This window comes from Panthera leo, chromosome D3 (genome assembly GCF_018350215.1).
Source record: "Panthera leo isolate Ple1 chromosome D3, P.leo_Ple1_pat1.1, whole genome shotgun sequence".
NCBI classification, from domain to species: Eukaryota; Metazoa; Chordata; class Mammalia; order Carnivora; family Felidae; genus Panthera; species Panthera leo.
Window position 1 is genome coordinate 84481548 of NC_056690.1, and position 288358 is coordinate 84769905.

The 288358-nt window shown below is 37.8% G+C and overlaps 1 pseudogene; it reads left to right on the forward strand.

Annotated features, from left to right (window-relative positions):
• Nucleotides 1–94534: 94534 nt before the first annotated feature.
• LOC122203166 lies at nucleotides 94535–95150 on the forward strand (annotated as a pseudogene).
• The last annotated feature ends 193208 nt before the right edge of the window (nucleotides 95151–288358 follow it).

Here is a 288358-nt window from a genome sequence, read left to right on the forward strand (position 1 = left end):
TCAGCCCGTTAAGCGACGGACTCTTGGTTTCGGCTCAGGTCACGATCTCACAGTTTGTGGGTTTGAGTCCCACGGCAGGCTCTGTGCTGATAGCACAGGGCTTGCTTGCGAATCTCTTTCCCCTTCCCTCTCCACCCCACCCCTGCTCACTCTCCTCTCTCTCTCTCTCTCTAAAGAAATAAATAATTTTTTAAAAATTCAAGTTGCGGGAGAGTATCTACGGTGTGATCCCATTTCCGTCAAATATACGTGAGTGTACACACACATACTTAGGTATATCTGTGTGTGTGTGCGCATGTGTGTCTGTCCCACAGTCTTGACACACATAGACAACCAACGTGGCTCCCTGGGACCAGAGTAGGACCTGAGGATGAGGGGAAGTCGGTATGATCAGAGGGTCACATTCGATGTATCCATACACTTGCAGAAGTCTGAAGGTTCACTTCTGTAGTACCTTGGCGCTCTGACAAAGAGCCATTCCTCTTTGCCCGACTCCGCCACTGTCGTCCTGGTCTAGGCCACTGTCCGTGTAGGGATCATTGCTCCTGTTCGATAACCACCCCTGCTGTCCCCTGTTCTTCCAGCAGCACCGCCAGCGGTGTTCTTGTTCTGAAAGACGTCACATATGAGAAGCCTTTGCAAAAACCCGTCCCCTGAGAGCCTGTCTGACACACAGGAAGAGCTAATGTCACCGCTGGCCTGCAGGAGCTGGCCCCATGCACCCTCTTGGACGTAGGCTCTCCACCCTGCTCCGTCCATCCACCGCTCTGCCTTCTTTCTGTTCCCAGCTCTGCTGTTCCCAATCAAAATACACATAGATGAACTCATGAGGTTCCTGGGTTTCTACTGATTTCCTTCTCTGCTCTATTTTCTATTACTTAGAAGGCATTCCATAAGATATATTGGATGAAGGAAAAGTAATCTGCTGATTTATTGCTATATTTTCAGTCTTATGAGCTCCTCCTGGGCGAGAGAACCACACATGTCTGGGTCATTTTGCTATGTGATTTCTTTCTTACAACTTGATTTTTGCATGACAGAATATTGAGTACCTACTTGACTGCCTTTGTGGTATTTTCATTTCTTTTTCTTTCCTATCCTTGCAGTACTAAATACTAAACGAGGCTCTCTACTCAGGGTGGCATTGCTTTCCACAGAAACATTCGGAAATAGGGGAGGGCGTTTGGGGTGTCTGAGTGGGTGTGTATAGGTCGCAGTAGTGGCCCCAATGCCTCATCTCTCCCCATTTCCAAGTTTGTGGTCAGCTTCATAATGGCCCCCAGAGATATCCAGATGTTAATCCCTGAAACCTGCGAATGCTACTTTTGGGAACTATCCAGGATTATTCTAGTGGGCCTTTGATATAATCACAGGTGTCCTTACAAGAGGAAGGTAAAGGGAGGTTTGATGCAGAAGAAGCTATGTGACCACCAAAGCAGGTGCTCTGCTAGCTGTGGAGATGATGTGGGGAGAAGGCATGAGCCAAGGAATGCAACGAATGCATCTCTAGAACCTGAAAAAGGCAAGAAAACAGATTCTTGCCTATAGCCACCAGGGGGAGAATGGCCCGTCCACACCTTGATGTCCACCCGTTGCCATTCAGCCATTTTGCATTTCTGACCACCCACAATGTAGAAGAATAAATGCGTGTTGTTCTAGGCTTAAATGCATGGTGATTTGTTACAGTAGTCAAGGGAAGTTTATACAAAAGCTTTTGACTTTTGACATTTAACTTTGCATTTCCTCCACCTAAAATCATAGGGTCTATTTCCCCATCTCTGGAATCTGGGCTCAAAATTGTAACTGACTTTGGCCCACGGTGTGAGGCAGACAGTTTTGTGTGCCAGCTCCTACCAGCCTCGGATTCAAGAGCTCACCTGGTTTTGATCACGTCAGTGCTTCTGTCATTTTCAAGATAGGGCCATGCCCAGTCTTCTGGTTCTAAGAAGAGGGTGAGATAAACATGGAACAGAGCAGGCAAAATCACCTCGAGTCCAAACTTGTGCTCTCATCAGAGAAACCAGACCCACCTGAGATCAGCAGAGCCTCCAACCTTCAAATGCCTAAGAAATGAATAGCTGTTATTACGCTCTACTGCATTTTTCAGCAATTTATTTTGCAGCAATAGCCACCTGATACAAGGGCAACTGGCACTTAGTAGGTAGAGACCAGTTATTCTTAATGAGGCAGAATTCCCCACCTACGTACGATTTATACCCATGAGAGAGATATTGAAGGACTCCTATCTATGAAGGAGGGGCAAGAAGGAATTTAAGTCCTCCCCGATGGCAATATACACTTGGGCTTTGTGAGATATGTAATTTGCAGTTTGCACAGAGGGATCTTTGCTTAGGAATTAGTAACTGAGATTTTTCCAACCAAAGGACACTTAAGTAACTCAATTATCCAAAAGCTCAGACCAGTCTTCAAAGAAAAAAAAAAAATTACACACATTTCTCTGTAGTTCTCAGGACTAACTCACTTGCCAGTAGTAATTCGGGCTTATGAAGACACATGGGTTTAGTGTTGTGCAACCGTAATGCAATAAAGAAATAGCTATGAGTTTGATCAGGGCAAAGTGCCTGGCAACGCAGTGCTCCTATGGGGTATTCTGCAGCTGTCAGGAAAGTTAATGACCCGGAGAATAGAGTGTAGATTGCCCAACAGAGGGTCAGTGGTAGAACCAGACTCAGAATCCACAACTGGCCCCCCATCTTGCTTATTGTGGGTCTTTGGTTTTAAAGAGCCTTTCAAAGAGAGTATTAACTAAGACCTCATAAGTGTTTTAATAATAGGGTAATAAAAAGAATATGAGATTCTCAGAGCCGCAAAAGAGAGGACCAATATGCGCAGTATTATCACTGCCATTTAAGGGGCCACACCTTCTAGGTTGTTCCTGCCCCACGGACACGAATCTTGTTTTTCAGCTCTGCAGGTTCAGAAATTTTATGTAGTGCAGATTGATTTGGTTTCCTCAAATGCACCATTATTCCATTCACACAAAACAGATATATGCCAGAAGAGTAAATGGATTAAAGTACAATGGAGACATAGCTGCCAAGCCAACTGGAATTAATCACATCAGTGGTCCGTTCATTTTTGTCCAGCAGGGAAATATATATGGGAAAGCGAAGCAAGACAAAAAGATCGCTTGATTAATATAAAATACAGCTAATAGAGTAAATGCTCACTAGTCCAATTCAGCGCTTAAAAGTTAATCTATGTCCACTTAGCCAATTGCCATATGAACACAAGGAGGTAGGGAATATTGTTATCCCTAAAAATGAGGAAGTTAAGGTATGGTCTGGTTCAATACCTTGTTAAGTCACAGAGCTAGCTCAAGTGGCAGACCTAGGGTTCGGGTCCATGAGTCAGATTCCAGAATCTGGGCTTCTAACCATTCTTTGTCGAGTTAGCTGACCCTGAGAGCTGTTCATCAGGTTGGACCAACCTGTGTGGATAAGCCCCATCTGCACAGGATGATGCACAATGTGGCAGAGACTGCAGGCTGCTTTGTTACCATCCATTCTGTCTCATTGGAGAAACCGGTTTGCTCCAGGGTGGCCGTGGGTCAGGCAGAAGAGCTCTAGCCCAGTTTCTTTTGCAGCACAGTAGCCACCTGACACATTTTGACCAGTGAGAAGGCAGTCCATACACTGGGCATTTTTACCGTCAGTTTTGCTTTCCTGATCTGGCTTCCCTGGTTTCTTCTTCTTTTCTTTCTACCTGAAATGCGAAAGTAAAACTGAATAATGAAGAGCCGTCCTAAGAAGAAGAGGTTGAAAACCACACAGAGGCTTATTCTTCTTTCTTCTTGACTAGTCGTGATGGAAATAGAAAGAGAAGGGAAGGGAAGGGAAGGGAAGGGAAGGGAAGGGAAGGGAAGGGAAGGGAAGGGAAGGGAAGGGAAGGGAAGGGAAGGGAAAGGAAGGGAAGGAATGATTTAGATATGTGTCTATAGGTAGATAATATCTGTCTCCTTTACTTGACTGTGAATAGTTAGAACTCTATTTGTTTTTGAGACCACAATTTCCTCAGTCTAACACAATGCTGTGCTAATAGCCACTACTCAATAATGGTTGGAACACATGAATAGATCCAGGAGTATGAATGGGGACCACCACAAAAAGGAACATACTCTCACAGACTCCGTTCCCTGGAAACAATCATTGACAGAGGAGGGGTACAGCTTCTGCAAATAATTGGATCTAATGTCAAGATCAACTACTGTCTTCTTTGGAAGCCACTGTCATTGAGACAACACACACACACACACAAAAGGTCTATTAGGAGTAAGATGTACCCTAAGGAGGAGCTGTTGATGATTGTCATTCAGAGGGAGAGCACAGGTATCTAATCCTTCAATATATTCACGCTGATGTAGAGTAAAAAGGATTGCTCTTGATTTTGTATCTAGTTTGCTGCAGGCACATTTCTGGCATCCTCTCATTAAATCCTCATAAGGCAGATTGCACACTGCTCTGTTTATAGATCAGGAAATTGAAGCTTCAAGTGTTAAGGTCATATGGCCAGTAGAAGGAGTATCTCCATGTGAACCCATGCCTTTATGGGAATACCCACCATCTAACCCAGTTGGCCTCAGTCCTCACTTTCTCATGAAGTCATGTGTGAAAACTGGAGGACTGCACCACCTGGACATAGACCCAGGGCAATCCAAGATTCATTTATGAGACCCCTACTATGTTCTGTCTGAAGTATGGGAAAGATGACCATGTTTGTTCACTCCTGCACTGACCACAGTGCTCCATTATGTGACGAGCTATTTTCAAAGTACTGCTAGATTGAAAGGAATAATATTTTCTCCAACAAAACACTGTCTTTTATAATATAGAGGCTAATTAGCTAATTTAAAATGATTGTAATTTTTTTATCAAAGAGAGTCTAGAATGCTTTCCATGTTTTAATTTGACTACACTTTGTTCATTTTGTGATTTCATTTTGTAGTTTATCCCTGTCGATTTTGTCTCTAACTTCGGGGCTGAACTGAATGTGCCCAGGAAGTCACTTCTCCATCCTTTTCTGATTACATAAGGGGACCTTCCAGCCCATCAGAAGAGATGGACTGGCCCCAGACCCTAGACCAATCCTGACCTCAGGGAAAGAGACAATAATGAACAGTTTCACACAGAGGCCTTCACTGTTAGGACCTAAGGATGCAAAACATTGAAAATATTGGACCCAAGTTCCACACCTGAGAAAGCTTCATGTTCCTAAGACCCATGGTAACTTCTATTGTACTTGACACTGGGTTCTTCTCTTGCTTCGTTTGTTTTTGTCTTTGATTAGTTACTGCATGTGCCTAAATGTCTGTATTAGTAGCCCATTCTGCAGGACTGTGGATCTTGCCCTTCTGTGTCCAATCCCCTAGACAGGTGCCCTGGGCCCTGTTATCTGCTGACAGCTTGCCCAGTCACAGCCATTTGCTTGTTGGCTTGTCTCTAATCCAACTGCTCTGCGACCCTCTATCACTCTGCTCTCTCTACCTGTCAAGTCACTCCTTTCCTCGTATTGAACCTTCTCAAGATAATCAAGTACCAAAACTACAAATGTGGCAAAAATAATAAAAATGAAGACATAAAACCATAGCAGGTTCAACAATAACAGCCGTGTCTCGAAGCACAGCTCTCCTAGGAAGGTCTGCTCTTGTTTATTTCATACTCCCTGTTCCCAGATCAAAAAGACAGGGGCATAAAATAAATTGAAGACTCCATTAAAGAAACACAACACCTAAGAGAAAAGCATGATTTTCAAAAGAACAGAGAAAAGGCCAGTGAGGTCTGTCTTGCTGACCCCGTTTAGATGATCAGTCTTGCACTTTGTTTGAGGACCATCTTGAGGATACAAAAGAAACATCCACTTTTCACAGATGACTCTGGGAATTTGGGGGTGCAGACTCAGTCGCACAACCTCACAGCATTACCAGATGAAACCATAAACATAAAGCAAGATATGATCCAACAGGGAACCCGGGGAAAAAGGGTCTTGGAAATAATTGAGGCTAAACTGAAGGGAAACACAAACCAGTGCCTCAAGAACCATGTGTTACCTTGACGCCAATAAAATCCAATCAAAAGAAAAAACTGAACACATTGCTGCAAAGAATAAGATGCGTTGGTGTCGTCAGATAGCAGAGCGAGGAGGCCTTCATTCCGGGAACAAAGCAGACTCAGCTAAGCTTTCATGGCAAGGTCATTGCTGAGTCAGCACTGCACAAAATGAACAGAGCAGCACAGAAAGGAAGAAGGAGAAATGGAAGTGTTACTAGATGATAAAAGGCTGCAAATGACCTCTAAGCCATCCCTTTTTATTCTTTGTACTTCTAAATTTTTTTAATGAAAATGTATTGCTGGCCCAGTGGAAACCTACATTTCCGTAGAGATTAAACTGAAATTATACACAGGAGAACACATTTCTGTGAGGAACGCGCATCTCCCCTTGTGATACCAAAATCCATCACAACGTGAAAAACATCAGCTGAAGTCTGTGTATTTTACACCAGGCTGCATTTGCAACAAGTCACATTTACGCAGCCTCATTCATAGAAGAATGGTATTTCTCCTCCACAAATATTATCTGGCGGAAATGGTCTCACGAGCTTATTTTAAGAGCTGTAGAAGAAAGACACAGGTTAAGTGGCAATAAGAAAAAAAAAATGCAGGGTCCATCGGGAAATAAAATATCAAATTCTTGGCTTTTCGCCCAGTTTCTGAAGGCTAATGCTTTTTAGAAAAAAAAAAAAAATTAAGAAAATAGAATTTATGTAAGTATTATAATAGAAAATATCCTTGGGCTGAGAACCAGGACTCTAATTCTGGTTTCGGCATTCACTAGGGATGTGACCTTAGGGCAAGTTATTCACCTTCCCTTCTCTGAGAGTCCTCATCTATAAAACAAGTGGGGGTCCCCTCTGGACATCCTATGAGTTGAAAAGCGTCCCTTGCCTTCTATTCCCACTGGAACGGTCAACTTCATGCCTCAATTGCTATTAATATTTTTACTAATAGCTTTTTCTTGGCCATTCTTTTCATCTCCACTTCATCCCGGTTCAATCTCTTTCCATCCCCAACAGTGGTGCCACATTCAACTCTTCGGGACTATTTCGATCGATAGTGTCCCTATTCGGAAACATTTAGTAACTTCTCATTGTCAAGCGTTGAAATCCAAAGGATACCAACCTTACGTTTCAAAAACTCTTTCCTGGACTATTTCATTATTCCTATACGTGATTACCCAACATCAGTTACTTCTCTTTACTCTTTGTCTCTGGAATGTACCATGCGTTTATTGAAAATCTTGATCAGGCATCTTTAATCTTAACCTACTATCAAGTTTTCTCTTTTTTATGTGCCTGTCCAAATCTTCTGTTTTTCACTGCCTAGTTGAAAGCTCTCATAAGTGTCAACTTCTCAACACACAAGATGCTTTTCTGAGCAACTAGAGCAATTTCCTACATGTTTAATCATGTTTGACCTTGTGGCATCTTATTATTTTATTCTTATTTGGACTCATTTTCATTGAATAAAATCTCTCCTTTTCCAAACCTTTGGGGAGTAATTTATTCCATAAGTTTTCCAGTTAACTGGAGATTTACTCCTTTGACTTCACCTTTTTTTTGTTGTTGTTTTTTAATTATTATTATTTTAACCGCCATGTGTAGGAAATTTTTAAATAGAAAATATATTTCTATTACTTTGGAGACAAAAAAATAATAATTTGTTGGTTTTCTTAAGGGCTTAGTATAATCACTGCTGGTATGTTTTTCTAGTGTTTTATTATAGGGTTTCTCCAAGATATTACTCTAGTTTGCTTAAAACTACAATTATTACTGAGAACGATTTGTCTGCTTTGTAATTTTACTTGTTGTTTCCATTATAGATTTTTATTGGTGATTTCTTCTCGGACGTCAATTTCTCTCCTCACCACTAATTTGCTAAGAACTTGATAGCAAGATAGCTATAGTAATTAAATGCTTATCCAAAATATGAATAAGTAGGCTCAGAACTCATATAGTGTACAAAGTCCTTGAGATTTAGTACTTAATATTTGGAACATATTTGTTTTCTTGTGAAAGATCTCTGTAAGTATATACCTCCCAATTTTTAGCTGAACTCAAGATATGTATGATTTCAGGACAGCTAAATTGCAAATAGTTTCATATTATTATTTATAACCTATTTTGAATCATGTCTTATATATCCAAGTCTATCATAATTAGAAATGCATTGTTCTATGGTTTTTAACTCTTCAGAGAATTAAAAAAAATTTTAATGTTTATTCATTTTTGAGAGATGGAGGAAGACAGAGCGTGAGTGGGGGAGGGGCAGACAGAGAGGGAGACACAGAATCTGAAGCAGGCTCCAGGCTCCGAGCTGTCAGCACAGAACCCAACGCGGGGCTCGAACTCATGAACCGTGAGATCATAACCTGAGCTGAAATCAGACGCCTAACCAACTGAGCCACCCAGGCACTCCAAACTCTTCAAAGAATTTAATTCAGTGGTTTGTACTTGTGTTAAGGTTGGTTTTGAGAGAGAGAGAGAGAGAGAGAGAGAGAGAAAGAAAGAGGAGGAGGGGCAGAGAGAGAGAAAGAATCCCAAGCAGGCTCCACACAGCACAGAGCCTGACGTGGATCTCAAGCTCACAAACCATGAGATCATGACCTGAACCAAGATTAAGAGTCAGACACTGGGGCGCCTGGGTGGCTCAGTCGGTTGGGCATCGGACTTCGGCTCAGGTCATGATCTCACAGTTCGTGGGTTCCAGCCCCATGTCAGGCTCTGTGCTGATAGCCTGGACTGCTTTGGATTCTGTGTCTCCTTCTTTCTCTGCCCCTCCCCACTCATGCTTTGTCTCATTCACTCTGTTTCTCAAAAATAAATAAATGTAAAAAAAAAAAATATTTTTAAAGAGTCAGACACTTATGCAACTGAGCCACCCCAGTGGTTTGTACTTTTAAGTGATAATCAAATAGCAATTCAAGAAATTGAATTCAAGAAATCTCAGATTGGTATAATGATCCTTAATTGATTAATCATTGACTTTTTAACAGATTGCATATGGAAATTATTTCTTAGAAAGGTTCAAGTGAGAGCAGAGAGGAGAATATGGAAAATATAAACATTTTCTCAGTGACTTTCTCCATGCTTTCTTTTGTATTGCTCTCACTTTTTTGTTTTTTTTACTAATAAGAGCCCAAATTGCTTATAAAGTGCATGACTTTTAATCTTCAATAGTCTTCAATTTTTTATCAAAAAAAGGATGTTCCTCCAACTACAAAATTGTTTTGGTTGGTTGTTAGATTGCATTCTAGTGCATTACAAGGCAGTCTACAGTTTGTATACAGTTTTGGCTCCCATCATCCACCTCAAACTTTACATCAGATCTCTCATTTCCTGAAAATATCACATTTTCCAACCTCCATGTCATGCTATCATTATGGAGATATGTTAAATATTATATGGAAGAGAATACACATTTAACATGTGAATTTTTCAGCCTCTTATGCTCCTTACCAATTAAGGAGAATTTTGTCTTTGCCATGTGATCCCTTGGGTCTGGTTGTGTCTGGAGAGAAATGAGACATATCCAGAACCTTTGGACTGAATCCCATTCGAAGAGACAGAATCTTACTGATGATGAGAATGAAAGAAATAGATCTGAATGTGACGGGGGAAGGCAGGAAGCTCCATAGACGATGCAAGTGAGGTGTAGGAGGAAGTTGAAGTATATTATAGACAACGAGAAAGAGTCAAAAGGGAAAAATAATGAGGAATATATTTTTAGGAGCAAAACCATATTTACTGGCCAATTATAATCGCTAGAGATTTGAAGTTTGAATGAAAACAGTAACTGGTCAATGTGCTATACGTATAAAGTTATCTTTGCAGAGAAAAGAATGCTGACTCCATTACAACTACTCATACCTGTGTTTGCCACCCAGGTAAAAAGTGAAAGTGTATGTTGCAGAAATTAGAAAGTTGGTCTGTCTTATGTGTTATTCTGGCACCGTGGAAAATAATCATAAGGAAAGAATGATTACAGTGATCTCTAAGAAAAAATATACTGGAACGAGTAATTTGATGAGAATATTATACATGAAAATGGACAGCAATCTCCTTCATAAAAACAAAACTTGGAGAGAATGTATATGTCTAATAATATGAAATTATTTAAATAGCATAAGATTAAATAATATAAGATTAACACAGTATAACCATGTGAATAATAATAATAATAATAATAATGATCTGTATTTATTTTTTAATGTTTATTTTTGATAGAGAGAGAGAGAGAGAGAGAGCATGCATGGTACCTGAGTGGGGAAGGAGCAGACAGAGAAGGGGACAGAGGATCCTAAATGAGCTCTGTGCTGACAGCACAGAGCCTGATGGAGGGGCTCCAACTCACGAACCCTGAGATCATGACCTGTGCCAATGTCAGATGCTTAACCGTCTGAGCCACCCAGGTGCCTCAAGGTCTATATTTATTAATTAAAAACTCTGTCTCAATATAAGTAATGTAAAGTACATAAAGTGAGGTTATTTTTGTAAACATTTATTTATACTTATATTTTTTATAACAAATGTTCTGTAGGAAATACAGGTTACTTTGGTGTTTTTTAGCATATTTCTAAATGTTTATTTTTGAAAGAGAGAGAGAGAAAGAGAGGGAGCAGGGCAGTGGGAGAGAAAGAGGGAAAGAGAGAATCCCAAGCAGGCTCCTTACTGTCAGCACAGAGTCCCTCACAGGGCTCGAACCCACAAACTGTGAGATCATGACCTGAAGCTAAATCAAGAGTCAGATGCTTAACTCACTGAGCCACTCAGGTGCCCCTACTTCAGTATTTTTGAGGTTTTACAAAGATTATCTTTAGCTAATAAAATCAGAATTTTTAGTAATTATACTTTTAAAAGTTTGTTAAGTATCTTTCCAGAGGTCATGAATTATTAATGTAAAAAAAAAACAAAAAACAGGAATGCAATTCCTGTAAGCATTTGGGGCATTACAGGCATTAACAGATTCGTAAATTACTCAGCAATAAAACCAGCTCCTTAGAGGTGGTCATTATGTCAGTACTAGAAGTGCTCAGCCTCTGGATATACCTCCTGTTAACCAACCATTCAAACCTTGCTTTGAATAGCACCATTTTACTTAAACTTGGTATTTAAGAACTTAAGGCTCACCCAATCTTTCATCCCAGAGTCTATGCAGAAGCAACTGATAGCAAACGGAGTCCCAGCAGCAGCAGTTTCAAAGCAGATGACCATCCAAAAATCCACAAGGGCCGATCTCCCTGACACGTGATGGCGAGCACATTGCCTGCTGTCCCTGGGCCACGGCTATGTCATCTGCAGGACAATATTTTTTTTCAAGTGGGTTGCTGAGGATTAACTTGGAAAAGCGCATCTTGTAGCTGGCATACATTAAGAGATTAAAAGTGCTTTGTATCACTCAATGTTTAATTACAAAAGGCTCAGTTAATACAGATCATGCCCCCCCCCCCAAAAAAAAAGAGGATATGAGAACTCTAGCTGGACTAGGCGTTTAAAACATAATCCCTACCCCTTCTTAAGGTATTTTCACAGCTTTGGCAAAGGATGGCACTGTGGCAGTATTCCAAACAGGTAGAAGGTCTTTGAGTTAAAGAAGTAAATCTTGAGGGGCAGCTGGGGGGCTCAGTCGGTTAAGCTGCCGACTCTTGGTTTTGGCTCAGGTCATGACCTCACGGTTCCAGAAATCAAGCCCTGAGTCGGGCTCTGCGCTGGCATTATGGAACCTGTGTGTGATTCTCTCTCTCCCTCTCTCTGCCTCTCCCTTGCTCTGACTCTCTCTCTCTCTCTCCAGATAAATAGGTAAAGGTAAAAATAATAAATAATAAGAATCAATTAAAACCAAAAAGTAAAAATCTTGAGAGTTCTTTCATCAGACAACACATGGCTTGTTTCTTTTTATCTTAAGGAACTCACATGCTATTCCTATTCCCATGCCATGTTTCAGGGAGATTTTACTAATAACCCTCATCCATCTCTCTCTCCCATGTCTCTGCCTCTTTTTCCCTTTTCAGCACTTAGCACTCACTGACAGAGTATGAACTTTATTTTTGTTATCTTTCGACAAGGTAAGCACCATGAACTTAGGGTCCTGGTATGCTTTGTTACCTATCTGTCACCAGTGAACCTGTATTCGTAGGTTCACTGATGAACCTATGTTCAGTGCCTACTACCTATAGGTAATAACTCTACCTATATGTACTACATATATACACTGAATCACTAGTTGTTGAAAAAACTGCATGACTGTAGATAGAATAACGAGAGTGGATTCTTAAAAGTGATATTTAAAGCATTTAATGGCGTCTGATAGGCATGAAGTATGATACATTAGAAAAATCACTTTGCTACTATTGAAAAAAATATTATACCAACTCCTTTAGGCTTTTTGGTTTGCTAACTGTGTGACTTCGTCCCTTGTAACCTCTGTGAGTCATAATTTTCATATCCAGAAGGGTATTATTCTAACACCATCTGCTCTGTCTGCTTAACTCACAGGGTACAGTGATGAACAAAAAAGTAATGTATGTGAATGTCCTCTGAAAAGATAACCATTATATGAATGAAAGATATTTAGGAAGGGAGTTTGTAAATTTGAAATATCAAAATACTGAGCAATTTGTATAGTCCTAGATTATGATGTTTGAAAACATAAAATGCACTTGCACTATGAACTATCAGCGATCAGCAGTGCCATGGGTAAAAAAAAAAAAAAAAAAAAAAAAAAAAAATTCAATAGGAAACATTGTATAATCTCACCAAACAACACAGAAAACTTGACAAAATGTAAATTTATTGTTCTGGATGACGTATGATCCCCCTGTTGACAGGAAAGGACACACTGGAAAGCTGACAGGGTTTAGACACGAAGCGTAGGTTGCAATCAGGTGAAACACAAAAGAGATTTATGCAAAAGAATCTCATGCTAGCGACGAGACCAATAAGAAGGAAGGAAAACCTGAACAAATAGATAAGGGCTGTGGTTTGGAATTACCCAGCTAAGTCACAGTTGATAGTCAAAATGGGAAGGACATTGTCAAAAAGCTGATTTCAGCTGAATGGCGGTGTATTTTGCAGCGATTTAGCATTAATAGGAGCCGATGCAATATCCGAAGTCATTTTTGGATGAGAGAATGGTATCGGTGTTGAAAGAGAAGGCAAGTCGTTTAAAATAAATCCAAATACACGGAACAAAAAAAATGCCTGCGTAATCGACTCCTTCTTAATAACCTTCTTAATAACTCCTTCTTAATAACACTTAATAACATACCCTGTACGTTCAGGCGTAACATGCAGGGATCTAAGAAGTTAATTTCAAGGAGAGAGATTAATATTTCATACGGGAATTTGAAAGTGCAAATCATCTGGGCTCTGGTCCTACAGTCTCCTGGCTTCAGACTGCTCTGCGTGGTTGCCGTGCAGTTTCCTCATCTGTGAGATGAAAGAACTCACTCAGACGACATGTATGATCTTCTTGTAAGCAGTCCAAAGAGGAAGAAGTTAAGGAAGTCAGAGACCACTTTAGTATCTGATGAAGATCGCCTACTAACAAGGTTGATACGGAAGAAGCTAAGTGACTCGTGGAGTAGATGGTGTGTGATCTCAGCCTAGAAGATGGGAAGAGTGCACTGAGGTGAACCGGGATGTTTGTGACAAAAGGAACTCAAAATGATTTGTAAATATCCCTGGAAATTTCAGGCAAGGAGGGGGAAGAATGTGGGGAAAAGTCATTCTCACACCATGAAAGACTAGGTGATTTGGACACTGTGTGCAGGTGCCCTGGTATCAGAAGCCTAATGTTAATGGGTAACAGTTAATGACTGTATATTTGCATCTGAGAAGCCAAGGCGAGGGGGGGGGCATACTAGAACTTTCTATTTTTCCTTAGTTGGTGGAGCTAATCTTTGCTAACTATGCTTCCAAGAAAGAGGGTCAGGAAACCCAACATGCAGAAAGAAAATATGTAACAGACTTTCTCTATGTAGCCTGGTCATGGCAGCAAGTGGGGCATTGGGATGGAATCAGCCTCTTTCTTTCCCTGTCAACCAAGGTGACATTTATGGAAATGGCAACCTGGAGTTGATAAAACAAACAACTTTCTGAAAAGCATGACAAAACAAGGCACACATAATTCCATCTGATTGAAATCTTTCCTTTCAGTATTTAAAATCTGTGCCAGCCGAGGATGGATAGAGCAATAAGAAAATGGCACCAAGTCATGAATTAATCAACAGAGGTTTTTACATGGAACCATTTCTTGGCCTCAGCCAGGCGCGTTTTCCTCACAGATGACTTTGAAGTCGAAAGTAAGAGTTGCTTCCTAATGTATCTGGAACTTCTCCTCCTCGAATCTTCTCTCTATTTACAAATTTACTAAGGGAGAAGAGGAGAGAGAGGGGGCAGAGGGAGAGAAAAAGAAAACAGAGACACTATGTAGATAGATAGATAGATAGATAGATAGACAGATACAGAGAGAGACTGAGACAGATAGATACAGAGAGAAGTATCTTCCATGAGAAAATCACCTGAGAAAAGATGTTTGTCATAGAAACGAGGGCATCGTTAGCATGTGTTGTGAAGAAATATTACAATGTAATGCTGAGGATCACCAAGAGAATGCCAAGCTGATGGAAGTAAGGCGAGATTACTGGCAAACTCTTTCTATAATCTTTTATGCCTAGGAATTATTCTTATCTAGAAATCATTAATTCAGGGTAGGAACATACATCACCAAATTATCGTTTGTGCATCTCTCCCAGAAACAAATATATTTTATATGCTTTAGAGGTATCTGTGAGCTATGTCTATATATCTATGTATTTGTAACTCTGCCTGTAGTTATCTATATTTTAAAATAAAGTTGGGAGCAGGAAAGATGGAGTTACATTTATGCAAACAAAATCTCCAGCCAAATAAAATCAACTATAAATGGTTCAAGCACTTTTGTTTCTTGAGTATTTGTTAATATAGAACTGTAGTCTCTACCACAATTAAAATTGACCTAAGACGATTACCATGTAGGGGCACCTGGGTGACTCAGTCGGTTGAGCGTCCTACTTTGGCTCAGATCATGATCTCATGGCTGCAGAGTTCGAGCCCCACGTTGGGTTCCATGCTGACAGCTCAGAGCCTGGAGCCTGCTTCAGATTCTGTGTCTCCCTCTCTCTCTGCCCCTCCCCCTCTTGTGCTCTGTCTCTCTGTCTCTCAAAACAAATAAACATTAAATTAAAAAAAAATAAGATGAGCAAGTGAGTCATGGTGTCATAGAACTTGGTTCAAGATTCAAATGTGTGCCTGAATGTCTGAAATGCCTTATAAAACGATTTCAACTCCTTAAGCATCTGCTAATACAATTATAAAAATAGCTATAAGGATAGTTCCCAACTCATGAGTTGTTAAGATGATTTAAAGAGAAAATAAATGTTGAGCACTGCTAAAGTTTAGCTTGATTGAGGCAGAGTCCTACAGCCTGGCTTCCCAGGACACGAGACCTTCTGCAGCTCTCTGTGGAAAGCTTCTCCAACCCACTGCTTAAGGCAATCACCTTAGTTGGCTGCGTAATTGGACTCTCCATGAATTTCTGCCAGTAAACACCAATGATCTGTTGTGATCCAGCTGATCTGGCGGGTGTGCTATTTGCCTTTGTTTAGAGGGGGTCTTAGTCTATTCTGGCTGCTACAACAAAATACCATAGACTGGGAGCCTGGGTGGCTTATAAACGACATACATTTATTTCTCACACTTCTGGAGGCCAGAAGTTCAAAATCCAAGGTGCTGGCAGATTTGGCATCTGGTGAGGGCTGTTTCCTGGTTATCTGTTATCCAAATGTTGTTTGTATCACAATACATGTAATTATACCCATTTAGACCATACACACATACACACATACATATATAAATATACCCAATTTTTGTAGCTTATATATAATTTTATAAGTTAATTGATTCATAGAATATACAGTTTAAATGTAGTCATATATTGATGTACAGTATGATTCTGGTTATCCTTTCTGTTTTCTTCATTTAGTCCCCAATCGTTCACATACACTAAAGTGTATAAAGTAGGCAACAAATTAACAGCTATTGCAGATTTTCATTCTTAGTGTAGGAAGATGAACACATCTTAGTGCTGAGTTCTATGTTTTAGTTCCATATTATATGCTTAGTTCTGTATTTTACAGGTCTGCTGCAGGATTATACAAGCCCAGAGAATCACTTGTTTACCAAATTGGACAGCTACATCAAAAGTTTCAATCAAAAGCCATAAGAGCCAAACCAATTAAGTGTTGTGTTTTGTTTTTCATTCAGAGAGGTGTCATTTTGACCATATAGTCTTTAAGGGTACATTATAAATTCTTTTTTATTTTAAATTTATTTATTTATTTATTTAAAATTATTTATTTTAAATTTATTAAATTTATTTATTTACAAGGAGAGAGAGAGAGAGAGAGAGAGAGCACAAGCCGGGGAGGGACAGAGAGAGAGGTAGAGAATCCCAAGCAGGCTCCACATTGTTAGGGCGGAGCTCGACATGCGGCTCAGACTCAGGAACCATGAAATCATGAATCGTGATTTGAGCCCAAATCAAGAGTTGGACACTTAACCGACTGAGCCATCCAGGTGCCCCTACATGATAAATTCTTAAATCTAGTCAAGTTGGGATGTCTTATTCAGCCTTTAGTAGTCTATACAGTATAATGCGTAGTGTAATGTGTAGATTATTTATAATCAAGCAAAATACCTTAATATCTACTTCTGTTTTTTTTTTCTTTAGGTTTCAGAATAAAAATTTAATTTTTTTTAATGTTCATTTTTGAGAGAGAAAGAGAGAGAGAGGGAGAGACAGAGTGCAAGCGGGGGATGGGCAGAGAGAGAGGGAGACACAAACCAAAGCAGGCTCCAGGCTCCAAGCTGCCAGCACAGATCCTGATGCGGGGCTTAAACTCACGAACCGTGAGATCATGACCTGAGCTGAAGTCAGATGCTTAACTGACTGAGCCACCGAAGTGCCCCAGGGTAAACATTTTAAAATTATTTCTGTGTAGGATGAAGTTACTCTGAACAAGAATGCGTTCATAATAGAACTTTTCCCTTTCTGTGTCCCATTAGATTCACAAAACAAATAAAAAGTGCTAATTAACTTCAAAGGCACTGATAACATTATCTGTGGTTTAAAGGATAATGTACTTGGACAAATGAAATAACTCCAAGTTTAGTTTACTCTATTTATATTCTGTCCAGTCAATAAACAAGATAAGTTTGGAGAACTTATGCTACAGATAAAACCCAAATTCCTTGAGTCCAATTTAAGATACACAGTAGAAATCCTCAGCATTGTGCATTAATTCTCTGGACAGCAAATCACCTCTGTGAAACAAGGGGACAGTCAGCCAGAATGCAATAAACATGATTGTACTATGCCTGATGAAAACATACTGAAATAGAAGTGGAAGGAAATTTTCAATAAAGTGGGAATCAAGAAATCACAAGTCAGGTCGGTATAGTCATATAGTCATTAAGACATAGTCAATCTTATAACTACCAAGGCTTGAAAAGCTTATTCTGGGATGGCTTGGGGACCTTTTGTAGGAATCACTGACGGTGGACCAATACACTGAAGTTAGAAACTGTCTGTTTTGGGTCACTCAAGCATATGCTGTCTTCGTGGCTCCTAGAAATAATGTTGAACAGAGAGTTCCTATTAGTCTTTTTAGCACCTATCAGGAGTTAGAAACTGTCTGTTTTGGGTCACTCAAGCATATGCTGTCTTCGTGGCTCCTAGAAATAATGTTGAACAGAGAGTTCCTATTAGTCTTTTTAGCACCTATCAGGAGTAGAATAACTGAGAGCAAGCTGAAGCTAGACACTAAAAAAAAAGCTTTTGGTGGGTTAAGAAAGACTGATGTGAAGGGAGATTCAACAATAGATTGAGGTTAGTGATTTAGCCTAAGGGAACAAATCAGATATGAGCAAGAAGCCAGGGACTAAAGATTGAAGCAAATATTTACAAGTTTTAATAAATAAAAAGTAAAAAACCAAGAGTAGTAACCACACCCTTAAATTCAGTCAAAGATTTATGAATAAGGTCTTGTTGATATGTGAACTCCGTTAGGGGTCGATAATCTCATCACCAGAAATATTCACCCTCCATATCTTCTTTTTTAAGTTTTTTGTTTTATTTTATTTTCTTTTTATTTAGAGAGAGAGAGAGAGAGAGGAGGAGGAAGGCAGAGAAAGAGGGAGAGAGAAAATCCCAAGCAGGCTCTGCTCTATCAGCACGCAGCCCGACCCATCAGCACGAAGACCCATGTGGAGCTGGAATCTACAAACCATGAGATCATGACCTGAGCCGAAATCAAGAGTCAGCTACCGAACAAACTGAGCCACCCAAACACCTCCATCCTCCACATCTTAAAGGTACAATACTGTAAACCCAATTTTGACTCTGTTCATCAAATTGAATAAATAAGCTAAATACCTCCAGAATAAGTATCTTAAAAGGCATATGTAACACATCTCTTAGGATATTTTCAGTCACTGAAGTAAGTTTTAGGCAGTGATTCTAACTCTCAACATGTAAAATTTTTACCCCAGTTATAGAATAACTCACCAAGGAGATGCAAGAAATAGTTCAGAGACATTATGACTTTACCACCTGGTCATATTTTGATACTTTGGACTAGAGATATTTACTCCAGAAAAATAAAATTAGCATTTTTGAAAACCTCAACCTGACTGTTGGCTTTTTTACAAGTGCCTTATTGACCTACAGTTGGAGTTAATTAAAACGTCTAACTAGGGTGCTTCCTAAAACAGAACCAGCATGATCTATTCCAAAAAAATTTGGCAATTTCTTAATTGCTTTGGGACTCAAAGACTGATTTCTAACACAAGGATGTTGTACTCGTACTAAATTTGGCTACGGGTCATGAGAAGGGGACTCCACATAAGTGTGCTGAGATTTATTTCCATAATTATGTCAGTTGAATTGGACCCGAGATGGTTCAGAAAATTGAGTCCCCCGATGGTGTGGAGTAATTTTAGTTCCCATAAGGAAACTCTTTTGATCATTCTAGGAATTACTAAAACTGGGAACCTGGCCAAATTTGATTCCTTCGTCCAATTCTGATGTCCGTACAGTGTATCCATTCGGTAAACCAAAGCAAGGTAGTGTGATGTCCTGGAAGGGACAGGGGAGACAGATGATCATAAGTATCTTTTCTCCCTTCCTCTCGGTAGCTATTAGACCTTTGGCAAGTTACTCAGCAGCAGCCCCAGTCTGCACCTGTGTGCAATGGCACTAACACCATTAGCCTAGAAAGTGTGTACAATGGGGCAGACACAGGGCATGTAATTGGCCCTCCGTAAGTTGGAGGCAAAATCCAAGCAAACCTGTTGGAGCAGGGGGTCTCCTCCTTGGCTGTGCATTCGAGTGGCTTGTGGGGAGCACGGGGAGCACACCTCTGCCTTGGTTCTACCTCAGGCCAATGATAAACTAAGGCCATTATATGGCTCCTGGAATCCGTAACCTTAGAAAAGCATACTACACTAGCCTTTCCAAAGAGGACTAGGTATTTCTAACATGCAGCCTTGATCTACCTTGGGAAAGAATTTCATCTAGAACGTAAAGGGACCACACAGATCATCCCCCCTGGTAGCTGTCAAATGCCAGTCTGTAGACTTCTGCATCAGAATCCCTTGGGAAGCACCCTAAACATACACACTCGCTCACCTCATTTCAGTTACTAAATCAGAGTCCCCATGGGTTTGCCTCAGAACATGTACTCTTAACAAGATCCCCAAGTAATTCCGCTCAGTTGTAGTTAAAAACTACCCATACAAGATGAGTTTTCCTGCCATTCAGACCTTACAAATGAGAAAGTGGAGGCCCAGGGAACCGAAACGACGTGTTCGAGGTCGCCCAACAGTTCATGGCACGGTCATAAAACTCTAATTCTCCACACCCTGTGTCTAGTTCTATTGCTAATTCGCTGTTTTTGCTGCTATGTCGATCTGGATTCAAACACAGGACTGTGAAATCACTCTTGAAATCACTTAACATCATGCCTGCCAGTAAGTCCAATTGTTGCAAACAAAAGGGAGTCCTCAGTATTCCCTCAAGTTTAAAATTTTCAAAGAAAATAATATCGTTTTAGAATCACATATGGCAAATTAACACATCCTTCTGCATCGCAGCCTTCAACTGAACTGGGTCTGTGAGAAAAAATATGAAAAGACAGAATCACATTACTTGGTCCTACTTTGCTTTGCTGAACAATAATTCTCTGTAATATCTGGATTTGCCAGGTGCAGGGCTAAGATTACAATAAAGGCAGTCGTGGGTCCTCTTTCAGTGATCAAAACAAAGCCTTTTGTTTCTTTGAGATCGGCCCGCCGTACCCTCCAGCCAGCTCCGTGAGGGAGATTGACAGATTGCATCATCCAGACACACTGTTCAAGAGATAACCTGACAGTATATATCTGATCGTCTGCAGACAAAGGGAAGCGTGTGCGATTGTTCACACTATTGTGACTCGCGTGCACCTCACATAGTAAAGTGCTCTGGAGACAGACACTGTAACGCACAAAAATCAGGATAAGTGAGATCAGGAGTAACTACTGGCTGAGGTATTTGGGTAGAAAACACTAGGAACTTTTATGTTTATATGTTATTTTACGTTATATCATCTGCTGATGAGTATTGCTTTGGGATGGGATAGGCTGGCCAGTCCTAACTCGCATCACCCTCCGAGGACATCGGAAGCTCATTTAGAGAAGATTTTTCAAACTACATGGCTCTTTTCACCTCGAAGATTTGCATTCCTCTGGGCTTTCCTTCTCTCCTATGGCATTGAATAAAGAGAAATGCTTTGATTGGTAGGCATATGTATGTGAATGGAATAGGACAGAAAATAATGATGAGTTTAACTGAGCCTTTTCTTTTTTAATATGTATTTATTTACTTATTTTTGAAAGAGAAAGAGAACAAGAAGGAGAAAGCAGAGAGAGACAGGGAGACAGAGAAACCCAAGCAAGCTCCACACTGTCAACACAGAGCCCCACGTGGGGCTTGAACCCACGGACCGTGAGATCATGACCTGAGCCAAAATCAAGAGTCAGACACTCAACCAACTGAGCCACCCAGGCACCCCTAACCGAACTTTTTAAAGATATTTCCCTGGGGTCTTTGGGATTTGAGAGCAGTGTCCAATCCTAGTTGGAGAGTAAGTGTCTGAATAGTGCATTTCTGTTGAAACGTCAAGTGACCAGAAGTTTCCTTTATGTCCCTGCAAGAAGAGAACCTATTATGTAGCCAACATGAAGAAGGAAGCCTGGCCAAGGGCAACCCAATTCTAGCAATACAATATCATATTGCCTTGTGCCCTAAATTTAATAAGACACCCTCAGAGTCAAAGACGTTTGCAATATTTATGATTTTTAGGTAGTCACTAAAGGATGCATTTGTGTCATTTGCCTTAGATGTTGTCATCGTCGTCATTAACATCATCACCACAGCAGCAGTAATCATAATAGTAATAGTAACTATAAAGGGAAATTGAAAACAACCTCTCAGAGGCTATAGAACTCATAAGCACTGAGACTGAGAACTTTAATAAATAACAAAACCCAAAGCATGTGGAGGTCTGATCAGTAAGTATCTTTATAAGTTGCCAAGAAAAGAGTGAGTAAAGCAGCAAATGGCTGAAGATGAGGAAATTTTCTTTAAATCTGCTCTTTGTCTGACAATTTTGAGACTGTAAATGTAGACTATATAAGTGGTTAAGATCTGTTTATAGAAATAGGAAAACAGATACATTAGATGAGACTTGAAAGTAATTCTATATACATCTTATTACTGTGGTCTGGCCAAGAATTTATCATTGCAAAAGGAAAAAACCTGGATGTTTTACAGGATCTGTTTTTAGATGTAAAAGAAATCACCTTAGAAAAGCAACAGGGTAGTAAGTATAGTATCTACAAGTACAAGGCCAATAAAGCATATTTTAATCTAGGACAAGGGTATTTTAATACCTGTTTGCCACATTTTGTCTCAATCTTTCGTCATTCTATATTGATTCCCATTGTACTTTACTTACCAGATGGAAGCCATCATATATATTCCCAAAGGCTCCTTTTAGGTGGTTCATATCCAGTCCAACATCAAATGAACTTTTGTAATGTTCTGTCTTTTCCATTATTACCGATAAACAGCATGTACGTAGCCTTAGATATTTAAATCTGAATGAATTGGGCACTAATATTCTCCCGAATTATATCTTTCCAGAAATTAGGCCACAGGGTACTTCTGTGTTCATAAACTAATCATATATCCATATTAAGGGGACCTGTATCGTTGAAGACAACCTAGGATCCAAATGAGAACCTTGCTTGGGATCCTAATTCTGACACTTCCCGGATGTCGGACTTCTCGTGCTCACTTTTTTGCCTTGAACTTTAGTTTAGTTTTCAACTGAAATGGGAATTCTACCACGAACACACAAACCCATGGTTAGTGAGCCACGATTACGCACCGAACACCCAAGCTAAACCCAGGGGTGCATTAAAGAGCAGAAGCTAGGACCTCTGCTTGCACAGAATCAGGATTCGAAGGTTTAAACAACCAAATAAACAATATGAGGAAAGCAGAGAATGTCACATGGGAGCTTAGGGCAGAGGCTAGTGACCTAGTCTATGGAGGAAGAGGAGTATTTACACAAAATGTACATATGAAAGCTGAGACTTCCAAGGATGAAAAAAAAGATAATCGGGAGATTGGAAGTTTGACTAGGAGATAATATCTCAACCCAGGAAATACAAGTGTGGGAGCTTAGAGGTAAAAGGAGCGACAATATTCATTTTAGTCGCTATACAGCTTTTTTATTAAAGTTGGGACTGTTTTGGGATGAAGAGAAATATCTTTCTTTTACAGTTCTTATGAGGATTAGATATAATGTATAAAAATATCTACTATCTAATAACTCATTATGAATTCATTAATATGATTATTATACAATTTATTGCCATGAAATTAAGACTTAAACTAGAATTTCTAATATGATTTTGGAAAATCTATATAACTAATAACCACTTAAACCCACTTTAATTTAGTACCATGACTGTAAACCAACATAAATCTACTTAATATCCTTTATCTATATTTAATTAAAATAACAACGTAAGCTCATTTCCAATTTGGGCTCACATTCCGCAAAAAAAAATAGATGAATGATTTAAAAGCCTATGTAAAACTGGGGCGCCTGGGTGGGTCAGTCGGTTAAGCATCCGACTTCCAGCTCAGGTCATGATCTCACAGTTCTTGAGTGCGAGTCCCGCGTCAGGCTCTGTGCTGACAGCTCAGAGCCTGGAGCCTGCTTCAGATTCTGTGTCTCCCTTTGTCTCTGTCCGTCCCCTGCTCTTGCTCTTTCTCTCTCTCAAAAATAAATAAACATTAAAAAATTAAAAAAAAAACGACGTAAAACTGAATAATCCAATCGCTCATTTTACTAATACGTGAATAAAGTAATTGTTTTTATGAATTTCTTAGAATAAATGTCATGATTTCCATTTCCATGCAAAGAGTGATTAGAGCTGTCCATCAAGGCCACTTAAGCAAACAAGCAAATGAACAAATATGCAATTGCCACTGGAACTGAATTCTGAAGATTTTAAGTGCCTGTTGTGAAAAAGCCAATGTACATGAACGGAACTTACAAGGTTCCGCTGCAGACAATTGACTGCACTTTCTAATCCATCTCGGTTTTCGGTTTTCCTGGCGCAGCACACGGGGCACATCTGGAGATTGATTTGCTTATTTTCAAGAAGTGCTTCCACTGTCATTGGAAACAAATTTAACAATTCCCTTTTGCATTGTAACATCTCTTCTGTTTTTCTCTTTCCCGGCCCAACTATTAAAAAACACTCCCTACAGTTCTTCTAACATTGTGGAGGTGTTTATAAAGCTATTAACAATCCTTTCAAATTTCTCCCTCTAAAGTGATTTACTTTTACGCTTCCTTGGGAAAAAAAAAATGTTTTACATTCAACTTTATTGCCAACAAAGCATCAACACTAGCTTAGACTTTTATAATAATTAGAGCCAAGATAACTTAAAATGTTGTTAAATTGAAGAATTTTAAGGAAAAACTGGATTGGGAAGCCAAAATCTATTTTTAAGTCCAAACCCCAAAGAATATGAGGAAATGTAAGATGCATCTAAGATAAAATTGCTGACAACAGGTGATTCTGCATCTAAAAAAGTTTAGGTGCTTTATCTTTACACTGAAAGTAGTGATAAATGAAGTGATTTTCTTGTTTGTTATCATGAAATATTAACGTAATAATCATTGAAAAGATCAAAGATAGGCAAAATAATACTTTATAAAAGCTGTATCATAAACATAAGCCAAGTGTGACTTTAAGATATTAACCTACTTTCCAAAACATCAGCAGTAATAATTGTCAACATGTCCCAGGGAAGAAAGAAATGGGGCAAAGCTATTTCTGTGAGAGCAGTACTGATTATAATCGTAACTAATCAGTTCCTCCCTGCATGAAATATTGCTAACAGTAAATAGAAAAATCATTTGATATATAAAACTGTTTTTACTTACCAAAAGTAAATCTAAGCATACATACATATATAGAAAGTGTATATACATATGCAAAATGTAAGCTTAATCATATACGTATGCATATATATATATATATATATATATGAAATGGAAAATCAGATGATGAAAAAATAATTTGACTCAACAGAAATGGTTTTGAGTTGTGATTATATAAATTTGTTCTTTTTCTTCTTTTCTTTTTTTTCTGGTTTTTTGTTTTTGTTTTGTTTTGTTTTGTTTTGTTTTGTTTTATTTTGCATGAGACCTTTTCTGAACATTTTGTTAGGAAATAATCTCAAATTTACTGAAAAATTGCAAAAATAGAAAACAGTCTAAACACTTGGAATTTACAAGAGCCAGAGGGAGTCAATAGAAAGGAATTTCATAGTAAAGAAATGTAGAGGGAAAAAATAGGGGGCGGGAGGAGTGGGGAGAGAGAGAGAACGAGCATGAGAGTGAGAATCAGAAGAGACAGATCTTGAAAGACATTTCCAGAAGTGTGAGGACCATATTTTTTCTTGAATTAGAAAACCACTAAGTAAATGAAAAAAATAACTTTTTTTCCTTTTCCACTAGGCTTCACTTTTTGAGTTCGGTTGCACCATCTATAAAGCTTTTTTTTTTTTTTATCTGGATTTGAACACACTTGGAACAGGGACAGTGGGTCCCCTCACTGGTTCTCTTACAAAGCTTCTAGCTACAGGAGCCTTGAGTCAATTATTTTATGACAGACCTACCCTCCCTCCCTGAGACTGAAAGCTCCCAGAGCCTTGCTACCGAAACTTCCCACGGGCATTGGCATCTCCTGGGATTTTGCTGGAATGAAGTTATCGGACTCTTTTTTGACAAAGGTAAACCGGAACCTTCTTTGTGACAAGACACTCAAGTGATTCACTTTCAAGCTATGCAAGCACTGCTGCGGGAAAAACAGATACTGCTCGTGGAAAACCTGGCACTCCTATCAGGAAATGTAAATTTTCACTTCATTCTCTACCTTGTGTTTGGTTCTGAGTAGAAAGGTTACCAGAGGTCCAGTCCTAACTGTAAGCTGATTCTCAGGTGCCTGTGTGAGGCCACAGTTGACCACAAGAAGATGAGGGGCTTTACTGAACCTTAAGAACAGTTATTATTTACCACACAATTCAAGCTAGTGATCAGTTTTCTTTTATAGCCTCTTAGCGGGAGTATAATTACACTCTTTGTATCACAAACAAAAGAGGTTATGGGAGTTTCTTTTCTTCCTCTTCCATGGAATCTTTCAGGTTTTTACTTTTATGTTATGTTTCTTTCATATATGTATGTATGTATGTATGTATGTATATATCATGTATCTATCTATCTATCTATCTATCTACCTATCTACTGGTTTATTGGCATCTACAACTAGGGGTGTGAGGAAGAATCTGGTAAGAACTGATGAACTGATTAGATACACAGACATGAACACACACACACATACATTCCTAATCTAAATTTCATGCACTGGCTATTAAATCACAATTGAATCAATTACTTCTTAAACCTTCCTTTGCATGTTCAACCTTGTCACTTGTATTCTGGTCATATGGATCTACAAAGTTGAAATGCACAATTAGCAAAGCAGAAGTAGATAATATTCCCTTAAAGGGAATGAATTCTCAATTCTTTCCTTCCCTAGTTTCTCCATCAAATATGGCGTATTAACTATGTTGTGCTTTTGGGTTCAGTAATCCCAACTGGACAGTGGATTTCTGGGGGCAGAGACTGTGCCCTGTACTTTTGTGGATATGTATGCTTTCTATAGCTAGAGTCTTCTTTACAGTGTATAGAACTTGGAAAAATTCATACTACAAGCATTCTGGTTTCTCTAGATGTATACTTCACCACTCCTGATATTTTTATAAATAGTGTACTGAACCAAAACAGGTGTCAAAGACAGCTTTGAAGACAAACAAAACTAGTTAAAAAAATTGGGAAGAGGGGCAAATATGAAAAAGCCATCTGTTTATAGGCCCCTTGCCTTTGTCAATCAGGAGGATGATATTTGTGGTGTAGAACAGATCCAAGCTTAACAGGAAGCAAGATCCACAGGTAACTATTTCCTTTCCTTTCTCAAACACCAGCAATTCAAGATCCTACAAAACTCAGGTGACAGAACGGCAGACCTGATTTACCATAGTCCAGATTTAACACCTGCTGCCTTGAAATGAATAATTGTGTGTGTTTGTGTGTGTGTGTGTGCGTGTGCATGCATGTGTGTTTTAGCACCTTCAGTTACTTACTTCTGTTTAACATAATGTACCTTAAGACAAAAACATGGACAAAAAGAATTGACCTAAATGTTCAGAATTAATTGTGTATTTATGAAATAATTCTTAAGTCTCTAAAGAGCAATTCAATATACTCATTTGTACTAAAAGACAGGTAATTTTTCACTTGACGTATTTGTTGGGATATTGCATACTTGTGCGCAGGGGGTACATTTATCATTGAAGACAGTATGAACGCTAATCCCTGGATTAGTGCAACATGGCACCCTGAAGTTTCCCATGGAGTCAATAAATAGCCTTCTTTTCTCTGAGTTATGAATGAATTGCTAAATAAGAAACAAACTAACTACTCAGTAAGTAGAGAATAAAAATGATCACTGTTCTAACTTCTAAAGGCTGAGACAGAGGATGTCACTTAGGGCAGAGTTGATATTCAAGATATTTAACAGCCACGTGCCCAATGCTTAGACCATTTAAAATGGTAACATCTAAGCAAAACAAAGGCAAGCCGCTTGGAATACCTGTTGAACATCAGCCCTGAATGAGTTGGTCAGGATGACCTTGCTCTCTCCTTCCCCCCCAGAAAAGTCAACTAAAGACAAACCACTGGGGGAAGGTTACAAAGCAGCGCCTTCTGACCCAGTTACATCTTGTTTTTTGTAGAATGAGATGGAGAAACAGACAAAATCATCCCCTGGGTGATGAGGACCATGCAGAAATTGGCTCCCATCACTCAAGGCAGAAGAACCACTGACTTCAACCAGGGAACTAGGTAACAATGCATCCACAAGAGGAATAAAGGCTGAGACACGAGTTTCCAAAGGCTTAAGAAACAGCCTTTCTCAAAAAAGAAGTATCAGGATAGGGGTAAAAATGCTCCTTCTTATAAATATCACATCTTTCATGTTATGAGATATCTGTAACATGGATAAAATGATAGAAAAACTAGAGGAAACCTAAGACAAAGGCATGGAAGACTGACCCATAATTACACATGTTTAGTTGATTGGACATCGATTGCAAATGAACAAAGATATTCTTAAAAAATAGGCTGTGAATTCGTTACCCCCCACAAAATATGGCAGTTTTACCAATCATTACAGTATTTGAAAATTGTTGTATGATATAGACATATAGATAGGAATAGGTTGATAAGTAAAGATGTACGTATACAATTTTATAGCTAACATGTAGAATAGACCGTGTCCATATATAAATAAGCTCTACTTTTGTTTTATATCAACTTTGAAAGATATGGTTGTTATTCCATTTCACAGAGGAGAAATCTAAGACACAGAATAACTCTAATAACGCTGGTTAGCAATGTTGTTTTCCACTGGGGCATGGATAGCAATTCTTAAACCACTATACATGTATTTGGTTATATTCACTATACATGAATTGAAAAATATGTAAATGGCTGAAACGTGGTAAGAGCGACATTTCTCAGTGTCGGAATGGAAGATAACAAGTAAGCCAGAAAGAAGGCTGGAAAGATCACTATGGCTATGGAGTAGAGTTGGACACATCAGGACAAGTTCATGTTTCGCGTTATATATGAAGAGATGGTTACATATAGACACGTTTATAGATAATGACGCATACACAGGGCAGTACACACACACATATTTCCTTTCTCTGTCAGCTGAGATCACCCAGATCTTGGTTTGTCATATCATCCTTCCAGAATAAGAATTAAGACTCTTTGGAGATATGACTGATTCCAGGACTGGGGCAAGGGATATAGAAGTCTCGAGCATATTATAGTGCCAAAAAGTGAGGAAGTGCTAAAACAGACAAAAACAACAAAAAAAACCACCAGCCCACGATAGTATCAGTGGGGCACAGGAGACAAATGAAAGCTTTACTAATGGTCAAAGCTGGAACAATTTGAACAGAAAATGAAGTCTAACTGGATTATAAGCTAGAATATACAATAAATATCTATGCGTCAGCACTGGTACTCTGAAGGAAGACATTTTTGGATGAAATTGTGGGAATGACAGATGCGTTGTACTTCTCTTGAGTATAACTACAAAGAAAACAAAAATATAATCAGAACTCCCTCTCAGTGTCTTGTCCACACTCCCCTCCCACCCTGTAGACTTTGCATCTTAAACCAGCTTCTTTACAAGGCAGAACTTCAGGCTGCCAGGGTGTTTTCACTTTAATGACTTTTCTTTTTGAAGTAAAAGCCAGGATTATCTACTGGGAGTGAGGTGATGTAAGAAATGTAAGTGAATTAACAAGACCAGTAGTAAAAGAATAGATGCTCCAGGGAAAATAATCTAGAGATGACCAAGGTTAGAAGAAACATGTCTGAATATCACCGAGGGCTGAGCTGAGATTAGAGGCAGTTATTTATAATAAGATGCATTTTGACTGTACTGCGAATATTTGCAATTATGTTCCTGACTCGTTCGACAGTAATATGGGAAGCCTAGGCTTTAAAATGTAGGATTTGCCATATTTGCTGCATTCTGAAGGGCTCTCAGCTATAAGATGCACCCTCATTTTACCAACTGTTTTTCATTCACTCATCCAACAAATGTTCTTGGGCCTCATGGAGTTTATATTCCGTTGAGGTGGGCAGTTGCTAATGAAGTAAGTAATTATGTTAAGCTTCAGGTGATGACAGTTTCTATTGAAAAATGTAAAGTACAAAGAAGTGTAGGAAGTACATAGACCGTGTGTGTGTGTGTGTGTGTGTGTGTGTGTGCGCGCGTTGATGTAAACAGGTTGGAAAATTAAGTTTCATTGAAATGGTAGCTTGTGGGCAAAAACCTAAAGAAGATGAAAGAGAGCAGTCATTCAGATTATTTGGGGAACAACTATCCAGGTACAAAAGAGCAAAGAATTCTGTGTAGCCAGAGTGAGGTGAGAAAAGGGTGAATAATGGCAGATGAGTCAGAGAAATTCTAAAGGTTCAGCTATGCAGGGCTTTATGAGCCATCACGAAGATTTGACTTTTACTCTTAATGAGATGAAAAACCATGGGAGGGTTTTGAGCAGAGCAGCAACATAGTCTGACATGTTTTTCAAAGCTCAGTCTAGCTTCTGTATTAAGAACAGATTATAGGAAAGTAAAGAAGGAGGCAGGAATATTTGCTAAAAACCTATTAAAATAAAAGTAGGAAAGAGATATTTGTGGTTTGGTCCAGAGTAGTAGCAGTGAGGGGTTAGAAGGTGCATATTGATACAGTTTGATGGTGATAAAAGAATGCAATTACCTTTGATTTTGGACTAAGCACCTGGTATAGAGATGCTACAAAGTGGAGCGACAGAGAATTGGGATGATTAATTCAATTCAAAATTTTTTGAGATGTCTATTATGTCTTCCCAGTAGAGATGTTGAGTGCGCTCTTGCGTATTTGAGCCTGAGGTTTAAAGGAGAAAGCCAGTTAGAACAGAATAATTTAGAAGGTGTTGACATATTAACTATAACTATCGGATTGGAGAAGATAAAGAATAGACTAAGTTGGGGGGGGGGGAGGGTTGAAGTAATGGGACATCCCGATGTTTAGTGGATAGGGAGAAAAGAAGAACAAGCAAAAAACCCTTGGCAGGATCAGTAAAGGTAGGAGCAAAATCAGCAGAGTGCGGCATTTTGGACCAAGGTAAGAAAGAGTTTCCAAGAGGACTAAGGGATTAACGGCTTCAAATGCTCCTAACAGATCACTTCATGTGATGACTCAGAATGCACCCTTTGATTTTGTAAGATGTAAGTCATAAGATCTTTTAGTGACAAGTTTGGTAAAACGGTAGGATAAAATGGAGAAAATGTTGGCTATAAATGGATCAAAGAGAAAGTGGAAGGAGAGCAATTAGACACAGTCCACCCTTCTGGAAGTTTGGCAGTGAATAAGGGTGGAAAAGTGGGGAAGTTTCTCAAGGAAGATGTGGGGAGCAAAAGAGGTCTTTCCAAGACCAGAAAGTTTTTTGGTGCTGAAGATAGTGATTCAGTTGCCCGGAGAAAATGTGATTATGTAGGAGATAATGGGGAGAATTTCTGGACTTTTATGCTTGGAAAAGCGGGAAGGAGTAGTATCTAATGTACAAGCCTAACTGCCCACGGTGGCAGAAAATGCATCTAGATGAACAGGGTTGAAGATCGAATTCACGGAGAGGGAGCCTCATGGGTGGTATGGCGACCTCAGGAGCCTATAGAAGTTCTCTTCTGATTGAGCCTATTGTCTCAGTGAAGCAGGAAACAGTCACATGGGAGAATAAGTTTAGGTGAGGAAGAGTTAGAGGTTTGAAGAGAGAAGAAAATATACAAAATCACCATCCAAGAGACTGAAGAATGAACAGATTTAAGAAAAAGTGGAGAGAATGATGCAAACTCTGGTTGCTTTTGGAAAATAAAAAGAAACTCTCTCTCATATTACATGTGCTCCTCAAACATGAAATTGTGGAGTCGAGCGAAAAAAGGACTCAGCATCCAGTGAATGTAGCAATGCATACTCTTAAATATTCAAACTTCTCTGTTTTGCATCCTTTTCATCTCATGGAGGCTACACTATACTCTTCAATCAGCAGCTTGATGGAAGCACATAAATCAGGCTCTGAAAAGCCTTGACTTCAAGTTTGCTACTGCACTTCGGAGGGCCCTGTCGCATTCTTGTCACTTGATAGTATTGTTTTCTTGATTAGTTTATATTTGCAATTTAAACGTGGATCCAAGAGTTTACAAAAGCGCCGGGTTCCAAAAGGGTGAGTTGCCATGGATTCCAATTTGTGCCAGAGGGACCTTAGCTACACAGAAGTGAACAGTGGCATTTTAGTGAGGGTCATAGTGAAGCCCAGTGATTACGGGATCACCTGGCAGATGGACAATGACAACGTTAAGGCAGGATTGATGCAGACTAATACACGTTACAAGCAAATTATTACAGCTCCAAGAAAAAGTATGTAACACACAAAGAGAGAGGGTTGGACTTGATGCCTTTTTGCATTCTTCCTCCTAATGCTAAGATTTCAGAAAAAAATATTTTAGGTTCTATATGTAATTGCAATATTTTAAAATCATTGCCAATTGTTCTGAAAGGGATATGTTCTCAAAGTCATTTTAAAATATCTTTACAAATAGTTATGTGAATTTATCATAAGATTTGTTTTCCTGGACATTTTTGATATTATTTTAGCAATTTCGTATATTTTCTGCTTAAATAGAGACGCGTATCCATGACTTACCTATGTTTTCTGATTGTGCAATATATTTATCATAAGTTATTTTTAATTTGTGTTTAAATTGATCTTACATCTTTTAACATTTAATACCCAAATACATAATAAAATAAAAAAAAAAAATTAAATGTACACATCTTAGTTCATTTGGGTTGCTATAACAAAAATGCTTTAGAGTGGGTGGCGGTCTATGGCATGTATTTTTCACACTTTTGGAGACTGCGAAATCCAAGATCAAATTGGCTAATCTGGTCTGGTGAGGGTCTGCTTCTAGCTTCACAGATGGCCCTCTTCTCACTGTGTTCTCACATGATGAAAATTTGAGAGATTCTCTGAGGCCGCTTTCATAACAGCATGAATCCCATTCATGAAGAGTACATCATCATAACCTGATCATCTCTCAACACCCCACCTCCTACTACCATCACATTGGGAGAGGGGGTATAAATGTTGAGTCCATAACAATGTATATGCATATTGAAATACATATATACATATATTTTTCCTCAAACACATATATATTCATTAGGTATATATGTATTATGTATATATGTGCATGTGTATATATGTATATATTATACATCATACATGCATACATATACAGTACATATAATATAGTATATGTATGTGTATATATAAATATATATAGTCGGCATATTACAAATATAAACATACTAGTTTCAATAAACCTATTAATTACAAACTAAATTTTTTTGGAGAAGCATAAACTTAATCTTACTTCCCATTTTCTTAGGGTTTCAAATAAGTCCTAAGTCTGCTCGAGCACCGCCTCTGCATGGCAAGCTCAGAGGCGGTAGACGTCTGGCGTCGGGACCAGCCAGTCATCTGCTCCCCCAACATCTTGTTAAGACTGCTCCATCAACACTCCACAGGGACCCCTGCAAACTCTTTTCATGCCCCCAGTGCAGGTTAACCTCTGGGGTGGTGGCTCTCTCTGTCACTCTGTGCCACTTTTGTGCACACACAGGTTATCTGGCTTCTTCTGGGCCATGGAGGTAGAGGAAATTCAGTGTAACTGTAGACGGTCCTGTCTACCTACGTACAGTATGAAGTTTTTTCCTCTGAAATCGTTCTACCTTGACTGGACAGAAGGGCCTTCTGCCTGCCTTTCTCCTTTCCTTCCTTCCTTCTGTCCTTCCTTCCTTCCTTCCTTCCTTCCTTCCTTCCTTTCTTCCTCTTATTTTTAAATCTCTCGGGCAACATGAAATGTGTACTATTTAGACGTTTCTTTTAAAATAACAATTAGAAATATTGGCATCAAATCTGTAGAGAAAATATCACCCTATAGTATGGAATTTATTGTCAGTTTAATTCCTATTTTCCTGTTATATGCCAATCATGTATGTGTGCACATGTGTGTGTGTGTGAGTGTGTGAAGGAGATAGAGGAAGAGAAAGTATACAAGTGAACGAGCACTGGTAACTGTGGTTGTGACTTGTTTGCTTGTATAAGATGTAAATCTTGAGGGTTTGTTGTTAAGGGAAGATTCCAAACCTAATTATGATCTATTTTAAAATTTGAGATCTAACCCAACACCCAGTAATAATGCAAAGTAATCAAATGGCATTCAAGAATTGAAACCTTTATAATTTACCTTTTATCTTTCATAATTTATCTTTTTATGATTTATCTTTTACCACAGTTATATACGCATGTATTTTTTAAAATATTTATTTATTTTTGAGAGAGAGAAAGAGAGAGAGAGAGAGAACAAGTAGGGAGAGGGGCAGAGAGGCAGAGAGAGAGAATCCCAGGCAGGATCCGCCTATCAACGTAGAACCCAATGCGGGTCTGGAACCCACGAACTGTGACGTCATGAGCTGCACCAAAACAAAGAGTCAGACACTTAACTGACTGAGCCACCTGGGTGCCCCATATATGTATGTATTTTAAAGAGTTAGACAAGTATGGGGTTTTGTTATACTTTTTCATATTGAAAAAAACATTTTCCCTGTGCCTCCCTTCTCATATATTTTATCATTTTTCTGACATATTTTTAAAATAGCAGGCTTGTATTAAAATATTTTAATTTCCCACTTTGAGACAGTGCCTATTAAGTAGTTTGAAAGATGAGGACCACCCCTCCTTCACTACACACCCCTCCCATGCTCGTTACACATGCCTGTTCATTCCCACATGTCCCACACTTTCCTGCATTGTTCATTCAGAGCTGTTGGCCAAAATATTTAATCACAGGTGAAGCCCTCCTCTGACCAATCAGAGTGGACACAGCCTGGAACAGATGAGTTGACGTATCAATGTATATTACAACCATCGTCTCTCATTCTATCTTAAATGTTGTTTACCAGTAATCAGTGTTTATATTAATATGATTATGCAAATACTGTTTTGTTGAACCATAAAGCAATCATTGATTGCTTTTTCTATCCTGCACAAGTATTTTGACTAAAACTAATTACTGTATTTTGATGGTTGTAGTATGTTTGCATGTTTAGTTTTCTTATTTATTGCTAGTTCAGGACCAATTTATTTTCACTTGTGAAAATATTTTAATTTGCTCACATAAATTAAACATTCTATTCCTTTCTTTATAAGAAAGCTTTCCCAGGTCCTTCTTGTGTACTTATTGGTTTGTTGGACCACTTCGGCTGGGAATAATTTGCTGCTAGTTTTCCGTCTTGGAAGAAAGAAATATAGAAGTTTCTGTACTTGGGATATTGAATCTATTGTGATCCTTTAAACTTTTCATTAATATTTTTTTTCTTTCCCTCCCTGAGGAAGCTTGCAAATTCTTTTCACTGCTCACAGTATTCTAAAATTGTATAATGTGATACGGTTCTATTTTCATCCATTGGGCTGAATGCTTAGAAATCCTTTGTAGAGGAGACGCTTGAGACACCAGGCCCTGTTCCCAGCAGAGAAGGCTTCAGCCATGGGCTTGGTATATTCTGAGAGAAAATATCCCATCACTTCTCATCAGTGACTCATATACATCAAAGCCACCCACCGTTCTGATAAACTGAGAATCATGTGATCATGGTGATTATTAGCTGTAGCAAAACCAGTTATAAATCTCAATATTTGTGTAGAACAGACCAGAATGATAAGGCAAACCAGAAACAGAAAATCGTTGGTGAGGTTTGCAAGGAGCCACTGATAGCCAGGCTATTGACCCCAGAAGGATTATTTCCTGAACATGCAAGGATGTCCTAGGGTCATTCAGTCTTGTGTCTTGAACTTGACTAATTCTGGGAAGACTGATTTACACGATTCTCCACAGGTGGTTGGAGAATATGAAAGAGAATGACCTGAGTGCATGTAGCCAGAGGACTGCTTTCTTGTATAAGAATAACCAGAAAGCTTAATTAATAATAAGTCTCCTAGCAGAACAAGGTCTGAGACAAGAACGCATTACTTTGAAAAATACTAAAATGTGGAAAAGTCTACATTTTCCATACCATTGGCACAAGTCAAGATGAAGAGAGCACAGTGAATCTCCTGCCCAGGTGAGGACAGATTGCCTTCAGGAGGCACATCCTTCGGCTCAGGCGTTGGTGAGTGTTCCTGATGGGTAGCCGGAGTCTCACCCCTTTAGGGAAGAAGTGAGATTTGTTACCAGGATTTCGCATACTTCACAGAGTCTGGGAGGGTACAAGATCTAAGCCTCCAGAGAACAGAGTGAGGAACCACGTCCAATGTCAGAGCACACAGCAGCTCTCTTCGTGCTGCTGTGACCAAATGGCACAGTCCCAGGAGCGGGCCCTGTGCACTCGCCAGTGGGAGGAGCTTGGTGCTCCTCTGAGAACTGCCCTCCTTTGAGCCCCTGGAAGGAGCCACTACTACCGCCACCGCGCCTCCCCTGGCCAGAGTGGGTACTGCACCACTCCTCCTTCTCACCTGCTGGCTGCCTTGAAGGTGGGGGTCTCCAAACAGGAGGGGGGCACAGAAGCCGGGTGACCGAAAATAAAACCTTTGCCTACCCAAGTGCAAGAGTTTTGACTTTGATCATTCACGTTTCATCAATTCAAATGTCTACAGTTAACAATGTCTGAGGGATTCATTAACTGAGGAATCTTTAAAAGCTATAAAGGATTTGTTGAAAATGACTAAGCCCACAGTGCGTATTAAGCCATTTATATTTTAGTAAGTGCTCAACGTAAACATGACTACAAACAACAAACGGTGTGCAACATATGGAACAGATTGAATAGGAATACCCAATTCATTCTCACAGAAGCCATTCTCTAATATGATACAATATCACCAAGCCTGCCTGCCTAGAGAAATACCAGGCTTACAAGTTTTAAACATGCGGCAATTGGTACAGAGAATAGGGTTTCTTAGGAAATCTTTTTCAAAATGGGGGAAATAATATCAGTTTTTGTTTTTTTCTTTAGAGAGATAGGACGAAGAGAGGCAGGGAGAGAGAGAATCGTAGGCAGGCTCCACGCTCAACTGGAGAGCCCGATGAAGAGCTAAGTCTGGGAATCCTGAGGTCATGACCTGAGCTGAAATCAAGAGTTGGACGCTTCCCCCACTGAGCCACCCCAGCATCCCTTATTTTTTAAATATCTGGAAAAACTGATGTCCCTCTTTCCCTGTAATTAGAGACAGAAAATACCAATTCACGTGAAAGGCATTATCTGCATATTAGAGGAAGTTAGCTCAAGTGGTTTATATGACTTTATTCAAAAAAAAATCTGAGAGAAAACATAATTTGTTTTATAAGCATTTATTCAACAAACAAAAACATGATAATTTCCAAAACTGTCCCAGTGAAATTAACTACAGGAAAAAGATGAACCAGGTTATTTAATTTTAGTTTTCCAGGCATTGCTGTATTACTAGCACTAATAATTTCTGTTAATTGCTCACAACTCTAAAATCATTCATGTGCCAACCTATTGTATGTCTACCACGTGCCAAACACTGTTCATAGTATCTTATAAGTGTTAGCTCATTCTCACAGCAGGTGCGTGAGATAGGTACTATTATTCCCATTGTTTATAAATTTGGAAATTGCGACCAAGTCTTTAAGTAACTGGCTAGCACGTTGTCCAGCTGGAGCTTACACCCGGGCAATTCTGTCTCCAGAGCTCATGTCTTTGCCTCCATACCAAAGTGCTGAATTTATGCCGCAAGGTTGCGATTTGCCATACTGGTTTACACGTCAGCGTTTTATAAGTCTGAAATGTGTGTGTCGACAATCTCAGGGTCAGAGCACATCAGTATGGAATAACCATTGGGTTTTTGAGATTCGTGGTAGGTTACCTTCTTCTGGGAATCAAGAGAATTCACTGGAAAGCAGAAATCAAAGTCAAATTTGTAGAATCCCATATCATCACTATTGGTGTTGAGTGACTCAGCTCTCATGTGGCAGCAAGAGTCAACACACTGGGGGTAGGACATGTAAGGAAGCCCAATCAGATGTCCCCACCTCCTCCTCCTCCTCCTTCTTCTTCTTCTTCCTCTTCTTCTTCTTCTTCCTCTTCTTCTTCTTCTCCTTCTCCTTCTTCTTTTCTTCTTCTTCTTCTCCTCCTCCTCCTTCTTCTTCTTCCTCTTCTTTTTCTTCTTCTTCCTCTTCTCCTTCTCCTTCTTCTCTTCTTCTTCTTCTTCTTCTTCTTCTTCTTCTCCTTCTCCTTCTCCTTCTTCTTCTTCCTCTTCTTCTTCTCCTTCTTCTTCTTTTTTAAATTTTTTAATGTTTATTTTTGACACACAGAGAGAGACAGAGCATGAGTGGGGGAGGGGCAGAGAGAGAGAAGGAGACACAGACTCTGAAGCAGGCTCCAGGCTCTGAGCTGTCAGCACAGAGCTCGACACGGGGCTGGAACTCACAGATGCGAGATCATGACCTGAGCCAAAGTTGGGCCGACTGAGCTGCCCAGGCGCCCCAAATGTCCCCACCTTCTTGACTGCAATCATTTCTTCCTGCTACACTCAAATGCAGTGATCTTCAGTCTGTCTTCTCTTTTAAACAGGACAGACATTGAATAACATTTGGACATAGCTTATAGTTTAAACACAGTACTATTCATACTTACACAATCTCCTTCGATCTGAGCCTGTGTTCTTTTTCTTTCTCATCTTACCTGTTAACATATGGTTATTTCCAAGATAGCTTTTATGTTCCTATAACCTGGATAGTACAGGATACTTTGCAATATTGTGATGAATTTCACAAGGCGTTTGAACTATTGAAACGTCTCAGTGTTTCACTGTTAAACTGTAGCCCTTATGTTTTGAGGAAAACTGGTAGACCTCAGGTTATCATAGGTCTTTTTTATATAATGACCTCCTTAATTCTCTTGGGAGACTTATGTTTTCTTTTCTCTCTCTAAATACTTATCACACAATGTTATAACTTCTTTTAATATTTAAATTTGTACTACAAAATAATGAGCTCTTTTATAGCATAGATTTGTTTGAGAATACAATGGAGAATAAAACAGAATAATGATCTATAAAATTAGAAAGGAAAGGGGCTTTTCCATATAGAATATCACAAGCATAATGATATGGCTTATAATTGCAAATTAGGTCTGCGAGGCATTTTGCCAGAATAGACAAAATCTGAGCTTATTTACATAGATTTAATTTGAGATTTGTTTCAAAATGGTTAGTATTTAACTTCTCTTACTTTGCATTATATTTCTCATCATAGCCATATTTTCAAATGTAAGGCACACATTTCTAAATCATTAAATTGTTCTGCAAAATAGTAGAGTTTATTCAAACATGAGTTTTGTTTATGTTTTTAAATTTTTTCATGTTTACTTATTTTGAGAGAAAAAGAGAGCAGAGGAGGGGCAGAGAGAGAGGGAGAGAGACAGAATCCCAAGCAGGCTCACAGACCATGAGATCATGACCTGTACCGAAATCAAGAGCCAGATGCTTAACTGACTGAACCACCCAGGTGGCTCCAAACATGAGTTTTAAATTGCTTCACCAAGGTCCTTTCTTTACCTGTTAGGTGTAAGGCTGGATTGCCTTCCCACTAGAGAATCTTTAGAATAAGAGTTCTTTCCTGGGTTTCTTCTCTCTCTTTCTCTCCCTCTCACTTTCCCTCTCCCCGCTGTGTGTGTGTGTGTAGCTGCTATAGAAGGGAGCTGGAAGTCAGAAAAATTGTCATTACCACCATTGTCTCCAATTTCTTTACTGAAAAATTTTCTGTTATGATTCCATTCAGTACATATGTACTGAGAAACTACTATGTCGAAAACACTGTGTTAAATAACACAGGGTGTGATGGGCTGAATCTCTCCCTAAAATCCATGTGTTGAAGCCCTAACACCCAGTGTGGTGGTATTTAGAGATGGGCCTTAGGGAGGTAATTAGATTTAGGTGAGGACGTGAGGGTGGGGATTTCATGATGAGAAAAATAAAATAAGGGGCGTCTGGGTGGCTCAGTCGGTTGAGCGTCCGACTTCGGCTCAGGTCATGACCTCACGGTTCATGAGTTCAAACCCCACATCGGGCTTTGTGCTGACAGCTGGGAGCCTGGAGCCTGCTTCGGATTCTGTGTCTCCCCCTGTCTCTGCTCCTCCCCCACTCACACTCTGTTTCTCTCTCAAAAATAAATAAACATTAAAAAAGAGAATAAAATAAAAAGAGACAACAGAGACCTTGCTCCCAAATATCCCCATCTTCCAGCTTTACTTCTTACTAACCTGTGTTATTGAGGTGAAGGCTAAGGTTTGATGAGAGATCCTAAGTAAAATATATTAAAGGATAAATATTCATATCTGACTCATTTACACTCTTCCAATAGCAGGCATATCACGGTTCCACATCATTGTTGAGAGATACATGTTCCTTCTGTTTTCATTCTGTCTTTTCTTTTAGTCATTACTGCCCCTCACATGGATGAATAAGAAGAAAGAGAAGACCTAAGTCAAAATGTTTCTTAAAAAAAGTAAAGCTTGGGAGAAATCACACGCATTACTCCCAGTGATATTTCGGTGCAAATAGCCACGTATAGTTTCCAGGGTGATTAGAAAAGGTAGCCTCTAGCTAGGCAGCCGTGTGTGCAAAAAGAAGGTGGGAGATGGGTGTAGTGAGTAATCCAGAAACTTCTGCTACCAGGTCGCTGCTGAAATCAACTTTTTGGCTGAGTCCTTCTCTGTCCATCCTATTAAAACGTAGCCTTCTCTTCCACTCTCTCAGTTTACTCTCTCAATTGTTTGCTTGTTTTCCTACTTCTATAAGAATCTAAGTTTTGTGAAGGCAGTGATTTTGTGATTCCTAAATCTCCTGCAACAGCATCTACAATGGACAGGAGTAGGTAATCAGGAAAGATAAATAATTTTAAAATAAACAACAAAAAAAATCTAAGTATTGCCTCAAAACAAAAACAAAGTTCAATGGTCCAACATTTTATATATTTTTCTATTCATAATGGAACATTTTTATTGGAAAATAGTCAACAGTTTAAAAAAATTGACATTTAGGGGCGCCTGGGTGGCTCGGTTGGTTAACCATCCAGCTTCAGCTCAGGTCACGATATCACGCTTTGTGCGTTCAAGCCCTGCGTCAGGCTCTGTGCTGACAGCTCAGAGCCTGGAGCCTTCTTCAGATTCTGTGTCTCCCTCTCTCTCTGCCCCTCCCCTGCTCGTGCTCTGTCTGTCTGTCTGTCTCTCTCTCAAAAATAAATAAACGTTAAAAAATTGAAATTTAATGAAGTCAAAAGTGCATGAATTACAAACCTAACAAAGATAGCACAAATTATACAATAGATTATTTAACAGCGAACACCCATCAGGTAGGCACACTCCTAAAAGACTCCAAAAAAACAAATTATCAAGTGGGAATGAAGGCGCTTGGACCATCTCCACATTCCCAGGAACGCGGGATGTGAGTCACTGCCAAGTGTGCGGATGGCGTCTGACTGATGAGTAAGGAATGTATGAACCAGGGTAAGTTTGAAAAACTGTGGGGGACAAAATGGATTTTCTAGTAGCATGAATTCTGTATTATATAATTTTGTTACATCATGGATACTGGTTCCCGGGGTCTTTTTTGAGGTAATACAATTTGATTCACTCTAACTTACCTTCGGATCTGGCCTGAATACCCAGACTGACTGCCCACCTTCTGAAAAAAGGGGAGCAGCTTAGGAATTCGTGCCAGGTGGATTTGATTATCTCCGAGTCAGTTCAAACAAGATTTTGGATATCACTTTAATATATAATTCAGAGCACTTACCCGTGTTTGAACTATGTCATTCATTTAGGAGCACTTTCTGTTGTAGTTAGAATTCATTTGGCTATTAGCCTTCTTTTGAGTGGTGTAGGTATTTTTGGTCTGAGAATTTTAACATCCTTACCTTACAGGGACAGCCTTTGTCTTTTACAGTATACTATTTTAAGGGCAAAGAGTAAGTATCAGTGAACAAATGTCTTTTAAATTAATCTTCTTTAATTAAATGAATGTGTTATATGAACAAAATTAAATTAAATGAATCAAATTTAAATGAATATGTTATAAACCTTGAGTGGCAGAAACAAATTAAAAATAATATCAATATTTACTTTCAGAGAGAGGCAATTTATTACATCTACACTCTTAAAAGATTCTGAGCCCTCCCCAACCCTTTCAGTATTTTCAAAAGAATCCATGGTTTTCCAGCCATCACTTTATATTTCTCAATTTAGCAATGCTAATTGAATTACAAATTCTTTGGGGACATTAAACATCAAGGAAGAGTTTTTGTAACCCATTTGACAGTTGCACACAATGCCAGTCTATTGTAGCTGAGTGATGTTACTGGGGAGTATTTTAGAATTTTTCAAATATCAGATGTTGAGGCTAAAAACAAGGAGCAAAATATGGTCATGGAATCCTTCCTCTCTTCATCGTCATTATATCCTATTAAACTTTTGAAAATCGGATTTCTTAAATCTAAGAGACACTCATATCGTATGCATTCATGCACAGAAGGCTGCATGTGAGGGTTGACCACATACACATGCTTATAAAAAAGTTTACTTTAGATTAACATTCCTGAAACTTGGCCATGCATGCAAATCATCAAGAGTTTTGTCTCCCGTTTGTTTCAATATAAATTCTAGGCTCCACCTCTAGATATTCAGCCAGGAAGCGCAAGAAGGAGCAGGGAAATAAAGATTTATACAAATGGCTGAGCGGATTCTGATGCACAGCTTTGGAAACCAATCAGCAAACCCTGCCTCTTCTGTGATCTTCAACTATTCTCCCCTGTAACTAATTCTAGTTACAAACCAATCATGATCATTCACACGTATGGATTTGGACACAAACAGCAAGGAATGAAAGTATATGGTCTCAACTCTAGGCCTTCAGGTCACTATCTGTGGAATCCTACTTTGTTGATTAGTGATATAGGACAGTCTTTGCTCATTTGGTCTGATGGTGTCTGCTTGGTGCTTCAATGACTAACCAGACTACTATGGATCCCGCAAATCAGCTCCCTCATCTATCTGGCCATTTGGATACCTTCAGATTTTACTTGTCCTCTGATTGATAGTCATCACGATAGAAGAAGACAGTGAGGGCGATCAACATATACTTTATTTAGACTTTCAAATGAGTGTTTAATTTCTTAATGACTACTATAGCCATAATTGCAAATAATTGTTTTTCTGTTTTAAATGGATACTAAGTGAGCTTTTACGTTTGTGCCAAATTTATAGTATTTTGTAGCATTCAGTATTGTGACAATGTCTAGGCGATATGGAGATGGAAGTCTCTATTTTGGTTATACAAGAGAAAAAAGCAAGGGGCGCCTGGGTGGCTCAGTCGGTTGAGTGTCTGACTTCAGCTCAGGTCATGATCTCACTGTCCCTGAGTTCGAGCCCTGCGTCAGGCTCTGTGCTGACAGCTCAGAGCCTGGAGCCTGCTTCAGATTCTGTGTCTCCCTCTCTCTCTTCCCCTCCCTCACTCATGCTCTGTCTCTCTCTCTGTCAAAAATAAATAAACATTAAAAAAAATTTTTAAGAGAAAAAGGCAGTCCAATCTGTTGTTCATCACATTGTAAACAAAGCAATGGTTTAGTTTTCTTAACATTTTTCTTTATTTTAGAGAAAGAGAGAGAGAGAGAGTACTCGAACATGTGAGCTGAGGAGAGAAGCAGAGGGAGAGAGAGAGAGAATCCTAAGCAGGCTCCATGTTCAATGTGGAGTCCCATATGGGGCTCTATCCCAGGACCCTGGGATCATGACCTGAGCTGAAACCAAGAGTCTGACGCTCAACCAACTGAGACACCCAAGTGCCCCTTGTTTTCTTCTTTAAAATGTTTTCAGCATTCTGGAAACATAATATGCCTCCTTTATTGTGTGTGTTTGACCTCACAACTCTTTTAGCATTTTGCATCATAGTCTATACATATAATTCAGGGTTTTTCAAATACATATACAGACGATTTTTTACATATTAACCCTAAGAATCCTATAGACTGACATAAAATATTTTAATTATCTTGACCAAATCAATATCTTTTCACAATCTTTTTGTTATTCACAGTATCCATTTGTATACTAATGCAATTGAATGAAGAGGTGTTAAATTAAAACCGACTTGTTTATTTAGTGAAATAAAAATCTGAGACAACTGATTTTGAATGTTGTACGGTTCAAAATAAGAAGTATTGATTTCCTTTCTACAAAGGTAACCCAGCCAGTTTTTATTTTTATAAAATGTCAACTACTGAACTATTGTCAGGCAGTGAACTATTCTGGGAGTGGAAGAGCTTTTATTTTAAAAGCATATGTAGCTGAAATGCATTTGTTTCTTAAAATTATTTTCTTCTAGCACAGAATATTTTGTTTCCACTTTCGTAAGATGTTGATATTACAAAGGCTGCATGTTTTATCCGTAACAACCACAATGAAAATAGAAAGTTTGTTGTCTGAATTCATTGTCCTTGACACCCCTTTCCCCCTAATTTCACTTTTGAAAAATGTATAGCTTAAGAAATTTGAACAGGGCGCCGGGGTGGTTCAGTAGGTTAAGCATCCGACTTCCACTCGGGTCATGATCTCACGGTTCGAGTCCCACATCGGGCTCTGTGCTGACAGCTCAGAGCCTGGATTCTGCTTCAGATTCTGTGTCTTCCTCTCTCTCTGCCCCTCCCCTGCTCATGTTCTGTCTCTATCTCTTAAAAATAAGTAAACACTAAAAAAAAAATTTGAACAAACACAAATACCCACACATTGATAGACAAACCTGATTTTGCTCAGCTTACTAACAGATGATTCTTAACCTACAGCAATTTAAGGGATTTTATGGATAATTTCTATTTCATCTTATACAAATTTTGAGTTATACACTGACTTTAGAAACTGAGTCATGTCAGATGCGTCTTCACTTTAGAAACCTCATCCTTCTTTGTATTAAATAATCACAGAACCATATAAATTAGCCAGAACTAATAAATGGTTCAGTCTAGCTGTACATTTCTGAGCAGAAGTATGAAAAATACTCAGGGACATGTTCTGAATGATGAGATTGAACTGTGTGAAATTATCAGACAGTTGAGAACTGGCATTTACTCTTTGCTTCACAGTTGAAATGATTCTGTTACTATATTCCATGCTAGATTCTAGTTTATTTATCTTGCATGGCTTAGAGATAAACAACTTAAGAATAAGCCTGTTGGATGTAAGAATCCAAGAAGACAACTGTTGAATTGTATGTCATGTAATAAATGTCAGATTTTTTAAGGTTATTTATTTATTTTTGAGAGAGAAAGAGAGACAGAGAGAGAGATTGGGGGAGGGGCAGAGAGAGAGGGAGAGAGAGAATCCCAAGCAGGTTCCACACTGTTCCAACTCACCGATGGTAAGATCACGACCGGAGCCGAAACCAAGAGCCAGACTCTTAACTGACTGAGCCACCCAGGCGCCCCAACAATGTAGGAATTTTTAATGGAAACTCATACTGTTTACACAAAGTTATGTAATTCCTCTATGTGGTTTATATATGCCATCCAAATATTTCCTTATACACAAAGTAAAAAGACTATGGAGTAATTAATTTATATTAGAATTTCAATTAGTATTGATTAATTAATATTAATATTCAAGGTTAGCTTTTCTTCAAATTTAACCATGGGGCTTAATCAAATTTAGTCACTAAGTTAAGAGTTAATCGCTAGAAATTTCCAAATTTTAACTAGTTATATTTTGATGCCCTAAATTATTAGATATTATTTGCCACCTGTATTTCTCTTATTAAAAAAAAGTAAATTTTATTGTTGAATACTTCAGAAGCAGAAGGAACTGTATCATCAACCTATACATGCATCACCCAGCTTAAGCCCTTATCGACCTGTGTCACGGTATTTCATTCATCCTTCTACTAATTCTCCCACATCTCCTTGCTACATTTTGAGGTAACACCACACATACACTATTTCACCATGCATGTTTTAAATGTACTTGCTATGACATTACCCAATAACTTACGTCACTTAAAATTAGCATTAATTCCTTGATGGCACCAAATATCTACTTGGTTGAAAGTTGTTTGATGGTTTGAGTTGGGATGTAAGTGAGACACACATTCTGATTCTTTCTTGTATCAGATGCTATTGAAGTTACGGCCAATCACGTCAGTGTCCAAGAGCCCAACACCTGACTCCCACCTGCTGATTTCCTGGGGGCTTTCACTTGCTGCTGGACTGTTGGCTGCCCATTTGGCAAAGCAGAAATACCAGGGAATTAAAGTCCTCCCAGGGATAGTCTCTCAACCAGTGACAGGAATTTGGTAGAACAGTGAAACACTTTTTCTGCTGTCACAATTTCCCCAGTAGCATAGAGCTCCATATTGCATATGGACTTAAGTAGATGAGGACTTAAAATGTAAATTACGGAATCACTCTCCTTTTACCTTTTAACTTCCCTATATGCACCTCCCTAATAAGCCACTTGCACTGGAGTCCCGGTCTCAGCATCTGCTTCTCAGGACAGTCAACTGAGATAGTTGCTTTGCAGAGCTCTTTTTTATTTATCTTTGTCCATTTTTTTAATCAAAGGACAACATTTGGACAGTAAAATCTTTAAAAACAGCTGGCCTTGGCATCCAGCTCAATGACTTTCACATATTACATCCATGAAGATTAAGATACAGACACTTTCTAGCAGCCAATGAAGTTTGGAAAAACCTCAGCCATTATAAGATCACCTATTGAATCTGTGCTTGTGAGACTCCAGTCAGATAAGTTTGCGACCATCTAACAGTGTCCCTCAAGTTTCTCATGTTCTTCTCCTTGTTTTTAATCATGTTTTCTTTCACGGAAGATAAATATACCATCAGATATTTCTCTTTACCCTCTCTTTCTTCTTTTTTATGTTTTGGTGTGTGTGTGTGGGGGGGAAGGGTAATTCATCAGTTTCCTTTGAGGAACAATATTGAAGTTAACTAATACATTTTCTCCACATTCTCCTCCCCATCCGTCATGTTCTCATGTGAAGTAATTTCCTTTTTCTCTCAGTTAATCCCATTGAAGCAGTCAGTACATGAATTTCCATTTATTCTCCTTTGATTCCTTTCGTTATTTTGATAGTTCTGCATCTACAGTGTCAGCACCTGTGACCTTCATGCACTCTGCCCTCTCCTTTATCGACATAATCGTACCTTAATTTTACAGGTAAACATGTGCTGAGCCATCAACAATATTCCTTAGGCTGATACCTCTGTAGCTATTTTGGAAGTTGGAAATGTATTTTCTGGTATATTCCCCAGGAAACTCTTAGAAGAATCTCACTGTCCATACTCTTTAATATTCATAACATATTTTGTCTGGCCTTTACAATTAAAAGCAAGTTTGTCTGGATATACAGTCTTTGGCTTATACTTTTGTTCCTTGAATATTTTAAATACGTGTCTGCTATTTTTCTGGCATAAAGCACTGCTATGGAACATTGATGACAGTCTGATTTTCTTTTCACGATAAATGAATTCTTCATTTCCCTATGGGCCCAAAGGGTATCTCAGCTCCTTTAAAGTCAAATAGTTTTACTAGACTACGTCATGGTGTCAGCCATTATTGATAAATTGTTCAGGGATGCATGTGGCCTTTCAATATATAGGCTCAGTTATTCTTTAACTCCAAAAAATTTTTAACGGATCATTTCTAAATTTTGCTTTGCTCCATTGTTTGCTGCTTGCTTGCTTGCTTGATTTATTTATTTATTTATTTATTTATTTATTTATTTAAATTTTCTTCAGGGACTCCTACTGCCTTTTTTTAACCTATGGTTTTTCCATTGTTTTTTATCTCTTTATTTTTTATTGCTTCTTTTTTTATATGTTTTATCTTCAATTTCATTTAATTTTATTTCTGAAATGAATATTATATCTAAAATTATCTCTACATTTTGTCAATTCTCTATTCAATATTTATTTATTCCAAACATTTATAATTTTGTTCTAATTTATACTTTTCACTTTCTTAAATTCTTTTGCTTGTTTTTAGATATTAAGATAGCATTTTCATCTTCTTTGATACACTATTGTGGCATTCTTTAATATTTAGCAGGAATATTAATCTGTTGATCATTTTTTGTCATGTAACAGCTGTGTATAAGAGTCAACATTTTCTCTTGTTCTAATTTCTGTGAATTAGGTTTTCTATACTTTTAAGAGAGGAGAGTGGGGGAGAATATTCTCTTGGGCCAGAATATTCTCAATATCCCCTCCTGACTATTCACCAAGCTGGCTGAACACCAGTTGCAAACATTCTACTCCAGAAAAAAAATAAAAGACAACTTTTTCTAGTTTATTTTATAAAGCTAGTATTAGCTGGTATAATAAATCAGACAAAGACAATACAACAAATGGTATTATGGAGCAGTAACCCTCATGAATACAGACACAAATATTCTCAACGAAATAATAGGAATATAATTTAACAATTATAAGAAAAGTTTGCACCATGACCAAGTTAATTTTCTTCCAATGATGCAAGGCTGGTTCAACATTTGAAAACCGATCAATGTACTACACCATATTAGCAGGCTTAAAAGGGGAGGGGGCAATCACATGATCATATCAATTGATGCACAAAAAGCATTTGACAAAATTTAGCAACGATTTAATATAAAAAGTCTCAGAAAAGTAGGAAAGGAGGGGAAATTCCTGAACTTGATAAGGTGAACATATATATATATATATTAGAAAAAACCTACAGCTAAGATTATATTTGATATTCTATGACTGATTGCTTTCCTCCTGCAGTGGAAAATATGGCCAAGATTTCTGCTCTTCATTCTGATTCAGCTTTGTGCTAGAAATTTCTAACTAGTGCAATAAATCATAAGAAGCAAATAAAAGACATATAGATTGGAAATTAAGGAAATACAGTTATATTTATAGATCATTGTATGTGTAGAAAATTCCAAAGAATCTCCAAAAATCTCCTTGAACTAATAAGAGGTTTAGGAAGGTTGTAAAATATAACCCTCAAAAATCATTATATTTCTCTATACTAGCAATAAATACATGTATTGCAATTAAAGTACATCATTTATAATCACTCAAAAAAGAAGTTTTGAGATGTATATCTAACAAAAATGTACAGAACTCATATGTTGAAAATGCCACAATATTGAAAGAAATGAAATTCTAAATTAATGGAGACATATCATTTTTATGAATTTTAAAACCTAACATGGTAAAGATGTCAATTCTCCCCGAACTGACATACAGGTTTAGCAGAATACCAATAGAAATCCAATCAAATTGCCTAGGTACAGAAGAGGTTCATTTAAAATCATATGGAAAAGCAAATAAAGTAGGACAACTGAACTAATTTTGAAAAGAACTAAGTGGGAAAAAAATCAGTCTAGCTAAATTCAAGATATCGTGCACAGCTATTGTAATCAAAGATGTGCGGTGTTGGAGGCAGAGGGATGGAAATACAGACTAACGGAACAGAACAGAGAACTTAGAAATAGACCCCCACCTTGACAAAGGTACAAAAACAAATTAATGGAGGGAAATAGTCCTTTCAACAAGTCATGTTGAAGCAATCAGTCATCTGTAGGCAAAACGTGAGCTTTCACCTGAACTTCATACTTCATACATAGTTTACTCAAAATGGATCATGGACTTAATGGTAAAATATGAAACCAATAAAACTTGTAGGAAAAAACATAGGTGAAAATCTTTGAGACCTAAGCCTGGGAAAAGAGTTTGGAGATTTGTCACCATGTTGCAATCCATAAAAGGAAAAACTGATCAGTTGGACTTCAAAATTTAAACCGTTTGCTCAGCAAAATAGCAAAATCAAAGAGCGCAAATAAACTGGGGACTGGCCTGACATTTCTGAACTCTCGTCTCTGACGAATCTCCAGCATTTAGGTTATATACAAATCTCTCACAGCATATATATATATATATATATATATATATATATATATATATATATAAAACGTCTCAAATTCAAATGTAAAAAACCCAAATGTTCCAACTATAAAATGGCCATAAGACATAAAAGGACATTTCACCAAAAAGAATAAGCAGATGGCAAATAAGCACATGAAAATATTTTCACCTCCATGAACCATTCAGTAAATGCAAATTAAAACCACAATAAGATATTGCTACACACCTATCAGAATGGCTATCAGAAAAAAAAAAAAAAGGACAGAATCGTACACATCAAGGCAGTAGAGGAACTAGGTCATTCAGATGTTGCTGCCAGAATGGAAAAAAAAAAAAAAAAAAACTAAAAAACTAAAAAACTAAAAAAAACTAAAAAAGTTTGCCATTTCATTAAAAAAAAAAAAAAAAAAAAAAACTAAACTAAAATTGCAACATTCCTAAGACCCAGAAATGTACTCTTGTGCATATCCCGGAGAAATCAAGAATTTGGAAAATATAGCAGCTGTAAGAACCCGAGCTGGAAACATCTCAGAGGTCCTTTAACGGCTGAATGGTCGTGGATCTGTACCTTCAAGGATGAGAGCCATCGGTGCCCAGACCATCCAAACTACCTGTGGTTAATTATACTGAGTGGAAAGAGATAATATCATAACCTGTATGATTCCATTTAGGCAGCACCCTCGAAATGACAAAATCATAAAATGAGGAATAAGCTAGGGGTGGCTAGGAGTTAATAAGAGGAAGGAAGGTGGGTGGGAAGCGGATGTCACTATACAAAGGCCGCAGAAGGGATCCTATGTCAATGGAACCATTTTTTATTTTGACTCTATCGATGTCAGTGTCTGGTCTTGTGATACCCGACTTTGCAAAACCTTACTATTAGGAAAAACTGGATAAGATTACAAGGAATCTCTCTGTACTATCTCGAAACTGCATGTGAATTTACAGTTACCTCCAAATAAAGATGTTAGTTAAAAAATAAATAAATAAAATAAAATAAAATAAAATAAAAACAAAGGCCAGGAGCAACACTGTAACTTTTTCTGTTATAGGATCCCCAGGCAAATCTTGCTGGAGAAAAAAAGCGTTTCTCTTGTTATTAACGTTAACATACAAGAATGCTGAGCTGCGATGGGGGAATCAGGGAAAGCAATCAATTAAGTGTTGAAGAAATGCACTTCAGTTTCCGAGTCCGCCTCTCCTGCTTTTCGCTTCCCTTTTAAAGAGGCCATCAGCTTTCTTGGCACACGATGTATCCGGTGTGCGTCGTGGGCGTGTGGGTGTGTGCGAGCACGTTTGCTTTTCTTACAGGCTTCGCCTTGGAAGCTTGAATTCCGAGCACGCAGCATTCACAGGACTCAGATGAAAGTTTCTTTCCATTTAAATTTTCCGAGGTTCTCTTTGCTCTCAGCACAAGGCGTAGCGAAACCCTCTCCTGCTTTTAGATGCTCTTCCCGGAATACCCGGCTGGGCTGTCAGGCTGAGCTAGGTTCTCCTCGACTTGGGGTGTTGGCTTTGTTGGTTTTCTTGGTTCCCCAGTTCGCGAATCCGTGTGTCTGCTATCCACACGCTCTAACGTAGTTGCCAAAACGATGTGGTCTTGCTGTACGACAATAGTCAGTGTTTGGACCCTACTGGCCTCTCCCTCCCAACCACACACACACCTCACAGTCTGAAGTCTGTGAAAATATCTGGTAATGCCACTTGTGGGATATGCTGACGGTGAGGTATGCGCCCTGTTGTTTTCTTGTTCTGGATATTCCATCTACTTTTGTGGAAGATTCAAAATGAGCCACCGCGACCACTGCCATCTTGTCTGTTTATGACACGTGGCATTTCTCTGTGATGATTCCAGGCTTGTTCTCCTCTGAGATGATCAGACAAGGAGATCAGAAGCTTCTTCAACTTTAATATTTAGCTGGAGTTCAGTTTTAAGGTACAATCTGAACCTCGTATGCAGGAGATCACCCACCAGAAAATGAATATACAGAGGCAAACACCATAAAATAATTGTATTGCTTATTTGCATACAATTTTAGCTCTAAACCATCTCCAGAATTTAAAATCCTAGGCCGCATCATGGGAAAATGGCTTCAGAGTTGATCAAAAATAATTGTTTTTCAAGAACAGACTTTTTAATAGCTTCCCTAATTTAATTAATTGAAATAAAGGAGTCCAGTACGATTGGGTAAACCTGTAGCTTGAAATATGCTACTTGATGATATTGAGCAACTTACATTTATCAGATTTAAATGGTGGCGTCAGCAGGCATATGTTAGTCAATGTGAAGAAATGCTTACATTTTCACATCTGTCTCCATGAAATGCAGAAAATTACTTCAAGTCAGCTAAGAAGAATGAATGGATCCTTGACTCCAGGGGCATTTCTAAGGAAAGTGAAATCCCAGAACAAATTACAGTGTAGACAGCATGGAGAGATGTGTCTCATTTTTCAGTTCACTTTTTCCTCCTTCCCTTAAGAAATAAAATAAAATAAAATAAAATAAAATAAAATAAAATAAAATAAAATAAAATAAAATAAAATATTAATATAATATAATATAAAATGATTTAGGAAAAAAGAAAAGAAAAACAACTAAAAGAAAATCTTTAAAATTGCAACCCCAAGAGGAGATAGAAAGAACAGTAGAAGAGCAGTATGGAAAAGATTTTCCAGGCTGGCCCTAATTATACTCTGGCTGCGACTGACCTCTGTTTCTTTCGTTTCTGCATGTCTCAGACTCAAATTTCCCCCATACCTCTGAACTGTGTCTGAAAATGAATCTGCCTGAGTGTAGGCTTCTCTTTTCCTTTACCTTCCAAATTCAACAACATACTGTTGTCAACTTTAAATTTAGGACCTTTCTAAAAGGTTTGTTAACTGTGGGTCTTGTCTTCCCTCTGCATCGTGATGGGTTGGCTTATTCTACGGTACACATACCTAAGACTGGTTAAGCCAATCTTGCTAAAAATGTCATAAGCGAGATATGCCTCTAGTGAACATATATAATGTTCTTAGCCAACATCCACCGGTAACTCTAGCTGTTCTGTTTTTTGTAGGGCTTTAAAGCATAAGCAAGGAAGAAAGGTAGGTGGGTCCCCTATGTTTCTATGACGGAAGGGAAAGCTGCATTTCTTTTATGGCCATCCTTACGCAAGGAGGTATGAATGCCGAGAGGATTACCTGTGATGATACTAACATACCGTTCCTTCAGAATGAGTATCTTATTTTAAACTTGCTAATTTATGGGGGTTAAGGGTGTTGCTATGTAAATTTATTCCCAAAAATATTGCCATTCCTTAGAATATTCCATCAAATATTTTTCTTAATTACCTCCTTATGTTCACTTAGTGCCCTTACTGATGGAGTGCTTTTCTAGTTAAATGTGGGTTTCATTGTTGGAAGGCAATAAGGAAAACTAATTTTTATGAAATGATTATTATGTGCCAAGTACATTCTTATTACATTAAGTCTAATATGTTCCTCATGGCAAGCCTTTAATGTACATATTATTTACTTTTTCTCAGATGATGAAACCAAAGCTCAGAGATTTTAAATAGCCTGCTCTAATTCACGAAGCAGAACAGGAATTCAAAACGTCGGCTCTCTCTAAAGTTCATGTTCTTTCTGTTATGCCATATTGTTTCATGGAAAAAAGTAATCTGATGTCAGGCAAGTGGAAATTACATTTTTGTCAAAGACCATGTTTGAATGTGATCCAATGAAATACTTTGCTTCATGGCTCTTAAATTAGCTTTGGAATAATTTCCAAAGTCAATAACTGTTAACACATTTTGAACAGCACTATCGTTGATTCTAAACTTCTTCTGAGTCACACATTCTCATTAATAAGCGGTGGCCATGGGTGCACAGAGATTTTTTTATAGTGTCTCAGGAGGTACACGGATTCTGAATTAAGGACCCTTGAAATAAGTAAGTAAGTAAATGAATAAATAAATAAATAAAGAGTATCCAAAAGGATTTACTTTAAAAAAAAATTAAAGTTCATTTATTTTTGAAAGAGAGACAGAGTACACGTGGGGGAGGGACAGAGAGAGAGGGGGAGACACAGAATCTGAAGCAGGCTGCAGGCTCTGAACCATCAGCACAGAGCCCGACGTGGGGCTCGAACTCACGGATCCTGAGATCATGACCGGAGTTGAAGTCGGATGCTTCACCGACTGAGCCACCAGGCGCTCCAAAAGCATTTACTTTTAAAAGCCATTGCTATTTCATCCCCTATCTCTTAAAAGATCATGCTGCTTCCCTAGCCACAGTTACAAAAGGTCTTAGTTTGATATAATCTGTAGAAAAAAGTTCATTATTTTCATGAGTCATCAACAGTCTTTTGTTTATTTTTGGTTAATCTCTGTTCACCTTTGGTTTCTGCTACCGTTTACTAATGAGTCAGGAAGGGAAGTGTGGTGCTTTATTGCTCCGGAATATTATTAAATATATTTTTTCATGGTTTCTGGTAAAGTATAAGGGGTGGCTGAAACTAATAGCTGAATGGGCTTTGATGGTCTGACTCTGGATTTCATAAATGCGATATTTCAATGCCATTATATAGCTCATTGAGAGCTGTATACATATATACTTTACAAATGCATTTGAGTTTTATATTTTTAGGGGTCTCAAAAATGATGTACATCTCCCAACACACTAGTATGTAGCCATGTCATAGAGGCGGGATAGTTTGTTGTCGCAAAATATTAAATAAGAGAAAGAAGACATGTTTTTCAGGCTTAAGGAGACGCACTATTATTGATTGTCAGTCAACTAAATTAAATGTCAACTCATCGCGATGCATAAAAATACCATCACTATTATTATAGCTTAGAAAGCTCTTCTGTCGTTCTGGGGTGGGATCAATCAATCGATCGATCCATCAAGTTCTGCTAGTGGTTTTATGGGGAGGATAACTGAGTGACGGGTAGAACAGGTGTAAGTTCTCAGGATATTGCTGTCATGTTGTTACATTTTCTCTCCTCTGTGGGCATAAAAATGCGGCATACGCCGTTTCTTTTTACCAACATCCTACCCTTTATCACCAAACTTCAGTATTACAGTTAAAAAAATAATATTAGTGAAGCATTTGCAGCCTCATTCTTTAATCAGCAGCTGAAAATGTTGAACCTCTCCACAATAGTTTTTAAATGGAGCCTATTATCATATGATTTAATACTGTTTTTAAGGGATTCGTGTGTGTGGTGGTGTAGGCAGACCCTATGATTTTTATGGCTAATGGCGAGAGTGTAACTTGTCTTAGAGACATTCTTAATGAAGTAGAAAAATTCTCTTCCATTTCACTCGATGGAAACACACCTACTGAGATTATAAAGCCCGACTAGCTCTGAAAGGCATTTCTACTCTTTCTTTTTTCTTACCTGTCTTTCACTTTTTTTTACACACTTAAAATATTTGAGGAAAAATAAACAGCCAAAAAATCCTAGCTTATTTTTTCTAAAAAGAAAATGTGTTCATTGGAGGTATTGTTAATTTTCTTTATCTTCACACCTTGAGTGATCAGGGCATTTACCGAGTCTCCTAATTTCCCCTAGTTCAATCTGGCATCACAGACCCACACTGTGTGTGTGTGTGTGTGTGTTTAACATTTATTTTTGAGACAGAGAGAGACAGAGCATGAACAGGGGAGGGTCAGAGAGGGAGGGAGACACAGAATCGGAAGCAGGCTCCAGGTTCTGAGCTGTCAGCACAGAGCCCGATGCGGGGCTTGAACTCACGGACTGAGAGATCACAATCTGAGCCGAAGTCAGACACTTAACCGACTGAGCCACCCAGGCGCCCCTTAAGGTTTTGTTTGTTTGTTTGTTTGTTTGTTTTACCCACACTGTGTTTTATGCAGATCATTGATCTTTTATTTTTTTTCCAGATTGATCCCTTCCACCTAGTCCTATTTCTGAGTTATACATATTGAATCATTAACACTTCAAGCTGTTTTTTTAAACAATAGGCGCAGTGATTTGAACATCCTGAAACAAAGGGAGGGGGTGGCTTTTGATCTTCAGAGAGAAAAGAAAAAAGCCATCTGGAAAATATAACTGTGTCTCCAGGGCCATAGAGAGGGAATGTGAACGGTGAATTAGTGAGAGCTTCTGAATAAAAGAATAGGGGGGAAAGAAAACAATGTAAAAATGCCATGCTTTTCCTATCATGGAAACTATTTCAGTGTCCGTAAAATGTATTGTATATAATGTGAATAAAATAATTTATTTTGGACCAGGTATGTTTAGCTGGTCCAGTGAAGAACAAAATGTCCTTTACCTCAAGATACCGTGCATCCAAAGTCAGAAGTGTGCTGAGAGTAAAGATTTTTCTTATTATTTTTGAAATTCAAGAAAACTAAAAGTAAAATAAAAGTAAAGTAAAAAGAAACCATTCATTTTTCAAACGGCAATTCCAGGCTGTTTTTCTTTCCCTGGAGCTTTCCACTCCTTTTAACATGGATTTAACGTTCATTTACTTTTGAGAGAGAAAGAGAGAGAGAGAGAGAGAGAGAGAGAGGATGTGAGCGGCAGAAGGGAAAGGAGAGAGGGAGACACAGAGTCCGAAGCAGACTCCAGGCTCTGAGCTGTCAGCACAGAGCCCGATGCGGGGCTCAAACCCGCAAGCAGCAAGATCATGACCTGAGCCGAAGTCGGACAGTCAACTGACTGAGCTACCCAGGCTCCCCTTAACATGGATTTAAAGTGATGATCATATTTGGATATGAGAAAGAAAACCAGCACTAAAGCATTAACATGGTTAAACTGTAACATTAGCAAACAAAGACATAAATCCCACAATAGATCCATATTCTGTGGGATCTCAAACTCATACAAATCAGTTTCTCTCTTTAAGAAAAACAATACAACACATGGGAATAAAATTAAATACAAAAGTGAGTCTATGTTTAAAATACAGCAGAAATTAAGAAATAATAAACATGTCTAAAAGCAGACACCTAACTCAAGCATCACAAAATTCTGAGTATATACATGCTTCGTTAGCTATACCTCCGTAGAACTTTTTTCTTTTATTGTTTACAGCATAAACTTTGATTGCCATTTCTGATGAATCATTCTAAAAATATAATTTACTATAAGGAGAACCAAAAATAATCCAGTATGTGTAGCATCATGGATTAAACATGTTGGTTAACGTTGTTAGTTAAAATTCAAAAAATATGTAGCTTTTAAAAAAATGTAATGTTTATTTATTTATGTTGAGAGAGAGAGAGAAAGAGCTTGAGTAAGGGAGGGGCAGAGAGGGAAAGGGAGAAAGAGAATCCCAAGCTGGCTCTACACTGTCACCCCAGAGCCCAATGCTGGGCTCAATCTCAAGAACTGTGAGATTATGCCCGGAGCCGAAATCAAGAGTTGGACGCTTAATTGACTGAGCCACCTAGGGATATCATATGACTTCATTCATATGAGGAATGTAAGATACAAAACAGATGAACGTAAGGGAAGGGAAGCAAAAATAATATAAAAACAATGAGGGGGACAAAGCATAAGAGACTCCTAAATACAGAGAACAAACTGAGGGCTGCTGGAGGGGTGGTGGTGGGGGGGGTGGACTAAATGGGTAAGGGGCATTAAGGAGGGCACTTGTTGGGATGAGCACTGGGTGTCATACACAGGGAATGAATCCCTGGAATCTATTCCTGAAATCATTGTTGCACTATATGCTAACTAACTTGGATGTAAATAGATAAATAAGTAAATAAATAAAATAAACATTAAAATATAAATAAATTTGTATTTGATTAGAAAAATAAAAAGCAAAACCTAAAAAAAAAAGGTCTGCCACAGATTAAAATAATCTGAAAATTTAGAGAATGGATTATTCAAAATACACAGAGGAATGGAGAAAAAGAATAGTGCTATCAGCTTTTCTCATGTCCTCTCTTTACTTAGATACAAATGGTAGGCAAAGTGTAAATCAGCAATCAGAGCACAGATTGCCGATCTTTGGAGAACAGGGTTTTTTGTTTGCTTGTTTACCTGTGTTTTTTTGCCCACCTTGGCTCCCACAAACAGCACATGGGCTGCTCCAAGAACAGGTGCACAACTGCTTTCCACATGGCCGGGGATGGGGAAGAGCTGTGTGCCACGGGCCAAAATTGACCAAAATTAACCCAAATTTGCCTGCCAAACCTTCCTATGGCAGTGGCAACGCTTCAGTAGATTCCAGAGTTCCAAAATAGTTACATCAGATAGATTCTGCCCGTGCGATTGTTGTCCAGGTGGAGACTTCTTCCTGCTTCTCACTTCACCGTCTTCCCTGAATCTTCCTCTCCCAGGTAATTTTATAAAGAGGACACAATCTTTAGTATGAAAGTGAAAATGATAGAGGGGTTACAAAAATTCCTAGTCATTTGAATTAACGCAGATTAAAACAACGTAATTCACTCCTTGCAAACTTAACCTAGATGTGTAACCATATAGCTTAGTTTTTATTCCAGAATTGAAATTCAGTGAAAACTTAGACAAAGGATGACTGAAATTCTTCATGTCACATTGTCAAAGGAGTGTATGACATTGGAAGTGTGTTTGATAGAATTCACAACTTGTTCGTTATAATTCTGTGCAAATACAAAAATACAGGAAAACGGCTCCATATTTTGAAAAGCACATCCCTGGCGTGCCTGGGTGGCTCAGTCCATTAAATATCTGACTTTTGCTCTCAGATCAGGTCTTGATCCCAGGGTGGGGAGTTCAAGGCCTGCACTGGACTCCACACTGGGCGTGAAGCCTACTAAAAAATAAAAATAAATTAAAAAAAAACATATCCCTTTATGTTAACAAGGAAAAAAAAAAAGAATTAGACTGAAGCTACCACAGCATTCGAAGAAAAATTGAATCAAGGCAAGAATATTTGCTTTTTACCACTGGGAGTTTTAAATTATGGGAAGAAAGCAACAGAAAATATTTACAGCTATTGGAAGGAAAGATAAACCGTTATTTGCAAAGACACGATTGTCTAACTGGAAAACAAATCAAAGGAATCAATTGAAAATTTTCCTTAAAACCAAGAAGAGGATCCAGTCAAAAGACAGATTCAAAATACATCAAGGGGCACCTGGGTAGCTCAGTCAGTTAAGCCTCTGACTCTTGATTTCGGCTCTGGTTATGATCTCACAATTCATGAGATTGAGCCTTGATCCAGGCTCTGCACTGACAGCGTGGAACCTGGTTGGGATTCTCTCTCTCCCCCTGTCTCTCTTCTCCCCCACTGTACCCTCTCAATAAAAAAACAAAAAAAAAAACCAAAAAAAAAAAAACCTTTTAAAAAAGTACATGAAAAACATCAATAGTTCTATTAGCCAGCAAGAAGCTGATCTTGAAAAAATAAATGAGATATTAACAGCATTTACATTTTTAGAAGCTCTATCTATTCAGTTTGAACATTTTTAGTTAAAAATGATTGCGTAAATTTGGAAATGCCTTTTATAATGCAGCTATTTAAAACATTACAACACAGATGATAAGGTACATTAATAAGCATTTTACATGAAGCGTAGTTTTAAATAGAAGTACCCACAACTACAAAATCCTAGAATATTATGCTGATAGTTTTTTAAAACAACCTAATTTTGCTTAATATTTACCAAGCATGTATTTTATATAGATAAATAACATATGATTTCACTCATACGTGGAACTTAAACAAAACAGATGAACATAAGGGAAGGAAAAATAAGATCAAAACAGAGAGGGAGGCAAACCATAAGAGACTCTTAAATACAGAGAACCAACTGAGGGTTATGGGAGGGGTGTGCAGTGGGGGGGGGGGTGTGGGCTAAATGGATGATGGGCATTTAGGGTACTTGTTGGGATGAGCACTGGGTGTCATATGTAAGTGATGAATCACTAAATTCTACTCCTGAAACCATTATTACACTACATGTTAACTAACTTGGATTTCAATAAAATAAAAAATAACAAAGCAAAACAAAAAAGCGGGACACTGAGGGCTGGGGAGGAAACCAGCCTTTCTCTAATTATTCCTACTGTATGTTATTCATTCTTAAAGCTAAAAGTCACCACGCACAAGAAGCTGCCTTCAGTTTTAATCCCCTGCACAGAAATTTCAACATCTTTATAGATCTTGAATGTTGATTTCCCTGGACGCATATTGCATTTCCTATATAAGTCTTATTTTTTTTTTCCTAGCCAAATATCATGGATGTCAATGATCCTTCAAATCCTGCTCCTCAACCCACAGGCCCCCCACCTCCGTATCAAGTCATAGAGATCCTGGCACCCAGCCCACAGCGGAAAGCCAGAGAGAGGAGGGGGCGAGGGGAGGGCAAGAGCACTGACTACGGGAGGCACCAGACGCTAAAAGGTTTCCAAAAAAGGGAGGGGAGGTGCCAAAGGGTTCTGAGCAGAAGTGGAGTATAGAGTCCGGATCATTAGAGTCCCCGCCTTCTTTTGGTAACTGAAATGAACTTGGTAAAGAGCATTTTAAAATATATCCTGATGTTCCTACAGAAGACAAAAGAGGGGAGGCTCTGATTGGTGGGGAAGGGACGGCAGAGGAAGAAGCTTCGGAGCCCCCTTTCGACTCCTGCTGACAGAGCCTGGGAGAAAGGCTTAGGCTCCTATCGCTTTATAGATCCCTGAGTATCAGGGTCTTGCTGGGATGGGAGATCAGCTCCTCCAGGGATCCTGTTGCGGACTTGAGACTGCCCCCCGCCCCCTATGATGATCGGCACAGCAGCTGCCTTACCCTGCACAGTCCTGCGAGTTCATCTAGCTAACTCTAATAATTCAACAGAACTGGATTAAGTGATCAGGTGTTTGTGTGGCTATCTAGGTTATTTAGGTTTGTCTAAATAGTTAAAGTAAATAGGCCTCAATATCCCAAAGCCCAAAGAAAATAGGTTATTTCTAGCTCATATACCAGTCCCCGCTAGGTACTACTGATTGAGGGAGGGTCTTTTCCTTCCGTTCGTTCAGACACCCAGGCCCATGGTCTCTGGCATCCTCAGCTGGTTATTTCTAAGGCTTCTAGAGTCATCACAGTTCCGGCCTGTGCAAAGCAGAAAGAGAACACCGTGGAAGGTGTTGGGGAGATGTACGGGTTTTGTCTGAAAGTAATGATATTCCCACTGTTGAAAACGTAGTTAAATCAACGCGGTTGCCTCAATGCAAGGAAGGCTAGATGAGACGTGGTCCAGCCAAGCCTTCAAGGAAGAGGAGAAAGTGATTTCGATACAGAGCAGTTTCCAAAGACATTTCTGAGAAGTCCTTATGAGCCTCTTTAAACATTTTTTTTCATAACTGAAACAAGAAACATGTTTACAGCCCCCCCAAAAAGATGCCAAATTACAACCAATACATTTCATCTTCGCTATGCACTTAGAGGATGACTTGTTTAAAATGTTACTGAGTGAATAAAGATTGCATTTTTAATATCTACTTCTTTGGTTATTTTACCCAAAGACAAAGTGATGTAATTATGTTTCTGGAGTTTTTGCCTTTTCTTTGTAACTCAATTATCAGGTTTTTGAAGGCAAGGAGATTTCTTCCTCTTTATATGCTTTAGGTCAAAGATTGAGGCAGTGATAATCTCTACATGTAACTGAATTATCCAGAGATTCTTATTTTTATTTTTCCAAGAGAAAACCAGTGATTTAAGAGCTATTTATAATCCTTCGATGTGGTTACGAACTTAAATGGACTCCGGAGGTATTAGAGGTTACCTATAATCATGGGGTGGCATTGCATGATGAAAAGACGATTTATTTTCACTGATACGTTGCTGATCAAAGATCAAATCACAACGCAGCAAAACCAATTTAGTCATTAAAAGAAACAGAAATAACTACAGCATAAAAAGGAAACTATGCCATTCAGCTAAACAATTTCTTTTATAGCTTGGTAACGGGTCCTGTGATCAAGTACAGGGCAGAGATTCTGTTCACTTTGCATCGTGGCACCCAGAGATGATGATATTTTCACGGCAGTCTGGTGTACATAGCAAGGCTTTCATATCCCCTGTGGGTCTCACCTAACTGCCCTGTGTTTTGCAGAGCCAACATTTCAGAAACCTAAATGGAAGCTTCTGGTACAACGAACACCTCCAAATCTCTTACCATTGTGATGCTAAATAGACCCATTTCGAGGGTGCTTGGATGCTGTTTCATAACTTAATAAAAAAGAAAAGCAAAATCTTATGCTGACATACATTGTCTTGTTTTTATTGAATGGACGGCCATGACGGAGAAGTATACTCAAAATTCTCTACCCATTGATACATAGTAAGCAATAATTTTAAACAGTTAATTAAAATTCTAACATAAACTTGTTCGTTTGGACTACTTGTCATGGGATGAGATGACAACCATTGCCAACTTTTCTTCCTTCCTCAGCATGACTTATTTCGTAGAGACCCAGGCCTTGCAGAGATTAGCAGTTTTTAAAACGTGATGGCTCTTATTGAGCTCAGCCGAGTTGGAGAGAGGATTTGTTACTATAAACCATATTGTTGGTGTTAAGACAATTTTTTTCCTTACTGAGAATATGAGTCGCCTAATGGCGGCATCTGTTGTTGGCCCAGTAGGCAGGTGACAGGCAGGTAGTAAGTGATGCCAACTTGGCTCCGTGAGCCCCTGGCGGCTCTGGGGCGGACCACAGCCCAGGCACCCACAGGGGATTAATAGCTCAGGCTCCCCAGAACCAGAGCACATGAAAACAGTGGATTTCGGGTGTGTGAGTTGGCCCGTGGGCTGCATGGACAGAAGGCCCAGCTGTTCCACAGCAGTAAAGTGTCTGCAGCCACATAGCTCGCGATGGGTAATAAGGAGGAGGCTCTGGAAAGATTTGGTGTGGTTCTGTTTGTCAAACCAAGGCTCAGAAAAGGACGGCATTTGCTTACTAACAATCGCACCAAAGGAAGATGATACTAACAATTCCAGAAATTCAGTAAATTATAGAAGACGTATTGGAATGGATTGTGAGTTATTCCCATTAAAACTGAGACCTGGCATTCGCTAAGCAATTTTAGAATATGATTTTTGGTTTATATTGTAAACAAGAGAACATGTTTATATATTAATTTGTTTTAACACCCTGGTTGAAAAATATTTTGAATAATGTCCCTTTAGGTAAGTATGTGTACATCAAATAGGATTATTCTAATCACATAAATCTGACCATGGTTTTGTAAATCTAAATACAGCATGATGATTCCTGTGAATAAAAAGGTTAGGGGCGCCTGGGTGGTTCAGTCAGTTAAGTATCCGACTTCAGCTCAGGTCATGATCTCACGGCTTGTGAGTTCAAGCCCCGCGTCGGGCTCTGTGCTGACAGGTCAGAGCCTGGAGCCCGCTTCGGAATCTGTGTCTCCCTCTCTCTCCTCCCCTCCCCTGCTCACGCCCTGTCTGTCTCTCAAAAATAAATAAACATAAAAAAAATCTGTTTTTAAAGTTTTATTTTTCTTTTTTCTTGATCTTAGAGTTCTCTTGCATGTTCTTGTGTATTTCTCCATGCAAATATGCGGCAGGTAAATTTGTATTTAAAGTTCTCTTTTTCCCTTTTATGACCACAGTATTCTCCGACTAGCTTAGAAACTTCCAACTTTTTAATGTTATAACAATATTATCCTCAACAGTTTTTTTGCTGTTTTTTACAGTTTTTATTTAAAGTTCAGTTAGTTAACATAGTGTAATATAGTTTCAGGTGTAGAATGTAGTGATTCATCACTACAGGTGCCTTCTTAATCCTCATCACCTGTTTAATCTATCCCCCCCCCCCCCACCCCTGGTAACCATCAGTTGTTGATTTTTTCTAGCGAACCTACAATCCTCATGAAATGTATTTTTTCTTTTTTTAACGTGAAGGAATATTTCTCTTGTTTCTCTTTGAGCAGCTACTTTTTAACCACATTCTGTAGTTAATAAATTTGTATGTCTCACTGAATCCAAGTAAAACCTCCTCCTATGTAATATCTACGTACAGTATTTGGGTCCTTTTTCAGAGTTTCATCCTGTTCAACTAATCCATCCATTTTTTCCTTAACACCATATTTATATGATCACTCATAATACACTTCGGTATCCTTTAAAGTAAGCACCGTTGCATTTTTCTTTTAGCTTAAATTATATTATAGCATTCTGATTAGAATGATAATAAATTTCTGTGGGCACTTAAACCATTAAAATCACGACTGATATTTCTGTTAAGGACCTTTAAGTCTATTTCACTGAACAAGATTTGGTATCTGTCTTTGTCTTAATATATGGGCTGTACTTTTCTCATTTAATTTGTTCAGGATATTTCACATATATTTTACATTGTCATTAAAATGTGTGTTTCATTTGAAATTCAAAGCAGTTCTTGTAAAGTCTTAAAACTTTTGATTTTTGCTCTTTCGTCAAATCTTCAGCCACATTAAAAGTCTCTCGTTCATCATGAGGATATTTGTTGGAAAGTCTTTTCTCAATTTATAATCGTAAAATGCAGCTAAATTTACTTTGTTGAACATTAATTCCCTTCCCTAACTGGATGAGATAGAACACCCAAGATCATATTGAAAGTCTCTACTGAGTTTTATTCTTGATTTTGATGAAACTCATATTGGCAATTTATCATTTAGTATTTAGCTGATAGTTTTCATAATATTTTATTATTTTATCTATATTCTGATGCTATGGGTTTTTAAGTTAGACATAACTTGTCTTTTTCACTTTTTGTGATGTAAAAATATAGAATGAGCATTAATAGAATAATATAGCTAATGCTGTTACCCTGAGACGTTTAGAAGTCACATGGATGGCCCGTATATATAGAATACTAACCCAAATAACCAACAGATGAGTAAGAATTTGTATACAGTTTAAACCAAAGCTGTTTTTAGTTTATCTCAGGATGATAAATCCTGAACAATTTAAGTTCCATAAAGCTTTCAGCCTTCTCAGATGGTTTATGAGTCGAGGTACAAAAGTAGTGAGCTTGCGAGTTATTTAAAACATTAAAAGCCACAATATGATTTAAAGTAAATAAAGTTTTATAACCTCATCCCACAAAATAACTCTTAGGTTTTGAGTAATTTTAAGCATTCTAGTTTCAGTGACCATCAGAAGACTCTATGATATTAGAAGATATCAGAGAATTATTTGGTTAAGATTCTTAAAAAGTATTTTAAATTTGCTTCTGTTATTATGAGAAGGTATTTTCTATCATATCTTCTTGAAAAGAATTCAATATTGCTGTCTCAATCTGTGGCAAGGTATTCTCCAAAGTATATAATTTTAAGGAAAATTAATTACAAATCCAACATATTCTTAAAACTTTTAGTTTCAGGGGAACCCGGGTGGCTCAGTCGGTTGAGCGTTCAGCTTCGGCTCAGGTCGTGATCTCACAGTTTGTGGGTTCGAGCCCCGCACCGGGCTCTGCGCTGACAGCTTGGAGCCTGGAGCCTGCTTCTGATTCTGTGTCTCCCCCTCTGTCTGTTTCTCCCCCTCTCTCTGTTCCTCCTCCCTCTCTCTCCTTCAAAAATAAATAAAAACATTTAAAAAATTAAAAAAAAAAACATTTAGTTTCAAACTTATGTACCACGGAAGAATTTTCTCAGAAGAATAGATGTTTAGGAGATTTTCTCCAATAATTTAGTTATTATTTGAAACCCGGTGTTCTGTCCTGTTTCAGGAATCTTTTCTTGAAAGCCAATCTTGAATTTTTATCACTATGTCAAAACTGGGAATTCTAAAAGTGGCTACATTTTAAGTCATTCTTCAACACAACAGACATATTAAAGTGTGAGCAATTTCTCTGAAAAGAAAAAACAGACTCATCAAAAAATTTTAATGATCCAACAGGATTGATACTCAGTGAATATAACTGTGGAGAATGCTGAACAATTTTTGAGCAACGTATAAATATTTATAAATGAATTGTTAAGGGGAACTTTAGGAACAGAATGAATGTATTTCCATTAGCTAAATACTATTTTATTTGTGAATCATAAATATTCAGGATACTGGAACTTTGTGCGTGTTCTACCTAATTCCTTGGATGAACAAAACATGACAACTGTAGTTCTGAGATATTGAAAACACCGTGACATCTTTATTTTCCACTAAGGGTGAAGTGTACATCAAAATAGATAATCTTAAGGACGAGAAATAAAACAATTAAGCACGTATGCGATCTTTTCCTCTTCACATATTTGAAAGTTGGAAGAAAGAAAAGCAAAATCATCGTTAGTCTTGTTTTTAAGTTTTGTTACCCAAAGAAAACTGCCATCGACTTGAAACCTTAACCTCTGTATCCTGGTGACCATAGCAAAGTCAGTGAATCACAACTTTTTCCACGTTATTTGATCTTTTCTCCTCAAAATCCTAAGTTTGATTATTCTGTGCTATAAACAAAATAGATATAAAATCAGTTCAAAAACAATGAAAACAAAACAGTGAAAACAAGTGGAACATTTTTTTTTCTCAGCTAGAACAATTTAAATGCCGCAGTATGTCAACTGAATAATGTAAAAATAATAGCATATCGCTACTCTCATTTGTTACTCTAATTGTTCCACATTTATGGAGTTCTGCCCTGGGTAGTTTTAATAGCAGTTGTTAACCATTGTCATTTATCAGCCACCTTATTACAGTTCAAAATGGAATTGTAATTGAAACATTTGAACAAGTTAAAATTGACAATAAACTCACAGTCTGATAGAATTTGCTTAATGAACTTGATGCAATAAAATTCTAATCGTCGTCAAGCATTTGTAGAATATATTGCCTCAAAGTTTTTCATTTTTAATTAACACATAACAATTCAGGGGAGTAATTTCATATGAGAAAGCAAGAGGCAAAGGACAACTAAACATAGCATTGTTCCTAATTCTGTGAAAATAGTACTGACCTAAGACACTCTCTCCACTCTCTATACTCTAGAAAATAAAACAGGCTTCACCAGACGACTATTCTTGATCTGTTATCTTTTAAACATTTACAAAAGTATTATATGAACCATTGTCTTTAAAATTGTTTGAAGCGGAGCACTTGGGTGGCTCAGTCCGTTAAGCGTCCAACTTCGGCTCAGGTCATGATCTCTCGGTTCGTGGGTTCGAGCCCCGCATCGGGCTCTGCGCCAACAGCTCGGAGCCTGGAGCTGCTTTGGATTCTGTCTCCCTCTCTCTCTGCCCCTCCCCCGCTTGCATCTGCCTCTCTCAAAAATGAATAAACATTATTTTTTTTAGATAAGATTGTTTGAAGCGATGTTTAGTCACCTAATACATAATTGCAATGTGCTTTCTCCGCAGAGATACAGGCACTTGTCCTATGTCCATGCCCTCGCCAGATAGAACCGTTAATAGTTTGTTCAACAGAAGACTTACCATCTCTGTGTCCACTTGCGGGACCCTCACTGTCTCTGACTCTGCATATAAATAGATAATGATGTACACAAATACTGTTGTAATACATTTTGTAAACAAGTGTTCTGAGTTTGGTGGCAACTTTCGCCTTTAAATATACATCTTGGGAACTTTTATGCCAATGTCATATTTACTTTTAATGTATTATATGTGCCTGTGTGGTATATCTATTTATATAACATATACAGTTTATTCAAACACTCTCGTAAAGATGGACATGAAGTTTGCTTCCATTTTTTTTTGGATGCTGCTGGTTGTCTCGAGGCACGCATCTTTGAGCACAGGTGTAAGCATGTCTGTAATACAGACTTCTAGAAATAGAAGAGCTGATCCCAATGATATTTATATTTTAATTTTAACGGAGACAGCTATATTCTCTTCAAAACGTTCATAGCAGTTCACAATCCCACAAAAGCATAAGAGTGCTCACTTCACCAATATATTTTAATATTTGACAGTCCCACAGACAGAAAATGATTTTAATGGACACTTTAATTTGTTTCTGCCTAATTATTAGCGAAGTTAAGCAACTTTTCCAATTTGTTGGTTATTTGTATTTTGTATCTTGTGAAATACTGTCAGAACCTGTAGTTTTCTCTTCTTACTGAAATAAATCGGTGGTCTGTATATTGACATATATTCTGCAAATGTTTTTCTGTGTATGTTATGATTTTTATGTCTTTAAAAGGAATAGTACTTCAGATTGAGAATTATGGAAATATTATGCTATAATTTTTATTTTCATCCACTTCAGCTTTCATATTTAGATAGTCAACCTATTTTGAAATTATATTTTTGGTTGCTGGAGATAAAGAGTAACTTATTAGCCACATGTCCCAGTTCAGTTATTGAACAGTTTACCCTCTCGGCAGTAAATTGAAAACATCCCTTTATCACACACTAAATCCCACGCATTCTATAATTGTGTTATATTGACTTATTTAGATATGTCTGAGCAAAAGAATGTTTTGATTAGTAAAGATTTGTGTTATCTCATAGATAACAACTCTGAACTAATTTTGTTTTACAAAGTTTTGTAGTTATTCATACTCATTATATCTCCCTCGTGAATCTTAGTATAATCTTACATAGTTACTTGCAGAAACTTGTCGGTTTGTTTCTTTTGACTACTTTACATGCAGATAATTGACCTCTTTACGGTACAAAGGCTTCCCATTCAGAAACATACATGACTCTCCATTTGTTTACACGTCTCTCATGATTTTTGATGGTATTTATATAATTCCGGTGAGTATTAAAAAGCTTTTGTGAAGTATATTGCAAGGTACTTAAGAATCATCTGTGTGTGCTCTAGTAATTCTTTAGGTGTTGATTCTTTTCACTTGGTGATATTTGCACTTCATTTTATGGCATTTGCTTTTTCTCAATAAAAGTGGCAGATTTGGGTTGCTCATCTTTTTATTGGACCGTGTACGTTGTGATATTCTTCTAAAAGAAGCATCCATAATTTATTGACCTGGCATCAGATGTCTCTTCTGCTAGTGAAAATGTTTAGTTGGACTTTGATTCTAAATTTTCCTAAATTATTTATTTTTTTAAAGGCTTCTTTAAAAAAAAAGTTTATTTATTTATTTTGAGAGAGAGAGCACAAACAGGGGAGGGACAGAGACAGAGGGAGAGAGAGAATACGAAGCAGCCTCCATGCTGTCAGCACAGAGCCCTATCTGGGGCTAATCTCACGAACCATGACATCATGACCTGGGCCAAAATCAAGAGTCAAATGTTTGGGGCACCTGGGTGGCTCGGTTGCTTAAGCGTCTGGCTATTGGCTTTGACTTAGGTCATTGTTCTCGGGGTTTTGTGAGTTCGAGCCACGCCTTGGGCACTGCTCTGAGAGTGCAGAACCTGTTTGGGATTCTGGCTCTCCCTCTCCTGCTCACGCTCTCTCTGTCTCTCTGTAAATGAACAAATAAAGTTAATTATTTTTTTTTTAAAGAGTTAGATGCTTAGCTGAGTGGTCCTCCCAGGTGTCCCCTCTTAAATTATTTCTTAATGGATTGCTTCATTTTATTTTCAACTGTTTTCGGGTCATCTCAATTTTGAATCACGTGTATATAAAATGCACTTTTCATTTACTTTGGAACTCCTATAAATGTTGCATACAATTTATTTATTTTTTTTCAGGAGTACGTATATTTTGGGAAAGATGTACTTTACTTTTAATGCTATTTTTTCCCTTTTTGTACTTTACAGGTTCTTTTACGCTTCATATTTTCTTTTGTTTATTCTGGACCGCGGCAAATACATTTCTGCATACATTTTTTCATAAATATTGTAGGTGGCTTCTATTTACGTTGCTTCACTTTTTACAGATGGTGTAAGAATCCTACTCCTTAGTGCTGAAACCTGAAGATGGATTAAGTACATTTTTACTGCAGGTGAGACAATTAGTAGCAGGAAGACAAATCTGAATTCACGGGATATTCTGAAAACCAATTTCCTCTGCGTTGAAACTTCTTAAGCAGAGGCAAATATTTCCACGTTTGACTATTTTTATCTCTCTTCTCTATTCAAGGTATAGCCTAAGATTTTGTGATTTTATTCCTGCTTCTTTTATTGCAGATTCAGGGAAAGGACCCGTTCTCGGGCTTTGACCCTCTCACTGCGAAGGCACCGCTGGGTCAGGATGAATGTGGGACCGCCCCTGGAAATTCCGTAGATGAGAATTTCTCTGCCAGCAAGTTTAATCTTTGGGGGAGTTAGCACATCCCCACAGAGCACATCTGTTGCTGGTTTACCCATTAACATGATCACAAACGTGCCTTCTTTATCCTGAAGCTTTGTTTCCATCTGTCACACCTAAAAATAAGTTGGAATGCTCACCTATTCAGGAAGCTAGTGTCCTTAATTGGAATAAACCCAGGTGACATGACTACATTATGGAGACGCTGAGCCCTAGTATTCATTGGTTTAATATTTGTTGTGTTCAGACTTAATTTTTCATCCTTGATGCAGCAGCTTATGAAGCTTTTGGGTCTGCATAAAAAGGTCTTCAGCTGAATTCAGCTTTTATTTTTTAAGATTCGCCTTTCCTCTACCCCTGACTTTCCAAATGGCAGTCATTTGAATTTCTGCATGAGTCTCTTCACTTACTTTTACAGCGCACGTAGGTATACACATGTTGTTTCTTGATTAGGTCACTCAATCTGATTCTATTTATAATGTTTTTGGATTCCATCTGTCTGTGTGTGTGAGTGTGTGAGTGTGTGTGTGTGTGTGTATGCGTGTGTATTCATATAGAGAGCAAGAATAGACACAGGGAAATTGTATTAAGATGAAGGACAATAAGGTAAACATGAGATTTTAAGTACCTTTTACATGGCATGTGCACAATAAAATAAATAAAAATTAATAAAAACAGTTTGTAATAACATAAAGATACATAGGCAGAAAGATAAGATATATGATAGATAAATACATGCAAGATAGATAGATAGATAGATAGATAACTGCAAATTGGTATAAGGAATTTTTGTAGGGTGGTAGAAATGCAATAAAATTGATTTTTGTGATATTTGCACAGCTCTGTAAATTGACAAAAAGGCTTAGTATATACTTAAAACAGGGGGCTTTTATGATACACACATTAGCCTTCAATAAATCTGTTTTAAAAAGATCACTCGATGGGCATCTGGGTGGCTCAGTTGGTTAAACGTCTGACTCGATTTCAGCGCAGGCAACGATCTCACAGTTCCTGAGATACAGCCCCACATCAGGGCTCTGCACTGACAGCACAGAGCCTGCTTGGGATTCTCTCTCTCCCTCTCTCTCTGTCCCTTCTCTCTCTCCCTCTCTCTCTCTGTCCCTTCTCTCTCTCCCTCTCTCTCTGTCCCTTCTCTCTCTCCCTCTCTCTCTCTGTCCCTTCTCTCTCTCCCTCTCTCTCTTTGCCCCTTCCCTGCTCACCCAAATTTTTTTTTATTGTTTTCTGGTTTTTTTTAATTTTAATCTTAGAGAGAAAGAGAGAGCATGAGCGGGGGAGAGGAGCAGACAAAGAGAGAGAGAATCTTAAGCAGGCTCTACACACAGCACAGAGCCTGACATGGGGCTGAATCCCATGACCCTGGGATCATAACCTGAGCCAAAATCATGCATCAGATACTCAACCAAGTAAGCCACCCTGGCGGCCCCAACACTTCTTATTGATCTAAACTATTTCAGTCCAACAAGACTTTATTGATGAGCACGCCCAAGGTATTCTTCATATGTGAGCAATTTGCTTTTTCATCTGGCACTTTCATTTATCTCTTTCCCTCTCTTTGGTGCAACTTTCCACATCTTTTCTCCTAGCATCTTTAATATATTACTCACAACTCTTCTTAACTCTCTGGCTGATAGTTCCAACATCTGGGTCGGATCTGAGTCAAATCCTCTTGATTATTTTGTGAACTGACAGCACATTTTCTTTTCATTTTCCTCCTTGTGTTTGTGTCTTTCTGAAAATTTTCGGTTGAAACACAGAGTGTGTGTGTTTATGTCTGGAAACAAACATGGCTTTTCTTCTATTACACCTTTGAAGGGAGTGGGAATGGGCTTTGGGTCTTGGAAGAGGGACTTTTTCAACAATCTTAACCCTCCTCAAATGGTTGGGTATCTCTAATGGTATATGTTGTTGTTGTTGTTTTTAATGTTTATCTATTTTGGAGAGAGAGAGAGCACAAGCCAGAGAGAGGCACAGAGAGAGGGAGACACAGAATCTGAAATAGGCTCCAGGCTCTGAGCTGTCAGCACAGAGCCCGAGGTGGGGCTCAAACTCACGAACTGTGAGATCATGACCTGAGCCGAAGTCAGACGCTCAACCAACTGAGCCACCCAGGTGCCTCTAATAGTGTATGTTTAATATGATTTCAGTGTTCTTTTCTTCATCCAAAGGTAGAGGTAGTTCATTGTATGTTTTACTATTCTCTTCTTTAGTTCTAGGAATAAGTTTGTTTCTCTTCCCCTGAAAATTAAGACTTTTGATCCATACACAAGAAGAGTGCAAATCAGATGTATTACTTTTCTCACTAAGACATCTGCTCTTTTCTTCTAGACTTTCAACATTTAGGAAAGCTTTCTCCAGTCTTTCTCCAGTATTTTGTTGTGAGTATGTTGTGAAGGTCCATTCAGAAGAGTCAATGAATAGAAGAAAACACTATTTTCTCCTGCAGTTCCCTGAGGGTCTCTGCTTTCATGCTCACTTACACTCAGCATTTTTTTTTTTAAGTAGCTAAATTCTATGTAGTTGCCTAAATTGCAGTCTTCCTCTTGGGTTCATCCCCACGTGAATCAGTGTTGACGCCTCTCCTTAGAGGCAATCATTTTTACTACCAAGATGATTGGTTGCCCTGTTATCTCAGCTTTCTGAGAATACTAACAACAAAACAAATCAAAGATGGTCAGCAGTACAGATGATCTAGCTGAATTTGGAGTCCCTGAAATTAACGGACATGATGTGTCCTATTCTCAGTACTTTTCAGTAATCTGAGTGTAAAAGGAAGAAATTAGACAATAGCATTCCCCAGTAATGTAATTAAAGTCATGCTTTTGCTGGGGTGCTATTTTGGAATGATAGTCGTACAAAGGAAAAGAAAAGAAAATTAGGTAAGACCGCTATAGTATACCATCCAGGGAAAAAGATGTAAGAGATAAATACAGAAAGCAAACTAGTGGTTGCTAGACAAGTGGTAGGTGGGGATAGCGAACTAGGTGAAAAGGATTAAGAGATACAAACTTCCAACTATAAAACAAATAAGTCATGGAGATGAAGAATACAGCATAAGGAATATAATTAATAATATGATAATAATGTTGCATAGTGATAGGTGCTGACTACATTCGTTATGGTGAGCACTGAGTAAGGTATGGAATTGTCACATCACTAAGTTGTACGCTGGGACTTATATAACATCGCATGCCAACTACACTGCAATAATACATTTATTTTTTTGAAGTTTATTTTGAGAGAGAGAGAGAGAGAGAACAAGAAGGAGAGGGGAAGAGAGAAGGAGAGACCATCCCAAGCAGGCTCCGTGCCATCAATGCAGAGCCTGATGCGGGCCTTGAGATCACGATCTGAGCCGAGATCAAGAATCTGACGTCCAACCAACTGAGCCACACAGGTGTCCCTGCAATAATAAATCTTTAAAAGTAAGAGAGGGAAGAAGTTGCTTAGAGATTGGGAAGAAAATAGAAACATCAAGAGATTAGGCAAAAGACGATGTTAAAAGACAAATGAATTTGCACAGAAGAGCCAAGAAAATCCAATGGACGGAAATTGTGGACATAGAGAGAAGCATGCCAATTGAGATATTTTAAATTAAATGTCTTCTTGTGTGTGTGATTTTTAGGTCTGGAGTGGCATCTTGGGGTAAGTGGTTAGTTAAAGTCAAGTACAGATAAATGTCTTAGGGATTAAGAAGTTCGAGGCATCTGTAGCATGAATTAGAAGATAGTATACCTAAACCGTGATGTGTCTTAAATAACAACAAAACTCAGAACGAGGGAAGGACAGGCACCAAAATTCTGAAAGAATAACCATGGAGTGGCTGTGACGGCAATATCTGATGGCAGAGTCAGATAACACGAATCATGAGGTCAGGAGGGTGCTATGAAATTGGGTGTGCTGAGTCAGCAAAATTCCTTTCCTGGCTTTTATGTATGTGATGCATGAGACAGTGAATATTTCTGTCAAGGTGGGATAGGACAAGTGAGGTATGAGGGAAGACTTAGGTTTAGATAGGTTTTCTGCAACCTAGGAAAATTGACCTTTCCCTGCACATATTACTGTGTTACACGAACACAGTAAAGCCCTTTGCATCGTCTGAGAACACAGAGAGATGGGAAAAAATAAATAGAAAGAAACTTAAAAAATAACAAACAATGCCAGCAAATTAAATTCTATTTAGTGAAGAATAATGAGGATAAAGAGAGAATTAAAAAAGTGAGGCAGACACAAAATTTCATAAATTAACTGTAATGTGTCACACGTGAGAAAATCATTTCAAAAGATAAGAGAAAACTCATGTGTGTGAAAGAATGCATTTTGCCCATGTAGTCCAACGGAATAGAACAAAATATACAATTTGAAATTGGGAGGATATATATTTTAATTGATTATAAAGAGCAGTGTTTTAAAAGTAAATGGCACAACAATTAAAAGGAATGTCTTAGGGGCGCCTGGGTGGCTCAGTCGGTTAAGCGGCCGACTTCAGCTCAGGTCATGATCTCGCGGTCCGTGAGTTCTAGCCCCGCGTCGGGCTCTGGGCTGATGGCTCAGAGCCTGGAGCCTGCTTCCGATTCTGTGTCTCCCTCTCTCTCTGACCCTCCCCCGTTCATGCTCTGTCTCTCTCTGTCTCAAAAATAAATAAATGTTTAAAAAAAAATTAAAAAAAAATATGTCTTAGAATTTCATCACTGTATTAGTGGAGGTTTGGCAACCCTCGTTACTGTTAACCTATGGAAAGAAAAGCAAGATTTCAATTTGCTGATGTAATTTTGAAACAAAATACGAAAGTGTTGAAGTCCTTATGACTACATTATCAATGAATAGCCTGCTTGTATATCAATGAATGTACCTGAATATATGATGTAAGTGTATTAAAGATAGAATCTTACCTCCTAAGACAAATCATCCATGAGTAACACATTTTACTTCTCATTTTGATCTACTGGAAGCACAACGGATTCCCCACTGTGTTTTCTTACTACGCGATTTTAAGATAATCTTTGATGATTGGAACGTCCATCAAAAAGAAAGCAGACAGTAAGTGCTCTCCACTCCAACTCATTAAGTCATCAGTTCTGACTAATCAGATTTTTAAAAAAATATTTTGCTGATGAGCGCTGAACATTATGTTATATTGACGATGATGGAATATTTATGCAATTACAATTTAATCTAACATTGTCACTCATAATTTTCTGTAGTATATTCTTCTCTTGAATAATGTAACACTTTGAAAACTAAACTATACGATTCAACTAAATGCTATGATTCAGCATGTTATGTACCCTTGAATCTTCTTGGTCTGTGACCAAGAGATTCTGCTCCAGTGCAACTCAGCATGTTCTCTGTGTTATAAATTCAGTATTTTCTCGTTAGAATAAAAGTAGTCAGTAAAGTTTAGTTTGAACAAATCCCGAAGTTATGCTAGGTAAATTTATTGATAATTTATGTAAGCATGAATATCGTATTCTTGAGTGATATAATCAACATGTCAGATATCCCTTATAAAATGAGTATAGAGGTGCCCGCGTGCCTGTTTCGGTTAAGCATCTGACTCTTGATTTCTGCTGAGGTCATCGTATCAAGGTTTCCTGAGATCGAGCCCTTTGTCAGGCTCCGCGCTCTCAAAGGATTCTGGGATTACTTGGAACTCCCTCTCTCCCTCTCTCTCTGCTCCTCCCTGCTCATGCTTTCTGCATCTCTCTCTCAAAATAAATAAATAAACTTAAAAAACAAAAAAAGTGAAATGGGTATAATGCATATCAAGAACAGAAATCTGGCACGTTTGGGTTTAACATATATGTTCATTAAATTTTATCAAAAATTTACTAACATCCAAGGTAATTTTTTCCAAAATTAAGAACACATTCAATCTTGGCTAATTAAGGGTAGAATGATAAATAGTGCATACACCAAATTTAGATCTTTGTTATGTCAATACATAATTGGAAGTTTTTAATGGTTTCTTGTACTAAAAGAGGAGTATCTAAAACGAATACAATCACATTATAGTTGAACATATAAATATCAGTAAAATAATTTCATTCTAAACAATTCGCTGCATCCAGCTCCTTTAAGATTTTTTGGTGGGCTGGTAGATTGTTCTTATATTTTAAATTTTTGTGTATGAAAACAACATGAAATTTACTATAAGATTACTGAGATGATTCACAGAATCCAAGTAAGAGCTGAAACACCTGAATAAGGCCAAGGTGCCTTATTTTACTGATCAGAATGCTGTCCCTCCCCTACCGGTCACCTCTCTGGTGTCAACAGGACTCATCTCCCAACTCACAATTCTGTGCGAATCAGCTTGGGACAATAAGCCAAAATTGAGTCAACCGCTCAAGGTCCCACCCCGAGTGGAAAGACAGCAGTTGCAAGATTCAAGGAACTAAGAAACGTGGGGGGCATCTGGGTGGCTCAGATGGTTAAGCATCGGACTTTGGCTCAGATAGGAATTTGGCCCGTATCATGATCTCACAGTTCGTGAGTTTGAGCCCCACGACTGGCTCTGCACTGACAGCTCAGAGTCTGGAGTCTGCTTCGGATTCGGTGTCTCCCTCTCTCTCCACCCCTCCCCAGCTCTCTCTCTCTCTCTCTCTCTCTCTCTCTCTCTCTCAAAATAAATAAATAAATAAATAAATCAAAAAACTTTGCAGATGCTCCAATATATACTGAGATGGGGCATTCAGTTTCTTAATGTAAATTATAATATAGACAGAAAAGTGTGCACACATATGGTAAGTAATGTGTGTGTAAATTTATACATACTATTAATTATGATTAAAGTGAATCTTAATGATCCACCACGAAGGTAATCAGTATGAACGTGTAGACTCTTCTTCTACTCTAATAAGAGTGTTAAAGAGAAACCAGAAAAGAGGCCAGAGGCCACGGGTTGAAAATTCCTCTAGGCTAAACCCCCATCCCCACGTAACTGAAACTTGCACTGTCCTGACTCCCCCGAAATGCGGACTCTGATCTGAAACAGAACTTTCTCTTTCTTCGAGTCAGCATGGCGTCACGGTCCCCAAGCCCAACAGCTATAGCCCGGTAAGCCTGCTGCTCAGCGAAGGAGGGGAGCTTCCAGTAAGTGTCACACAACAAGGGGGGGGGCCTCACTCATGCTTTGTACCCTGACCTGTGACTGCTGACAGCTCAGCTTTGTAACCACTTTCGGTTTTGAAAAGTTCCTGTTGGTGAACACTGCTTGCTTCCCTCCCTATAAAATATTCATAGCAAGCAAAGCTGTCTGCAGTTTCCTGTGACAGAGGCGACCCTATCTGAAACTGTTTCCATGAATAGTTGCTTGTATTTTTCAACATTTGTCTCACCAACTTCTTACATAACACTATACATGTATGCAGTGTTCTGTGTTTAGTTCTTTTCTCACAATTATGTTTGTTAGGTTTCTAAGTGTTGCTGTCACTCTTACAGTTCTTTTTCAACCTGGCTTTCCCAGTTTGCACTCCCACCAGAGATATTGTTGCTATTATCCTGACCAACACTTGATATTATCATTTTTTTAAGGTTTATTTACTTTGGAGAGAGGCAGGCGTGGGGGGGACAGGCTCAGAGAGGGGGACAAGGAGCCAGAGGGGGCTCTGCACTGACAGCAGATGGCCAGATGCGGGGCTCAAACTCATGAACTGTGAGATCATGACCTGAGCCAAAGTTGGATGCTCAACCGATTGAGCCACCTGGGGGCCCCAGGCTTTTCTATTTTCACTTATTTGCCTTCCAATCATAGAAGAGTTACATACTGAACCCAAGGTTAAATGGGGATTAAGTGTTGTCCTCAGGGTTTCATTTCTTAGCTTGGTAGTTTCTTCATAGTTTGGCACTCTTCCCTGTTTTGAAGGACCTGATATTTTGAAACACCCTTATCGGGTTTTCTGAACTGTATTCATTTGAAGGTTTATGCAAATCACCTCGTTGCCCTTGTTAGAAATAGAAGGCTGGGCTTTTATCTTTCACAGATAATTTTTTTTTTTTTTTTAATTTACCACTGGGGGTGGTATAATTGTCAAGTCATAAAAGTGATCGTACACTTTCCTATAATCTTCTATTTCCCGTGTCTGGCAAGGATTTTTTTTTTTTATTCTTCCTACGTTGGTTTTCATAACAGATTTGTTGAGATACAATTCACTTACCACAAAATCCATCCATTTAAGGTATGTAATTCAATGGTCTCAATCCATTCCTTGAATTGCGTAACCATCGCCACTATTTTATTTGGGAATATTTTCACCAAGCCCTCGCCCTAAAAATATCTAAAATTCAATGCCCACCGGCAGTCACACCTCCTTCTCCTCTGTTCCCAGCCCCTGGAGACCTCTAATGTATTTGCTGTCTGTGCAGATTTACCTCTACTGGATATTTAATGCACATGGAATCATATAGCCCGTGGGCTCTTGGGACGAGCTTCTTCCACTTAGCAAAATGTTTTCAAGATTTATCCATGTTGTAGCCTGCGTCAACACCCCTCCCTTCATACAGCTGAGAAACACTCTGCGGTGTGGGTGGAACAGGTCGTAATTTTCCATCCATCAGCTGAGGGGCATTGGAATCCCCCCGCTTTTTGGCTGTGGCGAATCATGGTGCTATGAACATTCCCGTACAAATCTCTTAAGGCAGGCTGACATCGGCTTGTAGGCTCTGCTCCAGACGCTGGCAATTTACTAGGAGATCCTTTTCTTTGCAGTGTGAACCAAATATACCGTTTTCTACTGGTACGTTTTCAAACCCATCATTTTCCTGGCAATCGATGTGGACTTCAGTTACTGTGTCATAGCGTGCCGTTAGGATGAGCTGCCCTGTCACTTCTCAGGGCTGCCGGGACCTCGGTCTGTGTCTCTTTCACCTTCCTGGGCTCCCAACACACACTCCAGCTCTTGCACGCACGCCTTGCACCGGTGCCACGTGGGAGGTGCTCTCTGTCATTCAGGAGCGTTGTGGAGGTTGCTCACTCATTGCTTAACTCGCCAGGGTGAGTGAATGCACTTATCTCCCCGGAGGAAACCCCGTCATTTGTGAGGATTCCCCTGGGGGGTTGGGAGTTGTCCCTGCTGGGTTTGGTGTTTCTCTGAGTGACAGCAGCTCCAGGGCTTTATATCAGAAGCCCAATCATCGGTCTCCAGGAGGAAGGCTCCTCCTTGTGAACTCTTCGGGCCACGTCCTTCTATAGTCTCCCAGGTCTCTCTCTTTCGGCAAAGGTGTCAAATGCTCATATTTAACTGGCTTCCTTCTATTGCAAGTAGACAACCTGTTTCGAAATAGTGATAAATAGATTCCTCCAGGGAAAACCCCAAACCAAAACAAGCAACGGCAACACCAAAACCCGCACAGGCCCGTGTCTAACTGTGACACCGTTTTTGGTCCGTTGTTTGGAAAGAGTTACACGACCGACCCAAGTAGCTTGTTCTGAAGAACTCGGATCATTACCTTAATATTGGAACACAGGGTCCTTTTAAAAATCAGTCAGATCAGAAAATGTGTCGTCATGCACCAAAAACTCAGGAAATAGTCACGCACGGACCCTGTTTCCAATTCTCCCCATTCTGTGATCCGACCCCAGCACACCTCACTCTCTATTCTCTTTCTGCGCCGCAGAAAATCCCAACTACGTTTAGCCTTTGATCGCACCATCATCTTTCTGTGCTTAGTCCTGGCATGCGGCCTCTTTCCTTGCCTTGGATTGACCCTTCGTGACTCTGTTAATTTGCCTACCCTCTAATTATTGCTCAGGGAAGAGCTACTCTGCCACGTTTTTCTGGGGGCCGTCCCCAGCCCCCAATGCCACACAAATGGCACAGATGACCCAGTCCCAGGAGGCCCACTTTGGCTAACGCGGTTGCAAATGCTGGCTGATCGCTCCTCCACTATCATCAGGCTCCCTGAGGATGGGGGGAACCCACCCTTGCCTTCAAGCGCGTCTCTGCGCCTACACCGTTGCAAGGTTTGTGATATGTGAGCCATGGCATTCGGGCTGGTTTAAAGCTCCTTTTCGTTTCATTTATGCTGAGTAGTTTTCCATAGTGCTATCTTTTTTCCTAAGCCACCTGCATGATCCACACCTCTCCGAAAGGGATTGCCTGGCGATCTTAGTGACAGAAGATAGGCCTTGTCAGTATATGGGATGAAAGGTGATTCGACGCTGTTACCAGAGGAAATCTTTCTACCAATATCCAAGACTTGAACATTTTTGCAATTTTTATCTGAGCGCCCCAGTAAGTGCACAAGAGGTTTTCACTCTTTCTCTTTGTATGAGCTGCATGTTGAGGAAGTTGGGTTTCGTACTCATTCATTTATCTGTGTCAGACGGGCACCCAAGTTGAAATAAGACGGAAAAAGCCATTTTCTAGCATGCTGTTGGATATATTAGTTTTTAGGGAAGTGGAATTTTTATTATATTAATTCAACCCATTCTAGAATATGAAAGGCATGCCTGTTGGTTCAGACCTTGTTTCATCCCTTCATTAAAAGTTTATACTTTTCTACATATAATTTTATTAATATAAATTTCATTTTAATCGTAAAAATTGTGATATTATATGCGTACTACTTCTCTGTTTCTACATATATATGTAAAAATATATATACATATACAGCCACACATACATATGCAAAACAAAAGATCAAACAAAAAAAGAATGATATTTACACAAATAGGGTGGAATATATATATATATATATATATATATATGTGTGTGTGTGTGTGTATATATATATATCATACAAGTCATATATTAAATGTCGTAAGTATTTTTGTGGTGACAGTTTAAAATCATTACTGATTAAAAATATGTCATAATAACTTGTAGGAAAATGACCTCCAGCGTGTACTTTAAGAGCATCTTAGTTATTTTTTATTGGCTCTTTTCCAGCTTTATTGAGATTTAACTGGCAGATAACATTTTACAAATTAAAGTGAAGAGCTATACCACTACAGGTTTCTTTCACTAATTTCTGCTTGTATTTTATATTTTCCTTTTGTTTTGTACCAAATTTGCCATTGTACTGTTAACTTCCAGAAAAAATTTTTAGACCACAGATATTCAGAATATTCTTTTTGATACATGCTGTATCAGTGTTTGCATATACACTATTCTTATTAAATCACTTTCAGTATATATTCTAATTTCAAATACACTCTCTTCTTGGCCCATGGGTTGCTTAATTTCCAACATAAGGGGTTTACATCCTTTTTTGCTGGTGTTTTCAATTGCTGTATAGCTTAATTAAATGGCAAGTAAATAAATTACTCTGTATACTTCACTGACTTGTGTGTAAAATCAACTTTTATAAACTCTCCATCTGAACTTGCAAAATATTGTGTGTTATCTAGTTCTTGAGTTCAGTGTGCTATAAAGACCAAAGCATTCATGTTTAATTGTGTTGTCCAAATTTCTAGCAAGTTTACTGCTTTACTGCATATTATTGGTATTGTTTTGTCCACTAATAGAGATCATATCTTAAAATCTCCCATTATGATTGTGGATTTTTTATTCTTTTTGTTAATGTTTTTATTCATTTATTTTTGAGAGAGACAGAGAGAGAGAGAGAAAGAGAGAGAGAGAGAGAGAGAACAAGCAGGGGAGGGACAGAGAGACAGGGAAACACAGAATCCGAAGCAGGCTCCAGGCTCTGAGCTGTCAGCACAGAGCCCAACACAGGTCTTGAACCCACGAACTGCGAGACCATGATCTGAGCCATGATCTGAGCCAAAGTCAGATGCTCAATAGAGTCAGCCACCCAGGTGGCCCTGTGGATATTGTTTTTACATTTAGTGCCTTACTTTTAGCTATATAACTTTTGAGGTTATATTATTAAAAGCATCCACATTAAGAATTCTTACATCTTCCCATTGAATTGACCATTTTATCGTAAAAAACTTCCTCTATATCTCTAGTAATATTCATAGTCTAATGTAGTTAATGTTTATAAAGCTACACAAACTTCCTTTTAATTGGTGTCTTTTTATCTTTTTACTTGGAACATTTTGACCACACTGTTGACTTTTTTCTACGTATACAGTAGAATTTTGACAGTCAGCCAACTTTCGCCTTTTAATTGAAACACTGGGTCATTTGCTTATTATCCCTGATCTATCTGTCTTCACAATTTTATATTACTTTTCTTACTTTTCAGCATTATTTTTTATCCATTTTCAGACCTATTTCCTTATTAAGCATACATTATTTTATTTTCTTTAGTGAGAAACCCTGGGATTACAACTCTACCATCGATGAATTTGTATGTTATGCTTCCAGTGAATTTATGGATCTGTTCTTCTAAAAACACATTTTTACCAGTGCACTTTGCCCTGACTTACTTGTTATTGTGGTTACCTATTTTAATTTTATGTATGTTAAAAAACCTTACAAGATATTATCATTACTATTTTTTTCTTTTTCTTTTTGTTTATTCATTCTGAGATAGAGAGAGAGAAAGCATGCACATGTGAGAGAGCAGGGGAGGGACAGAGAGAGAGAGGGAGAGAGAGAATCCCAAGCAAGCTCTACACTGTCAGAACAGCGCCCAAGATGGGGCTCGATTCCATGAACCACGAGATCATGACCTGAGCCGAAATCAAGGGTTGCATGCTTAACTGACTGAGCCACCCAGACGCCCCATTATTACTCTCTTATTAAGGCAATATTAATTCAAGTAACACAGATTGTTTTTTCTCTTTTTTAATGTCTCTTTATTCCTTCCTGCATTTTTTTTTAAATGTTTATTTATTTTGAGACAGAGAGCGAGCAAGTGGGGCAGGGGCAGAGAGAGAGGGAGACACAGGGTACGAAGCAGCCTCCAGGCTGCGAGCCATCAGCACAGAGCTCAATGTGGGGCTTGAACCCACAAATCGTGAGATCGTGACCTGAGCTGAAGTCAGATGCTTAACCCACTGAGCCCCCCGGGTGCCCCCCTTCCTGCATTTCTGAGCCAGCACTTAGAATAATTTTCCTTCTTTACCAGTAATACCCTTTAGTGTTTGTTATGTTTTGTTTCTTTCTTTATTGCAGTTTTGCTAGTGACACATTCTCTCAGGTCCTTTCTTCTGCAAATGTATTTATTTCACTGAGAGGTATGTGATTTTTTAAAAAAAAAAATTTAACATTTATTTATTTTTGAGACAGACAGAGCATGAGTGAGGGAGGGACAGAGAGAAGGAGACACAGAATCCAAAGCAGGCTCCAGGCTCTGAGCTCTCGGCACAGAGCCCGACGTGGGGCTCGAATTCACGAACTGCCAGATCATGACCTGAGCCGAAGTCAGACCCTCAACTGACTGAGCTACCCAGGCGCCCCAAGAGGTATGTGACTTTTTTTTTTATTATTTATTTATTTATTTATTTATTTGTCCAACACAGATCTTGGGTAGGCTGGAGTCCCAGAAAGGAATTTACTTCTGCAAAATCTCCATGGAAACTGGCTGAGGCCCAGCGTGAGGGCTTCAATCTTTGTCCAGCTCAGTCTTAGACCCAAGCTACTCCAACACGCTGGGTGGTGGGGGGAGGGGGGTGGCTTTAGTAACCATGAATGCTGATGTGAATCCTAGCGCTGTTAGGTCACATAGTTGCATCCGCAAACTTTGGCAATGAAAGCTTCTGATGATAGCCGAGGAGGGATTTGTGGTTAGCCCTCCACCCGAAAACCTAGCTGCTAGGAAGGAGCGACGTTCTGCCCTAACACACTGCTGTGGAATCCTGACAAGGAAGGGGCGATGCTTTCCTCCCAGGCAGCACAAAGGCTCAAGCCAAGAGGTGAAATGGCCTTCCTAGATGTTGACATCTGCTCTGTTAGATGCTCTGCGTTTCCCAGGTGTGATAAGGCTACTAGGAATGCACGTCGGCGATTGGGTCCTTCTCGGCACTGTCTCCTGGTGAGCCCTCTCTAGACTTCTCTTCCATCCTAGAGGTGTTGCTTCCATACTTGTCCTTGTTTTCATGACATTCAATCTCCCTGCTGAGAAATGTTTCCTTCTGGCTACAGAATTCTGAGCCCAGAGCAAGTTTCTTTCTGTAGTTTAAAAGTCTCATTCCAGGGGCGCCTGGCTGGCTCAGTTGATTAAACGTCTAACTGCAGCTCAGGTCATGATCTCACAGTCTGTGAGTTCGAGCCCCGTGTTGGGCTCTATGCTGACAGCTCAGAGCCTAGAGCCTGCTTTGGATTCTGTGTCTCCTTCTCTCTGCCCCTCCACTGCTCATGCTGTGTCTCTCTCTGTCTCTCTCTGTCTCAAAAATAAATAAAATATTAAAAGCATTTGGAAAAAAAAAAGTGTCATTCTATTATTTCTTGACATCCATTGATGCTCTTGAGATATGTGCCAAAACAAAATGTTGTTGCTCTATTTAAATGAAGTTCTTTTTACTCTCTGCCTGCATTAATGATTTTCTTTTTGTTACTTTCTTTTAAGCAGTTTTCCTGGCATCTACTTAATTGAAATTTTGTTTGCATTTTTTTTGTCTTCTCAGTTTATAGATTTTGTTTTAAATCTATTTATTCAATAACTTTTGGAAAATTCTCAACCATTTATTCTTCACATTACACTGACCTGCCTCTGTTTTAGTTTATTTCAAGTAATCTCTTAACTCGAGGGTTTAACCATTTGGGCCCCTAAATAAAGGTTTGGGTTGTTGGAGTTACCTGGATTGTGGTTAGGTTGTGGCCAGTTACCATGACCTTGGTGGCCCTGACATCCTATTCTCTCTGTCACGTCCCAGGTGCAAAATGTTTCCTTCACTTCCCACCTTCTCAGCTTCCTTTTCCTTTATTTGAAAGTGGACCCAAAAGCTAGCTTCTTCTTGAGCTTCCTTTTTTTTTTTTTTTTTTTCAGGTCATGTACCATGTTAATACCACCATACTAATTTAATACCACTATTCTAATTTAATACAGCCATACTAATTTAATACCACCAAACTAAATTTTTTCAGCCTTTTCGTTGTTTTTAATCAGGTGACTTAGTTCAAATTAATTAGTATCTCAGTATGAGCAGTAAATGCCCTTTTGGCTGTAAGAATCCAGAGTCTATACTTACATTGCCCAGTTCCACCACAATTCATTTAAATTTAATAAACAAGATACTTTATTTTTTATCACGAACACAGTGTTTTTCTTCTCCTCTGAAGCATGATAACTAGTATATATGTCATATTGTGTGATAGAAGTACTTTACTCACAGTGGACCATGATAGTTATTAATCTAGCTTTGTTCCTTGAATGTTATACACAAGACCAGTGTAACATAGAACATGACGGCCATAGCTAAGTTTGGTCTGTGACATATATGAAAGTGGTCTGAGAGTAAATCTTAAGACTTCTCAGTATGAGGAGAAGTTTTCTTCCCTTTTTTTTTCTTTTCCTCCTCCTCCTCCTCCTCCTCCTCCTCTTTCTTCTTCTTTTTTTTTTTTTTTTTTTGGTATCTATACGAGAAAATGGATGTCAGCTGAACCTATTGTAATCATTTCACAACGTATGTAAATCAAACCATCATGCTGCACGTCTCAACTTTACAGTGGCCTATGTCAATGATTTCCTAATAAAAGTGCAAAAAAAACCCTAGTGTGTGTATTTCCCTTGTTTTTAGTTTTGTATTTTATTTTTTCTTAGATATTGAAAATTTTATAAGAATAAGTGAGAGCATAACATTTCTCATTAGTCTCTCCCTGAGTACAATCTACAGATCGAGGTATTTTTTCAGCGAAGGAAAATACTCTATGACTTATTTACTTTGTTTAATTATTAACAGTCTCCAATCTGTTCTTTTTTCTCCCCCCTGAAATTCCGATTATTTTCATGTTAAGTCTTCTAGACATATTTGAAGGCAAGTCCCTTATCTTTTCCCTGATGGTTTCCTTCTGACAAATTTCTTCCATTTTTTCCTTCCAAGTCACTTAATCCAGTCTCCTCTTTGAACTTATGCCCCGAGTACTTAGTAAATTATTTATTTAGAAAACCATGTTTCATTTTGGTTCAGAAAACAATTTTGTGCTAATCTCAAATCTCCTTAATTTTGGTTAAATTTTTATTCATTGATCTCCTTTGAGATTATTTTTAACTGATCCATGATTTTCCTTTCTTTGGGTGCTGACCACTTATATTTTTCTTCTTTTTTTTTTTTCATTGGTTTATAGGTCCAATTTAAAAAAAAAAACACTTTTTAATGTTTATTTATTTCTTTTTTTTTTAAATTTTTTTTTTCAACGTTTTTTATTTATTTTGGGGACAGAGAGAGACAGAGCATGAACGGGGGAGGGGCAGAGAGAGAGGGAGACACAGAATCGGAAACAGGCTCCAGGCTCCGAGCCATCAGCCCAGAGCCTGACGCGGGGCTCGAACTCACTGACCGCGAGATCGTGACCTGGCTGAAGTCGGACGCTTAACCGACTGCGCCACCCAGGCGCCCCAATGTTTATTTATTTCTGAGAGACAGAGCATGAGCAGAGGAGGGGCAGAGAGAGAGGGAGACACAGAATCTGAAGCAGGCTCCAGGCTCCGAGCTGTAAGCACAGAGCCTGACGCAGGGCTCGAACCCACAAACCATGAGATCATGACCTGAGCCGAGGTCAGATGTGTAACTGACTGAGACCCCCAGGCACCCCTCTTTTGTTTTTTTATGAGGTTCTGTGGTGTGTGTGTACATCTGTGAGTAATAGAAGTCACACATATGATGGGTGATGAAGATAGTAATTAAGACAGTGAAGCATTGACAGTAAATCAATACACAAATAAATCAATGGAACAGAATAGAGAACTCTGAAATAGACCCCCTTATACAGTTTTAACTGATCTTTCAAGAAGAGGCACAGAGAACCCAAGAGAGCGAAAGTAGCCTTTCAACAAGTGGGGTTGGAACAACTGCATTTCCACATGAAAAAAAAAAAAATCTAAACATGAACTTCATGGCCTCCACGGAAATTAGCTCAACATGGATTACAAACCTAAATGTAAACTGCAAAACTATAAAGCTCTCAGAAGATAAAAGAGGAGAAAATCTGGATGACCTTGGATTTGCTGATGACTTTTTACACACGGTACCCAAAGCCTGATCCAGGAAAGAAAAACATTCATAAACTGGACTTCATAAAAACTAAACATTTCTGCTTTATGAAAGACTCTCCCAAGAGAATACGAAAACAACCATAGACTAGCATCAAATATTTGCAAAAATGATATCTGATAAAAGACTGTTACCCAAAATAAGCAAAGGACTCTTAGACTTCAACAATAAGAAAACAAACAATCCAATTTAAAAAATAGGCCAACGATCTTAACACTTCACCAGGAAAGATAAACCAATGACATGGAGGCATATGAGAAGACACTCATATTTCACGTCATCAGGAAATGCAAATTAAAAAAAAAAAAACAATGAGAATCTACTGGACATTTATTAAAATGGCTAAAATCCAAAACACTGACAACACCAAATGCTGGTGAGGATGGGGAGTAACAGAAACTCCCATTCACTGCTGCTGGGAATGATAGCAAGACACTTCGGAAGACATTGTGGCCGTTTCTCACAAAATTAAATACTTTTACCTCATGACCCTGCAGTCGCATTCCTTGGTATTTATCCAAATGAGTTGGAAACGTGTTCACACAAGAATCTGCACACGGATGTTTATTATGATTGTCAAAACTGGAAAGCAACCAAGAGATCTTCCAGCAGGTGAGTGGATAAACTGTGGTCCAGCCAGACAATGAAATACTATTCAGTGACAAAAAGAAATGAGTGGGGCGCTTGGGTGGCTCAGTCGGTTAAGCATCTGACTCTTGTTTTCGGCTCAGGTCATGATCTCACAGTTCATGGGTTCGAACCCTGCATTGGTCTCCATGCTGATAGCATGGGGCCTGCGTGGGATTCTCTCTCTCCGCCTCTCTCTCTCTCTCAAAATAAATAAATAAACTTAAAAAAAAAAAGAAATGAGCTATCTAGCATAAAGAGGCACAGAAGAATCTTAAATGAATATCAGTAAGTGAAAGAGGCCAATCTGCTACATACTTTATGATCCCAAATCTGTAATGTTATGAAAAACAGAGAAAGTTAAAATGATCAGTGGTTGCCATGGTTAGGGGAGAGGATGGGCTGAATAAATAGGTGAAGTAGAGAGGATTTTTAGGGCAGTGAAAATACTCTGTATAATACTTAACAATAAATATACGTTATTATACATCTGTCCAAACGCATAAAATGCACAACACCAAGAGCGTACTCAGAAGTAAACTATGGACTTTGATGTTAAGGATTTGCCAGCTTAAGTTCATCTATTATAATAAATTCATGTATTTATTTATAATAAATACATTTATTATATAAATACATAAATAAATGAATAAATAAATAAAATGCATTTATTATAATAAGTTATAACAAACGTATAATAAATGTACTCTGTGGGGACGTCAGTGGTGGGGAAGGCTATGCATATGTGAGGTCAGGAAGGTTATGAAATAATGCCTGTTATCTTCTTCTTAACTTTGCTGTGAAACAAAAGCTGCCCTAAAGAATACATTCTTAAAAACATAGACATTAAAATGGTGTACAATTATTATAATTAAAGGGCTCCTGGATCAATCACCAAAATTAAGAAATCATACATAAAGCCCCAGAAACCCCCGAGATACCTTGTCAGGTGGTCTGTCCATGACCGCTCTCCGGAAATACGTGGTAATCATTCTTTGTTGTTTTGTTTTGTTTTGTTTTCCCTCCAGAATTTAAACACATCGTTCCCTAATTTCACGGTTTGAATCTGTCCAGGTGTGGATTTCTTTTATTTATCCTCTTTGCGATTCACTGCTGCTTTGGAATGCATGGATTGGCAGCTTTTATCACGTCTGGAAAATCCTCAGCCCTCCTCCCCTCAAATTTTGCCTCTGCAGTTTCACTTTCTCTACTGTACTGATCACATGATATTAGACCTCCTCATTGAGTTGTTTCAGTTGCCACACTCACCTTGACATCTTCTATCACTGTGGTTCTAGTTCAAGCCATCTGAAACATTCCTTCTCGCTTCTTTCAATGGTTAACTAATTAACGCTTTAGCTGTCTTAGTTACTGAAAGCCCTAAATTCCCCTAATTGAATTCTTGAGTCTATTTGTTTTAGTTGCAGTTGTAAAAAGGTTTTTAGCTTTCCCCAAATCGACTGATGCCAGCTCGTCTAAATTTCTGCCAAGATTTTAAGTTTTACTGTCTGACCTGAAACATAGTTGATTGCAACAGGTGTCAGATAATTCCAACATCAACGCAAAACGGGCGTGGTCCCTGATGTGCATTTTTACTCCTTTCTCCACATGAATGAAGCTGGCTACACACTAGCTCAGTCTCATAGTTTTTCTTCTGCTTCTGCTTCTGCTTCTGCTTCTGCTTCTGCTTCTGCTTCAGTAAGTGTTCTCAGGGTAACTTGGGTTTAATTCCAGGTTTCCAATTTTGGGGTCCTTGCCTTCTCTTAGATTTTGTCCTGATAATTATTTTCTTTTTTTCTTTAATTTGTTTAATGTTTATTCATTTTTGAGGGAGAGAGAGAGAGAGACAGAGTGCAAGCTGGGGAGGGGCAGAGAGAGACGCAGAATCAGAAGCAGGCTCCAGGCTCTGAGCTGTCAACACAGAGCCAGACACGGGACTCAAACCCACGAACCATGGGATCATGACCTGAGCCTAAGTCAGACGCTTACCGACTGAGCCACCCAGGTGTCCCCTGGTAATTGTTTTCTATTTTATTAGTTCTAAAGACATTTTATCTTGCTCAGTAGTAGGATTGATACTCATCGCCAGACCATATTACTGGAAGTAAATTGTCACCTTGCTTTATGTGCTTCTTTTCCCTGACTCTGTTTTATTAGGCTATATCTCTAGACATAATTATAGTAGATTAATTGTAAAGCCACTACTTTGATGCATTGATATTTTGATCACATATAGACTGTAAAACAGATATTAAATATATACCAGTGCAAAGAATCTTAATTCTATTAAACTATGCTAAAACATGAATGGTAGCCTGAAATGTTAAATTTTGAGGTGGTTATAATATTATTGAATTTGGAATTGATGTAGAAGAGAGAAGCAGCATTATAAAACATATTAGGACATCCAGGTGTTGAAAATGTCCGTCACATAATCAAGATTTCAATTGGGTCATTTTTTTTTTAATGTTACCAAGATTACAAAATTAGATGGCCTAATAAGAGTATGGTATAACTGAGTTTCATTTCCTTTATGTTTCCAAATAATAATGATTGACACAACTGAGTATGAGAATAGCAGTTATATATAGAATAAAACCTCATTTCATGAAGTCAATATTAAAATATTTCTATATTCCAAATTGGGATTTTTCAATGAGTTTTATTAATTTCTTCAGGTGAAACTTAAAGTAGACCATAATAAGTTCCTTTAATTTTAATTATGGCACATGGAATAGATTTTTCCAGGGATTGTTAAAATGCTCATGGATGAAAACATGACCACTAAAGTTTATCTTCTTTCTTAAGTCATTGTGAATAGAATGCATATGTCAATTTCATATACAATCTCACATTTAAAGGTAATTCCAACAGAAACTGCAATTTGAAAAAAAAAAAGTGAAAGAAATGTTTGATCTTCAGAAAACTGCCAAGCCCGAAGCTACCTCATTATAATGTATAGTCAGTAATCTTTTCACAATATATATAAGCACTTAAAATCTAGACAGGTCGTTGACCTGATAAACTCTATAGATTTCAACTAAATTATTCGTTAGCAAATGGAAGTCTGTTCTTCAGGAAGATAAACTTGTATAGAATTAGTTTGTGAATACATTTTTTTTTTTATTTCTCATAGTTGAATAGCAGTTGCACTTTATTTCAAAAGTAGAAGCTTTACTTAGGAAACCAATGATCCCCTGTTTCTAGTAAAGATAATATACAACAATATCTTTCAGGTTCTAGGAATAGTGGAATCAGAAAGGTTGGAGAAATTTTGAGAAATAATTTGTGTTTTATAATCATAATTTTATAATATATTTTTAATTTCTCATTCATTTTGAGAGAGAGGCGGAGGGGAGGGTCAGAGAGAGAGAATCCCAAGAAGGCTTTGCGCCATCAGTGCAGAGCCCAATGTGGGTCTCCAACTCATGAACCCTGAGATCATGACCTGAGCCGGAGTTGGATGCTTAACCAACTGAGCCTCAGTCGCCCCATAATTTTATCATATTTGCAGTTTATATAGTGCTGGTCACACCAACACTATTTGCGAGCATGGGAAAATGAAGCGCATGTTGCTAAACACTTAACTTCAGAAAAGCAGCAGGTTGGAAAGACATGGATGCCAATTAATACTTCCAGCGTTCAATAATTTCTGTCATTTTTTTTTCCTTTGATCTCAACCCTAAATCCAAATCTGACTCAAAACTTATGTGGCGCGCCTGACCAACGTGGAGTTTCTCCAAAGTTTTGTTGCAAGTCCAGTGAATTCTTTTGACTGCAGGGATTCTTAACCTCACAGACATGAGGGGATGGGGTACGTACAGCTGGGTATTGCACAAATGGAAGTTAAGCAATAATGGCAAGCACATACAAGGTATGCCCAGTGTATCAGGCACAATTGTAAGTCTACACATATGAACACATGTCAGAATCATTACTCTATACATTCTGATAGTATCAAAGGTTCGGTAACCTATTTGCCATCATCTAGATGAGAAATTGCTTCCTTATTCATAAATACAAGAAACCTTCCATGACTATAAAATCATGAGCATTACTAAGCATTCATTATTTGCAAAAATTGCATATATGTTTTTTTAAGTTTATTTATTCTGAACGAGAGAAGGAGAGAGAGAGCAGGGTAGAGGCAGAGAGAGAGGGAGAGAAAATCCCAAGTAGGCTCGAAGCCATCAGCGCACAGCCCAACGCGGGGCTTGATCTCATGAAGTGATGTAATGACCTGAGCTGAAAGCAAGTCAGTTGCTTAACGGACTGAGCCACTCAGGTGCCCCGCATATATAAATTTAAATATACAAAATAATTTCTCTGGACGAACTTTGATTCTAGTTGTAACGAGTTAAGAAAAAAAAATCTTTATTAGAATACAGTATAATTCAGTGAATACAAAATCCCAGGCTATTGTTTGAGGTGATATTTTGGATAGTCCAAGGCTCAAACATCCATACGTCCTTTTCCCTGGAGAGTCATCAGTCCATTCAATGACACGATTACTCCGGAAACACGTGCATAATTCAAAATAATACAATTCGGTTTAAAGCGTTGAGTATCTAATATTTAACATGAACTATTTGCACTGAGTAGATCCATCATGTGCCTTATGATCTGGATTTAAAGGTAAATTAATATGGAAAAATAATAGAGAACAATATAATTAAAACCTGGGAATTTGGAGTAAGAAGAGATTGCTGGGCTTTGGAGCAGGACAATGAGAATGACTGTGGGGAAAATGAGCACCACTCAAAAAATGGAGAAAATATCTGGGGCTCCTGGGTGGCTCGGTCGGTTGAGCTTCGGACTTGGGCTCGGGTCATGATCTCGTGGTTGACGAATTTGAGTCCCACACTGAGAGCTCTGGGCTGACAGCTCAGAGCCTGGAGCCTGCTTCGGATTCTGTGTCTCCCTCTGTCTCTGCCCCTCTCCCTCTTGTGCTCTGTCTCTTTCTGTCTCAAAAATAAATATAAACATTAAAAAAATTAAAGGAGAAAATATGAAAAACAACTACCTGGGATTGCAGAGCAGGCTGATGAATGTCAAAGGGAACACCTGATCTGACATGTGGCAGTCCGTGAGGATGACAGACAGATGTGTATTTTTGCTAGCTATGTGTCCCATGAGGAGAGAAAGAAAACAAGCCTTTTAACAAGTGAAATACTTTTGTTTTTTTTCAATATATTAAGTTTATTGTCAAATTGGTTTCCATACAACACCCAGTGCTCATCCCAAAAGGTGCCCTCCTCAATACCCATCACCCACCCTCCCCTCCCTCCCCCCTCCCATCAACCCTCAGTTTGTTCTCAGTTTTTCACAGTCTCTTATGCTTTGGCTCTCTCCCACTCTAACCTCTTTTTTTTTTTTTTTCCTTCCCCTCCCCCATGGGTTTCTGTTAAGCTTCTCAGGATCCACATAAGAGTGAAACCATATGGTATCTGTCTTTCTCTGTATGGCTTATTTCAACAAGTGAAATACTTTTAAAAACACGACACATGATTTTTATCTTTTCTGCTCTGATAATTTTTTTTAGACTGTAATTGGTGCCTGGTTGATCTACATATTTCATTAAGTAATGAAAATAAATTCTTCCTGTTACATTTATAGCTCTCTGAATCGTAAAACAGAAAAATTATCTTTCTTGTTACCTCAGCTCAGTGTCACCCAGTCTACCAAAATTGAGGATGAAGAAAGCTTCTCAGTCACTTTATCCCATTTAATTTTCATTGGAGATTATCAAAACTCCTTAAAAGTTCATGATTTTGTTCCTTTAAATAAGTGGACTTCCCTTTATAAATGCTAAATCATGAGCAAAAATCCCTTGGCTTTCAGGTTGTGGGATTATAGAAGATTATGTACTTAAAAGCCTCCCTGAAACTTTCTTTCCTCCTCCACTTTTCCTACCACAGAAAACATAAGCGACATACTTTCATATTACAATGGAGCTCATAAAAATAAGAGGAATTCCAAGGACCAAAACAATAAAGAGGGAATGAAACCTAAAGTATTAAAACTTTTCTCATGTATGAAAATAATGTGTAATCTTGGGAATGTCGGAGCTGTATGGCCAATGCACATCTAGAGATAGGGTATGAGGCTTAAGGGGAAACACTAGACTGATTTGGAAATGAAACCCATTAAAGCCAAATTCTTGAAGAATATATCATTGAAATGGCAAACTAGGGGTGCCTGGGTGGCTCAGTCGGTTGAGCATCCGACTTCGGCTCAGGTCATGATCTCACAACCCGTGGGTTCAAGCCCCGTGTTGGGCTCTGTGCTGACAGCTCAGAGCCTGGAGCCTGTTTTGGATTCTGTGTCTCCCTCTTTCTCTGCCCCCTCCCCTGCTCATGCTCTGTCTCTCTCTGTCTCAAAACTAAATAATAAAAAAAAAAAAAAACATTAAATTTTTTTTTGAAAAAAGAAAGAAATGGCAAGCTAAAATAAAATGGATAACCAATATGTGGTTGTTATGAGCTGATTTATATCTCCCTCCAAATTAAGATGGTGAGGTCTTAATATCTCATTTGAGCCACAGTTTGTGGTACTTCATCATGGTCACCCTGGCAAACTAATACATCTTTGGGTAGGGAAAACCTTGTGGTCTTGGAATCCCTTGCCTTAAATATTAGCATAAAGTATAGGTACAATATTGTGATGCTACTTCGGTGAGAGGGTTATAACCAACTCACTAGATTTGGTGCTGTTCCACAGATAAAGCCTTAACAAAGATGAACTCACAACTTCAAATTACAAACCCTAGGGGCACGCAGTTGGCTCAGCTGGTTAAGCATCCAACTCTTGATTTTGGCTCAGGTCGTGATCTCAGGGTTCCTGAGATGGAGCCTCCCGTGAGGCTCTGCACTGCCAGGAGACTCTCTTGAAATTCTCCCTCTCTCCCTCTCTCTCTCTGCCCTTCCCCCGCTGGTGCACCTGTGTGTGGTCCATCTCTCTCTCTCTCTCTCTCTCTCTCTCTCTCTCTCTCTCAAAATAAATAAATAAACTTACAAAAACTATAAACCCTGGAAGGAAATAATCTACCACAAGCAAGAGACACATGATACCACATCCTGAAAAAAGTAAATCGTCAAGGAATTATTGTCTTTAATAATTTAAAAATAAATTATGTGTAAAGCTGCAGAATACATTAATATGAGAAAAAGTAGAGTTACCTTAAAGTGTATACATTGGAATTTGTCCTAATGCAATTAAAGATTAAAAGATGACAGTATGACTCCTTTGGCCACATCTACTGTGAGAATGAAGACCATTCTCAGCAATCAGACTGTCCACATTCCAGAAAATGTCAATGTCACCCTGAAGGGATGCAGTGTTAATGGGAAGGATCCCAGAAGAACCCTGTGAAGGGACTTCAATCACATCAATGTAGAACTCAGTCCCATTGGAAAGCAAAAGAAAAGGCTCCAAGTTGATAAACGGTGGGGAAATCAGAAAGAACTGGCTACTGTTTGCTCTATCGGTAGTCATGTCTAGAACAGGGTCAAGGGCATTACTCTGGGCTTCCGTTACAAGATGAGGTCCGTGTATGCTCACTTCCCCATCAATGTTGTTATTCAGGAGAATGCTTCTCTTGCTGGAATCCAAAATTCCTTGGGTGAAAAGACACCCACAGGGTTTGGATAAAGCCAGGTGTTGCTTGTTCACTATCTCAAGTCCAGAAAGATGAATTAATTCTTGAAGGATTGCTTCAGTTGCACCTGTATCATATTGAACTTGGTATCAGCAAGACACAACAGTTAAAAACAAGGATATCAGAAAATTTGTAGATGGTATCTATGCTTCTGAAAAAGGAACAGGTCAACAGATAAATAAGATCTATGTTGTCCAGCTACAGAAACAGCAAGATGCTGGATGATTTTTCAGACTTATTTGTGATATTTAAAATTTTTATTAAATTTTTTTTATTGTTTGTTTATTTTTGAGAGAGAGAGAGAGAGAGAGAGAGAGAGAGAGAAACAGAGTGTGAGCAGTGCAGAGGCAGAAAGGGAGGGAGACACAGAACTGGAGGCTGGTTCCAGGCTCTGAGCTGTCAGGATAGAGCCTGACACGGGGCTCCAACTCATGAACTGTGAGATCATGACTGGAGCCAAAGTCAGAGCGTAACCGACAGAGTCACCCAGATGCCCCTTATGTGTGATATTTTAAAGATGCAATAAATATTGATTTTGGGGAAAAAATGACATTATGAAAGACAACTTGAAAGACAGCATAAAAAAGATGAGGAATCCCAACATATTTCCACCAGAAATCCCAGAGAGGAGGAGAGATTGGGAAAAGTAATATTTAAAAAAAAATATAGTATGTGAGAATTTTCCAGAATTCATATGAAGCTTTAGCTTTAGTAAGCACACAATCTAACGTGAGAAATTTAAAAATATAGAGAGAATAGGGAGCTTTCAGAACACCAAAGACAAAGAGTATGTCATAAAAGCAACCCTAAACATAGAGATTATATACAAATAAATAGCAATTAAATACTTTAACAGAAACAAAAAGCCAAGATATGCTGTTACAACACCTTACCATGAAAATCAAAGACACTTTCAGATAGAAACCACTGCTAAAATACCCGTGTGGGAAAAACCACTGAGTTAGATAGCTCTCAACATAAGAGCTATCAGAAAGAACACATATAAAGTGCATGGAAAACGATAGCAAAGACATTGTTAAACGTTTGAATATATCTAAAAGGCATTGATTGCATCATGCCAGAAAATTAATTATAACGTCTAATTTGAAGGGCTATCAAGTGGAACTAAATACCAGGGGAAGGCAGCATGCAAGCTGCAATGGCAGATGGAAGGAAATGAATTCGATTTAAAACATTTTCAGACGGGGCACCTGGGTGGTTCAGTCCGTCAGGCATCCAACTTCAGCTTAGGTCATGTTCTCAGAGTTTGTGATTTCGAGCCCCGCCTCGGGTTCTCTGTTACCAGCACAGAGCCAGCTTCGGATCCTCTGTCTCTCTGCCTCTCCCCTGCTTACGTGCACGCCCTCTCTCTCTCTCTCTCTCAAAAATAAATTAAAAGATTTTTTCTTAAATGAAAAATAATTTTTTTCAGGTATTTTTGTTGTTTTATTGTTGCTGTTTAGGAAGATGTTAATTAATATTCAATGTGTCAAGTCAAATATTATTTTTTATCATTTTATTAACATTTAATAAAGTGATATGTATCCTTTTAATGAATACATCTATTTTCCCAAATTGATTACACCTGTGCAACCAGCCCCCAAATCAAGAAATAGAATATTACCAGCACCACAAAGTCCTCTCCTTTGTGCTTTCTTTTTTTAAATTTTTTAAAAATATTTTTATTTATTTTTGAGAGAGAGAGAGAGAGAGAGACAGAGACAGAGCATGAGTGGGGGGAGGAACCGAGAGAGAGGGAGACACAGAATCCAAATCAGGCTTCAGGCTCTGAGCTGTCAGCACAGAACCTGACGCGGGGCTCGAACTCACGAACCATGAGATCATGACCCGAGCCGAAGTTGGACGTTTAACCAACTGAGCCACCCAGGCGCCCCTCCATGATTTCTTATAGTCATTCCTTCCCCATGGAAAAACAACTAGATTTTGGATCACTTAAATTAGATTGTCCTATTTTGTCCTATATTTGAATAGAATTACCCTGTAAGGCTTTTTGGCTTACCTTGTTCAAAATAATATCTTGTGATATGCACTCGTATTGTGCACAGCATTGTAAATGATTTACATCATTGCTGTACCTTCCTTTTGCATCAATGCATTGTCATTTATCTATTCCTCTCCTGATGGACATTTGTGTCTAGTTTGGGGCCCCCGGGGAAAACTGGGCCATTTGCATAATGCTACTATGAATATGTTTTTTCACCAGCGTATGGACACATTTCTTTTGGATTTATATCTAGGAGTGACATTGCTTGGTAACAGGGTAAGTGTATTTTTAACTTTAGTTGATGCTGACAAGCAGTTTTTAAAAATGCCAATTTCCACTCCCACCAGCAGTTTATGAGAATGTGGTTGCTGAGCACATCGTCCCTGATCCTTGATATTTTCTCATGTTTTTATTTTAGTAAATCTGATAAATGTGTACAGACATTACATTGTGTTTTTAGCGTGCAGTTCTCTGATAGCCAGTGAAGCTAACGACTTTTTAACATAGTTATTAGACATGTGGAAGTTCTTTGTGAGATGTTGTTCAAGTCTGTGACTATTTTTCTTTGGGCTGTCTTTTTTTATATTTTTATTACTTTTTTTAAGAAGTTCTTTATATATCCTGGACCCACACATATTGGTGGATATGTGTGTTGCAACTATTTTCTTCTCTGTTGATGATGTCGTCTGTTTTTTTCATGGTGTCTAAATTTGTTATCTTTTTTTAGTTTATTTATTTATTTTGAGAGAGAGAGCGCGCACCAGTGGGGGGAGTAACAGAGAGAAAGGGAGAGAGAATCCCAAGCAGGTTCTCTGAAGTCCACACAGAGCCGGACACTGGGCTCAAACCCACAAACCGTGAGATCAGAACCTGAGCAGAAATCAAGAGTTGGATGCTTAACACACTGAGTCACCCAGGCGCCCCTAAATTTCATATCTTCCCATGTCTGACAAATGACACCCAAACTTGCAGTTTAAAAACTAAATTATCAGTGTAGCCTCTCATCAATCTTTGGCTGGGCTCCACTGGATCGTCAGTCTGGCCTGAGGCAAACTCGAGTGATCTTGGTTGGCCTTACACACGTGTCAGTGGCAATCTTGGGGCTCACTGACCACTGGTGTGTTGCCTCAGTTCTTCGGGTGTCCCTTCTTTCTCCAGCAGATGAGCTTCAGCCCATGCACTTGGTGGCCACAGGGTTTCAAGTACAGGACAGAAAGGTAAGGCTTGATGTGCAAGAATGGATGCTCATTTCTCTCTTGCTTTTCTATTCTATTTTTTTTTCAAAGATTTTTTGAAGTTTATTTATTTTGAGAGAGACAGAGAGAGAGACAGTGAGCATGAGCAGGGAAGGGGCAGAGAGAGAGGGGGAGAGAGAGAATCCCAAGCAGGCTTTGCACTGTCATCGCAGAGCCTGACACAGGACTCGGACTCCATACTGCGAGCTCATGACCTAAGCTGAGAACAAGAGTTGGACACGGAAGCCACTAAGCCGCCAAGGAGCCCCTCTTACTTTGTGTATTCCAGCATCCGGTTTGGCCAAACAGAGGTATGTGGTCAACCTGGCTTCCAGTGGAGGCAAAACAGATTCTACATATTGATGACAGAATCTGCAAGGTCACACTGAATGGATGAGACTGCAGGGAGAGGAAGAATGTGTACCATTTTTACAAGCTCCCCTTTTCTGATCTCTGGCCACAAATATTACATCCTAGCCTCGTGCAAAATACACTCACCCTCATCTGTGGTCCCCAAATCCTCCTCAAATTGTGGCATAAGGCTTGATGTCCAAAATTTTACAATCCGTGTTACATGTGACTGTAATGCTTCAGATATGCTGCTCTCCATCTGTGGAGTCCAAACTATAACACTCGTTACTTACCAACATCACAAGCCACTATGCAGTGGTGATGAAGCATCAAGATGAATGTAACAGACACTCCCGTTCCCAGACAGGAAGAACAGGAAGTACACAGCGATCTGTAGTCCACAGGTGTTCTGGATTTCCACAAGGTAAAAGTTAACAAGACACTGATCTCTGGGGACGAGAAACATCCCTTGAGTAAACCCTGATTCTGGGTCTTGGAAATGCGAGCCGGATACAATAGCAAAACTAAGAATGAAAGCCAATGAAATCCAAGTCATTTCAATGGAGAAAATAAGCAGGCACATATGTACAGCTGCGTGGCTGTTTTCTCTTGCCTTCAGACTCCACAGATTTGGGGGCTTGGAGGTCTTTTTGAATGGTGATCAACCTTGGTCACTTTTGTTCAAAGCTGGCAGTCCTTTTGCTCTACAAGTCTTTTAAAATTATAGATCAGAACTTGTGCTTTGGGGAAGATGGACTAGAGAGAATTTTTTTTCTCCCTCTAAGTACAACTAAAAACCCTGGATATTACGTATAAAACAACATGAGACCCTGAAAGGTAGAGAGAAAGAAAACTAACGAGGGATGTTGGGACTTCAAAATGATGGGGGATGGTGTGTCTGGAATTTCTTCAGCCTCATAGGATCTGAACGTGGAGCTACAGAAGTAGCAACCGTGCGATGTCAGAAGATTCAGACTCAAAAAGATCCCAAATGCATTCTCTCTCTAGCCAAAGAAACAGGAAGGAGGCAGCCTAGCAAGACAGTAAATGTTAAGAAAATCACCACTCTAGTTAAGTAATCCTCTAAAGACAGAACTGTGGCCCCAAAGAATCACTGGACTTCTACCCTGTCTAGACGATAACAGGCTATGGGGAAAACCCAAGCTAACGTGTTGTCAGAAAAGGATAAATAGGCAACCAGTCGCTTATGGCCAGCTCTGTGTGGTTATTATTCAAACTATATCTTCCAACATTCACCTTTTAATAAAGAAATCGTGTTCATTAACATTTAGTATGAATCTCATTATGCTAAAACTTTCTTGTCACCTTCTTATCAGTTTTATTAGGAATGTGTTTTCATGTTTTTAACTTTTTAAATGTATCTTTCTTCCATTTTGTGGAATTGTTTTACTAATGCTATTTATTTGTATCTTGAAGATTACATTTAACAAATTGTTGTTTATTGACCTGTAGGTGTTTACCAATAATAATTAAACGTTTTTTCTCTAAACTTTAAGGATCACATGGAATTTTATTTATGCATACATATGTGCATGCCAAAACACAACCACAGACAAATGTAGAGTGTGCATGTGTTTGTGTATCTTTGTGTGTAAATGGCATACATAAGAGTTGGAAGTAAGAATGAAATGTCATTAAGATCGGGACACAGAAATTGATATTGGTTATCCTGGTTGATTATAAATGTTTCTTTAATGGGATGGAGAAGGCATCAATTTATAGCACCATGAACACCAATAACAATATATCCTGATAAATATGTATAAGACATGCATGATTGATATCAATGGTTCACAAATACACAAGATTATCTATATGTAGATTTTGTAGATAATGTGAAACCCTGATACATTTTACCTTCCCCAAATTTTGATAAACATCTTGAATTCATAAATGCATTTTGCCGTGTGTTATTTTTAAAGAGTATATATAACTTAACCCTCTTTTTTTAATGTTTATTTATTTATTTTTGAGAGAGAGAGAAGGAGAGAAAAAGAGAGAGAAAGCAAGCAGGGGAGGGGCAGAGAGAGAGGGAGACAGAGGATCCCAAGTAGGCTTTCCAATGTTAGCACAGAGCCTGACATGGGGCTGGAACTCAGGAACTATGAGATCATGACCTGAGCCAAATTCAAGAGTCCGATGCTTAAAGCAACTTAGCCACCCAGGTGCTCCCCCTCAATCCTCTTTTAATTGTAGTTCAATTTAAACTTCTTAAGTGTAATTAGCAAGGGTTATAACTCTTATAAATAAATTCTAGTATTTTAAATAAAATGAAGAAAATATTATCTTACAAAATACAAATATGTCTGCAATTAAATAACTTGCATTAATAATATACTCAGAAAATTGTGTTCGAAATCGATTGTAGAAAGCATATGCTTTATTATGCATTAAAATTATGGACATTTAAGCACACTTAAGAATATCTCCCCAAAAATGCAACCTTGAATAAAACATAGCACAAAAATTTTCTAAAGAATATAAGCAATAACAATTTATTGGTTTCTTCTTGCCATTTCTAACTGTTTTAAAAGGTCATTTTTTCAGGGTCTCCACGAGATTTCATGGAATTTGGTGTTTCACAGATTTGATAGTACTTTTTCTCATTGAGTATGGACCTATGAAATCTAAGTTGTCCTAAGATATTTTGTCTTTCAATGAAGTTATTGCAAGTACTTTTTTTTGTTGACATCTCTCTGCCTCACAGAAAAATCCACCATACAGAATATAAATAAACATCTCTTCAAGAAAAATAATTATATGCCATGGTTTAAATATTAAGGTTTAAGTTTAAAAAAAGAAGCAAATCTGAAAGTGACCTTTAAAATAAGGTTCACCGTATTCCATTATAACTAAAATACAGAAAAACAGAGTTATTTTCTCACTAATTTAAATAAATTTTAATGCATTGACATTTTTATGTAATAAAAGGAGATAATTTAGTTAATAAAAACAGACTTCTCACTTACTAAAAAGATATAATAAAAAGAGATAGAGGTCTTGAGAGGCTGTAAGAAAGTTCCCGATGACTGAGTTTCAGGGTTTTGTGTTAGATCTCTAAGGGAAAGTGTGAAGTAAACTCACAGAGAAGAGCTGTGCAATTTACATTTGTTCCTGATATGCATCTCATAAAATAAAAACCTCTTTCAAATGTGTCCCAAGTCCTTTGGGTGTTGAATAAATTATATATTGATTTTAGAGTGAAAATGTTAGTCACAGGCAATGCAAAACTTTAAGTTTAATGATCATATAATAAATTTGGATAATTTACATAAGTAATAAAATTAAATCAATTAAGCAAAAAAAAAAAAAGCTTAAAAATCACGCTACTTAGCTTCTTACCATGCTCCCTCAGAGGATGTTCAAATACGACTTTCAGCAAAGTCACATTTAGATTCATATGAGATCTCCTTGCGTTAGGAGTTAAGTCAGTCTCTTGAAAATGACAGAAAAGATGTGTGCAACATTTTTCTATTGTCTTCTTCAGCGACTCTGTCCTTCATGCTGAGGAGGGCTACGTGAAAGCAATCTCTCTCTTTTTAGCAGACCATTTGCCCCAATTTTGTGGCTTAGAGCAGGAGTCCAGTTATTATATTACTTGAATGTGGTTTATTTCCTGTCATATCGTCTTTACTTCCCCTTGAAATCAGAGCCGCAGAAACTGCAGGCTGAGCCCTGGGGAGAAGGGGATACTGTATATGGCAAAGGGCAACTTATTAAAAAAAATATAGATGTCCTTTTGTCCTTCAGAAAGATATGCTTTAAAGTACTGTGGGAAAAGTTATGAAATATATTCTAACTTCTTTGCAACAGAGGACATAGGAAAGTGATCAGCATCTTTCTTTCCTTTGTTACTGGGTTTTCTAGCACCAGTAGAGAGAGTGTTTCTGGGTCATTGTCCCCACTCTCTAACATACCACCCCCAGCCTCATGGATGACTGGACATGTGATGGGGACTACAGAACTGTCCAGTGCAGCTGTGAGCTTCGTCGCTGCCCCCATGATTCCAAGGTGTCCTACAGAAAGATTCTATGATTAATTACAATGTCTTTCATACAACAGCTCACACAGCTTTCATTATCCTTAACAACAAAATCTACCTGTTGGAGGGGGGTAGGGAAATACTATTCATGGCACGGGGATTAAAAAATGAATATTCAGCTAAATCTACAGCTCAAGGTTGTGACACGTAGGTGCTAGAAATACACTTATCATATTCATGATATGGCAACCAAAAACAATAAGCAGAGGTTGCAGTTAAAATAAATTCTCTACATTACACAGCTGTAACATTTCTTCTGCTCCTTCTGCTTTCATTCTCCAACTTCAATTAAAGGGACTACTGATGCATTCTAGAATCACTGTGTTCCTTCTATACTTGCTTGCTCATCCTCTAATCCTATGTTCTGTTTCACCCACCTCTATCACCCCATAAACACTTCTGGCTACAAAGACACAAAGGCATTCCCTGAATTTTCTTTCCAATTTTGTTTTCTTTCTGCAGGTAGTAGTTAAGTGCAATGTGCCCATCCTCACTTGAAAGCTTGCTTTCTGCTGCCAGATTCGTCCACGATCCTTTAGTCCAAGATTCCTTTTGTGTAAGTTTCTTCTGCAATTTTTTTTTTTTTTTTTTTTTTTTTTTGCTGGGTGGGATTCCTCTTGCCAATTTCTAACTATAAAATTACTTTTTTTCAAGTTTATTTATTTTGAGAGAGAGAGACAGTGGGAGTGGGGGAGGGGCAGAGAGAAGGAGAGAGAGAATCGCAAGCAGGCTCTGGGCTGCCAGTGCAGAGCCCGATGCAGGGTTCAAACTCACGAAACCATGAGATCATGACCTGAGCCGAAACTGAGAGTCAGATACTTAACCGACTGAGCCACCCAGGTGCCCCTAAAATTACTTTAAAACTTTATACTTAGTGATATATTTTTCCTCAATTATCTCCTCTCTCAAAGAACACCCAAACTATAATTTTTACATTTTTCAGCTCTTTAAAATTGAATATCCAAAATACTGATCTAATGCTTAATTCTATGATGATTTTTCGCCGTGTCTGTCTAAATGGCATCTCCATCTGGAAGAGGTTATGTTTTAATTGATGTAGTGGCTCGACAAAGAATGTGGTAGAAAACAAAATGTTAGAATCACCTGTGGGATTTCTGAAATCAAATTTGAAACTAGTAAAAGTGAGTTGCAAGCATTTTGATGAGACTCAGCATGAGCCTATCACCTCAGGTTATCTCAAATACTCAGAGACAAATAGCTTTATTAGAAGAACAGAGAGATTTAAGGGTCCCTGCAACGAATCCCATTAAACGCATTCAAACACCACCTGCTAAAAGTAGTCTTTCTCTATTGAGCACAGTCCTCAAAATAAAACTCTTCCGTTAGTTTCTCCTTGTCTTTAAAAACCCCACTTCCTATAGACTTTCATAATAGAATCCATGTTCCTAATCAAAAGTACGACCCATCTAAATTATTCACACATTTCTATAGATGTCTCATGTTATTACCCATCTAACCAACCATTTATTTTTACTGAATGAAGATTTCCCGTTACCACAGCCATTTGACTTCACCCTGATTGAACTCAAGAATGTCTCCTCACATGTCAGAACCTTGGAGATGATGCCTACATATACAATTGTCTGTCTGTCTGTTTGTTTGTTTACTTTTGCTCTTTGCTTTTCAAATCTGACTAAAATCCAATATCTTGTAGCATATACCCTACATGGAAGCTGTCTCCTTTGCCCGTTTTATGTTTTAAGAATTTTTCATTCTTATTTTTGTAATTACGTGATTTAAAATCCCCCAACACCAGAGCTCCAGAAAGCTCTGGAATGATTCACTTGAAGAAGTGAAATCATTTTCCATCTCCTTAGGTGAATATAAATCAAGTCGTGTCCTGGTTTTAAGGCTCTTTTGACTTTTTTCTTTCTTCCTTTTACACTGCTTGCCTTTCTTTCCCTTGTGAGAGGTCACCTTCTGAAGTCAGATGTTGTATATTTTGGAAATGCATTCCTTATTACTCAGATACTGACAGTTTTACTCTTTTAATCTTTCTGTCTGAATTCTTCCTTATCGAGTATTTTTTTCTAAGTCGCATTGCGATTCTTTACAGTAGCTTTCAAAGCTGAATTTATACCAGAACCCTCCAGGAATCTTAAGAAAATATAGATTCCTGGATGATACCGTAGGAGTGGCTTGAGACATAGCAGTCTATGTTTTTAGAAAGCTCTGCAAATGACAACAAAGGAACCAATCTGTCTCAGTTCCAGGAGCATGAATTTAGGAATGAAAGCCAGAAAAGAAAGTTGGTTTTCAGCGTGTGGCTTTTTGGAAACAAACAAACACAAAACACACTAGCGTTTTGGGGACAATACCCTTTCTCACTCTCCCAGTCTTTGCTTCTGCAACAACTACTGCTGGGCCAGTAATCGACGTCCCTATACTCTCAGCTCCGGCGCTGGGGACAAGGTCCATCCAGGTCTGAGGCCAAAGACCAACATCTCAGGGAACTGCTTTAGACTGTCTCTGCCCTTGATTTGGAGGGCTCCTCAGGTACTAAGTAATCCTCTCAGTTGAATTGCTGCTAGATTCTGCATTCCAGTGCATACGTTGAGATTTTGCACCAGTTCCCCAATGTTCGGTTCCTTCTCCTGAAAACTTACATTCCGATAATGGACACCCCACTGTCTGAATTTGATTTTCAAAGCCTTGTTTCAAATCCATGTGCTTTGGTTTGAATTTTTCTGTTTCAATTGATCTGCATTCTGAGTTTCTGGGTTAATATATTTGTAACTCCCAGTACCTCTTTAAAGGCTGAATCTTTGACTTGCTCATGGAGCTTAGTATTCTCAGGCCTAATTTCTAATGATAGGCTGACTCCATTCCTAGTCACTCCATTTTTGTCTTGTAAATGGCCTGTCTGCCTGGTCTTAGAAAATATTCCTTAATTTGAGTTCCTATCATCATTTTCAAAGTATGTTGGAGACATTGAGTGTTTTATATTGGACCCCACAGTCAACACTCCTTAAACTGCCAATAGTTTAGGTAAACTTTCAGGTATTATACCTTGACCACTTAGACAACTCTGTTGTGAGTTAGTTAGCCTTGGTCAGACAATCCCGCCTTTGGCCACAAGGAGAGGTTAACACTGCTCACTAACTTTTCCTGAGAGTAAACAACGATGCCTCATTGAAAATGATGAACATATTAGGACAAGTTTAATGCGGTGTATATCATTTGCCCTGCACATTGTCAAGGCCTTCTCAAAATCATGTCCCCATGTACTCCAAGTTAAATAGTTCTTAATCTGGATTATGAAATCAATTAGGGAATGCAAATTGAGTGATCAGAAGAATGGTAATACAGAAGAATCAGTTATTCCCAAAACACATATCCAGAAGACAGAAAATTACAATCCAAAGGCAGTTTTGTGACACATGTAAACGGCAACAATTCATTGCCTCATGAAACTATTAATAAGCCTCTTGCATAGTTACCATGTGCACATCCTTATTTTCAACAGGCGATGTTTGCAATAGATACATACTATGATAATATACGGTTTAAGCTGTGCATAGTCTTTTAAGAGGTTGTATGACTGCACAGCTAATGACTTCAATATCTTGATTGCAGTGTACCCTACATGCATATATTCACTTTTTATCTGGAATTTAAAAGGACCCCGATTTAAACAATTACATCCCTCATAAAGAAATTTAAAATGCGTTTTTTGGTAAATTCACTAAGGCAAATTAGCTTGCTGCTCGGCGACAAAGATTTAATACTTAATGAAATAACAGATGGCAGGCAATCATTTCAAAGGGGAAGGTCATGACTAATAGCATAAAGATAATTAATTGCATGGATCTGAAAGTTTGATACTGTCATGGCAAACACCACTCACCCCAGAGTTTTTATAAAATATATTTTCTATTCAAGTTCCATGTTGTGTAATAAAGCTGATAGAGACTGAACAAGTAAGCAGAACTTACATGGGATAAGACACCATTAAATCCATGGCTCAGAGATACAATAAAATGTAGAGCAACAATATATGTAATATCAACCGAGCAAGGTTTTCTTATATGAATATGGGTAGACCTATGAGTGATGACGTCACTATTCTCAAACCACGTTATATTTATACCAAATAATGGCAAAAGGACAGTGGTGTGCTATTGACTATGTCCACCTTTTTCCAAATCTCCATTGTGTTAATAGTTTGAAATTACTTACTGCACAGATTATGCCATGGAAACAGACAGCTGCTACACATTAGGGATTCTGGGGGGGAGATGATTGATTATTACACACCTACCATGACATTCACTACAAGGTGAGTAAGGTAAGGTGCACAGGGTAAGAATATCCTGATCCCAACGCGACAGTTATAGTCCTTGTTATAAGAAAAAGAGGACTACGTGCAAAGGAAAGTATTTTTGTTCACTCTCTTCCAAGAATCTATTCTACGTGCTCACTAAGTTGCCCCCGTGAAGAGCTGAAAGTAAATGTGAGGATTGTGAAATGCGTTGGTCATTTCTTGCTGCCTTCAAAATGGTACCACAAGGGAGCTAGATTCCAGCCCCAGCCAGCACACTTGAACATGTAAAAGATACATACAGCAGGTATATAACTTTGCTAGAGGAAGTCCTTTCTTTGCGGATCTAGGTAACCAGAAAAAAAAAAAAAAAGCAGAGCAGGTAATCGTGTATCCCGCTGAACCGCAAAAGCTAAATCATACCCTAAAAGCAGTGCACTGATTCGCAAAATGTAGGCTCCTGGATATTAGAATCAGAGATTAAAGTACAGAACACTAGAGGTTGAAGAGAAATCTGAGAATCCTAACCCAACCTCCAAAACAATACTAGTTGCATGCTTCCTCTAAGGAGGTGCTAAGTAGACATTTACTATAATAAAAGTATTATAATAAAAATAAATTATTCCGAAGATGGAAGAGGAATGGCACTCTAAGCACCCCGGCTGATTTTACCAATTCTTTCCCTGAGGTTATGGAATGAAAAGCTGGTGTAATTCTGATTTAAGAGCTAAGCTGGATACAATGTCTTGCACTACTAAATATCGAAAATGTTCTTCAAAATGAAATCGGCGTCCAGCCAACTCAGTTTGAAGAGGCACGTTATCACCAAGGAAGTTCAAAACCAGAGACATACAAAACAAGATGTTTTAACAATGAAAGCCTTCTTTGAGCCCACGCATTTGGGCTATTACAAAGGAGGATTCAGAAAAAGTGAAGGACTAAATCTAAATATTGCCATTCAAGTCTCTCTTGAAGACGTTAATTGGAAATGTTTGATTGAAATAAGGTCTTCAAGGTTATTCAACTCATGCGATACTTAGGACTTACTCTTGGTGTTAGTATTTTCAGATGTTCGTATCCAAGTGTTCCTTTCAATATGTCTACTTTTCCTCTATTGCTCTATACCTATTGTTATGCTTCAGTGTGGGTTCTCTGTTCTTTCCATCAAGTAGCTTGATACTAAGGAATTTCTTATAAAGACTTAGACAAAAAAAACAACAACAAAACATTCTGTGACAATTACAATTGTTTTAAATCTTAAAAAAGAATCTTTCATTTCAGTAATAGTGACTAAAACTGAGACAAGTCTGCCTACCTGGCATTATTCAAATGGTTTCCATTTTGTCAATTCATCCTATTTTGTGTTTAATTCATAGGGCGGTTTGCTCAACTTTGATGCTAACATTTTAATTATTTCTTTACAAGTAATTAAGAAAGTAAGTAAATGTCAAAGCGGTTTTTGTAATCAATGAATGAACCCCCAAATAGTGAGACTAATGGCAAAGACATTCAGGAACCAGTCTCTTTACGATTTGATTGGGTCTGTGCATTCCAGTGTTAATAACTCCGAGGGTCAATTTGGATCTTCTCAAGGTCCATTGCTTTCGGAAGTCGATGAATCCTTTTCTAAATCTAATTCCGAGTGATGAGTTGATGGATATTGCGTGTAGCCTTCCAGCATCGTGTTGGCTCTCTTTATTCAAGATACACTTTTTAATGAGGGATCAATATTTCCAGGATACATTTGTTTTTGCTTCCTACAGACAGGAGTCTGGGTGGCTACACAGTCACTAATAACATCACTAGCACAATCTCTATCATCACTCAACCAACAAGACTCTTCTGACAGCCTGCTTCATGCTCACACTGTGAAAACTGCTTTAGAAGACAAACTAATAAAAAAAAAACGGGGGAAAATGGCATTATATTCTTCAGAAGAGACTCATCAACACAGCAAAGAACATTACAACATTGCATAACTGGAGTTGTGGAGTTTGGGAATTTTCAAATTTCTGATCTGCTTCCAACAAGCTGGTTACTCAAACTCCCCCAATTAATAAAATCAGACTTGCTCCTCAGCACTAAGGGATTGGATTATATAATGCCTTTAGTATGTAGAGAGGTGCCTGATACAATGTATGTACACCCTATGGTCGGACAATAATCACGACCGGTGTAAATAAATAATGTAAAGACCCCTGAATGGGGAGAGAAAACCTGGCTCCTATATCCAAACTTACCATGTAGAAGTTTACTTCTTGTAATCATGAGGCCCGTCATTTAACTTCTTTGATTCCCACCATCCTTATCTCTAAAGTCAAAAGTCTGATTAATTCATGGACCATTAATGTTTCTTCCAGATCTATCAGTCTATGATTCTATGTGTATTCCATGGCTGTTAAATAATAACTTACAGGCATCAAAGACCTTTAGATGGTTCTGTGGGTGTGTGTTGTAATCTCCTTTAAGTTTGTCTTCTAAAGCAGTTTTGGTTCTATCCTCAGCTGTAGATTTCTCTCGAGTGTAACGCTCATATGAATGCCTGCACACATACTGCATTTCACTTCAGAGAGTCCGTCAGTCCAGGATAGACTGCGGTCCATCTACAGCACAGCCTCTGTGGTTTACATGTCCAGAGATGAAGGAAATTACTTACAGCTGTCTGGGGAATCTGTATATGCCTTTTCAAATTAAGTGTCATGGCAGCTTCCCTGTCTAAGGGAAGTTCTGGCTTCAAATGCTTTTCTCTCTTTTTTTTTTTTTTCCTGAATATGCCCATGAGGACACAACATGCTCTATTTTTTTTCACCTTAATATTGCTAAGGTGAAGGCTAGTGCATCCCTCCACCCCTGTATCTCCAGACTGAAATTGAACAAAAATAGTCCCTCTGGTTCTCCTCCCTCTTGATACCTACAAAACCTCAATTTCTGATACAATTAATAACGGTAATTAAGAAAGCAGAAGACAAAGCTGACTACAGAGTGAAATTATAAAGCTGAAGTTGTTGAACATCTGGGCATTAGTTACAATGGCTTCCAACAAGAGGGTCATTGGAAGTCTTTGGATTTAGTTTGTTTCTACTAACAGCGAAGATCACCAAACCTTTAATGTTCTTTCCCCTCCTTGACTTTCTCTAGCTTCTGCCAATTCCTTCCCTCATTTAGTCACACAGGACTGAAAGGAAGATCTTCGATGAGAAAGATTTAGTTTGTAAACTGTTGCGTTTTTTAGAATTCATCACTACTCCTTTTTGGCAATGGGAAAATGGCTTTCGTTAACATTCTCTTTTCAAAATGTCTCTGGGATATATATTAGAAGCTCATACAACGTTAATATTCTTTTTATTTCTTGTTTAATTCGTTGCTTATTTCCTCCTGCTAAAACAGTTAATAATGAGCATCTATAATGCAAAGCTCTCTGGTAAGCATTTTAACTTGTGTTTCCTCATTTAAGGTTTACGACTTCCCTGTAGGTCATGTACTGCTATTATCTCTCTTTGTGGTCTTGTTCAATGAGATAGGGAATGATCAGACAGTCTGAAAGACCAGAGTAGCAAGAGATAGATGTGGTAGTCGACTCCTCTCTGCCTCCACAAACGCGCTGCCCTTCATCAACACACAGCAGTCACGTGCAACCAGGAGCTGGACAGAGCGGGCAGGCAATTGTTTGCCTACAGCTCGACTCCAGGTGTCTTTATTTATTTCTTTGAGCTGTAAATTAACTTCCTTCAGAAAATAGTTAAACAGTTTAACTTCTTCCCCAAATTTTGAGGTATTATGAGTCATTTTCCCCCCCACTATGTGGGATAAAAATCAAATTCCTTTCGGGAAAAAACAAAACAAAGCATTGATCATCAGGAAATGGACACTAAAATAACACAAGTTGGGTGAAAATAAACAGCCAGTGTATATTTGAATAGCAAATATTCAATATATCTAGTCTTCATCTGTGTTTATTTTCACAATGCTTCCTTTGGTTTATTCGCAAGGCTAGGTTTCTTTGTTTTTATGATCAAATTTGAAGTCAAGGATTTTGCTTAGAATGAGCAGGTATTGAATGTAGAAATGTTTGCAGATCAAACAGTTATCCGTAGGCTATAGGCTCTATAGTAAAAAATAAGAAATGCTCTATGGAAATTAATTTGAGGCAATGTTTCTGGTGATTTTTTCCAACAGCTCATCTAAGATTAAGTGTACCAGGTAAGCAGAAAGATTTCTTATAAACAAATGTATATATACTGAAGGGATTCAAAAGAGAAAATATCATAAATCTACCTCAAATAAATCGATGCAGTGAATGAATAAGCATATCATCAGCAATAGTTCTCAGAGTCTTTAACATGCTTCTTTCCTTTAGAATGCTGTCTTTATTAAGGAATTAATATGAAAACATCAGGCAAATATCGCTGCTAACAACAATATAGCCAGCATGGCTTTCAGTTTAACATCCGTGATTTGCCTCATTAAGCAAATTTCACTGTACCATCAGGTTTTTAAAATATAGCCTTGAGCACATCTTATAATTTTTGAAAGATATTACAAACTAATTTGCTTCACAGAAAGCATAATTTCCACGCATATTAAGAAGGATGATGCATTTTTAATGACTTTGGGTGTATTGCTCAAGAACTGCCTACCGGTGGGGTTCTTCCTGCTCCCGTTCAGTTTGATATGATGCAAGAATGCTGATTTCAAGCAACTTAGGGACAGTCACTTCAAATTAAAAGTATTTTTTTTAGTTTATTTATTTATTTTTAGAGAGAGAGAGAGAGAGCATGTGTGGGAGAGCATGAGCCAGGAAGGGGCAAAGAGAGAGAGAGGGATAGAGAGAGAATCCCAAGTAGGCTCTACGCGGCCTCAGAGGAACCCGATGCAGGGTTCGAACTCACAACCCACAAGATCACCACCTGAGCCAACATCAAGAGTCAGGCGCTTAACTCACTGAGTCACCCGGGTACCCCAAATGAAAAGTATCTTTCAGTATATTAGCAACAATATATTAGCAACCTTTGGATGCTTTTTTAAAACACCTGTTGCACTTTTGATAAAAGCATTTCTCCCTCAATGTACCTATTACGAAAAGCGTGATTGCATGAGATATGATAATAAAAATGCTAAAAAAAAGTCCTTTAAATGTTAAAAAAGAAAACAATCATAAGAGTTCTTGAAAACTGAGAGAGAAAACATTTTCCAGGTGTCCTGTGAGCGGTGCTATTATTTATATACAATCACACTGTTCAGATAAGATTTACTGAGCAAATTTGCATGTTCATGGACACATGTCTACCTAAATATGAGAACACATATTTTTAATTGAATATTTTAGTTTCATATCCAGATCCATTTCACCCACAGTCCCTACAATTACATAAATGGGCAAGAAGGAGGAGCAGAAAGGCTAAAGATGTGCTCAGGTCAGGAAATGTTCGGGAGCCTGTCAAAAGCGCTGCTAAACTACCTCTTCCCCGTCGCACTGCACCGGGTAGTTTCAGAGCCACCACGGTGCCCAGCTTCTAAATCCACAGGAGGTTAAGGAAAAACAATACAAAGCAAAACCACTCGAGTCTTTGGAGTCACGAGAGTTTTTTGCAAAACTGAATATAGCCAATTTTAATTGTAATCTAAACAATTCCAAATGTATCCCCTTCTCCCTCAACTGGTCTCATTGTTTGTTTACCCAGATTGTTGGGACGACCATCTATCTCCTGGTTGGTAATACCAAGTACACTGCCAAGTTCATGGCCTCGGAGCCATGATTCGTGTGAGAAAAAGCAAGCTGAGGAAAGAATAAGATTATACTACTTCAGCTTCAGGACCACGGTGAGTAAATAGATTTAGATATTTTTATTTATCAAGCATCTACCTTTCACAAAAAAAATATGTCTCTGAGCTTTGCAATAAAATATAAGTAAATGATCCATGCTTGTACCATTTCAAGCTAAAACAAACAGGCAAACAAGGAAACAAACAGAAACCACTCTGAAATGCAGAAAGCGTTCTCAGACCATTTTCAGGACAAGATAGAGAATCTTTTGCTAGTTTAGTCTATGGAATGAGTGCTGTTTAGCAAACCATTTCTTCAGGGTGACTGGGTGGCTCAGGCGGTTAAATGTCCTTTTGATTTCAGCTCAAGGCATGATCTTAATGGTTTGTGAGTTTGAGCCCCAGATCGGGCTTTGCACTGACAGTGTGGAGCTTGGTAGGGGTTCTCTCTCTCACTCTCTCTCTGCCCCTTCCCCGCTTGTGCTCTTGCTCCCAAAATAAATAAGTAAACTTTAAACAGTTAGAAAAATAAAAAATATATATATTTCTTCATTTGAACTGGCCAGTGTTTAGTTTTGTTTTATTTTGTTTTGTTTTTAAGTGAGAGAGAATGAAAGCACAAGTGGGGAGAGTGGCAGAATTGCGGGGTTCCATCCCACGACCCTGGGACGGTGACCTGAGTCCTAATCAAGAGTCAGATGCCCAACTGACTGAACTACCCAGGTGTCCCAAATGGGCCAGTTTTTAATTCAATGCTTTTTTTTTTTTTTCATTTTGACAAAGGTAATTGCCATAAAACAAACTCTTTTAAAAACAACCCAACATTATAAATAGATACGTGTCTCTTTTGCCGAAAATGCTAACTTTAGTTTCACTCGTTACAAAGAAGTTTGTATGTTTATTTTTTCTCATTTAAATATAGTTTAAAAAGTGGGGGGAAGCAAGAACAGTGGCATGATAGAAGCTTGGAAAGAAATGAATGGTGATTTTAATTTTAACTCTAACAACAAATCCCCAATATATCAATATTCAGATATTGTTGTATTGACCTGAATAATATTTATTATATTTCGCTTTCCTATTATTATGCACGCCAGTTTTGAAAGTAGTTTTCTATGTTGGGAATATTTAAGAACTGTCATTTCTCAGTACTTATCCATGAATTTTCTTTTTTTTTAAGTTTATTTATTTATTTTATTTTTATTTCTGAGAAAGAATGTGTCGAGTGGAGGAGAAGCAGAGAGAGAGGCAAAGAGACAATCCCAAGGAGGCTCCACATTTTAGCAAAGAGCCTGACATGGGGCCTGATCTCAGGAAGCATGAGGTCATGACCTCAGCCAAAACCAAGAGTCAGTTGTTTAAACAACTGACAGATTTTATTTCTAGATTCTCCTCAACACTATTATGATAAGCTCTGAGTTAATTTGGTAAGAACATGGAGAGGAGCTAGCAAGTAAAAATCTTAAAATTTTTATGGCAATGCCAGTTCTTGGACTTTCAACGCTCACGTTTTCCTGTGAAGCAACCACGAAGAGTGACATGAATGTGACTTTCCTGTCATTGGACTTAGTGCTCATGAAGAAGATGAATTTATATTGTCTGGGTGGTTCTTCCTTAATTTTGCCACAACAAGCCCTCAAAAAGTGGGATGGGTATTTTCTTACACCATCCAATCAAGTTTGAATGAATGCCTCCTTTTCAAGTACATTTAGTGCAGAAAGTAGACACCCAACATGCAGAGTGCTTTCAGAACTTCTCCCTGCCCTATGGGTCCTCCCACTATCCAAAAATTGAGCATTCCTGTGCAACCTTTCCTAAACTGAAATGGAGTAGAGAGAGGAAGTGATTATCATTTCATAAAAGTGAAAATCCTCTTTAGATTGCTTCTGGTCATCAAATTCAGGTACTAACATAGGTGTCTGAGAAGTGTGAAGGGGGGGACCCTGGGGGGCTCAGTCAATAAGCATCTGACTCTTGATTTCAAGTTAGGTCACGGTCCCAGGGTCATGGGATCAAGCCCCGTATGAGACTCCCTCTGACCCTCACCTGCTCACGATCTCTCCCTCTCTGCCTGTCTCTCTCTCTCTCTCTCTCTCAAAATAAATAAACAAACTTAAAAAAATAAAAAAGAAAGAAAGAAAGAAAGAAAGAAAGAAAGAAAGAAAGAAAGAAAGAAAGAAGGAAGGAAGGTAGGTGAAGTAGCCTAACCCAACCTTCCAGACAGCCAGGGAAACCTGGATTCTGAGTATGGACGGGAGTTGGGCTCTAGTCACAGCTCTGTTATCAACTGGCTGTGTGACAGTGAACAAAATGGTCGCCATGTGCTTTCGTTTCACATTAGCAAAATGAGCAGAAAGGACAATATCTCTATGTCACTTCCCGTTCGAAAACATTTCAAGATTTTTAACTGGAAATGTTTGAATATCAGAAACTCCTTTTTCCAATTCTTCCAAGATTTATCCTATTCACAACTTTGTGTTGAATTCGTAGGATAAAGACAACTATACAGGCTTATGTCAAAGAGGAAGAAGACAGCCATCCCCTTTGCTTTGATGCTGTTGGTGGCAATAACAGAAGGAATAAATACCATCTCAGGGTGTTTAACCATCAACTGATGGAAATTATTTCCTTGAGTCCCCTCTTATTGTTATTGTGAGTCCATGCCTCAGTTAGAGTCGGAGGCAAAAACTAGTCTCCATGTAACCTCCAGAGGTGCTTACGAATGGTTGAATATATAAGTGTTTTGAGCCCTAACAGATGAATATGTATACAGTGTGTTATATTTCCTTTATAAATTCAATATGATTTTGTTGGAAGACATGGAAAAAAAAATTAGACCTGGGACCAAATTCTATGTCATTTAAAAAATTTTTTCTTAATGTTTATTTATTTTTGAGAGAAACAGAGACAGAATGCAAGTGGGTTAGGGTCAGAGAGAGAAGGAGACACAGAATCCGAAGCAGGCTCCAGGCGCTGAGCTGTCAGCACAGAGCCTGATGTGGGGCTCAAACTGACAAGCCGTGAGATCATGACCTGAGCCAAAGTCTGACGCTCAACCGACTGAGCCACCCAGGCGCCCCACCAAATTCTATGTCATTTTATAATAAACCCCCACATTTAAGATGAACCCTTTACGTAATTTGTGATCAAACTAAACAAATTTCTTTGTCATTTCCAATTCTCATTCTGCAAAAGCCTAAACTCTACCTGTGCATATTTACATACCTGAATGTTAAAGTAAGGGACAGAGAAAATGTAAGATGCTTTTACTTTCAGACAAGAGTAGCAGCTGGAAAGTCAAAGGTGGCTGTAACGGCAGGGGAATAAATTCTGGCGTTGTAAGAGCGCAAAAGCCAGAAGGAGGCAAAAAGGCAGGAAAGAAAAGAGGGTGAAAAGTAATACATCTTAGTAAATTACAAAAATTGCTAAAGGCAAAGTAAATTATCTGTGAGCTACAAGCCATTCGTAAGAATTTATTATTACTCTTATTTCCTTCTACTCTGAAGTGAATTTTCCTGCAGCGTCAATTTATTATGTATTTTATCTTCTCAGTTTTTAACCTAACCTTCTGGTAATTCTAATTACAATGATGCTTTGGGCCCCACCCCTCCTCCCCAATATTCAGAGAAAACCAGTGTTTTACTCTTTGCCAAATGCTGTGCGGTCGCTTCCTTGATGAATCGAAGTTCAAATTTAGAAAATATATTATGTTGGCCCATTTTACAATTTACCCAAATGAAAATGTGTAGTTGCATCGGTAAATGTTAGGGAGATTGGATGCATAAAAAAAAAAAAATCGGCATGACTGTCAGCAAATAGAGCAAAATTAATAGTAAGAATCTTCAGATCTACCGTGCACATTTTTCTGGGACTTTGCGTAAACATCTTATTAAGGGATGATGAAATTAAATACCTGCTTCTGTCACCTGTCCATGACTCACTTGCGGAACTCAAGGGCTGACAAACAGCTCCCTGGCTAGATCTATCCTACCATCCATGTTTATATTAAAGTTTGATTGGAATACAGGAATCCTTATTTCTTTACTTGTGGTCTGTGGGTCTTTTCGCACTAATACAGCCGGTGAGATGACTTTTGTGGCCTGCAGTACATAAAGGGCTTACTATCTGGTCCTTTAAAGGAAGAGTTTTCAGGTCCTTTACAGGAAAAATTTGCTGATGTCCAACAGATACTTAGGGACAGGACCGACTGCCACTCTAACCAGTCACGTGTTTTAAGTTGTTCCAGGCCAGGAGAAATGTCAAGGGGTTTGGCGATGGCGTGTTAGTATGTGACAATAACTACCATTTATTGATAGCTTCCTGTGGACCAGCATCTTCTGAGCAGTCTACATAAACAGTCACCTTTAATCCTTGCAATAAAGAGGTAAATATTATTACTGTTGCCATTTTATAGAGGAGGCGCCTGGAGAGATTTTGTAGTTCGCCCCTGTTTACCTACATCCGTGGAAACCAGGGATGGACCCTGAGTAATCTGATGCCGAATTCATTTAAAAACAAAAATTAATGTTTCTTTATTTTTGAGGCAGAGAGAGACAGAGCATGAACGAGGAAGCTTCAGAGAGAGAGGGAGACGCAGAATTCAGGCTCCAGGCTCTGAGCTGTCAGCACAGAGCCCGACACGGGGCTCGAACTCACAGACTGGGAGATCATGACCTGAGCCCAAGTCGGACACTCAACCGACTGAGCCACCTGGGCACCCCCCAAATTCATTTTAAATCTGAACAGAAAGGTATGTGGCAGGGGAGAGGGAGGGGTGGGGGGCAGTTATTTTGAATTTTCCTGTTTTCTTTATCTTGCTATTTTATAACACTTGCAGCTCGTTCGACACAGCACAGAAGACCCAGGCAGAGGGGTCCTTGTGCAAGAGGATTATATGCGGTGAAGAGGAGAATGCTGTGATCAAGATTACCCGGAGCAAAGCGGCTTACGGAACATGGAATCCCATCACCTTGGATCTTCCACACTCCCAGGGTAAGTGGTACAAGTTTATGGGTAACGCTTTTCCACTCCGCCCTGCAGAGAACCCAAATCACTTCCATCCACAGCTTTGCTCTGGCCTCGGGGGCTGGTCTTGTCTCCATGACAGGAGTTGAGTCACAGACTTGCCCCTTTCCAGGCTGCAGACCAGGAAAAGAGCGTCCAGGAGCACATATCCCATGTCTCGGGGCTCATATCCACGGGGAAGCGGCAGCCTTGACCTCCACTCACACCCAGCAGGGGAATGGAGTCATGTGCTATCAATCTACCTGCAAGGAAGGCTGAGATCTTTGAGCCCCAGCTGAACAGGCCACCTCCCCAGCCACAGCCCTATTTCTACGGGAGGAGGGAGGGATTTGGGGTTGGCAAATAGTAATTTTCACAAAAGCAAAGGAGCAAAAATGTGATCCTTTTACAGTTCTCTGTGGGATACCTGGGGCACACGACTTTATGGTTCAGCTGTTCTCCAGCGGGCAGATCTGTATGAGAGCGAGTGAGGGAGAGAAGACACGAGGAGACAGAGTTTGAACTGAGAGAGAATCAGAGCATACAGACCTCCCTGTTGGGTCACCTCCATTAGAACATCTTTGGATTGCCCATCCACTATTCTCCACAATTAATATTTGATTTTCAAATCTGCAGTGTATCAAGTCTTTGTATTTTACATCAGATATAATCTCAGTTTTTCAAAAATAATTGATAGTGTTAGACTATAGTAACATAAAATATATTTATATGCCTATGTATATAGAAGTATATACATAAATATATATATATATATATATATAAGTGTATATAATTATATTTTATAGCAGGCATACATAGACATACTTCTAGCTTATTCACTAAAATTATATTAAATGGTATTTATTGTTTATTTTTCTTATGTAAAGCTGCTAAGACAATACATGGTGACTTTCCTTCATTGGGGGGATCTACTTCCGATTGCTATCAACTATACTTTAATATTTTAATTCTTACCGTGCATTAGCAGAACAGAAAACCAGAGGTCTGAGTATTTGGGGATGGAAAAGTTCGGAAAAGGTTAGTAGAGATCAAAACAGAAATCAGTTGAGACTTGAAGGGAAAATAAAAATAGCAACTACATAGATTTGAAATACACATAAACACACATACACACATTCCCTAAAGGAAATTAAGAAGCTGGGCTAATGAATATTACGGAGCGTAAGTGACTTTGTCCCTCTGATTAACAATGACATTTTCCTTTGCCTAAATAACTTAAGCTTAAATTGCCTACTCCAAATCAACTGTAGGGTCTCTTTTATAAGAGCATTAATCCGATTCACGAGGGCTCCAGAGTCATGAATGAAGCACTTCCCAAAGGTCCCACCTGCTAAATACCATCACACAAGGCATTAGGATCTCAATGTATAAATTTGAAGGCGACACATTCAGAACATAGCAAAGTCCTTACTCTGCTGTTTTAAGTATGAAACTTTAGTTAAACTAACATAATAAAAATATCTAAATCAGTTCTTTCCTAAATGCTTACACTTTATAGGTTTTGACATCTTTTACCTCCATATTTGTACTTTTGTCTCATTTAATGTGTGCAATTAGTAACTCAACGACCCTACTTTGCTTTGTATTCTTTCACAGAAAACAGCAAAGAACGATCTAAATGGAAATAAACTAACAGTACACTGCTCCTGAAAGTCAAAGGGTAAGGGACACGTGGGTGTCTCAATCATGATCCCCCAGTTCATGAGTTCGAGCCCCAAGTCAGGCTCTTCACCAAAAGCACAGATAGTGTTTGGGATTATCTGTCTCCCTCTCTCTCTCTGCCTCCACCCCTCTCAAAAATAAATAAGTAAACATTTTTTTTAAGCAAAAGGGAGAAAAAGTTCAGCTATGTAGGCCTTAAGAATAACTGGAACTTTCTAAAAAATATATGTATTTCTTTTATTTGGGGCTAGAGGAAGCAGTCATGATATTAACAAATCAATATAGCTTATGATAAAACACATTAACAGGAACCAGAATTCCTTGTAAGATTGAAACCCCAGCTCCGACATTTAACATACTCATTTTGGCCTTTGTTTCTACCCTAAAAACTAATGTAATATCACTCCCCTTACAGATTATTGTGCAAATTAAACAAATTAATATAAATAGCATCTGGCACGGAATGATCATGTAACACCGTTATATATTATCTATCATACTAAAAGTAAAATCGAATTTGAAATTTGATAGCAATATTTGGGCATTTCTGGAAAAGCGAAAACCAACTGTGATCTCAGATCCACATTTGCGTTGAGAAAACTATAATAAGAATATCATTGGAGCTATTATACCTTAACACTTAACAGTGATTTTGTGTCTCTCATTAACTGCCAGGGCAGGAAAACTCCAGCTGAGCACTTCCCTTCTCTTTTTAAATAAATATAGTCAATGAAGTTAAAGCACGAAAAAGTGAACAACAGAATTCCAACTTAGTTTGGACTTACTAAACTTATTTATCTAGAACACAAACAAACAAAAAAACCACAAAGAAACGTCTACGAGTAATAACTTTCGATTTCTCTAACATTGGGACTTTCTGCTCTCGTCAAAATACAGTCATGTTAAGGAAGTAAAACTTATTTGCTTCAGTCTAGACAACATTTTGATAGTATATTTTTTATCTCTGGACCACATACGTGCACTATCCAAGTCTCCAGAATGAAAAACAGAAATACGTACTGTAAGCAGAAATATTGCCATAAAAGGTCAAATTGATAGGCTGTATTCATTCAGTACCGAAAACACAGGGGTTACGGCAGCCTCCAGTCTTGGGAGCATAGAGCTAATGAAAATGCAGTGGAATTGGAGAAAATAAGGGTATGCATGAGGGCACAGGGCAAGCGCGGACAGTTACCATTAGCAGGTGACAACGGTGGGAATCCAAGAAGCTGCTTCCAATTCTGTCAGTTTGGTTTCGTTTTCTTCCATAATGTATTTGTTGAGGATAAATAGATGATTTCTGGGGGACCGTGAAGAACAAATGAATATAAATAAGTACATTGTGTTCATTGCAAAAAAACACTTTACAGTTCCGCAAAGCAATTGTTTGTTCTTTGAGAAGGTACTGAGTCTACATACTAAACTATTAATCAAAATCATTTTTGTACAGCTTAAGTTTATAATATTCTATCTAGAAAAGACCAGACTGGGAATGAAAGATTTAAGCGCTAAATCACATCATCTGAACGCGACTCCAACTTATTACCGCATAGTGTGAAAAAAAACCTGACGGCACAATGCTAAAATATAGTTACTCAAGTGAAATAAAAGAAAAAGTGTATTTTAGATGTGTGTATGAAAAGCAATATTTCCTTAATGAAATCCTGAAATGGAATACATGCAAAAACAGGAGGATTGGTCATTAAAGAAGGAAAGATTTGACTGCAGAAAGCATACTGAATATAGAAATATTCAGCATATATATGGATTTTCTTGATACATTGGCATATATAACTATATGCCTATGGGTGTGGGTATGTGAATTATACCACTGATTTACAGTGTTTGACAATGACTAGGGGAAAAAAAATCTCATTTCCCCGCATTTCCTAAATCTCTCTCTTTTTTTTTAATGTTTATTTTTGAGGGGGAGGGAGGGGCAGAGAGAGAGAGAGAGAGGCAGGGAGACAGAGAGGATCCTTAGCGGGCTCTGCACTGACAGCAGAAAGCCCGATGCTGGGCTCCAACTCACAAACCCTGAGATCACGACCTGAGCCCAAGTCTGAGCTACCCAGGCACCCCTCCTAAATTCTTCATATCCTTTCTATTCCATCTTTTCCATGTCTTAGAAAATACAAGCCATATTCCATTGTTCTCACTGAGAGAAATCAAAACGGACTAATGCAAACTTCAGTCTCGGCAAATAGCGCATTCGGCGAAAGGAATCTCTGCTTTGCATGAAGCATTTACAATAATTACCCACTAATTTAAATCTAAGCGAATTGAGTAGCTTTTTTTTCAGAACAGAGCAACATTGCACAGCATCACATATACATTCCATTTTCTTCTAAATTGCCCTCCACAAATTCTTTAAAATAAATAATGCAATGTCATTTTCAAGGTAGATAATGGACACAAACATCATTTGTTAAAGCAAGTATATAAGGCAATCGAAAATACCGGCCTCTAACAGATTGCAGTATTACCCGGGTGAGGTGGGTGAGGGGGACAGAGGCGCTTAAAGCTTGGAGGGGGTGTGTGTGGACAAGAATGAGCTACAACAGGCAGGAAGAGAGAGTAAAGGCTTGCAGCTCTTCCTTGTCTGAGCACAGAAAGACACGAGGTTTGGTCTGGTTTTGGCATCAGAGACTCAGGCAGCAGGTGGCTATGAATCTTCATCCGAAGCCAGATGCAAAGCCCCAGAAAAACAAAAGAACGTCAAAATAACTATTGCCATGAATTCATTTTGCTTGCTGTTATGCAACTTTTCAAAACATGTGACTACTCTTTTCTTAAACTCTGTATCTTACAATTCTTTTTTGGCCCAAACTTTTATCATGAATATTTCAAACAGACAGAAAAACAGAGAGAATAATAAAATGAATATTCTTGTATCTGCTACTTCTATTTGATAGCTGTTAGCATTTTGCCAGGTTTGCTTCATCCTTTCTTGTGTGGTTGATTTTGCCTAGAATCATTTTCTAGCGTTTTCCCTTCTCTGTGTGCTTATTTAATCCGTGATGATTGTTCACTTATCACACAATTGTTGCCTGATATCTTTATCAGAGAGGTTTTATGATGCAAAAGCCATGAATATCTGTACATATTATCTGAAAAGTTTTGGAATTTTTATGATAATTTTCAACAAAAATGTTAGCATAGCATAACTTTCCAATATCCATCTAAAATAGTATTTGGTCATCTTTGAACACTTCATGGCCTGGAACTTTATTTTCTTTTTCTGAAAATTATTATTCATAGAAAAAAATGTAGCATGTTTTTCACAATTACATCTTTCGTGCAACTATGAAATACACTATCACTTGTTCCTTTGTTTCAATGATATGCACTTACCTGGGCCTGTTAGACACCATTTGGTCACCGACTTCTCCATTTTCTTAGAAATAATTCAGTGAGACCCCTTTTGATAGGCATGTGTGTTGTTTCCATTATTTGTCTTCTTTTTTTAATGTTTTTTTTTTTTTTTTTTTTTGAGAAAAAGTGCAAGCTAGGGAGGGACAGAGTGGAGGGGGGGTGGGGACAGAGGATCCAAAGCAGGCTCTGTGCTGACAACAGTGAGCCTGAGTGGGGCTCGGACCCAGGAACTGTGAGATCATGACCTAACCTGAAGTCAAATGTTCAACGGACTGAGCCACCCAGGTGCCCCTATTATTTTTGTATTACAAATAGGGCTCCAATTATTAATCATGCTCATATGTGATTTCATGCTCATGCAAGGATATATTTAAGAGCGATTTCCAAAAGTCAACACCGGGCCCAAAGTGCAAGGTACCTAAAATTGGTAAGATATTCACAAATTTCCCTCCCTGGCTCCCCTCCATTTGCCAACAGAAAGAGAAATATTATCTAAAATTAATGTTCGTTTTAGTTTGCATTTTTATTTCCATTTATCTTTTCAAGGGGTGAAACAAACATTTTTTTTTTCATATGTTAAAAGGACATTTGATGGGCACCTGGGTGGCTCAATCAGTTAAGCACCTGACTTTGGCTCAGGTCATGATCTCAGGTCCTGAGTTCAAGCCCCGTGGAGGGCTCTGTGCTGACAGCTCAGAGCCTGGAACCAAGTTCAGATTCTGTATCTCCCTCTTCCCTCTGCCCCTCTCCTGATTGTGTTCTGTCTCTGTCTCTCTCTCTCAAAATAAATAAATAAAGACATAAATAAATAAATAAATACACATTTTAAAAAAAAAAAGACATTTGAGCTTCATTTTCCATGAGTTGTCTTCTGAATTTTTTTTACCTGATCTTTCCCTGGACTTTTTTTTTTATTATTATTTATATATTAGGATAAAATAGCCCTTTTTCTGTACTTGGTTGTTTGTCTTTTGATTTTATTTATTTATATTTTCTTTTTCAAAATTTTTAATTTTTTTTTTTTTAATTTTAGAGACAGGGCGTGCAAGCATGGGAGAGGGGTAGATGGAGAGAGAGAGAGAGAGAGAGAGAGAGAGAGAGAGAACCTTAAGCAGGCTCCACTGTCAGCAGCATGAAGTCTGGTGCAGGGCTCAAGCCCAAAAACCTGGGATCATGACCTGAGCCGAAATTAAGAGTTGGACGCTAACCAAATGAGCAACCCAGGCACCCCAATTTCTATTTTCTATGATGACTTTAAAAGAATCCACCAATGATTTTCACTGTATCTCTTATTACTGTGTTATGGATTGAGGAATGTTCCATGTTTTTTCTAACAATTTTATGTTTATAATTTTCTATTCGACTTTGCCTTTATTTATTTTTATGCCATCGTTAGCACATCTCTGAATGCTTTGTTGCCAAAGATTTCTTGCTTCTTGTTCTACAGTTTGTCATGCATAAAACAAGTTAAGGTTTTCATGCTTACGTCGTTTACCTTTTCATGTATGTGAATTCACTATCCTTTGCCTCAACTTTTATTTCCAATATAAACAGTGTTCTAGGCTTGTCAGACTTACTTATTTTCTTTACAAGTTTTTACCTTTCGTAGATGATATTTTCAATGAGTAACGTGGAAAGATGATGGTTGTTATGCAAAAACATTTTTAAACAATGTAATCCAATTCAGAGTACATGGCACTATCCAGAGTATGATACATTTTTAGTAATGTATGACTGGTATGAAGTCATTATAACAAATATTAGTTTCATGCAAAGTCAGAGTGTAAAGAATACCTTTATTATCTTATTAACATTGACTAATTTTTATCATGTTGAATTATTTACATTTTTAACATTTTGTTTGATTTTAAAATTGTCTAGAATGTATTGGTTACGTGACAAATCACTGCACAATTTAGCACCTTAAAACAACCACTTTATTTTACCCATGATTTTGTGTCCCAGGTAATAGAAAAGTCCTGAGCTGGGCAGCTGTGCTTGGAGCGGCTCATACAGCTATAATGACATGTCGTCCTCGACAGCAAAGATCGCAGATTGTTCAAGAAGGCCCATCCAAATGCTGGCAATTGATGCTGGCCATCCGCCGGGAGCTCAGCTGGGCTGTTGACCAGATCACCTCCCATGGCCTTTCCAAGGTGACAGTCCTCTTGTAGTTAATTGCTTGCGTCTTGGCTGTTTTGCCAGAGCTAACACTGAAGGACAGCACACAGAGCTGCCTGGCCCTATCTGAGCTGATCACAGTGCTGGTGTAGTGTCACTTGTTCCATACCCCACTGGTGGGATCAATCCACTGGATTCAAGAAGACAGGATGGAGACCGCAGTTCTGAGTGGGTTGCGTAACAAGTTCTCACTATTGACAAGCATGTGTCAAGGGAGAGACTGTTCCACGCATCTTTGGAAATGGCAATCTGACACATTATGCTCCTACTGGTGCGTATTTAGTATATTATCATTAAGCCATTTTACAACTGAAAGACAGAGACTAATGGATTTTCCTCTATACAACTTGATGTGCACATTCCTTGAGGAAGATGGGTCTACTGCCTTGCTGTATCTCTTCATTGCTACAGTGATTAATTTGTTCACTTTTAACATGACTATGATTGATTTTTCCCACATATTTGAGGACTTGGGCTGCTATTGTATTTTCTAACCTTTCCTGAAGTTTGGCCCTAAAGATAGGTAAATACATGTAACTATCAATATAAATGTACACGACTAGTTTTCCTATAAAATAATGGCTTACTTATCAATATTGCAAAGGACAGAGAGGATTTATATTTAACTCAGATAAATGATTGCCTCTACAGCAGTTTTTTTGGGATGAGAACAGACAGGGGGAAAATATGATCCAATCGATTCTGTCATGTATTTTGTTTTTATTTTAAAAGAAGAGAAAAGTAAATACGGCAAAATCTCAACCATTACGAATTCTGAGTTATGAGAATACAATGTTACTTTCAGAAATTTTAGTTACTCTCTCTGCTTGTAACTGTTCAAAAATTCTCCGTATAATATGGAATGTTTGAAACAGCTATAACCGCAAATGATAAATTTTCTTTAACGTGTATAATTTTGCTTTTTATTTATAAGGTATAATTTAAAAGGAACTGCCTTATTATTTTCATTTTTTGCCTTTCAAATAAATATGTTCTGTATTTTATTTTATGTTAATCATTTTCATGCATTAGGAATATGATTATCAAAAATTTAAAGGAATAGGAGCTATATCTTAAATGTAACTCTGTAATAATATTCATATACCTTGCCGACTGTTTCTATCAAAATAACTGAAAGTAGAGTAATAATATTTTCCTTTTATCATTTCAACCTGAGCAGCCATGGCTCCCTGTGCTTGCATACCGTTCCTCCCTCTAATCTGTAAGACTTCCAGAATAAGAAGAGAGCCAGACTAATGACAATGACGAGAGTCGTTGTGTCTGGAAAGCCCTGATAATGCTCCACGTGCGTTAATGACATCTGTGTAACAGAACACCGTGAGACTTTAAATGGATCTTGGATCCAGAAAACTGTAGCAAGCAATTTCCTGTTTTTCTGCCGTGTGGAATGGTGCTTCTTTGCTGTTTACCTTCTATTAGCTTCAAAATCAATATGCATGGAAAAGCAGATCATTTTTAATGGGGTCACTTTATTAGCTTAAGAGCTAAAATGTTATCCTAACTGAATACTGATATGTTCTCAAATATATAAATATAAATAGCTTCCTCTAGAGGGGTCATTTTGATCAATACTGAATCTGCCATAGGCCTTTCTGTAGAGATAATGGAATAATGGTGAAAAGTGTTATGAGCCAAGAATTTTAACTGAGTTAATGGTATCTAGTTCTCCAGAACCTAGAGAAAAATAGACAATGACCCAGAGAAGGCAGGGCAAAGTAAAGTTTAATTCCACAAACTCTCACAATTTATCAAGCATTCTGTAGCCTTGCTTAGAATACACCTCCAAATATATTTTAGTTTCTAATAATAAAGTTCAACTGTTTTATTTTGCAATTTTTGTATGGCTTTCCAAATGAGTTATTTTGGTAATATAATCTTCTCATCTATAACTCGCTGCATATTTTAGAACAAGTATTAAGGGGGATTCGTTAAATTAAAGAAAAGGGCTGATGTTTGACGTTGTACTGCCCAGGTCGTCCACCATTAAATAGTAATGGACACTGACAGAGTTTTTATTATGTGGCCCACATTTGACCCGGAGTGCAACGCACGGCATACACACTCTGCTCCCCCTACCCCCACCGTCATTGTTCAAAACAGATTAGGCAGTTGTAACATTTTAAATATTGCTTCACATCATTAAGCAATCTGGCTTCTTCAATAATTCCTAAATTTCAGCACTGTGTTTCCCACAAGCAGGTATGTTTCCCGCTGCCCTTCTCTTTCCACTCTTGTTTCCGAAAGAGTCTCTCCAGACCATGATCTTCCAATTTCACCCAAACCCTTTGACGCCGTTCTCTTCAATTCCAATCTAGATCTGCTCTTAGACTTATGTGTCCAAATCGCATCATCACTTGGATAACTGGCCATTATCTCAAAGTGAACATGCTTCAGATTTAAAACATCTCTTCCTTTGCAGTTCCGATTCTTTCTCTGATATTTTTATCTTTATCAAAGCCACAAGCGTTCAAAAATCTCTATATTCCTTCAAGTTGGTTAAGGTAGAAACAGATATGGTGTATGATTACTGGGTTAATTGCCCGAGTCTCGCTGTGAGTGAGTTGATGGCATGTGCCAGGCAAAGTTCCTGCTTTCATGGGGTTTAATTATACCTTAGGTGGAGAAATAAATTCTAAACATGTAAATACACAAATACCTGCATACTTCAAACTTCAAACAACTGCTATGAAAATTTCGCATTGCCGTTAAATGGCATAATAAGGAGACTTTACTAAGGAAAAGATAGGAAGAAGGTTTAGTATGTGGAAGGGTATCATATAACACATCTCAAGACATTGACGTCTCAACAGAGATTTGAGTGATGACTATGGGTCAATGGATTCAGCGGGGGACAACACGTATGTGCATACGAGTGCATGTGTGTGCATGCATGTGAGTGAGAGTGTGTGTGTGTGTGTGTGTGTGTGGCCTGTATAGTGGGGGACAGGTGTGTGTGCATATGTGTGTACGCGTGTGTGTGTAGGTGATTGTGAGTGTGTCTTTAGTGAGATGAGGTAGAAAGACATCTGAAGAATGATTCCCTGGCACTTTCCTTTCCCACTGAATTTTGGGGTTAGTGGTTCCTCTTGCCAAGCACCGGAAAAGATGAGGAAATACAGACAAGAATCCTGTCTTTCCTGAAATGACGCTTTTCACAAATATTTCTACCTTTAAAATTCTTATCCAGGTTCTCAATTTCATGCCTCATCTCATGGGTGCATGATTAAATGGACACAGCCAACTCACTTTTCATTTTAATTTTTCCTCGTCTGCCCCTTCACTCCCCTACGTGTGGTGTGGCCTGCGAAACGTATCATGGATTCTTATTACTTTAGAGGAATATCCGTTTGCCTCCAGGGTCCTTGATCAACTGAGAAATATCCTGCATGAACTGTGTCCTCAGTAACTTAGGTCTTTCTTCTCCCCATGATGAGGCTGCAATTACAATATTCTTCACTTTGTTAATATATACTAAGTTTATCCCCAGGCCCCAGGGACTGACTAGGCTTTTAACATTCTTCCCCACAGACCCCACGTGCCTCATTTTTCCTCAGCAAAGTCCTGTTATCTTTACAGTTTCAGCTCAGCTGGAGATATTTTGTTTCATTCTGCCCCATCTAAATTATGCTCCCTCGTGATACCTTAAATTTTTGTTGGTGGTAATCGTTGGTATAAATTATAATTATGCATTTATTTGCATATTTGTATATTTCAAGTATGTTTTTCGCAACTAAAGTATAACTGAGTACTGTGATTAAAACAAAGCTTCTGGGGGCGCCTGGGTGGCTCAGTCGGTTGAGCGTCCGACTTCGGCTCAGGTCACGATCTCACGGTTCGTGAGTTCGAGCCCCGCGTCGGGCTCTGGGCTGATGGCTCAGAGCCTGGAGCCTGCTTCCGAGTCTGTGTCTCCCTCTCTCTCTGCCCCTCCCCCGTTCATGCTCTGTCTCTCTCTGTCTCAAAAATAAATAAACATTAAAAAAAAAATTAAAAAAAAAAAAAAAAAAAGCTTCTGTCCACCTGTTGTATTACCAGGGTCCAGCCCATATCAGTCACTCAGTAAAAGATGAGGAAGCTTGAGAAAGGCATATTTCATGGTCACTTCAGGCATAACAAGTGTGTATTCATATTTATGCAAGCTTGAATATATGAACCTTTCTGTCAGAAATAGTCCCTCTTGTCCCTCTACCCATTCTATATTCTCCAATATTTAAAACTTATACCATGTTTAGATGCTTCATAATAACAAATGCTGTGCAGCGAGGAGCCTGCTTAAGATTCTCTCTCTCCCTCTCTGTCTTCCCATCCCCCACTCTCTAAATAAATAAGTAAATACGTAAATCAATAAATGAATGCATGAAAAGAAAGAACTAATGCTGATGGAAAACTATCAAAGTTGCTCCAGGCAAAAAAAAAAAAAGTGCCTTGTGGGAAGGCAGTAAGACAGAAATAAGCTTGTTTGAACACATTTATGCCTGAAAAGAATAATGATTAACAATATTTGTAAATAACCGTACACATAATCCTTTACTGAAGTTTGCACATGCTCTCTTATATTGTGCACAATAATTCTTCTAAAGTGCCTTGCCTAAACAATCAGCTTTGCTACATGGCTAATAAAACATGTATACTAAACGTATATGTTGAGTTTATTGCTTCAATCAAATAAAACTCAAAGCAAATTTAATTGGATGTATCTCTAATCACATGCATAATTGTTTTTGTGCTATGTGCTAATAACGTATATGGAAGAGAAATGCCATTTCCAAATAATACTAATTATAGTCATATAGGTGGAAAACCAAATCACATATTTAATTCTCTGATACCTCTGAAAGACATTTTCTCCACGAGAGTTTCACTCTCTTCAATATCCTTGTGAGGCAAAGCAGACGCTGACATCCATGGAGGGATTTACCATCTTTGGGGATAGATTTATTTAACAGATTACTCTGAGTGTCTCTGTGTTCATTTCATATTAGTGGTTGCCTTCTGCATCTGTCACATCTCTAAGGGATCATTACGTTGTCCCGCCCTCTTTCAGGGTAAAGAGTAAAGCCATGATGGATAAAGGATACAGATTTAGGAAAAAGCAATGCATGGGGAGGAGATCATTTCTTGCAGCTTTTTCTCTTAAAACCCATCTCTCCTTTGTCTCCGAGCCCTGAGAGTTCAGTCAGTCATCCTTAGATCCTTAGGCACAGGATAATCACAAGATCCTCTCTTAAAAAGTGTCTGTAGTAAATGTGTGGCTTGAAATGTCAAATGACATATTAAGTCATTCCCTAATTAGAGATAAAATCCACAGTATGCAAATCTCTGAAAAAGTTAACAAATTATAAGATAGGAATTTGATTTACTATGTAATTGACAGAATCAGATGCCTTCCTGCCTTAGGAAGCAGTAAATCACTGTTGCTTGAAGGGTAGGAGATTTGGCCTTTGAGAAATAAAAGGAACAAGAGGAGACCTAAATAAAAATCACTGATCTATAATGGGTCCCTAAATAGTCTCTGTCGGTCCTTATCAGATCTAGATGCCTACTTACGTATACACAAAATCATTTTTAATATTTCTTATCCATATAAAATTGTAAACACTGCTTGAGATATTCTTTATCAGTTCCAAATCTTTGAAATTCTGTCTCTATTGTGCCCAGTTGATTTCATTAACAAGTAAATGCTATGGGTTTTACCAGATATCTCTTGTATGTGATCCCCGATTTTGCTCTTGACTGCACTTCAATATTTCAGTTTTCTAGGTAATCATGACTGGTCATTCTATTTTAGTATTTAGTATTTAAGCAAACCTGTTAAGAAAATATGGTTGGCTGCTGAGCCACATAGTACACTGTGTTTGCTTGAAAAAACTTTGTTATTGTCCCTGGAATTAATAACTATCTCATTTTTTTCTTGTCACTTCCTGTGCTCCTTTCAATATTTTATTTCCCCAAATCGCTGAAAGAGTTATAGCAATCTAATTTGTTGGAGCAGAGCACATTCTCCATCACTTCCATTTCTAAAATTACTCTCCTCCTCTTGTTTCAACCAAGGCTTTTTACACCATTGCCCCACTGGTGTTTCCTTTCTCTACCAAATATGGATGCCCTTCTTAGGTGATATCCCTTGTGTCCTGAACACCAAGTCTTGCTTTTTCTTAGATAACAATCTTTTAAATCAAAACATCCTCCTTTGTCAGGAGGAGAAAGTCAACATGCGAAGTAATTATTTGTTGAACTTATATTGGAAGCTGCCATTATTCTACCCTTCTTTCAACATATGAAAATATATCTCATTTTACAAATAGGCTACAGACTATACAGTGCTAAGAAAAATTCCCCTGTATGTCCAACTGCTCCCCAAGCTTCCAAGAAGCATGTCAATATGTTTATTGTGATATAAACACATGTGTAAATTATTGAGACTAAAAGTCCCAAATAATTCATATATATCATATGCAGTTAGGTTGTGTTATAAATGTAAGTTGATTAATCATGGTGGAAAGTTCTTTGGAATATCAGTTCCAAACTCATAACCCAACTCTTTACCTTTGAAAAAAAGAAGTATTATACTGCTTTGAGCAAAAGACAAAATATATACATTGATATAGAATGTAGTCTAATAGTCAATATTTAATAAACACTGTTAGAATGGAAACTTCTTTAAGACATTAACAAGTAAGATACACATTTTTAGCTAACCTGCCCTGAATTGTACTTAGTTTTTAAGGAATAATTGTCATAGGAGTTAGGCGCTTTTTAAAAAATAAAAGTACCAAACTCAAGTATAATTTTAAACTTGCTGGAACTGACATCTCCTAATTCTATCAAGCTCTTCAGATTTCCAAATTCTTAAGGAAATTAAGCATATGCTATTGTTTCTTAAGAACACAAGTGGAAAAGGCCATTTTAATGGATCTTTATTCATTAATGTGATAGACATAAAATCTATTCAAAATTCAAGTTTGAGATGTTCTTCCTTAGCCAGCTTTTTCTCTTTCTGATATAAGTCAATAGTTTCTCCTTGGTGTTTCTATCTTGCTTTCAGTATATCCCATACAATTTGTTTATGTATTCATAAATATCTTACATATCCATGTAGGAGAGAAGAAATAACTAGTTATTCCTGCATGAGACACTGGTGTCTTAACACAAACCTAAGCCAGAGTAGTTACTTAGGATAATTTGACTGAGGACTGTGTCTTAGAGAGTCAATGCTTCAGGAGCACAACCAACAGAGTTATCAGCTCTTTGCAATTTCTCTTACTTAACCTCTAAAAAGATTTGTCTGACGGCTCATGCTTAGATGCACTCATCATCAGTATTTCTCCGTGTTTTCTTAGACATTGCCTGCTTCTCTAACTATGAGGGTTTTGTTTCTCTTTTTTTTTTTTTAATATTTGGTCACAGTTGGGAACTCGGGGAATACCGTCACCTTAAATGTAAATCTTTGACCTTGGAGAGGTATAGAAGACCACGTTTAAATGAGGCTACGGTTTCCTCGAGACTGATATATTTTGTGACTATATTGGAGGTTCACAAACAGAGCTGAATTATGTACTTGTTGAGCTTGAGAGGGTATGGGAAGTTTTGCTTGGATATCTCTGTTCTGAAATTTGCCAGTGCTTTCGCTCTTCTGCTGTGTTGAATCCTTTGCCTTTATTAGAGCCGGTGTGAGTACAGAGGAATAATTGTTGCAACTAGTGTAGCTGGCAGGATTATTGAAACAACGCCAGATTTAATTTAAACATGGCTAAGGCTTGGTTTGGGAGGAAAAAAGGAAAGAAAGGGAGGGTAAATCATGTCTAATGTCAGGTTGGCCCTTGAGCTATCCCTGATTTGAAGTTGCCCAAGCATTATGATCAATTAAGGAAAATGGAATATAGAAGAGATAAATCCAGTGTTGGAGGAAATAGTAAAATGGATAAAGAACAAGATGTAAACCAAGGACAAACTGACAAAAAATTTGGTTCCTTGGCTGCTTTGGACTCTATTAGTGAAAGTCAAAATGGAGCCAGTTCCCCAAAGTGCTTGAATCTGCCTTGTGGAGGATAAATTATAACTCTAGTTAGGAGGTAAAATATTATACTAATGGGAATTTGTAAACCTATCAGGTCATAATAGATGTGATTCATTCCACCCCTCATTATTCAAAATCTTATCAAGATAAGAGATCTGAACAGATAACTCCTGAGACTAGGGGTTATTCTGTCAAAGAACTGGCTCATTTCATGGACTGATATAAACAGCTCCCAGGGGACTTTTGCTACAATAAGTTTTACATATTTTTGACTGCAACAAATTTTCCTGGCTCTGCTCACAATTGAAAGGAGAGGGGATTTGAGTTAACACAAGGTTCTCAGTAGGCAACCACATTGATCACTGTGTGCGGGCTAGATGATCCCTAAATTTTACCCTTAATTTATTAATCTATGTTAAAGGAGTTAGAATAAAGTATAAGGAGAAAGAAAAGTTCTTAATTCTTCTAAAACATGTAAATATACTGAGAATATAAGCCCATTTCGGATTGGTTATATCAATGATTCTTTGTTCCCCAGGGACATATAGCAAAATTTGGAGACTGATGTAAGCATTTTTTGAGTGGCTAAAAAAAAAATCTTTCAAGTTAAAAAATGAAGAAATGCATCAAAGAGATTAAACCCTGAAGAAATCTTTAGAAGGTTGATTGAAAATTGAATGGAAAAGGAGGGCACCAATGATGTGACTACTGATGTGCTGATGTCAAGCATCAGAGATTAGGTGCCCAAACAGCAAACGTCCTCTATCAATTCTTCAGACTCCACAAGAACCTCAATTGATCTGTTCTCTATATACCAGCTTTCATAAGGCTCAAGAATCTCAGAAAAATGCTTCCATATTTCTGGATACTTTGAGGCAAAGTCAGTGAAGATATTATGGCATGATAAAGAGGGCCACCATTTTGAACAATGGGGTGGTCAAGATTTCTTGGTACAACACCCAGATATGGCCCCAAAGCCTTTCACATTAGTGTGGGAAATAGCAGGTGTAAAAAGCTGACGTTCCTGGACGTGATGCACATTCCCTAAATTTGTAGTGGAGTTTAAAGGATATTGTGATGAAATTTAAAGGTTGTAGTGATTTGACTATGAAAGGTTTAAAGGGAGAGAATGGCTCAGAGTAGGAATTTGTGAAAGAAAGTTGTGCATGATTGTTTCGACACCTCTCCCTGAACTCCTCATTGAAAGCTTTTGATACTTCAATGTCTCTTCCCTTATCCAAGTCATTGGGAAAAGTGTTGCCTTTGTATCTGCTGCTTATATCCTTTTATTGGATATTTCTGATGAGAACCTTTAGAATGACCAAGGGCCACTCAATTAGATAATTTGAAACAATAAAGATTCCCTCAGAGGGTTGGGGAGATTTAGGGGTCTTCGCCTCTTACCCAGGATATGTTCTAGTAGGTACTTGAATAGTTTACTCACTAGTCCGGTATAGGCTATAAAAAATGTTGGCAGATCCTGGGATGTTTCCAAAGATGTCAATTGCACGAGAAATGATGTTAAATCAAAATATGTCACAAACTGAAGAGCACTAATGTTCTGTTGAGATCCATTTGGCTAATACTGGCTTTCAACTCCTACGACAGAAGAAAGTCAAAGCAAATTTGCACTCATGTCATGTGGTCAAGAATACATTTTTACTGTGCTCCCACAAAGGTATTTATATTCTCTTGCTTATTGTTATAACCTGGTAAAAGGAACGTACCGGAACTATTTGGTGGCATGAGCCACCAAGGAGATATACCTCAAAGAAAAATAAATTATTTCTGCCAGCACCAAAATATTAAAAAGAGGTACAGACACTGACTGGGTTTCCTTATTTTTGAAGAATTATATACCAAATTAAGGTTTCCACTGCCCCCATTTAATTGTTGAGGGATCCTTAAAAGGCATTACACTTAACTTACGGTAGTTCAGAGGTAGCTGAACGACACTTGTTCTAGAATGCTACTGCATTGTGTCCAGGTGACCATTGAAAAAGAAAAGATAAATTTCCTTAACAGGTAGAATTATTAGTGATGTTCTTCTAGTATTAGAGGAAATAAATTATTATGATAATAATACCACCACCGTAGTGACTTAATAGTAATTACTTTTCAATAGGAATTGGACTGGCCACATGGTTTAAAACTGGTTCTTGAATGGTTAAAAGATAAAGAGTGCATTTGATGAGGATGCAATGGTCTTCAAACTGTTATGGACCTAAAGGAAAAACAAGTGGGACATAGAAGTAGACAATTCTCCTTCTGAATGTAGCAGGATCTGGTAGCAACAAGGAGCGTCATCATTTGCTCTTTGAAAGTAGCATTATAGGTACATAAAATGAGCACTCATGGAGGAATTTAAGCACTGTACATGAGCAGAAAAAGGTAATTTCCTATCATGCCCCTCAACAGCAAGAAAATTAACTAAAATTGTTATGCTTCTCAATAGGAAAAAGAAAGAAAGAAAGAAAGAAAGAAAGAAAGAAAGAAAGAGCGAGCAGGCACTAAATCTGTCCTGGGTCATACCGCCAAGATCTGACCAAGTCCAGTGTGGACAGGTGGGTTTTATCAGTGTTTTCTCCAAAGCTTTACTTGGATACCTATGGGTCTTCATTGGATTAGAGACTCTTTCTGGATTCGGATTTGCATCGTCTGCAACAGAAGCAGATGTCTCTAACACTACATGATGAACACAGAAAATACGATTCTAATCTGTCATCCCTGCCTCAGTGTCATCAGACAAAGGAACCCATTTTACTGCAGGTGCAAGGGGGAAATAGTCTAAAAAGCCTCCCATGTAAGCTATCATGCAACTTATCATGTACAAAGTGGCAGGTTGTTTGGAAATGAGAAAGAGTTACTAAAACCCATGCTTACAAAATTTAGGGATAATAAGCATCTAAAGCGAAGACTTAATGCATGCCTGTGTGCTGAAACTTAATAAGCATAGAAGTAAAAGAATATTATCGCTACCTCTACACTCGAGAAAAATAGAGAAGAGAGGGTGAGGTGGTTTGGGTGGAACTTCTTTCTGACTTCTACAATATTTCATTTTCTCTGACTGATCCTACAGTGGCTCTGGCACCTGCTTGCATGTATGAGCTCCAGAAAACGGGTTGACTTCTAATATGACACAATAACAATACCTTTAAAAATAGCTGCTCAAATTCCTAATAGAAGTCTGAAGTGGTTGTTTTTAACTTCTCAATGCTATATTGATGTAACAGATGCAGCCTCTTTCCTACCCAGTGGAGGACAGCATGCTATAAACTTGCGATCATCTAAACCTACTCCATACAACTGGGAAGGAACAAAGCGGGAAACATTGGCAAGAATCATATTGATGACAGTTACATGGGTTAAGCCCCTTGGCTGAACCAGAGGTTTCAGGTAAAAATTAATGATAAATGGGAAAATGCCAAGCGATTGCAGATAAGGAGAGGGCTAAGACATAGTTGATGCAAAAAGGAAACATCAACATTACTCTGGTATCTCCTGAGGGATTGAGAGCTATATCTCCAGCCACTGATAGAGTGAAACTGTTTACCTACTGAAATCTCCTATATTGGAAGCAGAGGGTCCAGGATGGATTCCAGTGAAATTAAGACTTGTTCAGACTGAATTTATCTGTGGGATGCACTTTATTGATACTAATGACACCTTGTGGATAAAAGTAGCAATAATTAAAAAGGTATTTACACAATTGCTTCTCTTATCAGAGGTTAGATTTATTACAGATAATCCCTTTGCAAGGGTTACGTGCAAAAATTGTTGCCTACAGAATGAATAAAACACTTTCGTCAACAGCAGAACCACTAACAAATGCATACCTATTAATGTAATTAATAATTTGTAAGGGATATATCGGGAGGACCAAAAAAAGTGGCTCCTGATTTAGTATATTGATTTGAGTTATTGAATCAACCAATAACAACAAAGAACATGGACCAGTGTGTGTTGAAAATGTTTACTGGATAAATAGCAACATCACTTAAAAATACTATATCCAATCCTCCCAACAATCTGGGAAAATAATATTTAATCCCATCTTAGAAGGAAGAAACTCAACATGACTATAGATTTAATAGCTTGTCAAAAATCACACTGTTCACTAGTTAAGGAAACAGAATCAAAACCTGGATTCCTCTAAACAAAATGTGTGTGTGTGTGTGTGTGTGTGTGTGTGTGTGTGCACATACATTATATGTTAGCGTTGTGTCATTCAAATTTTTAAATAGTTAAGATAACCTTGGAACAAATAATACTTTTACTTGACTTATTGATTATATTTATTATTTTCATCTCTTTTTAACATTTATCTGTTGGGATTAGTACAGTTTCTTAACCTCTGGCTTGCTGAATAGCCATCTTTTAGCAAAACATTAGATTAAACATTAAAGTTGATTTTCTTATTTTTTTCTTCTCCAATGGCCATAGTTTTACTTCAGAATTTCCAAATTTTCTGGAGGCATAGGAACATCAGTATGATTAGGAGTTAGTTTCAGTATTTTTTTAATGTTTATTTATTTTTGAAGGAGAGAGAGACAGATCACGAGTGGGGAAGGGGCAGAGAGAGAGAGAGGGAGACATAGAATTTGAGGCAGGCTCCAGGCTCTGAGCTGTCAGCACAGAGCCTGATGTGGGGCTCGAACTCACGAGTCATGAGATCATTCATGACCTGAGCCGAAGTCAGGCACTTAACCGACTGAGCCACCCAGGCACCCCATCTTCAGTATTTTTGTAGAAAGCATTTAATTAGGGTATTTATAGGCAAACATTGATCCCAACCATGTGGACCAAGATAGAAGGCAAACAGAAACTCTGTTCCCCAAAACAGTGGTAGTGTGGCTCAGAAAGCTACAACTATTCATTCAAATTTGCAGAAAATATTTATCATGCGCCTAACAGCAATAGGAAATAGAATAATGTGACCTGGTTGTTTGTATCTGTGAATGTATACAGTTTATATAGTGGTACAGCTTAAAATAATTTTACGATGGAGGCTTTATGTTTGAAAACTCAACCTTTAAAAAAATAATAGCTTGAGGTACAAAAAGATTCAACAACAACAAACGAAATCCCTGATCATCATCAATAATACGTTCTACTGAGAATGGAAAAAAAAATTGTAGGCAACAAAATTAAGTTATATTTTGTGTCAATCTGACTCTGATGATTGTAAGAGTCCAGGGAAGAAGAATGAGCCCCTTTCCATCAAGCATTCCATCACGAATAAATGGAATGGCTCTGAAAGCCTTTAGAAGAGATAGAGGTGTATCTTGATCTTGAACTTGAAGTAGGATACACAAAAGAGTGAAGAGCAAAAAGAAAGGAAAAGGGATTTTGCATTAATCTTATATCCTTTGCCCAGCATTCTTGTTTCAGAAGTGTGCAGCCTCATCATTTCTTTCTGAACCCAGGGGATTGGCCTATTTTATAACAATTTCCTGGAGTTCCTTGAAGTTAAATACATTCCCTAATATCACCTAGCTTTTAAGCCAATGTCTCAGGGTGGGGAAGGGTGTACCCAGTGAAATTTGGAAAATCTCAGTGGAAAAATGTGCATGCTCACATACACACTGTGACTACTGTTTCAGAGGATTCATGAATTGCCTAAAAATCAATGCTAGTACTCAGATTAGGAATTTATGTTTTGTGCAAAGGGGATAACAGATTCATCTGACTCCAGAGCTCAAGCTTTTCAAACCTACTACAGGCAAGTGGGGAACAGTCTTGCTCTGTAAATTTAATGTTGCTATTCTCTGCTACCACCGCTTAATTCATTAAGGTGAATTTGCTCTCTGGCTATTCTATTGAGAGAATCTAGAGAGTAAGAACATTGCCTATTTGTATCTACTTTTAACCATTAAGAATAATGTGCTCTGGTTGTTTGCATATGTGAATGCATACCGTTTACTTAGCGTGCATCCCTGAAGACAACTTTATGGACGAGATTTTATCTTCAAAACCTCAATCTTTAAAAAAAAGTAGCTCAAAAAGTTTTTAATTGTTCTCTGCTATTCACTCCAATTCATAAAAGATCACCCTTTTAGATTATGAGTCAACCGAGATCAAACTTTTAGCCTTAGAGGATTGCAGGTTGTGGGGGAAGGTGTCTGTTGCCGCCATATTTTTTGTCACTAAGCAGTTACAGCCATGTGGTGGTTCATGCTCAACAACATTTTTAAAATGATACGGCTTTCTGAGACCAAACCATTGTGTTATAAATCACTGGGACAGAAGGCAATATGCTATAGAGTTCTGAGTACAAAGGTCGTTGATGCATGGGCATTATCTTGTCCGTGGATGAGAAAGAGAACTCATGTTCTATCTCTGTTGAGAGGTTGAGAAGAAATGCAGAACAAGTGTCCCCAGAGAAACAAAGGGGGCACATCTGCTGGGACAGACATTGCTGGTCATCAAGGTATCTGCTCTGCTCTTCATTTCTACGAACAGATTCCAATTTTATGGAGAAAGAATAAACCAGCTAAACACAGAATTAAATACCACTCAGAAACTTCCCTCCCGGACATATACCCATAAGAACTGAGAACCTGTATTCAAACATATGCGTGTGAATAGCAGCACTGTTTGCAGTAGCCAAAGGTAGTAGCAACCTAAATATCCATCATCAGATGAATGGATGAACAAAACGTGGTACATACAATTGAACACGAGTGAATCACTGATACATACACAAATCTTGAAAACATTCTGTTACGTGTGACAAGCCACAAGTAAAAGCTGGCGTACTCTGTGATTCCATTCATATGAGACAGCCAGAACAGGGAAATCTATAGAGACAGAAAGCAGATTAGTGACTGACAGGGGCTGCTGGGACAGGAGGGTGAGGAGGAAAGGAGCTGCTAGGTACAGTGATGCAAATATTCCTGAACTACGTAGAGGTGGTGGGGGCCCAGCATGGTGAATGTACTAAATGCTACTGAATTGTACACTCTTAGAACTTTATTTTACGCATTGGGGACTTCACCTCAATGAAACGTGCGCACACACACACTTGAAAATAAAGGTTGTCCTAAGAATCTGGGTTAAAAAAAAAGATTCAACTAAACTGCCACATTTCTTTCAACTATCTGTGCCACATAGTTAAGTTCTAGATGTTAAGATGTCAGTAGAAATGTGATGAAGGATTTCAGGGAAGACATTTGATGAGTTATAACTCTGTAGTTGGATGTCCTTTTTTGTTGTTGTTTCTCATATAGTTTTTTTTCTCCTGGTCTGCAAAATGGTTACAATGGCTGGAGCAGCAGTAGCCACCTTGGAACATGAGGTAACTTTGAGATTAGAAAGGTATACGGGAGCCTGTGTTCCATACGACCCAGACCATGAGAGAGAAATAAGTCTGTATTCTGTGTAAGCCTATCTTTATCTTAAAATTTTCCTGTTATATGCATCATGTCATAATAGTAATGAAATATCTGCTTCCCGTGACTTGAAAGTTTTACCTTCTGATGGGATGCTCAGAATAACTTCCTTTTATAAAGGGATCTGCTCAATCTGAGTTCCCCTTTAAGGGTATATTCATGCAGCTGTGTGTGAAGGGAATGAGCCATGTGACAAAAAGAAATGTTGATGCTTTTTGACCCTACTTTCCCACTGAGATCTACTAAGAACTGTGAAATGTAATAATCAGAGATGCCGTGGGTTTTAGTATGTATTTTTGGAAGCATAGGACCTCATAGAATGCTTTGTCTGGAACTGTACTATAAATTTTTCAGATATGTTGAAATTAAATGGGAACAAGCATATTCATTTTTTAATGTCATATGGTGAGAAGGTTTAATTTTGAATAGAAGTGTTTAAAACAATGTATTATTGAAATCCCAAGGAAAAAGTGACAATAGCTAGAACAGTAGGTCATTTTTTTTTTTTTGTGGTGAGAAAATGGAGTTCAATTTGAACATTTTATGTATATTAAATGTTATCCTTTGGTAAGGAGTGGATATTCCATATAGTTTGATATGGGATGATTATAATCCTGGATGGTATTGTTTCTTTTCTTATAGTATTAATCTATATTCATAAAATAGTATGAGCAAAACGGGAAACAAAAAATATAGACTAGACTTCAAATTGGCTCTTTCTAAAAAAGGGATAAACGAACGATTTTTTGAAAAGCACTTGCTAACATTTGATTTATTATGGGTATAGAGGAAGACTTTTAAAAGTTAAATATTTACTATATCATGCAGTGTGATATATTTGATGTATCAGGATTTTTTCAAGGCTTCCACATTTACTATTTTTGTGTTTCATTGTAAATGTAAAGTTAAAAGTTGTTGACGTTAGAAAAGTAACTCACAAATTGAGATTACCTCAGAGATATTTTAGAATGGAAGATACAGAGGGAATTACAGCAAATGGTAATGGCTGAGACTTACAAGGTACTTACTATCCACGAGGCATTATTCTGAGGCTGAGTGATTGCTTCTCTAACCGTGAAATCCTGACGCATTGCCTCTGTTTGCCAGTTGAGGACATTGAAGCATGGAGAATTTAAGTCAATAAAAATGATATGTGTCATGCATGGGTTGTCGAACATTATACAGAAAACATGGATATTCGAAGTTAATACAAATAATGAGCATACTAAATAAACATACATGTACATTTGCTCTGATATAAGATAGGTTCCAAATAAAAGGCAATATCCTAGTTTCCACTGAGATCTACAAAGGTCTTGGTCTTCCATAATATACTATATTTGAGAGCTATACTCAACGTACTACTAGATATCTACTTAAGATACTTGGTTACATGTGCATTGCTCAAGTACCATAGTATATAAAATCATATATACTGTGAAAATGTATTTTCCCTCTTTTGGATTGTATATAAAAATGTGTTTAAACCCTACAGATGTGTCTGCAAGATCAGTCGAAAGGTTGCCGTCGCCAGAAGCACTTTTTATGTCCTCTGACACATCTGCTCAGGATCCAGCATGTTCCCTTTGTCTAAATTATTTGAAATCATGACCGTTTTGGATCTGTACGTCATACTGTCATCAGACATTTGGTTAACCTCCCAGCACCCAATCAGAAAATACGATAACCTCAGGGCGTATAGTAACGATCTCTTTACCGCGAGCTTTTACCACATTGCTGTGTGTGGGTAGATGTGATCTACAACGGACTGCTACAATGATCTGAAGTTCTTGCCAAATGGGAGACTGTTCTTTGGGAGTGTATTCTAAATTTCAATCCATTTAAGGGCACCTGGGTTGCTCTGTTGGTTAAACATCCGACTCGTGATTTCGGTTTAGGTCATGATCTCAGGATTTGGGAATTGGAGCCCCCAGTCAGGCTCCACTCTGGCAGTGCAGAGGCTGCTTGGGATTCTCTCTCTCCCTTTCTCTCTGTCCCTCCCCCACCTGTTCTCCCTCTGTCTCTAAAATAAGTAAATAAACTCATACAATCCCCTGCCTTTTTAAGGCTGCGTAATATTCTGTCGTGTGTACGTATCACATGCTGTTTATCCACTTGTGGGTCAGTGGACAGTTGGATTGCTTCCCCCTTTGGGCTGTTGTGAATAATTCTGCTGTGACCTTGGGCGTACAAATGCTATTCTAATCTCTCCTTTTAATTATTACAGGTATATACCCAGGAATGGAATTGCTGGATTATATGGTAATTTCATGTTTTATTTTTTGAGAAAACTGCCTAATATTTTTAAAATTGTTTTTTAATGTTTATTTATTTTTGAGGAAGAGAGAGACAGAGGGAGAAAGAACACAAGCAGGGGAGGGGCAGAGAGAGAGAGAGAAGGAGACACAGAACCCAAGGCAGGCTCCCGGCTCTGAGTTGTCAACACAGAGCCTGAAGCGGGCTCAAACTCATGAACCATGAGATTATGGCCTGAGCCAAAGTCAGTTGCTTAACCGACTGAGCCACCCAGGCACCCCTAAAAATTGCATAACATCTTAAACTGATTTTGATTAAGATCTCATGACTTCATGTTGAAGAATTATGCCCCAAATCTACTTTGTTATTCAAAATAATGTAGGTGAATGTAAAACCTGTAATTGCTGACTCATAAAGCTTATCGGTGGATCATTTTGATGAAAAGGAAAAATGCATTTTATATATAGTCCTACCCAGTACTCAACCTTATTTGAAGTTGGGGACACAAGGCCCAGCACCTGGAACTGATTTGTGTTTGGTATTTTTTAATGTATTTTATCATCTTCCATATTATATACATTCCTCCCTTTTGTTGTTCTTTGTGGTACCAAGCTTCTATTAAAGCAAGTTCAAAACATGTTTTCAGGAACTGGCAAATAACTAGCCAGCAGAAGCAAAATCATTGTGCCCTTGAATATGTGGATCTCATTAAATAAGTCTGAAATATATTTTATTTTGAGAACACTGAATTGCTTTGCTTATGGAGATATGGCAACACAAATTGGCTTTGCCATTTGATTGCTTTGAAAAAGCTGTTTAGCATCATATAGCTTTATGATAAACAGTGCTTAAGGTGGTATGCAGACTTCTCTTCATTATAAAGGACGAAGTTGCTCCTTTAAAGCTGACTTGTTGAACTTTATTTTTCTATGCAAAAAAAAAAATCATTGAAAGTTAAATTAGTTTTATTCTGGAAAGATCAGATGCTGATGCACACAAGAGGTGTAAAAGGTAAAACATAATCATTCTTTGATGGCTGTCAACTCGTTCTGTAATTATTGAATTCACATTTTGAATTCTTCACATTTTGAATTCTTTACCCACAAATTGGTAAATGCTACCTTGCAACAATTTCCAGTTTTACAAAGACTTTCTAAATTATTAGTTTAGACAATTTCAAGCTATTGTGTCCTAAGTCTCTCCATTTTGTTGTTTATCTGCTTTTTCTTCTTTTAAATATTCATATATTTTTATTCTTGGTTAACTGGCATAGTTTTATTCTTGATAACTATTCTTGCTTAACTATAAATTGCTTAACGTATTGTATCTCTGTTGAGCATATTTCCTTCAATCTCTTTGATTTTTTCTAATTTATATTCATTTTCTCTCTTTTTAGAAGTATTCCTACTTTATGTTCATTATTTCTGTATTGTTTTCCATAAAATTGTTTTTATAACTTTTTATAGATTTATGTATCTTTCTTCCACTTAAATGATGAAACTCAGACCCATATGAGGTAGTTTTTATTACTGTTCAGAATATCCATTTTTCCTTCCTAGTGTTGAATATATAATTCTGCCACTTGCCTGTGTGGTTTTCTTTGTCCCGTGAAATGTGAGATGTGACACATGTCACTTCTGAGCAGTTGGCTGATCATGATTACCTCTGCTTTCCCCCCCTCCCCCCCCCTGCTTTGGATACCAGAAATATGCCTGCATCCACCTAATCCCAAAATGGAGATAAATATTATGTGGGGGAAAGTCCCATCAGACAATAACACACACATAGTATGTAGACAAGTAAACCATTGTTGCTTGCCTATTAAACTTTGGTGTTATCTGTTACTGCAAAATAAATTAGTGTATCTTGACTGAATGTCCCTTACATTATTAACAGGCAAAGGGGGGGAAATCATGTTATTTAAAAAGTACATTAATAAAGATAGGAATACTCCATTTAAAACTCATGAGACCCAATCTATCATGATTGTCAACCCAGTGAATCATGAGAAAAACATGGGACAAATTCCAATACAGGGACATCTCACAATACAACTGACCAGTACTCCTCAAAATTGCCAAGGTCACCAAAAGCAAGGGAAGGCTCAGCAAAAGTCACAGACAACAGAAGCATGAGGAGACATAAGCACTCAATGTCATATGGTATCCTGGGTGGAATAAACACTAAGGAGTTATGATTAAATTATGAACAAGAGTTAGCAATATCTCTTTTTAGAGAACAAAATATCTCTGGAGTAAAAGCAAAGAAATGTTCAGATGCTGATTCATAACTGTCATGTCCTTTTATCAACTGAGCACATATTTAAATAATTTTCTTTTCTAAGAAGACCTGTGAGTGTTAATTTCTGAGTAGATCCATCCCTGGGAATGCATTTCACTGAACTGGCTGGACATAGACTTCTTGGATCCTAGCCAAGCCTCTCTAAGCGCTCTGAGAGCACTCTCGCCTGATCTCCTTGCTTAGCATTGCAAAGATAAAGTCAGAGGCAAGCCCGATTTTCGTGCCTTTTCCAAAGTAATCTCATGTTTCTACTTAAATCTTGTATGGGTTTCTTGGACTTCCCACTATGTCATATGTTATCAGGACTTTCCACTACCTATATGACTTCTTTATGTTGTTTTTTTTCACAACAGAGAGAAGCCCCTTTTGTCTCCAGATCAGGGTCGCTTTACTGCAGATCAGCTTAGGAGGTGTGCCTCATATACTTCTGTTCTGCTGCTTTTTTTTTTCTCCTTTGAGGAAACACATAACATCTGAAGATTTGACCTCTTCCCCTGCTTTTTCATTTCTATTGTCCTCTTCCCCATCAATTTTTGTCTCCTGATCCATTTATCTCTATTTTGGGAGTATGTCCTCCAAAAGATTGATCCTGTTTAATCATTGTTTAAAGAGGATAAAACTTTGGGTACCTAACGTCGGAAGAAACATGGGAGTGAGGAATATAGCCTCCCTTTCAAATCTTGTCTTGTAGGGGCAAAAGCACATACAATCGCCATCCCCAAATCTAAGAACCAGCGTTTCTCCTTTTGAATGGCTCTCCAAGATCCTGGCTTCTTCTGATGTCTTGGGTCTCTAACTATCCTGGGATAAACCTGCAAGACTGCACGTACCCCTTCACTTCCCAGCCGTATCTGAGGTTGTGTCAGGGTCACTGCGTGCCCTTCAGCAAGGATTCCGTGTACCCAGCAGGAACTGCCATGAAGTCTTTCCTGGAAGTAACTATAGATCTCAGGTTTCAATGAGATAGCACGCCTCCCTCTAAACCCATATTCACATTTCTTATGAAGATGTATAGTCTTTTAGGGGTATCTGGGTGGCTCAGTCAGTTAAGCATCCAACTCTTACTGTCAGCTGAGGCCATGAACTCACAGTTGGTGAGATCAAGCCACCCCCTCAGGCTCTGCACTGACAGTGTGGAGCCTGCTTGAGACTCTTTCTCTTTCTCTTTCTTCTGCCCCTCCCCTCATTCACATATAGGCATGCTCTCTCCTTCTGTATCTCTCAAAATAAAGAAACATTAAAAAAAAGATTTATAGTCTTTAAATACACATGGAAAAAGAGAAGAGGAATGGAATGGAATGCCCTAAGTGTCATGAGACCACAGTAGGGGGAGAAAAGAACCAAGAACCAAAGCTGCCTGCTGCTTCAGAAAATTCCATGAAAATATGATGAGGCTAAATAATGTTATTCTGCTTACACTGTTATTTTAGTCAGTACATTTCTGCCACTCTGAGCTAGGAGCAAAAATTAGGGCCATTCAAAAATCTTGCTGACTTTTCCTTGAATATCACCGCCATCAAAATAATGATCTGTGTAATTGCAAATCATGATACTTTATCGAATACCAAAGTTACCACTATGAAAATTTCCATCAAGTACCGGTATATGCTCTTGATAGAATCCTAGTCTCCAGGATCATTGGAAATATGTACAAAAATGTTTTTTCCACATCCTCAAATGAAAAACTGAGGGAGAGTATATCTAATACACAAGCCATTCTCGTGGCTGTTTGAAATTACCCAGCACTAATTATTTGCCTTTATTTTCACTGGGACCTGGCCCTGGACCCACTGATTATTTTAATTGTCTTTCTTTAAATCTTCTGAAGCACTATCACATCCTTTTGGGGCAGGTTCTATGTGCAAACTATGACAGGCAAAGTTGAACAAAGATGGGCATCTATTTTGTGTTTTGACTCTGCCCTGTGCTGTCATGCTCAGCATAATGATATCTGTCTCTGAACATCACCTCCAAGGTATTGGACTTAAGGAGCTGATTTACCATGACTTCTATATTTTGTGTGTACTGATTTCTCATTTTGGACCATATATAATTTATTTCTGCCCACATTATTTGTCTTTCTGTTGTTCGTGGTTTCTATTACATGGCAGATGTTCTTGAAGGTCTGGTTGAATAAAAGTGACCTAAAAGTAATCAACGAAATCACTTAAGATGTATCCTATACATATTTGATAATAATATCAGACGAATCTAGCACAGAATTACGCAGAAGCCATTATCTCTCTCCCCTTTAAAGGCATCAAAACAAAGTACTAGTGAGCAGAACATTAAAGTTAAAAAACAAAAACAAAAACAAAAAACATGTTCTTGCTTTAAACATACATTTGCATTTAATTCTCATAACAACCATCTGATGCAGGTATTATTACAATCCTACTTTCTTTAGGCACAGAGACTTAGGCATAGATTGATTAAATTACATAAATGGGATCTATTTCCTTTTTTAACATTCATCCTTCCTGATTTGCTCTTTTACAAAGTATGATCCTTCCCCCAGGGGACTGTGGGAAAGCCTAGGATGGGGCAATGAGATAAAGACAGACATCAGGTGTGTGTATCATTTCTTGAGTGACCCTGTGGAGGCCATATTGAAGAGAGAGAAGGACATGTTTTAATTCAGAAAGGTTTGCCCCTTCTGAATTTGGAATTCTGGAAAGTGAATTGGAGCCTGTTCCAATATTGGGGGTATGGACTTAAGCTAACTCTGCAGTTACCAGGGTGAACACAAGAGCTTAAATTGGTCCGTTCAGCTGTATCAACCGTCCAAGGGTTCTTGCGTGTGCTTGTGAAGAAATATAGATGCTCCGAGAGATGAGACTTGGCATAGAGATGCTGCAGGGTACAAGGGTTTCAGCATGGCTGCTGGCTTTGTCATGAGGATCTCAGAGGGCATAAACTCTATTTGTGAAGTTACCATTCAAGGATGCATTATACGGAATCCGGGTTCCACTACATGACCAAAACCCCACAGCCCTCCTCTATTACAGCAAATAAGCTCCTTGATAGAGAGAAATACCATCTTACAGATGGCGGAGATGAATACGAGATGGGACATTTTCCCAGGAGTAGGATTATCCAAAAGAGGTAATATTGAACAGAAAGACACTGAGATCAAATTATAGATATTTGTAATATTTGTACAGCTTCCTTTTCTCAATCCCAGTACGATGAAGGATAGTTCATGAGGAAGTTTAGATCGATTACGTAAAAAACAAACAACACAACTACAACACTTAGATAAACTCTAACATCTTATAAGTGACAGACCTCCGTCCTCTGACAACAAATTGTATGCGTTTCAAAGTTGTTTCTTGTTATCCGTGAAGGGAAACATCATTCGCAATTAGAATTGGGCTCAGTGATGGCTGTTCTCTTCTACTTTTTTCCCCACTGTTTTTGTTTGTTTGTTTGTTTGTTTGCCTTGATTAGCACCAGGCACAAGGCAAGCACTTAGTAGACACTTGCAAAATTAAGGAATAAAACTAAACCAACATTTTAGAAAGGCAACCTTGAGCTTCCCTGCGTTCATACTTTTCCCCTTAAATACGACAAGATTCAACAATGAAATGAGAGTAAAAATGAAAATGATCATTGCAATTTACTCGTTCATGGTCAATTCAACTTAGAGTTTGTTTCAGAGTGATACTTCGAAGGATAAACTAGAGCTATTCCTCTCATACTCCCACTCACTGCACACAGTGACCACCCAGCTTGTCCTTGACCCGGATTTCCTGATTTTCTTTTCTTTTTTCACTCCATGCATTTTCAAAGCAACATCTGCGCTTCATGCCAATCCTGACAAGCCACTTATTGAGGATAACGCTTGTGAGGTTTATGTGAAATATAGTTTATAATTTGAGAGTGAGTTATTTTTGAAACACTTGTAAACAATCGGGCTATTGAGAGTTAGATGTGTTTCTATGATATACTGTATTTAAAAATGAAAAAAAAAAAAAAACTATAATATCTACACTGTCCTGTAGTGCCCTGAAAATTGACATTGAAAATGCAGGTATAAACATGAAACAAAAATGAGATAAAAATGCAAAATAGCCTAATGTTTAATTCTTTGTGATTCTAATGTATGTAACAGCAAGGTCAAGTAGAATGACCTTTATCTCCTTTGCAGTCAGGAGACACAATATTGGTACCTTCTGATCTCCACATTCATTTCAACGCAAGGAAACTCTACCTTAGGAAGCCATTGCTGAATCTTCCAGGAAATGGTTTTCCTATTCAGAAATGCTTCCATTGTATATTTTTATGCTGTGACATAATCGTCACATGTAGAAACTTTAGTATCTCTTTAATCTCTTCCCAACTTTCGGATGACAGATGCCGGTCATTAAGTGATATGTATCATACAAAACTACTTTCAATCGCCTTTTAAACAATATTCATTATTGTAAGTAATCGCCACTAAATATTTAAGGTAAATATTGGTCTGTAGATTTTTCAGCTGCACATAGCTACAATTGGGGCTACTATTTGTGTCTTGAAATATAAATGATTTCCTTTCCTCCTTTCTTCCTTCCTTCCTCCCTTCCTTCCCTCCTTCTTTTCTTCTTCCTCTTTTTCCTCTCTCTAGTGTCAGAAAAATATGAAACTAAATTAGCCTTTTATAAATCACAAATAAACCAAGTAATGCTGTGTTAGGAAGCATCTGGCACTCTGGTGTAGAGCTGTGAAGGGTCTTTTGAATATTCACTCAGTAGGGTATCTGCAATTTAAATGCCTTGTTATAGTTAATAAGAGTTGTCAAAGAAGCATATTAACATGCCTTAGGGATTAATTCTGCACTTTACAGATTTCATGTGTGTGAATAAGGCAAGCCTATAACATGAGTCGCACGATCCCCAAAGGCTACACTTAACATCTTTTATGCAATTATGGTTTGAACAATCAAATATTAGGTCTCAGATTGCATTTTCCCAAAAATAATTATTCAAATATACGTTATTGAAGATGCTACTTAAAAGCGTATTTTACACTTACATTTATGAATTAATAGCAATGTGTTGATACCTCTACAAAGGATTTTTCTGTTTAGAGGTAAAAACTATTGTAGTATTTAGTGAACAATGAGTTAGGATAACTCACTAATAAGATAATTCACGTTAAAAGTAAGAATTGCTTGATTTAAGCAAGTTTCGCATCACGTTGCTACTTCAGAGAAAACTTTTCGCTGATTTTTTACATCTTAGGAAACTTTCTACATACACGGAAAAATGATTGCTAAATAGGTACATCAGATATCAACCCCCAAAAGAGAGAAGAGTAAGTGGAGAGAGCACACACATTGAACGCTATACATTATCCTCTGTGTTTCCAGTAAATCTGAAAAATGAGACTATCCAACTACCTTCCACGTTAGTTTCTGGATACAGCTATTCCTCACATGTCAACAGTTTGCCTTATGTCACATGACGTTTATGAAAGATCTACATCAGTATACTGTGTACCTGTTTCCGCTATCTAAAAGTAACTCAAGGACTTTTAAAAAAAATTAATGTTTACTTATTTATTTTGAGAGAGAGAGAGAGAAGGGGTCAGAGAGAGAGGGAAAGAGGGACTCCCAAGCAGGCTACTTGGGGCTTGATTTCACAAGCTGCGAGATCATGACCTGAGCAGAAATAAAGAGTCTGATGCTCCACCCGCTGAGCCACCCAGGCGCCCCAAGAAACTCGAGGACTTTTGCTTTTTACCGACAAGAGGTATAAAGCAAAAATATGTTCAGTGTTTGTTTTGCAGCCAGCCAGTTTGGAGGCTGTGCTCCCCCCCACCCCGCCCCCCCGCACAGTGAGAGCTTCTGCGCCTCCTTCTCCAGGAACCACACTCAGCATTTCAACATCAAGTCGCCAGAGCTTTGAACTTCTTGTGAGCATCCGGGCTTTACCTCCTGGATGTATTTTATGCATCCATTCGCATGCATCAGAAAAGCCTAAGAGAGGTTATTTTGGGGAACTGACACGCTAAAAAAAATCCACATAACTTAATGGTAATTCCTTCTTTGCTTTATGCCATTTGGGGTTCACACCAGGTTTCTGAAAAACATACTACTTTCAGATAACGGGGGGGAAACCTCTATTTCTTTGCCTGTATTCTTGTCATTGAAGGTGAGATTTCTCCCGTAATTAATTGATATATTTGTTTTGGTGAGTCACAACATCCCACAGTATGTGTTTAACGCGATTCCTTAAACTATACACACAAATCTCTTGCGTGAATTCTGTTTTATGCCTGCACTTTTGCAGCTGGAAGTACCTGGAGAGAAACACACAGTCACATTAGTACTATCATTTCAAATTCATAGTAACTATCCCCAAGGGGACAACCATACCCCTATTTTGACCTTGATCTTCAACGTGCCTTGATTTCTATTGCAAACATTCTTTGCCCTACAATTTCCAAAAACATTAGCTATTCTTATTTTCAACCAAATGGTCCTGCTTCAGAGTTTGCAGGCTTCCTAGCTTACACATTCATCGCGTTCACTCCTGGCGTGTATGTGTGCACGCCCATATGCTCTGTCTTCAGAAAAAAAACAACGCTATTAGTATTTTTGTTAAGTTTCATTCAGCTTTTACATTTATTGCAGTGTTTTCTGTTATATACTGCGTGCTGCAATATTATTGCATCTAGAATTTACTTCCATCGGGGCAAATGATTTTTGAAGTGTAATTTTCACAGAATACATCATTCTGTTTGCTTGAAAACTTATTAGCACTCCAATATGATTTTTTACACCTTTATTTAGAGCATCATTGATTTCATATGATCTTAATTGTACAAATAACAAAAATTATTGCCTCATTATTCCATTAATAATTTCCCCTGGGTTCCTTAGACATCGTAACGGATGAGTGTAAGTGATTAGGTGTTCTAGTCATAAGGTAGTTTTTCAACTGTGTTTAAAATAAATCTTAATTGCATTAACATTTCTCATCAAAACAGAAGCCCACATTCTTCTGAAAATGACAAAGGACGCACAGAATTATACCTAACATTCTTAGCACACCGTTTATCAATAAACGTTAGCTCGGTGAACGGGCTTTCAATCTCTTCTATATTTTCCACACGTGCATTTTCCGACATTATTTCTGAAAGTGCTAATAAGACGTCATCCGCATGTAACTTTGGTACTCACCCGCACCTCCCTGTAGTGGCTGTGGGCTGCTGGCCAAACCGCTAGCTTGTAAACTTTAACTTAGAGGCAGTCACACATAGATGGCTGTTGACAGAGGTCAGGGATCATCTACGACCACTGGTCAAGCTATCTAGCTGAGCGAAGACAGTGGCCTGTATGAATTATAACTGTAATTCTCAAAACGGAACATCACTGTGAAAATTGCTACTGCAGTTCTGGGAGGTGTATTGATGTGGAGTTCTTTAAACACAAATGACCATTGTAAAGGGCACTGGTGGTTTTAAAGATAAGATGTCCTCTCTGCCTAAGGAACAAAATGGATAAATATCATAGCCTCCCTTGCTTCTGTTTCTTAACACGTGTGCTCACGTGTAATTGATAGAGTAGGCAGCTCCTTAGATATGAGCCGGGAACAAGTGCTTTCCAAGGGATAAAAAGTGTAGAAGACACGTTCCCAACAACTAGGAAAGACCTCCGGGGATGTAAATGCGTTCGACACTGGAAGGGCTTCCCTAAGGCTACCTATCTATAGGTTCATTTTGATCCCCTTTAGGTTTTGAAGAGGCGGGAGGGGCAGAGAGAGAGGGAGGCAGAATCCAAAGCAGGCTGCACACACTGTCAGCGCAGAGCCGGATTCGGGGCCCAGCTCGCAAACCCTGAGATCATGACCTGAGCCGAAGTGGGATGCTGAGCTACCCAGGGGCTCGCATCAGAATACTTTGAAACACTGCGGTCTGAACCCCCACTGCTGGGCAAGAATGCCTGGACGGTTCTGACGAGGACCAGGTAGGGCGCAAAACTCCCTCTCCCGACCAGTCGGAGGGGTCCCTGGGAGGATGAGAAGCCACATCCGTCAGAGACCGTCCTCGCCGTGGCCCGCGGCCCACGCAAAGACAAAAGGATACAGGGATCCTGCAGCCACCTGCGGCCTGTCCCCTCGCCCGCCCGGAGGGGGCACTTCCTCTCCGACCACTGTCACTCGCTTGCCTGCTTCGGAGTTTGGCCCAGCTATTTTTCTTGGCGGAACTCAAGAAGCGAGGCCAAGGAACAGGACTCACCACTAACCTAACTGGTTTTGACTTATTGTAACACCTGAAGGATATTTCTAGATAATAAGATTGAAGCACGGTTGTGGCTTGGCATTCTGGACCTCTTACCCTAGTCACAAAAATACTTTCTGTGTCTTTTGGTAATGACTCCTTGCCTTTTCTCGGTCTCTGTATTGTAGGCCGAACCCTAGATACTCAGGCAGAGGGATAATAATGATATACATGTCCCCCCACCCCCCATCCAGTTGCTTAACACATCCATCACCTCACGTATTTATCCTCTGTGCGTGCGAGAGAACATTCGTTTCTACTCTCTTAGCATATTTCAATTATCTAATACAGTGTTGTCAACTATAGTCAGCTTGTTTTACCTTAGATTCTCAGACCCTGTTCATCTTATGGCAGAGAGTTTTTTCCCTCTTACCAACCCCCCCCCCCCCCCACTTCTCAGCATCCAGTCTGTTTCTATGAGGTTGACTTTTTGTTTTTGTTTTGATTTTGTTTAGATTCTGCAAATAAGTGATACCACACAGTATTTGTCTTCTCGGTCTTACTTATTTCGCTTCACGTAATAGCCTAAGTAGATGCGAATACAGATCTCTTTTTGATGTCCTGTTTTCATTTTCCTGAGATATGCTGGATCGTATGGTAGGCCTACTTTTAATAATCGGAGGACCATCCAAACTGTTCTCTCTAGTTCCTGCACCCATCTACCAATAATATTTAAAACCTAAAATATCATGTTATCGCATGCTAACCCAATTATTCCATTTATTTCAGTGCTTTACATGTGCTCACATAATCACTCCTAGGCCATTTAGAATCAACTCCAGAAAGTTCACTGGACTTACACAGAATTGGACTAGCCCTTTATTCTAAGATTCTTAACTATAAAGTAATGTAAGACTAAAGACTAAAATTATGTAAAGACTAAAGACTAAAATTATGTAAAGACTAAAGTCGCTGATAGCCACCCTGAATGAACCCAGTCCAGGAAAATCAGAGACACAGGATGAAAGAGACTGTCTATATGCTCTGCCTTTGAGTTCTAAGATCTTGGCCGGATACCAACGAGGGCCATGAACCCATTTTTTTTTCCTTACTATTAATTTGATTTAATTTTATATCAGTTAATATCTGAGAAGACTCTTGGTTAAAATTGTTTTGTATTTTTTTTCAATTAATCTGCTTAAAATTTTGAAAGAGATTTTTGCTAATGTGCCAAAACATGACAGATTGACTGAAGTTTAGTTTATACAAGGCATTGTTGAAAACTGTGGAGAAAACACACTATGCATTTGAAATTAACTTCCATAAAGATAAAATAGTCATTCAAACTTTCCTCTTCTTGCCTTCTTGTTGTTCTTTCTCAGAATCAAAGAGCCTTTATTTATGTCTCCATAGGCATTTTAGGTAATTTACACAGGCATCAAGAAGAAATTGTTAAAGTACAATTTTATCCCATAATAGAAAGACAAAACCTTTCTAATAACTAGTATGAACTGAAACGTAAATTGTATTCACTTGAAAATAGCACATAATAAAATTAGAAGTGACCATTGAAATGTAAGTATTTTTGTTTTGTTAGAATTTTCCATCAGAATCAGATTCAGAGAATAAATTCAGCTAGAGAGTTTTATAAAACCCACCTTAATCTCCATTGAAACGAAGGCACAAAATCATTGGAGAAAGCACAATCATATCCTGGAATAGTATAATACGCAAGTCATGTAAACATCAGTAATCAAATAACCTTTCATTTCTATGAGCGGGAAACAGAGGAACACCAAAAAGAAGCAAGAGAAATAGAGAAATGTTAGGAAGTGATGTGTTAGAACTTGTCATCTTAGGGGATAAATTGTCATGCAGTTTACATTGCTTAGATTGATGTAGTTCATTTACAGTAGAGGTAGGAAGACCCACTTTAGTGGAAATAAGATTGTACAGCGAAACCATCTAAATAGTGTTAGAATCAAACATTACGTATTTTAGCTATGCAATGCCAGACATTCATTCCTTATCAGGGAACTGTACAGAGACAGTCTTATGCTTAAAATAGGAAACACCTGTCAGAGTGAGAAGGAAAGTGTTTCAGAAAACTCATCCCCATATATTAAAAAAAAAAAAAAAGAAAAAAAGAAAAGAAAAGAAAAGAAAGGAAAGAAAACTCATCCTGCCTTTCAGCCTGCCAGTATCTAGTTAACCACATCAGGCTTTCGGGTGCAAAACAGCATCTGCAAAATGGCATAACTGCATGTCTGAACTTTGGTTACTTGGCCCTTTGGGTACATGTTTTTATCTCTAATAAAGTTAGTTTGTGTATCAAGATTCACAAAATGGAGGCTGCCCCAGCGGCCTGGCCCGCGTCACACATCTCACGTCTAAATTCAAGTCAGCCTGCACGTATGGGAAATACCTGTCGTGGAAACCTAACCTAATGTTACCGCTCATCTTTAGCCAACGTACTCTCTTCAACAGGACCTGCTGGCCTTACAAGGACATTGTACACTTCCCAGGCAATCATGCCGTGCTTCCCCATTGCCTCTTCTAAGACTTCATAAAACTCACTCTTGTCCAAAATCCCTTGGAAGAGTATTCCATTGCTTATGAAACACTGCACTCCCCTGAGCCACACATTGTTTCCTGTGGCTAAAAGATATCAAAGTCATTATTAAATTGTTTCAGTTTTGTCATTTGATATTTCCTACTATCTTAAATGTCCTTTATGGTAAGTATCCTCTGTTTCTGGCTCACTGCATTGAACCTAGTAAGCTAATACTTTTCAATGCATATATTCAAATAGCTTAGCATTTTTTTTCCACTACAAAACCCCTCATGCATAGATTTAAGTGTTATCTCTTTGCTAAATACCTTATAATTTTCCTGATATTCTTTGGTAATGGATTCTGTCTTTGGACTGGTATGACTGTTCCCTTTGTGGATTTGAGCTAAGTGGTTTTGGATCTTTGGGTTATGACATGTTTGCAGAAATGTCACTGGGCACGTGGAACAACAGAAATGACTCGTCTCTTTTTTTTCAGCAGAGGATTTGCAAACCCTTTCTTTCCACCAATTAAGCAACAATTAGTAGACGTAATGTAGAGATCTTCTTCCCAATATATTGTTTGTTTCTCTAAAAATCAGTGGTTGGGAAGAGGTTTACAAATCAATTTGTTTGGCTATTTAAAGGAGAACCAGTCAGAAGCGCCTTCTATATCGCACCATCTCAGATCATCAATGAATTTCTGTTACCAAAATTAACTTTCTAAAACACAGGCGCGAGAAAATGGAGTAGATTATACACATTTTAGCATGAGATGAATGGCACTTCACAACTTTAAGTTTTTTCTTTCTTTCTTTCTTTCTCTTTCTTTCTTTTTCAAGTTATTTATTTGTTTTGAAAGACAGAGAGGTGCAGGAGAGGCAGAGAGAGAGGGAATCCCAACCAGGCTCCGCACAGTCAGGGTCGGTCCCCCCAGGTGGGAGCTTGAACTCAAGAACCTGAAATCATGACCTGAGCGGAAACCAAGAGTTGGATGCTTAACTGACTGAGCCACACAGGCGCCTCTAAATTTACTTTACTACACTCAACCAAAGCCTCAATCCATTTCCAGCTTCAGTCTCAGATATTTCTTGTCTAACTATCAGGGGCATGGCTTTACAGCAGATAACTTCAAGTTCTCTTGACTCTACATTAGCTCATTCTTTTCTGACTGCCCAGCCTCTTTTGCGTTTTTCTTTCTTTTTTTTTTTTAAGTGTTTATTTATTTTTGACAGAGAGAGAGAGAGAGAGAGAGACAGAGCATGAGCGGGGGAGGGGCAGAGAGAGAGGGAGACACAGAATCTGAAGCAGGCCCCAGGCTCTGAGCTGTCAGCACAGAGCCCGACGTGGGGCTCGAACTCATGAGCCTTGAGATCATGACCTGATGATGATCATGAGTCGGACGCTCAACCGACTGAGTCACCCAGGCACCCCTTTTGCCTTTTTCTTTTGCTTCAACTGCAAGACTAAATGCCATTGCTTTCTATTAATTTTTAAGACGAGATAACTGCCTCCTTTAACATGCTAAAGAAGATTTGCAAAGGTGGCCTTTCCCCCAAATGAATCAGAATACCCTATGGGATTATGGGAAGAGTCTTACATTAGTATGTATTCAGTTTTCAATATTCTCCCAAATCTCCCTCCAGAGAACAGCGTTGCAAGTTTTAGTCATCTTCATTTATTCAATTCACAGATAGATAACCAAAGTCTCAACAAATTCCATAAGGTTAATATGTTTAATTATGATTTTTTTTTTTCACTTTGTAGAGGAAGTTTCTATGATGAATAGAAACAAAAGTCTTTCATTTACAGGTCTGTGGTTGCTTCAATCTACTGAATGTCTCTGGTTTCTTCAGTCTAATGGCAGAGCACCTTTTCCATCCCCTTTCAATTCTGCTTTGCTTGAAAGATTATGAATAAATTGAAATATATGTGGCATTGAGTTATTTCAACATGAATACATCTTAGTAACTACTCACAAGCCCAAAGACATTCCAAGTCTTTCTTGTATTTGCCCCATTCATTCTCTTTCTCCAACCTTCTAAAGGTGACCGTTACCTGGACTCATAATACAGGGATTAGCTCTTCCTGTTCTGAATCTATATGAGTGCTTTGGCAGGCATTTTTATTTATTTCATTTTTATTTTATTTTTTTAAACTTATGTATCGTTTAATTTACATCCAGGTTAGTTAGCATATGGTGCAACAATAATTTCAGGAGTAGATTCCTTAATGCCCCTGACCCATTTAGCTCATTCCCCTTCCCACAACCCCTCCAGCAACCCTCTGTTATCTATGTTTAAGAGTCTTTTCTGCTTTGTCCCCCTCCCTGTTTTTATATTATTTTTGTTTCCCTTCCCTTACGTTCATCTGTTTTTTATCTTAAATTCCTCATATAAGTGAAGTCATATGATATTTGTCTTTCTCTGACTGACTAATTTCGCTTAGCATAATACCCTCCAGTTCCATCCACATAGTTGCAAATGGCAAGATTGCATTCTATTTGATTTGGCAGGCATTTTTAATGGATGATTTCTTTCAATCATCACTATGATTAAGTTTAGTTCTATTTTTGCATCTAGTTGTAAGATTTTCCTGCTGTAGTGCCTTGTTGTATGAATGTACAATGTTTTTGTTTTGTTGTTGTTGTTGTTTTGTTTTGTTTTGTTTTGTTTTAAGTAGGCTCCCTGACCAGCATGGAGCCCAATGTGGGGCTTGAACTCACCACCCTGAGATAAAGACCTGAGCTGAGATCAAGAGCCAGAGGATTAACTGACTGAGCCACCCAGGTGCCCCTGAATGTACTTTGCTTTCAACATGCATTTCACTATTGATAAAATTTGAGTTGTGATTCATTTTGAACTCTTGTGAATTAATACTGTCACAAATATTCCTGTATAAAACTTTAGGTGAGTATATTCATTTATTTCTTGTGCGTATTTACAACAGTAGTACAATTGCAGGATCATAGGGTTAAATCCCTTTTGTTTTCCCTAAAACATTTTTTATAAGATTTTTTGAGACTGAAGTACAGTTTATGCAGGGCTAAAATCCTTTCCCTAATTTGTCTTGAGAGTGTGTGTGATTTTAATATTTATCTTAGTGCTATGTGAAGCTATGGCAAATGTTGACTTTTACATGTCTGACAATAGAGAGACATCCTTGGAGTCAATCATGTGCAATAGAGAGTTTCATCTGACGCCTTTTAATGCCAATTAGAACTTATTACTTAATTATGAAATGACAACAACCCAGAAGAGGATACAATCACTGCATTTTATCCCTTTCAACCCCTCCCAAAATAATGTCATAATCTCTCCATCTCTGCTATTTTTTTAAATAAACTGCTTAACTTAAAACACTTTTAATTTACAGAAAGATGGCACAGACATTTTCCTTGTGTTCCATACCTCTTTCCCCCTATTATTAACAGCTTTGCATTATATAATCCTTTATTACAATTACCAATTAACTGCTATTGATACATTATTATTTGACAACATATTATCACATTTGATTACCTTGATTATGTATGTGTCTAGGTGTGATATTATTATGTGCAGAAATGTAAAATCTCATTACAAGAAGTAACTGAGGATTTGATTCAAAGAAGAGGGGAACTAAAGATAAATATTAAGTGAAGAAAAACTGTAAATGAATACATAGACCATAGGGAAAATAAATAATCAAATTGAAATAGAAATAGATGGAACAGCAGTCACAAGAATTTCCAAAATGTCTCACTTAATAGAATTTTTAATGTGTTCCACATATTTTGATATTTTAAATGTCTGTTGTAGAGTGCCTGGATCAGAACAGTGCAATAGAACATTCTGAGATAAAGAAAATGTTACCTAAACTCTTGAAATGTGTTTAACACAATTGAGGAAACACGTTTCTAACTACTTTTAATTTTAATTAATTAACTTAAATTTAAATAACCACCTATGGCTGATAGCTACCATACAGGAAGACATACCCCAAGTGCTACTGAGGCCGGGAAGCTGAAGGGACTGTATTGTAGTAAGGCCCCATCTCTGTTAGGCCCCGTTTCCTCATGATCTGTATTTCGCCTCTAAATAAACCAGATGCTCTTTCGAGGGGGAAATAGGAAAGTCAGTCATTCTCTGAGTTTGGTTCTAGACCCCAAATACCCAATGACACCTAAGAGCCAGATCTCAAACATGGTACAGGACGTGAGCTTCAAGCAAGGCTCAGCTGACGCTGGCATGAGTGCCCTTACCTTCGGTGATTTAGGCAAAAACACGTATTGTTAACCTGACACTCGCCCTTGATTGAAGCTTACCCTGGATTCCTGGAGGAACACTACCCTAGACCCTTCTCTAATATAAACCCCAGCCCCAGGCCACGAGGGGGATTCAGTCTTCTCTCCTTCCTGAGTCTCCCAGACACTTGATCTTCTACTCTCTGTCTGTCACTCACACTATTCGACAAACTCTGTTTCACTTTCTCTGGCTCCCAGTTTGATTTCTATCCTGCATGAAACCAGGGGCCTGCTCGGCTGGTCCTGGGGGACCCTCTCTGGATCCTCGGGTGCAGCCCAGTTACATCGATGTTTCTATTGATTTTTTCTTTGTTGTATGTCATAAGAACACATTGTTACTTACAAATATTAGCCATAGGCCTAAGTTATCAGTGTTTTATTGAAATAATGTATCGTACCTCTTTTGCCGCCTAATGAGTGTTAGTCGCGATTTATATAAATATATTGATTTTATTTTTCCTTTACAGACATTGTCAAATTGATTACTGATGAAACATCTCCTCTTTGGTGTCTACGAGACCCTGTTGTCTAGTAAATGTGTAGAATTTATGTCATTCATCTGTAGATGTTACATTTACTCTCGAACTCGTAGTAATCATTTGATTTGTGGCCTTTTCTTATCTTTCACAGCGTATTTATTTTGGTTTGCTCAGTTGTTTGCATAACCCACTGGTATCAGAAGGGACATGGGTTTCGTTCACCGTTATATCCTGAGCACAGGGGAGGTGCCTCCGTAGACAAGTTGCACAGCTAATATTTATTGGCTGAAAGAATTATGGAATAATTAAGCCGCTTTCAAACCTCTTTTAGAATTGAATTAAGTCAATAAATACTGAATAAGAGTCTGTGGAAATATGTGAACACTTTGTCAACGTTGAAAGGCAACAACGAGTAATTTTTTTTATTGAGATTTGTTTTTCTCTTAGTAAATCCTCTGCATGCTGTGGCTTATCTTTTTTGTAGATTATTTAAAATATAAGGACAATTATCTAAAGACTTAAAAGGCAATCACGTTTATGTCTTCTTGTTTGCTAAGTTTCTGCATATGCTAATTGAATGGATACAATTTGAACCAACCTGCTGTAAAATGAATCCATTTAGCAATATTCTCCATATAATAGGACTAGTCTCATTTACAATTTCTCTTCTGTTAGAACAATAATAAATGCACTAGTGTTCTAAACAGCTTATTTTCATACGGCTGGTAAAGGTCAGCTGGTTACAGAGGAAGTAAACAGAGGGTGGTGTTACTGTCTTAGCAAAGGTTTTGCCTCATGACTAAACAGAGCTCAGAATCATAAAGAAGTCGATTTCCAGAGGTGGCCTTTCTAAGAAAATACTCTTGTAATGCCCGGTAAGATTTTGTGGAATATATCACGGAATAACAAAACAAAACAAAACTCTGCTAGAATGGAAAAGATAAGCTAAGCTAAGGAATAAACAGAAAGCTAGGTTTTGTTTGCGCTCCTACGTGGTAATGATGTGAGCTTGTATGTTGACATCCTATTGCCTTAAAATAGACAGAAACCCAAAATGACATCCCAAATGATTTGCAAAAAGATCCAATTTGACTTTCGGATTGCAGGTGGGTTAATGTTTCATGCTCCAAATATGTATGCCATTTATCACAAGATAATTTACTAAATGTAATGTGTCATTTTCTAAGTTTTCTATAAATTGTTCTGTTCTTGAATCTCCCTCTCTCTCTCCCTTCTCCTCTCTCTCTCTCTCTCTCTCTCTCTCTCTCTCTCTCTCTCATTGTAATTCTTGCCATAAAAAAACCCACCATGAAGAGAAATCCAGCTCTCCACACGACATCTGCACTGGTAACTGAACATGGCTGAAAACAAATAAACAAAACACAACCATACTGACCTATCAGAGTTTGGAGGAGGGGGTAATAAGGAGAGTACAGTCTCTGAGTAAGGATCAAAACCTGGTATATGCATAATTCATGAAAAATTTCCCCAGTAAATTGGGTTTCCCTATCACCAGATAGATTGGAATGCCCCAGTCAGAGAAAATAAAAAAATAATGGTTTTTAGACTCTGCAAATGTCATAACATTCTGTTTGTTGAATACTTCAAACCAGGCAAAAATAAACATACTGTTACTAGTACATAACAAAATCCATATTGTGAAACAATTGCTAAAAATCCATTGGGAGGTGCTCACGGGTTCTCTGACCTCACCTTTATAGACTTCCCAAGATTCCTTTTTTTTAAAAAAAGGGCAAGCTACAGGGGAACCTGGGTGGCTCAGTCGGGAAAGCGTCTGACTCTTGGTTTCAGCTAAGGTCATGATCTCACGGTTCATGGGATGGAGCTCCTCATCGGGCTCTGTGCTGACAGTGTGGAACCTGCTCGGGATTCTCTCTCCCCCCCTCTCTCTGTCCTTCCCCTGCTCACATGTGTGCACTCTCTCTCTCTCTCTCTCAAAATAAATAAAACATAAAAAACTTTTTTTAAAGAAAAAAGCATGCCACAGTGATAACAATGTTAGCTAAGAAAAGTCTCCCAACCACTCAGAACTACAATCAACTTTTGCTAGATGTTGTACCACAGATTTTACAATCACCTATTTAAGATTATCTGGTGCTACCAAGGAGACCATTTGGTTTTACCAGGTTTTATGGACCTCAAGTATCTGAAAATTGTTTAAGACAAAAATTGTAGCATAGTCTAATAGCGATAAAGTATACAGATGTAGTATGTATGAAAATTATCAGAAGAATGAGTCGATAACCTTTTCTGGTGATAAGGTTTCTACATTTCGCATTAGCTGACACAATGTTAACTGCAAATTATGCAAATTGTAGATTTGCAAATTATGTAAATTGTAGATTATGCAAAATGAAGGGTGTATTTTAATCTGTAGAGGAACCACCAGGATATAATACAAAAATGTACAGCTGAAGTCAATACATAAATTAAATAGAATTTTAAACATCTAAGTAATCTGAAATGAGGCACAAAAAGAGGAACAGAAAACAGATGAACAAAAGGAATATAAATTGTTAAATGGTAGATAGAAATCTAACAATGTTGATGATGGCATCAAATATCAAACATTCCAATTAAATATTGTCATTATAAATGAACAAACAAGATCAGTTATACACTGAACACAGAAAATAGCAGGCATGAAAGAGTGGTGATAAAGAGATGAAAAGGAATATTATGAAAAATTTTATGCCACCAAATATTAGACAAAATGGACGCTTTAGATTAAATAGACAATTTCTTGGGGGGGGGAAGGAATATTTTTAATCTTTATTTATTTTTGAGCTGTAGGGGGGAAAGGATCAGAGGGAGAGGGAGACAAAGGATCCAAAGCAGGCTCCACCCTGTCAGTAGGGAGCCCAACCCGAGATTCGAACCCATGAACCACAAGATCATGATGTGAGCTCAAGTCAGAAGCTCAACCTACTGAGCCACCCAAGCAACCCTTGAAAAATTTTTTTTTTAATTTGACACAGCATAAAACAGAAAATATGAGTAACCTTATATTGTAAATATATATGTATATGTATATATGTATATGTGTGTGTGTGTATATATATATATATATATATATTTTTTTTTTTTTTTTTCCAAATTCTTCCCAGAAAGAAAACTCCTCTTTCAGGGGATGGAGAAGGGGGAAGAAGTGTCTCATTTGTTTCATGAGACTGTATTAAGCCTCAGACCCGAACTTGGCAACATTGTTAAAATGAAAGAAGCAGAAACAAAAGGGAAGGAGAGGCAGGAGCAGAGAGGGAGCAGGATGGGGAGGAGGGAGAGGGGGAGGAGAAGCAAGGAGATACAATATGAAGATCTAGAACCAATCCAACCTAATGCACACTTCTGAAATATGTTAATGCCTTTTTTTTTTTTTTTTAATTTTTTTTTTCAACTTTTTTTTGGGACAGAGAGAGACAGAGCATGAACGGGGGAGGGACAGAGAGAGAGGGAGACACAGAATCGGAAACAGGCTCCAGGCTCCGAGCCATCAGCCCAGAGCCTGACGCGGGGCTCGAACTCACGGACCGCGAGATCGTGACCTGGCTGAAGTCGGACGCTTAACCGACTGCGCCACCCAGGCGCCCCTGTTAATGCCTTTTGAGATTAGCTTCCAAGAAGCCTGCTTTGATGGTCCTAGTTCTTAAGGTTTCCTGGATACAAAGGCATCTCAAGGTTTCATGAGTCTTGGCACTTTAAAATATAGGAAGGAGAAAGAAGGAGGAGTCAAATATTAACTTAAGTGTTGAATCCATGGTAATGCAAAAGGATTATGCTTCAGAAAGTGATTGTAGGTTAATATCAAATTTTGGACAAGGGTAATAATTTCTGGTTAATTTCTGCACTTATTCCTTGTGTACCTTACTCTCCAGGCCCTTTGGTTTCTTTGAAACGATGGAAATATTTTTTTTCCCTGTAAACATAAAAGTAATTTTTTAAATACTCACAGAGATTATCATAGTGGGGATTTTTATAAGATGAAATATAACTCAAATTTAATGGTCAGACCACAGTTGGTCAGTATACTTGGTGTCAAAATTCTATCTTGTTGGGGCGCCTGGGTGGCTCAGTCGGTTAAGCATCTGACTTCGGCTCAGGTCATGATCTCACGGTCTGTGAGTTCGAGCCCCGCGTCGGGCTCTGTGCTGACAGCTCAGAGCCTGGAGCCTGTTTCAGATTCTGTGTCTCCCTCTCTCTCCGACCCTCCCCTGTTCATGCTCCATCTCTCTCTGTCTCAATAATAAATAAACGTTAAAAAAATTCATAAAAAAATTCTATCTTGTTAAATTTCCTTTGATTAAATATTGTAGAGTCTTGTCATGGCTATATGTTGTATTTTAAGACAACCATCCATGTTGTTCCAGTCTTTTGTATTTATCCTTCTAAAATCACCCTTGGTTAACCCATTAAAGTTTTGAAACTTTTCAGCGCATCCTAGAACAGGCTACAAGTTAAGACACAGAGGTCATTAATTATAGTCAACACACATTAAAAATAAATCTGTATGAACAGGAAACTAGGACAAATTGCTATATTGAATTGCTAAGTACCATCAAAAGAGGATGAACTATTAGTGGAGAAGTCAGAAATACAAAATGGCAGAAGGTGTGCAGGAAGCAGGCAAGTAACTGAAATATGCACAAAGAACGTTTGAAGTTGTCAAAATGAGTTAGGAAACTATAGAAAAGTTTAGACAAAGTGGCCTTTCAGAGGCATTTATTCATTGAGTTGTTTACTAAATATGTCTCAAGTACATCTGTTGTCCTTGGTACTAAACGGAGTCAGGAACTATTCAAATATCATCCTTGACTTCAGAGATTTTACCATCTGGAGGATTTCTAGGAGCAAGCAATTTGGACGGGTATCACTCTTCAAGATCGGTAGTAAGCTGGACTAAATGTCCTAAGAAGCAGCAGGCTGTAAAAAGGAAAATAAGATCCACAAAGATGGCTCAGCCATCCAGAACTCCATATAACACTAACTGGGGGCGCCTGGGTGGCTCAGTCGGTTGAGCCTCCGACTTCGGCTCAGGTCATGATCCGGTGGTTCGTGAGAGCGAGCCCCGCGTCGGGGTCTGTGCTGACAGCTCGGAGCCTGGAGCCTGCTTCAGATTCTGTCTCCCTCTCCCTCTGCCCTTCCCCTGCTCACGCTCTGTCTCTCCCTGGCTCTCAATAATAAATAAACGTTAAAAAAAATTGAAGAAACCACACTAACTGGACTTTCTAGTTCCAATGTCCATCTACATCCATACATTATTTTAATGCTTATGACTGATTCCAAGTTTTTCCAAAATAAACTACAAATCTTCACATTTCTGATTATAAAAACAGTGCATATACATAGAAAAAAGAAATAGCTTAGCACACAAAGAAGAAAACTAAAGTCAGCAGTAATCTCACCAATGTGGGTTGGGGAACGTCCACCTCTCCACATTCAAACCCACCGGAATCCTCAGGATGCCATCTTATTAGGAGATAGGGCCATTGTAGGTAAAATTAAGGCAACGATCTCTAGATAAAATCATCATGGAGTAGGGTGGGACTTAAATCTGATTGCTGTTGTCCCTGTAAGAGGAGAGGACACAGAGACACAGAAAGGAAGCCATGCAGAGATGCAGACAGAGAAAGGAGTTACACTGCTATGAGCCTATACATGGCAGGAGCCACCACAAGGAGAAGAGGCAAGAAAGGATTCTCCCCTAGGAAGGTTCTAGGGAGGATTTCTAGGGAACCTTCCTAGGGAATATGGCCCTGCTGCCTCATTGATTTTGAATATCTGGCCTCCAGAACTGTGAAAAAATACATTTCTGTTGTTTTCAGCTGCCCATTTTGTGGTAAAGAGCTTCCTTGACTTACGGTGGGATTGTGTCTGGATAAACCCATCATAAGTTGAAAATAACTAAATCGAAAACTCTTCAGTGCATATAACCTACCGAAAATCTTAGCTTAGCCTAGCCTGCCTTAAAAACACTCAGAACGCTCACAGTAGCCTACAGTTGGGCCAAATCGTCTCACACAAAGCCTATTTGATAATGAAGTGTTGACCATCTCATGTAATTTATCAAATGCTGTACTGACAGTGAAAAGCAATGGCTGTACAGGTGCAGATGGTTGTCAACGTATCGGTTGTTGACCCTCATCGTTGCTAGCTGAGTGGGAGCTGTGGCCTCTGCCCAGCATCACAAAATAGGATTGTACCACCCATCACTAGCCTGAAAAAAGATTCACATTCAGAATTGCAGGTATTCCGCGAGTGCTCGTTACTTCTGCACCATCATAATGCCACAAAATACCCACCATCAACTGTGTGAAATATACCGTTTCACATTTTTTGTAGGAATACATTCACATGTATACGTATTTATGAAAGACAGAGTCAGAGAGAAAGAGAGGCGAACAGAGATAGAAAGAGACAGGGTCAGGAAATGCATATCTAACTTCTAAAAATAATCCAGTCTTCAATTAAATTTACAGTATTTTTAATAATTTAATAGCGCTGACATAAAAAAGGTCTGTGAAATCAAGGTGTATCCTTGGTGCAAACAAACGCTACCCAGAGGAAATATCAAAAAGGAAAAAAGAGATCAGCAGAGAAGAAATATATAATAGCACAGAGGAATTCTAGCCTAAAAAGAAAGCCAGTGGGTTTCAGTCCTTCCCAGGTAGCTAAGGGGAAGGATTCAAATCTAAGGTCGATGTCTCATATAGTCTGCATAATGTTGACGTTCTTACCAATTAATCCGTTACTTCTAAAATATTGAGATAGCTTGAAAGCTATTCTATAAAGTTTTTTCCCTTTTCGACCTGCAGGTAATCTGTTCTCTTTTCATGAATGGTTTCGGCTCACCTGATGTGTTCTTTCAAAAGCATTCACAGTGGAACTGTTGTTTTGTTTGAAAATGGGAACTGCTTTTGTATAAAAATGTGGAATCGAGAGGCTGTGAATTACGTCTTCCAGCGAAATGTTTTCTAAAGTCTTGGAATAGGCAGCCTACAAATTACCTGGCTTGGAATCATACAGATTTCTCAGGTATGAGTGGAGGGGTAGGGACCTGGGGCAGGGACATACTTTGCATATGGTAATAGGAGGAAGGAGCAAAGAACACCTAACACTATTTAATTTCATTACGGTTTTGACAGCATTTACTCTTTGAATTAAAGTACACTCCTGTAGAATTTCCCAGCTGTTAAAGAATGAATATACTAGATATAAATCTCCCTAAAATACATCCTGCAAAACTCTGCTGTTCATTTCTTCTAGCATGTGGCATATCTCCCTTGGCCACTTATCCGGATTAGAGTCTCAAACAGACATACGTGTTTCTAAATGGCCCTAATGTTAGAAGCGACCTTGAAAACTCTTTTTGACTCCTACAAAAAGTCAATGGGAATTTTTCAGTTTGATAAAAACGAAGTAAAGCTAATTTCTTTAAATGCAATAAATGTAATTTCAAAAGTGAATGCTAATTAAGAAACGTATTTCCAACCGTATTCACTTGAACATAACTTTTGATAAAGGCTTTATTGGAAACACCGGTGATTAATACTTCATGATAAGTAAAAATGTTTCGTTTTATTTGTGAGACTTTACAAAAAGAAGGAAAAAGTACAGAATGGAGCCTCTGAGCGATGATAAAAGAATGCCAGAGAAATACAACTCACCTAAAATCCCACAAACCAGTGACTGGGAAATGCTTGCATTACAAGGCTGGATAGGAAAGAATTTAAAATCTGACACATGGTATGAATCAGGGGGCAGCAGCCGCTGCTCAGTGTAATAACCTCTCCTACCCATGTTGATGGCAACACAAAGAAATTCACGAGCTGCACAATTTTAAGAGTCTCTCCTCTTGTCTGGTGGCAATTACATGCACTTCAGCTCTACAGCCTAAGAGATTACAAAGATGTCCCATATCTGTGAAGAAAAAGGACTCTCTTCCCACTTTATATGAGAAGAAGAGGTAGAAATTGTCATCTACAATTTTGGAAAGCTATAGAGTTGATTGTGCTCTTGAAAGAATAAGAATGGAAAATGCATTCATGTAGTTTTAGATTATGTAATACATACTTACATATAATTAAAGTCTTATTAGCATTTGCACATGATACTTTCATTTGGGTTATTACGAATATTTGGTTGAAAATACATTATTGTTTTGGTGTCTGAGTCTTGTAACATCTCAACTATACAAATCTTACAGGACTACTGAAATATAATTATATTGAGATGGACTTTTTAAAAATGTACTTTAGAAATGATGGTTTTACACTGGTGTTAGATTAAAATTATTTAAAACCCTTACTAGATACTGATAATGACTAGAGAAGATCTGACAAGCAAAACCAAAGTCGGTGTCTTAGTCCATTTGGACTGCCATAACAAAATACCACAGACTGCCTGCTTTATAAACAGCAGAAGCTTGTTACTCACAGTTGTGGAGGCTGGGAAATCCAAGATCAAGGTGCCAGCACGGCTAGGTTTTAGTGAAGTCCCTTTTCTGGGTTGCAGCCTGTTGACTTCAACTCTTTTTTTTTAAGTTTATTTATTTATTTGAGAGAGAGAGAGAGAAAGAGAGAGAGAGAGAAACAAGGGAGGAGCAGAGAGAGAAGGAGAGAGAATCCTAAGTGAGGAGCCAGATGCAGGGGTTGAACTCACTAACCGAACAGTGAGATCATCACCGGAGCTGAAATCAAGAGTCAGATGCTTAACCCACTGTGCCACCCAGGAGCCCCCTGACTTCAACTTCGTGATGTGTCCACAAGGTGGAAAGAGCAAAGGATCTCTCCTGGGTGTCTTTTATAGGGGCAGTAATCTCATCGTGAGCGTTCTGCCTTTGGGATCTAATCACCTCCAAAAGGGTTCACCTCTTAATACCATCACTTTGTTTTGGTTTTTGACTGATGAATTCTGGAGGATGCGAACTTTCAGACCATAGCAGATGGTGTCTATATTTTTAATCAGTACTTTACGTTTAAAACCAACAATTCCTGCCCATCTTTTATTTGAGCTGAGAAGAAAGGGCATTTGACTTTGCAGTCAGTGATTTTATGCTTTGCAGTGAAATTTAAACCTATGGTTTATGTAAACTTTGTTAATTAGTTATTAAATCCTTAAGTACATCATTACATAATGATGAACTTCACCCTGTACTTATTCTCAGACAGTGAAATGTTCTCTTATTTTCTTAAAACCAGTTTGGCAGCTTCTGAAATAGTTCATGTTTAAAACATTCTTACGATAGTGATGTATAACGTATCTTTCTCTGTAAGAAAAGCAAATGTTCATTCATCTTGTTCTCACTTTTCAATATTCCATATCATACCTCAGATGTATTAAAATAACCTGAAGAAAGAATATGTGCTGTATATTGATTTCATTGATAAATCTTCTAAAAGTTGTTTATGCTGGTATATGAGACATATAAATGTTTCTAAGATGCAAGTTTATAAAATATCTCAATTTTAAAAGGAAATGTTTTTAAAAACAGCTTTTCCTCCTACGAGTATTAAAGGTGATTTAAATTTTCTTTGTGGGAGGAAACATTAGTTGAACACTTAAAACAGTCATATTTTATTCTGAACCCAAAAGAGAATCATGAATAATAAATAAGCAGCAAGCCTATTAACTTTAAAAATAAGCTTAAACTGAATAGTTTAAATATACTGTTATCAGTGAACTTTGGTTCAGAAAAGCAAAAAACCAAAGAAAAACTTGAGAATAAATTTCCATGAATGTGGTATGTATACTACTCAAAGTGTATGTGTGTCTGTGTGTGTGTGCATGTGTCTGTGTGTGTGCACACACACACTATATTTGGTCCTACCAATAAATAAAAAAACAAGCTAAAACATGAAATATATTTGAATTAATAGCGTGTGGACAATGTATTTATCAGTAAAATATGTGTGAAGAAATGACTGTGAGTGGATTCTATCATTGTGTTTTGAGATTACTATTATTTTGGAATACTTGGAGTGAGTGCACTCATTTAGGTGGAAATATTATGTCAATAGTTTACCAACAGGAGATGCATATTTATTCGGGTAAAATTTTTGTTACAGTAATATTCATTGAAATTTGACATGTCAATTTTTCCCAAATAACATCCTAATATTTCTTTTTTTAATTTTTTTAATGTTTAGTTTTGAGAAATAGAGAGAGAGAGGGAGAGACAGAAAGAGTGAGTGGGGAAGGGGCAGAGAGAGAAGGACACACTGAATCCACGAAGCAGGCTCCAGGCTCTGAGCTGTCAGCACAGAGCCCGACGTGGGGCTTGAACTCACCAACTTTGAGATCGTGACCTGAGCTGAAGTCGGATGCTTAACCGACTGAGTCACCCAGGCGCCCCTCCTAATACTTCTTTATGCAGGCATAATCTAAGAAATAAATTGAGGCCAGGATATTTATGATGGAAATTTGGTAGGGAGAGACACTGTTCCTTCCACTCTAAGCTTCTATTTCAGATGCTTCATTAATTTTCTTTAAGGTTCCAAGGTTATGACTTTTCAGTCTTCCTTTTTTTCAGTAATACTAAAACAACACTTTTTTTCTTTTAAAGAATTCCAGATACCGGGGCTATTAGCAAAGTAACTTCACCTTTCCTGCTTGCTACGAATGCAGAGTATGCAGGTCAATCAAGGGAAGTGGGGGGATGTAGTTAGTTTTGTATAAAACGCGATCCTATGTGCTAGAAACCATTGGAAATGTGTGAAATGTGAAAGACGAATGGGAATGGCCAAGAAGGATGCAATGTATATCCAATAATAATAGAAGGTACAAAGGTACTATTTTGTGATTCAAATCCAATTAATTGTTTCCTCAAGTGGTTCTAGGAAATGAATAGACCAGTTCTTCTGATACCCAGTCCCCAACTTTCCTTACTTGTGCCCCCAGACACTAACTAGTTATTATCAGGAAAGATGCTTAGATTTTAAATCCAAAGCACCTCTGCTTTGCTCAACTTGTTCCAGAAATACTCCTCCTGTGTGGGAGTCATTTGTTACAATTTATTTACTCTGCTTCTTACAATGTTGGCGTAATTATAAGGGGGGGGATTTACTGTATTTACTCTTATTCAAATTTGTATTTTCTCAACAGCTGAAAAAAAAAGAAAAAACAACCTTATTGCATACTCTAGTGTGTACAAGTAGGGAAGAACAAAATATGAAAATACTGATGATTCAATGTAAATAACTTCATCTTCATAAAAAACACCATTTTTAAAATTTTTGTATGTTTTATTTATGCTTCAGAGAGAGAGAGAGAGAGAGCACGAGTGGGGGGGCGGAGCTGAGAGAGAGGGAGACACAGAATCTGAAGCAGGCTCCAGGCTCTGAGCTGTCAGCACAGAGCCCGATGTGGGGCTTGAACTCACAAACTGCGAGATCGTGACCCGAGCTGAAGTCATACACTCAATCCACTGAGCCACCCAGGTGCCCCCCCAAAACACCATTTTTATCAAGATAATATATTTTTCCAAAAAACAATGCGTTTTTTAAACTTTATTCACATGTTCTGGAAAACTCCCTCTTCCACATTGTGAGATAAAATGTTTTTAGATATTCCTGCGGGTCATGTTATTTAAAAAGTTGAGCCAAATAACAACCATAACTTTCAAAATAAGGGACCATCATAAGCACATCTGACTTGCATAACAATAGTGAACTGGTTTGTCCCTCTATAACTTCCTCTTACTCTCTTAGGGGAAAAATCCCTCATTATTTTCCAATTTTTCTGCTTTTCTGCACTTGTACCCATACTTGGCTAGAGGAAAAGAAAACCCAGAAACTTGAATATCAAGCTGGTGTTATTTGCTGAACCAGCACGGCCTTTGGGATTCCTGATTGTATTTGTTTTCTTATTTCCTAAATGGCTGCGTCACAAATTCTCTTCTCTCCTCAGTCCTTCACCCTTCCTCGCACACAGGTGATAACCTTGCTTCTTGTTTCACTGAGGCAATTCCATCCATCACACAAAAACGACCACAACCTTCCAGACCCACTGCTCCCCTCGTCCCTGCATGAGCGCGCCTGTAATGTCTTGCCTCTTGTTATGGTGAGGAAGTGCCTTCTTCAGAAATGCAAGTACAAGGCATAAGTATCGATATTCTTTAATGTAAAAGACTGCAGCTATTGAACTAATTGAAACACACGTTTGTAAAGGCTCCGGGATCCTTATTTCCTGAGCAGTAAACACATCTTTTCCATTCATTGATATAGACGGAACCTTCTTCTGCAAGAAACATGTGTGCCACATGTGTGATAAGGTGGTCCCACCTTGTCCCCCTTATGGCATCACGTCACCTGTTCCCTGTCCCCCCCCCACCTTGTATCCTCACTTCTCTCCCTTCTGGATCATTTTATCAGCATTTGAATACGCTGTTATCTTTCCATGTAAAAAGGAGCTGCCTCTCTTCAACGCTTTTTTAGATGCACCTGTTCTCTAGGCTTCCCTTTACTCTCTTTCTATTAAACCACATTATTCAGGCTTTTGCTGCCCTCCCTGCACTGCAACTATTCTTGCAAAGCCCCCTGATGATGGACACAAGACCGAATCTGAGAAGAAACTCTATTCCTCTCACAACCTTATCAAAGCATTATTGAAATGTGGTCATTTCCTTCTACTTAGGACACTTCCTAGACCATGCTTTCCCGGTGGCCTTCTCATATCTCCCTTGCTCATTCTCCATCGCTGCTTCTTTTGCTTTCTCCTAATTTGTTAACTTTGGGAGATTCCCCAGGCTCCATCTTTGGTGGCTTCCCTTCTGTATCTATGTGTACCGCCTTGAGGAGTCCCTCTAGGAATATGACTTCCAGTATATCCCAAGTTGGCGTCAGTTCCGTAAACTCCAGTCTCCTACGGCTGCTGCCAATGTGACATCTCCACCAGTTCATCCGATGGGCAACCCAGTCTTAGTATATCCAAAGCTAAATTCCTGAGTTTCTTGCTCTGACCTGATGGGGTCCTACGCTTCCCATTCCTCATAAGGAAAAAAGCTAAGTGAGGTCATTCCTAGCTTTTCTCCTTTGCATCCAAATCTATTTGATCAATAAATCCTCTTGGCTTAACCTTCAGCATATTTAGAATCTGACCTCTTTGCAACCAGGGGACCATCAGGCCTACAGAATCTTCTTAAACCAGAAACCAGCATGATTTTATTAAAATGAAAGATGATGATGTCACTCTTTCCCTCTAACCCTTCAATGTCTTCCTGTCCCTTTCAGGGTAAAAGCTGAGTCACCTTCCCACTTTACATTTGTACCACTCTTCCTAATCTCTTGTGTAGGGCACAGCAGACACGCTCTTTTTTCAAGGATTTGCACGTGGTCAGGCTGTCTGCCAAGAAAACTATATCCCCAACTCCAAATAGTTTGCTCACACATTCACTCCAGTCCTTGTTCAAATACCACGTGCCCCGGGAGACGAACTCCTACTGCTTTCTTTAAAATACATTGACATGAGGGACACATGGGTGGTTCAGTCAGTTAAGTGTCTGACTTCAGCTCAGGTCATGATCTTGTGGTTCGTGAGTTCAAGCCCCGCATTGGGCTCTGTGCTGACAACTCAAAGCCTGGAGTCTGCTCCAGATTCTGTGTCTCCCTCCCATCCCAAACTCTCTCTCTCTCTCTCTCTCTCAATAATAATAAATAAACATTAAAAAATTAAAAAAAAACAAATAAAAATAAATAAACAAAATACATTGGCATGTTCTCCTCCTGAGATCTTGCCACCTTCTAGGCTAACATAAGATTTCTTTACTATGTTTATTTTCTCTCCCTACATTAGAACATAACCTCCAGGACAGGGAGATTTGTGACTGTTTTGATTCCTGCTAAAGTCCCAGGACCTAGTACAATTTTTGGTACAAGATAGGTGATCAATAAATCCTTCCAGAATTATGAAGTATTTAATGAGTTAAAGCAAATAAAATTTAACCTCATATGATGTTTTATTCCACTGCACAAAGAAATTGTATTCAGCATTTTTTTCAGAAAAAAAATAGTCACCATAAGGATTTGAGGTCAGAAATATTTTTTTATGAATTAAAGTTTATAACTCCATCAAAAAATACAATTATTTTTTAAAGTTTATTTATTGATTTTGAGAGACTGAGAGTGAGTGGCGTAGGGGCGGAGAAAGGGAGAGACAGAGAATCCCAAGCAGGCTCCACACTGTCAATGCAGACCCTGATGCAGGGTTTGATCTCATGAATCATGAGATCATGACTTGAGCTGAAGTCAGACGTCTAACCGACTGAGGCCACCCGAACCCCAAAAATAGAATTATTTTTAATTTTGGCAAAATATCACAAAAGCGTATATACGCACATATACATGCGTATATGCTTAGAATGGTTTAATCAGGGTCACACAAATAATACAATTTTACTAGTTATAACTCTGAAGCTTCTATTTTCATGAAACATACATTTATGGCACTGTTTATGGAAAATTATTAATATCTTTGATTTCGAAGGCGATTTCCAATTTGGGTACTGGGTAATTTGTTTTTTACAAGTGTTCAGAAAATATTATATTGTGAAGTCAAATGATTATTATGGCCGTTTTATCAAAGCATGTATTAAAATTCAGTACATAAAGCCGTCCAAAAAATGTTAATTTTTGTGGGCACTTTTTTTCCCAAAACAGCATGTGAATGTAGTGTTTTCTACTCTTTTTGCTTGGCCAGCGAGGGCAGAAAGGGAGGGAGGAAGAGGAGAAACCGTGGGCAGAGGGGAGAGATGTGCAGAAACTGGGTGGATACATTTCAAAATAAAACATCTGCCTATCTCATTTTTTTTCTTGGTTTATGGTTTGGCCTTAAGCTATTCCATAATTTTAAATCTAATTTTCAGTAGTTTGAAATATTTATATTTATAGCTCAATTAATGTAATGTAGAAATATGGGCACCAAAATCTCCCAAAGGAATAATAATTAATTTTGCTATAGAGTAATGTTTTAGATTTATCTTTCTATCTGCCTGGAATTTAAATCAAATTGTCCCATGTGAGTACAAAATAGCTTACCTGCAATTCTAGCTCACTTTGAATCAATGATTACAACTGATAACACTGTATTTCATGTTTCAGAGCAAATCTGCTGATAGGTTTATACAATTAAAGTCCTTGGCATAGCTGACTTTATGAGAGAGGTATGTCTTTGTTAGATCTTTTCTATAATTATTGGATTTAAAATTTCAATTTATTTTAAATTAAACTACTAGGAACGAAAACTGATTGTAATTATGCTGGTATACTAACAATACGAGATCATTGAACTGCATCTGAGAGAGAATATATTCTATTCTTTATATGACTTAGATATCATCTATAAAGATACAGTTGAACTACAGGCATTAAAACATTTTATTCTCCAAAAACTCTACTTTTCCTAACAGTTATAGATGGCTATCTGCACAAGATACAATAAAGATATAAGAGAAAAATTATTGAATGTGAATTTCCAATCATAGTTTGGATGCAAAATGGCCTAAAAGTATTGTTTTATTGTTGATTTTTAAAGAAAATGTTCTTACCTGGACTCTAAAGTAGGAAAAGAAACAGAAGCTATAGGTTATATAGAAAAATAAATACGGTTATAAAAATAAATATGATTATCTTTTACATTTTAATGTACAATGTTACAAGTGTTACACTCTGTTTTGCAGTATTTCCCTGTTTGTTTGTAAAAGCAGAGTTTCCGTAATTAACACTGTAGTGAATCTTACTTCTTCAATGAACTCTGCTAAAACACACACTGCACTTGGGGGATGGACAGAAAAGACAAAAATTCCGACGTTTGCTTCCATATTTACTAGAACTGGGTAAGTAATATCAGAACAAGTTGCCAACACGCTCTCAGTTTTCTTAGGGAAAACACTAGCTTTGATATTTTGACAAATAATTACATTCTAGTTCTCTAATTCCCTATAAAAAAGAGTATGAACCACCAGTTAGTGCTATCATATCTTTTAAAGATATTGTTGCTCTAACAAAAGCTTAACGTATTTAAGAATAAGGAAATAACTAATTCAATATTGGAAATGTTGGATATTGCCTAAGACTACAACGTATTGTCTGTTGCAAACTATTCTGACAGTTGGAAGATAGAATATATATAACTATATCTCTTGACCTGTTGATAGCCTTTCCCTCTCTCTCTCTCTCTCTCTCTCTCTCGCTCTCCCTCTCTCTCTCTCTCTCTCTCTCTCTCTCTCTCTCTCTCTCTCACCTATCCATTTGTCATTGATCCTTTAAGCCAAAGCACATTTTTCCCATGCTGGTAAATTAATGTTATTAAACAACAAAAAAGAAAACCTCCTACACTGTGACAGGTACTTATTGAACTTATTGAAGAAAGAAAACATTAATAAATCTTCAACCCAAGGACATGGAAGAACTTTGTCATTTTATACAAATCAGGGACATTTTCTCCACTTTTAAGAAACAAAAATGTGTCGATATAGGACAGACAGTATAGTATATATTTTACCAGCTGCCAACACATAGAATAGGTAAAAGAAGTCCCTGAATAATACCTTTGATGTTTTCCTTCCTTTTGCAATCTTTCAGAAAACAAGTTGTATTTATATAACTTTTCCTACTATGATTCTTTGGGGCCATTGTCTGGAAAGTACAGCTTTCAACAGGTTGAGATTATTCTCTTTTGATCTTTGACTTTGTTTTGTCTAGAAGATTGCAGTGACAATTTTTTTTCCAGCGATAACGTAAATGGTTTTTAAAGTGATCACTAAGCCTGGATTAAACATACATTTAAAAAAATTATTATTTTATTTTTAACCATTAGTAAATGTTAAAAGAATAAAGGTTCTTCTGTAATTCACTTTTAGATGGTCTTCACAAAGGTGACTGCTTGTTTGTTTAGTTAAAATTACATCAAACAAGGGGTGCCTGGGTGGCTCAGTCGGTTGAGCGTCCGACTTCAGCTCAGGTCATGATCTCACAGTTTGTGAGTTCAAGCCCCGCATTGGGCTCTGTGCCGACAGCTTGGAGCCTGGAGCCTGGAGCCTGCTTCGGATTCTGTGTCTCCCTCTTTCTACCCCTTCACTGCTCATGCTCTGTCTCTCGCTGTCTCTCAAAGATGAATAAACGTTAAAAAAAAATTACAAAAAAATCTTCCCCTCTTTAAAAAAATTACATCAAACAGTTATTGACGTGAATTAAGTGTTATGATATGTAGAGACTATAATTTATTATAAATTGTGAGGATAATTTATTATAAATTGTGAGGTAGCCAAAGTTTATAAATCACTATGACTTTAACATTTAGAAAAAAAAAATCTGAACATCAAGACCAATGCTGGATTCTAATATTTCAAAACACCTTTTCTCATAACTAGTCAGTGAGAGGTACCCCAAATCCATTACCATCCCACATTTCTGAATTGTCCCCTAAGTGCATTCTTCTGTGAACAGTAAATTGATTCTGAATTCATAAGAGAATTCAAGTTGAAGTGTGGATTCTAAATATTTCTTGAATTAAAAGAACCTGTATTATAAGCCCATTCCTGCCCTACCTTTTGAAATAATTCCAAGTGTACTTAAAAGTAACAGCACAACCTGAGAGATCAATGCCATTCATTCTTTGTACTCTTACAAATATGCCCACTACCCCAGTAGGCATTGTACTGTCATTCAGATCCAACTTAACTTATAAAGACTGATACAAACCATGTGGTCAAGACTGGAATTTAATCACTCCAGGCTAATTCTTGGCCCTGCACAGGAAAACATGTCAAATCAGAATAAATTCCATGTGGAGAATGAAAAATTTTTGTGATGTGCTCATGAAAATATTTTCAGATCCTCATTTGTAAAATAAATGCAAAAGCAGCTCATGGACTAGAAGATTTGTGGATAATGGAGAAATGAGGAGAAGGGAAGAAATCCAATAGTTTCCTACAAACAGAGACCAGGGTCTGATCCACAGTCAGCCTCCCTGTGTACCACTGGCAGAAAAGGACTCATCGGAGCAGTTTTGTGCATCCTGTTCCCGAGCTATCTATCAATCGCAGCCCCCAGACACCAATTAGAGGACACCAGGTGAGAAGAATACACCTGAGTCTCCTTGCAAAACCTAGCTGGGAAACATTTTTAGTGTAAATGGAGAGTACTATGAAAGTGTTTTCAAATGACTCATAAAAGGAAACCTAGTGTTCCTTCCGCTTAGGCTCAGAACATCACTGAGCATGCTCCTCCTGGCTGAGCAGAGAATTAGAAACTGGAAATCATTTTCAAACAAACATTCTACCTGCTGGCATATAACTGTTAAATTCATTGGGCCAATACATTTCAAATGAAACGTTTACAGTATAAAAATAAAGTCAAATGGTTTTTACAATTCTTTTCATGCACTGGTATTGCAATCTGTATGGGGAGATAAAAGGCGAATGGAAAACAGTAAACAAACTATATACTAATGTAAACTGAAATGAAAATGTACTTTCTCACATCTCCCTCCTCACATGTAAATTATTGGTAAGAGACTTAGGAGAGAGTGGATATTTAGAAACAAAAACACAGTTTATAAATGGTTATGTGCAGCGAATAGGGATAGATAATGTTCTTATTCCTTGAAAATAAAATTAACTGGGTTTCGTATAATGTTAAAGTTAGGGTTAGTATTACAGCCAGGGAACATAATTCAGAGCCACAACTCCTCTTGTTAAAGAGTTCAAATATAAAACACAGTTATTTCCATATGCACCTTTCCAGTAGTAAAAGTGAAAACATTTTACTTCAAAGTTGTGATTAAATTTATACTTAATTCTTTTTTGAGTGTCACTTGATGTTCATGCGGAAAGAAAACTGTCGTTTCCTTGTCCTTCTTCAGTTTAAAGACTGAGGTCATGGGCACGGAAATATTCATGGGTATAAACCAGGTCCTTTAATGTAACCAGCCCTCTAAGTTTTTCACACTGTCCGTTATAACTCACTATCACCTGAACTTGGCGGAGGGCTCATGCTTCAGCACTTCTCTTCAGACTTTCTTTGATAATTATATTTAGAAACGTTTTCCAGGAGAAAGTGAGGACGTTCTCACTCTGGCTGTGTTGCCTGTGGCTAATGTTGCAGCACCATAGATTGGTGCATTCCTAGACGAACTCACTCTGTGCCACAATTTTCTCTACAAATTGACATCATAGTGACAGTGAACATTACACAAAGCCACACTCCTGAAATGACCTTTCAATGTATGCTTTAAAACTTGTAATCTGTGAAGTAAATTGATTATAAGCACAATATGGTTTCTCATTTTGCTTATTAAGTGTCACCGAATAGATAAGTGTATGAATCAGATTGCCCTTCACTTTGGAATGATAACCCCGAGTTCCTTTGTTTTTATATATTGATCGTGGTTTTCATTAATACACTACATAGGAAACGATGCCTGCTTACTGAGTAAGAGCTAAGATGGAAATATTTATAAGATTAATTCTTGATTTTGTTTCTACTTTTCATGGATTTTGTTCTCTTAATTGAAAAAAAATGTATTTAAGGAGTTCTTTGAAATGTTTTCTCATAAAGGTATAAGTTCTTTTCGATGTACTACCAGGGCAAGAAAATACTTGAAATATAAAGCTTATTCCCTATAAGTACTACTAACAAGACTTGAAAAATATCTGTTCCTAATATCATTCAGTATTTGCCCTTCTGTAACTGGCTTTATTCCCTTGGCATAATGTCTTCTAGATTCATCCGTGTTGTCGCAAATGGCAACAGTCCCTTCCTTTTTAGGGCTAAATCACATTGTCGCCATATGCACATTTTCTTTATCTGTTCTTTCACGATTTGGAACTCCCAGCCCCATCCCAACCATGCGGCTGTATTCCCGGCCAGTCCTCTCTGCTAGGCCAGCTTAAAGCGGTATTGAGATATTGACTCAGAGATATTGACAAGTACACATTTAATGAGTCAGGTTTTATTTTATACTAAAAATGTTAAAATGGGACACTGCATCCCTTGGGATAGGCTGAGTTGTGCTGTGGTAACAAATGACAAATTAGGAGGCAGCTTAGAAAGACAGAACTTGACTTCTAGCTCACACCGTGCCCCCTTTTCACCTCAGCTGTGGTTATGCTCTGGGTCTCATTCATTCCACAACCAGCCTGAAAAAGCAGCCTCCAGCCGGAAGAAAGAGCAAAACTAGACATGGCAAATCACACAGCCATCTTCGGATTAAGGCTCCTGCTCAGAAGTGACACCTGTCACTTTGCTTATGTCGCCTGACATCACCAGGGCAAGGAATAGGACCTCCACCTCCTGGAAGGCCAGCACTTCCTGGTCAACGGGTATACATTATTGACATATATCGGCACAACCCACCTAAATATTGCATGTATGAGGCTGTTATAAAAGGAAATGCAGGTCTTCCTTAAGGTACTTAATATCCGATCCTCAAAGTTTCTCAGTGAGTGTCCCTTCGGGTCCAGGATCCTGAGCGATACTCCCACCGGTTTCTGAGGCCCAGGCCCAGGATCAGTGTGTTGTCATGCATTTTGGTTGGCATGATGTAGTTATTGACAATATGGGCTCTGGAACTATACTTCTTGAATTCACCTACCAGTTTCACACTAAAGAATTGGATCAGTTGAGATCATCGCTCTACACCTTTAGCAAACTGAATAATAATGTCTGTCTACCTCATAGAATTGTTGTGAGCATCAAATCAATAAGCAGGTGAAGTGTTTAGAAGGACACCTAGTATCTATCGGGTGTTCTTTAGCATCACATACTAAAAAATTCTAGACTTTCGTTAACGTACACACTAATTATAGCAACGTCTGTGTTTCTAACAAATCTATCAGTTAGAAGACAGTATATGTATTGGAATGGACCAAATGCTGATTCGTACTATAAATGTTTGAAAATACCTTCTCTGCTTCAATTATTGTATAACAAAGACTTTTGTTTGGTTGTTTGCTTTTTTGGGGGGTGGGTAGATGATGATATTGATGGACACATTATACCATGTTCAGTGAAGCCTTAATTCCTTCCTTCTCCCTATCCAGGAAAGACTCCTTGTTTTTTGTTTGTTTGCTTTCTTAATTGTATTTTCTTGAGAGAGTGAGAGAGAAAGAGAGAGAGAGAGAACAAGACAGAGAGAGAGAGCAGGGGAGAGGAAGAGAAATAGAATCCCAAGCAGGCTCCGCACTCAGTGTGAAGCTCAATGTGGGGCTCGATCCCACGACCATGAGGTCATGACCTGAGCTGAAACCAAGAGTCAGACACTCAATTGACCGAGTCACCCAGGTGTCCAACACCTTGTCGTTGCTGCTGTTGTTTTTTTTTTTTTTTTTTAATTTTACTTTTAACCAATCTCTCCACTCAACATAGGGCTCAAACTTACAACTCCAAGGTCAAGTCCTATGCTCTACCACCTGAGCCAGTCCCAGCAAAGATACATTTCAAAAAACCATTTTTCAGATTAAGGAAATAATGTTAATAATGAAAAAAATAATAATAACAGGGGACAGTGTTAAAATGTACTAAGTTGTGACTCTGTCTTCATGCTCAGAAGTTTATTGTACAACGTTATATAATCACAAAAGTAATTAGATGTTTTCGGTTCTAGGTAGTATCATCCCTATTTCACAAATGAGAGCACTGAGAGGTAGAAAGCAGAACCAGGTGCCTGACAGCGCAAGGTGATGTAAATGGCCGGAGAGGATTTCTCTCAAACAGGGTGACTTAGAGCTGCTCTTTTCACTACAGTTAAGTTTTCATCCTGTCTTGTAGTTTAAAGTTAAAACCTTAAAAATTCTGGAATTAAACATGAGAAAAGATATCTGTGAGCTTGAGTGAGGCAAAAAGTTCTTCAAAAAAGAAAATATCATGGGGCGCCTGGGTGGCTCAGTCGGTTGAGCATCTGACTTCGGCTCAGGTCATGATCTCGCGGTCTGTGAGTTCGAGCCCCGCATCGGGCTCTGTGCTGACAGCTCAGAGCCTGGAGCCTGTTTCAGATTCTGTGTCTCTCTCTCTCTCTCTCTCTCTCTCTCTGCCCCTCCCCCGCTCATGCTCTGTCTCTCTCTCTCTCTCTGCCAAAAATAAACACTAAAAAAACAATTAAAAAAAAGGAAAGATCAAACCATAAAACTAAAAACTTAATAAGTTAGACTCCATCAAAATTACAAACCTACAAAAATATTTTGAAAGTCTCTATTTTGAAAATATAAAGGTAACCCCCACCCTGGAAGAAAACATATTTTGCCTAATGTATGTGATGAGTATGAATGCGAAGAATTCTTACAACTCAATAATAAGAAAACAACCAATGAAAAGCTTGGATAAAGGGTTCGTACAGATTCTTCGTCAAAGAAGATGTACAAGTTCCAATTAAGCTCAGGAAATGATGCTTTACATAAAGAATCATTACAAGGATGTAAATAAAACCCACACCAAATACCAGTACATACCCACCAGAATGGCTAAATTGAATACCCTAGCAATACCAAGTGTAGGCAAGAATGTGAAGCAAACGGAAATACCATGGATTGCTCATGGGAATGCAAAGCAGTATAGCCATGTTGGAATATATCCGGCAGTTTTTTATAAAGTTACCATATGCTTCCCATGCATACCAGTAATTGTATTCCTAAGTATTTATTTACTCAAGAGAAATGAAAGCATATGTCCCCCCAAACTTGCATGCAAACGTTCACAGTATCTGTATTCGTCACTGCCGAAACTGGAAATAGTCCAGATGTCTGTTCTATCAGTGGATAAACAAATGATGGCATTTCCATATGATGGAATGCTACCCAGCAATAAAACAGAATGAGTACTGATACATGCAACAACAAGGAAAAGAAGTCAGGCCCAAAAGATGACATACTGTTTAAATAGAACTATACATATGCACACACACACACACACACACACACATATAATTAAATATATAAATATATATTTAGTTCATATATAAATATAGAAAGAGAGTTCATATACTACATATTTATTATATATTTCAGGAAAAGCCAATGCTAGAGTGGTAGAAATCAGATCAACAGTTATCGTGGGCTGTGGATGGGGGAATGGGTAGTCTACAAAACCAGACATGGGTGAATAAAACTTTATGAAGTAATGGGAATGTTTTATATTTTAAATCTATCGTTATTACGTATACATATATAAAGCCAAACTTTAACAAACTGTACACTTAAAATGAATAAGTTAATTATATGTAAACTGTATGCTAATTAAGTTATTTTTAAAGAGTAAATCTGTATCACTTTTATACAAAAATTGCACACTTGAAATCGTATATATCATATTATTTTGGGAAAACAGTGTAGATATTTGTAAAAAAGTATTTTCTGTCAATATCAGTAACTACAACACCAGGTAGATTCTTACGCAGGTTGACATAAGGAATAAAGATCACACCAAATGGTGCATATATATGCTGCCCATAAGAGTAGGGGTAAATTGTCTTAGTGAGCGTTGGAATCATATACAACTTACATATTAGTAAATTATGGAATACGTGTTTATATTTACCAATCTAGTGTCAGTTCCGTAGATTAGGTTGAGTCGGTTTGTTCCATTTGTGTATTATGCAACATCTCAAAATGAGTGGTTGACACCTTGGAAGACAAAAAAGTACAGCAAATTAGCTGATGTGCCTGGCATGACCAGTCTGAAACCCAAACTCTCACTATGAGAAGCCTACAGTGTTCACACAATACAGATACGAAGTGTCACACTGGTTTTCAACTTACTCTTTCATTTTGGAAGTTTCGAAGAACCAAACATTTGCTCAGGTTTCACTGCCGTCCGGTTGGAGGTGCGCTACTCTAGCTGAATTGCAGTGGAAGCCTGAACACATGATGTTTTTGTCTTTTTCTCCATCTTTCAAGAAGCTGGCCCTTTCAACACTGGGTCACAGTTTGAGTGCAGCTTATCTAAAACAGTCTCAATAGGAGATCTTATTTCCACGTCTGGAGTTTAGGAAATCAACAAAAGGATTAGTGGAAGATGATTTAACTCAAACTATGAAATCCAAAACATATACAGGTTTTTCATTTAGGTAATTGTGCATGTGACAGCCCATTACTGGCAATTGATGATGTTTGGGTAATTTCCAATTCTTATTTCATAAGTATTAATAAGAAAAAAGGCCCCAGGGAGCCTCAATTATGGACATTGCCACTGGTCTGCCTTGTTTTGTATCTGACTCTTTCTCTCATATTTCTGTAATTTGTGAGATTTTAAGGAGAGTTTGTTACTTGGCTTTATTTCTTATAGATTGAGTCAGCATTATTATTCATCCCAGGATATTCTCGATTCTTTTTTTAGCAGGGTCATTATTTTTTCAAGGCTCTCAGCTAGATGCTAGCTGTCTATCACAGAAAATCGGGAGATCTATGGTTCGGTTTGTTCAGTCCTGTGACTTTCTGATTATAACCATTCCCCTTGTATGAAGCCCAGCTGTCTCCACATTCTGTTTGCACTGCAGGACTGCAGAGAACTTTCTACCAACTCCTTTTCTTGAAGAAAGAATCTTTCATGTTAAACCTGTCCTTCAAAAGGACGTGCCTCACTCAGTAGAGTCTTGTATATCATAACATTTTCTACATAACATGAAACAGCTCCCTGCAGTGCTGTTAATTTCTCATTTGTTATTTTGTCCCAGGTCTCTCTTATATGGCTATTTACATTATGTTGATATTAAAAATAGGGGACTCTCAGGGGCACCTGGGTGGCTCAGACAGTTAAGCATCCGACTTCAGCCCAGGTCATGATCTCACGGTCCGTGAGTTGAAGCCCCATGTCAGGTTCTGTACTGACAGCTCGGAGCCTGGAGCCTGCTTCAGATTCTGTGTCTCCCTCAGTCTCTGCACCTCCCCCGCTCATGCTCTATCTCTCTCTGTCTCTCAAAAATAAATAAACATTAAAAAAATAAAATAAAGAATAAGTGACTCTCAGTTTACTTGCCCCCAATAAATGTGTGCTTGTATATTAAAAAAAAAATTTAACGTTGATTCATCTTTGACAGACAGTCAGAGACAGAGCATGAGCAGGGAAGGGGCAGAGAGAGGGAGACACAGAATCCGAAGCAGGCTTCAGGCTCTGAGCTGTCATCACAGAGCCCGACGTGGGGCTTGAACTCACAAACTGCGAGATCATGACCTGAGCCGAAGTCAGACGCTCAACCGACTGAGCCACACAGGCGCCCCTTGTATATTTTATTTTACATTTAATTTTTACTCTATCTTCTTAAAACTGGTGCTATATATCTCAAATAACCCCGATTTCATAAATATTTCATGCTTCTTTACTTGTTTCATAATTGTATCATGTTGCACACATCTTATAGCAGTTCACAATATTAAGATGATCACAGCTACTTTTACCTTTGGAGATTTCGGATTATTTTACTCAACAATGAACAATAGTTTTGGCCTGTTCAATATTAGTTTATTAAAAATATTCTTACTGTTCCAACACTACTTACTTATAATTTCAAAAATAATGGTAAAGAATTCCTGAATATATATATATATATATATATATATATATATATATGTGTGTGTGTGTGTATTCCCAGAATCATATATATATATACATATGTATGTGTGTGTTTGTGTGTGTGTGTGTGTGTGTGTGTGTATATATATATATATATATATATATATATATATATTCCCAGAATCATTCATTTAAATTTTAAGTGAAAACTTTTTGTAGTATGATATCTATAAGATATAATGATATGATCAAATATGTACTCTACTGAGGAATATAGAGGAATATCAGATATAGTATAAAGTAAACTCAGGGAAATTAATAGTGTAATATAGATACAGAGTCTTTCAAATTAATATAAATAATGATAATTTTACGTAAACCATCTCGTTTTAATTATCTCATTGATTACGAAGATCTATAATCATGGTAATTCATTCTAAAAGGATTTAAGCCATAAGACCATCCAAACTTCAGCTATTCTTTTCATTAATTTTTCTTCACAAAGGTCCTCAAAATATTTATAAAGCCTCATTCAGTGATTATAAAAGGCAATTGTTTGGCTTACCATTCTTCCAAATACTGTACTGAAAGTCCTTGCTAATGCAGAAAAGCAATAAATGGAAATACAAATATGCTGGTTGGAGAGGAAGATTTAAAACTGTCTTTGCTTGCAGATGACATGATTGTCTATATGAGATATCAACAAGAAAATTCTTGGAACTAATGAAATATTATAACAATGTTGCAAGATACAAAGTAAATATACAACAGTCAATTGCCTTCCTGTATACCAACAATGAACAAGTGGAACTTACTACAATTAAAAGCCAATACCATTTATGTTATTAGCACCTCTGGCAAAAAAAATACTTAGGTATAAACCAAAAACTTGGCTCATGCCTGTCTGCCTCCATCTTCAATACCTGCAACTATGGATTAACTTCTCCAGTCATTTATTTGCCTCTGAAACATTTAACTGCCTCATTCTACTGCTTTTAAGAATCTATATGATTCGATGCAGCCCACCTGGAGAACTCAAGATGATCTCCTTCTCTCAAAGTCTGGTACCTTACATGCACCTTGAAAGTCTCTTTTGACATGTAAGATAATATAGTCGTAGCTTCTGGGCTGTGGATGGGAACATCTTGGAGGGAGGGCATTGTTCTGCCAACCACAGTCTGTATAATTACGGTTCTAATAAAAGAGAAATACGAAATACTAAAAATATGTAATCATTTGTTTAAATGTATTTCAAAGGAGAAATAACAGAAATAAGAGGGCAAAAGGGACAAAGAGAAAACAAACTGAAGGGAGAAGATCTGAACTCAAAGAAAATGAAAAATGTGTTACATATGAGTAGCTTAATATATTGTATAAATTTATTTAATTCTTTTTTGCTTGCCCTTGAAAGAACTCTGAGTCAGGATGATATCACTGATGAATTTTTCTAAAATTTTAAAGGAAAAAAAATATCGAACTTGAATGCAGATTTTCAGGTTTAAATAAAGAGAGGATTTTCCCATTTATTTTATAAGGAATGTATCATAATGTTAATAGCAAAATCTGCCAAGGAAATTACAGTAAAGAACACTATTAAGAACAATATCTTCCTCTGAGTACAGTTGTAAAAATTCAGTGAAATAATACAGGTAAAGCCCTTGGTGAAATAACTGGGGGAAAAAGAGAGGAAAAAAGAAAAAAGAAACCTAGGTCAATATTTCTAAAAATTTTAAACCAAAAATCCTTAGAAAAAATTTCAGCTAGTGTTTATAAAACGAATCTATTATGATCAATTAAGTTTGTTTCAGGGACATAATATTGCTTTTACAGAGAAAAAAAAACATTCACTATAAGTCACCAGTTAATAGAATACAGGAGAAGATATATAATCCTGTCAGCAAAAGCAAAAAAAAATAATTTACTGATATTTAATACTTCTTTTAATATTATTATTTTTTCCAATTTTTGTTTAAATTCTAGTTAGTTACCACACAGTGCAATATTGGTTTCAGGAGTAGAATTCAGTGAGTCAGTAATTACATACAACACCCAGGGCTCATCATAAAAAGTGCCCTCCTTAACACTCATCACGCCTTTAGCCCATCCCCCAACCAACTCCCTCTATCAACCCTTAATTTGTTCTCTACCTTTCTAAATTTGTTTTCAAAAATATGTTTATGCACTTTGAGAGAGAGAAAGAATGTGAACAGAGGGGGCAGAGAGAGCGGGAGAGAGAGAGAATCCCAAGCAGGCTCTACAGTGTCACAGCAGAGCTTGACAGAGGCTCGAATTCACCAACCATGAGATCATGACCTGAAGCGAAACCAAGAGTTGGACACTTCAGCCGCCCAGGTTCCCCTGTTCTCTGTCTTTAAGAGTCTCTCATGATTTATTTCCCTCTCTCTTCCCCTTGCCCCATATGTTCATCTGTTTTGTTTCTTAAGTTCCACATATAAATGAAGTCATGTGGTATTTGTCTTTCTCTGACTGACCTATTTCGCTTAGCATAACACATGCTAGCTCCATCCATGTCATTACAAATGGCAAGATTTCATTCTTTTTGATAGCTGAGGAATATTCCGGTGTGTGTGTGTGTGTGTGTGTGTGTGTGTGTGTGTATCACATCTTCTTTATCCGTTCATCAGTGAATGGACATATGGGCTCTCTCCATAGCTTGGCTATTGTTGATAGTGCTGCTATAAACATCAGGGTGCATGTACCCCTCTGAATCTGTATTTTTTTTATCCTTTGAGTAAATACCTAGTAGTGCAATTGTTAGACCAAAGAGTAGCTCTATTTTTAACTTTTTGGGGAACCTCCATGTTGTTGTCCAGTGTGGCTGCACCAGTTTGCATTCCCACCAGCAGTGCAAGAGGGTTCCCGTTTCTCCACATCCTCACCAACATTTGTTCTTTCTTGTGTTGTTAATTTTAGCCATTCTGACAGGTGTGAGATGTTATGTAATTGTGGTTTTGATTTGTATTTCCATGATGATGGTGATGTTGAGCATCTTTTTATGTGTCCGTTAGATATCTGGATGTCTTCTTAGGAAAAGTGTCTATTCATGTCTTCTGCCCATTTCTTAGTTGTATTATTTGTTTTTTGGTGTTGCGTTTGGTAATTTCTTTATAGATTTTGGATACTAACCCTGTATTAGATATGTCATTTGCAAGTATCTTTTCCCATTCCATAGGCTGCCTTTTAGTTTTGTTGATTGTTTCCTTTATTGAAGTCCCAATAGTTTATTTTTGCTTTTGTTTCCCTTGCTTCTGGTGACATATTTAGTAAGAAGTGGCTCTGGCCAAGGTCAAAGAGATTGCTGCCTGTGTTCTTTTCTAGGATTTTGACGATTTCCTGTCTCACATTTAGGTATTTCATCCATTTTGAATTTATTTTTGTAAGAAACTGGTCTAGTTTCATTCTTCTGCCTGTTGCTATCCAGTTTTCCCGACACCATTTGTTGATGAGACTGTCTTTTTTTCCCATTTGATATTCCTTCCTGCTTTGATTTAATACTTTTTATGCTAAATTTTTTTATCTAATACCAAATGGAGTTGAACTTTTAAACTGATATAAAATATCTATAAAAATATAGCTTACAATTATACTCAATGCTAAAATGATAATTATGTTCCCTTTGTTTGGGAAAACTATGATGATCACAATATCCTTTTCTATTTGTCATGGTACTGGAGGTCATAACCAAAATAAAAAGTCCAGAAAAAGAAATTTAATGAGAATGAAATTTGTACTAACAGATATACTTGAATATTGCACAGAAATGAAAAATAAAGTACTGAAATATATAGCAACATAGACAAATCTCATCGATATAATATTGAGCTGGAGAAGCCAGGTATAAAGTAGAAGACTCACTATTATTTTATCAAGAGGATGTTCAATAACAGGTGATTCTGCTCTATAATAGCAGACAGAGTAGTGTATGCCTTTCAGGGGAGTATATATACTGGGAAAGCACAAAAATTAGCCTTCTGTGGTGTTGGTAATGTGCTGTATATTCACCTGTTTTTTGGTTACATAGCCGAAATTAAATGTAGAATTTCCCTCTATTAAATTCACATCGTTGTCTTTATCTACTCAAATCAGTGTTTGCATTGATGTCATAACAGCAGCAAATATTGTCAAATACTTTTCATTTTCTAGTGAAAATGGCATAGTTTTCCAAGGAAACTGGGAGGTAAGAAAACGAGGTGTGGAGGAAAAACCTCAGACATAATCAGGGGCCTTATGTCCAATTGTGACTCAGGGGTTGTTATTGACAAACTATATAATATGACAACACAATTAACGCTTTACCGTGCACTTTTAAACGGCCAAATTTTTTGAAATTTTAGTTAGGTAATATAGAATCATTCATGCCCCACAATTCTGTGAGGTATCCAGGCTAAATGTTTTACAGTCACATCTAGAGATGTGCTGTATATGTATCATTTCCATACTAAGAAATATTTATTCTCTCCCTTATGACCAAAGACTCTTATAGCTGTATAAGGTTTTCAAGTGATTGCTCTAGAGGGCAAAATGGATGGTTAACTAAGATAAAGTCCTCTTTGGGAACCAATTCCTTTGCAGCTACATTATGATTGGAGTTTGTAGTCCTTAATATTTAGTTGTAAGCATTGTTGACAATAGAAAATAAGAAGACATATATATTTTTCTTTCCTTCAGAACAGTTCTCGTGTGGGAAATTCAGGAGGAGGGAATTGAGATCTACTGTTGACAGATTTTCTAGCACATCTTGAATACCTAGGAGGCTTCATAAAACTACAAATAAGTAAACCATTATCATTCAAGATGATAAATCTGAGCTGAATTAAACTTCCTACCTTAGGGGCTGCCCGTTATTACTAAGGAAACCTCAGGGTTTTAAAAGTATAGACAATACACACATTAGTACAATTTTGAATAGATTTACCAAGTTGGTTTGTATAATTTATTTTCTGTTATAGAAGCATCATATATTTAGAATATCTGGATTAAATCTCATGGGTGCATTCATCTGAATTAAATCTAACCAGCAAGAAATAAGACATTCATCAGCTTGCCAGGTTTGGGTAACTGTACGGTTAGTGAGTCAGAGCCAATAAACACAGGATGGAAAATAAAACATCTATTCCCAGTCTCTTATACCAAGACATATATATTTTAGGCCTAAAGGATAGTGTAAAATGTTATCTGGCCCCTCTGAGTCATAATTAGCACATCTCAGAGCTCTGACGTCTTAGTGAGCGGGCCTCACTTGGGCACCACGAAGTGATCAGTGCTCCCTGTCTGTTGGGCACCTGCTCAGTAATTGGCCGGTCCTGCCCATGGCTTCCGACTTACTGCTGTTTTTAGAGAGCATTGTTCTAACGTGGTGAAGACATATTTCAAACTGTTTGTTTCAGCCTCAAATATGTTTTTCTCAAATTTAAAGACATGCAGGTGATACCACAGAAATAAAAGCAAGTTTGATCTTTATCTGGAAATCTGAGTTCTGAATTTCCTCATAGACTTTTTAAAAGTTCATTTATTTATTTTGAGAGAGAGAGAGAGAGAGAGAGCGAGCCAGCATGGGGGAAGGGCAGAGAGGGAGAGAGGGACAGAGACAGAATCCCAAGCCGACTCCGCATGGTCAGTGCAGAGTCAAAGGTAGTGCTCAAACTCACACACTGCAAGATCAGGACCTGAGCTGAGATCAAGAGCTGCTCGCATAACCAATTGGGCCACCCAGGCTCCCTTTCCTCTGTGTTCTATCGAATGAAAGCAGCACCTCAACTTCTATCTCAGTTCCTAGAAATGGAGAACAGTGTTCCTCTCTGTCTTGTCTAGAAATAGTTTTGTGATTATTAGTGATTTATTTTTAATCATTTAAACCCCACTGATATCCTCAGAAGCCTCAACTTAATTTTTTTTAGAGAGAGAGAGAATGTGCGTGCAAGTGGGGGAAAAGGGCAGACGAGAGAGAGAGAGAGAAAGAATCTTAAGGATGTTCCATGCTCAGTGCAGAGCCCGAAGCGGGGCACATACCTTGGGATCATGATCTGAGCTGAAATCAAGAGTTGGTGGCTTAACCAGCTGAGCCACCCAGGCGCCCCCTCAGAAGGCTCCATATTGTGTTTAGGGCTTCAGCCTCCTATTGTCCTGGAGAACAAGGGCTACTGGTCAACTTGAATGGGAATATCAGTGCCCTACAACAACAAACTTGCCCAGTGAAGCTTGAGACATGAGATCAATAAAACAAACTTCAACACACAATGAAAATCTACTTGCTGTTTGTTTTATTGATCTTTGATGAAGCCACGTCGCATGTATACCCTTCAGGGTTAAACGTGTGTGCATGTGTGTGATGTGTCTCCTTGTGGGTGAAATTGGTTACCTTGTGAAGATAATTTAAAAGCACAGTAGAAAAGCCAGGGCATCAGATTGAGTGACCTTCTAAAACCTGTGTCACCACTTGTAAGTTACTTCAAATGGCTTAGTTAAAATTTCCTCAATTGTAAAATAAGGGAATAAAACTTCCTAACTTGGGGAACCTAGGTGACTCAGGCCATTGAGTGTCAGACTCATAATTTCAGGTCTGGTCAAGATCTGTGGGATCCAGCCCTGCAGTGGGCTAACTGTGGAACCTGCTTAAGACTCTCTCTCTCTCTCTCTCTCTCTCTCTCTCCCTCTCCTCTACCCATCTCCCGTGCTCATGCTCTCTCTCTCTAAAATCAACAACAACAACAACAACAACAGAGACAAAAACCTCCCTAACTCACCTTGTTGTTATGATGGCCTGTGAAGATAATGTCTGGCAAGCATTTACAGTGGTGCATTAAATATGGCCATATTCGGCAACTGAATTATTTCACAAGACAGACTCACTAAACAAGATGTCATTTCTGAAAGGGAGTGGAAGCCTTTCAGAAATATTCAGCCAATCTTCATTTAAAAAGCACAGAATTTATGGCAGAATTGGTCTATGGTTCTATCATTGCTGATTCCTTATTCACTGGCTCATCAACATTAAATGTTTGCATGCAAATTCCATACTACCTACTGCCTTATTTGTATGGGCCCAGATAAGATAGTGTTGGGAGAAGCTCATTTAAGTAAATGAGGGAAGGAGGGACCTTATTCCCTGTGTTACTTGTATCGGTCATGTCAGTGACTGTTAGGTCACCGGCCACGGAGTGCTTAGTCGTGAAACATATGTTCTACCATCTTCAAGATCTGAACTGATAGATTAAAGAGATGACATGTTTAACCCTGGCTTATGCTTTCTTATTTATTTTTTAATGTTTTTGGCTTGTGCTCTTTTAAATAAAGATGAAGAGAAACTATAAAAAAGTGTTATTTTGCTGGAACCTAAGCCTTCAGATGTACAGAGCATTTTTAAACTACGGATGAGTACCACATTCTCAAATCCAGAAAATATTTTTACAGTTGTATTTTATAAATAGCATTGGCAGAAAAATACAAATGTTAACAATTCCAAATTCAAAAATACTAGTAATATCTGCATTGATTTTTTTTTTTTATTTGGCCTCCATTAAAATATGGCTGAATAGGAAATAAACACAGACTAGCTCATAGTTTTGTCTATGAGAGGGTGAATCTGCTTTCCAGAAGTAAGTAGAAAAGAAAAGAAAATGTAAATCCAAATTCATAGATTTTTTTCTGCAGAATGTATTAACTGATTCTATATTCTTTCATTTCCTTTTATTCCACAAACATTTACTGCCTATCCTGAGCTTGAATATTAATAATATGAGGTGAAATATATGATATAAAAATGTGAACTGCCAACATTGAAATGATTGCAGTTAAAATAATTATAATCTGTAATATACACCATATCAAATTATTGTAATATTTTGCATGACACCATGCTACATAATTCTCTGCTAAAAGAGTGTAATATGTAAAACTAATATCTAGCATGAAATTACATTAATCAACTACCTCATTTTACTACTAGGTATAATACATTATTTTAAGTCTGGTAACTAAAAGAAATGAAAATCTGATGACCATTATATCAACTTTAATATTAAGTACATTTTCGGTTGTATATTCTCAAGGATATATTTTTTTTGTTCCTGAATATTAAAAAGAATAAAGGATATAGAAACTGTTAGAAGGGATCACTAGACTTTTATTTTTTCATGAAAATAATATTTAATATTTCTGTTAAAAACGAAATGGGCTATTAGTGTTGTTCTTAATCTCATATATTTAGCGTCTTGAAGAAAGAAATTTTTGATGTACGTTGATGCACAACATTGAATTCCGATTACCATTCTCGCCTTAGTCTCAGCACGGTAAATGCCACTGCCTTCTGCAAGGGTACCTTCTAATCCTATGGGACAGTTGCCAGAATCGTATCTAGTCAGAAGGACAAAAATGTCCTTGCTCTAGGGAAAGTGTATGTGTATATAAAGAGCACACCATTATTAGCACAATGACATGAAGTAAATTCGACCAAATCAATATATGTCAATTTTTTTTCTTTTCACTGTAAATTTTTGAGTGGAAAAAAAACAAAAACGATTTGGTGAATAGCTGTCTGATTTGGGTCTCTTAACTGATGTCAGAACTTGAGCCTGTTAGGGATTCAGAGCTTATCCAGTTTGATTCTATTGATTTATTTCTCTTTGTCACACTGTTCTCATTTTATTGAGATCATCAGGAAGGGAAAAAATTAAATTTAAATGTTCAGTTGGTCATGTATCAGAATCATATCTTTCAAATTTATTTTGTTGTCTGTTCTGCCTTCTATGTATAACCAAAACTTCAGTTATCTTTACCACTAACAATGCAGTCTATGTACTAATCTCAACACCCTGGCCCCAATCCGTTCAAAGTTTATTGGCCTCAGTAAGAAGGGAACCTGAATCTAATCTAACAGTATGTCTACAGCCATAGACAAACTAGATTTCCAGAAGAGTTTCAAACTGAAAAAATATTAAATGATTTCTGATACTTTACTGGAATATTTTCTAAATACTACCTTGTAAAAAATAGGATTCTAATTGAGCTGAGTCCAAAATTTGCCATTTGTTCTTACTATGATAATATGGATTGAATGCTCCCTGTTGGCTGATGTTTGCCTAGGAAAAATTATGAGGAGCTGATGCAACTTAGATTTTAAAAAGAGAAGGAGATTTAGCATTGGGAGCCCATGTTGCAAGCATCACTCCTCCTAGAAAGTGTTAGACTGTTGAGGACAATGACAGTGAATAGCAGAAGCCACAGCAAATCAAATCTCTCACTTAATAGTTCAGACTGCCAGGAGCTAATGCCTGCTAGAATTGCAAAGTGTAACCAATTTGTCTGTTCTGAATAAAGCTCCCATTTGATTAAGTATTTCAGTAAAGGATAATGAAGAAGGTAATAATGATAAGTCCTTAATTGCATGATCGATGGAAATCTGAGCAATTAAGCAGAATGTAAAAGCGAGAGAGCTTCATTTACAGTACAATACACACGTCATCTATATATACTCTAATATACGTATATATAAATTTATTACATTACAAAGTTTATGTTAATAATTGGTTTAGTATAGAACTTTTGAAAATGGTTTTAGAAAAAGTAGATGTTTTTATTTAAATGTTCAATATGGTTTAACAACTTAAATGTTAAAATAAAATCACAGAAAATAAAGTATACAAGTGAGATATTATGTAAGTGAAATGCCTCAAGTAGAAACCATCCAGGAATGGAAGGCTATTCAATCAATTGTTGGTAGTTAGTTGGTCTCCTTCAGTACCACAAAAGATACACCCACCATAGACTCAGTCTCCGCCATTCACAGGTCTTCTCTTTCTTGAGTTGGCCAGGTTTCCCACATCAGATAGTCACCCATGATACATCACACTAGGTTGTATTTAAAAGAATTCACATTGGGGCACCTGGGTGGCTCAGTCAGTTGAGCGTCCAACTTCGGCTCAGGTCATGATCTCATGGTTTGTGGGCTCAAACCCTGCATCGGGCTCTGTGCCAACAGCTCAGAGCCTGAAGCCTGCTTCGGATTCTGTGTCTCCCTCTCTCTCTGCCCCTCCCCTTCTTGCACTCTGTCTCTCTCTCAAAAATAGACATTAAAAAATTTTTTTAAAAGGAATTCACATTTGTTCTCATGCCGTATCCAGGAAAATTCTTTCTCTTGACCTTTACATTTCTGAGTTCAAAAGGCACAGATTCCTTTCCTCCCCAAGCCTGCACATTTTCTGTTTGAAAATAAATTACAACCATTCAGGGGAAAATCATATATGATTTAACATTATTTGAAGAATCGGTGGGAGATAGTTGATAAATGATTGGAAATATGGTTTTGAAGGACTGGTCTAGGACCGGTACATGGGGGTCGTTACCTGAATTGAAACCATTGATGTGGTGGAATTTCCTTTAGAAGACAGTGTGAAGGGAGTGTAAAGAAACAAAGAGAATATAGAAAGAAACCTTGAAGAGCATTATTAAATAGAGAGCAGGAAAAGTAATAGGAGACTGCAAAGAAAAACACAAAGAAATTATAGGGGTAGGAAGATGAAGAGGATGTCATTATCCGAATGATAGGGAAGCAAAAATGTAAGGGTGACTAACCTTGCCACTGACACAGAAAGGGAAGTAACATAACCATTGCTGCTCTGGAGAAAAGCCCATTAGATTTGGTATTAGATGGAGACATTAATGATGAAAACAGAAACACTTTCAGCGAAGTGACAGAAGGCAGAGGATAGACTACAGTCAGTGGAGAGGCAGAAAAGTTCTAGACCACTCCAGACTAAAAGTAAAGTGTTCTATTTTGTCTTTGTTCAGAGAACTACATTTTCAGAGGTGCTTAGAGACTCAACACTGTGTCCAGAGGAGAATAATCATCATGTGGGACGACTCAAAATTCTTACATAAAAAAAGAACATAGGAGAAGAAACTGAGGCTATTTGGGTTAGAGAAACCATAACAATGGGGATGACATCTGGGAGACTTTGACGCATGAGACAATTGAATGTATTTCCAGTGTCTCCAGAAGAAATTGATAAAGCTTTTATTTTGAAATTAAAAGACACTAAATTAAGTTTCTAAATAGGACTAAATTAAGAAGCTTATAATAAAGATGATCTTGAATATTTCTGCCAGCTTCTTATTTCAATGGGTGCATTCCCCCCCAAAAAGCATAAGGAAAATAATACGTTTGGTGACTATGGTAAGGTGAGTTAACACCTCTATCAGCTCGCGATTATCTTTGTGTGCGTGTGTGTGCATCGTGATAACATTTAAGACCTACTCTTTGGAAACTTTCGAGTTTATAATATTGTATTTGTTTACTATAGTCACCATGCCGTGTGCTACATCATTTCACAAACTATATGTATATCAAATCTTGTGGTGCACCTTAAACTTGCGTATGTTACATGTCAGTTATATTTCAATAAAACTGGGAAAAAATAAAACAGAAATTTGTAACCTTATGCAGGAATACTTAAATACAAGATGCACTCCCCTGTGTAAGTCTTTGCTGTTTTGAATATTTCTGGCAGTGAAAAAGTTGCCATCATAGACTAAGGAAGTTAACATTTCTCAAGTGCGGCAGCCGTGGTATAAAGGTTGCACATTAACCTGAAAATATTGCAGTGAAGTAGATACAACTTTGGTGTATAAAAGTTGTTATGCTTACTGACTTCCTGGGAATGTTTGATTTAGTATTACTGAGGGAATACTATATTGATGAACCCTGTGTATATACATCTAAATGTGTACATGCATATTGATAAGACATTTTCTCTATGTTTATTACATTTTATACCCTAATTATGTTATTACATATAACATTGTCTCCTCTCTTGAAGGAAATTATTTAGCGCCAGTTAGACAGACATATAAATTAAAGAATACATGGAGTGCAACGGGTGTTTTATTATCTGTGTGGTTACAGAGCATGCCTAAAATATAGAAGTTTGATTATTTTTTTTAAAAGGGATGGGGGAGGGGTGTGTTAATTTGGAAGGGATCAGAATGGTGAACTGTAATGAAGATGATAGAGGAGAATTTTAACTATTGAAACGTGAGCATAAGCAAAGAGAACATTATAAAAATACAGTATGTTTAAAAAATCAAAAGTGATTTGGAATGTCAAAAGCAAAGGCTAAGGCAAGGACAGTATGTATAATGAGGCTGGAAAACCAGGGGGTGTCAGACTAAAATCACAGAAGTTCTGCAAGCTGGCCTTCAGAATGTGAATCTTAGAAAAATGGGAATTTTAAGAATGCATGGTTAATCACAATAAAAGGTATTAATATACAGATTCTCAATAACAGATATTGGGGGAGCAATGTCTATACCTAAAATGCACCTAAAAATAAATAAATCCTCATTTTTCCCCAAATGACTACAAGTTGTGCAAGTAAAATTCAGCAAAGTAACCTGTACCTTTCAAAATTTATTTCAGTGGTGGGACTTACATTGCAATAGTTTTATAAGGTATTTTTTTGCTTTTGTTTTTTTGGTTTTTTTTCTTAAGAAACAATGGATAGGAAGAAACATGTGGGACAACACCATCTGAAATTGTCCTTGTCAGTAAGCTTAAACATGACTGAATCACCCAAATACTATATAATTCATCATGGTAAAGTAATCGTATTAATGGCTCATATCTTAAGTAAAAGCATGGTAAGTGTATTACACAGGTATGAACTTGTAAATTGCTGCTAGATTTATGGATTATCTAAGGAGATCAAATCCAATGTTATTAAATGTTAATGATGTCTAAGTGGATAGGGAAAATGAAAAAAAAATTAATTATGAAACACTAAGCTTGGCTAACAAGATTTATTCAGCATAAAGAAATAAATTCATGTTATTTTTAGTAAACAGGAATATATTTTTCCAAACTGAAAAGCAAAAGAAAAAAAAAGGTTTTCTCAATGACAATCTTCTAAAGTTGTTCAGTCCCTTAAATATAAAAAAGAACTAGCACAGTTCATGTGATGTACAGGTAGTATCAAATAATAACAATTATAACTACAAAAATCTAGAAACATTTTAATGTGTAGAATAATGTACATATATTCTACTTAACTATATACATGGCTATAGTGCAACTGAAATTATCTAAAGCAATCCTTAAATTTATTTATTTAGTTTTAAATGTTTATTGATTTTTGAGAGAGAGAGAGAGAGAGAGAGAGAGAGAGAGAGAGAATCCCAAGCAGGTTCCACACTATTAGCACAGAGCCAGAGATCATGACCTGAACCAAAATCAAGAGTCAGATGTTTAACCAACTGACCCACCCAGGCACCCCTAAAGCAATCCTTAAATTTAAACAAATCATCCTATTTTGTGGCTCACAAAAAAAAAAACAACAGGCAATTATTTTCATGTAATTTATTTAGAAAAAATTCATATTTTATTTTATTCAAGTTATGATTTCTGAGTATGTAATTTTAGACACTATAAATGAATTATTTTATAAATAATCGCTATGGATTACAGATATGAATATTGGAACGAGGAGAAAATAACCAGAGAAGAGAGTCTATGTCAAAAGAGAAAGTCAAATGACCAGCATTAAATATTATCACCCAAATACACACACACATACACACGCACACACACACGCACACACACTGATAACGTTTTCTGAAATAGTAACTGCAGAGAAACTTCTGAATGTAACTCCGACTCTTAGGAATCTGGTCCTTTTTGGTCACTGTTTAAACATATATTTCCATGCTATCTTCACTTAATTTCTGGGAAATAGTCTAACACCTATCTCTTTTTCAAGGCAAATGACTAAAATATTTAGATTAAGTATATTCCAGCCTCAAATCTATAGTGTCAACATTCATACACATAGTGTGGATTCTTGAATTAGTCTGCCTTGCTCATATGAAATTAAACTTTTGGTTCAGAGGCTCAGGAATAGGTCTGAGACTATTTTGTTAATTAAAAAGTGATGGCAACCTATCAAAGCTGCTTATTATTCCAAGTATACTTTGTAAAAAGTTTTCACTGTATCTTTAAAAAACTTCTCTGAGAATTATTGTGCTTCTTTTGTTTTATTTCAACTCTATGAATGTGAATTAATCTCCATTTGTTGAGGATATTTTTTTTCCAGTTGAAATACATAAATGTGCCAATTCTTTCATGATTAATGTATGGTATTATTTATTTGTTTGTTTTGAGAGAGAGAGCATGTGCAAACTGAGAGGGACTAAGGGAGAGAGAAAGAGAGAGAGAGAGAGAGAGAGGCAGAGAAAGAGAGACAGAGAGAGACAGAGAGTCTTAAGCAGCCTCCAAGCTCAGCATGGAGCTCAACACGGGCCTTGATCCCATGACTCTGAGATCATGACCTGAGCCAAAATAAAGAGTTCGACGCTTAACTGACTAAGCCACCCAGGTGCCCTTAATCACATTATTTAAATAACATATTAAATTATAGCTTCAATAATGACTTTTGTGTAAACTTCATTTATACTATTGATTGATCCTAAGGAAATTACCCACTTTCGAGAAATCTGCAAGGCATAGCATCAGTTACATATATCTACATATGTATAAGAATCTTGTTCTCAAGGTTTTGCCTCTAGAAATCTACATTCCAATGAGCATTCACCATAAACTCCTACTGTGTATGTGACAAATACGTGATAAATGATGTAAATATAAATGACTAATGTACTTTAAAAAGCAATTTTAAGTAAAATAAACTAATTTAGAAGTTGAATCTAAAAATGCATAGTATTTTTAACCAAATGTTGCCTCATCTGGCAACGGCATGCTAACACAGGCTTGGTACTCAAATTATAGGGAGAATAAATGAATGTGTAAATCAAAAAGCAAATACTTCTAACAAAGCTGGGCCTGCATTTTCCTGCAAAAATGTAGACAAAAATCACACGTCTTATTCAAGTCTGAGTTCCATAAACAACATAAAATGACAACTTTAATCCATGAAGCAGTGAAGAATATTACTCCAAAATATTTGTGTTCTTAATGTTTCTTTATTTTTGACATTAACATTCATTTTTTTTTTTTTTTTTTTTTTTTGCTGGCAAAGAAAAGCCCAGAGGCTTCCATTCCTCATTGCTTCAACATATGCTGTTTTCAATTGCTGAGAAGAATATGAGTCAACAGGTATTGGGGGAAAATACAGTTTCTGTTCAGCTGTAATAAAGGCATTAGCAAGAATGGAGGATCATGTCCAGATAAGGTGTCCCAAACCTATGTATCAGGATAAGATGAGCTCATTTAAAAAATGATCTCAACTCTTGTTGATTGAATGTCTCTGTCATACCAATTCTTACAAACTCTCAAAAATTCAGACTTTATGATAAAGACAAATTTGAAGCAGACTTATATAATGCAGTAAATCTTCACTTTTCCCTGGCTGAATATTTTAATAAAGCATACAAATAACTCGAAGAAACTCTTACATAGCAAACACCAAGATTCCTATAAAACAATACAGAAGAAAATCTGAGTTTCTAAACAGAGTAGCTTTTTTGTTTTTGCAAAACACAATGAATTTCAATTCCCCCTCCCTACTTTGGGGTTCTAAAAAGAACAGTTTTATATTATTTTTTTCTAGGTTTTAGAAAAGATAACTTCTCACTTTAATCTGTGAAGCAATCTTAAAATCAACCTCTGACAGAAATCTACTATGAGAATACCTTACTGTGATTTAAATCCAACCTCCTAATGGACAAGTCAAACAAAATATTACAAGAAAAGAAATTCTGAAGCAGCACTGAGCTTAGCAGGCAGTGAATAGATATGGGCGCACAATGTTTGATGCTGCTTTTCCCATTGAAAAATCTAGGTTATCTAAAAACTGTAGAGGGAAGGCTGAAAAAGCTACCCACAGTTTTTGGCAAAACCCTGGGTCTGTAGTGATAACAGTTGACTCTGGGACCCGGTAAAGAAGAGAGAAATCTGTGCCATGTATTACTTCAAAGCCTGGATCCTTCAAAGACTGCACATTTACAATGATGATGAACACCAAATAGAGAAGCCCCCCCCCCCCCAACATTAGCTGAAAGTATATCCTACAAGCACACGTGGCTACTGACATAGCCCTAAAGTATATTAAACGAGGATATGACAGAAGGATCAATGGCCAAGCCATAATCACCATTGGGATATATTACACATACATCTCATAAATTGATAGAAGCAAGAAAATACATGATTTATGATGATCAGAAGTTTGTCACTCCCAACAAATTTCAATGAATCAAATTTTTACACATTGTGTTATCAGATAACTCATTAAAAGTTGGGTATACAGTATTCATCACGCTAAGGAGGAAATATATAATCTTGAATACATATGGTTGAAAGGAAAGAAAGTCTTCAAATCAAAAATGGAACAATAATCTTGAGAAGACAGAACAGGAAGACCAACTTAAATCGAATGCATAAATTAATGAAATAAAAAGCAATTATCTGAAAGAACAACAAAGCGAAATTAGACAATTTCACAGATTAATCAAGTTAATTGTACAATATTAAGATTGAGAAATAAATAGAGGAAAGTAGAAATTGCAAGCACCATGAATAAAGAAATAGCCATTAGTAGTAGTCCTAGAGACAGTAACAGGTAATAAGAGAACAATCTTGACAAGTGTGTACCAAAATATTTTAAAAGTTTGAGCTGAAAAATTCACTGAAAAATATAATACCCCATTTAACTCAAGATTTGATTCAATTGACACAATTATGATATATCTTGTAGAAACTGAATCTATGTTTAATAAACTTTCACATGAAAATCTAAATCTTAAAGGATTTCTCAACGAATTTTTCCAAACACTGGAAGAAGAAATAGTATGTATCTTAGAAACACTTCAAGAAAATAAAAAAATAAAATAAAATAAAAATAAATAATAATAAAAAAACCGTTACAATGTCCAGCTAGTTTTGTAAGGCCAGCATAACACTGATACCCAAACCATGTAAGTACATCACTAGAGAAAAAAGTTGAAAGTCAATATTTGCTATAAATTTATATTTAAAAGTCATTACTGAGTCTAGTAATTTAACTTAAGATGTGTATCAGCTAGGAGTGTTTAATGAAATGGCAAGGCCATTTTTTCCTCACATAAAAAACACACTGGGCGCTGGCAATGGATAGTGGTGATGTCGCATATCTTTAATTCTCCTGGCACTTTCTACATGTTCCAAGTCGGCTGACATAGCATTCCACATCAGGAGAGGAAGAAAGAGATAAAGCATCCTTTTTATTTAATATCATTTCTTTTTTTCCCCCTCTGGCACAAACTTCTCATCATTGAAGATTTTATTAAGCATTCTTTTGAATTTTTTCCAGGATAACATAGAAATGTGAAAACATATATATGATTGTTTTCATTGTTTTAAAAAAATAGAGATCACATTATTACAATGCAATACTCCATCATACATCATGGAAATCCCTACAAGACCACTTTGGAGATTACATTTAGTTTTGAATACCTTCATATAAATCTATCCTCTTTACAGTTCATAGATACTAAATTTGTTTCCAATTTTTGCCCCCCCAAAATACTCAATAAGCATCCTTTTATATATGTTCTAACTTGTTGGCATTTTTATTTTAAAGTGAAACTGGAGGGGCGCCTGGGTGGCTCAGTTGGTTAAGCATCCGACTTCGACTCAGGTCTTGATCTCGCGGTCCATGGATTCGAGCCCCGCGTCGGGCTCTGTGCTGACAGCTCAGAGCCTGGAGCCTGTTTCAGATTCTGTGTCTCCCTCTTTCTCTGACCCTCCCCTGTTCATGCTCTCTCTCTGTCTCAAAACTAAATAAATGTTAAAAAAAATTTTAAAAAAAAGTGAAAGGGGAAATTAGTGAATCAAATGGTGAGTACATATTCAATATTAAGACAATTTATATCTTAATTTCACATTTTCATCAGCAACGAATAACTAAAATTTCTCTGAAGCAATGACATATTATTGCACGTAATTTTGTTCATCTGATGGGGAAAACGTGATGGCAAATATGGATATTTAATTTACATTTGTTGAATATTAATTAATATGATCATTTCCATACATTTACTCTTAATTTGCTATTTTGAAATTTTTTATTAACATTATTTACACATTTTTCTGTTTTCTGAAGCTCTTTGTATATTAAAAATATTAGCCATCAATTATTTTCTCCCAAGTCAGCTACTTGTCCATGAACTTTGTAATGTCCATGTACTTGTCCATGAACTTTGTTACTTTTGTTACATAAAAAAACTTAATTTAACCTCAGTTAAGGAGATCTTCTCAACCCCTGACTTTATTTTAGGCTTCTTAAATTTACATCTAGGACTTTGTTATTTTTATGATGTAGAATTTTTTGTCTGTAATTTATTAGAATTTCAACATGTATGGTATGAGATAAAATACAAGATTTATTCTTTTATTTTTATTTCCTATTGTGAGTTGAATGTAGTTATTGTCGTTGCTATCACTATTATTATTATGGAGAAAATTGACTTTTTACATATTTATTTTGTATTCAGTGTTCTCACCACATTATTTTATCAAATCTTGTTGGGTTTTTAAAAAATCTTTTTTTTTTCAATTATGCTCTCTGTTGTAACAGATTTTTCTACTCTGAAATTTTGCATTTTTTTTACTAAATATTCGAATTGTTGAATGTATTTTAATCAACCGCCATCCTTATTTTGTTTATGCTTTTAATTAAAATGGTATTAGAGTTCTTTCAATTTCAACATGACATTTACGGTTCGAGTAAATATGCTTTTTAAAATGTAGGTAGTTGCCTTCTAATTCATTTTTTACTTAGGTATTTCATTAGGAAATTTTGCGGAGTATCATCAAATCTCATTTCAGCGTATGTTAAAGAAGGCTGAATAAAATAATTCCTGTAGTAGATGAAAGGAATCTTGCATAACTGTCACTTTATACCCATCGAACAACAACTCATTATCCTTACCCCCTCCCACTAACAATCTCTCTCTAGTTTCTGCTTCTATGAGTTTAACTGTTTTAGATGCCCATATAAGTGGAATTATGCAGTGTTTGTTCTCTGACTTATGTCACTTAGCAGAAAACCTTCTAGGCTCACCCGTGTTGTCACAGATCAGCGGATTTCCTTCTTTATTAGGGCAGAATAATCTGTACAGCACCATGCCTATAGTTCACAATACTGTATTTTGCACTTAAAATGTAGTGGGTTCTACTCTTAAAACCAATACTACACTGGTGTTAACTAACTTGAATTTAAATAAATACATTTTAAAAATATTTAAAAAAATTAAGAGGGTAGATCTCATGTTAAGTATTAACAAACACCACACACACACACACACACACACACACACACAGACGGGACCCCAGGAAACTTCTAGAGCTGATGGATATGTTTATTGCCCTTAATTGTGATTTTGATACCACTAGGGTAGGCACATGTTCAAATTGAAATCATATACATTAAATATGTGCAGTTTTTTTGTCTATCAAAACATTCAAACTTGAATTTCATTAAAAAATGAAGAGACTTGTCTCCAAGGCTCTTTATAAGAACCCTAATAGCCTATGATTTTCAGTAAGTAGGAGTCACAGGAAGAAGGTATAACATACAATGCCCAGTCTGAAACGAAGTCAGAGTATATGTGGAAACAAAAGAGAGGGTGTGGAGAAAGGGATTTCGGGCAGCAGCACACGCCCGGAGCACCTGATGGATGGCGGAGCCTCAACCATCATCCCTTTCTTTTTCTTTTTAAATGTTTTAAAATGTGTATTTATTTTTGAGAGACAGGGAGAAAGAGAGACAGAGAAAGAGAGAGAGAGAGATGGAGTGTGAGTCGCGGTGGGGAAGAAAGAGAGAAGAAGAAGGAATCTAAAGCAGACTCCAGGCTCTGAGCTGTCAGCACAGAGCCCCACTGGGGGCCTGAACTCGTGAACCGCGAGACCATGACCTGAGCGGAAGTTGGATGCTCAACCGAGCCAGGCAGGTGCCCTCTGTTCTCCCTTTCAAATCCTTATTAGAAGATACAGCACATGGGAAAATTGCATTTTCTAACATGAAGTTGATACTCAATTAAAAGTTTTTGATCCATTGAATGAATGAACTGTCTTATCCAATTCTGTAGTTTTTAGTCTAAAAACCTAGGCAGAGCTGTGTGCATTTCCCCCATCCCTACCTGTTCTTTGTACACAGTCTAATACAGGTAGTTACTTGTCATCTGTGACCTACAGGAGCCTGAGGCACCCAGAGAACTTTGAGCTTTCTGCACCTGTCTTGTTCCTTCGTTTCCTTCCTAATCTTTCCTATTCTATAATCTTTATAGGCATCACAATAAATATATGTCTACATGGTTTTTTTACCCCACCAGATTGTGACCTACGTGAGGGCGGGAATAATTTCAAACTAAGGACTCAGGACACATGTTTAAATGACTGATTGAGCTCTTTATATGCCTCCAAATCAAGGAGCAGAAAGTATGTATAATGAATGCCACAGTGTATGGTCAGGTTGAAGAATTGCTCTCTGCAGAGAATTCCAGAGAATTCTGCATATGTTTGCTTTAAGCAAGCTTATTATGCATTACTAGGGTGTACCAGAGGCGTGGAGGGCACATTGTGTGATCATTACAGTAGGCATATCTTTACAGCTCCCCCAGCAAACATGACCTGCTTTTGTAGTTTCATTTTTTATGGATCTGTGCTTTGCCATTCTGTTTATACCTTGGGGCCAAAGCTCTGGCCTTCTAATTTGGCACGGGGATGGTTCCAGAAGGCCAAGAGGAAGTTCATCCTCCCTTCCCATCACTGAGAGCATTTAGCTTGGACCGGTCCTTTTATACAAATGGAATCCATACTGACAAACCAGAGAGCTGGATCTTAGTCAGATTTGACGAGCAGTGATTAATAAAGCAGCAGAAAACAATGAACAATCATTTGGTCTATTAGTTCCGCCAGATTCAGTCCGTCAGTCGCCAAGCACTGAAGCGCCCCGTGGAGGAAAGGAGACCACGTTCATGTGTGTGATCCAACATAGCCAAGTGCAGCCTGATGAAGAGGCACTAGTACAGTCAAACCTGTCAAGGCTGGGTCCTGGCAAGGGTGGAGAGCAATGACGTGGATCTAGTTTCACTTCAGCACGTGACAAATATGTCATGGAATGTTCTTTCTTGTTGTTAAGATTAATAGGAAGAAACACTTCTCTCTTCCACGAAGCAGGAATGACTAAATGTAATCGCGCCAGAGACCTTTAGCGCTTTTGTAGAGGCAGTTGCACTTGCGTTGGGCACCCAAAGATGACAATAATGGCAAGATTCTTCACTAGGTCCTGCCACAGCTTGGAAATACGAGTTAAAGATAATTTCTTCCTTTGAAGCCTAAAACGTAAAGCCTGGAATCTTTATCTTTATATCAAGGTTAACTCTAGAAATAAATACCTTCTCCTGGAAATGGTTTAATTATTGCATCCTTCTTTTAAAAAAAAAGAATTAGCATTTTTTAAAAAAAAGTTGACACCTTGTTCTTCCTGACATCTCTTTGTGGCCATTAGGTTATCCAGCTTTGTGCAAATTTGAATAAATTACATGTTGCTGTTTTCCATTTTTTTATTTAAAAAATCCATGCAAATGAATTTTTTTTTTCCATTCACTAACATACTAACAGCTCTTTTTTGTAATAAAAGTTACTAATAAAACAGTCTTACTATATATAACATGGTCATCTACTCTAATATTCATCTAAAGAATTCTTTATTCTTATTGTTTTAAAATGAATTGAAATCATTTCTACTTTATTCATATTTCTAGCCACACTATATTTTTTTATTGTTTAATATTTATTATTTATTTTTGAGAGAGAGAGAGGGACCAATCAGAGGAGAGGCAGAGAGAGGGAGACCCAGAATTCAAAGCAGGCTCCAGACTCTGAGTTGTCAGCACAGAGCCCGACATGGGGCTCAAACCCATGAACCATGAGATAGATCATGGCCTGAGCCAAAGTCAGATGCTCAACTGACTAAGCCACCCAGGCGCCCCAAATCACACTCTCTTTAAAGGTGAAAATGTCTGGTTTCTTGGAATAATCTTTGTATAACCTAATACACACAAGATAACAATACGCGCGCACGTGCATGTGTGTGTGTGTGTGTGTCTTATTTTGCAGCCCTTACCATTGTATTTTTGTGGAAACATTAGGCTTTGAAGAAAAAAAAATTCATAAGATAATTGAAAAATATGCTGTAAGCCCATGTTCAATTATTTTGGACCAAAGCCTGTATATGCAACAAACGTGGTTGCCATACTGTATTCATTTGAGCACATACCCTGCCACTGTAAAACAAAACAAAACAAAACAAAACAAAACAAAACAAAACAAAAATTAGAACACGGGGCAATGTGTTAAATGTGCCGAGAAGCCTCTATGTTGTGCACATATGCACCTGTACTGCATAACAGTAACATACCTGTAATGAATGTAATCTTTCCTAACTACTTATTGTACTTACTCTGCTAAGCCATATAGCTATGATATTTCTTAGATTCTATCTGGCAAACTTTGCCTAGAGTAAATGCTGAGCCATTTGGCAATAGCAAAGACTGTAGTTTTTGATTGTTTGTTTGTTTGTTTGTTTTTGAGATCCAGAGAGGGTGCAGGTGAGCCAGAAGTGGGGGTGGGGGGCTCACACAAGGCAGGGCTTGTGTTCACCTGATGCAGGGCTCAATCGCACGCCATTGAGGACTCAAGACTCAGACTCACGAACCTACGAGATCACAACCTGAGCTGAAGTCAGATGCTTCACGGACTGAACCACCCAGGCACCAGAGCAAAGACTGTATTTATGGAAATACTGCAGGCCCTTGCTGTTTTAAAAACAACAATTTGAAGGTCCTTCTTGGGGAGCAAAGGTAGGAAAAACATAGCCCAAATAATTTTTCTTGATGATTTTGTTCATTTAGCATTCAATATGTTTTCCACCTCCAAACGTGCTTGATATGTACATAATTAATATTTTGACAAAAGTATTTCTATGACTAGTGTCAAGGAATGATACATACTGATCCGGCAGCAGTCTGGTAATGGTCATATTACATCATTTTAAACTTCATGAGCTTATGGACAAATGAGAAGATCGAAATGAGAAAAAAAAAAACTTAAAAATGCAAGAAAACCATTCTATCACGTATAATGCAGATAGATTCTTTCTGTATAATTTAACATAAACTGTAATCTGAGTTGCGAGGGCTTCCCTAACAAAGTACAGCAGTGGTGGCTTAGACAACAAAATTCATTTCTCACAGTTGTGGTGGCTGCGAGCGTAAGATCCGGGGTTGGTTAGATCTGGAGTCAGCACGGTTGGTTTCTCCTGAGGCTTCTGTCCTTGGCTTGCAGACGGCCACCTTCCCGCTACGTCCTCACATGGCCTTTCCTCTGTGCCTGCACCTCTCTGGTGTTTCTTCCTCTTGCCATGACAAAAGTGCTATTGGATCAGGCCCTACCCTGATGACCTTATTTATTCTTAATCACCTCCTTAAAGGCCCTGTCTCCAAGTACAGTTCTATTGAGGGCTGAACTTCAACATATGAATTTCCGGGGGGACAAATTCAGTCCATACAATTATTTACGAAAACTGATTGGGATAGTCTTCAAGCTTGTATTAGGGAGAAAAGAAACCTGTTAATTTGATTTACTGTCTTCGGCGAAAAGATACTTTATTTTTAGTGCCCAATGAATAAGGCCCACTGTGATTCAGAACATTAGTGTTTGAGGGATGTACCAAATTTAAAATTTTCTTATTCTCTAATTCAGCAGGTCTAGTTTAAACGGCATGTCATTTCTAAGGAAATGCCAGAGTATGTATTTGTATTTGAAGTAAAAAGTAATAATTGCTTTTAGGTCATCCCTTACAGTAGACTATTAGTAAATTTAAATTTTATGTGTATAAATGAATATCTTACTTACCTCAAGGTTTTCTTTTCCCCCTGATTCACAAAAGCACTGGAGGATAGGCTTATTGTATTCACATAAACCTCAGAGGGAAAACAAAACAAAACAGCAGTGTATGAAGTAGAATAAACTATAGGATTTTGTAAATATCCAATGTATTATTCTGATTTTCAGTGGAAAAATATCTGGCATACAGCAACTGCATAGAAACATTTGGAAGCATTCCTATCAAATATAATATCAAATGACCTATTTCTCTTTTTGATTCCTGGCAGAATCAATGTTTTTCTAAAATCAGAGAATTCTCGAGTTGGAGTAAGCATCTGAACGTCTTTCATATGAAAAGTGTCCTATTTTGGTGATGAGTTTGTGAATAAACATACCTTGAGATAAAGAACAGGTGGACATATTCCATGCTTTGATCTTTCTCTTATAAATGGAATTTTCTTCCTATAATTTCATGCTATTTCTTCTATAAAAGGAGGATATGGATAGAAATCTAAAACTTGAGACACCATTGGGCCCCACTAAATGATCCAAGAGTATATTGCAGTTATAGTTCCTTATTTTCAGGATGGGTTAAGGCTTTGCCTTTATGGAGACCTATAGCAATAATGGGGGGGAAATATTTGCTTACTTTTGAATTAGCAACATAGGAAATCACAATAACAGAGACCCAAACCTTACTAGTATTATTTTCAAATAGCTCTCTGAAGCTGTATTCTTTCTTTAGGAAGTCTACCAACCTTATCATCCACAAACATTACAAAAAAGAAAGATAGCTAATAATAAAACTACAAGGAAGTGCAAAACTTCCAGAAACCCTTGAGCTTCCTGGGGCTAAACCACTGCCATTGAATTAAATTATGTTAAGATCAATCCCATTAAGGATCCACAAGCTATCTTTTCATAAGTTAATAAGAGGATACCCCACACATTTAGAAATTTTACTCCCTGAATCCTAGGTTCTATCTTATTTGGGCTAATATGACTAAATGCCACAAGAGATAAGGACCACAATATCGCTAACACATTTCTGTTACATTTTTTAAAGACGTACCTGACACGGGGACATTGGACTTCCAGAAATGACATCAGAAAGAAACTCTCCTTCAATGGACACCATGGAAAAGGACCTTATCAGGTAGAACAAAACTCCCAGAGTTGATTTATAGATTCATATTTGCCACATCAAAAGAAAGATATAATTTTCTCCTGACTGCTAGACATCCATTCCATCAAGAGATTGAAAGCTGAGAATTCTTAGAAATATTTCAGAAGCTATGGCTTCAGATGTCATTAAAACACTGCCAGCAAAATTTAGCTCATCAGAAAGCAGAACTGTATTAGGGCTTTTCTTGTGCAGTAAACAGTTTGTTCTATTCAAAGGCACTCCAGCCGTCTATGCAGGAATTCTTTATTTGCACTCAAAACATTTTTCTCACCTTAAGGGATTTACTTCAGTTGAGATCAATTATGCTTCCATTTCTGGTGGATTCTGTACCCCTTTAAGTCTCTATTTCATACGAAAACACAACTTCTCCCAAATCCCAGCTGATCAGTTGGTGTTGCACATTCATAAAAATTCCTCTTAGCTACCTAAAGGGGATCTTGAGAGATAGCAATACTTTTTTTGTTTGTTTGTTTTGTTTTAACTATATAAATACTGTAGGTTAAGTGGAAAAGCTCATGTACAAGCTAATCAAAACAAAACAAAACAAAAACCAACCAACCAACAAAAAGACCCAACTAGGAAATGGGATGTTTTCATTGTATGAATTAGGTCATCTAAGTTCCTAGCTTTGGGGTCCCTTTGAAAGATGAATAGCCATTTTGTTTCTGGCAATCACTGTGTTGGAACTGGCTGATTTATAAAATCATAAATGGTCTAGCATAGATATTGTCATTTCAGATGATTTAATGACTCACTTTATAAAAAATAAAAAGGAAAAGAAAGGACTGGCTCTCATCCAACTCTAAGAAGCACTCTCTGGACAATATCCTGGTTAGCAAATCTTTCAAAATGTTACAGTGCATGAAGGTGCTACAGTCTAACTTTGTGCACACTTGACCCAAAAGGGTGACAAAGCATTGGAAAAGACCTTTCATCCAGGAGCTAGCCTCACACTCAGAGCTAGACCTTGGTGTTCTTCTGTTGAACATCAACAATCTCACAGAATATCAGCACGGACAAGACTGCTGTGTAGACATGATGAAGCAAAATAAAAACAAGATTATTCCCACACCCATGTTTGAATATAGGTGATGACAAGAATTTTTCTTCCTAATATGAGTGACAGTGGGTTCTGCTAACAATGACAAATGCCATCCCCTTTTCTTTCTTCCAACCACGAAGATAAAATTAATCAGACATCCAATCATAAAAATTAACTCCAATTCCTGAGCACAAAACCCCGCATCCTTGAACACTTCCTAGATCACCAAGTCCTGTAAAGTTATTCTAATACCCTCTAACTGAGTCACCCCATAGCTGCCTGAGAGTTCAGTCACTTGGATGATATCAGATCCATAAACTCAGATGTGTTTGACCACATGTCTGTTCATGGCAGTCATTGGCTGCCACACATTGACAGTGGTTGAAACTTGAAAACCCACAGTGAGATTTTCCTCCAGAAAATTCACAGGAGTTAGTGCCTCCAACTTTAAAATATGAACAGGGAAAAACAGATTGAGATTACAGGGTTATTCTGCCAACTGCAATCTGATACAGCATCTCACCCAAACCTCTTGTCAAAAGAGAAATATGTAAGAGATTACGTTTAAATATGATTTATGAATAATTTTTAAAAGGAAATAATATCCACAATGTGAACTATTTCATGGGTAAGATTATTTCAAATCAACGCAGGGAAAAATTCCTGTAACTCAGAGAAGCTATGGCTGGTGTAAGGTCACACATCTAATATGTAGTGGAGAAAAACTTGAATCGGATTTTCTCACTGCAGAACTATTCATTTCGCAGTCCATGCTGACTGGCAGCATGTGGGATAAAGTACATGTCCTTTTTTGATAGGACGTCATATTTTAAGATCAAGGAACTATCTTGGTCCAAACACCCTGTTCACTTCTCTGCACCGTGCTGACTCACTCTGCAAAAGACATAGAAGAAAGTGATCACAGTGGTAAGGTAAGGGGTTATAAAACAGCATAAGATGAATGGAGTTAAAGAGACTAAGTGTGTTACAATGGGAAAAAGACTTTTTCAGTTATTCAACTCTTGCGGTGAAAGAAATAAGATTTTCTTAATGATGTTCCAAGTATAGGATAAAGGCATCTGTATGAGATGTTCATAGGCAAATATTTCAATTTTACATGACCACAGGAATTACAACAACTTTTGAAGGTACAAAGGGCTGCAGAGAGGATAATGTATTGTCTCTGCTCAAGATAAGCCAGGCAGTTATTTGGAAAGAAGATGGTAGAAATAAGTTCACTGACTTAAAGTGAATTTAGACTAATTGATGTCTTTCCAGCCTGTGCATTTATGATGGTAAGGTTTGGACAATAATCTTGAGAGCACACATGTCTAGGTGGCGGCTGGCTGGCTCAGTCAGTAGAGCATGTGACCCTGAATCTCAGGGTCGTGAGTTCCAGCCCCATATTGGGTGTGCACCTTATTTAAAAAAATAAAAAAATAAAAAGAACACAAAGTTTAAGTTATGTGGCATTACTACTAAAGTGGAATTCAAACTGGTCCAAAAAAAATAAATAAATCAAGTGATCCTATAATTTTTGAGATAAACACAGGAGAAAAAAGGTATAGTTGGAGATACTTACGGTAAGTAAGTAGATTGTATAGCCTGTTTTTTGTGATACGCAAAGAGTTACAGATTCAGATGTTAGATATTCTACTGTCTAGCTTTGTAACTCTGGACAAGTATCATAAATGATTTAAGCTATTTGTACACTAGACATATAAAATCATGCATAGTTTAAGGTAGGGTTATGTGTGTATAAAAATGAAATAATCAATATAAAGTGCTGTGTAGCATGGCTGACATTAAGAATGTATTAGTAAATACTATGATTATTTCTAAAATGATTTTATTAAAAATGCTGGGCTGTGTAGCTAAGCTCCCAGTACAGCACAGAAGTGTGCTTACTCTGTACAATGCTGAAATGTCTGCTATGTTGATTATCTAAAAATACAAATATCCTTTCTATATCATTTCTTGGGACCCTCATTTAGGTGCGCGAGGCTCTGCAAACTTTTGAAAATAGCCTAGGAACTTAACATTACTGTAATGATGGTGAGACTCATGTTCTATCGCCATGATATTAACAGCCATCCGTTGATGACGTCGAAGCTGGGATCTTCAACGTGTAAAAGATGAAACACACATCTGTGATAACTCATTCTGAAGCATTTTGACCGAGTCCTGCTCTTGGTGTTGTAGGTGCTTGACCCTTCCGTACCCAGCGTGTTGCCGACTGTATGGAGCGTCAACACGAGATGTTTCTCTCAACAATATTTATATTCACTCAGTCCCTGTGTATGGAGGGATTTAAACCATACATTTTGACTTGGTTGTTAACATTTGGAGACTGACTTCCTTGGTTTTCAGACGTCAGTATATTGTATTTTGCTGCTACCTTCTTTTTGTGTATAAATTCTATCGGGAAGTAATTAAAATTGCTCAGACGTAAGTTGCTTCTCCGACAGAAATGTTGGTTAAACCAAAAAAAATCTCCTATAAGCAGGTAAAAAGATGAATAGATTATTTTTAGGAAACTATCTTTTTATTAACTGATATGCAAAGACAAGGGGGTACATTTGGTGAGGGAAGGGGATGGAAGGAAGAATTTCTTACTAGGGCAGCCAGGTTTGGCCGTGGTGAGGTTAAAATCAAATGCTTTTTGTGTATAATGCACAAAATTTATGAATGTTTTTATTATTATTGCCAACAGCAACACCCTCATCTAAGCATTACCTTTATTAATCTGTTAGATGGTGCATGATATGTTTCAGGTTTCAGGATACAATTTTCTCCATTCTTTCAATTGCTAACATAATGCTGATGGGTCACTGATAGCAGTTGCTAATTGAACTGTCTCTACAAACTATTCACCTGAATCTATTGATCTGACTGCATTAGGAATACGAAAGTGAGAACAGAATTTTCTCGTCTATTTTAGTCTGAACTTTCAATCTCCCAATGCAGTCACAATATCTTCATAGAACTATCTTTTCCTAAACAATAATAAACCCAGGTTCTTAGGACTGATAGTGAACAGCAAAATGTAGCTTTAAATGTGTCTTCTAATTAAGTTTATGGTTGCTAAACACAAACACTGATATTAGATTTAATATACAAAATGTCCCGTCTATATTAGCTTTTCTTCTGATATAATGCATATTCTTTTTTTTTTCCAACCATGTCATCAGGTAAAACAGGTATTTTACCTCTTTCTTTCTGTTTCTGTCTCTGTCTTCCTCAAGCTTTGTCACACAACTTCCAATTACAAACACACTGAATATCCTTCCAAGAGGGCTTTGTGACCACCTTTGGAATTCTTTACTATAAATGCAAGTTGGCAAGCTGACACTAGAAATTTTAGATCTACTATAAACGGATCCCCACTTACTAAAATGTATCATAGTCATCTAATTTACTTCCACAAATGAAAGTAGAATGTTATAAATGTTTGTCACTGTGGCTTTTGCCTTTGATAATTAAATACCAATTGAAAGCTTTTGTAATACCACATAGTGCCGTTGTCTTTCATCTGTTGTTGGGATTGCTTCCCCTGTCTGTTTCACTAAAACTTGAGAAGGGACTCGAACCCCGAAGAGGAAATTGTACTGTGGCCAAATCAAAGCATAAGACCTTCTCTGTAAAATGTCCAAGAATAATTTGGGGCCATTTCTCCAGAAAGTGTTAATAGTAATTTTTCTTGATTAATTGGAAAACAATGACTTCTCCAGTTTATCATCACAACACTTTCCGTATCACTCTGTCTATGTGGGTGTCGGCATTGAATTGTAACAACAACATTTCAGCAATTGTTACGACTGGCAGTGACTCCATCACTTTTCAGGAACTTATCCCATTAGCTGAGTTGGCTGCCATGGAAACTCACATTGTACCATGGAAACAGTAACCGTTCAGTGCCTAGATCTGGTCAGGTGGTATGGTGGAAAGACTATGCCATAGACTTTGTTCCAGTCTCAGTTTGGCTGGTTACATTAGACAGGTCACCTGCCCTTCTCGAACCTCAGGTAGCTTCACTCCACAAAATGACGGTAATCTTATCTTATTCATGTTGTGAGAAGAAGCAGTGATGCTAACCGCGAGAGTCTTCAAGATTAGACGGCAGTGGAAAGCTTGCACCTTTAAGTACATACCTACAGTTTGGGAGTGATCAAAGACAATTTTTTCCTTTATAGTTGAGTGGTTTGAAGCCTTCTTAGATCATTAGCTGTTTTTTAAAAACCTATCTAGGAGGGGCGCCTGGGTGGCTCAGTCGGTTGAGCATCTGACTTCGGCTCAGGTCATGATCTCATGGTCCATGGGTCCGAGCCCCGTGTTGGGCTCTGGGCTGACAGCCTGGAGCCTACATCAGATTCTGTGTCTCCCTCACTCTCTGCGCCTTCCCTGATCGTGCTCTGTCTCTCTCTCTCTCTCTCTGTCAAAAATAAACACACACACACACAAAAATAAAAATAAAAACCTATCTAGGAGATACTAAAATGCAAGATGAAAGAGCAATGCTAAGGCATTTGGGAAAGTACAAACCTCCGTAGGAATGTGAACTATTATTGTCATGTATATTTGACCCTTTTTTGTTACATTGAGGGCATATGCAAACTTCAGGAGGAGACTACAAAAATTTGGTTGTTTTTTTTTTTTTTTCCTTCCGGTAAAATTTTAAGGGAATATCATTGTTGTAGAAACAACTACAACTCTTTAATGCTCAAGTTATGTAGCCAAATGGTTGTGTTACTAACACTCACTGCTTGTGTGTGTTTCAAAGGTGCCCTATTACCGTCTAACACCATGTGGTTTTACTGTGCTTCGCTGAAAAATTCAAAAGTTGAGGCAGAAAGAGACAGAGTATCGACGAGGCGTCTTGGCCAAGCAGTATAAGGCAACACCCGTTTATTTGGCTCAGTACACACAGTCCATCATTGTTATGACCGCTAAATCCAATCATATTTTTAAAGCATTTTATGCTGCAGTATCAGACGGCACTCACTGCGTACCATGCACTGTTTTCATCTATGACCGATGACCATAGCTAGGAAAAGCCTTTTTCAGGACTATAAGAAATTGCTTTACATGAAACTGATGTATTATTTTGGAGACAGATCTAATAGGTCAAGGAGACTTGATAAATGGCATCCATGAACCTAGCTGATCCCATTTGTTTTTAGTGAATTTTTGATTCTCATGTGCATATTTTTGCCTGCCTGAAGCCATGACGTTTCTAAAAGGAAATACAAGAGTCGTACCCAAATCTTACAATGTTCTTGGTGTAAGTAGAATTCAGTTTTCTTAGAAAGGAAGTTAGCTCGGGATTTTATCTTTTGGATATCTAGTAGGATATTGACAGCTTTCTTTGTGGGCCACGGGCTGTGGTTTGTTGTTGTTTTATTTTACCTTCTTACAGAAAATGAGAGTGTGCTTAGAATAGTGCCTACTTTTTTAAAACTCTTAATAAGTTCTATAATACACTATTCTATCTATGAAATTTAACGAAAAATCGTTCTCCTACCGTATCTTCACAATGATGACTTCATTGCCATCCACAAAACTTCAGCAATTATTCAAAGACAGACTCTCTTATGGATATTTTATCCATGCTTCAATCAAGGTGATGGATACAATGCGAGCAGGGATTTGAGTTCCTGAACATTTATAATCCATAAGCCTCGATTTGAGTCAGAAGTGTTTTTACTAGTGAACTAAAATCAATCTCTCTGTGTGATGCACTGTATGTATAAAAGTCAACACTACCCAACCCAGAATCTAGGTTTTGAAATAAATGACTTTGTAAGAAATTCTACTGATTTGAGCACCTTCTTGTTGAGCTGCGACCTCATGGGTCCTCCCTGATCCTCAAAGCAGGTATAATACTCAGGGTAATTGCGTTTGAGTCATACTTTCCCGAGAGTCTGTACTCTTGCTTTCATTATCACTGCTTACTTTACAATTGAGAATCGTCTCTCAAATGGTATATAGATTTAAACAGTTAAGACTGTAAATATGCTATTTAGTGCATCAAGTGACATTTACTCAGGCATTTATTTCCTTTGCATAACATTATAGACACACTTTATTCTGTCATCACCTATTAGAATATACATTCATTGAAGGGAAATTTTGGTTTTTTTTGCTTTTTTCACAGTGGCATTACCTGTACCTATATCACTGTGTGGCACAAAATGAGAGTTATAAAAACTTTGTTGAGTAAGAGAATAAATGAATAAACTATATCCTCACTTATACTTAATGTCTTGTACTCCTCTGTCTTCATTTATTTCGTCAAAATTAGACTTAAAATTTTTATAAATGAGTATTTGCAACTTAGCTTGAGGATGTTTTCCACTGTATTAAAAATTATGTCAACACTATGTTAACAGTGCATTATCTCTTGCAAGGATACTGACACTTGCACATTTTTCTATCAACAAAAGAATCTAAGAAATTACCACCAGATGCAAGAGAAAAATGTACATTAGCTGAGAGGTGGGTGCCTTCGTATAGTTCCTACGTTTATCTATGTGTTTTCATGCTTACAGAATGCATTAGGAAATGAATTATTGTGAAATAAAAATACTTAAGGGAAAGGGAAAATTAAAATCCTTCAAAGATATCATATATAAACATATTTGCAACTATATCCTTTGAGCAATTTTACCTATGATGGATAATTTTTAATTATAATTACTACAGCAAAATATGATTATTTGAGGATCTATGGTCATCAAAATAGAGATGAACAATTATATAAGTTATTTACATATAATATACTCAAAAATTGAATGTTAAATCTCCTAGTGACATCCACACATTTAACATAAATTATAAGTATTTGCTAAATATTCTTTAATAGCTTAAAAAAATTTTAATGAACACTTCTTGATCTTTGTTTTTACTGCTTCTTTAAATAATTTCATGCTTTAAGAAATTTGAAGACTTTCCGATATTTATTGTACGTCTCAAAACACTTAGTAAAAAAATTAACAAACCATGAATTTCTATAAACAAAATTTTAAAACTGCTTTGAAAATAATTTTCATTCTCTAAAGATTTTATATTTAATTTTAATATTGGGAGAAAATCTGAGACTTAATTACTGCTCAGATTATTTTTTTAATTATTTGTTATTCCTGCTTGACAAGAGATCTATTAAAGATTATTTTCTATGTATTTTTATTAGAAATCAGGGCTTTTAAGAATTTTAGCTTTTTTATCAAGATAGTGTTGTCTCATTTCGGTTACTTCCATTTAATAACATCTCAAGACGATGATTTATTGCTTTTGCAAGGCACCAACACTGAATTTAAAGACAAAACTTAATAATACTGCCTAGTACTAAACCTTTACAGGAAGTTGAATCTAATATTGGTCCTCTGAGTAAATTTGTTTTAAAACTCACATCCTCCTGACAGGTAGGTTGTTGTTTTTTGTTTTTTGTTTTTTGTTTTTTTTCCCCTCTTTGATCTTTTGGAACATATAAAAGTGAAAGCAACATTTTATGTATTAAAACACATACAACAAGCTGCAAAAAATATAAAATGCGCCATCAATACAAAACATGAAATTTTTAAAAAATTTTTTTAATGTTTATTTAGTTTTGACAGAGAGAGAGAGAGAGAGAGAGACAGAGCATGCGCGGGGGAGGGGCAGAGAGAGAGGGAAGCAGGCTCCAGGCTCTGAGCTGTCAGCACAGAGCCAGACTCAGGGCTCAAACTCACAGACCGCGAGATCATGACCTGAGCTGAAGTCAGAGGCTCAACCGACTGAGCCACCCAGGTGCCCTGAATATTTCTTTTATTATCTGTGAATTTTTATCCAAGTTGAAATCAGAAGACAAAGCAATCACTTTCAAGTAATGAACAGTCTCCCACTCCCGTCTCCCACAGGGATAACCTAGCACTTTTCAGGTGATGCGGGCCGGCTCATTTCCTGGTGTTTCATCTCTGTTACTCCACTGGACCAAATGATCAAATCCTCCTTTTCACTTAAATCAATGACTCTCAGAAGCAGTAAAGTCATTTATTAGCAAAACAAACAAAGAAAAATCACATTTAATACTTTTTGAAAGGTAATAGGAAAAGGTACTTAGAAAAATCGTGATAGAAAGTCATTCTTGGTTACTCTGAACATGGCCCAGAGAGTTAGCCAGTGAAGAGGTGGACTTTTGTGGGTTTTGCCCTTCTTATCCTCTGTGAAAACATTAGATTTTCAGGTAACAACATTAACCGGTTTTGTTTTGTTTTGTTTTTTCCCTTTTCAACTGGTGTTCCGGGTCTTCCATTGGGTCATGTTTATGGCTGTAAGTACATTTACTCTAATGCCTTCTGACAGCCTGCGTGGCCACGCGGCTAGGTCGCTGGCCTCTGCGGCTGGAATGGGAATTGATTGGCAGGCCGACCTGGTGTCTCACCCGGGACAAGTGTCTTCCTCGGGGCTCCCCCACAGAGCTGGCCTTGGCCCTGCGTGCTGGAGTCTTTTCCAAATCAGTCCGCACTTAAACCCAGAGAAGACGGCAAATGACGGATGAGAAGAGAAACAGGAAAGAGGACGAAAAGAAAACGATAAAACTTGGGTAAGAACGGACTGTGAGTTTAAGAAAGACAGAATGTAGATTTAAAAAAAGGTGAGCTGATTCCTCCCCACCCCAACCCCCAAAATGTGAGCAAGCAAGGCCCACGCCTCAGATTTTGGTCGGTCACTCTGTTCATTTAGTAATATTAAAAAGAATTATAATAACATATTCGTGATTATGAGTTTTAAAAGAAGAATCAGTTTACAACCTTGACCTCTGAAAGAGCCTCAGGTACGTAACAAGCTCCATTCTGAGGCTGAAACGTATTGATTCCATGTTTCAAGCTGACTTCGAGAAAGTTGTTTCTTTCAAAGAAAATTTTCGAAATCCTAAATTTACAAAAAATGTTTTTATTGCCACCTCCATAATATTACTGAATATGCTTTACAAAGAATAAAAGAGCTTGCATCACTTTCCTGATCATCTTAAATCTGATCCGTTCGTGAAAGACATAAAAGGCCTTTGACATTTGGCAGCTTTAAGAGGGATCCTTCACATCAAAAAATGGCTGACAAAACAACAACATAGCAAAATGAAGTAATTGCAAAAGTACTGAGAACGCATGGATGGCAGAGAGCCACTGACTGTATACTTATTAATGTACGTATCTATTAAAGCAACTTCCTTTATTGCTGTTCTCACTAGCTGTTATAATACAAATAACAGATTGGTCGGCTCTTCTCCTCTGGGTCTACCCTATACAGTCAGCCAAGTAGTGTTTGATATGCTCTTATCCCTGTTTGAAGTCTAATTTACATGCCTATTAATATGTTTATATCGAAAAAGAAATCTTCAAGTTTTAACATGCTACCTTTTCAAATGTAATGGGCGTTAGAGCCAAAAAGCATCAAAACTGAGGGTTTTAACTTGCCATATTAGCAACGAGATAAAGCAAACGAACACTCAATAATCTTAGTGTATTATATACATGTAAACTGATTTTACTCTTCAAGAGTGCTTGTAATGGATCAGATGAAAAAACAGGACCATTTCATAAAAATAATGCTAACTCTTGTAGAAAGGAGAAAGTGCAGCAATTCACATAATTCTAGAAAATGTTGCAAATGATATAACTATAGATACATTTGATTACAAGAAGAAACTGTGCTTGCAAAAATCCATCTTACCGTATTTTATAGGTGAGAGGAGCAGCATTTGAGAAGTTATATCTGGGTGCAACTTCAGTGGGCACTAAATTTGGGGAGTTTTTTATTAAAGTATAACTAAGGGGTACCTGGTTGGCTCACTCAGTTAAGCGACCACCTCTTGATTTGAGCTTAGGTCATAATCTCATGGTTCATGGGTTGGAGCCCCCCATTGGACTCTGCTGACAGTGCAGAGCCTGCTTGGGATTCTCTCTCTCTCTGTCTCTCTCTGTCTCTCTGTTTCTCTCTCTCTCTGTCCCTCCCTTGCTCTCTCTTCCACTCTCAAAATGAATAAATAAATTAAAAAAAAAGTATAATTAACATACAACACCATATTAATTTCAGTTGTACAATGTCATGATTCATGTATGATTATTTGTACATACTGTGAAATGATCACCGGAATGAGTCCAGTTAACATCTGTCACCGTAAAAAGTTACAGATTTTTTTTTTCCTCTCGTGATGAGAACTTTCAAGATTTTACTCTGAGCAACTTCCAATACCCAGTTCCGTATTTTCAAACTCCAGTTGCTATGCCCCGCCTTGCTTTCTCATCGTCTTCTGTACTGTGTAACCAGAAGCTTGTACCTTTCAACGCCCCTCACCTCTTTCACCCCCTCCCACCTCCCACGGGGGGGCAACACCCGCAGTGTTCTTGCTGTCATCGGCTTCCTTTCCCCTTAGAGCATCCCATGAAGCACGAATTCAACAGCAGTTGTGTAGGCGGGCGTCATAGGCAATGTACCTAACTGGCCCGTGGGAGGGCTGTGCGTAGGGGCATGTGAAGACTGCTTTCTCTGACTTTCTGGCGGATCCTTGCAATCGCAGCTCTTTTTTTTTTTCCCCTAATGTTTCTTTATTCATTTTGAGAGAGAGCACATGTGAGCGAGCAGAGGCGGGAAGAGGAAGGGGCAGAGAGAGAGAGAGAGAGAGGAGAAAGAATCCCAAGCAGGCTCCGTGCCATCAGCTCAGAGCCTGACGTGGGGCTCAATCTCACACACCTGAGCCGAAATCAAGAGTCAGATGCTTAATGGCCTGAGTCACCCAGGTGCCCCACAATCATAGCTCTTACTGGTTTTTGGGGTCATGTGTTTGCTTTGTATTAATTTCTTCCGATTTTGCTTTTGGTTGCCGCTCCTCCTAAAATACAGATTTTCAAAACACTTAATAGGACAAATGCCCTCTGGTGTTGTGTCTCAAGGCATTTGGGATTTGCAGTCAAATAGCAATCTATATATATATATATATACATATATATATATATATATATATATATATATATACACACACACATATGCGCTTAAATTCCGAACCAGTGATGTATCTCTTACTCAAATATGTATCCACAAGCCTCCAACCACTTCTTATCATGCACATACATTTTAAGGTATTCAGAGAATGTTTGGTCTTTCATTTGCATCAGAAATCCCTCACGGCTTCTTCTATACATCTGGTCCCTGCAAGGGCATTTGGATTTCCGAGACAGTGATATTCCCTGGGACACGCACACATTTGTGCTTCATCTCCTGAAACTCCTCTTTCATTACCTCACCTACTGCTTTCTGCTGGCCCCAAGTGCAATATTTTCCCGGTGAATAATGAACAGAAAAGTTCTGGATATGCCCATGTTGTTTTTGAGTTTGGAACAATTCTGAAATCAATCTAATAACTATGTCACAGTCCCTTTATAACCCAAGTCATAATTATGAATGTAAAAACATAGCTGCCTACTTCTATTTATAAGATATGTCCTCCTTGAGTGAAATATAAAGGTGCATATACAGGCTTATTTTCTTTTTAACATGTACAAGTGCAGTAATTTTATATTAATACATATAGATGGATAAAGGCAGTGAAATTTTATCATCCTGAGCTTTAAAATGTTATCACAGGGGCACCTGGGTGGCGCAGTCAGTTAAGCATCTGACTTCGGCTCAGGTCATGATCTCACAGTTCGTGAGTTCGAGCCCCACGTCGGCTCTGGGCTGACAGCTCAGAGCCTGGAGCCTGTTTCGGATTCTGTGTCTCCCTCTCCCTGACCTTCCCTCTTTCGTGCTCTGTCTCTCTCTGTCTCAAAAATAAATAAACATTAATATTTTTAATAAAAAATAGTTACACAATTTTATTGATCTGAGATTATTTTGAGAGTGAACATCTGTGGGTGGGGCAGGCAGAAAGAGATGGGGCGCTAGAGTTTTGGGCTCGAAAAAGTTTTTTCTAGAAGCCACAAAAAACCTTTTAATTATTAATTTTGAGAGCCAAAAATGTGCATAAAAATGTAGCGGAGCATCTGCAAACAGACAGATGGGGTTGGGGAGAAAAGCCAAGCTGCCAAACGTGTGAGGAGAAGGCCATGGCGGATCTTGGGCAACAGCAGGGGACAACTCAACGAGACGTGTTATCCAATGGCTCATAGAGACTGAAGGTGACGTGGAAAACATGGAAGCGGAATTCAGATCTTTTTTGTTTCTGTCACAATCACTGCAGAAATAATTTTTTTTTAAAAAATGCTATAAGGAGAAATCGCCAAAAGATAGAAAGATCTTGAAATGTTGATGGCGTTTCCAAGATTACATTGGAAAGTTCAAAACGTTCTGATTTGTACATAAGAAAGTGATTTGGAGAGGAATTTGGAGATGAGAGATTTGAGTTTCCAGGTGAATTCTGAGTCATACATTTAGTCTCCACTCCTGTAAAATATGCTTGATCCATGTCATTGGGTAAGTTAATGGGGACTGAAGGTAATAGGAGACCAATTTGCACCTACAAAGATAGAATGTCACACCTTTTGTTGGATAAGTTTATATCACTGTACAATAGCTGTGAAAAAGTTAGACTGATCCAATAGTAATCAGATACGATGTTGCCATGGTAATACCATGGTAATGAGTGAGTATTGGAAATGAATACATATAAGATGAATTCTTTGGAAAACTGAAGACACACTGAAAAGGGTAAATATATATATATATATATATATATATATATATATATATATATATATATATAAAATCAGTGAAAATGTCAAACTAATTATTTCTTGGTTTATATAAAGGAAAATCTGTTTGTATGAGAAGGACTTAAGCAATTACTCAGATGCTATAATGCTGGTCTGTGGCTCTAGAAAGAGAAACTGAAGACTACCTCAAGTAATTACTGAGATCTGGAACAAAGAACCTTCCACAAAGGCTCCGACAAACCACCCAACCCTCATGACAAAGAGGGCAGGAGAAAGAGCTATTGAGGACTGGTTCCCCTTGGTACAGTCACAATTTATCACACAGAGAAGAACACAGGGCCACTGGTCAGGAGAAAAAGAAAAAGTTATTTTCATAATGTGACCCATGTTAGGGTTGGAAAACCACAGGAGTAGGAATGCACATCACCTGTAGGAAAGATGTACTCAGGGGATTAAACTAAAATGCACAGGGAAATGCAAAGGTGGGTTGAATGAATGAAGTGTGGGGGACACATTCCCTACAGTACATTGTATCAGATTTGTTTATGAGAACAGAAGCAGTTTTCCTACCAGCATGGAAAAGACTACCTCAGAGTCCTAGGAGCAGTGTCATAGCTCTGAAAACTAATATTAATTCCACCTTTAGTATGCTACGTAGGTGATTTTAAAGTTTCCAAAAGTATTAATCGATGACTGATAAAAAGAACGCATTCTTGTATTCCAGGATACTAAATCTTTTTAAAAATATTTATTTATTTATTTTGAAAGGGGGGGGCGGGACAGGCAGAGGAGGGGAAGAGAGAGAGGGAGAGAGAGAATCCCAAGCAGGCTCCATGTTGCCATGGCAGGGCCTGATGCAGGGCTTGATCGCACAACCGTTGAGATCATGACCTGAGCCAAAATCTAGAGTTGGATGCTTAACCTACTGAGCCACCCAGGAGCCCCAAGAATACTAAATCTAAATGAAGTGCCCAGGGTAGGACCAATAACAAAAGAATGTCACAATGGAAGCCTGACCAAGGTGGCTGGTTCCAACTACCTTTTCGTACTGAGAGAGGAAAGAAAAAAAGAGAGGGACAAAAATCCTTCCACCATGTATTTCGATGGGAAAATATACTGAGAGTAGCCCACTGGCAGAGCAATATACTCCCTTCTCCATGACTTTCTCTGCGGATCTGTCAGGGGCCAGCCTGCTCTCAGGTGCCCATGCATAAGCCTTCAACAGATCTTCAAACACGCACACTACTTTGCACGTACGTGAATTTGCCAAAGAACAAATTGTACTCAATTTTGCCTCCCTACGCATTCTCCCAAAAGTACGGATTTATTATCAGTGTTATAAATAACAAATATGTAATATTGAGAGTACATTATGTTTGATTTTTGGAGTTCCCATATGGTTTGTTTTTAGGAAAACACACCTTTATTTCTATTATTAAAAGTCTCTTTAAAGATCATCTATTTAAATACCCAGAAAACACAGAAATATTCCCAGGCCAAAACAGGGGGAATATCAGAATTTTCAGTACTCTAGACTCTGAAAGAAAAGAACAGCAAGAAAACAACAACAAAACAAAACCCTCACTCATCAAAAGCTGTACATTTGATTATTGCTGGGAATATTTATTAAAGTGTGTTTAATTGCATCCAGATCAAATTTACCTTCCTGAGAGATACAGACCCTGATCTAAGTTAAGTTTTTTTTTGGCAGGCATTCCAATTGAATTTGTCACCTGCTTCAAAATAGAGCTCTTTACAATATTTGGTTAATTCTTGGGCAATTAATACCTTGCAAAGTTTAAAAACACTTTGATAATTTGAAATATTTGGATATTTAGAATTTGGTCATATACCTTCTTTTAGCTTTTAACATACCTGTCAGAATTCTTACTCTGTATTCATGTCAAAGCCATGCCAGCCTTGCTGATTTTGTTTAATTTTCGGTTTCCCTTATCTTATTACTAAGTTTCGAGGTGCACAACTGAGCCTGTTTGATTCAAGTGATATTGTCATACTGAATATTAAATCATGTCAAGCTAACATATGTAAGATAAAAACTGGAGGAGATTATCATTTGAGAAAATTAATAGTTTCTTTTTTTTTATTTAGATGGTTGTCTATTGCCTAGGGACTATAAATTTCTAACTCAGGAAAAAAATTAAGTTATGAAACAACTTTTAAGACTAAGAGCTAGTAATTGTCTAGTTTTCCTGTGACAAGACTATTAATATAAATAAAAGAAATTCAGTGTAATTTTTGGCCTCTGGTTTGCTGCATTTCTTTTTTAATTTGTTTTTAAGTTTCTTTATTTATTTTGAGAGAGAGAGAGAGGGAGAGATGGAAGGAAGGAGAGTGCGGGAGAGGCAGGGAGAGAAGGGGAGAGAGAATCCCAAGCAGGCTCCTTACTGTCAGCACAGAGCCTGATGCGGGGCTCGATCTCAGGAAGTGTGAGATCATGGCCTGAGTTGAAACCAAGAGTCGGGTGCTTACCCAACAAAGCCACCCAGGCGCCTCTAGTTTGCTGCTCTTTTAAAATCTGGAATTACACTGAAGGTGCCCAGAAATACATTTCTCATTACGATTTATTGCTTTCTTAGTGTTGCTTTAAATGTTTGATTGTACTTTAGATTGCTACACCTTTTATAAATGTATTAATCTAATACAAAATATTACTTTTGAGTGACACTGCACGGAGACTGTGGTCCATATTATTGGCATTACTTGGCAAAGGCTGGAAAGGAGACATCTATGTGTCAGCAGATGTGCAGATCCCCGTTTTCCCAGGGTTCTGCACAGAGGTGAGCCTGGGTCAGTGGTCACATGGATAAATCACCTGGCTGTGTTTTACCAGGGTAACCACTTCTGCCTCCATGTCGACAGCACTTTAAGTGTGAGAGTGACATTGTAGCTCAGAGAAAAAAATAGGCAGCACTCTGAACATGACTTAATCTCAATTACTGGTAGATAAGTAATGAAAACCCTAGAGCCCAGAACCTGGAGAACAAGAGCCTATGTTGCCATGGGAACCGAGTTCAGGCATATTCTTTCTCATCGGAGGGAAGGGGCTGCGGAGCGTTTGAGGAGGCACGTTTCGAAAAGGTGGAAATCGTGATCCCAATTAGCTTGTCATCTGGAGCAGAGAGAGCTCCCAGAATCCATCGCGAGGTGTCCCTCTTGGTCCCCACATAGGCCTTACAGTCCCACTAGAAATATGGAGATGACTTGGTCAGGATACTCTGCCCTTCTCATGATATCACGGTCAGCAACCAGAAGAACCTAACAACAAAAGAACAATCTACAGCCTCTATCTTCACCCAGACTGAAAGAGGAAAGGCAGTTTAGATTTGCATCTTTTCGCTTGCTAAGTCAAGTGGGAATGACCAGCGGAGAGGCACAGGGGATTGCAAAGTATGAAGAGGACCCAGCAGTAGGTCTCAGGAATCAGAAGCTGACTTTAAGTTCAGAAGGGGCTCCCTCCCACCGGGAAGTGTCCTGACAATGACCAAGAAGGGGGAAAGCCCACCACTGACTGACACAGAAAAAAACCATAGAATGTTCTTGAGGGTTCCAGAGATACTAAATCTCAGAAGAAAGAGAAAGGAAGTGGGAGAAAGCACCTTTCAATGGTGAAGTCTTGGAGCACCTGGGTGGCTTAGTCATTTAAACAGCAGACTTCAGCTCAGGTCATGATCTCACAGTTTGTGAGTTCAAGCCCCTCATCAGGCTCTGCGCTGACAGCTCAGAGCCTGGAGTCTGTTTCAGATTCTGTGTCTCCCTCTCTCTCTCTGTCCCTCCCCTGCTTGTGCTCTGTCTCTGTCTCTGTCTCTCTCTCTTTCTCTCAAAAATCAATAAACATTAAAAAAATAAAAAAATAAATAAAGTTGAAGTCTTCATTTCCTGGTAGCAACCTGTAGTGAAGGAACAAGGCTGGTCATTTTTTCTTTCAGTGCTTTAAATGTTTTTCCTCCATTTCCTTCTTGCTTATGTTGTTTATAAAGATAAGTCCTATGTAATTCTACTTCTTATTCTTCTATATGCAAGATATCTTCTTTCAAGGTGTGCAAGATATCATTGGTTTTCGGCAGCTGAATATGATATGCCTAGGCATAGACTATTTGATGCGTACCCTGCTTGATATTCTCCAAGATTCCTGGAAATGAAGCTTTGTGCTTGTCAATAATTTTGGAAACCACCCAGCCATTATTAGAATATTACAAAACAGGTATTTCTTTTGTTCTTGTCTGTCTTACTTCGCCTCCTGCTGTTCCAGTTACATGCATGGAAAACCATTTGAGATTCTCGCACGGTTCCTGGATATTTTGTACTTTTTAAAAACATGGTGTTTTCTGTTTCCATTTCAGCTTAAGAAGTTTCTACTGAAATTATTTCAAGCTTGCTGGTTCTTTTGTATGGTGGTAAAACATACAAAACCTAATTTATTTATTTATTTTTATGTTAGCCATTTGTAAGTGTATAATTCACTGGCAGTAAATACCTTCCCAAGGTGATCTAACGTCACCACTATCTGAACTGTTTTCTTCATCCTCAGTATAAACTCTGAACCTATTATGAATAACTCCCCACTCCCTCCTCCCTTCTGCCCCTGTTTATCTCCATTCTATTCTCTGTCTTTAGGAATTTGCTTAGTCTAAGTGTCTCACACAAAGTGAATCATAGAACACTTGTTCTTCCATGTCTGACTTATTTCATTGAACGTAATGTTTTCAAGGTCCACCCATGTTGTAACATATATCGAAACTTCATTCTTTTTGCGGCCGAATAATATCCCACTGTATGTACGCACCATATTTTCCTTATCTATGCATTTCTTGATGCACTTGTGTTGTTCCCATTTTTTGGCTTGGGGAATAAGGCTACTTTCAATAGTGATAGATAAGCTCACTGGTTCTCTTCTACACTGTACCCAATCTACTGTGAGCTTATCAAAGTTTTTCATTTTTGCGAAAGTATGTTTTGCTTCAAGCATTTCACTGATTCTTAGCGTTCCTAACTCTCTACTTACATTACCCACCTGTTCTTGCTTGTTACCTACATTTTTCATTAGAGACCTTAACACGTGGAGAATTTCATTTTTTATCCATTATTTTATTAGTGGATTATTTTATTTCATTTAAATTTAGTTTTATTTTAAATTCTTTGTTTCATAATTCCAAATCTGTGTATGTTGCAAGTGCTTACTTTGTCCATTTACACCATGTTTTCTTTCTTTCTTTCTTTCTTTCTTTCTTTCTTTCTTTCTTCTTTCTTTTTCATTTTTATTTATATTGAGATAGAGAGCAGGCAGGGAAGGGGCACAGAGAGAGGGAGACAGAATCCCAAGCAGACTCCATACTGTCAGTGTAGAGCCCCATATGAGGCATGAACTCACAAGCCCTGAGATCCTGACCTGAGCCAAAATCGAGTAGGACTTTTAACCGACTGAGCCACCCGGGCACCCCTACACATGTTTTCTATAGCCTTTTCACATGTCTTGTAATTTTTAGTTAAAATCTAGATGTGATGGGGGGTCCTGAATGGCTCAGTCAGTTAAGCGTCCAACTTCAGCTCAGGTCATGATCTCACGGTTTGTGGGTTCCAATCCCGGGTCGAGCTCTGTGCTGACAGCTCAGAGCCTGGAGCCTGCTTCAGATTCTGTGTCTCCCTCTCTCTGACCCTTCCCTGCTCACACTTTGTCTCTCTCTCCCTATCAAAAATAAACATTTAAAAAATCTGGATATGACGTATCAGGAAATATGAACCAAACTAAAAGAACTTTCTAATGGGTTTTATGTTTTTCTGATTACGAGTCAGGCTGTAGTTAATATTTGCTGTGGCTGTATGGGCCAGAATCTTCATTCTTCCAATGTTCTTATTTTCATCATCTCTGTTGTCTCTGAGCTTCCCCAAGAGCTCCTTCCTAATTAAATAGTGAATCTTGCATTTCTTTGAGTTGTAATACACTTTTATAATTCTGGATCTCTGCTAATGTGGCGGTAAGTTGGTGGTAAGGGGAAGCATTCTAGAATATTATGATTAAATCTACATTTTCAGTAGATCTGTGGCCCAGGTTGTGACTTGGACAAGTTTCACTTACCGATTCCCCTCTCAGGTAAGACAGGTAGGCGAGAGGGTGTGGAATTGGGTAAAGAGCTTCCTTTGCGGGCGGGATAAGGCCCTGGCATGGTCTTTCTCCTGGACAGCAGGTCATTGTTTTGGAGAATGCTCAGGGCATATTTCAAACTGGTTACTTTTCCCTTCCTCCTACAAGGAGGCATGCATTTTAAAACAATTTCGCGATCATTAATGTCCTTTCTGATTTTGCAAGAGTTTAACAAAGATACAGAATAGTAATAGAACTTTAAAATTTCTAAGATTTCTGTAGGAAGTCCACAAACCATTCTCTAGTGAGAAATCTTTTAGAATTGGCATTATGGAGGAGAAGAGAGTTGGCAATATATTTAAGGGTTGTGTTTATTGATATGTCTTTTGGGTAGTGGATCTTGAAAACTTGTCATCAATTACACAGATTAGAGCTAAATTTCCTTTACCTAGGCTTGTCTTTGAATAAGGCAGTTTTAAAAAACAGAAAAATGTCCTTGCATTGTTTGTCATATCTTGTTACTTTCTGAGTGTATTTCTATAGCAAGAAGAAAATAACGTGATTCATTTTATATTTTATCTTATTTTATTTTATTTTATTTTGGCATAGATCTTTCTGTGCTATGGCTGATTTTTTTAATTTTTTTTTAAACATTTATTTCTTTTTTGAGAGACAGAGAGACAGTGTGAGTGGGGGAGAGACAGGAAGAGAGAGGGAGGCACAGAATCTGAAGCAGGCTCCAGACTCCCAGCTGTCAGCACAGAGCCTGACGTGGGGCTCGAACCCAGTAACCATGAGATCATGACCCGAGCCTAAGTCAGATGCCCAACCGACTGAGCCACCCAGGAGCCCCTATGGCTGATTTTTACTGACGTTGAAAAGGTAGCCAAATGAGAATACTACTGCATCCACAAAATGTCAATTTTTTAGATATCAATTAGTCTGCTCTTTCTTAATAGGCATGTATCTCAAAGGAATCAGGCTACCTTACATTGATTACAATATATGGGTTTTTTCTGACAATTTATTATAAAGAAGAAATAACTGTGTTTTTTTTTTTTTCCTATATCACAACTGAGTCTTATTAACAATGCTACACTTTGTTAGAAAGGTTAAGAAGAAACCTAATATTGTATCATGTTAATCCCTATAGCCCAATTCATAGGAATCATGCATTTGAAAGGAAGCAGGACTCCCTGGGGTTACAGATAAAGAAAAAGTAAGTCTATAAACAATCAATATTATAGCACCATCTATCACAGCTCTGAATCTTTGTTATTTTAATATAGATTCAAGAACAGTAACCGGTGTAAAAATTATAGCATACTTATGAATTCTGGCAGGACAATATCAATGAAATATTTCATTAATTTGACCCATGTCTAACAAATTACATCAAGCATAAATTCTAGCATAAAATCCAACTCCCTTTTTTCCTAGGCTTTAAAGTGCATGGTTTCTGTGTTGCCTGTATAAATCAAACGCATGGTCATTTATTTTATAAGGCTTTTGATATTGAAAACTTAACCTAGTTTCTATGTAGAACGAGGAAAAAATCTTGCTTACTAATGAAATTACACAAAAATATCAACCTCTTTTTTTACTGTATTAGCACATTTTGGGGGTCACATTTCTGACCTTAAAAATGAGCTCACATCTGTTGGAAGTAATGATATATTACTGTAATTTGGAGGCATGTTGAGGTAAAAAAAAATCAAAGATGGCAATGGAATTAAGACGTATGAAAGAGTTTCTGTGGAAAAAAAAACTTTTAACAGAAAAAAATCCCCAATATATTTAAAGTCATTAATTTGACAAAAAATAAGTATACTTAGCTGGAGTAATAGATAATAAACAGCATTAAATACAAATACAAGAAACTCTTTCATTGTGTGTATCCGATAAGCAGTGACAATTGTTAAAAGAAAAACTGAGGCATATTAAACATTTTAAGAGTTCAGTTGAGCAACGCTGGGTTCCCACTGGGCAGCACCCAGGGGCTGTGGTTAAGAGTGCTCTTCTAATGGGAGCCAGAGGGGAAACTTATATAGAGAAAGTGAGGAAACAAGAAAGGAAATGATTGAATTGGTTACGACTGCAAGCCTAGTGGCTGTTTGTGACTGGTTGTCCTTAGTGTTTTGATTTCCTAACCCTGAGGTATTTACAGTGTTAAAAACCAAAATTCACCTGAGTACATTTAAAGATCTAATTGGCTTTGCTCAACAACTCATGACTCAGGCAACATCCCATCTGACAAATAGAAAGGAGCCCCCAAAACCGTGCAACAAGACTGTTTTGGCAGAAAGGGGCAGGCTAGGAAGTTTCTAGCAAAAAGTGATTGTTTTCGACAAGATCACCTTCATTTGGGGAATGGCAGGGGTCTATAAGGTGAATTATCTCGCTAATGCTGACCGAGAAATTCCAGACAGACTGCTTAATACTATATTCCATGGAAAGGCTGAAACTGCAATTATGTTAGGTAATAAGTCTCCATTTGATGATGTGGGCTCAATCGACCTCATGTTGAGTCTGTTGTCTCTTTTTTAACAAATAAGCTTAGATTTTGGTAGGCCACCATAGCGTTAGAGCCAACTCAGTCTAATCGCCTCCTTGTTTAGTTAACTTAATATAATGCTGAAGTATTCCTGAAATCTTCTCTCAGGGAATAATGACAGTGTAGATTCATCCCCAGTTTATTTTTTCAAATCCCCACCCTTATGGCTTCTGGAAAATGGCTAATTAAGAAAGAAGGACCCTTCTCCACTCGGCTTAGATAAGACTTTGTCCATGCTCTTGCATGATTCCTAAAAGACTTGCTTGTTTGCCTGTGAGAAGTCTCAGACCTTTCTCTTTTTCCTGAACCTGTTGTCAAGGCCAAACACAGACTACAATTGCCATTCTCTGTCTCATAAGTAATTAGCTGCGATTAGAATTGCTTATTCCCCTGAAACTAGGTAACCAGAAGGAAAATCATTTCCTGTTCAGATAAGTTTCTGAGACTCTCCCTGCTTCACAACAAACCAAATGTGAATCAACCCACCTGCAACATGCTTCCTATCTCCTGTAAAGGGTAAGGCAAAACCACCCTGCTGAGAGACACTTCAATCTTTAGATCTGGGTTATTCTGCCTATTTCAATAACCTAAATACAATCAATCTTCTTAATCTCCTTATTTGTTCTCTGTGTGTGTGTGTGTGTGTGTGTGTGAGTGTGACAGCTGTTTACACTAATTATATTTTCATTTCCATGAAGCTTTTCTACATTTAGCATCATTTATAAAAAGCATGGCTGCAGAAACATTGGTTGTTGGCAACGTACAAGGTCACAGGTGAAGCGACCCTGTTGTAAACCAGACCTTACTTGGCTCTGAGAATAAAACTCTTTGGGAGATAATATCCTAAGAATTTTATAAGGTAGTTTTATAAATTTTAAAAAAGATTGGTTTAAGATTATTGTGTAGACAATGGTTTAGTTAAAGAAAGATTCATCTTAGGTCACAAAGAAAGAACACTTAGCACGGCAGACAACTTCATAAATACATTCAGGAGGTAATCAGTGACCCTGAGACTTTAAGGGGGTAAAAGGGTGAGCTTGGTCAAAGGAAAGAATGATCGAAGGCTGAGTCACGTAGAGGGAGCCGCATGGGCACGGAAGTTTGACTGTCTTTCATTTTTCTCAGCAATGAATAACCTAACCTTTCTGACCAAGCCTTAGGAATCCAGACAGCCAATTTAGATACTGTTGAATCCTTTACCTAATCCAAATACAAGATCTGACCCTTAAAACTTTTTTAATCACAAAGGAAATATAAAAACCTCCAAGTAAATGCTTGCTGTCTTGTATAAAGGTAATGCTTTACGTGGAATAATCTCCTTTAATAATAATAAATATGTATTCGAGAATTAATCTATATACATATTGGAGAAAATAATCATTATTAAATTTTGACAGTAAGACTCATTCCAATAAAAATTGGAAACATTATTCTAAAAGCTTATTCCACAGAGGTTGCCTTGGGGATGTGATTCTGGCATGATTGAAATCATCATAGTTCTCAAAACACCCTGTTCTATTTTCTGCCTCTCCATTTGCATTGGTTTTCTCCTACCTAGAGAGTCCTTCTCTCAGTGGCTCTGTATTTCAATGACCTTACTGCACCCTAGCAAGCCATGCCCTTGCTTTTTGCAGGTGTATCTATTTCTGCTCTTACCACAGTGAACAGAATTTAACTATCCTCTTGTCTGTGTCTCCCCTCTCCCTAAGGAAAAAAAAAATTCCTTGAGAGTAGTAACTATAACTTGTTTATCTGTACTTTCTGGTGCCTAGCTCAGAACCTAGAAGACAGCAGAGCCTAAAAGTAGCACTGAGTGAATAATTCATCTTAAGCCAAAAACGAAACCTTTAAGAGAGGAAAAAAGGCAAGGCCCTTGAGTCTGAATAGATAAAATGATTCAACAGGTAATAAGCATATGGCATGAACTGAAGCTTTTTTTTTTTCAAAGGTTCTTGAATCTCCCAAGTGAGTTTTATTTAAGGAGGTAAAAATGAGGCAGCAGAATAATTTGAGGAAAGGGGATTGCATGACCTGAGTAAAGTATTAATATTTATTATTAATATTATCTCCAAACAAAGTCACCATTGACATATTTTAGTAAGTTTGTTCCAGTCCCTACATGTCTGGATTAAAGTGCTGGGTGGTAAAAAGAGAAAAGAAAAGCTGGATTCAGAAGAGAATGAATTTTAGTACCTGACTCCAGCCAAGCCTGGGAAGAGAAAAAGATGATTCATAGCCTCTGAGGTTTGGGGGTTATCAGAATTCTTTTAGAAATTATTGGGAAGAAGGGAGAAATGGGAAAAGGAAGGTGAAAACTTGCTCCTGTTTAGGATCAATAAAGGTCCAGCAGCTGTGTTCCACACAGGGAAAGAGAGGGCATGGGGTCAAGTCTAGAAATATAAATCAAAGTTGTCATGGTGCCCTTGATATTTGAAATCATATGAATAGATGACCAAGAAAAATAAGGGCACTGCGTTTCAACCCTCGGGAGCATTATTTGTTATTGGTTAACAGGTATTGCACAAGTGTAGAAAAACACACAAGTGATTTCATTTGAGAAACGATGCATTTCCAGGCTTTCAGTGTGACAGCGATCATAGTGACAAAACAGCACTTTGCAAAGAAGATGGATGGAGCAAGGATTTCTTGAAAATGTAATTTACTCATACAGGCTTAAAGGCAAAGAAGAATGTAGTGTTTGCAAGATAGTGTTTAATTATCTGAGAAAGGAGAGGAAAGTCAGTGAGGGAAAGTGTTCTCAGTCAGTATAACACTTTTTAATAACTGCTATCTTATCTTGAGTAAACTACTTTAATGGAATCAATCACTCATGGAAGATTAATCCTTTCCAAAGGCAGTATTTAGGAACATCTTCCTTCTTGTATGTTTTAGTACATTCTTTCATTACTTGCAACTTTTCATATTATGCTGGCAGTAATCTGTGAATAGAAAGTAAGAACAGATATTCTCCATTGCAATATTTTTAGAGTGGGAAGTTACAGAAATTCTAGGAATATATTATTCTTCTGGTTGGTTTGATACATAGAAATGTTCAGTGCTTGTGACTATGGAGCATTTACTTATGGCTCCATGGCTTGCTAAAGACAGAGTGTAGAATTCCCGATTCTGCCTTTAACATTTATCTTTCAGATTTGAATTCGTTTGCTGTACTAAGAATCTAAGAACCAGTGCATGGCCATGGGCAAGAATTCTCAGACTTGGAGTTTTGCACAAATGGATGCTTTGCTTTTAATGCAAAAATTTGAATTCATAAGCTGTCGTTTTTGAATTTGTATTTATTTTTAATAAATTAAGTCAGTATTTAAAACCATGCCAGGTTGAATTTGAGAAATGAGCCTTAGGGAATGGTTATATTACAAATCTAAATACTTGTCATTACTTAACTAATTTCAAACCACAAGAGCTAATTGACCACATGATAACTTTGTATGTTTTTCATTAAAATCTCAAATTAAAAGCAAACATTCTACTTAAATAAATTTTTTACATTCCAACATAATTTGTTTGATTAAGCTCTCTCTTATATTCTCTAATGATAGGTTTCCTTTACACGAATAATATTCATAATATCTAACACTTACTGGCGTTTTGCCATATTTCAATTACCTTCTAATGCCTTTTTATTGTTTATTGATTCATCTTTAAAGTATTTCAAGAAAGTTATCGTAATCTCATTTTTCATATTAAAAATAGATAAAGTAGTTTGAGCAAGGTCATGTGTCTAGATGTGAAAGTGCATTTACGCATACATTAATCTTAAATTTTACAGGATACAGTCATGTGGTCAAAATTTCTGTAATTCTTTTCCTCCAAATAAAAATGTCATCATTAGGGGCACCTGGGTGGCTCAGTCTGCTGAGTGTCCAACTTCGGCTCAGGTCACGATCTCATGATTCATGAGTTCAACCCCCGCATCGGTCTCTGTGCTGACAGCTCAGAGCCTGGAACCTGCTTCAGATTCTGTGTCTCCCTCTCTCTCTGCCCCTCCCCTGCTCACTCTCTCTCTCTCAAATAAAACATTAAAAAAATGTCATCAAGTTTTCATATTTCAGCTGTATTGGTAGAAGGTGACGGTTGCAGTACAAATCCAAAGGGATTCCTCGAATTATACCCCATGATTGTTGCCATTACAGGTGTCTTAGACACAAAGACATTTGGCTGCAAAGGTCGTATCCATGTTGTCACCGGCCAACTTTCCTGTAGAGTCCCTAAGTTACTACTACATATCTTTAAGGGAGAACTTTATCATTTCCTGACACTATTTCTATCTGTGCGTATCAGCAGCTGATACCCTTTTGAATGCGTAGAAAAACTGTTCTTTTTTTTGTATTTAGTAAACACTTAATAATCGCTTGCTGGCTGTCAAATATGTATGGAGATACAAGAGGAATAATACATAAACTCAGTAAATCCACAGCCTACTGAACAAATAAAACAGAGAAGCCTCTGCAATAATGGATTACCAAAGACAGCGAAGAAGCACAGCCAAACGTCTTTCGGAGGTGTAAGAAAGTTCGCGAAGGTATTTTCTGAGGTCATGGAATGTCTACTGGTGGGGTCACGAAGAGAGACAGACGGACACGGACAGTATCGCCACAGAAGATATAACCTTATCAAAATCTTTCAGAAGTTTTTCCTGACAAGTGTAACTTTTTGTATTAGTATATTTTTATTTCCTTCCCGATACCACATGAGATAAGTGTTATCGGCAATGAATTTCAAGAGCAATTTCAACGCAACAGCTAAAACAGATGATTTTGCCTTATTTAATCCAACAAATGTGGACAATTTCCTACACCAGCCTCTTTATCACTGTGTTTTGCTATTAGTAACAGGTGAATTTTAACTGCTTCCTGGCTGACTGGACAATGGACTTGTGGCCAAATGATTCTTCTGTAGTTTACCTGCTTAAAGACCTCGAGAAACTGATTCAATTTTCCTGAAAATATTTGACTTTGACATTAATATTACTACTTAGCCCATACAATTGATGTATTGTATAAAGAAAATATTTAAGTCATCTGGGACAGTGCAAGGTAGAGTAGGCACTTAATAATTCAATACTAATTTTGGTATTATTGTCTCAAAGTCAAATCTAGAAAAATACAATTTGCCTATAGCTGACACTGACCTATATGTAAATTGTATCATTTTTATTTTGGCCCTAGCTATTTAAAAGTCAGTATTAGCTTATTTAAGAGTTCATCAAATAGTCTCATATGACTCATACGATTATTGTGTATGTGTGTATATACGTGTGTGTGTGTGTGTGTGTGTGTGTGTGTTTGTAATCCACCCCCTCCACCGAAAATTGTATAAGCTATGAGCAGAAACTCATTGTACCTTTGGAAATTGCACCAGAGCTGATCATTCTTTGTGCATTTTGCAAGTCTTTGTGCCAAAGCAATAAAATAAGCAATAAATACATATAAAATCAGCAACAAAATACACATGTAAGTTAATTTTGTCGTGCCCTTACTAAGTTGTTTTCCCTTTAGTTTTTGAGATGGTCTTCAACATATTTTCCACAAATGTGAGCATTAAAGCTCAAATAATAAGCACTTAAGCATCAGAGCTACAGTAGGTTCAAAAAATAACAGTATCCACCCATTCGTTAACCATCCATCTTTGTAGTTATTCGGTACACCATTTACCGATTTCCTAGGACGTGGCAGATAAATATTGCTAGCACATGATGAGACATCATAATATATCAACATTGTATATTTCATCAGCTTAGTATCTGGGAACACACAGATGGATCCATTCATTCCTTATCCTAGAAGGAGAATGTGTGCCTATTTTGTTTGGATGAGATTTTTCAGAGTTCAGAAGACACAGAGGAGAACACATTAATAATTTTATGTAGAATGATACACACCCTTACTAGAGAAGTAATTACGAAGTGCTATCTAAAAAAAGTGAGAGAGGAAAAATACTGCAGCAGAAACTAAGGAAATAATGGCAGAGAAGTGTGCATTTTAATTAGACTTTTAAGAAAGAGTGTATGTGTAATCCATATATATGTACTCTAGGTGCCAGCAAGAATTCAGTTGGAAATTTAGATGTATTGACTCAAATTTCCACTCAATACACTGTACATGTCCAAAGCCCTACCTGTGATGTCCACGAATTCCTGGGGATTTAGACTTTTAGAGGAACTTCTGCCTCTAGGTTCAGATTTCTTTTACCTGATTTCATAGCACTAAACTTTCAGGGAGCACTCGAAAACAAACATGTCGCATGCTTTGATGGGGCTCCATTGTATACCCTTTCCATTTAAATGTAAAGAAAGCCAATGAATCCAAGTGAAATCTGATTATATTTTTAAATAAATCTTAGTCTTTTTCTGTAACCCACACAAGTGTGACTAATACAGCTCTTTGAAAGAAAGCTGGATTCTCTGCACAATTAATTGATACAGGATATTTATTATAAGTCTCAAAGAACAGAGATGGATTTTTAGAGCCCATGGTTAACTTGGCAATGATGGCCATTAGAAATTTTTTTTTCATGATGGGTATACTCAGTCAACTTAATGTGCATGTCAGAACAAATCCTCGTATAATACCTAATTCCGCAAGGCCATCATATAAGGTTTATGTTCAATAAATCTGTTTAAACAGAAAAGAGAAGATAATGGATCACTATCCACATGAAATAAGAAAAAAAGAATATCCCAGCCCATTCTTCTTACTTGCTAAGTGTAAGTAAATACATAAATAAAGCAAAATTTAATTTTAAAAGTTTCGGTCTGATGTACTATGTGATTTAAACTGGAGTAATCTCCTTTTTTATGACCTTATGTCCCCAGGTGCAATATCTTGGTGGCAATATCTCAAGTCAATTCAGTTTAAATTGGCTGACAGGGATTTTAGGCCTTGAGATCACCAGGATTTTCTAAATGCAGACATGCACATTTATGGGTCATTTACACTGCATTAAATTTTCTTCTATATTTTTGACATGCAGTAAAGTTTAATATTTTATACACACTATTTTAATGCTTTCTGTTTTTTCCCTCTTGCCATATATAGCAAGATCACCAAAGTTATTTGTAACCTAATTTGGATTCTAAACAATTTGTACAGTGAGTCATTTTTTAGCCCCCACATTATTTAGCGCTTTGCTTAGAAAATTCTTCATAATTAATTTTACCCACATAGCTCTATAAATGAGTTAAGCCCTTGCATATTGGATATAAATTTGGTAACTGTTGGTTTAATTAAAGAGATGAAAATCAAGATAACTATTTAATATTGAAAATCTGTCCTAGGATTTTGATGGAATTATCGAATTATCAGCTTCTGCATTGATTTAACAGTTTTAGGGATTTTTCTTTTCTGTTGCTGTCAAGTACTTGTGTAGAGTCCGTGTACAAAGATAAGAGCCAAGCCCATCTTGTTTGTTAAAATATACCCAGAATTTCACAAAACACCTGGCACTTTGCATGCATTCAATATTTATTGAATTAGGGACTAATTTGGCCTAAAATTTTCCCCTTTAACTTGGCCTATAAAACTGTTCTTGAGTTGGTACCTCTCTATCCAGGGTTTACTAATCCCAGACATATTGTGATGATTTCCCTCTTAGAAACCATTGCCTTTGTGTTTTTCTCTGCCTGGCATACTTTTCCCAAGATGTTTAGCAGCTTAGTGTCTCTCAGTAAGCAAATCTCAGTTTATCATCTGTATTTTATTACATATACCTGGATACATTTGACCTCCTGGGTGACAACATGGAACTTCTTCATTCTGTTCACACCTGCCTTCCTGGAGTCAAGAACAATATCTTGTACCTATTAGGTATTTAGTAAACATTTGTAAGCTTTCTACATAAAAACACATGTTTCGGCATATAATAAATTTTTCACGAAGCATAGAGATTGTCCGTGCTTCTACTCATTTCAAAGCATTATTATATAAAGGACGCTACTGGAGGCTTGTATGAGGTCCATCAACGCACACACTTACACAGAATGAAGGAGGATACATTGAGCCTGAAAGAAGGGAAGACATTCCCATGCAACGTGACAAGCCTGGCACAGGTTGTATGGGCCCTTGATCTCTTGCTAAGGAAGATTTCAGAGCCCACGGCTCTTCCTTTCATGACCAAGCAGAGGTCAAAAGACTGTGGAAAAGATTGCATTTCCCAAGTCTGAAACATCTTCAACTTGCTCTCAACCTGTTGAAATCCAAAGCAGGCAAAAAAAAAAAAAAAAAAAAAAAAAAAAAAAAAAAAAAAAAAAAAGATATGCCTTACTGTGTTTTGTTTTTTTTTTTTTCTGTAAGACTAACTGATGAATGGATCAATAAATTTTGGCAAACCGTTAAAAGGAAGGGCTCTCGGCAAATAAAAAGGAATGAATTGTGGTACATGTGACAACATACCTAATGCCCAAAAGTATTCTGTTAAGTGAAAGGAGGTAGCTACAATAGGCCACACGCTCTGATTTCAGTCCTATAAACCCAAATCATATCAGAGACTGCCAAGAAGTAGGGTTGGAAATGATTACTAAGTACACAAGGGAAGTTGGGGGTGGTGGTGATAGAAATATTCTATATTTGATTGTGGTTATGGGTACATGACTAAATACATTTGTCAAAACTCACTGAGCTGTACATCTTCAAAGTATGATTTTTACTGAACATAAACTATAACTCTACATAAAAGAAAGTAATTGATCTTATTGGCTAATACAGGCATGAATGTGTCTGTAATTATATTTGGATTCTTAATTACAATGGCAAAACTAAAACCAAGTCATATATGAAGAAACGATTTGGGCACAGGAATAAATTAATGGTTGTATTGAACTTTTATTCCGTGTCTTTATTCATTTAGCTACCATGGAAATCATCAACCAACAAGAGAAATAACAGCAAAAAGTTCATGATTATTGGTGTAATTATTTTTTAATCCATTGTGACACAAAATGTACAGTTTTAGACACATATTTCTAATCTCAATTCTGAGGATACTTTGCTTGCTTTGCTGAAACATAAGAACAATGAGCACAAAATGTATGTTTGTTTGGTTTTTTTGAGTTTATTTATTTTGAGAGAGAGAGAGAGAGAGCACATATGGGAGGGTCAGAGAAAGAGGGAGAAATAGAATTCCAAACAGACTCTGTGTTGACACCCCAGAGCCTGATGTGGGGCTCGATCCCACGACCATGAGACAATGACCTGAACCGAAATCAAGAGTCACTTAACCATCTGAGCCACCCAGGTGCCCCAAATGTATATTTTTGATACAGAAGTTTTTGCAGTATGAAGTTGTTTTCCTGTCATTCTCCCAGACTTTTTATTGTGAATTTAGTTGTATGTTTAAATATGCAAATGTTTATGTTCATAGAGATCAATGTTCACACTGTCTACCTTTGTGCCTTTATTTCTTAGGTATTTAAACATCTTAAAACTGCATTTATCTTTGTAGGGTGTTCAGTTTAATAATTTGGGAGATATTTTCCATACATTAAGAAATAGTGGGATAAAAAAATGGGAATAATTCCTTGAGAAAAAAGAACTGCACATGACATTCATGGCAAAATTCTTTTCATATGTATTTTCCTACTATCCATAGTTATGTCTTCACAGATAATTCATATGCATAATAATAAGGTAATAAATTCTATGCATTTCATTTTTCAAATGAGGTTTGGGATGCTCTCAACCTGAGAGAATCCCCATAGAGTTTTCTGGGATGGCAATCTAGCCCCATATAAATGCAAATTAACACTCTTAGAAAGCCTTTGCGGCTCAGATTAGTCATAAAAATCTAAATCACTCTATACAGGTACCCATTCCCCAATCTAAAAATTATTAGGAGATGTACGGAAATCCCTTTTTCTTGTTGATAGTGACCATTTCTTTTGAAGGGACAGAAGAGAGTTCAAATTGAAATCCTCAGGTTTGGAAGCTAAAAGTTTATTTTTGAGAAGCAAAACGTGTATTTGAGAGATAGCTCCTTTAATCCAATGATTAAAGGGTGGAAGAAAAGAAAAAATCTATTTTAGGGAGGAATATAAGTCTTCTATTGTACAATACTGGAAACATTTAGAAATCACCCATTTACAAAATTATTTTAATAACTGATTTTGGTGAGAGATGTCAATTGATGAAAATCCTTGCTTATTTACTGGAAAGGATGAAGAAAATTGGTAGACACTCAACCATGTGGCCAAATATAATATCACCCACTTGGCATTCTATGCATATGGAAAGATAAGCTGAGGCTATCACAGTGTTTCTGCCAAGGGAAAAAAAATCATTTTAGTCTGATTATAATTTATAATCAACAAAAATAAGACAAATCAAATTTTGCAAAACATTGGCTAGATTATCAATAATGTCAATGTCATGATAAATAAACAAATCAAGACACATGTCGTCATAATAAAATTTTAATGATTTAAGGTTTCTGAGTGTGATCATTTCACTTTTTTGTAAAACTTGTTCTTAGTAAATAGCTATTGAAGCCATAAGGATGAAATGTTGGCACACTCTCAGTGTAACAGAGAGATAGATGGGTAGATAGATAGGTAGTAGATAGATAGATAGATACATACATACATACATATGTACATACATAAATGCATACATTGACAGATACATAGATTTAGATAAGGCAAATGTAATATTTAAAAAATAATGTACTTAGGGGCCCCTCGGTGGCTCAGTTGGTTAAGAGTCTGACTTCGGCTCAGGTCATGATCTCACAGTTGGTGAGTTCAAGCCCCAGGTCAGGTCAGGGTCTGTGCTGGCAGCTCAGAGAGCTTTGGATTCTGTGTCTCCCTCTCTTTATCTCTGTCCCTTCCCTACTCATGTTCTGTCTCTCTCACTCTCAAAAATAAATAATAAACATTAAAAAAATTTTAAAACATAGTGCATTTAGTGTGCTTATTTTCAAAAATAGTTACAAAACAAAAACTAGAAATAACATTCTTAATATCACTGATGTTAAAAGGTTTATGCTTGAATTTTAGCAAAAAGATATATAACCATTACATACTATTTAAATATGGAAGAAATTTAAATGATTTGAATTAGAAAAAATCTATGAATACTTATTAATTCTGGTTGGTTTTAGTAATTTGCATATATAGAAATGAAAATAAAGAGATATTTTTCCATAGGCTAGGAACTTCAATGAAGATAAATTATCTTTAAAAAACGCACATAGGGGCACCTGGGTGGCTCAATTGGTTAGGGTCTGGCTTCGGCTTAGGTCATGATCTCACTGCTCATGGGTTTCAGCCCCACATCGGGCTCTCTGCTGTCAGTGAGGAGCCTGCTTCGGATTCTCTGTCTTCCTCTCTCTGTTTCCCCCTCACGCAGGCACTCACTCTCTCTCAAAAGAACATAAACAATTAAATTGACTTTTGCATGTGAAAAGGTGAAAATATGGAAATGAATGTTCAAAAGATCAGAAATCAGCAAAAGTATCGTTACATACATTAGAAAATAACTTCATAGTCTATTTTTTCAGTATTTTGATATAAAAACAGCACATGTCCAGAACTATGACATTACAATAACAAAGTTCTTATCTTTCATTAAACTCAACTATACCTTTGTACTGTAATTTGCTAAATGTCAGTCTAGAAAGACTGAAACCTCAAAAAGTTAATAACAGTAATAAAAATAACTCAAAAGTTAAATAACTCTAAGATTATTTAAAAATCAATCTTTTTGAAATAAATGGCATTATAGACTTTTGACCTTTGTTCAAGTCATTAAATGGACACCAAATAATTACATAAACATATTAACTACATTTTAACTACATTTTTCTCTTCACCTGGAAAAGAAGCACATATAAATAAGCTACACATATACACTAAGCCACCATAAAAAACAACCAAAATGTAATAGCTTAAGCAATATCTGTTCTTTCCCATTCCCTCCTAGAACAGTGTAGCTGTCGATCCAAGGATAAACTGAGTGGGCACGTAGTGTACAAATGAATGAAAGAAATGGTGTCAGCACAGTCGTTACTCTTGGGAAGAATGGGAATTTTGGTCAAGGGATCCATGATCACCTTGAATATTCTGTATTCTTTAAGCCTGCACCCATCTTTTTACGCTGAACCTGAAAGCTGTCTTTTCTCTGTGGACACGCTTTTCTAAAAGTTGTTCGGCAAAATAAATAGAATAAGCTTTGTAAAATGCTAGGACTTTTTTAAATGGATAAAAATGGAAGTTAGACAGTCAAAACACTTCTCAGATGAGTAAGACTCGGGCTAAAATTAAAAACTATTCTGCTGCCAGGCTATTTATATGTGACTTCTTTCTCTCAGTTCTCCCAACTCTGATAGTGACAGGGATGGTGACAGTGGTGGTGGCAGTGTTTTAATACTGAGTACGAGGTTTGGAAAATAAATTCCATTTTTTTGCCCATTAACTAATATTGCAAAGTTAAACATTCTATTTTCGAAAGTCGTGCTGACTTCCAAGCTTCTAGGATGCCAAAGTTTTCTTTTCTTGTTACTTCTTTTCTTCTTTTTTTAAGTAGAAAGAAATTGGTTTATATTTAAGAAACAGAATCTGAGCCTACCGGGGGAAAAAAGTCTAGCACCCACGAGACCTCATATCACTGCTGGCAAAACCACTTTGGAATAACATTTGAATAATTTAGCAGAACTTCCCAAACCACAGAAGTGAGACTTCCAGTTGTCCCCGAGGGTCTTGGGCATTTAACCCACTTCTCCAGAGGTTTGCTAAAAGTGGCTCAAGGGCCACAGCTTCTGGGGAGCAGATCCAAGGCCTCCAGCAACTTGAAACAACTACTGTTTAATGCAACTTCCTCTCTGAAACACAAAGCACTGAAGCACCCTGTGACATTTAGATACTACTAAATCTCTACAGTTCAATTCCATGGACTCCTTAAATCTGGCCTACTTGACTCCCTCTGCTGCTTTCCTTCTAGCAAAAGATTTAGTTCCCCAAATTGAGGCAGTAGGTTTGCCTCGCAGGTTTGACAAATCATCTTGAAAACCTTGTCCTCATTCATCGTTCCCTGCAGAGAAAGGGATGCTCTGTTATCCAGAAAATCAGTGAAGGCAAAGGGCTCTTCCCAGAAAAAGGCACATAAATGTTTCCATACGATTATTCTTGGTAAATTTGAAACAGAATTCAGTCATTTAGTCAGAGAGACCGTTTGGGGTGTGGGGGAGTGGCGAGAAAGAAAGAGAGAAAATTTTCTTACAATTTACTGCATTCCATTTGTTTTATCTAATTATCTATGTTTTCAGGTAATGTTTAAGTAGTCTGGCAGTTTTTATCAGCTGTACATTTTATAACTGGCTCAGCAGTTTTTGCTTTTAATTTGCTTCTTAATTCGTTTTGGGTAAAGAAGTTTTAAGGATTAATAAAATTTTTATGCTCAGCTTTATATTGAGAAAGAATGGTTTCAAGGGCAAATGTGAACATTCGACCAGGATACTGACTTCACCAGAATTGTTCCATTTGTATTTTGTATCTTGTACTTGCATATACGTTTCATTCTTGCCAGGCTCCACATTTTTAACTCTGCACTGGTTTGCAAAATAATATTTGGCTGGCATTGCCTCTAGGCAATTTCAGGATTTTAGGGATAAGAAAAACTAACTCTAATTTCCAACTTTATGAAAAATACATAGTGTTGGCTGTAGCCATAGAGAACATTATCCTGAAGCTATAGACAAAGCAGAGTATGGACTACTACGTGTTTTTGTTGTTGTTGTTGAATTCATTTTACGATTTAGATATTGTAAAACTTGCCTTGTTTGCCAAATCTCATCAGAAATGGTTGAATCTCTCAATATAATGATGAGTTTAAATTAATTCTTCAAGTGATGCTAAGAAAATATAGCTTAGTAAAATTCAATTTTAAATGGAATGTCACAGTTAAATCATTTAAATAAAATGACTCAAATGATTTTTGCCATTAGTATTATTTACAGATGAAATAATCTGATATATCTAGCTCTCTCTTCCTTTTCCACTTGATAAGAATGGGAATAATTACATTACACTTACATACATTATTCATTATATACGTGCATACTTAAATGTAGGCATATCTAAGTTAAATATTCATGTTATAGTTTTAGATTTATTTTTTGAATATCATATAACAATTTTAACACATGCAATAAAATATCAGTGCAATGACTTCTAGCTTGACTCTAGTCATGACTTTTTGAAATGGGAGATATCCAAGAAACCGATTAATTAAATTTCATATTTTGTACACGAGGAAATTAGAGAACAGAATTGTTGAATGACTTAGGATCATGGAGTGGCCAATAACTGGGCTAGAAACCAATTATCAGTCCTGGAGATAGAAACACTACTTCATGCTGTTCTCTTTAGAAAACCTTTTGGAAGGAATTGAAATTCAATATAGATTTTGAGCGTCTCCACTTTTGGTGTCTTAAAGGTTATGAGATTAGATGCCAACTATGGGTAAGGATCAATAGAGCTTACAGGCTGGAGGACAGGAAGTAAATAATGAGAAACTAGTGAACATTGACTTTACTAACAACGTACTCGCTCGTATTTTACGCGTCTTCAGTTGTACCTACAAAGAGATGAGCAAAACAATAAAGACTAAGAATGTTGATAAGAGTGTCAAAAGACAGTACTATGCAAACTCTGTGCTCAGCAAATAAAATCTGAGAAGCATCTTATTTCTGGATACAGCACCTCCTTTGAAGCTGTGCCTTAAATCAACCGGCACCACATGTAATTCAAGACTATCAACATTAAGCTTACCGGAAAACTCTAATTATAAAATCACAGGAAACAGTTGCCTTAATGAAATTGGTTTTCCAAAAAAAAATCTCAAAGTCTTAGGGTGCCTGGGTGGCTCAGTTGGTTAAGCATCCGACTTTGGCTCAGGTCATGATCTCATGGTTGGTGAGTTTGAGCCCCGCATCAGGCTCTGTGCTGACAGCTTGGAGCCTGGAGCTCTGTTTGGGATTCTGTGTCTCCCTCTCTCTCTGCTTCTCCCCCGCTCCCACTCTGTCTCTCTTTCTCTCAAAACTCAACAAACATTAAAAAAAATCGCAACGTGTAGAATAACCAGAATTTTGGAATCTTGGTGTTTCCTAGGTTATGAAATTTAACTGAGTGGTTTGGAAATATTTTTGAAATACTGTGGCCAGAATTGAGTACTGACAGAGCAAAAAACCAATTTGTGAAACAATTAATTAGCTAATTAGATAGCTTATATACCAAACTAAGTGCAAAAATATGTTCTGTCCATCTATACAGATAGAATATGTAATTGTTTAAATGGAGCCTTGTGATTTTTGTCATTAAGAAAACGTGTAGAGCAGTCAGTGAGAAGACAACAGAAAAGTACAACTAGCTTAGGAGTTCACAAGAGGCTGCCCTGAGGAAGTTATATTGAGATCTAAAGAATGGGTGTTTCCTCTGCAAGGAAGGAGCAAAACAAAACAAAAAATCTTGAGGCAGTGAGAGCAGTGTGTTGTGACACCTTTCTGTCAAAGAACTGAAAGAACGCAAATGTAGCTGTTGTGTAGAGAAGAGAGGATGTTTGGTACCAGATGAAGCTGGAAAGAAAGGCAGTGACTAAAATTTCAGGTCCAAGGGAACCATGTCGAAGATTTTGATTTTGACTTGAAGGGTCATGAAAAGCCACCAAACAGTTCTACGAGAGAGAACAGTATATCATATTTGTATTTATTAGGTACCAGTCGGCCACCCCAGAGAGAAAGATGAGAGCAGAACAAGAAAGTATGTAGAAACTTCAGTTAAGAGGAGAAGGTAGTGTGACCTTGGGAGGGTTAAAATCCAGGGGGAGAAAAGATCGCCTCCGGAGATACTGAAGAGGTGAGACCAGCTGTTGATAATGTTTTTACTACTGGGAAAAATAAAAGCAGGGCATCAAGCATGGTGCCAGGTTTGTGATGGTCACAGACAATGCTGCTTACATTCAGAGACAGGAAACAACGGGAAAGGAGATTGTGGGAGGACATCATGAATTTAGTGTTTGCTTTATACGTGGGTTTGAAGAGACATTTCGAGTATGTAACTGGATATGTCAATAGGATCGTTTAATATATAAAGTCTGGGTTTAGTGAAGAGGTAGGAACTGGAGATATGTTTGGAATTCATGGCCATGTATGTCGCATTGAGGTTGTGGGTAAGATGAGATTATTTAGGGGAAATAAGAAAAACCTCTCGGGACCTAGTCAAGGGGAGTATTTTGTGGGACAGAGTTGCGGGATTTTTTTGCCTCGATACCAGGGGTTCATTGTCTCACTGCTTTGAAGAATAAAGAGGTGGACACAAAATGAGCAGCAGACAACAGTTTATGAGAGTAATAGATCAGAAAGGAAGAGTAGTAGGAAAGCTCTCATTAAAGAGAGGGGACATTTGGAAGGAATGCCCGTAACTGTAGTCAAGGGTCCTCATTTTATAAGGTTCTGGTCGCACCCCCCTCCCCGCCCCATCCCATTTCCCTTCCCCTTTGTTCCTTCTCAGGTCCTACCCTTTTTTGGCTGGATAGCTCGAGGTGTTAGGTTGTCTATTCCTGACTGGCTCATTTCCATTGTATGAGGGATGGTCTCTGGACATATTGAGTCACGCCTTTTATCAAATTCCTGAGGGGAACCTGAGAGAGAGTAGGTGGGATCTGTTACATTCTTAAGAGGAACCTTATGCCTGAGGGTGCTGTCAGACATTCCCAGCATTGTTCCAAAATATGTGTTTTTCCCTACCCAAGAACCTCAGGTTCTAATATTTCCTTCTCTGCCTCCTGAATCCTATCTTTCCCTATCATAATAGGATAATAGGATAATGAGAGATATATGTCTTTATACATTTTTTTCCAAACCTACAGAATGTACATCATCAAGAATGAACCATAATGTAAACCATGGAGTTTGGGTGGTAATAATGTGTCCCTGTAGGTTCATCAGTTGTGACAAACTCTGTATGTTTATGAAAAAATATTTTACTGCTTTCAATTAGGCAAAAGCAATAATTAGGCTCTCATAAAGGTTTTTGCATAATTCATATTCTATTGAGAGTAATTCCCTATTAGTCAATGTTTCTTGAGTCTTCGTCAGTCTCAAGTTTAGGTTAATTTAAATGTTGGAAAAACTTTTGTTTAGTAATTATTAAGCATCCATCTATAAAATTCTTAAAACACATTGATGTAGAAGTAAATAATTGATTTACATATTGCATTAAACTGTTGTAACTGATCGCATAGAAAAACATTCATTAAGAAAGTATTATATGGAATACTACATGGCAATGAGAAAGAATGAAATATGGCCTTTTGTAGCAACGTGGATGGAACTGGAAAGTGTGATGCTAAGTGAAATAAGCCATACAGAGAAAGACAGATACCATATGGTTTCACTCTTATGTGGATCCTGAGAAACTTAACAGAAACCCATGGGGAGGGGAAGGGAAAAAAAAAAAAAAAAAAGAGGTTAGAGTGGGAGAGAGCCAAAGCATAATAGACTCCTAAAAACTGAGAACAAACTGAGGGTTGATGGGGGTGGGAGGGAGGGGAGGGTGGGTGATGGGTATTGAGGAGGGCACCTTTTGGGATGAGCACTGGGTGTTGTATGGAAACCAATTTGACAATAAATTTCATATATTAAAAAAAAAAAAGAAAGTATTATAAAATTGGGGCGCCTGGGTGGCCCAGTTGGTTAAGCATTTGACTCTTGATTTTGGCTCAGGTCATGATCTCACAGCTCTAAGATTGAGCCCAGAGGTGTCAGGCTCCATGCTGAATGTAGGGCCCACTTAAGATTCTCTCTCACCCTCTCTCTGTCCCTCCCCCACTAGTGATCTCTCTCTCTCTCTCTCTTTCATACACACAGAAAGAAAGAAAGAAAGAAAGAAAGAAAGAAAGAAAGAAAGAAAAAGAAAAAGGAAGGAAAGAAAGGAACAAAGAAAGAAAAAAGAAAAGGAAATATAAAATGATTTCATGTCATCATACAAACACATCATATAAATTTGGATTTTCTGTTTCTCTTCAAACAGTATCTAAATACATGTATTAAGTTAAATGCATATATATATATATATATATATATATATATATAGCTTGTAATATGAATTATTCGTTATAGCAAAATATAGTTCAGCTACCACTTGCAAATGTGAAAACATACTAATTTGTGGAAACCTCCAAACCATGTACTGGAAATTGAAGAAAGCAAAGGTTGCTCAGCAACACGAGGAATGATATTTTTTATGGAATATAGTTTGATGTTTATGCCAAGAAAGAAGACTTCACAAATCAAGTAATTTATCATTTTTCTCACCCAAATGCTTCTCCTGTTCAAATACACTATATAACAAAGCAAAGATTATGTATGATTTTGCAAAGATGCGACACATAAATCTTAGATGCATTCTGACGCAGTTGTCTTTCATTGAGAGGAGATAAGGCTGACGAATATCGTGATGAGGATAGACATTTGGGGTAATAGCTTTTCTTATGTCAGTGTGTTGGTTTTCAAATGAGAGAAGTGTTTGCATGTCCTTTAAAACTTTGGTTTTGGGTTTATGGAAGCACGTAGGACCCTTTGTAAGACTCCAAAAGCGATGCTACAATTCAGGGCTGAATGTCCAATAGATTTACCAAGGCTAGGATTTAGGGTCTGCAGCAAAAATTGCTTCAGGACAATAATGGAGAGAGTAGTTGAAGCTCAGAGAGAAACACAACCCGAAAATGGAGGGACAGCTGGTTTCAAGGGAAAATAGACTTGACATATTTAAAGTATAAAGTTTCAAGTACCAGGGCACCCAGGTGGCTCAGTCGGTTCAGTGTCTGAATCCGGCTCAGGTCATGATCTCACAGTTCGTGGGTTCAAGCCCCGTGTCAGGCTCTGTGCTGACAGCTCAGAACCTGGAGCCTGCTTCGGATTCTGTGTCTGCCCCTCACCCACTCACACTCTTTCTGCCTCTCTCTGTCAAAAATAAATACACGTTAAGAAAATAATAATAATAAAGTTTAAAGTACCCTACATTAGAGTAGGTATTTGCTGATTTCCACAATTACTTTGTTTGTTTATTTATAACATCTCTGAAATCTTTAAATAAAGGACCTATCTAAATGAAGCTTTTCATAAAAGAAAAGGAGAAATGTATTTAGGGGCATACTTTCTCAATGTTCTATTCTGTAAATTATGAGCATATGAGCTTATTTGGTATAAGTTTGTGATTTCAGTCAGCCTGCCTATCTCCAGCCCAAGGGAAATATTCTGGAATATGGCCATTAACATCAAGTATTTATGGGCCAGTGTCACTGTCACAAGGTACTGATTGATTTGGTTATTCACAGTAAATCAAAATGGAATGTTGATTAAAGGATCCCTGTGTTTAATTCTTCTAGTAGAAGTGTGTCCAATTATTCTCTGTGCATTGACTACTCACACATCCAGTGCCAGACACATAATTCAAAAAAGCAAGTTATTGCACATGCACTCAGAAGATGTTGTTACTTTTCGTAATTTAGAAGACCGTAAACAAGTTTTAGATTAAATATGTAGACTAATAAAGAAATAACAAAGAAAAGAGTATATTGAAACAAAATAGCATTTCCCTAAAAGTAGAAAGAATCTTAGCTCACAGTTAGCCCTAATTATGGGGCAACACTTGAATCTGCTATGGGAGTTTTGTCTATTTACAAATCTAACTCAGAATTCCTAAAAATTGTTAGAAAATATAAATGTCTGGAGAAATAGTTTCTTCTGCGTATCTAATTTCCCAATTCAAGTTATACAAACTCATATTCCGATTTGGTTTGACATATTTTGAAGTATTTTTAAAGGTTCAGATAAAAGATGAAAAGATTTTGTATTCAAGGAATATTAAATCATATAAATGGAAAATGAAATAGGAGAACAGGATTGTATTTTCCTAGTAATGAAGTAACCTTATATTAGTGTGAATAGTAAGCATGTAATCACATTTCATTATTAAAAACAGCTGGATTTCATATCATCAACACTCCAAATCCTGAAGAACCTAGGGCAGTGTAGAACTATGTACCCAAACAATGAATAATTTGTGCAAACTACATACAGTGATGCAATTGCATCGCATAAACATTTATACTTAGACAAGACATTGTTGCCATTGAAAAATGAGACCTATTAAAAATGGAAAACATCGTGATGTCACCACAAACACATTCATTTCTAAACTTTAGAACATAACAATAAGAATAAAAGAAAAAAACCATTAGGTGCTACAACAGACCTGATGGGGTAAAAATTGCACTTAGGGTTTTCTACAGAAAGGATGCATGTATGGGACACTCAGCATTTTCCTACGTATCTTGTTGAATCTGTACACTGACTCTTCAAGGTAGTCTTAAATTATTGTCTTAATTTTACAAAAGAAAAACTGAATGTGAGAAAGATTTGTCCAACTGCACATCTGAGTGAAATTCCAAGTAGGAACAATCTCAAATGAAAAGTCTTTGTTATCTCCATTACAGTTACCCACCTTTGACCAAGATTGGAAAGAGTAGATTTTAAGATTTTTTCCCCAGACCCTTAAAAATCTGTGTCAATTTACTTAAAGGCAACCGGACATTCTGCTATTTTTTTTCTTTCTATGAATCATAAGAATTTTAAGAGACATTTGGAAAGTGACTCTATTATCCAGCTTGTCTGCACCAACATTGGAATTTCAAGTGATGGTCCATCAAAAGATAGTTTTTTTCAATCTTTGCGCGTGTGAGGTGAGAACATTAAGCTCAGCTCTCTTAGGGGCAGCCTAAGAAGGAACCGTCTCCCTCCCCTTCTCTCTCAAGCTCATGCCCTGTATTTTCCTCAAGTCATAGCCAAACTGATCTACATTCTCAATCTCATGAGTTCACCTTTGTTCTCATATAGAAGGCTGACTGGACCTATGAAGTCACTGCTTCTCCTAAAACCTCAATTTCCACATCTCTGTAGCTTTCTTTCTTTCTTTCTTTCTTTTTCTTTCTTTTATTTTTCCTTCTCTTTTCTTTTCTTTTCTTTTCTCTTCTTTTCTTTTAAGTTGGCTTCATGCCCAGTGCAGAACCCACTGTGGGGCTTGAACTCAAAACCCTGAGATCAAAGCCTGAGCTGACACCAAGAGTCAAATGTTCAACTAACTGAGCCACCCAGATGCCCCATCTTTCTCCAAATTCTACCTGCTTTCCTTCCAGTTTATTTAGTTTGCTCTGCTAACTCTAGTAATTATCCAACTTTAGGACTCCCAATTCACTAACACAAACTTCATTTCTCTAATTCTCACTCCCTTCGGGTTCTCACTTCCTTTACTACCTGACCTAGTTTTCGTGATATTCCATGAAAATCATTCACCTAACCCTTTGCACCTACCTCCCCCCATAATGCTGAGCTATGTCCCAAAGCTGGTCAAATTCAAATATTTGAATACTTACTGAACGGCTGCCCAGTTGAACAACTCCAGTCAATTATCTAAGGAGTATGAAGGGATGAAGCCTTCTCCTTCACAGGGAAGCGACCATGGGGTTCCCTCGGGGGGAGGGAACGAGATGCTGAGTTCAGTGTTGAAGTGATAGGTAATGATTCGTGGGAGGAAAGCAACAGTATTTCAGAGGAGGTAAAGGAATTATCTGACAAGTGTCAGGTGTTTGTTGTCAACTGAAGGGTCCATTCAGCACAGGGGATCACTAAGCTTGGTGAACACCATGGAACTAAATTACCTGAAACGTTCACACATCCTGCTATCACTGCCCTATATTTTAGACGAGGAGGAAATGTCTTGGAAACTGGGTGTAATAAAACAAACAAACAAAAAACAAAGGAAAGATTTTGGAAATCCAGAATGATGGACACGAATAGATTTGCACAGACAGATTCATTCTTTTTCCTTAAATATGATTATGCTTCTTTTAGCTTGAAGAGTATGAAAAATCTGAAAGGCATTCCTAATAATAAAAGCCCTCATGTAGTTTTAAAATGATGATATAAGGCGAAGTGTTTTTTTAAGACATGGCTAGATCTTTTGAAGTCATCAGTCCTGGATCGGTCTTGAGTAAAGAATTAATTGGCCTAGGCCCGTCTTGTCATTACAGACTTCACGTCCCCTTCACAATCAGTACTCAAGACTAAACGTGTAAGCAGACCCTAGGAGCTGGTGTCAGAATGTTAGAAAACAAGTTCACCAAGAATAATATAAATCTGTTCAGCTAATCACAACAACCAATCGAAGGAACCCAGTTCTGAGGAAATCAAGCCACACAAAATAAGCCAAGAAATAAAGAACGCAACTCAATTCCGCAAAGGCTCACCACCCGGCCGTGGGCAAAGCACACGATGAACTGACAGAGATGGGAAGTCACAGATGTTACCCTGTGACTGAATGGATGGCCATCTCTGTGGCGGTGAGGTCTTACTTCTGTAGGAACCTTGCTTTTGTCACCATCGTAGCTGGTGTTTTATACCTCTTCCCACACAACACAGGGGCAGCTCTTAAAAGTGTGTTAGGAAGGACATGTTTTGGATATGGAATCATGACAGATGCTTTTGGGGAGGATTTATGGAAGTTGGGGTTTGCTCAGGATTGGATGTTTTCAGACAACTAGGGCACTCCTTCTCTTAATAATGTTCTCCAGTATGGGGAAGGCGTGAAGTGAAATTAAAGCAGTATGTGCCAACGAAGCAATGGTCACTCATATAGGTCAAGATAGGAGCATGTCTTTTTCGTGTCACTCCTCATAGCCACAGAACGGTCTTGTCCAAAGCTGGTGTTGAGTGACTCTGTTCATGTTCATTAGGAAAACAGGGAGTCCTAGCTACCTAACCATAAGTGCCACCCCAGCTGCTGGAAAACCAACACGTAACATTAGAGACAGATGTGCTCTCACCTTTTCAAGCTCTCCTTTTTCTCAGTAGTATCGCTTTTGAATCTCTTAAGTAAAATCAAAGTTACTAAGATTTGGCCATCATTGGCTAGCCCACATAACTTAACCAAACTTTTATGACTATTACGACCTTACTCGGATTGCAAGGTATACAACTTGTCCCTTACATAAAGGACCCAGTGCTTGGCGAAACAGCAAGCAGAAGAAAAAGAACATTTCTTCCAAGTTATACAAGTATGCATGTACATTATACCTTTATGCTTTCCGTTGTATGTGATAAAAATATCATAAGTGCAAGGTGCTAATATTCATAATTAATATATTAGTACTGCTCCCAAAGTAACTTAAGGCAACTTATAGTAAGATACATACACTATAAAAATTTAAACAAAAGTTTTATGATTATACATATACATATACATATATGCACAAAGAGCTTATATATGGACAATATATAACCAAGATAATCTCAGGAATATATACAGGTTTGTGTGTGTATGTGTGTGTGGAGAGAGAGAGGGAGAGAGAAAGAGAGAAAAGCAAATAATCAAATAATTGAATACATTTGGCTAACATAAATACTATTAGTGACCACTAAATTTATCACCAAAGTCCTGGCAACAAAGGCAAAATAAAAAAGAATTAGGTAGCTTCATAAAGGCAATTTTTCCCTTTTACTAATTCTAAGTGCAGTTTAATAATTACTTTAATAAGGACATATAAAATACTAAACAATTTCATCAATAAACCAAATCTAGAAAATATACCTAATATGTCTGTAGAACTTTATGATTGGCTATTCAGTAACATTTCAAGGTAGAGAATTAGTTAAAACTCAGACGAGTCATTTGTTTAAGTAAGAGGAGAAAAGGAAAGAATAAATTAATTGGGCCAAGTGTGCAATTTCTTAGAGATCTAACCATATAAAAAGATTTAAGTTAAAACATCTATAAAATAAATATTGATTTTTAGCTGTCTTTCTTAATGTCTTTAGCTTTTTTTCAAAAAGGTTTTTTTCAAAAAGGTTTAAGGAAACTAATAACAGCCTTTTCAAGGTAAACTGAAGCAGAAAATACAGAAGCCCACAGTTCCCTGTAATTAATGAAAGACAGAACCAATCCTATATGAGACAACCACATGTAAATTAGAAAGTGGGAATGTCTAAAAATTAAGGTTTGTTCATAGCAACCAAGATATATAGTGCTCCTAGCATCCCAACGCATCACGTAACCTGGAAAACACTGTTTTTACACTTAAAATTCAGAGGGAAATGTGGTCCACAAGAATATTAGGGACTTGACTTTGCTTCCATGAACACCTGGACTTCAGCAGCAAGTATTTCCTGACTTGTTTCCGTGATAAATCATCTTGAAAATATCTCCTTACCTGATAGGATATCCGGCCTGCTGGAAGAGGTTTGGAGTGTCGACTTTCTGACCTTTCGAGAATTTCTGCAAAAGTATTTGTCAGCATATGGAAAAACCTTCGTGAGTCAGCTCTTGGTTCATGTGAAATTGGAGCTTTTGCTCGAGAAAAAACGATTCCCTTATTATTATTGCTATTTGCTACGGAAGGACAGCTGTCTGTACCTCTAATTGCCACATCAAAGTTTTCTTGTTTTGTTTTTAAAATGAGTGAAGAAGAAAGAAGCCACGTTTAAAGCAGAGCTTTTTTTTTTCTCTTTCTCTTAATCACTTGAAGTTGAAATCTGCCACAGTATCACACGAGTCCTGAGTCTCAAAGCAATATTGTAGTACTGATTTTCTTCCTAACATCGATACCCTGGGATCTGTTTTGAGTGTAAACAACTTCACCTAGGGGTAGGTTTCTGTGATTCTAAGGTCGGCTTGCAGAATAATCAGAATCAAGCAAGTAAGCACCTTGATTAAAACTATGGATAAGATCCATAGTTATAGAACTAGTTTAAGAACTATGTCTTTATGGAAAAGACTAGATAGCCTGAAAGATCCGAAGGCGACATAGTTCCAGGTGTGCACCTGTCTTACACCTGAATTTGGGTGTATTGCTTTCATTCGTCAAAGGGTTTTGAAAGCCTTGCATATTCGGCTCAGGATCATTGTTTAGAGTATACTATGGTACGTTTACTTTTGAATTTCAGAATTAGCTGTCAGACTGGTGAGGTACCCTGTCTGATAAGCCACCTGCAGGACTCAGTAGATTTGAACATAAATATGGGTCAATAATAACATCTCAACTGTTAAGGGAAGGGAAATTTTCCACTACAGTAAAGGGTCAGTAACTCCAATTGTCTCAGTCTCCCTCATGTTTCCCAAGGGAATGAAGGGGTTGTAATAAAACCAAATTTACACACAGCAGAGCAACAAAAGCAATGATAACAGTTCATGGTAGACTGGTAAAATGAGTCTCAGAGCAGAAGGAGCGTTTGCCAATCTCCATGGTGTGAACACTACCACCATCGGAGATTTGAGTTACTACCGTGACATCACTAAATACTTCCTTTCAAGGGTTCTGGAGGGAGCTACATATAAAAAAAAAAGTCAAAGAGAATTGATTATGATACAATGGTTGTTTTTCCTTGTTAGATTATAGGAGTCTCTTTTTTCTTTCTTTCTTAGTTTCTCTCTTCTTTTTCTTTCTTTTTCTTTCTTTCCTACATTCTGTGTAACACTTATATAACATACTAATATAATATTATGCATCTAATAGGGGTTTCGTCAGTTCCCTTTATTAAGGAAGCATTAGTAAAAATAGTTATAATAAAATATATTACCAATAGCAATCATAAAGGGAGCCCAAAGCTTAAAAACACAGGCTCATTAATTTACTTAATAAAAATAAGTAACAAGTGGGGCATCTGGCTGGCTCAGTCAGAGGTGCATGCAACTCTTGATCTTAGGGTCGTGAGTTTGAGCCCCACACTGGGTGTGGAGATTACTTAAATAAGTAAAAACTGAAGGAGTGCCTGGGTGGCTCAGTAGGTTAAGTGTCCCACTTCCGCTCAGGTCATGATCTCATGGTTCATAGTTCCAGCCCCACATTGGGCTCACTGCTGTCTGCACAGGGCCCACTTCAGATCCTCTGTCCCCCTCTCTCTGCCCCTCCCCCAACTCATGCTCCCTCTGTCTCAAAACTAAACAAACATTTAAAAACATTAAAAAATAAAAACTTCAAAAAAAATCATAAGGACCTACCATACAGCAGCTATGCTTTTGGTCAATGGAGTTTCTCTTTCTTCTCCAGAACAGTGTTTTTACAAATTGTGGTCCCTGGATCAGCAACATCAACAATACCTAGGAACTGACAGAGATGCAAAGTCTAAGGCTTGGTTCTGCACCTACTAAACTGGAAACGGGGTGTGGGTCCCAGCAATACGGTTTTGAACATCTCCAGGCGATTCTTTGATCTCTCCTGGTGATTCTAATGCATGTTCAAGTTTGAGAGCCTCTACTCTCGAGCAAATGTTCTAAGCAAATGGAAGGCAAGGAAGTGAAGAAAAAGTATTTGGTGAAATGTTCTCAAAAATCACTGGGAGAGAATCAAGCAAGATTGCCACCTCTTACTCTCGCCCCTTAGTGCCAACATTTAATATTTTAGATTGTAGGTATTAACAATTTAGGTGCTCGCTCTACCGCCCTAGAATATACTTAATATGGACACTAGCACTTAGCCTTACTTTGTTTCATTGAAAATGTACCACCAATCACCCCTTCCTTAATGCCATTATGTTGAATTAAAGGTAAAGCTTCCCCCAATTATTTTAATACTTTGTGACTTGATCACTGTCACAATGTCACATAAATATCAAAGTTGATCCTTTGTGTGGTGGATTAAAAATTAGATTTCTCAGGTTCACAGAGTGTTTCTTATATATTGATGAATAGGGGACATGCAAGTAGCTTAAAGATTCACAATATTCAAATTTTTACATGTCTCACTGTAGGTAATAGAAACTTCAGTCATTGGCATAATATATGGAGATGCTTTTGCGTCTCTCACTCAAATCTAACATCACGTTACATAAAATTAAAGATAAATTCAGTTTAAAGTAATTTTAACTAGGTATTAATATACACACACTGTCAAAGGGTTTTGAACTTGTTTTATTATTTTAGAAAGTAAGCTAGGTATTATTTAGTATGTCAATAAAGGAAACTTCACGTATAATGTTCTAACACACACTTGCAAAACCAGCAGATTCTCAGTTTATATCTTTGCCAGTGCAAGTTTTGAAGATAATGCTTACTTTTAAAGGCTCAAATCACATTTTCAGACAGAAAACCTGTGAAAAGGCTAACACATTACTTGAAAGTAATGAGTCTGATTGATTTACTGCAGCCTTTAGGTACGTCTGTACAGACCAGTCAAGTGAAAGGGCACAGGCACCAGTCACAGTGAGGACAAGCTTCAGCTCAAACTAATATCACATCTTTGGACCTTCAAATGCCTAGCTGCCAAGTGTAGGAAACACATAAACAGAGGAAACTCAACCAAAAACTCTAGACCTGTCTGTTAAGTGGCCAATAGCAAAGCTTCTGATTTCGTCATTAAATTCCAACAGTCTAAATATTGGCTTGCATGGCTACGTTGGCAGAAAAGTAACACAAACAAAGGAGTTGTTTAACAAGAAATTTGTAGACTTTTTCAAGCACATGGTGACGAGGTCAGTGAAAGAACTGAACAATTCATTTGGAATGAAATTATAATCACGCTTGCCTAGTTACAATAAGCATATAAATTCTGAACATTAAGAAAATGAAACTCATTCTTTATTCCTCTGTTAAGTCCTAATAAGGGAGAGGCTATTTTATTTTTTATATATTTTTTAATATGAAATTTATTGTCAAATTGGTTTCCATACAGCACCCAGTGCTCATGGGAGAGGTTATTTCAATGCAAATCTACGGTGCATGTGTCACTTCTCAAGCTACTTCAATCTCACTTATAACAATCACATATTTGATTTTATTATCAAGGCATTTTAAAAATAAATTCTCTCACTAAAATATGTGAAAGAATTCTCTCACTAAAATATGTAAAAGCCACTTGAGGAAGGCTTTTAACTATGTGGGCTCGTTACATAATCATCATCATCATAATATTTTAGATTCTCAAATTCTAAGAAAATAACTTCTGTATGTAAACGGAAGCTTTTTAAATCATTCCATTTTCATAAGAATTTGACACCCTGTAGTCCTTATATTATATTTAAAACCTTAACAACTGTCCAATTCAGCAGCGTTTGTGATTTATATATATAGCTGGCTCCTGAAAAGGCTTCAGTTATTTTGTGACAATTCAATATATTTATTAGATATTCTTCTCAGGAGTTTAAATAATATGGCTACAAGCTACATGGTGTATATAAATATCTCTTAACTTCTCAGGAAAATTCATCATTTAGTACAGAAAAGAAGCAGTTAAATGTTAAATACTTTTTTATTAAATATGGAACAGTTTAAAAACAGCTCTGAAGAAACTGAAAAAAATATATATATACACATATATATGTATATGTGTATATATATGTGTGTGTGTTATATATATATTTGTATATGTGTGTGTATATATATACACATATATACACACACATATACATATTTTCTTATAAGGGTAATTGGGAAATATTGAGACCATAATCTAAACCTCCCAACCATTACTTCTCATGTGTCAACTGGGCAAAAGTTTATGAAATCATGCTGCTCAAGGGAATTATTAAGAACCATCTAGTTCATCCACCAACAGAGGATTCGTCAAAACTGCTGAAGAGCCGTGCGAAAAATATTCTCCTTCTAGATAATAGTGTGGGCGTGTTCATTATATCCTAGGAAAATTGTATTCCTTTACTAACTACCTATCGTTAAGAAATGCGCTCTTTTCTTTCGTGCCTAGAGGAACACTTGATCATATGCATTATGGTCACACATGTTCTGTCCTTGTCTAACCTGCTCTTGTGTTTCTTCAACACACTTGCCCCAGCTCTTACTCTCGTAGTTAGAAGCAGAGCTACTTGGCCTCTGCGCTTCATGTGCTTATGACAGGTGGCAAGAAACTCACCAAGAGGAGGGAAAATGTGGTGGCTATGGATGAAAGTAAATAAATTTATACATTCTGGTGTTTTCAGAAATAATTAATTGCTAATTATTATGAAAGGAAGAAGAAAAGGGATGGGAAGAGACTGCTTAAGCAAGCCACAGAGCTGCTGCAGGGTTAAGAATACATTAATAATAATAATAATAATAAATACATTTGAAAAGCTCTGAAACTACTCTCCTTTCCTTCATATTGGTGAAGAGGCATGGAATTTTAAGTTAGCAGGACTGTCTTCATTTTCTGTGAAACAAGCATGCTGTTAAAAGTCTAGTGAAAGCAATAGGGGAGCAGAGCCTGGGTAGCTCAGTCAGTTAAGCATCTCTGGATTGGGGTTCAGGTCATGATCTCATGGTTTGTGAGTCCCAGCCCCACATCGGGCTCTCCCTGTTTGGGGTTCTCTCTTTCTCTCTGTCTCTCTGCCCTTCCTCTGCTCATGCTCTCTCTCGCTCACAAAATAAGTGAATAAACATTTTTAAAAATAAAAATTAAAAAAATATAAACAATTGAGTTTTCAAAAAAAAAAGGGTGGGGGGGAAGTGATGATAGGCACGATTGTCTCTAATGTCTCATTCCAAAGTGCTCTTGAGATAAATTGTAAGATCATCTACGTATAAAAAATGGTGGATGAAATTATCAAACTGTAACATCCTATTTCAAAACTAGTTTATTTATTTTCCCCAGCTTTATTGAGCTATGACTGACAAATAAAAATCAGGCCTATTTAGATTGCACAACATGCATTTTTTTAAGGTATACAACGTGATGATTTAATGTACATCCACACTGTGAAATGATTACCACCGTCAGGTTAATCACGTCACATTGCTACCATGGGTTGAGGGGAGCAGACACGGTATGTGGGAAGACTTAAGATTTATTCTCGCAGCAAAATTTAAGTGCACGATGCAGTATTATTAGTTATAATCACCAAGCTGCACATAGGTCTTATTCATCTCATATCTTGAGCTAATCAAACAACAATTTTCTTTTCTTTTTTCTTTTTTTTTTAGTGTTTATATTTAAGAGAGAGAGAGAGAGATACAGTGTGAGAGGGGAAGGGCAGAGAGAGGGAGAACAGATTCTAAAGCAGGCTCCAGGCTCTAAGCAGACAACACAGAGCCCAATGTGGGGTTCGAAACCCACGAGCCGTGAGATCATGACCTGAGCCGAGGTCGGACGCTTAAACGACTGAGCCACCCAGGAGCCCCATTGAACAACAATTTTCTAATTGGTAGTGGGATATGATTACTAAAATGATTACAATTTTCTAATTGGTAGTGGGATAAGAAAAACACCAGCAACACAGAACAGATGACACATGTGAGACGGTGATTTTTATTTCGGTGCCCTGGTATCTACAGACGTATATATGACATTTATGGTTGCTCTCAGCCAGCACTGTGAAGAAATCTGAAATACAGATATATTCTGTATCCCCTCATTGCAACGTTCTCTTTGTAGGTTATCGAGAGCCGACCCAATTAGAGAAACCGGGCTCCTAAGGAACTCTGACAGGCGTCCACATTCTGTGAACTCACGTTCACCTATGTGGCTTCGTCAGAAACGCAGTCTCAGAGAGAGAAGAGAGAAGAGGCAGCCTCAGCACTTGGAGGAGGTGAGTCGATGGCCCTGAATAATTATATGAGACGTGAGAGAAGTCACCGGCAGCTGAGAGGCTACAGGGCGACCGTTGGCTGTGTAGGGTTCACTTCTAAGGTTTCATCACTCAAGGGATGAGCCTTTTGTGTTCAACCAGATTCACAGATTCATGCTGGGAAAAAGTCAAAAGTTCAGCTCCAAATAACCTCAAGGACAGAGTATTTTATATTCATTCCTTTCCTGTTCGATATGAAAAAGAAATATAAGCCTAAAAAGAAATACTTTTAGGCAAAATGATATGAGCTCTCGAAGGTTCAATTTTACTAGCTGTATTAAAAGGCAAGATGGAAAGGAAAAGTAATGTCTCCGTGACAGACGTGGCAGAACCTTCCTGAAATGTCATCTTAATTCTTTGGCCTTTAAATCCATGATCGTGACGCCATGATTCCGCTGAGTACTCTGAAAATGATATATGTATGTCTGCCCCAAAGAACTGTGTTCCGGAAGATGATGACTGGATACCTTTGTGCTACCAGTTTGACATCCTGTTGGAACAAAGAAGAAATTGCCAAGAGCTGGTTCTCCACATCTGCAGGCAGTGGGAAGCTGTGTCTTCCCCGTGAAAGGGCACTGAGAGCAGCCTTATGGTCAGAAGGGTGAGAAGCAAAAGACAGGCACTTGTTTTGGGGTTTTTTTGTGGCGCAATGATGCAGAATTCTGGATGAGTAAATGCATTGTGGTCCTTTTTTCTTTCTTTCTTATTTTTCTGTTAAGTCACCCTCAAGAAGAACTAAAAATGCGACGTGCAAATCCTTACCCACAGTTAACGCTGAGAAAGGGGACATTAGAAACCCGAGACAATAGGAGGCCTCTAAACAACAAGGTCAAACAAGTGTCTAGGAGAATGAGCTAACCTCCGAGGCCGCAGATCGCGGAACGAGCACCAGATACACCCTCATCCCAAGTAAGTGGCATATCGTAAGCTGAAAAAGGCTAGTTACTGGTTCCCCACGAAGGAAACACAGAATTGAGACAGCCAGCTGGAGCAAACCTGTGCCTCAGTTGGTTTCAAGGAAACGTCAGAATCTGGTCGAGCGAGGAAGGGCAGAGCCTCCCACTCAGATCCAGAAGACAAGTTGCTGCACCCGGGACAGTAGGACAGCGGGTGGTGAAGACATGCAGAACACAACCGTGTGCGAGAGGAAGAAATCCTGCTGTCTCAACTCTGGTCCTTCCCAGATGAAGCACTTGTAAATAACTACTCCAGAAATAACTCATCGTATTCAAGTAGGAGTGATTATTGAAACACACAGGAAACAATAAAGGATAGGTACAAAGAAACGATTTAATTTTTTTTTTATTTTTACATTTATTTATTTTTGAGAGACGGAGAGAGACAGCATGAGCAGGGGAAGGGCAAAGAGAGAGGGAGAGACAGAATCAGAAGCAGGCTCTGGGCTCCTAGCTGTCAGCACAGAGACTGATGGAGGGCTCGAACTCACGGAGCGGGAGATCATGACCTGAGCCGCAGTCGGACGCTTAACCCACTGAGCTACCCGGGCGCCCCAAGAAACGATTTTTTTTTTTAAAAGGAAACTGCATAGGAAAAACAAATGGTAAGTGAAGGATTTTCAGAAGAAAAACTATGCTGGCTGTAGTACATAATGTTGGCAATATCATATATACTCGCAACATAAATAAACAAGAACAACAAATAATTATACTTATAGAATAAGGGCAGAAAATGAGATTAAAAAAAATTAAATTCAGACAATCTGAAACAGTCATGACCAAAAAAAGAGTGAGATAAAATAGAATCTGTCTCATAGCCTAAGAAATTCACTTGATCCCTGGTTAAAGAAAACAGACAAGTCTCTATTAAGAAAGAAAGGGGTGGGGCTCCAGTGGCTGAGTAGGTTGAGCTGCCAAACTCGGTTCAGGTCATGATCTCACAGCTCGTGAGTTCGAGCCCCGTGCCGGGCTCTGTGCTGACAGCTCAGAGCCTGGAGCCTGCTTCCTATTCTGTCTCCCTCTCTCTCTGCCCCTAACCCACTCCCATTCTGTCTCTGTCCCTCTCAAAAATAAACATTAAAAAAAAATTTTTTTAAAGAAAGAAAGGGGTAACGTATATTGTCTCGCCCTTGCTGTCAGCACTCACATAGCAAGAGATTTATTTAATTCATTATTACATCACTCTCGACATGAACAACTGAAATGCATTGAGGCCTGTTCAGTAGAGAACAAAAAGAAAAAAAAATATGTTTTTTCATTTCCCTATTACTCTTAATGAGAAAAAAACCTACAAATTCTAGAATTAAAAAAAAAAATGTTTAACATTTATTCATTTTTGAGAGACAGAGACAGAGTGTGAGCAGGGGAGGGGCAGAGACAGAGGGAGACACAGAATCTGAAGCAGGCTCCAGGCTCTGAACTGTCAGCACAGAGCCCAACGTGGGCCTTGAACTCACGAACCTCGAGATCATGACCCGAGGAGAGGTCAGTTGCCCCACCGACTTAGCCACCCAGGAGGCCCTAAATTCTAGAACTTTTAAAGCTAGCTTTACTTAGACAATGAGCCTAACTAAGCCACTGGCAAGAATGTCTCAAGGCAGAAGGGAATTTTAGTTTCCTTAGATTTGGGAGTTTTCTATTTCGTTTTGTATTTTTTAGTTTATTTATTTTGATAGAGAGAGAGAGAGAGAGCACAAGCCAGAGCAGAAGAGGGGCAGAGATAGAGGAGAGGGAGAGAATCCCAAGCAGTCTCTACATGTCATCGGGGATCCCCATGCAGGGCTTGAACCCACAAACTGCGAGATCATGGCTTGAGCGAAATCAAGAGTCTGAGGCTTAACCGACTGAGCCCCGGGGGCCCCTGGGAGGTTTCCATTTGTACGTGTGTTCTTGCTGTTACGGTTCCAGGATTAGGTTGCGATGGGGCAATAAAATATAGTTTTCACGTCTCTGTTTCAGATTCTGTGTCTTCCTCTCTCTCTCTCCCCCTCCCCCACTCACACACTGTCTCTCTCTCAAAAATAAAAGAAACATGAAAAAAATATTTTAAATTCAACAAATATATTTTTCACATCTATAAAGAACAAATATTGAAAACATTTCTGCTTTGTTGCTCTTCTAAATAATGTGGATGTCTTTGTGAAGTGTTAAAAAAAAATACAAGTTAAAAGTTTATTGGAAATGTGAAAGATTGGCTTCTAGTGTAAGGAAAGAATAATGCTCTAAGATATATACATGTAGTGCTAAAGAAAATTCATACTAAATTGCAGAGATAACTTTGAGGGCCCCAACATGAACAGAATTTTAAGAGGAAATAGAAAGTAGACATTGAGAAGGGTACGTTCAAAAAAAAAAAAAAAAGATGAGTTATTGAATGAAATACTGATTTGAAAAAAAAGTAAAAATCTTGTAATGTCATTGCCTAAAGCCATTTTAAAAATACTTTGATGCATTGCCCAAACTTTTAGAACTAATTTGTCGGTTTGTTTTTCCAAAAGAATATAGAAAATTTTTATAAACATTGAGTATTTTTAATAGAAAAACTTTAAGCATTAGCAAAACTGTTACTGTTTTTCTTTTTCATGTGTTTTCTTCTGAAAAAAAAAATCTACTGGACTAGAAAATATTTCCCTTAAGCTTATTTTAAAGACTAGCATTTTTCAAATAATTTCTCTTCTTCATTGTCCCATAAACGCCTAGAAAATAACTAATTGGAAAAATTACCAAAAAATGATATCCAAAATATAATTTTACCTCACTCTTTGTTTTTTTTTTCTTTTTAATTTATTTAAAATGTTTTTAAAAGATTTTATTTTCAAGTAATTTCTACACCCACCATGGTACTCTAACTCCTAACCCTGAGATCAAGAGTCGCATTTTCTACCAACTGAGCCAGCCAGGGGCCCCTCATTCCTTATTTTAAATTTCACTTTCTTGAGGCGCCTGGGTGTCTCAGTCAGTTGTGCATTTGACTTCAGCTCAGCTCATGATCTCACCGTTCATGAGTTCAAGTCCTGCGTCGGGCTCTCTGCTGTCGGCCCAGAGCCTGGAGCCTGCTTCAGATCCTCTGCCTCCCTCTCTCTCTGCATCTCCCCTGCTCGTGCTCTCTCTCCTCAAAAATAGATGAATGAATAAATAAATAAATAAATAAATTTCACTTTCTTGGCTCTGGCTTGATATTTGTCCTAACTTAGACGGACATAAGCCAATGCGTAGACACCATAATGTACATGGACTGGGGCCAGGAGAGGCATCAGTTCAAGGAACGATTATAATGAGCAGATGAGCAAATCCCTCAGGGTAGAGAGGGCTTTAAAACACAGCAGTTAAAGTGGACCCTTGAAACTGACTTGAACCAAGGAGCTGAAAACCTACGCAGGAAAGTTACATGGAAGGCCACCGTGTGAGTGTTTAGCAGCAGATTCACTCCCTAATCAGAGTGAGAGCATCATGCCCTGAAGTGTACCTCCATTCAGAACAGGCAGTTCCCCTTAAGACCACCACAGGAAGGAGACAAAAAAAAAAATCTCTCTTTCTGTCTCTTTCTGCCTGTCTCCGTTTCCCTCTCTCTCACAGACCAGAGATGATCTTTTGCAAATAAGCAAAGTAAAGGTGAAGCTGGTAATTGATGTTAGGCTAAAACTTTCCAAAAATCAGGTAGTATTATTGATTTGGGGCAACACGATTAATTCCGGAAAAATCTAGTTTATACTCCGAACAAGTTCTACCTGCAAAGAACAAGAAGATAAACAACAACAGTAAAAGACTGCAAACATTGATTCTATAAAAAATATCTCTAGGCTTCCACTTTCAACCAAAATGGAGCGACAGGGACCAGATTTACCCTCTGCCTTAAATGATCTTTATAAAACAGGGCAAAATATATGGCAGCAACGTTTTTTTAGACTGAACAAGAAACAGCACAGGAAAGTGATCCCAGAGACAAGGTAACCACATGACTGAGCCCCACAGTTGGTCTTATTTCCTGGTAAGAGTTTTTGGAACAGGGAGCAGAGGGGAGTAATCAAACACAGCCCAGAAACTTTCTAAGTCGAGGGTCAGAGTCCAGAGTTCGGGCCTTGGATTCCCTGCCTGGAACCATGGAGAGGAGGGAGCCCCGTGGAGAGCAAGCTCTGGGACCCGCAGAATCCCTAACTGAGGGCTGAGTCACGTGAGGGAAGAAATCACCAAGGCCAGAAACTGAGCCACCAGAAGGAGGCAAGAGGGACAACTGTGGAAGCTCGCGCAGTGCTGAGAATAGTTGATGTACCTCAAGCAAGGTAAAAAGATCCGTATGCGGGGGGGAATTAAGTCCCTGAGGGGGAAGAGAAAGGGAAGTCTCTGAGCTGTAGCTGAAAAATATCCCTACATTAAAGGCTGCTCTGAATCCACTTAAGAAACCCTAAAAGCAAATCTCAAAGTGATCAAACTGTTTTCAAGTAGCTTAATCACATCCCAGAGCAAAGCCCCATCTAGTGAGAGGAATTCAAAACTAAAAGGGAGCATTCAACAAAGTAAAAGTGACCATGTCCGGAATGTGATACAAAATTGGCAGACATTCAAAAAGCAACAATTAAAAACTAAGTAAATCAGTAAATAAAAGGACAAGGCCACACATAAGGAGAAAACAAAATGACACAGATCACAGAACTCATCCGGAAGGCTTTTAAGTCAAGGATTTTAAAGAAATGCCGTTGGAAGGTTTTGAAGAGGGGCGTGTTTAAGAAAAATCTGCCTGCTGCCTGACAAGGGATGGAAATGCAGGAAGTGTGGGATGAGGGAAGCAATTAGGAAGTAACTTCACTAATCTGAGCAAGAGGAGGTACTGGTTGGGACGAGGAGGTAAGAGAACAACAGATCGTGGGGGGGGTTTGAAGGTAAAAATGGTAGAATTTCTGACTCCGTGTGAGAGGCCAGGGGAATAACAAAGTGGAGAACATCACTGACGCGCTTTTGCGGTGCTGAGAACGGAAATTCTATTTACTGATAAAGGAAAGTCTGTGGCAAGAGGGTTTGCTGGCTGAGGAGAAGCAGGGACGGGTGTGGCAGGGAACGTTTGGGCTTGGGCACAGTGGGTTTGAGATGCCTGGTAAATGTGTACACATGTTGAATAGGCAGTTGGATATATGGATAGGGAGGAGGGGGCAAGAGGTCCCCCCCACCGGGGATCTGCATTTGTTAGCAATTACCACATTGACTGCGATTCAATATACAAATCCCCTCGTACACAATATCATCTCATTTCTGACAGGTACGCCGAAACCCATGATTCATTACTGTGAGAAAACGTGTGCAACTTAGAGGCCATTTCAAGGAAGCATTAAAAATAATGACAGGGTTGGAAATCAAACTAACGAAGTCAAGTTCAAGCAATGGGTTTCTCAGCCTTGAGAATGAATAAAGAAAGCGTTCAAAGTGACTAAAAATACAATAAAGCAGTTCCGCAGGAATGCAGTGAAGTTCAGTGATGAAAATTACAAAGAGGAACATTCAGAAATTTTTTTTCAAGAAAAAGCAAACCTCTCCTGAATAGAGTCTCCTTAGATGGAGAAGGGACTAGCTTTACGTGAACGAGAACTTCATAGGCAGCAGCCTGAGAGATGTGGTTTGAAGTGACAATCCCAAAAACCAGCCTCTCGGTAACTAAAATTTCCACTGCTAAGGATTCTTTCCTTTGGGTACAGAGACATTTTCTGCAATACTTTTTTAAATTGTAAATAATCTTAAGAGAATGAATTATTCAAGCAGTAACATTTTATCTTCATGAGATTGACAGAGATTAAGAAAGCAATTACTTTCCAGGCCATGAGGGAAATAACCCTTCAAAAGCTAAGTTGTGTTTGAGTAGTAGGAGAAGAGTACGTTTGGAGTCATTTTCCTGGAGCAAAGTGGCAATGGATCAAGAACTGGGGAAGATAATGGCCCTGAGAGAAGAAAAATAAGAAGGGTCTATGGATCAATTGCTTTATAAATTTTCTTACCAGGGTATAAATACAAAAGTCTCTGTACCTCCAAGCCAGATTAGAATATTGTTCTGAGCATATATATGTGTGTATATATATATATATATATATATATATATATATATATATATATTTGTTCTGAGCATATATATATATATACATATATATATATATATATATATATATATATGGGACTTTTTTATAGAATGCTTAAAACTATAAATGCTCAAAACTATAAAAATTGTGGTTGCTTAATTTAGGGAGAAAAGGAAACTATTCCTTTCAAATACAACTTTTTTTAAAGACTAGAAATTTCAGTAGGAATGGAAAGTTGTAAGTGAGAGGAAGCCATCTTTGAGTGCTCAAATGGTAACGTTATCACGGAGAACTTACAAGTAATTAGAAGTATCTGTGTTTCTGTTAGCCAGAGATCATCCAAGAGCCCCATGGATCCCAGAGAGCCCAGAGCAACTTCTCCAGTCCTGTCCTTTCCTCACCATGGCGGCTAAGACCGCTCTGGCACGCCCTGTTTGTAAGAATGGCATTGAGTATACTGGAAAGCTATTTATTATCAAAGCATTCTCCTCCGACTTTAAGGCAGAAATAAATAGCCTCTGGATATAATGCAGGTAGAAAATGTAACTTAAACAGAAAATGCTATTCAGAGTTTCTGTCATTTTATCTTTGGATTAATTTTTGATTGGTACGTGACAAATGACCACAAATCTCATGGCTTAACACAGCACACATTTATTATTTTGGTTTCTGCGTGGCGTGGTGTGGGTACTGCTTACCCGGCCCCATCTGCTCAATGTCCCACAGGGCTGAAATCAAAGCTGCACTGCTTTGGCTTATAGAAGCTTGGCTAGGGAACAGTTTCCTAGTTTATGCAGATTGTTGGCAGGAAGGCTTCCTTGTGCCTGTAGAATCCACGGTGCCTTCCTTCTTTAGCTCCAGAAACAGAGTCTGTGCTGCTTTCAATCCTGTTCTCTTTAGGGAGAGGAGAATCCCTCTTGTGTTTTCCCCTGATTACACCAGGCCCACCCAAGAAAATCTCCCTTTGCATTAACTCAAACCAACGGATTTGAGACCTTTATTATACCTGATAAATTCCATCAGCTTTGCCATATAAGTGGTGACCTCATCACAGGAGGGAAGGCCCATCGGTCACCGGTCCTACCCACATCAAGATGGAGGGGATTAGGACGTCTGGGTGGCAGAGTCAGTTGAATTTCTGACTCTTGATTCTGGCTCAGGTCATGATCCTAAGGTTGTGGGATTAAGCCCTGCATCAGACTCCGTCCTGAGCCTGGAGCTGCCAAAGACACTCTCTCTTTCCCCCTGCCCCTCTGCCCTGCTTGTGCTCTCTCTCTCTCAAAATAATAATAATAATAAGACAGAGGGGATTGTACAGGATGTGTATGCCAGGGAGTGGGAATTTTAAGATTTTTTTTTACTCTTTATTTTTGAGAGAGACAGAGACAGAGTGTGAGTGGGTGAGGGACAGAGAGAGAGGGAGACACAGAATCTGAAGCAGGCTCCAGGCTCTGACCTGTCAGCACAGAGCCCGATGCAGGGCTTGGGCTCACCGACCGTGAGATCATGACCTGAGATGAAGTCAGATGCTTAACAGACAGAGCCAGCCAGGGGCCCCCAGGGAGTGAGAATTTTAGAGACCATCTTAGATTGTGACTACCCTCATCTTCAGGACTTTAACAGCCATTGTGCCAACTATGGGTCCCTCAGTATTGCTAGTGGAGATTTGACTAGATTGTTAATACAATCATCCTTTGCATATTATTCAGAATAATGCTAGCATTACAAAACACTAGGAGCACAGAGTCAAGAAAATATTCCCAAAAGAATGATGCAAACATGTTGGATGTGGATGATAAAACATGCAGGTGTAAATCCATGATCTTCTGTTAACCTCCTTAATGTAATAGTTCATCTTTAAAAAAAATACAACCAATGAAAATTATTTGAGTGTTTTTTTAGCGCAATCAACTTCTTTTCTAATGATGATTTCTCAGCTGTGTTTTTAGGAAATAAATTGGACTTACTGCTTTTAACATATACTTGAAAATGTAAAGTATCAGCTATAAAATGGGATTTGTACCTTTAGTTCTAATTATTTGGGAACTAATTGAAGATTTTCATTATTACTAGGTGCATATAATAAAGCTATAAAAACAAGACCCAACATTGTTAAGCTAAGATGTAATTGTAGAAAGCAATGAAGTCGTGTTTAAAATACCATGGACACATCATGACAAATGTGGGGGCAGATAAAACTCTTTCTATGTTGTTGTGCCTTAGTTGTTCTGTAGTAAAATTATATTTTCCTGACTTTATTATAATTTTCAACAACACATTTACCTGCTAAATACTGCTTATCTGAAGATAGGCGTAATATATTGCAAACCATGATTTAGCTAAGTATTCTTTATCGTGGTAAAAAAATCCTGCTCTCTTTGATGAATGACCCCTCTCTTATCAGTTCACAAGGTTTGGAAAAGAGGCAAATGCTGTGTTATGGCCTCAGGGATGGTCAGAAACCCAAGCCAGGACAATCAATCTGCTTTTTTCCCTGGCTGCTATGGCTGATCCATGGCTAAGCACTGGACCCAAACAGGTTAAGCAGCAAATGACAGGCATCCCTTGCACATTTTTGGAACCACTGAGATTTAAAAACAACAACATCGACGATGACAAACACTTCTCTCTTACTGTGTGATAGGCTGAATAGTGTCCTCCAGAAAGATGTCTCAATTCTGAGTCCTGGTACCTGTTAATGCAATCTTACTCGAAGACAGAGTCTTTGCAGTTGAGTTAAGGATCTTGAGATGAGACCATCTTGGATTTCGAGTGGGCCCTAACTCCAATGGCTGCTGGCCTTAGGAGAGAAAGGAAGAGGAAATTTGAGACACACACTCAGAGGAGTACATATGGAGACTCGGGCAGAGACAGATACGATGCAGCTATGAGACAAAAAGTCAAGGATTTCCAGAATTCATCAGAAATTAGGACAGAGGTTTGGAACAGATTCTCCCCCAGAGCCTTCAAAAGGAACCAACCGACTTACACCTTGTTTTCAAACTTCTGTCCTGCAGAACCATAAGATAATAAATTCTTATTGCTTTAAGGTATTGAGTGTGTGGTAATTTGTGGCAGCAGTCTTAGAAAACTGATATACACTGTCTTGTCAGGCTGCTAGAATGAGACCACCGGTGGTCCTCTAGGATCACTTTGCTAGCAGGTCAAACATGCCTGAGAACATAAGTGAGATGGAGGCAAGTGGGGCTCGAAGATGCAAAGCCAGATTGTCAGTATCACAAGAGCAACCATGTATTACAACAGGGAAGTCAATCTACTCTGGGCTACTTTGATTGAAGTATCAAAAAAGCCTCTTTGGAATGTACCCCAACAGAGTAAAGGTTTTATATGAAAAACCCACAGCAAGTATCAACTTCTAGTTTTTCCCCTAAAATCTGGAGCCAGACAAGAATGTCTGTTCTCACATACTGGAAGTCCTAGCAACAGCAGTCAGACAACAAAAAGAAATAGAAGGCATCCAAATTTACAAGAAAGAAGTCAAAGTTTCACTATTTGCAGATGACAGAATATTATATATAGAAAACCCTAAATATTCCACCAAAAAACCACTAGAACTGATAAGTGAATTCAGTAAAGTCACAGGAGAGAAAATCAATGTACAGAATTCTGTTGCATTTCTATACATTAATAATGAAGCAGCATAAAGAGAAATTGAAGAAACAATCCCATTTACAATTGCACCAAAAAGAATAATATACTTAGAAACAAACGTAATCAAAGAGGTGAAAAATTTGTACTCTGAAATCTGTAAAACGTGGATGAAAGAAATGGAAGGGGACACCAAGAAATGGAAAGATATTCCATGCTCATGGGTTGGAAGAACCAATATTATTAAAATGTCTACACCACCCAAAGCAATCTACACATTTAATGCGATCCCTATCAAAATACCACCAGCATTTTTCACAGAACTAGAGCAAATTTGTATGGTACCACAAAGTCCCTGAAGAGCCAAAGCAATCTTGAATAAGAAAAACAAACCAGGAGGTATCATGATCCCAGACTTCTAGTTAAATTACAAACCTGTAGTCATCAAAACAGTATGGTGTTGGCACAAAAATAGATACATAGATCAATAGAACAGAATAGGAAACCCAGAAATAAACCCATAATTATATGGTCAATTAATCTTTGACAAAGGAAGAAAGAATATCCAATGATAAAAAGTCTCTTCGACAAACGGTGTGGGGAAAAACTGGACAGCTACATGCAAGGGAGTGAGAATGGACCACTTTCTTACACCATACACAAAAATAAACTCAAAATGAATTAAAGACCTATATGTGAGACGTGAAACCATAAAAATCCATTAAATTCTCTGACATCAGCCATAATAACATTTTTCTAGATATGTCTCCTGAGGCAAGGGAAGTAAAAACAAAAATAAACATTAAAAATAAATAAAAATAAAAATACATAAAATACTTTCACACAAGAAAGGAAACAATAAAAACGAAAAGGCAACCTATGGAATGGGGGAAGATACTTGCAAATGACACATCTGATAAAGAGTTAGTATCCAAAATATATCAAAAAATGGATACAACCCAATACACATAAAAATAATCCAATTAAAAATGGGCAGAAAGGGTTTCCTAGGAGGCTCAGTTGGTTGAGTGACCAACTTCAGCTCAGGTCATGATCTCACAGTTCGTGAGCGTGAGCCCCACGTCAGTCTCTGTGCTGACACATCAGAGCCTGGAGCCCACTTCCAGGTCTGTGTCTCTGTCTCTCTCCGGCCCTCCCATGATCGTGCTCTGTCTGTCTGTCTGTCTCTCTCTCTCAAAAATAAACATTAAAAAAATTTAAATACAAATCAAATGGACAGAAGACATGGACATTTCTCCAAAGCAGACATCCAGATGGCCCACAGACACATGAAAAATGCTCCACATCACTCATCCTCAGGAAAATACAAATCAAAACCACAGTGAGATACCACCCCACTCCTGTCAGAATGGCTAAAATCAAAAACACAAGTAACAAGTGTTGGTGAGGATGTGGAGACAAAGGAACCCTCAGGCACTGTTGGTGGGAATACAAACTGTTACAGACACTATGGAAAACAGTAGGGAGATGCCTCAAAAAGTTAAAAATAGACCTACCCTATGTTTCAGTAATCCCACTCTAGGGTATTTACTCCCAAAATACAAAAACATTCATTCAAAGGGATACATGCACCCCTATGTTTATTGAAGCATTATTTACAATAGCCAAATTATGGAAGTAACCCAAGTGTTCATTGATCGATGAACGGATAAAGGAAATAAAAAGACAAGCACCATTTGATTTCATTCATATGTAGAATTTAAGAAACAAAACAAACAAGCAAAGGAGGGAAAAAAAAGACATAAAAAACACTCTTAACTACAGAGAACAATCTGATAGTTACCCAAGGAGAAGTGTGTGGGGGGATGGGGGAAAAAGGGGACGGAGATTAAAGAGTCACTCGTCATGATGAGCTCTGCATGATGTGTAGAATTGCTGTCTCACTAATTTGTATACCAGAAACTAATATTACACTATATGTTGGCTATACTGGAATCAAAATTAAAATGCTTAATAAAAAATTGTTAAGTCAGCATCTAGCTCAATATCATACACACAATAGATGAACAAATCATTCAATAAATTAATAGTTGTTGGATTTGCTTTGAATTTTTCTTAAATTAGTGTGTTAATTCTCCTAGGTAATATTCTTTTGTTACCTTCAGTAAGCAAATAAATAATCTGGCGCAAAATAGTGATTCTTCTGGTAAGAAATCCAGAAATCATGCTAGGTCGGTAATGGTTATTTCAAGTAAGCCTTTTAGGTTTCAACAGAAGCTATGTGTCATCTATGTCGTTGGCAAGTTTTTCTTTTTTTCTTTTTTTCTGTTTATTTATTTTTAAGAGAGAGAGAGAGACAGAGCTTTAGCAGGAGAAGGGCAGAGAGAGAGGGAAAAACAAAATCCAAAGCAGGCTCCCGGCTCTGAGCTGGCAGCACAGAACCCGACGTGGGGCTCCAACCCATGAACAGTGAGATCGTGACCTGAGCCGAAGTCGGAGGCTTAACCAACAGAGCCACCCAGGCGCCCCTGACAAGATTTTTAATCTGTCTTACAAAGCAAGAGTTTTCCCAGATTCTGCACTCCTTTGATAAGAGCCATCAGAAAAGAAAAGAAAAGAAAAGAAAAGAAAAGAAAAGAAAAGAAAAGAAAAGAAAAGAAAAGGAAAAAAGAAAAAAGAAAAAAATAGTAAATATCCTATAATTTACAAAGATCTGTCTTGTATAAAAATTGTAGAACCTGCTATTTGAGATACTATAGTTTCTTCTTTCCATTGCATAAAAATCTAAGCAAGATCAGAGTATAATGGAAAGATTTTTTTAAGTACTTTAATAAAAGTAGGGTTTTTTGCATCTTTAAATGAAATCACACTCTACTTTTTAGAATGATTATCACATAATTTTTTTTCTCAATTCATTTACCTATAAAACTTCAAAGAATTCTATGCTAAATTAACAAAACAAAGGGCTTCCCTTGCACCTGCCCACAAACTGATTTAAACTGCAGTGTTTTATAGCTGATAGTTTTCAGTTTTAAAAATATGCCATCTCCACACAGTTCCTCTGCATTAAGTTTGGATTATATTTGTAAACTGTATTTTTTTGTAATAAGTCATTTTGCCCCTTCCAATTGCTCATCAATATCCTTACAGTCAATCAAAACGATGGTTGTTGGTCTTTGAATTTTATTAAATATTAAGCTGGAGTTGAAAGTTGGTATGTTCACTTAATAGTGTTTAAGGTTGTTACAATTTGCTTCTGATCCATTTTTATAACGGTTAGAAGTAGCCTTGCTAAACTCTCCAGATATTGAACATCAATGAACATCTGATATTTCACACATCATTTTGAGAACACTTAATTTAAATACATTATTTTTGTTTAAAACTATCACTTTTCTTAAAATGAGAGACCATCAGAGGATTCAATTTAGCTACTTTTAATTTGCATTTTCTGAATAGCTTCTTTTCTCTAGATACCCGTATTCATGATTTTTCTCTTCCATGTGTATTTAGTGCCTTGTATGCATTTTTAAATGCTAAAAAGAGTGATTATTGAACTTCAATGAAAATACTGACTGCTTCAAAGCGAAGCATTAGAAGCTTAGTTTTAACAGACAGGGTAATCTGGCATATTCTACTTGTATGTGCATGTAGGGAAATTAATGCTGTTCCCTTGTTACTACACATTTTCATGTGAACTGAATCTATTTTTCATGATATTGGTTAATGTGAAATTGTGGAAATGATCTTCCCTAGGTTCTTCTCATGAGATAAGTTTTACCCTGCCATACTTACTATTTAGATGGTCTATGTAAAGTTCACACTTCTTCATTTCCCTAGTCTGAAAAAAAAGTTTTTTCACATTCCTGGTGAAATAAACACATTTACACGGGTATTTTCGGGACAACTGGCAAACCACTCTCAGATCTTACTGGTTCTACCAAATGGCCGGCTCTTTCCTTCGGTTGAAATACACTCAGTCCTTCTAAAATAAGCAGGCCTGGGTTCTTCAGGGTTTTCATTCCTATTTATTTTTGGTGGAACTTTCCATTTTAATATATGAATGGATTTAAGTTCTATCTGGTACCAGCTGCCAGCATACCTAAGAGCAACTTGTTAATAGATATATTGTCTTACTTTTGAAATGATATTATTATAATGAAAAGCAGAAAGAGAGGAAAACTTCCACTTTTGAGAAGGAGCTCAGACAATCAATCACTGCAGGTCTGTGTCTCTACTGTATCAACTTAACAAGGACAAATTACAAACAGCACGTGTTAAAAGCAATAGAGCATTATTGAAACAATGAGAACTATATATATTTAAAATTTTAGAGCTGGGAAACTATTTTAAGATAAGCTAAAGTTCTTTTTTTTAAATTTTTATTTAATGTTTTTAGTTTAGAGAGAGAGAGAGAGAGAGAGCAAGCACGAGCGAGGGGAGAGGAGCGGAAGGAAAGGGGAGAGAATCCTAAGGAGTCTCCACGCTTATCCCAGAACCAATGTGGGGCTCGATCCCACAGTCCTGCGATCAGGACCTGAGCCGAAATCAAGAGTCAGATGCTCAACCAACTGAGCCACCCAGGTGTCCCGAGATGAGCTAAAGTTCCGCTGGCATTTTCTGCTGGGGAGTGGCGATGCCGAGCTCTGGTAAGGGGGGGGGGGGGGGGGGGGGGGGCGGGGACCAAGCTGGAGAGAAGGGAAATGAGTGAAATGTCCAGGTATCGTGTGCACAAGGAGTTTCACTGCCAATTTTAAAAGGCCTCCACTGCAGCAATGTTTTGCTACAAGAGACAGTCATCAGTTGAGTTCTGAGACTTCACCTGAGTTTGTAAAAGGTAGCATAAGATCTGTTTTCAGTCTTTGTGTCCTCAGGAAACAAAACCCTACATTGGAGTGCTTACCTCCTGCACATGGCCTGTCTCCCTGTGAAGTTATGTGGGCAAATGCAAGCTTACAAAGCTTAAAGGCCAACCTGAAAACCCAACGTCAGAATTACACACACACGTTCTCATGTGGCTGAAGATACAAAGACCAGCCAGGCTCTCAGTTGGCACCTGGGACCTCCATGTCTGATAGTAGAATCGTTAAGTGAACGACAGTGATATAATTCGATAAATTAGATGACAAATACAGAACAGTTGCTTTGAAAATCATGGAAAGGTAAACAGGAAGTAAAGTTGAAATATAAGGCCCTGAAAACACACCCTGGAGATTTCAGTAAAGTTGAAGAGAAAAATGGACTACAGCCAGTCACCGAGTAAAAACCAAATGTAGGTTATTGGGCAGAATTTCAAACAAGGCAGGGCCTTTTTTGGTGACTCTGCCGAGCATTTGTCTCATTTCATGGACTTACGTGGTGGCCTAAAATATGTAAAATTTGGAACAATGATGTTTGTTCACGAAGAACGTTAGTGTTCCCATTTCGTTCGGCATGCAACTAGACAGAATTTATGGTTGTGAGAGGGATTCCCCGGTTCAGGCTCACCTCCTAGCCCAGCTCCACTCTGTCATCAGGTCCCTGTTGAAAAATCCTCCACAGAATTGCCTTCAATGGGTCACGTTCCTTTTTACTTAATGTATACCGGTGTGAACCTTTAGTAGCCAACTTTCAACCTCCCCTTGTTCTCTACTTTAAATTGCCTTTTCAGCAAATGTGTACCTGAAGGGTTCATTTGTTCTTAGATTTACTCAAATCCAAGAGGGATCTGAAGCTGTTTCGTCGTTAACTCAGGGCCCTGAGACTCAACAAATAGGGCAGCTGAATGCAACAAACTTCATTTTTTTTAAAACTCTAGGTATCGGGGCGCCTGGGTGGCTCAGTTGGTTAAGCTTCTGACTTTGGCTCAGGTCACGATCTCACAGTTTGTGAGTCTGAGACCCGCATCGGGCTCTGTGCTAACAACTCAGAGCCTGGAGCCTACTTCAAATTCTGTATCTCCCTGTCTGTCCCTTCCCCACCCTCTCTCTCTCAAAAATAAAGAAAACATTAAATTTTGTTTTAATCTAGGTACCAAATATAAATGAACTATATTTAAGGTTCTACTTGAAAGAAATAAGTTTTGACACTAGCATATCACACATAGCACATCTTATATACAAACATTCATCTTTAGAATTTTCTATATTTTTTTTTATTTTGACTCATAAGAACAAATACCTTTATACTGACATCCTGTTCAGAGAGTAGTCTGATTTTCTGATATAATGCATCCTTGGAAAGCCTACTTGAAAAACAAACAAACAAACAAACAGTATGTTTAGTTCCCAATTCATGTATAGGTCACAAAACTATGACATTTCCAAAATGTGCATGCAGAGCACTCTGTATGAGAATATAAGATTTTCAATAATCCAGTTATTTTGGAGAATTGTGAATAAGCCATGATCATAATTATGGCAAGTTACTAATGAACTATATGCCACATTCAGGGGGAAAGCATACTTGCACACATATTTGTATTTATATTTGATATATTTGAAGATTTTTCAAGAGGAGACATTTCTAGAATTGTCACTTTTACTCTCGAAAGTTCTATCTGTGAGTATCTGAACAACCAAAGCAACACGAACCAAAGTTTACTGGATTCTCCCCAAATATTGTAACTGTTTTTTCTTTAACAGAAGAATGTTATCAAAGGTTTTTTTTTAAAAATGCTTACAAGTATTTGTAACTAATATTAGTAATATTCATGAGGAGGGAAAAACATTTTGAAAGGCTAATAGGCTACATAAAATTATATGTACTGTACGTCAAGGGTGATGTATAAAATACCCAGCTGTGATCATGTCAATATGTAATTAAGTACAATTGTAAATTGAAGCATCTAATTTGATAATGTTAATGATATTTATAATCTCCTCCAAAGTGTCATGTAAAGATTGCCAAGCACTTTATAAAATTAATACTTTTACTTCTCATTCCCTGCTGATTGGCAAGAATGTCATGCTGTATCCATAAGAGACAGCTGACAGAAATCATAGTGGCTAATTTTCACGAGGAAAAAAAAAAAAAAAACAGGAAACACAGGTCCCACCTCTAGTTTAAAATTCTAGTCACTTGAATATAAAATATTTGAAATGCATCTGAGATATGCAGGTTTTCTGAGTTATAACACTGAATATCAAAATAATTCGCTGTGAATCATTACGAACTTCTGAAATTTTGAAGGCTCCAACCTTAAGTCACGGGCATAATCCTCCCATCACTGCATCAGGGGGACAGAAACGAGGCCAGCACTTGGGTCTGCTAGTGACCCTGGGCACGGCAGATGAAAAGTGGCTGGACTTACGACCAAACTCGGCTCAGATAGTGAGGAGCCAAGGAAACTCTTGCCCAATGTCTACCGAGCCCTGAAAATCCATTTTTTTGTTACCAGGTGAATGCTGCCCTTGCATTTTCATCCAGAAATTAGACTCTTCACATGAACAAAGCAAGGATTTTTCAACAACTCCTGAAGAGTTGCTGGTTCCAGGATAGATTTTTGCCCAGACTCTGGTTCTTCTATAACCTGATTCTCATTTTCGCCTTCAGAGAATGGCAGGCACCCAAGCCTTTTCCCTGAACTCCTATATTTATAAATGCATCCTACCAATTGGTGCTATATGACGGTACAATGTGCTGTATGAATCTATTCTGTTCTAGACTATACGACAGTAGGCTATGCTATGGTGACATGATATCACCACCTGCTGGATTCTTTGCTTACACATAAATCTCAGCTCATCTCTCCCGCCTTTACAAATCCATCTAATTTCTGAACCATGAAAGAATTATTTTGGTCTGACCTGCCTCCATTAAAACTGTATTAGTTGGCTCATTTATATTATTTACTCAGGCTTTTGTTTGGTTTGGTTTGGTTTACTTTTTCTTCTCTTGAACACTATGGCAATAAATCACTAATCTCAGTCTGAATTAAGTTTCTGATAAGATGTCACAAATTTCTTCACTCGTAAATAAGAAAAAATTGGTCCTGGCCTAAAGGAGAATGAATAATTTCTAGGTATGGGTGGCAAAATAATTCTATACATGATCATTTGAAATGTTAATGAATCATGAGAAATAAAAGTTTCCGGGAATAAAGAATACTTGAGATGACCCTGTGAAGGGGAAAACGTATCCCTATGAAACATTACGTTAACATAGTTGTAAACGTGTTGGGGAGGTTTTATTTTAAAGAAGGAACTATTACTTAATACAGTTTCAGTGCCATCAGTTTTGTGCATTTTAGGGAAGCTTTTTAAAAAACTCTTCTTCTGTAAGGAAACGTTAATTTCCACATCACAGTATCTTGGGCAAAATATGGCACATCATCTTCTAAGGTGGGGGCTAATTTAGATTACATTATAGTAGGGGCTCCTGGGTGACTCAGTGGGTTAAGTGTCCAACTTTGACTTGGGTCATGATCTCACGGTTCACGAGTTCAAGCCTCACATAGGGCTGTATGCTGACAGCTCAGAGCCTGGAGCCGGCTTCGGATCCTCTGTCTCCCTCTCTGCCCCTCCCCTGCTTGTGGTTGTGTGCTCTCTCTCTCTCTCTCTCTCTCTCTCTCTCTCCCTCTCAAATATAAATATTAAAGAAATATTCCTTTTAAAAACATTTAGAAAATTACATTCTTGTAGAGCAGACAAAGATCAGACAAGAGCATAAAGTCATGATTGACACATGAAAAATAACGGCGAATATGCATGCGTGTCAGGTATTGGGGCAGCAAAAAGATTATTGCAATTGCTTTGGTTGGAAACTAAGCCTTGGAGTGGATTGGTATAGTGAGAATGGTGACTGGTAGTTAAACCCTGGATGTAGTTTAAAGGAAGTATGCCAGGATTTGCTGTTGGATCAGACGAGCTGTTAGAGAATTGGAATGACTTTTCAGGATTTGGGTCAGAATAACTAGAAGAATGAAATTGCCTTCATCTATGCTACTCTTCTCCCTACACCAACCGCCTAAATACTGATGTATTAAATCATGAAAAGTCTCAGACACCCTGGTATTCTAGGTTATAAGCCTGCTGTCTACCCAATACAGCAGGTCCCTGCACTTTCCTGCCAGGTTGGGGATCAGACTCTGTTTTTCTTGCACAATTCTCCCGGCTATGCAACAGCTTAGGTGCTGGGTCTGGGGGCCGACAGGAGCCTGGGATTTGAGTCCTGCTCTGTATGGGGTAGGTGTGATTCTCCCTAATTCTTCTCTGCGACGCCCGGCTCAGTGAGTCTGGGCCATGGCACAGGATGCTGTGCAGAGAAAAGAATAAATGGAGGGGGAAAGAAAAGATGTAAACGTGTTAGCTATAAGCCAGAGGTGTAATGAGCCAGTGTTCCGAGTCTAGACGATTTTAGGGAACTACAGAAGTCACAGCTGTAAGTACTTTTCCGTTATCAGGAGCTTGTTCCAAAACTTAACCACATAGCCTATGATACGAGCAAATCCGTTTCTGTTTCCTTAAACGGGTTGGAACTCTACTGATCTACTGCTATATAATATTTCATCCCCCCTATTTCGGATGAGCACAGAAATTGCTCTGTTAAAAGAAATTTCTCAGAATTCTGGTGGTATGCATGAAGAGGAAAATTAAAAATTTGGTACAAAATGGAGTTTGCTATATATTCTCTATTCAACCATTTTCTCAGTTCTTTAGGTTGAGAGGTTGACGAAGGAGAGGGGCCAATTAAATTTGATAACAGAAGTAATTAATGTAGATCTTGGAGAAGTACAGTAACACTTGATATAATGGAGCCCGGTAGAATGTAGTCCGCACAAATAAAGCTGTGCGTAAATCTTTATTCTGTTATTGACTTGTATGGTGACTCTGGGTCAGTTATCAGACTTAACTAAGCTTCTGTCTTCTTTTCGGTAGGATTTGTGTCAGACATATCTTGCTTATAGAGTAGCTGGGTTGATCCAATAAAATGTTCAGTGGGGGATAAGCTACTTAAATTACTTTGAAGTTACTCAATAAGTACCATTTATTTCTCCAAATAATTGTCTCTCCTACTGCTGTCCTCAGAGTCTGTCTCTGTTTCCTCTACCCACAACCACCTACCTTCAGCTCAAAATAAGGAATTTAGAATAAAGTACCTGTGAATGTGTTTGCTTCAGTACGGCTCAGTTAAACGTTAAAAGGTCCAAATGTGGGGGCGCCTGGGTGGCTCAGTCGGTTGCACATTGGACTTCAGCTCAGGTCGTGATCTTGTTGCCGCCTGTGGGTTCAAGCCCCGTATTGGCCTCTATGCTGACAGCTCAGAGCCTGGAGCCTGTTTCAGATTTTGTGTCTCCCTCTCTCTCTCTGCCCCTCCCCACTCACACGCTGTCTCTGTCTCTCTCTCAAAAATAAATAAAAACATAACAAAATAAATAAATAAAAGGTCCAAATGTTGATTTTTGAGGCTTCATAAGATGAAGCTGATGTTCCAAGGGTGAAGAGTCTGCAGCACTTTGGAGGAAAGTGTCCAGAAGGAATAAACAGCAAACATTTGTTCTAAGAGTGATGTATACTGCCTGTCTCAAGTGATTTAAGAAACACAGAATGATATATAAGCTGTAAGAATAAGGATCCCTGACTCCATGCACAGATGGTGGCCGGCAGCTCAAGAGAGACACGTGGTCCGTGACCACGAAGTTCTTGGGTTCTTCTGGTCGTGCATTTGTAAGGACCCTTAACAGGTGCTGTACAAGGCACCCACGCAGATCCTTACCCAGCCGGACGACTTTCCCCTACAGAGAAATAGTCAAGAGTTCTGCTGTTTGCAATGTCTATTAACAGTAGAAATTCAGTTTTCATAAAACTGAGTTTTGGTAGAAAATATTTTTTCTCCTCCGCGGACAGAGTGAATATATCTATGCTTTCAGCAGATCTGATTCTGTCTCTGAAATAGGAGGAAAAACCTTGTCAGAACTAATAATCCCCTAGTGGGGAGCCTTCTAATGATAGTTGCACAGGGTCCTGCATGATAGTGTCTCCTTAGAAAAGAGAAAATTGTTCCACCTCTTTTTGCCAAAATTTCTGTTATATAAATCCTTTCTTACCTGTGCTTTACTGAGCCTGCAACATTGTTTGGCTAAATTTAACAACAGAGTGATTTTCAAGCATCGTCGTTGTGACTTTCTATAATTATGAAGTTCTGCATTTATGGAAGATAATTGTAAAATGAAGAGCAGTAAAGAACCAAAGGTATTTATTTGCTCTTAATTTCCATGTCTCTAAAATAAGGAAAAATAAATAATATTGTATTCTGTCTTTTACAAAACACCAGATATGCAAGAGACCGTCATTGCCAACCAAGACGATGTTATGATTCTAAAGAAAGCTGAAATCTGTCATGAAGCCCTCCTGACTTCTCTGATGATGGATCCCACAGTATAATGAAAAAATAGGAAATCAATAAAACTATTATTAAAAGCAGAGTGATTCATAACTAACTAGGTCAAAATTGGGTGAAGATTCTGGAAGGAAATTAGGGTAGTTCGTCCCCATAATATCCAAGTCAATAGGAAAAAATTTGGAAAAAAAATGTCAAGAAAAGATGTCACGTGCTTCAGGGTTCTTACAGGGTGTGCACCTGTTACTTCCCACAATGTTTATAGATATCGATGCAGGTAATAAAGCCTGTGGCTCTTCAACTGTTTTCTTTCATATTTTCTTGCACTGTTGCCCATAGGCAAACTGGGAACGAGCTACTCTGGATGGTCGAAATCCTTGCCCTTTTGGGAATCACCTTGGTGATGGAACAATTCCTTTGGACTACTGCTAAATTGTTCTTCCTTCCCCTTATTTTTGCCAGAGTTATGAATTTTACCAGAGAGGGAATAACCGAATTAGAAGAGAATCAAGAGAGCCATCACTCATAACAGGATAACCTTGTCGCCTTTGGGACACAACAATCACTCATATTGTGTGAACTAGCTAGAGCAAACATCCTTCCTCCCTACTCTGAAAACAACAAAAAAAGTACCCCCAAGTTCAGTATGGCACGTGTGACAGAGGTTACAGTTGATCCTTCAACATAGCTTTGAACTGTGCCAGTCCACTTATAAGTAATTTTTTTCTGATAAAAACAGTGCAGTACTATAAATATATTTTCTCTTGAAAATAATTTTTTATGATTTTCTTCATAATATTTTCTTTTCTCTGGCTTATCTTTATTGTGAGAATATAGTATAGAATACATCTAATACACAAGATATGTGTATTATCTTGTATATCCACATTGTCAATAATAGTATTGACTGTTTATGTTATTGGTTAGGCTTCTAATCAATAGTAAGCTATTGGTAGTGAAGTTTTGAGGGAGTCAGAAGTTATACACAGACTTTCAATTGTACCAGGGTCAGTAACCTAATTCCCATGTTGTTCAAGGGTCAGCTGTATATAAGCTAGAATATAAGGTAGAATATTTTAAAATGTATTGCCTCGACAATGAGACAAAAATAGCACTAGAATGTGGGTGGCACTTGTTATACTGAGCATCATATATCCTTGAATTAGGCTAAGATTTTTTTTTTAGATTTACAAAGCATAATTCATAAAAGAGCACACTGATAAATTTAAAAATTCTGTTTTTAGAAGAAACCGTGAAACATTGAAAATACATGTCATAGACTAGAGAAAATGTTTGCACATTTTATATCTAATAGAGGACTTGTATCTAGAGTATAGAAGGAACTCTCAAAATTCAGTAGTAGGAAAAGAGATACCCATTTAAAATTTGGCGTTTGATTTGAGTAGACACTGCTTCCCCCCCCCAAAAAAAAGATATATCTGGATAACAAATAAGCACATGGAAAGATGGCCATCATCACTTATTAAAAACTGCAAGTTAAAATTACAATGATATATCACTGCAAATTTATTAGAAATGCTAGAAGTCAAAAGCCAGACTACATCAGGTACTAGTAAGGATGTAGAAAAACTGGAACTCTTATACTCTAGGGGCAGGAATGTAAATTGTTACACCACCTCAGAAAACATTTTAGTTTCTTAAAAAAGAAAAGACCACCTACCATATGATCTAACAACTCCACTCCTAGGTCTATATCCAAGGGAAACAAAATATTTTCATACAAAGACATGCAAACAAAGGTTCATTGCCATTTTTTGTGTTATATTACAAAAATGGAATGACTCCGAAATTCTATAAGCCAATGAATAGATAAAAAATGTATGGCATATTCATACAATGGAATGCTATTCAGATTTTAAAAACTGAAATATTCGTACAGGCAACAATATGGATAAATCTCAAAATAATTTTACTTTGTGAAAGAGCATATAATCTATTTGTCCATTTATAGAAAATTCTAGACAATACTAAGTTATGGCTATAAAGTACATCATTGATTTCCTGAGGGGGATAGATTATGGATCTCAGAGAGGGTTACAAAGTAGCATTAGAAGACATTGATATTTATACTAAATTTATTATATTGATTGTGATCATAATTTTTCAGGTGTCTACATATATAAAATTTATCAAATTGTTTAAATATGTGTAGTTTATCATATGTCCATTATTCATCTGCTGTTTAAAAGTGGTAGACTGCATAACAGGATGATCTGACAAAATTTCTTTCATCAGTTGTATTCATATTTCACAGTGCAGTTAACCCTTGAACAACACGGATTTGGACTGCATGGGTCCATTTATAGGTGGATTTTTTTTTTTATAAATAAAGTGCTGTAAATGTATTTTCTCTTGAAAATGATTTTCTTGGGGCATCCGGGTGACTCAGTTGGTTAAGCATCTAACTCTTGATTTTGGCTCAGGTCATGATCTCACCATTGGGAGACTGAGCTCTACGCTTAAGATTCTC